At 38.4% G+C, this 230,150-nt stretch overlaps 63 protein-coding genes and 1 pseudogene across 64 annotated transcripts; 36 read left to right on the forward strand and 28 right to left on the reverse strand.

Annotated features, from left to right (window-relative positions):
* Positions 1-339: 339 nt before the first annotated feature.
* GCK72_005006 (uncharacterized protein) lies at positions 340-2,722 on the forward strand (the record flags this gene model as incomplete). The annotated part of the gene is made up of 9 exons (XM_003117059.2): positions 340-507; positions 804-931; positions 981-1,136; positions 1,218-1,338; positions 1,381-1,524; positions 1,646-1,846; positions 1,894-2,034; positions 2,080-2,270; positions 2,455-2,722. The coding sequence occupies 9 exons, from the start codon at positions 340-342 to the stop codon at positions 2,720-2,722; spliced, it is 1,518 nt and encodes a 505-aa protein (XP_003117107.2).
* Positions 2,723-3,066: 344 nt separating this feature from the next.
* GCK72_005007 (uncharacterized protein) lies at positions 3,067-6,361 on the reverse strand (the record flags this gene model as incomplete). Its single annotated transcript, XM_053724985.1, has 11 exons — positions 3,067-3,280; positions 3,329-3,548; positions 3,599-3,781; positions 3,876-4,009; positions 4,064-4,194; positions 4,262-4,387; positions 4,434-4,627; positions 5,055-5,543; positions 5,729-6,019; positions 6,064-6,174; positions 6,247-6,361. The coding sequence occupies 11 exons, from the start codon at positions 6,359-6,361 to the stop codon at positions 3,067-3,069; spliced, it is 2,208 nt and encodes a 735-aa protein (XP_053589179.1).
* GCK72_005008 (uncharacterized protein) lies at positions 4,459-5,308 on the forward strand (the record flags this gene model as incomplete). Its single annotated transcript, XM_053724986.1, has 2 exons — positions 4,459-4,646; positions 5,110-5,308. The coding sequence occupies 2 exons, from the start codon at positions 4,459-4,461 to the stop codon at positions 5,306-5,308; spliced, it is 387 nt and encodes a 128-aa protein (XP_053589180.1).
* Positions 6,362-16,777: 10,416 nt separating the features above from the next.
* On the forward strand, positions 16,778-21,862 carry GCK72_005009 (uncharacterized protein; the record flags this gene model as incomplete). Its single annotated transcript, XM_053724987.1, has 21 exons — positions 16,778-16,870; positions 16,920-17,031; positions 17,078-17,178; positions 17,222-17,332; positions 17,393-17,617; positions 17,666-17,845; positions 17,889-18,101; positions 18,146-18,454; positions 18,502-18,675; positions 18,725-18,904; positions 18,955-19,090; positions 19,138-19,265; positions 19,311-19,565; positions 19,609-19,974; positions 20,023-20,699; positions 20,743-20,838; positions 20,887-21,024; positions 21,071-21,280; positions 21,330-21,450; positions 21,499-21,726; positions 21,776-21,862. The coding sequence occupies 21 exons, from the start codon at positions 16,778-16,780 to the stop codon at positions 21,860-21,862; spliced, it is 4,140 nt and encodes a 1,379-aa protein (XP_053589181.1).
* A 134-nt stretch (positions 21,863-21,996) lies between these two features.
* GCK72_005010 (uncharacterized protein) lies at positions 21,997-22,693 on the reverse strand (the record flags this gene model as incomplete). Its single annotated transcript, XM_053724988.1, has 6 exons — positions 21,997-22,047; positions 22,092-22,174; positions 22,220-22,313; positions 22,359-22,454; positions 22,500-22,595; positions 22,643-22,693. 6 exons carry the CDS (start codon positions 22,691-22,693, stop codon positions 21,997-21,999), a joined length of 471 nt encoding a protein of 156 aa, XP_053589182.1.
* A 1,777-nt stretch (positions 22,694-24,470) lies between these two features.
* GCK72_005011 (uncharacterized protein) lies at positions 24,471-28,411 on the forward strand (the record flags this gene model as incomplete). Its single annotated transcript, XM_053724989.1, has 16 exons — positions 24,471-24,519; positions 24,847-24,935; positions 25,001-25,157; positions 25,205-25,438; positions 25,566-25,675; positions 25,852-25,955; positions 26,000-26,108; positions 26,162-26,224; positions 26,268-26,392; positions 26,441-26,605; positions 26,656-26,841; positions 26,939-27,064; positions 27,539-27,596; positions 27,732-27,797; positions 27,845-28,053; positions 28,309-28,411. The coding sequence occupies 16 exons, from the start codon at positions 24,471-24,473 to the stop codon at positions 28,409-28,411; spliced, it is 1,953 nt and encodes a 650-aa protein (XP_053589183.1).
* Positions 28,412-30,210: 1,799 nt separating this feature from the next.
* Positions 30,211-30,961, forward strand: GCK72_005012 (uncharacterized protein; the record flags this gene model as incomplete). Its single annotated transcript, XM_003117166.2, has 3 exons — positions 30,211-30,354; positions 30,459-30,755; positions 30,905-30,961. 3 exons carry the CDS (start codon positions 30,211-30,213, stop codon positions 30,959-30,961), a joined length of 498 nt encoding a protein of 165 aa, XP_003117214.2.
* GCK72_005013 (uncharacterized protein) lies at positions 30,447-32,548 on the reverse strand (the record flags this gene model as incomplete). Its single annotated transcript, XM_053724990.1, has 2 exons — positions 30,447-30,745; positions 32,419-32,548. The coding sequence occupies 2 exons, from the start codon at positions 32,546-32,548 to the stop codon at positions 30,447-30,449; spliced, it is 429 nt and encodes a 142-aa protein (XP_053589184.1).
* A 988-nt stretch (positions 32,549-33,536) lies between these two features.
* GCK72_005014 (uncharacterized protein) lies at positions 33,537-34,373 on the forward strand (the record flags this gene model as incomplete). The annotated part of the gene is made up of 4 exons (XM_003117407.2): positions 33,537-33,668; positions 33,714-33,788; positions 33,886-34,084; positions 34,132-34,373. 4 exons carry the CDS (start codon positions 33,537-33,539, stop codon positions 34,371-34,373), a joined length of 648 nt encoding a protein of 215 aa, XP_003117455.2.
* A 317-nt stretch (positions 34,374-34,690) lies between these two features.
* GCK72_005015 (uncharacterized protein) lies at positions 34,691-35,105 on the forward strand (the record flags this gene model as incomplete). The annotated part of the gene is made up of 3 exons (XM_003116982.2): positions 34,691-34,798; positions 34,844-34,936; positions 34,986-35,105. 3 exons carry the CDS (start codon positions 34,691-34,693, stop codon positions 35,103-35,105), a joined length of 321 nt encoding a protein of 106 aa, XP_003117030.2.
* A 419-nt stretch (positions 35,106-35,524) lies between these two features.
* On the forward strand, positions 35,525-35,933 carry GCK72_005016 (uncharacterized protein; the record flags this gene model as incomplete). Its single annotated transcript, XM_053724991.1, has 2 exons — positions 35,525-35,641; positions 35,718-35,933. The coding sequence occupies 2 exons, from the start codon at positions 35,525-35,527 to the stop codon at positions 35,931-35,933; spliced, it is 333 nt and encodes a 110-aa protein (XP_053589185.1).
* Positions 35,934-36,299: 366 nt separating this feature from the next.
* Positions 36,300-36,713, forward strand: GCK72_005017 (uncharacterized protein; the record flags this gene model as incomplete). Its single annotated transcript, XM_003116933.2, has 3 exons — positions 36,300-36,395; positions 36,448-36,540; positions 36,594-36,713. 3 exons carry the CDS (start codon positions 36,300-36,302, stop codon positions 36,711-36,713), a joined length of 309 nt encoding a protein of 102 aa, XP_003116981.2.
* Positions 36,714-37,149: 436 nt separating this feature from the next.
* GCK72_005018 (uncharacterized protein) lies at positions 37,150-39,474 on the reverse strand (the record flags this gene model as incomplete). The annotated part of the gene is made up of 5 exons (XM_003117481.2): positions 37,150-37,351; positions 37,404-37,480; positions 38,062-38,324; positions 39,101-39,226; positions 39,279-39,474. The coding sequence occupies 5 exons, from the start codon at positions 39,472-39,474 to the stop codon at positions 37,150-37,152; spliced, it is 864 nt and encodes a 287-aa protein (XP_003117529.2).
* GCK72_005019 (uncharacterized protein) lies at positions 39,101-39,556 on the forward strand (the record flags this gene model as incomplete). The annotated part of the gene is made up of 1 exon (XM_053724992.1): positions 39,101-39,556. The coding sequence occupies one exon, from the start codon at positions 39,101-39,103 to the stop codon at positions 39,554-39,556; it is 456 nt and encodes a 151-aa protein (XP_053589186.1).
* Positions 39,557-41,018: 1,462 nt separating this feature from the next.
* Positions 41,019-42,441, reverse strand: GCK72_005020 (uncharacterized protein; the record flags this gene model as incomplete). Its single annotated transcript, XM_003116803.2, has 5 exons — positions 41,019-41,226; positions 41,306-41,510; positions 41,563-41,630; positions 41,677-42,003; positions 42,380-42,441. 5 exons carry the CDS (start codon positions 42,439-42,441, stop codon positions 41,019-41,021), a joined length of 870 nt encoding a protein of 289 aa, XP_003116851.2.
* Positions 42,442-43,902: 1,461 nt separating this feature from the next.
* Positions 43,903-45,153, reverse strand: GCK72_005021 (uncharacterized protein; the record flags this gene model as incomplete). The annotated part of the gene is made up of 8 exons (XM_003117240.2): positions 43,903-44,053; positions 44,100-44,154; positions 44,305-44,388; positions 44,446-44,511; positions 44,557-44,624; positions 44,670-44,769; positions 44,817-45,043; positions 45,095-45,153. The coding sequence occupies 8 exons, from the start codon at positions 45,151-45,153 to the stop codon at positions 43,903-43,905; spliced, it is 810 nt and encodes a 269-aa protein (XP_003117288.2).
* Positions 45,154-51,027: 5,874 nt separating this feature from the next.
* GCK72_005022 (uncharacterized protein) lies at positions 51,028-53,524 on the reverse strand (the record flags this gene model as incomplete). Its single annotated transcript, XM_053724993.1, has 5 exons — positions 51,028-51,199; positions 51,703-51,784; positions 52,703-52,865; positions 53,027-53,239; positions 53,294-53,524. 5 exons carry the CDS (start codon positions 53,522-53,524, stop codon positions 51,028-51,030), a joined length of 861 nt encoding a protein of 286 aa, XP_053589187.1.
* A 5,380-nt stretch (positions 53,525-58,904) lies between these two features.
* Positions 58,905-59,364, forward strand: GCK72_005023 (uncharacterized protein; the record flags this gene model as incomplete). The annotated part of the gene is made up of 3 exons (XM_053724994.1): positions 58,905-58,994; positions 59,050-59,214; positions 59,263-59,364. The coding sequence occupies 3 exons, from the start codon at positions 58,905-58,907 to the stop codon at positions 59,362-59,364; spliced, it is 357 nt and encodes a 118-aa protein (XP_053589188.1).
* A 248-nt stretch (positions 59,365-59,612) lies between these two features.
* Positions 59,613-63,535, forward strand: GCK72_005024 (uncharacterized protein; the record flags this gene model as incomplete). Its single annotated transcript, XM_053724995.1, has 11 exons — positions 59,613-59,704; positions 59,747-59,918; positions 59,971-60,095; positions 60,142-60,418; positions 60,480-61,327; positions 61,372-61,789; positions 61,835-62,197; positions 62,243-62,484; positions 62,536-62,992; positions 63,059-63,277; positions 63,332-63,535. 11 exons carry the CDS (start codon positions 59,613-59,615, stop codon positions 63,533-63,535), a joined length of 3,417 nt encoding a protein of 1,138 aa, XP_053589189.1.
* Positions 63,536-65,148: 1,613 nt separating this feature from the next.
* On the forward strand, positions 65,149-66,781 carry GCK72_005025 (uncharacterized protein; the record flags this gene model as incomplete). The annotated part of the gene is made up of 5 exons (XM_053724996.1): positions 65,149-65,394; positions 65,712-65,933; positions 65,982-66,181; positions 66,392-66,578; positions 66,629-66,781. 5 exons carry the CDS (start codon positions 65,149-65,151, stop codon positions 66,779-66,781), a joined length of 1,008 nt encoding a protein of 335 aa, XP_053589190.1.
* A 3,850-nt stretch (positions 66,782-70,631) lies between these two features.
* GCK72_005026 (uncharacterized protein) lies at positions 70,632-73,023 on the forward strand (the record flags this gene model as incomplete). The annotated part of the gene is made up of 7 exons (XM_003116713.2): positions 70,632-70,718; positions 70,806-70,938; positions 71,274-71,447; positions 71,499-71,629; positions 71,680-71,982; positions 72,060-72,571; positions 72,621-73,023. The coding sequence occupies 7 exons, from the start codon at positions 70,632-70,634 to the stop codon at positions 73,021-73,023; spliced, it is 1,743 nt and encodes a 580-aa protein (XP_003116761.2).
* A 3,477-nt stretch (positions 73,024-76,500) lies between these two features.
* Positions 76,501-76,931, reverse strand: GCK72_005027 (uncharacterized protein; the record flags this gene model as incomplete). Its single annotated transcript, XM_053724997.1, has 3 exons — positions 76,501-76,605; positions 76,655-76,747; positions 76,794-76,931. 3 exons carry the CDS (start codon positions 76,929-76,931, stop codon positions 76,501-76,503), a joined length of 336 nt encoding a protein of 111 aa, XP_053589191.1.
* A 1,252-nt stretch (positions 76,932-78,183) lies between these two features.
* On the reverse strand, positions 78,184-78,618 carry GCK72_005028 (uncharacterized protein; the record flags this gene model as incomplete). The annotated part of the gene is made up of 3 exons (XM_003117013.1): positions 78,184-78,312; positions 78,368-78,454; positions 78,505-78,618. The coding sequence occupies 3 exons, from the start codon at positions 78,616-78,618 to the stop codon at positions 78,184-78,186; spliced, it is 330 nt and encodes a 109-aa protein (XP_003117061.1).
* Positions 78,619-78,953: 335 nt separating this feature from the next.
* GCK72_005029 (uncharacterized protein) lies at positions 78,954-79,383 on the reverse strand (the record flags this gene model as incomplete). The annotated part of the gene is made up of 3 exons (XM_003116720.2): positions 78,954-79,082; positions 79,136-79,222; positions 79,270-79,383. The coding sequence occupies 3 exons, from the start codon at positions 79,381-79,383 to the stop codon at positions 78,954-78,956; spliced, it is 330 nt and encodes a 109-aa protein (XP_003116768.1).
* A 238-nt stretch (positions 79,384-79,621) lies between these two features.
* On the forward strand, positions 79,622-80,101 carry GCK72_005030 (uncharacterized protein; the record flags this gene model as incomplete). The annotated part of the gene is made up of 3 exons (XM_003117054.2): positions 79,622-79,783; positions 79,831-79,923; positions 79,967-80,101. 3 exons carry the CDS (start codon positions 79,622-79,624, stop codon positions 80,099-80,101), a joined length of 390 nt encoding a protein of 129 aa, XP_003117102.2.
* Positions 80,102-81,292: 1,191 nt separating this feature from the next.
* Positions 81,293-82,897, forward strand: GCK72_005031 (uncharacterized protein; the record flags this gene model as incomplete). The annotated part of the gene is made up of 9 exons (XM_003116788.2): positions 81,293-81,397; positions 81,443-81,535; positions 81,583-81,675; positions 81,725-81,850; positions 81,898-81,984; positions 82,032-82,130; positions 82,184-82,420; positions 82,471-82,713; positions 82,760-82,897. 9 exons carry the CDS (start codon positions 81,293-81,295, stop codon positions 82,895-82,897), a joined length of 1,221 nt encoding a protein of 406 aa, XP_003116836.2.
* Positions 82,898-83,286: 389 nt separating this feature from the next.
* Positions 83,287-85,090, reverse strand: GCK72_005032 (uncharacterized protein; the record flags this gene model as incomplete). Its single annotated transcript, XM_003117359.2, has 5 exons — positions 83,287-83,304; positions 83,353-83,577; positions 83,627-84,229; positions 84,275-84,947; positions 84,996-85,090. 5 exons carry the CDS (start codon positions 85,088-85,090, stop codon positions 83,287-83,289), a joined length of 1,614 nt encoding a protein of 537 aa, XP_003117407.2.
* Positions 85,091-85,579: 489 nt separating this feature from the next.
* GCK72_005033 (uncharacterized protein) lies at positions 85,580-87,437 on the forward strand (the record flags this gene model as incomplete). The annotated part of the gene is made up of 5 exons (XM_003117304.2): positions 85,580-85,598; positions 85,649-85,747; positions 85,793-86,558; positions 86,607-86,790; positions 86,838-87,437. 5 exons carry the CDS (start codon positions 85,580-85,582, stop codon positions 87,435-87,437), a joined length of 1,668 nt encoding a protein of 555 aa, XP_003117352.1.
* Positions 87,438-87,544: 107 nt separating this feature from the next.
* GCK72_005034 (uncharacterized protein) lies at positions 87,545-89,282 on the reverse strand (the record flags this gene model as incomplete). The annotated part of the gene is made up of 5 exons (XM_053724998.1): positions 87,545-87,639; positions 87,688-88,337; positions 88,384-88,773; positions 88,822-89,043; positions 89,089-89,282. The coding sequence occupies 5 exons, from the start codon at positions 89,280-89,282 to the stop codon at positions 87,545-87,547; spliced, it is 1,551 nt and encodes a 516-aa protein (XP_053589192.1).
* Positions 89,283-89,821: 539 nt separating this feature from the next.
* GCK72_005035 (uncharacterized protein) lies at positions 89,822-90,687 on the forward strand (the record flags this gene model as incomplete). Its single annotated transcript, XM_003117367.1, has 4 exons — positions 89,822-89,910; positions 89,957-90,062; positions 90,116-90,308; positions 90,359-90,687. The coding sequence occupies 4 exons, from the start codon at positions 89,822-89,824 to the stop codon at positions 90,685-90,687; spliced, it is 717 nt and encodes a 238-aa protein (XP_003117415.1).
* A 199-nt stretch (positions 90,688-90,886) lies between these two features.
* GCK72_005036 (uncharacterized protein) lies at positions 90,887-91,917 on the reverse strand (the record flags this gene model as incomplete). The annotated part of the gene is made up of 4 exons (XM_003117144.2): positions 90,887-91,159; positions 91,203-91,419; positions 91,473-91,758; positions 91,806-91,917. The coding sequence occupies 4 exons, from the start codon at positions 91,915-91,917 to the stop codon at positions 90,887-90,889; spliced, it is 888 nt and encodes a 295-aa protein (XP_003117192.1).
* A 310-nt stretch (positions 91,918-92,227) lies between these two features.
* GCK72_005037 (uncharacterized protein) lies at positions 92,228-94,568 on the forward strand (the record flags this gene model as incomplete). Its single annotated transcript, XM_053724999.1, has 5 exons — positions 92,228-92,465; positions 92,524-93,282; positions 93,328-93,469; positions 93,518-93,647; positions 93,696-94,568. The coding sequence occupies 5 exons, from the start codon at positions 92,228-92,230 to the stop codon at positions 94,566-94,568; spliced, it is 2,142 nt and encodes a 713-aa protein (XP_053589193.1).
* Positions 94,569-94,753: 185 nt separating this feature from the next.
* On the reverse strand, positions 94,754-97,959 carry GCK72_005038 (uncharacterized protein; the record flags this gene model as incomplete). The annotated part of the gene is made up of 10 exons (XM_003117169.2): positions 94,754-94,886; positions 94,934-95,053; positions 95,408-95,618; positions 95,669-95,852; positions 95,898-96,118; positions 96,162-96,232; positions 96,293-96,924; positions 97,279-97,595; positions 97,642-97,770; positions 97,869-97,959. 10 exons carry the CDS (start codon positions 97,957-97,959, stop codon positions 94,754-94,756), a joined length of 2,109 nt encoding a protein of 702 aa, XP_003117217.2.
* Positions 97,960-99,143: 1,184 nt separating this feature from the next.
* GCK72_005039 (uncharacterized protein) lies at positions 99,144-100,843 on the forward strand (the record flags this gene model as incomplete). Its single annotated transcript, XM_053725000.1, has 7 exons — positions 99,144-99,307; positions 99,585-99,743; positions 99,792-99,909; positions 99,958-100,143; positions 100,196-100,421; positions 100,473-100,762; positions 100,811-100,843. 7 exons carry the CDS (start codon positions 99,144-99,146, stop codon positions 100,841-100,843), a joined length of 1,176 nt encoding a protein of 391 aa, XP_053589194.1.
* Positions 100,844-101,191: 348 nt separating this feature from the next.
* On the reverse strand, positions 101,192-103,015 carry GCK72_005040 (uncharacterized protein; the record flags this gene model as incomplete). The annotated part of the gene is made up of 5 exons (XM_003117277.2): positions 101,192-101,650; positions 101,713-102,084; positions 102,134-102,439; positions 102,487-102,792; positions 102,962-103,015. The coding sequence occupies 5 exons, from the start codon at positions 103,013-103,015 to the stop codon at positions 101,192-101,194; spliced, it is 1,497 nt and encodes a 498-aa protein (XP_003117325.2).
* Positions 103,016-103,716: 701 nt separating this feature from the next.
* On the forward strand, positions 103,717-107,944 carry GCK72_005041 (annotated as a pseudogene). The gene is made up of 4 exons: positions 103,717-103,802; positions 106,184-106,359; positions 106,619-106,839; positions 107,846-107,944. Coding segments are annotated over exons 1-4 (582 nt in total).
* A 2,297-nt stretch (positions 107,945-110,241) lies between these two features.
* GCK72_005042 (uncharacterized protein) lies at positions 110,242-114,919 on the forward strand (the record flags this gene model as incomplete). The annotated part of the gene is made up of 7 exons (XM_053725001.1): positions 110,242-110,416; positions 110,463-110,677; positions 113,330-113,565; positions 113,615-113,714; positions 114,139-114,243; positions 114,293-114,630; positions 114,676-114,919. 7 exons carry the CDS (start codon positions 110,242-110,244, stop codon positions 114,917-114,919), a joined length of 1,413 nt encoding a protein of 470 aa, XP_053589195.1.
* Positions 114,920-119,467: 4,548 nt separating this feature from the next.
* On the forward strand, positions 119,468-121,097 carry GCK72_005043 (uncharacterized protein; the record flags this gene model as incomplete). Its single annotated transcript, XM_053725002.1, has 6 exons — positions 119,468-119,506; positions 119,895-120,130; positions 120,180-120,286; positions 120,351-120,438; positions 120,487-120,808; positions 120,858-121,097. The coding sequence occupies 6 exons, from the start codon at positions 119,468-119,470 to the stop codon at positions 121,095-121,097; spliced, it is 1,032 nt and encodes a 343-aa protein (XP_053589196.1).
* A 4,304-nt stretch (positions 121,098-125,401) lies between these two features.
* GCK72_005044 (uncharacterized protein) lies at positions 125,402-127,870 on the forward strand (the record flags this gene model as incomplete). The annotated part of the gene is made up of 6 exons (XM_053725003.1): positions 125,402-125,574; positions 126,228-126,403; positions 126,450-126,617; positions 126,664-126,794; positions 127,477-127,712; positions 127,762-127,870. The coding sequence occupies 6 exons, from the start codon at positions 125,402-125,404 to the stop codon at positions 127,868-127,870; spliced, it is 993 nt and encodes a 330-aa protein (XP_053589197.1).
* A 532-nt stretch (positions 127,871-128,402) lies between these two features.
* GCK72_005045 (uncharacterized protein) lies at positions 128,403-129,475 on the forward strand (the record flags this gene model as incomplete). Its single annotated transcript, XM_003117285.2, has 4 exons — positions 128,403-128,627; positions 128,677-129,023; positions 129,069-129,342; positions 129,392-129,475. 4 exons carry the CDS (start codon positions 128,403-128,405, stop codon positions 129,473-129,475), a joined length of 930 nt encoding a protein of 309 aa, XP_003117333.2.
* Positions 129,476-135,880: 6,405 nt separating this feature from the next.
* Positions 135,881-137,249, forward strand: GCK72_005046 (uncharacterized protein; the record flags this gene model as incomplete). The annotated part of the gene is made up of 4 exons (XM_003117333.2): positions 135,881-135,985; positions 136,327-136,359; positions 136,403-136,518; positions 137,117-137,249. The coding sequence occupies 4 exons, from the start codon at positions 135,881-135,883 to the stop codon at positions 137,247-137,249; spliced, it is 387 nt and encodes a 128-aa protein (XP_003117381.2).
* Positions 137,250-137,460: 211 nt separating this feature from the next.
* GCK72_005047 (uncharacterized protein) lies at positions 137,461-137,727 on the forward strand (the record flags this gene model as incomplete). The annotated part of the gene is made up of 1 exon (XM_053725004.1): positions 137,461-137,727. The coding sequence occupies one exon, from the start codon at positions 137,461-137,463 to the stop codon at positions 137,725-137,727; it is 267 nt and encodes an 88-aa protein (XP_053589198.1).
* Positions 137,492-138,296, reverse strand: GCK72_005048 (uncharacterized protein; the record flags this gene model as incomplete). The annotated part of the gene is made up of 3 exons (XM_003116904.2): positions 137,492-137,668; positions 137,750-138,110; positions 138,190-138,296. The coding sequence occupies 3 exons, from the start codon at positions 138,294-138,296 to the stop codon at positions 137,492-137,494; spliced, it is 645 nt and encodes a 214-aa protein (XP_003116952.2).
* A 3,450-nt stretch (positions 138,297-141,746) lies between these two features.
* GCK72_005049 (uncharacterized protein) lies at positions 141,747-142,980 on the reverse strand (the record flags this gene model as incomplete). Its single annotated transcript, XM_053725005.1, has 7 exons — positions 141,747-141,911; positions 142,004-142,050; positions 142,096-142,192; positions 142,239-142,312; positions 142,359-142,572; positions 142,624-142,718; positions 142,767-142,980. The coding sequence occupies 7 exons, from the start codon at positions 142,978-142,980 to the stop codon at positions 141,747-141,749; spliced, it is 906 nt and encodes a 301-aa protein (XP_053589199.1).
* Positions 142,981-144,879: 1,899 nt separating this feature from the next.
* Positions 144,880-146,566, reverse strand: GCK72_005050 (uncharacterized protein; the record flags this gene model as incomplete). The annotated part of the gene is made up of 7 exons (XM_003116988.2): positions 144,880-145,016; positions 145,063-145,204; positions 145,255-145,389; positions 145,439-145,592; positions 145,646-145,878; positions 146,236-146,386; positions 146,430-146,566. The coding sequence occupies 7 exons, from the start codon at positions 146,564-146,566 to the stop codon at positions 144,880-144,882; spliced, it is 1,089 nt and encodes a 362-aa protein (XP_003117036.2).
* Positions 146,567-147,643: 1,077 nt separating this feature from the next.
* On the reverse strand, positions 147,644-148,633 carry GCK72_005051 (uncharacterized protein; the record flags this gene model as incomplete). Its single annotated transcript, XM_003117118.2, has 3 exons — positions 147,644-147,756; positions 148,330-148,528; positions 148,577-148,633. The coding sequence occupies 3 exons, from the start codon at positions 148,631-148,633 to the stop codon at positions 147,644-147,646; spliced, it is 369 nt and encodes a 122-aa protein (XP_003117166.2).
* Positions 148,634-151,835: 3,202 nt separating this feature from the next.
* Positions 151,836-155,905, reverse strand: GCK72_005052 (uncharacterized protein; the record flags this gene model as incomplete). The annotated part of the gene is made up of 17 exons (XM_053725006.1): positions 151,836-152,039; positions 152,090-152,292; positions 152,348-152,595; positions 152,644-152,721; positions 152,771-153,132; positions 153,175-153,366; positions 153,415-153,831; positions 153,876-154,098; positions 154,146-154,277; positions 154,322-154,485; positions 154,530-154,766; positions 154,812-155,021; positions 155,076-155,162; positions 155,209-155,521; positions 155,569-155,671; positions 155,720-155,813; positions 155,861-155,905. 17 exons carry the CDS (start codon positions 155,903-155,905, stop codon positions 151,836-151,838), a joined length of 3,312 nt encoding a protein of 1,103 aa, XP_053589200.1.
* Positions 155,906-156,188: 283 nt separating this feature from the next.
* Positions 156,189-156,920, reverse strand: GCK72_005053 (uncharacterized protein; the record flags this gene model as incomplete). Its single annotated transcript, XM_003116784.2, has 4 exons — positions 156,189-156,383; positions 156,568-156,663; positions 156,708-156,767; positions 156,837-156,920. The coding sequence occupies 4 exons, from the start codon at positions 156,918-156,920 to the stop codon at positions 156,189-156,191; spliced, it is 435 nt and encodes a 144-aa protein (XP_003116832.1).
* A 5,759-nt stretch (positions 156,921-162,679) lies between these two features.
* GCK72_005054 (uncharacterized protein) lies at positions 162,680-163,383 on the reverse strand (the record flags this gene model as incomplete). Its single annotated transcript, XM_053725007.1, has 4 exons — positions 162,680-162,843; positions 162,889-162,951; positions 163,038-163,164; positions 163,213-163,383. 4 exons carry the CDS (start codon positions 163,381-163,383, stop codon positions 162,680-162,682), a joined length of 525 nt encoding a protein of 174 aa, XP_053589201.1.
* A 1,387-nt stretch (positions 163,384-164,770) lies between these two features.
* GCK72_005055 (uncharacterized protein) lies at positions 164,771-165,370 on the reverse strand (the record flags this gene model as incomplete). The annotated part of the gene is made up of 2 exons (XM_053725008.1): positions 164,771-165,222; positions 165,301-165,370. 2 exons carry the CDS (start codon positions 165,368-165,370, stop codon positions 164,771-164,773), a joined length of 522 nt encoding a protein of 173 aa, XP_053589202.1.
* A 2,167-nt stretch (positions 165,371-167,537) lies between these two features.
* On the forward strand, positions 167,538-168,458 carry GCK72_005056 (uncharacterized protein; the record flags this gene model as incomplete). The annotated part of the gene is made up of 4 exons (XM_053725009.1): positions 167,538-167,618; positions 167,672-168,080; positions 168,128-168,240; positions 168,288-168,458. 4 exons carry the CDS (start codon positions 167,538-167,540, stop codon positions 168,456-168,458), a joined length of 774 nt encoding a protein of 257 aa, XP_053589203.1.
* Positions 168,459-169,211: 753 nt separating this feature from the next.
* Positions 169,212-172,842, forward strand: GCK72_005057 (uncharacterized protein; the record flags this gene model as incomplete). The annotated part of the gene is made up of 11 exons (XM_053725010.1): positions 169,212-169,352; positions 169,399-169,489; positions 169,537-169,872; positions 169,993-170,093; positions 170,137-170,391; positions 170,889-171,068; positions 171,121-171,531; positions 171,682-171,948; positions 172,001-172,411; positions 172,562-172,756; positions 172,801-172,842. 11 exons carry the CDS (start codon positions 169,212-169,214, stop codon positions 172,840-172,842), a joined length of 2,430 nt encoding a protein of 809 aa, XP_053589204.1.
* A 3,893-nt stretch (positions 172,843-176,735) lies between these two features.
* GCK72_005058 (uncharacterized protein) lies at positions 176,736-177,263 on the reverse strand (the record flags this gene model as incomplete). Its single annotated transcript, XM_053725011.1, has 2 exons — positions 176,736-177,017; positions 177,192-177,263. 2 exons carry the CDS (start codon positions 177,261-177,263, stop codon positions 176,736-176,738), a joined length of 354 nt encoding a protein of 117 aa, XP_053589205.1.
* A 1,465-nt stretch (positions 177,264-178,728) lies between these two features.
* Positions 178,729-179,256, forward strand: GCK72_005059 (uncharacterized protein; the record flags this gene model as incomplete). Its single annotated transcript, XM_053725012.1, has 2 exons — positions 178,729-178,800; positions 178,975-179,256. The coding sequence occupies 2 exons, from the start codon at positions 178,729-178,731 to the stop codon at positions 179,254-179,256; spliced, it is 354 nt and encodes a 117-aa protein (XP_053589206.1).
* Positions 179,257-183,884: 4,628 nt separating this feature from the next.
* GCK72_005060 (uncharacterized protein) lies at positions 183,885-185,508 on the forward strand (the record flags this gene model as incomplete). Its single annotated transcript, XM_003117143.2, has 6 exons — positions 183,885-183,964; positions 184,016-184,459; positions 184,510-184,933; positions 185,046-185,114; positions 185,179-185,285; positions 185,337-185,508. The coding sequence occupies 6 exons, from the start codon at positions 183,885-183,887 to the stop codon at positions 185,506-185,508; spliced, it is 1,296 nt and encodes a 431-aa protein (XP_003117191.2).
* Positions 185,509-187,703: 2,195 nt separating this feature from the next.
* On the forward strand, positions 187,704-189,515 carry GCK72_005061 (uncharacterized protein; the record flags this gene model as incomplete). Its single annotated transcript, XM_053725013.1, has 5 exons — positions 187,704-187,762; positions 187,893-188,099; positions 188,157-188,466; positions 188,686-188,963; positions 189,167-189,515. 5 exons carry the CDS (start codon positions 187,704-187,706, stop codon positions 189,513-189,515), a joined length of 1,203 nt encoding a protein of 400 aa, XP_053589207.1.
* Positions 189,516-191,177: 1,662 nt separating this feature from the next.
* Positions 191,178-193,481, reverse strand: GCK72_005062 (uncharacterized protein; the record flags this gene model as incomplete). Its single annotated transcript, XM_003116842.2, has 6 exons — positions 191,178-191,294; positions 191,424-191,565; positions 191,619-192,241; positions 192,391-192,810; positions 192,862-192,917; positions 193,373-193,481. 6 exons carry the CDS (start codon positions 193,479-193,481, stop codon positions 191,178-191,180), a joined length of 1,467 nt encoding a protein of 488 aa, XP_003116890.2.
* A 6,194-nt stretch (positions 193,482-199,675) lies between these two features.
* Positions 199,676-203,945, reverse strand: GCK72_005063 (uncharacterized protein; the record flags this gene model as incomplete). Its single annotated transcript, XM_003116924.2, has 9 exons — positions 199,676-199,840; positions 199,887-200,118; positions 200,168-200,744; positions 200,798-201,779; positions 201,828-202,034; positions 202,381-203,533; positions 203,586-203,717; positions 203,767-203,842; positions 203,897-203,945. 9 exons carry the CDS (start codon positions 203,943-203,945, stop codon positions 199,676-199,678), a joined length of 3,573 nt encoding a protein of 1,190 aa, XP_003116972.2.
* An 854-nt stretch (positions 203,946-204,799) lies between these two features.
* GCK72_005064 (uncharacterized protein) lies at positions 204,800-205,805 on the forward strand (the record flags this gene model as incomplete). The annotated part of the gene is made up of 5 exons (XM_003116962.2): positions 204,800-204,913; positions 204,963-205,039; positions 205,090-205,245; positions 205,293-205,433; positions 205,733-205,805. The coding sequence occupies 5 exons, from the start codon at positions 204,800-204,802 to the stop codon at positions 205,803-205,805; spliced, it is 561 nt and encodes a 186-aa protein (XP_003117010.2).
* A 526-nt stretch (positions 205,806-206,331) lies between these two features.
* Positions 206,332-206,631, forward strand: GCK72_005065 (uncharacterized protein; the record flags this gene model as incomplete). Its single annotated transcript, XM_003117064.2, has 1 exon — positions 206,332-206,631. The coding sequence occupies one exon, from the start codon at positions 206,332-206,334 to the stop codon at positions 206,629-206,631; it is 300 nt and encodes a 99-aa protein (XP_003117112.2).
* A 3,176-nt stretch (positions 206,632-209,807) lies between these two features.
* GCK72_005066 (uncharacterized protein) lies at positions 209,808-211,189 on the forward strand (the record flags this gene model as incomplete). Its single annotated transcript, XM_053725014.1, has 6 exons — positions 209,808-209,906; positions 209,951-210,299; positions 210,344-210,486; positions 210,534-210,689; positions 210,736-211,005; positions 211,058-211,189. 6 exons carry the CDS (start codon positions 209,808-209,810, stop codon positions 211,187-211,189), a joined length of 1,149 nt encoding a protein of 382 aa, XP_053589208.1.
* Positions 211,190-211,596: 407 nt separating this feature from the next.
* Positions 211,597-213,191, reverse strand: GCK72_005067 (uncharacterized protein; the record flags this gene model as incomplete). The annotated part of the gene is made up of 4 exons (XM_003117168.2): positions 211,597-211,641; positions 211,690-212,520; positions 212,566-212,721; positions 212,778-213,191. 4 exons carry the CDS (start codon positions 213,189-213,191, stop codon positions 211,597-211,599), a joined length of 1,446 nt encoding a protein of 481 aa, XP_003117216.2.
* A 395-nt stretch (positions 213,192-213,586) lies between these two features.
* Positions 213,587-214,972, reverse strand: GCK72_005068 (uncharacterized protein; the record flags this gene model as incomplete). Its single annotated transcript, XM_003117265.2, has 3 exons — positions 213,587-214,405; positions 214,452-214,580; positions 214,628-214,972. The coding sequence occupies 3 exons, from the start codon at positions 214,970-214,972 to the stop codon at positions 213,587-213,589; spliced, it is 1,293 nt and encodes a 430-aa protein (XP_003117313.2).
* A 2,450-nt stretch (positions 214,973-217,422) lies between these two features.
* Positions 217,423-217,774, forward strand: GCK72_005069 (uncharacterized protein; the record flags this gene model as incomplete). The annotated part of the gene is made up of 2 exons (XM_003116957.2): positions 217,423-217,566; positions 217,643-217,774. The coding sequence occupies 2 exons, from the start codon at positions 217,423-217,425 to the stop codon at positions 217,772-217,774; spliced, it is 276 nt and encodes a 91-aa protein (XP_003117005.1).
* Positions 217,775-230,150: the final 12,376 nt, after the last annotated feature.

Here is a 230,150-nt window from a genome sequence, read left to right on the forward strand (position 1 = left end):
TGTCCGGGTAGCAACTATGTTTCTATTTGTGTGCTCATGTGCTCAGCGTCTTCTTTGCGTCCTTTTCCCCTGCCCATCCATAACACCTATCATAATCATTCTATCCCATCAATTTCCGTTTTTTTCATCACCCATCCAATCATCTCATTTATTATCGGCGGCCGAAAAGCGAGAAAGAGATATTGTGTGGACGGCGCGGATGAAATGGCGATTATCACTCCGTCTGGAGAAGAGACCGCAAAAGTCGAGTAGTTTTCTCTCCCGGAGCAGGAGCAACAGTCTCTCTTCCCGGGAGGGGCCGGCTTGCTGGCCACCGCCTCTTCTTTTTTTGAGTAAACAATGGACATGCTCCCACCTTCTCCACCCCTGGAGGTACCCACCCGTCTGGACATTCAGTTTGAGAGACGTGCTTCCATTCTGCCAACGACGACGACGACATCAGAGAGAAGCATGATGAGCATGAAAACTACTGTTTTCTTAGTCATCGTCCTGTTTTTCATTCATACGGTACTGAGTTTTCTGTGTAGTTTTTGGGGTCTCTGAAACTGAAAAATCTGAAACATATTTCCCGGAATTTGCCATGTTATCTGCAGATTTTAAGCTAGATTCAGTTTTCTTGTCGTTTTTCTTCAAGTTATCTGTTTACTTTTTGACCTACTTCAGTGAAACTTTCTGCAGTAAACATCACTGATTAATTCGTCACTTATACGTTTATCGGCTTCTCAATACGAGAAAATTTTCCAGAATCCAGAATTCAGATTCAGAATCCCCTCTTTTTTTCATTGACCTCTTTCTCATCCCAGATCGACGCGAAATCCCCATCACGAAGCAAACGTCAATGTGGATGCTCCTCCTCGAAACCTCAAATGTCCTGTAAATGCTCCTCCTCCACTTCCACATCACAACGAGTATGTTCGTGTTCCCCACTTGCGTAAGTCATCATCTCTCGTTGGTTTCACTCCTTTCACTTCCTTTTCTAGTTCCACTTCTTCCTCTTCCTGTGGATGTCAAGCATCCTCTTCGTGTGCCAACTCATGTCGTTCAACATGCCGCCCGACGTGTTCGTCTTCCGGTGGATTCGGATGTCGCATGAATTGCCAGAACACGTGTGTCAACGCATGCAACAAACAATTCGCGTAAGCACACCTTCTCTTATCTACATCTTGCATGACACCTCTTTTGAAGGACGGCAAAGTATGAAGTCTCTATATTTTCAGACCATCATCCGCTTCATCCACTCAAACATCATCACCACCAATTCGAATTCAAGTCAAAAGCCAGCCATCAGTAGTTAGAGCAGTAGCTGGTCAATCTTGTCTGTCTGACTGTAATTCTCAGGTGACACAATGAGGGAAAAACTAACAATAAAAAGGTTTTTAGTGTTCAAATGTTTGTCAACAAAAACAATATGGGTCGTCGCAATGTGCGAGCTCTTGTAATCGATCGTGCTCTCGAGTTTGTCAATCAAACCCTTCAAATGGAGGGGCAGCACAATCACAGACCACAACTCAAGCGCCGTTGAAGGTAACGCGTTTTGAAAAGTTTTCCTTGAAACTAGCAATAGAGATTAGCGTTTTATTGTAAAATCTCGTGTTTCTTGTTAATTCTTTTTCCAAAATTGAAACTACCCATCCCATTTTTCTAGGTCAGCATCAAAGTACTCGACGATGGTGCCAACTGTATGTCCACTTGCTCCGACACTTGCCGCTCATCTTGCTCAAACCGAGTATCCCAATCCACATGTGATGCCACGTGTCAGAATACTTGTTCCACTATGTGCCCAGCACAGTCACCAGCTGATCAACCAACCACTACTACTAATGCACCAATCAAAATAAAAATTCAGGTAACAATATTTATAAAAACGACAGTACATATAATAAGAGTGCTTAGGTTCAACAACAACCTCAACAACAACAACAACAAACCGTTCAAAACAGTCCTCCACAACAGGTGCAGCAGCAACAACCTCAAGCATCTATGCTCACTCAGACAGCTCCTCAAGCAGCGGCGCCGGTTCAGCCTCAGCAACAGGTGTGGTTTCTTTTAGTGAGAAAATAACTATCAATTGATTTTCAGCCACAAAACTGTATGAATCAATGTCAATCTGGATGTGCCACCTCGTGTGCTCAATTGTCGACTCCTCCTTCTGAGGGATGTCCAGCTAGTTGCCAAAACACATGCCGTGACGTTTGTGCACCAATAGTCGCTTCTCAACCAAGTACACCATCTCCTCAGACTTACCCAGTTTTGTTGGATCCACAGCAGAGGTGAGTTGAGAATTCGAAACCTCTGTCTGTGTGTCTGTTTGTCTTTGATACATGGAAAATAGCCCAAATTTTCAAGTTTTTTGGGGTTTTTACTTTTCAATCTTACGAAGTTCAATAAGCCAAATATCAGTCAGGCCAGAAAAAAAACCTTCTGTCTTATCTGAAATTCTAGCTCCATTTCCAGATGCTCTTCCGAATGCCAATCGGTTTGCCAACTTGCCTGTGTCACTCAGAAATCCGCACCTCCATCTTCATGCCTTGACAAGTGTTCGCCACAATGTGATTCCGCTTGCACTAGTCCACAGGTGCAACGAAACTCGGCTCAACTATTCACCCCGTCGGCCGATCAAACATCATCTGCTCAACCGATCAGAATCAACATCTCGTTGGCTCCATTGACGCCGTCTGCTTCGACGTCTATTTCCTCTTCTCCGGCACCTACCTCTTTATAAAACATATAATTATATTTATTATTTATATTTCATATTTATTGATGTCTATGCCATTTTTCTGTCTTTCACTTACTTTTTCTTTCAGTTTGAATCATTCAATTCATTAATTTATTTTAATTTTATTATTATTTTCTTTTTGCAGAAAGAAACAAAAAGTACAAATAAAAATTATTCCGTTTTAAGAAACAAAGCGTCTGCTTTTTAAGTGAATAGATACTATTCAAAAGCAGTACCCGATTGAAAAGCAAGCGAAACAAAAATAATAAGATCTATAAAAAGCTCAACCCGGTTTTCAGCAGAGATTTACAGAAAAATGAGAAAAATGCAAATGCAAAAAGATAGAATCAAACTTCTGGTGGTGGGGGATTTGGTGGATTATCCATCGGAGGTGAGAGAGCTCTGGGAGCCGGCGCCCGTACGAATTTTCCCAATGTTGAGTTTTTACTGGATTTTTTGGAATAAATGGAGGTGGCAGAAGTTGTTGATGGCCGAGAGTCGGTAGGTGCAATACTGATACCAGTGGCAGTACCGGTTGAGACAGATGTGATAGATATGGATCTGAAAAGTTTCAAGAGTTTTTGGAGTTTCGAAAATATGAAAACTCACTTTCTCGAAGTAGCTGAACCCGGTTTACTCTCCAACGATGGCCTTCTTGATGCCACTGCAGCGCTTGTAGATGGTCCCGGTTCGTCAGCAGCAGTAGTGGGTGGTGGTTGAGCTTCCGTAGGATGTGAACTTGTTGGAACATTCGAAGCAGGACCTTCCATTTCTATTGCTGTCGAACCCGCTCGTCTTCCCGTACTTGGTGCGTCTCTAGCCGTTGTTACTGGAATATTAACTTCAATTTTCCAAACACTAATTGTAAGTTTTCTCTACCTGTACTACTAACTGGTAACGGCGCCACCTGGTTACTGAAAGCAGGTCCACTGTTCCGTTTGGGCGGTCCTGTTCCATTGCTGTTTGTGGTTGGCGGTGCTGATGTATTGTTGGTAGTGTTGCTAGTGGCATTGGTCCGATGGTGAAGCACGTTTCCATTGCCATTTCCGTTGGCAAGCGCGGCTAAAATATAGAATTTTTTCTGAGCATCCAGATTTTTCTTGAGGTACGCGAATACGCTCTAATGAAAATCTCATAAATTGAAGAATTAACTCACTTCCATTTGCCTGTGCATACGTTTCTTGCTCCTCCTGCCTCTTCAATTTTGCTGCTTCCATTCTTTTCTGTCTACTCTTCTTTTTCGCCAACATCTTCCATTTTGTGATTGCTTTCGTCACTGTTTGGAATGTTCTAAAAGAGTTATAATTAGTTCTGTGTTCTAGTCCAGAATTAGAAAAAACTTACCTTGTAGACAGCGGCTTCTCTATTACATATCTGGCCACATTTGTTCCAGCCAATCCGTGCTCAATAACGTCAGCACCAATTTGTTCTTCGTAATCTGTGACACGAAGGCCGAGTGGACTCTTACTGATTAGCTGAAAAAGAACAAATTAGATTATGATAACTTGATGAATTCAATAAAAATGATTCGATAAAACTCACAAAAAGAGCCAGAAACCCGGTCGTCGCGGAGTAGATCAATATGGTGACTGTACATAATAATTGAACTCCGAGAAGTTCAAAACTCCAAGAGTACAAAAGACCAGACATGTTGTTAGTGGCACTTGTCTGAAATTATTTCATTTCGTCTGTATAATTATAGGTAACAACTTACCAAGTACTTGTCCTCTTCACAAAATATGCCTACAGCAATCATTCCCCAAATAGAAGATGTTAGATGGATAGGTACGATTCCGACTGGATCGTCGATGTGTAGACGATCAAGAAGTGGAAGGACAGCTATCGAGAAGACAGATGAAATGGAGCCGATGACAAGAGCATGCCACGGACGAGAGACTGCGCAGATAGCTGGAATAACATGGGGAAGGTAAAAATGGAGATTCAGAATTAATATTCCTTGTAGAGAAGGATAGCTAGAGTATTAGAGTTGCTTCAAGAGTCTCGGCAATATTTAAAAAAATTAAGTTTTTTCATGTTTGCCGCTAAGTAACTTCTTGAATTATCTATTCATGTTCGATATATTATTGTTGAGTCAACCTAATAAAACCTAGTTCCCACAAAAACATAATTTTCTAGTTTTTGTTGCATTTTCAAGTTTACAACACAATATCTAACATAAATTATGGCATTTGCAGAAGGACTATAATTTATATGACACATGTTGCATCGATGATTTCGAAACATTACTTTTCTTAGAATAACAGTTTCTAATTTACGACTTTCTAGGTTGTAGTCTTGTCTTATGAGCAAATATCTAACAATAGAAAAAACAAACCTGTGATAGAAACGATCGAGGACAAGATCCCATTGATAAGAAAATTGACTTGCAGCTTTTTCGTCTTCACAAAACTAATAGTAATCGCAGTTGCTCCTCCACCAATCGAAGCCATAATTGTGGCAACAGCCGCCCGTGCTCCGAGTCTCCATCGTCCTCCAGTAATACCCCAAACAGATCCAGCATTGATACCGAACCATCCCCACCATAATAGAAATGTACCCAATAATGCATTCGTGGGACTACTCATCTGATGAACACTGTCTTCATTGAATCGATTCCTTCTCGGTTTTAAATAAACAGTTGCAATCAGTCCAATGATACCTCCAACCATATGAACAGCAGAACATCCAGCGAAATCGACGACTCCTTTCTTGTAGAATACACCCTCTTTATCCCATACCCAATGGGCGGGTAGGGCTTGTATTAAGATAACTATACAACCAAGTAGAATATAAGATTTCAGTTTAGCTCTCTCGGCCACTGCACCTATAAAGTGTATATAAATTGTTATAGTGTAAGAAGGACCGGTTTGAGATTTGTGTAGCTGAATGTCTATTAGATTAAAATAGAGCGCCATTGAACTAGCTAGAAGAACCTAGCTCAAACCATATTTTGCGGGGATCTTATAGCTAGTTCAATAGAGCGTGGTTGCTTAAAGTATTGTTGCTTACCTGACACAATCGTCGATGCAGTCGTGGCTAACGATAATTGAAACAAAAAACTTGCATACGACCATCCTTCTTGGTTTATGCTCTCCCTCGTACCATAATCTCGTGTTGGATCATAGAAAAACTTTCCAAAACCTATATAAGGATTCCTCCATGGTTCATAGTCTCCATATGATAACCCGAAACCGCATGACCAATAAGAAAGTCCACCGAACACTACGTCTACCACGTTTTTCACCATTATATTCACTTCATCTTTTGCTGACACACTTCCAGATTCGAGAAGGCCAAACCCTGGAAATTTGATTTTAACGGGATGGGTGAAGTTAGAAAGTTACCAGAGTGCATTGTGAAAATGATAAAACTGCTGGAAATGATCCACACCGCATCGTCCTGATAGAGTTTGTCCACTTCGGGAGAGTGGGCATTCTCTGCGTAGTGATGGATTTCTGAAGGTTTTAATTTTTTAGTTTGGTGGCTTCAAAATCAAAAAATAGAAACCCATATAATAAAAAGCTCACCATGAACCTCAACTTTATAGGAAACATCAGCGGAATACTCATTTCTGAGGGTATTATAAACCTGCATAAGAGGTTCCAAATAAATATTTTTATATAGATTTTCTAGGTTCCCCATATCTGTCGTTTATGTTCTCTTTTCTTCTTCTCCACACACATACTTTTTCTGCCCAATTTGTAATCACACGTCAAACACATCAATCAGTCTGTCATTCCCTCCTCCCTCACTTCGTTGTTTCTCGTTTCTTTTTTCCAGAATGTTAATGTCCCTCTGGAATCCCCACCCCCTAACATTTTTTCCGGTCTTAAATTGGTCTGCTCTGGAATTTCTTTTTCCAGAGAGAAATAATGTTTAGACAGAAAAGAAAGAAAAAGCGTAATGGGAACAGAATCGACTGGAGAGAGTTCGGAGAGAAAATTAGATTTTGATTAAGATTGAAAGGAGAAGCGGAAAGAAATTCAAGGTTCTTTGCGGACTTGGTGGGAGTTTTTCGAAGGGAAGTACATAATTTTTGGAACAAGGGTGTACTTACTACAGGAAACTAGGGTGACTGAAATTTCGAGTGGGCTTCTTTAAACAGTATATTGAGAGAAGAGGTGGAAATAATTTTCTAGAGAAAGTCTGCCTAGCCTTTTAGTCGTAAACAAACTGTCTGGGGCGTATCCAAACCAAGATAGATTGAAACTGAGCCATCTAGAAGGTGAGACGTTTCGAAACCGTATGAACAGGAGCCAAACAGGACGAGAACCTTACTTTTTCCGCTTTCTGATTCGACGATTCCGAGGCGTCTCAGTTTCAAAATGGTAAGTTTTGCAAAATCTGATTTCGGCTTGACTCGGAATTGTAACGCCGACACTATGTCTTCTCAGATCTATCAGTTTTTGAATCAACTTATTATCAATAGAGATTTTTTGCATTTTCTAGTTTAGCAGTAGAGCAAAGTTATTTTCTCCACTTCCAATTTTCGCATAATATTTCCCCATAACTTTTAACTGAACGAAAACAAAAAGACTTACGAACGATCTGCATTGCGGAAGCATTGATGATCGCCCCTTCCGGACCTGCCATTTCTTGAATCCAGGTATATTTCTCTCTCTTCGTTCCCTCTCTCTCTTTTTTAGTATTTTCAATCTCCGTCCCTACTCGATCATTGTTTTTGTCTTGTCTCTTGAAAAGAACACCACAAGGATTATTGGAAAACGCTGAAAGAAAAGAATAAGTTAGGCGTTCTTGGAGAGGAACAAACAAGTAAAAGAGGAAGGAAAATGAATAGAATTGAATTGAATCAAGAGGTCATTTTCAGAAGGGACAGGTGGAAAGGTGGAGGGTTTTCAGAAAATTGAAAACTGAGAGAGCTAAAAAGTGAAGTGACGCAAAAACTTGAGAGTTGGAGAAGGGCCAGACATCAGAATTAGCACGGAGTGTGAAGAGATAATTGAGGTGATGGTAGATTTATCATTGCTAACAAAATCATAATTACTTCTGTTCTTCTTCAGTTCCCATTCAATTTTTGATTTCGTTAGAGGTCTAACATATATTTTCTTCTGGAAACTTGACATCTCCAATTCTGAGGAAAAAATAGTTCCGTGTTACTATGTAAGAACTGACAAAGGAAACAGCAAAAGAAAAAGAAACTAAATAAAAACACAACCATTACCAGGTAACTTAGCCAAGAAGTGACTTCCAACCAACAGAGCTCAAAGTACTATAAAGCAAAAAAACAAAGAGAATAAAAGAAAAAAAGAGGGCAAAAGTGGGCAAAAGTGGGGGAGTATCTATGCAAAAAGACGTAAAAACGGGATGAGGTGGTGTCAAATTTGAGGCCGACAAATGCTCGTTTAGGGGATTTTTTTGAGAGAGGGTACAAACTACGAGATGGCTACAGCTACTATCTGATATTTTCAATAAAGCAACCATGAGTCATTTCAAAACTGAGACAGTTTTGAACTGAACATTTTAAAACTTGAGATGAATCCAGGTCTGAAAGAATTTCATACGGCAGCTGACCAAAAATTTCGAAATAAGTCTATACGAGTTTTCGAAATCTTTGACCACCCAAAGTTTCTCGAACTTTCTCCAAAACCTGCTCACTCAAAAAGTAAGACTCTAGTCTTTTTCAAATCAAATCATAAACTTTTTCTCCCTATTGTACTCATCCCATTGACGTCTTCTCTTTGTCCAGAACACCCCGTGAAATCTGAGATCATAAAGAGAAGAGAGAAGTGTAAAAAATTCAGAATACCTATTCTGAAGACATTGGTCGAGCGTGACTAACAAGATTTTCGGGAAGCCGGGTAGTAGATTTTTGGATCGGGTAACGGGGGGAATGCTGGAAAGAAAGAAACAGAAGGGAGAGAGTCAGACAGAAAAGGGAAAAGGAGCTTGATGAAAATTATAGTTGAATTTTAGGTACAAAAAATTACTAGTGGAGTTAGTCAGAACGTTTTTTGTTATGGTGTTTGATGAGGTGGAGAGAAGGGTTACGGTGAGAGTTTTGGGATTCCAATGGCCTAAAAGATTACTGAGTCTCTTCGTATTAGCTCGGCACAGTTCTTACAACTGCGCTCCACCAAAATGCCCTTGAAAAATATCTCTATTTTTCTAAGTCTCTAAATTTCGCACACAATTTTCTTCGGTTTCGGTAGAGCGCGGTTGTAAGAAGTGTGTCGTGATAATATGTCAAAACACCAGTTCTCTGTCTGAGCACAGCATCTTACATTGTCATTTTAAATAAACGAAAGTGTGTTTTTCAATATTTTAATATGTTTTCAGATTAGAAAATTTCAATGAATATTATGATTCATACTACAAAACACACCATTCAAGCTCTTTTCATTCAACTTTTCTTCGGAACAAATGCGCAAATTGCAGGTGTTATCTATCAGTGTAAATATGTGAGAACTTTCAGAGAGAGTGAGAGAAAGTTAGCACAAAGAATATCCACGTTTCTAGTTCTCACAGCACCTGAATTGTACTCAAAAAGTTTTAAGGAGAGAGAAAAAGATTTCAATTAGGAATGAGAGAATAGAGGTGAGTTGGTTGAGCTTTTTGAGTTTTGGTTCGATGGTTCGGTGGTAAAATTTCAAGGTATATTATAGTAGAAAGGAAAGCCTATATTCATCGGCTGTAATCTATTTCAGGATGCACCTAGCTTTTTCTTAAATTAACTGAATCTAGCTTGTGAAATGTTCAGCCTAGTTGTACTATCAGGTACTTCCCTCAATGTAGAAAGTTCAAAATGCTCGAATTCTAAATCTAAAATTATCAACTTCTATGAAATTATCAAATGAAATTCACGTAATTTTTTTTCAAAACACTATATTAAAATAATAAAAATCAGAAAGTGTACTAGTTGTAGTATTTTTACGTCATCTGTCTCTCTCCTCTCTCTCAGAGTATACCCGTATGAATGACGTACTTCCCCTTATTCTGGCTCCTTCGAAAAGTCATCACACCGCCCACCCCCCATTCCATTTTTTGTTAGTTTTAATTTCCTTTCGAAATTCTGCAAATGAGGTTCTAGATTTGCTCTAATTCGAAAGTTAAAACGAGAAAACTGGAAAACGGCGTTTCGTTCCGTCTTTTCTTTTGAAAAACGAGTGTGAAAATGGTCGTCCTCGTCAAAGTGTCAACACGATGGATGAGCTTTTCGACGAGAAAAACGAAAAAAGAAAGAAGAAGTAGAGAACTGAATTTATGGGATCTTTCGAGAAAGAAGAGGGATGGGTGACAGGAAATGGACACGTTCAAAAATGGGGCGGAGAGGAATTTCGAAGAAATTAGAAAATTCCAGGAACAGACTTGTTTGAACAAACAAATGACGTGAAGAATGAAAAAGGTTAAGGAAGTTGGACATTCGGACAAACAGATAGGTCAGGGGGAGGGCCAAAGTCTAAAACTGATTTGATTATCTCAGCCTTGGAAAAAATGAATAAGCTCTTTTCGATTGCAGGTTCTGCTGAACCATGTGGTTTCCGTTGTAAATAATTTTTATTAAAATATTTCCATATGGCAAAAATGTACCTGAAATTAGACGCCGTACCCACCGAAAATAAATGCAAGGGGTGGTTTGAAAATATTTTTAGTTTCAGAGCTTCTTTAGCAGAAAAAAGTTCAGAAAAGTTTTTTTTGATCAGACTAACCAGCAGACAAAACTTTTTTCCAAATTGGCCACCCATCACTTTTCCTGAATTTAAAATGTGTGAAGCCCTCCCGTGTTTGGTCTTTCACTTCCATCGTCCTACTTTTTTAACCTTTTCAGGTATTCTGAATCCATCAAATATTTCTTCCCTATTTCCTTTTTTAGACTCTACTTTAGGCTGTTTCAGAAAATTTTGTGCTCAAGTAATAAGTCTCTCACGAGCACAAAGTCTTAGAATTCGTGCACTCCACAAATGTCAAAATTATACAAAATAATATGGTTGGAAAGTTCAAATGAAGTGAGAAAGGTAACTCAAGTAATCGAAACCAAGGACCCAAAGAAATCGAAAGAGGAAAAAAGTTTCCAAGGAAGTCTCTTTCAAAAGCAAAAAAAGTGTGGGAGAAGGAAAGAAAAAAGGAAAAAAGGTAAGTGAAAATATTTCAAAAGTGCCCATTTCCGGTGTTGACTCCTTTCTAACCTTTTATTTCCCTCCGTTGGCCTCTATTCAATGAGAGGTCAATCCAAGGGAACACTTTCTGAAGGAGGGCGGAGCATAAATGGGCGGTACTTAATCTTTTGGAGAGAAAAAAGAGGAAATCGATAGGTGGTATGAAGTTCAGACACCAGAAACATTAGGAAACTAAGGAATTCCGCAAGAATAGAAACTTATAAACAAAACACATGTTGTGTGGTGTCTTGATATGGAATAAACATAAGTGACCTAAAAGTTTGAGGGACGAGAAAAATGATGGCCTAGAAAACCAAAGGGAAGTGGACTCTGACGGTCTGAAACCAGACGTTTTGAAACGAGTAATGTCAGAATCAACCTCTACCTTCCTCATGTTTGCATGGTTCCAAAATGGGATCAAGATGTCTCGTTTTCAACATTAAGGTGGCCTAGAAAATAAATAACTGAAAAACTCGGCCACACTGACTTTCCAACTTCCAGTTAGTCGAACACCGTTGCCAGGCAGGCAAACAGGAATCCGTGTGATCAGAAAGGAAAACAAAAAAGTGAACTCAAGGATCAAGACCCCTCTGGAAAAACAATAAACAGGAAAAGTACAAATGTTCGTATACATTGAATCTACATTCAAAAGAATACAAATTGGTTGGTGTCTACAAGAGTCTATCCCTCCCTTCCCCCAACTCAGACGTTTTTTTTCGTGGGTGAATGGATGGAGCGGAAGTGTTTTCTGAAGGAGCTCTCTCTCCCACCACCACCCTCTGCACCAATTATACAAACATTTTATGTGAGAGACAGAACTTTTGAGAGAAGAAAGAAAAAGGTTCTGTTCTTTCTTGTCTTGTTCGTTTTGAAGTATGGTGATTCATTAAAAAGGCAGTGAGATATGGGGAGTGAGCTCTGCTGACGTCGGCTTGTGAGAGAGAAAAAACAAAAAGGAAACGACAAAAACATGGAAATGGGTCAAGTGTCAAACTTTGGGATTTGGCTTTTGGACAATTTGGGAAGTTGGCAATTAAAACTGATATGAATAAGAATAATAAAGCAAATTTGAAAACTCCTTTAAACCGATTTCATTTTTAGTAGTCTTTAGTTGCGTGCCAGTTTATATTATGGGTTTCAGATATGAGCTGCCTGATTGAGCGTCCTGGTAAAGTCCATATTCAGGTGAGCTCCGTAATTGGAAATCTTCCAATATTATATGTAGCTATAATTTCGTCTGCAGGTTTCAAAATGTTATAAATATGTTTTGTACACCCGAGCAATTTCTACAAAAGTCTTAGCATTTTAAGTTTTTGGATGATGTAGAGAAATTTATTTACTTTCAAACATCGAAACTTCAAAATGCCTGAATCGCCCTAACCCTATAATATTCATTAACAACCCTTGAAATCTTACAAAATTGTGTCTACTCTTCACACAAAATACGAAAAATTGGAAGATTGCGATTCATTGAAAACGGAAGGATGCTCTTTTGAATGTTTTTTGATTCCTCCGGTTTTTTTCTATGTCACCGAAACCGCTTATAGCAATGCTTTCACCGCGTTGTCATGGGAATTGCCAATTTCATTTTTTGAACGACTTTGAGAAAATTGAAAAAAAAAAGAGAGAAAGAAAAGAAAAGAGCAACATGAAATGACGACAGGAAACACCGATCGGATTTATGTTTTCTCTTTTCAGATTTATTTCTGTTGATTTCAGAACCTTAGATGGGAAGAGAAGCTTGATAAGAAAAAGAGCGGCTTCTGATTTGATCCTTTTTCGGAATTATTTCTCGATTTTGTTTTCTTTTTTTGAAAACAAGACAAAAATAATGAAAATCAAGAATAAGACTGGAACTGATAGAGGAAATTTTCATTTTCGAAAAGATAACCGAGTTCATAGACTACTATGAAAAAGACTGAAAAAGAAACCCCAAGAAATCCGACCCATTCAAAAAAGACCTTCACAAAACCGCTTGTTTTTAATTATTTTCCTAGAAAAACACCTATTTTGTCAAAACCAAACGAGAAAAAAACCACGAAAACATCGGAAGTCTGCAAAAAAAGACAGCAATTGAAGACAATAGACTGGAAAAATGAGATGAGGGGAGTATGTAGTGACCCCCACTTTTTGGCGTCTATTGAAAAAAAAGAAAAGAGCAATGAATAGAAAAAAAGAAGAAAAATAAGTCGGGGGAAGACCTTGTTGCTGAAAATCTTGAGACTAATCAAGAGTGAGAGATTTTGTGGATTGAAAACTTTTTGAAAAATATGTCTTGCTGGGAATCCGCTGTGTTTCTTTATATTTGTTTTTGTATTAGGTCACGAAGTTTTTCTCTCTAATAGTACGGCATACTAATCAATTTTAGAATCAAAATTTGAATTTACAAGGAGCAGTCGATCTAGGGAGCATTGTATCGCAACGAACACTAGAATGGCTATGTGAGGTCGACAGTCACTAGGAAAGGTCATGGAGTCAGTTTGGAGTTATGGGACTTGACCTATATCATTGGAAAACTGAATTCCCGCTGACTCTAAATGTATATTTTGTTTTTGCCCTCGAGGCCTGGTATTTGAGAAAAACAGAGTCAAAGTTCGAAAAATGACAAATTTTACCTTTCTGACACGCGAAAAAATTTTGGGACTTTATTTTCCATTTTTCTCAACTTTTCCTAACTTTGATCTTGTTTTTCACGAATAGCAGACCTTGAGGGCAAAACGTAAATATATATTTAAAATCAGCATTTTCTCAACTTTCCAATGGTATAAGTCACGTCCCATAACTCCAAACTGACTCCATGACCTTCCCTAGTCAGCTAAATCAACAATTTGGTAGAACAGTACTACTTTACTAATTTGCTAACTAATACTAACTAGTACTAAAATTTGAATAAGTGCTTCATAAAATGCTCACGAAATATGATAAGATAGATCCAAGATTCTAGGGTTAAGAAGTCGGATTATGCGAGACTTTTCGCTTCTTCTTACGTCTCTTTCTCTGAAATGATCGAAAAACAAAACGTTGATCTTCGTTTCTCTTTTCTAGAAACTTCAAAAACCTTTTTCCATTTTTCAAAACTATCAACGTAAGAGAGAATAGACTGGCGGAACTAACAGATTGGTGAGAAAATTGGTGGGTCTCTCTCAGATGGATTGATGATAATGGGCGGTTTTTTGAGTGAAAGAATGGAAAGTGATTATATACGGATTTTCAGAGCAAAATAAGAAAAAAATAGAAAAGAAAAGGGAGAGAGAGAAGAGAGATTGAGGTGGGTTGAGGTTGGGAGTCTTGAGCGCCTTGATTGGCAGATGTAATTGAAGAAAAAATAGAGAAAAGCTTGGAAATAGTGTGGGAAACTCGGAGACGCAGACACATTTTTTCGGCTACCTTTATGTGCAAGGATTTAAGAGGGGAAGGGAAGAAAATGAGACATTGCGGTTTCTGATATTCTGTTGTCAGGAAAAGAAAAGTGGGGGTGGTTGTTGGGGGGAGAAGAGAGGAGAGGTGTGCTCTGAAAAGTATTCTGAATGTGGAGACACAAGGAACCTTTTAATTAGAATGATGTTTCAGGTGCTGAAAATAGAAAAGCGTCATATTCAAGAAGCCAAAAGATTTCTTAATTGGCCAGGTAAGGAAACCTAAACTTACAAACGGAACTGACTGGAACACTGAGACACTGAATAAATCGATATGAAGGTTCACAGCAGAGTTGCATCGGATAAGAAAAATAACTTCCGACTTCCGACTTCCGGATAAGAAATGTTCACTTCCATGCCACTCTGGTTCACAGTAATTAGGGAAATCGTAAAATTGAGACATTTTTCTAGTCAATCGAACTACTCCTTCAGGTTTCCAGATTTTCCATCAGATGAATAACGAAAAAAGATGCACTTTTGCTTTTCTAGAACAGGGATTAACATTATTGAGTTGTAGTTTTTAAGAGATATGAAAACTGATCAAGAATCGTCCATTTTCTTATTCGAAAACATTTTCTGTCTGTTCAAAATGTAGTTCCGAACCACTATGTCTAATATAGCTTCTGACTGAGTACGGTGTCGGTACCAGGCATCAGCTATACACTTTAAGTGTATTATAGCATCTTCCAGACTCATCTAGGTACAAATCAGACATCTAACATCCACTCAAATATTTGACCTCATCAGTAACACATTAAATGAATCCGTTGGAATATTGGAGATTTAGATAGTGAGAAGATTAGTGATTAGGAAGACATGTTGCATATCTGAGATGTCTTGGTCCTAATCCGACGAATGAGTCTCAAAGGACATGCAAATCCTGACGAAAGCAGGCTGAAGAGGTGTGAAGATAGGGTAACTGGTCAAAAGGGATGTCAGAAGAAGTTCAAGAAATAGAAACGGAAGGAATAGTTGATGGAATCAGGAATATCTTAGTGGGATGGGGGAAAAATAGATAAAAATAGGATGTTGGTCAGGTGCAAAACATTTATTCTCTTTCTTAAAATGAAAGCAGAATATCGAATTTGAGCTGATTCACACAAAGCGTTGTAGTAGATTTAATTCAGTCATTGTGTAAAAATAAAACAAGGAATCTTCTAAATTTTCAGAAAATTCAGCTTTTTGAATAAAAAAGTAACAAGAACACGAGACGAGGTAGATGAATTCAATCTTAAAATTGCCTTCTCTACCAAATATCCTCCTCTTATCTCCTCATATCTTCCGACCAAAAGTCGAAGAATAAGGATGTAGATGAAGAAAAAAGGGAGAAATTGTGATGAGCTCTCTCCTCTTTTTAGCCGGATGGGCGGTGCCGACACCCGCCTCGTTTTGTGTCGTTTCATGCGTCTTTCCTGACTGAAATACGCAGAGAAACTTTTACGATGGTGTTAGAAATGAAAACGAGAGTTGTTTGAATGGCCTTCGAGGGACGAGTCTCCGTTTTTTGCCGTGGTTTTTTACAGAGATATTTTGGAATTGAATAAACGGGAAAGAAGAGAAAAAGAACACATTAGGGAAGTCTATGACGAAGGTCTCACATGAAGAAAAAAGGAAAAAGAGGTTTTGAGAGAAGGATGATATCCGGTTCTGAAGCTTCAAAAACGTTGGACATTCAAACAACTCTCGTTCAAAAATGTTGGAGCTTCAAAATGTTGGAACTGGTAAAGATTTGTATTGCTGAGCAAGAAAAAGTCCATGTTGTAATCGAAAAATTAAACGGAATGATTGAAAAAATTGAAGATAGAAAACTCGAACCACACGATCGCTTCTATAAAGCTTTGGAGAAAAAGAAGGAGATTATTTGGAGATGATCTTTCTGCTCAATATCAGAATCCACATATGAACGATTTTTGGATGATCCGTTTGAATTCGAAGAGGATCAACTGTTAGAGCTTGGACAGGTAGATCAGAAACATCAGTTCTATGATTAAGCGGAGCCGTATTCAGATGTAGAGGAGAATCAATTGCTCATCGAGGACGAAGAACAACACGGTGACGATGTTCAAGTTGCATGGATAAGTAACTCTGATTTTGCGCGAAAAGGAATTAACAGTCTTTATGATTTTGACTACTTGAAAAATGCAAGCTCGCGACATCCGAGCAGAACACTGTTTTTGACGTTACAACACAAATATTCAACATATTATCTAACCAATTCACACATTTTCAGGTTCTTTTCAGGCTCATTCGACTTCTCAACTTTCAAACGAATGGTGCTTCATTTCACTACTGAAAACCTGAAAATACTGTCTTTCTGAAAAAAAGTAAGTAATCAAGTTGAAACGTAAACATATCAGTTTCACATTTCCTGTAGTCTTTTTTTGGTGTTGGACACCGTGAACTGTAAAACAAACTTAAAAACGTGACGACCTTTCTCGAATGAAACATGTTTTCAAAAACGTTTTCTTCGTGGCATCAGTTTTGGTTAGAGTTCCTCAAACCAAGTTTTCACCCTATCAAAAGAAATTATGCCATGCAACCATGACGACAAGTCGTTTATTCACGACTCAGCGACTCAGGAAGCTATCACAAAGCTGATAGAAGACTTTATTCCAGCACCGGTTCGCCCTTTTTCTCTTTTTTTTTTCAAGTTTTTCAAAAGTTTTTTAGCTTCTTCAACACGTCAACAAATCGAAAGTCAGCCCTGTAGTAATACATAATGGAGTAATAAATGTTCCCACTGTGTTGAAAAATTTGCTTGAAAACTCGAATAATCAACTCAGTGAGTTTACCGGATTTTTTTTATTTTGGTTAGAAAACGAATTCAGGAATGTACGGGAACTCACACGATTTGTTGGGACATCTGCTGACATATACAAAGTTTTCATTGAAACACAAAAAGTTCGGTATCCCACGAAACTATTTGGAGGTGAATACGGTTTGATTATTTTCGTTTATTTTTAGTATTTCAGTATAAAGAAGAGGTGACAAAGTATGATAGTTCGAAAGGAGGATTATTCATTTGTAAGCAAGATTTTATTCTTCATCTTCATGCAAGAGTAAATTTGAAGTATGAAGAGCATGTGAGTGATCTCGGTTCATCCAATCCAATTCTTCTTTTAGTGAAATATTACCGTTTTCAGAATCGTACACCATCTCCAACACTAGTGGAATTTATGACAAAGAATGAAGACCACCTCGAAAATAGTTATGAATTTGGCCGTTACGATGTAAAAATGTACGATGAAATGAAAGAGACTATTGAAAAAATGGTGAAAAATACATGGGGCACTCGGAGTCTGGATACTGAAATTCTTCGAAAGTTCATTGACGCTCATCCAAAATACTTCTTGACCAACTCCGAGCAGGTAACTCTAAATAATTATTCTCCAATTTTAACGATCTCCTTCTTACAGAACTCTCAAGATATTCCAACTGTGGCCAGAATCTTCAAGGACGGTCCACACTCTTTCATTATGTTGGCAGAAATTGAAAAAGATGAGGAAACCAAGGAAATGACGAAAATCTGCACTGATATTGACCGCATTGAAACTATTGAAGAAAAGAAAGCGTATGATAAAAACTTAGACATCGATGTAAGGTTCCAAGCAATGTGTTGAATGAAAAACCAGTTTTCAGTTCATCTGTGTTCCAATTCAAAGAGCCAAACATGCCGCAGTTCCCATTGTGACACCAGCTGGTTCTCATTGCATTCTGATATCAGATTGCATCCTTGAACTTCTTCGTCGCTTAATTTCAGTACTGAGAATTTTCCAGACTTTCAATAAACAAACATCGAAAAAGCTCGACGAAGTCATGGATTCATTGAAACCGATAATAAACTCTGAGGAGGTAAGAATATGAAATAAACAGTGCTTCAACAGTCCTTATTTCAGACTTCAGTATATTTTGTTGAGACGAAGTTTCTCGACGACAAGAAAAAGTGGCTTGATCTTCATTTCTCTGAAATCAAAAGAAGTAAATTGGTCAGAGACGTCGGACAGTTCGGATTCACTTTGGACTTTTTGAGAAAAGAATTGGAACTTCTGAGATTAACAAATGCGTTTCCGGATATCATGGATCACACAAAACGAGTTTACGATATGGTTTTCAAACAACGAGAAGGCCAATTTTTGAGAACTTGTGATCTGATTGATGCAGTCGACCAATGTCAACTCGCTTGTTTGTTGAACAAGTTTCCTAGAGTAAATTGAAATAATTTGAACAGAATCATAGGAAATTGATTTTCTAGCTGAAAGAGTTCCTGCACAACCAAAAAGCATGTCATCGAATCGCCTATTTGGATTGCGAGAAATGTCTAGCTTCCACTCCGGGAAAAGTACCTACCGTAGATGAGAAAAACGACTGGAGAGTGTATCAGTATAACGATGTGAGAATTCGATATCCGAAATGTGGAATCCCACAGGTGAGTGTCTTGTAATTTCACTTTCTGTATCAAAGAATAACATTTTTAGTCTATTGAGGCGTTAATGGACCTGCCTTCTGGAACATCTGTGGTTTCAAATCTTGACATTTTACCAAAGGAACAGCACACACAAACTCATACAAAATACTTTTTGTTTGATTTGAATGATGTGAACGAGTTGCCGAAAAATAAACTTTATGAGTCATTGTTGAGTCATGCTAAATTTTTGGTAAGTATTGTAGTAGCCAAGAAACTTAATCGATATATTTTTATTTCCAGAAAAACCTTCCAAACAAAAAAGTCTACATTCGTACGATTCCCGTTGAGACTATTCCTCATGTATTCCGTTCGGAAAGTTTCGAGATACTTTTAATTCTTTCAAAACAACAAAATATTCCTCTACCTGAACATATCGGTTGGTGACAACAATACTGGTGATTTCTCTGAATACTTCGATTACAGTCCGACAAGCTGAAGCCGATATGAAAGGGAACTTTGGCTCCGATCAAGATTATTTGAGCAGCCTGTATCCGTTGGAGAAATTCTTAGAGAATTTAGAAGATTTCGGTATCGACAAACAATCGGCTACAGTAAGTTGATCGAATTAATTGATCACAGAGGTATATAAGTTTAAGATTATTCCTGACATCCTCTACAAATGTTCAAAAAACCGAATGAGTGAAGAAAATGGAGAGAATTTTATCAGTGTATTCAATCCAGATGGCAAGAAAGTAATGAGTTGCGGACAAGCCGTTTTCAACGTTTTCCAATCTCTAGTCTGTCGAATGAAGTTTCGATTCAGAGACCCATGTATGTTTCATAAAGACTGTCTGAAACATTATGAGAAAAAAGTTATCGATATTATGCAGATGTTGGGAAACAATGATGAGGTAATTAACTTTTATCTGGTCTTAATTCGTTTCATCATTTCAGACGACCTTCGTACATGTTGCGCATATTGAAGATTCGATTAACACGATGCGGTCCCATTGTAACTATGTGACTCAAAGTCGTTTCCGACTTCTAGATCATCGACTGCTTAACATGTTGCCAACTGATCAGATACCTGCTGAATATTATTATTTTCTTGCCGAAATGTTTGGGCTGCCGAAGCAAGTTGCCAATTTCCCGAGTGCAGGATCGGAAACAAACGTTTGGATTTACAATCTCATGTATATAGTCGGTTGGGCGGAGGTTGTGTTTGATAAACCAGGATTGGAGCATCTTAGTTTATTAGTTCGTAAAACAGCTGTTCATATTATTCCCGAAGAATTGATAGAAAAGGAGTATGACTTAATTGTAAGTGAAATAAATTATACCATTTTGATTGAAACTGATTTCATTCAGAAGAAAATTCTGAACTTGTCCGTACTTCCGAAAATCTATTCGGCAAATTCCGATTCAAAGAATAACGATGATATGACGTCTGTTGATGTGAAAAAAGAAAATAATTATTCTAAAAACGTGGTTTCTGCCGAAGAAGAATCGAATGATTCGGGAGCTCCCGAAGTGGATGGTGATGGTATCAAAAAACAGGAGAGCTGTCCTAAATGTTTGGATAATGAAAAGTTATGTGAAGAAATTCGAACACGGATGGAGACTTTAGTAAATGAGCATAAGATTAATCTACAAAAGACGGCTGAAGCAGGACAGAGTTTGGAGCATTTCAAGAGAGAAAAGGAGATATTTGACAAGAAGAACACTTTGGAAATGCAGAAACTGACTGAGAAGTATGAGAAGAAGGTGTTGAGATGTGATGAACTGGAGCTGGAAATGAAGAAGATGGAGGATAACAATCGGGAGGAAAATCAGAAGCTAGTGGAAAAGGTCGAGAGTAAAGAAAATCAGGTGAATGAGTTGGAGAGAAAAATGAAGAAGATGGAGAGAGATCTGAAAGGAAATGAGAAGAAAATTAAGTTTTTGGAAAAGAAGTTGACAGATAAGGATAAGGAATTGGATCAATTAAAGACGGGTAAATCGAAATTAGCGATGGAGAAAAATAGAACAATTGAGAACCTGAAACGGTTTGTCAGAATATATTTCAAAGCTACAAGTATTCTTTTTCAGAGAAGTCACCGACTCTGCCGAAAAACTAAAACAATTAGAATTGGCTATGTCAACTCTCCAAGTCAGTGAAGCCAAGGCGAGGGAAGTTAACAATGAGTCAGTGATTAACCATATTTTGAAAAAATAGACTAACTAAATATTCAGACTCAATCAAAAACTCACCCAGGACTTTCTTCGCTTCGAGGAGATCGAGAAAGAAATTTCAGAGAAAAATCAAACAATTGAGAAGCTGGAAAAAGCAAGAATGGAATCTTCTTTAGACAATGAGAAGTCTAAAAAAGAGTGAGTTTCGTAAAAATTCTTATTGAAATTATGTCTGAACATTTAGAATTCAAAACACTATTTCTATATTCGAGCAACAACTTCAGACACTACATCGAATGACCGGATCCTCATCAGAGGAGGATCCTTATTCACCTCAGATTCCGAGCCGAGAAGAGTCAGAAGGCTTCAGAGCTCAACTTTGGAAGCTACAGAAAATAAAAGAGTCGATGGATAGAGGAGATGAAATTGAACAAGCAAAAGAAATGATGAGGAAGTAAGTTCAGTACTAATTATCGTTTTCACTGAAAAATTGTTTTTTAAAGAATGATTTCCCTCTCCGAAAATCCCGAAATAGACCTGTTCGCTGCTTACGAATTTCAACAGTATGAGGGGAAAATTCAAAACTATACGCAGTTAGTGGAGGTGAATATTCAGAAATTGAAGGTGAGTTATTCTTGATTTAGACACAGACACATTTAGACACATTTTCAGAAAACCCGCGAAGTCTCCGAGCTCTCTCCTCTTCCGGACTTCCCTGCATTTTCAGACAAATTCGTGTCAGAGCTTTGGTTGGGAATCAAGAAAAAGCAGGAAATCGAAATAAAGAAACGAGAAGAAATTGAAGTGAGAGATTCAGAATGTTATTTTTGTGCTGAGGAAATGAAACAAGATGAAAAAACACTTCAGTGTGAGCATTGTAAGAAAGTGACTCATCACAAGGTTAGTTTGTTTCAAAAGTCTTCGGAAAGAGTACTTTCGTTTCTTTCAGTGTGCAGCGACATGGCTCAAAATCCATCGTTCATGTGCACATTGTCGTCAGAATCAGCTCGACCCGATGGAATTTCCAACTCTCTAAATATTTACTTGTAAAATGATAAAAGTTCCCGGATGTTCTGTTGTGATAAATATCTCACTTGATCACACTTTTATTCTATCTGAACAAAACATTCTCGAACAAACAAATTCTTCATCCCAAACAAGTTCAATGTCTCACCACTTCTGTGCCACCTCTTTAAACTTTTTCAGGTAAACTGCCTTGTCCTGAATTAGTAGAAAATTAGAGAAGATATCAACAAACCACTCACATTCATATAATCGGCAGCCGCATCGAAATTCACCGGACGAGATAAATCTGGCTCATTGAGCAGGACAATCATGTTAATCAGGACTGAAACATATTTTTTTAAGGATCCATATAAAACATTGTCCCAACCGTCTTCCATCGTAGTATCTGGTTTCCAATTCTCCTGAAGAAGCATCGGAGAACACAACTCGTGGGAAGAGGGATCCACATTCGGGTGGTACACCTAAAAGTCATTTTATACACTCTATGAAAACATCTTCTAATTTACCGGATGACAAAATTTCAAGAATGGAGCTTTGAACGGATAATCAATGCTGACATCAAGATTCAATGTGAATATGAGATCCTTAAACAATACAGTATCCTGAAAATATTTGATTAATTACAAAAGAATTTCTCTAATTCAGACCCCAACTATCTTGAATTGAAACACATCTTTGCACTTTTGAACTTTTCGAAAATCTTTGATGTAGCACCGCTTGTTTTTTGTGAGATCAGCGATTTCCTGGAATAAAAAAATATTGTTGGAATGTGAGAAGAGAATGAAAAGACCTTCCGGATACGAGAAAGTTGAACGATTCTACCATGAGCGGCGGCGTGCATCTTATGAAATGTGTTGAAAAGATGGATATTTGGAAATGTTTCAAAAATCAGAATGCTTGATTTTTGAAATTTTGTGAACACGTTAATTAAAAATATTTTAATGTTTCTCTCTTCTCCATTAAAATGTTGTAAAAATGAATTTGACTGTTTTGGAGATATTATGATAGCTCTAAGAGTCCAAGACAAAAGCAACATATTTTTCGATTATTGACAGGAGAGTGGTGTCATCAAAAATAGAAGCGACATATTAGCGTGGCACGCTTCTTACAACCGCGCTTTACCGAAACCGAGAAAAATTGCGTGCGAAATTGAGAGACTTAGAGAAAAAGAGAGACATTTTTCAAGGGGATATCGGTTTGAGCGCATTTGTAGGAACTGGGCCGAGCTAATATCTCACTATATAAGGTACTGAAAAGTGCCAGCGGCATAATTTTAAATACTCTACAGTGGCTGGAAGTTCTGATCAAACTTGGAACTTCCTTCGACAATCCTGAATGAGGTTTGCTCTCCAGATTCCAAGATCAAACTATAACAACATTTCACACCAGTTTCCTCATTGCTTTGGAATCTTATTTCTTCTGTTTATCTCATTCATTGTCAGCAAACTTTTTTCACTTCCAGAATTCCAAAAGTCCAATTATTTCAACAAAACCAAAGATCCTCGTTTCCACCCTCCCAAAAATTCCGTTCCTCCACTCTATCTGTATTCGATTTCCTTGAAACATCCTTCTCTGAGATTGACTTCCTTCTCTTATCTTCTGTTTCCCATCCACCCCCACATTGCTCCGATTGACAAATCTCAAAACAATTCTAGATCAGAACATCAAATCTTTTCTCTTTTCCTTTCATCTCTATCCCATCCAGAATTCAATATAAATACCAAAGAGATTTTCAGTTTCGAACAATTCTTCCCCCTCTCTTCCTAGCTTCCCAATCATTTTTTGTTCATCGTTTGATTCCATTTTTCCATTTTTTCCCTTCAGCTTCCTCCTCCTCCCTTTCAGAATTATTTACTGTTCTGTTCATAGTCATGTTCATAATCGGTTTAGAAGAAGTCGTCTCTCCCTCTCTCTCCAATAACTTTCACCCGAGAGACGAAGCAATAGCGGGCGGTACGAAGAGAGACATTTTGAGAAGAAGGAGGATGCCCTCCAGTGGACAAAGCAGATGCAACTTCTACCTGGGTTAAGCTTACCATTGAAAATGTATGCATTACTCAGGCACTGTCTATCACCTTTTTTTCACTGTAGAGAAAAGGGTCATACACTTTTTGGACAAGTTTTTTGATGTTTGGGTTCTTCTGGTCGAGAATCGGTCCTTGCTTCTTCTTTCACACGTCCGTCACTTTCCGGTTCTGAAACAGTTTTTTTCTGATTCCGGTGAAACTTCATTGTATCTGGTAGTCTCAATCAGTATCGTTTTGATTCGTTTTCTATGTTATACCTGGAATTAATGAGCATTCCGTCTATTCCAGATTCTAATTTTCGATTTTCTGAAAACTCGACAGTTGCAAAACGTTCTTTCATAACTAGGACTAGTTTCAAAATATCAATTGCCATTGGAAAACTTCTGAAATCCACCTTTTCATCGGATTCGAATGATAGAGTTCGAAATCCTGAGAACTGATAATTATACCAAAACTCATCCTTCTATCTTTCCCAATCTATTTCTCTGATCTCAAATTGTTCACTTTCCTGTTATTTATTTTTTTCCTTCATCACAATCTGCTTTGCTCAGCGCATCTCATTCTTCAATTATTTCCATATTTTTCAGACCGATGAAGTCTCTTCTTGCGACCGTGCTGCTGGTTTATCTCTGTCAGTTGGGTGAGTTAATTTTTAATTGAATTTCAATCTGGACGTCAGAAAATCAAGAGTTTGAACTGTGAAAATTCTTGATTTTCCAGGGATTCCAGGGATGTCATATTTAACTGAAAAACTCACAATACATGATAATTAAAAGTGTTCTCGATTTCATAATATCCTTCTTCCTCCTCCCTAGTTAGCAGCCAGGAAACATCCCTCTCTTCCTTCCTAACCCCTCCGAAATAGTACTGTCCACCCATCCCTAATAAGCAGCCAAGTCGTCTTCTTACGCCATAATTGCTAGCCTCTGAACCATACCATCTCGAGACTATATCCCTTTCCATTCAGCCCAATCGGAAGAATGTACGGATGCGAATGTGAACTGTGGATTCTGGTCGCGTGCAGGAGAATGTGAAATTAATCCGAGGTACATGAAAGTCAATTGTCGGAGAGCTTGTGGAGTGAGTTTAAAGAAATTCTAGAAAATATATCTTGATTTCAGACATGTCATATTAAAAAGCATAAAACAATCCATCGTCAACAAGATACTCCAACTGTTCCAGCAACCAGATCATTTGATGATAATGTTCAAGATGACAGATCATTCCTTCCATCAAGATCTATTCCAGATGGATGTCAATCTGTAATGACTGTTGAAGGTTATTCGTATTCCCTCTAGTTTTTTTCTAAAAAGTGATTTTTCCAGCGGAGACCCGTCAAATCTTCTCCAGCGGCCAGCTCACCGCCCGTTTCCGTCAACAAATGTGCGCAGAGCAACAGATCGCTCCGGATTGCTCCGTCAACCAGTGCTTCCATAAGAAGTATCGTTCAATGGACGGAACTTGCAACAATTTGCAGAACCCTATCAAAGGAGCCGCGTTTACTGCTTTCAGTCGTCTCATGCCAGCTGCCTATGATGATGGTTTTAATACTCTTGTTTGTGAGTGACATCTTTATGAGTAGAGGGTACTGTAGGGTCAGCGGGTTCTCTGGTCAACTAGCAAGTTGAAGCACGGACGTAAAAATCAAAGAATCTTATTCACAATTTAATACCTGTCTCCTTGCAGCTGCTTCACAACGTAATCGTCCAAACCCACGAGAGGTGTCAGTATTCTTGTTGTCATCTGAAAGGTCACTGCCTGGACATGTTAATTCGCTTCTCATGCTTTTCGGACAGGTATGAAAATGTCTTTATGTGGGAAATGTCAAGAAAATTGAGATTAGAATTCGAATGAAAGTTCAATCATCAGAAATCGAAGGGCAGAAAACTGTAGCATTTTAAATTTCAAATAAATATTAACCAAACTTCAAAAGACTCGTTCCACTGAAACTAGACAATGTTTCTTTTTTCAGTTCGTTTCCCATGACATCACTTCGAATGCCGCCCAAAACTTCTGTGGTTGTGGTAACTCCGGACCAATGTGTGCCTCGATCTTCGCTCCTCCGTCTGACAGATCGTGGGTCACCCATGTCTTTTCTGATCCCTAATCCCTCATTCCAGCCGCCGTTGCATTCCATTCACCCGATCTTTCCCAGTCTGTGGAACCGGACAATTCGGAAGAGTTCGTGAGCAATTGAACATGAACACAGCTGCAATTGATGCTAGTTTGGTAGGGAAATTGAAAAAATTGTTGATAAAATTCAAGTTGGTCTCTGTTTCCAGATTTACGGATCAGAAGCTATCACTGCTCGCAGTTTGAGATTTGCTGCAATGCTGAGAACATCAGTAAGTTTCAAATTATTATTCTCTAAAAATATTGATTCTCTAGATGATCGGAGGACGTATGTTCCCACCAAACACCAACCCCGGAAGCTTGACTGCCGGAGATGGAAGAGCTATCCTCTTCGTCGGACTCGCTGCACTTCACACTTCTTTCCTCAGACTCCACAATAAGTAAACTCGAATCCCTCTTTAAAAAATCTTACTAATTCTGAATTTCAGCATTGCTGCTCGTCTCCAAAACATGAATCGTCACTGGAACGCAGATCGTATCTTCCAAGAATCTCGAAAGATTGTCGGAGGAGTTGTTCAATCAATCACTTACCAAGAATTCATACCAGAGCTTATTGGAGACGCATCCAAGACTATTTTGGGAGCATACCAAGGGTCTGTGATATCGGAAATCACAATTGAAGTGACGTATAAAATATTTTCAGATACAACCCAAATGTGGAGCTCGGAGTGTTGAATGAGTTTGCCGCAGGAGCTTATCGTCTTCATGGAATGATTCAGGAGACATATCCTCTGGTCGATTCACAATTCAGAGAGTTCAACAGATACAGATTCATTGATGGAGTCAACAATATCAACCATGTTCTCACAAACATTGATGCCATCTACAGGTGAGAAGAATATATTCAAATAGAGAAAAAAGATTAGGAATAACTGACCCTTTTTTTAAATTTCGACCCCTCACATCTAAAAGTTATTGTCTTACAGAGGAATGATGACCGTACCTGTACGCAGTCCTCAAAGATTGACAACTTCGGTGACAGAACGTCTTTTTGGTGGAAGTGTCGACATGGCAGCAGTTAATATTCAAAGAGGAAGAGATCATGGGTTGAGGTAAGACAGTTTGCGACAAGATCAAAGTGCATTAAAGTGGTGCCACTTTTTGATACGGTAAATTATGGTAGCCAGTAGTCAAAGGGAATAGGCGGGGTTCCCAGAAACTTGAAGCATTTTCTGCTGAAACTGAGAGCACAATGAAGAAGCTTGTCAATAAATAAGAGAGGTTGCAAACGTGTATACTGATTTATCAACGGCTGAAATGGCTGTAAACGCCTCTGTAAACATTGTGATACATATGATGAAACGAATGGGTCCTAGAATGTGATGAAACACATTTAATTGCTAATTTCAAGTTAGAAATAAATAAATAAACACCCAAAAAACTGTTTCAAATGTGCTTGCTTTTACCAATACTTCAAAGGAAGATAGTTCTTTAGGTACAGTCTTGATGAGAACTTAAATTATTCATAATGGACAATTTTCTGAAAAAAAAACTCAAAACGTTGTTTCATCAATCTTTGATTTCAGATCCTACAACGAATACCGCCGCTTCTGCAATCTCCGTCCAATCACCAGTTTTAATGACGTAAGTTTTATGATAAAAAGTACAGTACACTTCGTATCAAGTCAAAAGTGTAGCCTCACTTGATTTTACAATAGTTCAAGCTTTAAAGAGAGATTGATATTTTCACTTCGACCTATAATTAGGTTGCACTTTTAGTGGCCAGAAGTCACCGATCAAAACGTCCGTCAGCGTATCGCTCAACTCTACCGCACCCCAGACGATGTGAGTTTCAAATTTTTGTCCTCAAATCCTCAAATTCCTTACTTCAGGTCGACTTCTACGTCGGAGGAATTCTGGAACAACCAAGTGCTGGTAGTGTTGTCGGAGCCACATTTGCATGTGTCATTGGAAAACAATTCGAGCGTCTTCGTGATGGAGATAGACACTATTTCGAGGCTCCAGGAATCTTCACATCTGCTCAAGTGGCTGAGTTAAAACGTGCTACTTTCTCATGGGTCCTCTGCCAGACTGGAGATAAGTGAGTGATTTATGAGACAGTCAAAGATAGGCGGTCAGGAAAAACTTTCGGGATTAAGATAGTTACCGATCTGTCTAATGTATTGCATTAAATCTATCTGAACCTAGAGTTTCATTTTAACTCATTCACTATAGGAACTTAGCTTGAAACTGTTCGGTGCACAACTATTTTGTTAGCTACGTCCAAATTTCGATAAAAAATCTACCTGATCTTTTATTTCACGTATTTTTCTATCATTTTATATAATTATTTCAGCATGCTCCGTGTCCCTCGTCGTGCCTTCGACATTGAAAATGGCTCACGTGCAGTTCCGTGCTCCTCTGTCACCGGATTGAACCTCGAAGCATGGAGAGAATAACTCTCCCCTTTTAATTTCTCCCTCTAATAAGTGCCACATTTTTTCTCTAATGATTCGTGAAAACTTTTCAAACCGAGTGCCATGCTTAATAATAAACTGTCATTTTCTAGACGTTCTTATCTTTTCGATTACAGGAAACTATGATTGACAAGTGATGCATTTCATTGCTAACTCTTACACTTTTACCGGATGAGGGAGAGTCAAAACAGTTAAGAAATAGCAAGAGTTTTATGAAACCTTTTTTGGGAAAAAGTCTGAAAATAGAAGTTCAATCTGAAATACGAATCTTGGAGAGAGTCTGAAAAGTGTCAAAAGGCTGCCGACATAATGGTTTATGGTTCTTATTGATAAGAGCGGAAGTCTTGACGTGAATCGGAAGGTTGTAAAACAAGAGCATGGCAAAATGACAAAAGAAACCACAAAAATGGACAAATAATAGAGAAGTACGGGTGAGGTTGGGTAATTCAGAAACTATGGAAATTTATGCATACTGAAAAATTACATTGTAGAAGATATGCGAGAGCTCAAAGAGAATCCGAGGGAGATCGACTCGACTTTGTTACATTTAGAAAGTAAAAATATCTTAAATTGAAATAGCTGTGTTGCCATGAAGCTCCACTCATTAAACTCGGTCAGAATCATATTGTCATTTTTGAAATACTAGTGTTCCAATAATTCAAAGTACAAACTGAAAAGGGATAATCGGTACTAAGAGGTTATGCAATCAAAATGTCAACTTTTAATCTCATATTCCTGAACTGAAATCATTTTCTGTGATATTTAACAAATATTACTCAAAAAACTCCAAAACGAAAGTAAATAATACAGTATTTAACTCCCACTATTATCAGTTCAATCTGTTTTATATCATGGCTAATAGATTGAACAAGTAAAGCAAACAGTCACTGAATGTCACATTCATCGTGAGTCATGACAAGTCACTACTGTGTTGACATAATGTCATTAGAGTTTCGAAAGTATTACGTAGCAGCCAAATGATTTGTTGCTCGGAAAGAACGATTCCACTGACGTCCTGGTCTTGCAGTTTCTCAGACACGGTCACAGGTTGACAGCGTTGAGTTGGAGAGTTGGGTCAGCCGAAAAAGGGAAAAATACGTGGAAAACAGAAAAGCCTGGAATTGGAAAAGAAATTGTATCCAGTGTGTTCAAGAGAATGATGAAGAGTTCGAAAAGATTTACAGATTCATCAAGAAAAAGGGAGCCACTCATTTTTTTGCCGCCGTACAAAATGTTCAAAAACTTCTCGTTCCATGGCTTTAATACAGATACCCTTCGCTCGCCTGTATTAACTTTTTATCAAATATCCTGAGTTTCAAGATCTCGGAATAGAATTTATTGTGTCCTTGATCGCTTATTTCCAGATCAAAAATCTCTGTTCTTCTTGCAGTTCAGAAAAAAATCTTTGATCAGACTTCCCTCAATCTATCCATCAGAATTGCACAATCTTTGTATTCTTCCTCATCCTTAGCCACCCACATGTCCAAGAGATCACACGACATACAGAAAGCTTCAATAAAGATCAGAATCGGAAATGGACTTTGGCTCCAAAGAATTCCTCAGCCTTCTTTTTCCCATCTATTTCTCTCTGAAATAATGTTTCTCTCGTCCGAACTGTCGATCTTCTCATGATTTCATTCTTCTCAATTTGATTTGATTGACATTCTCAGAGCTGTTTGTCGAACGTATAAAAAGAGCGATACCGCAGGAAAAGCCACTCATTCTTCTTCCTTTCTTCTCTTTTTTCTTTTCTTGAAACCAAATTGTTTTATTTCAGAGACATGTCTCTTATCGGTAAGGTCGCCTTGGCTCTCGTGGTCGTTTTGGCTATCGGACTCGTTGAGTCGACTGTCCATCATCGTCACCATAAGAAGGGATCCTTCAACCAACCGGAGGAACATATCAAGCTGCCAAGAGTTTCTGGGGTAAGTTTTTGAGATTTTGAGATTTTAGAGATTCTTAGGAACTGTGTGACATCTTGAAGTTGAATAGTCTAACCACCCGCCAATAAATCATTTCATTTTTCCAGGTAAACCCAGACTACCACATCTCTGGAAAGATCTCCTGCGATGAACGTCCACTCGACCATGTTCGTCCATACCTCCATTCCCCACACTGGCAAAGAGTCATCATCAACCTCGCTGTTACCATGAACGGAGGAGAATATCACTTGTCGACTGGAACCACTTGGGATTTGAATGGAAGTGTCCAAATGATGATCCGTCATCAATGCCACATCGAAGGACTCCCACCAATCAGCACCTGTGGTATTCCATACTACACCACCAACTTCGAAATGGAATTGGGGAACAACACCTGGATCACCGTGAGTTTTTGGAATGATCACGGGCGGAAAAACTGACAAAAAGAAACGAAGCTTTTGAAAAGGGGGCTATTTAGAGAAAACTATGTCTGTCCGTGTTTCTGTTTGTCCTGATTTTTCCTATAACAGCCAATAAATTTATTAATTTTCAGAAGGATATCGACCTCTACAAGATGAAGCAATACTCCACCTCCGACTGCCTGTACTAATTTTTCGTATTCTCTCTATTTTCTATTGCAATAAATTGTTAATTTTCAGTTGAATTCTTCTTCTACTTGATGTCTTCTGCCCACATCTTCTCATCATTAAAATGATGTTATCTGACCACTTAGCAATGCAGACACGCAAACAGATTCCCTTTCATTTTCTCACCTTTTGATTCTGAGTCCCTTCGTTTCTGATAAATTATTTTTTCATTCCATTTTCAATCCAAAGAGAAATTGGACTAGAGCTGGCATATAATCATGCTGAGTACTTCAAAACCTGTAATTATTGGGAAATTTTGTTTAGGCAAATAGGGAATCTTGTGATACAAAGCACTCGAGAAGAAAAATAGAAAATAATTGATAGATTTATTCAGAGAAATGACAGAAAATTGATGAGTGGGAGCCACGAATATATAGAGAGTGGTTGATGGTTAGTGAGAGAAGGCTGGTGAGAGTTTTTAGAGTTTTGTGACAGTTTCGTAAAGAAATTATGAGAGAGATTTCGTTTACGTTTTCACCTACAGCTTATTGAAAAAGTTCTGAAACTTGATCCTGATTTTCAGAACTTAACCACGAGTTCAAGTAAATTTCATTCACGAAAACTTAGATTTCGGGAGTAATTTTTGAACATTTACCTTTTTTGTAAACGTTGACCTGACCTGAAAATTCTACGTTTTCCCTTATTGAAACGTGCTAGGACAGCCAAGCCGTTTATTTTACTTTTGGATTTCTGGGAAGTTAGGTTCACTATATTCGTTTAGACTATCTTGAAATAAAAACGGAAAGTAACTTTATAGAAATTTCAAACATTTTCAAATTCAGTCGTTTAATTTGGTTATCTCCGTTTTTATTTCAAAGACAAAAATGAAAAATCAGCACAAAACAAGTTCTCTCTCTCTCTCAATCCTTTCTCTCCTCTCTTTTCTTCCCAATACTCATTCTTTTTTCTCCTAATCACTGATGACAACCTCTTAATTAGCCGCCAGAGACTAAGAAGGTGCTCTTCTTTTTGCTCACCCCAGATTACGTCTTTTTTCTATTTTGTGTTTCAAAACGTCTTCTTCCTTTTTCTGATTCAGAATGAATTGTAGTGTGTTGTTGTCAGCTGTCTCGCTCTAGCAGGTTTCATCACTTTTTTGGAAGAAGTATTTTTGAAAGTTTCATTTTCTGATTTGCGTACTTTAATGCTCCAGTGATTATCAAAGAACCAAAACTATATAAGTTTGAATTCTTTGGTTTTGGAAATCGTTCGATTCAGAATGCTCTAAGCTTTCAAGTTCAAAGTTTTCCAGTCGAGTTAATTTTTCAAAAATGTTTATCTTCCTGTTCCCACGCACTATTTTATAGCTGGGTCTGAGTTTTGAAAACTTCAAATACCTACTAATAAATTCAAAAACTTTTGCATTTGCAACGAAACACGGGGGGTCTAAACCATAGCTTATTTCTATTACATTGCTCACTTCTAACTTCAAAATGACGGCAGTGAAGAATATTAGAAATGCCAAGGTATGTTCCAATTAATACAATCACCAAAAAACAATATCCAGAAATAGTTTGAAGTTCTGTCATCCGGGGTTTCAACCCACGCATTATGTTTGTTCAAATTAAACAAAATGATGTGAAATTACAGCAGAAAACGAGGAAAAATGTGGGTTTAGAATCAAAAACCCAGTGTTTTCAGAGTCAGACAGGTGCATTTTTTATCTTAATTCTTTTAGAGAGAAAAAGAAAAAAGAAAATTTTCTAAAAATATAGAAGTGTAATATAATCAAGTTGTATCTTTACAATTTTGTGATTGATTCATTTACGATTCGTCTTCTGTTAGCCAAAACTATTTAATCTGAGATTTTATTCATTAGCCTCGTGTTTGCTACAAAAATTGCTAACACTCCTCAATTTGTTTTAATTGAAAAATCATTATCCTCCGCGATATCTCTATTCCAATCACCTCACACAATCCACATTCCTTAGCTCAAATTGAAACAAAAACAAATTATGAAAATGACGTAAATGAGTACGTATCTACCATATTTTTGTCTGAATTTCACCTGTTCACCTAATCTACGTTTTCGAATTCAAGGAACTTTTTGAAACAGAAAAACAGATTACTAATAATTATGAATTCTTGTCATGTTTCTCAGAATTTTCGATAGTGGTTCTAGAGTTTCAAGTTTTTTTTTGAATATTCATCTGAAAATTAACATGCTGTGGATGATGAACGCGTAGCAGGGGCTGTCCAAAAATAAATTTTTGTGACTGTAAAGCTGGGATTTGTATCGAAAACCCACGTTTTTGACCTATCCTTCTTTTTTTCTGCAATCGTTTTTCATAAAAAATATCAAACTCTGACTCAATTCCCTCTATATCCCAATGGGACTATCCAAAACCTGAAAACAAAATTCAGACAATGAGCAGACATAACCTACAATCTATTGCCTTCTGGGACTACCCAATGACGACATTCGAACTATTTTAGATTTAGGTGACAATTATAGATAACGTCACACTGGTTACTTGACCGCTCTCTTAACTTGTCTCCATCTGGTTTTCAGTTCATCACTGAACGATGTGTTTCCAGATGCGGCTGCTGGCCTTCATCCGAATCGAGGAGAAGGAAACTCGATTTTGTGGGATACGAATTCCCAATAAGCCACTGGCGATATTACTAGCACTTCTTCAATTATCTATATCAGTGGCCTCGTTTTTACAGGTTCGGTTTGCACTAGAATTTCAGAAAGTGAACTTTTGTTTTCAGCATGTCTACTCATTTTACAAGCATAAGAAAATATTCGAATGCCACTCGGATATTCCAAATAACTCTAGTCTTGAGGTGAATTTTCTTCCATTTGAAATTTAAAAATAGTGTACTAATATTAAATTTTCTGAGTTAGGTACCTTGAATTGAAACAAAACAATTTCCCTTCCAGACCCATTTTCTCGCCCACGACATAATCATTTTCGACTTTGGCCTAATGCATAGAGTACTGGGTACTAATGAATGTGTTGCCAACTACTTGGACGGGGGATATATGAGATTCGCATGGACGATAGAGCAATCGACAGCTCTTTCTATCTCGCTGGTCTCACTCATCTGCATACCCAAGCCATTATGGTTGTTATGGCCGGGTAAGTCATATCTCTATTGAGAACATCTTCTAATTTTGAATTTTCAGGTCTGCTAATGCAATCCTCTTATACACTGGGTCTATCAGTTCTAACAATGGCGACTGCTCCGAAAATTCTGGAAGCTCTCGGAGGAATCATTGACTTCGAGCTTGCACTGATATTCTCTGTATACTCGATGGGATTCGCCATGAATTGGCTGTTTACATTTGTTCTCTGGCATTATTACTGGCATCGAGAGAGGAAATTGATGGCGGAGAGAGGGATATTCCCACCTCCGGAATTTGTGTGATTGTATTGTTATCATATTAGGAAAGTATTCAAATGAGGTTGTGTTTAGGGTATGATATGTTGTAAATATTACGAGTGCTGAATAAATAGTTTTAATTTTGAATTTTCAAAAGTCTGAGTATACGATAGAAATTCAAAAAATAAACAGAGAGAGTTACCTGAAACTATAAGCGTCGTAAATCAGAAATATACTGTCAAATGACAGCAAGGTGAGCAGTGAGAGCCTGTATTGATTGATCTCTGGGGCATCTTTCACAGTAACCCAGGACAGTATACTCGTTCACACTCATTCTCTTCTTTATTGTCTTCTTTTCAAAAATGTTTGCCGTGCCTGCCCTCCCAGCTCTGGAACCTCTTATCTCTTTTCAAGAGTACAGTCAAATGAAACGCAAGCTCGGAAGTTTCAATAGATTCAAGGAGCATCCAGTAAGTTTTCATGCCCCACTCCAAACCAGTTTAATTATTTTTCAGCGAGCATCCCTACCAGAGCTCAAAACATATGTGGACCACATTGACTTCCTGCTAGGATTAGCCGATACGTGCCGGAGATTGCTAGCGACTAAGGTAACTTTGATTGTTCGTTTATTGCCTTTTAAATTTATTTTATTTTTAGGAAAACTTGGAGTACCTCAAGGAGATAAGAAGAAAACTGAAAGTGTTTGAAAATGTGATGATTCAAGTTGTGTTGAGAGGCGAAAGGCTGGAGGACGTGTTGAAGAATCAAGAAAAATAATGGAATTGTGGAAATTGTCTCATAGGAGATTCCCTACCTGTCTTTTTGAATTTTATATAGTTTTTAAGTCTTTGTTGTATTCTCTCGTTTCTGATTTTCTTAATGTCATTTTTAAATCTTGGTACCACACAAAATCAGTTGTCTAATAGTTAGTCACCCCGAAAGTTTTAAGTTTCTAATTTAAATAAATGATGCATAGGATATCTAACTTCTTCCTAATCTAAAAAGAATTATTGATTCTCACAGGAAATAGTAAAAGCGACCGACGTCTGACCTCTTGTGAACTCAATCTGATGATGTGCCAGTGTGTCGTTCAGACACATTAGCGTCCTTCATACAGCCAAAACGTATGTACCAAGTTCTCATTCACTTATCCTTCTCTGTCATTCCCCAACAGTCTGTCCTTCCCTCTATCGAATATGTTCGCCATCCCAGCTCCACCAGTTCGGAAACAACTGAAACCAGTCATTTCCAAAGAGGAGTACGTTGGTATGAAAAGAAAACTCCGTAGCTTCAACAACTTCAAGAGGCATCCGGTAAGTATTTTTTCATGTAATTCAGTTGTTATTTTCATTCGAACGTGTTTCTCCATTCAAACTTTTCCTTTTACAGAGAGCATCTCGCCCAGAACTCAAGGTTTTTCTGATGGCCGTAGAACTGCTCTACAGTACGACCGACAAATTTCGACAGATGCCAGCTACTCAGAATAACATGGACCACATCAGAGGCCTGATAGCAAAATCGAACGAATTCGAGGATATCTTGATTCGAGTGGTTTTGAGAGGAGAAAAGTTGGATGACGTTTTGAAGAAGAACTATCCCAAATAATTATATTTTGTCCAACATTTATCTGTGTTTTTTTGTGTTTGTCATTTCCATGATCTACTTCATCGTCCTGTGAATTTAACCATTTCTAATAAACTATATCTTATTGAAACAAACGGTTTAAAAATTTATCTGGGCAAACAAACAGAACAGACAGGAATATTCTCGGCAAGTGAGTTTTAAAGAGTTAATAATTGAAAAATTAGTCTAGTGCGAACGCTTATCAAGATGGACGCATCTTCACATTTACAGTCACGATCTTCTCATATTTACAGGTGAGTTGCTTATTCTCATTCAGTTATCCCTCGTCTCTGTCATCTCTCATCCCCTGTCCTTCGTCCTCTCTTTCCCCATTCCCCTCAAGTAACTATGCTCACCGCTACAGCCCCAACAGTCGTTCCAGAAGAACAATACGGTGAAGTGAAAGGAAAACTCCGAAGCTTGGCAATCTTAAAAAAACACCCGGTAAGTTTTTCTTCAATTTCAGCTAAATTTAAGCATTTTTTTAAACTTGCAGAGAGCATTTCTTCCGGAGCTCGAAATGTTTCTGAAAGCCGTAGAAATGATCTATAGTACTGCTGAAACACTCCGGCAGTCCGCAGCCACTAAGGTATGTTATTGTAGTTCTAGTGTTTTCTCATTTTGAATAAAATTAATTTTCAGGAGAACACAGAACAAATCAAAGCCCTGATGTCAAGATCAAACTGCTACGAAGATATTTTGATTCGAGTCGTTCTGGGTGGAGAAAAGCTGGTCGACGTTTTGGGAAACAACTCAAAATAATTTCGTTTTATCTTTTTTGTAACTCTTCCCCCTTGTCTTCCATCCCCACGCGTGTTACCTTAATTTGAACATTTTTAATAAATCAAATTTTACTACAGTCCTTACTTTCGAAAAATAAACGTATATATGGCATTCACACAGATATAATCAGTTCAGGTCATCTTACAACGTCTAAAATCCGAGTTCTTTTGATTTTCAGAAGAGCAATGAGTATTGATCGAGGGTTCTCACTGATGAACACAATCTGAAGGACAGTTATTCGTGATGTGACCCTCAAAAATAGTTCATATTTTGTCGTTTATTTGGTTTTGTTTCTCACAACCAGCCCGGGTGCTCTCAGTTCACACAAATTCAATTATCTTTATCATCCGGGAAATTCAAAATAAATTAGTTAACTATTACAGGGATGATTATGAACGACAACATTCAGTACATATCACACTTCTCTGGGCTCCAAAATGAGTCCTTCCCCAGATTTCGATTGTGATTTCAGTCGGTAGTATCGATCGGTATTCGGATTATAGTAACAATCGAATTCCTTGTCGTACACCAATCCAGAGATTTGATCATCTCCCATTTCGCCGGATTTTGTCGAGGATCGCATTTTCTCATGACGCATTCCAGTGAGACGGTCTTCTCTGAAATAGGTGAGAATTAGATTTTGGGAAAAGATAAGAGGAGGAAACTTACAAGTTTCGAATTCCGGACTCTCGTCTACTTTGGATTCCTCCAAGGTTCATTCCGTCCATCGATGCATTTAGTTCTTCCTGAAAATATAATTTTAAAAAAGAGAACAGATACATATTGATTTTTAGAGTACGAGTCAAGTATAATTTCAGTCAATACAAGGTTATATAAAATAGGTCATACGGTCATAGACAAAAATAAAGCTTACTAGGGAAGGTCATGAAGCCAGTTTGGAGTTATGTAACGTGACAGGTATCGTCGGAATGCTCGGAAAACGCTGATTCCAAATATATACATATTTTGTTTCTGTCCTCGAGACTTGGTATTCAACAAAAACAAAGTCCGAGCATGGAAAATTAAAGAAATAACGTGCCAGAAAGGTAATAATTAGTCATTTTCCCGAACTTTGACCTTGTTTTTCTCGAATACCAGGCCTCGAGGGCAAAAATGAAATATATATTTAGAATCAGTGCTTTCTCCGTTTTCTTATTATATGAGTCACGTCCCATATCCCAAAACTGATTCCATGACCTTCCCTAGTTAGTATCAACTTCTTGAATTCAGTTTTTCTATCTTCAATGACATGCACTACTAATTTCTTCCAGTCCATCTGTGTCCCTGTGTCCGGATGTCCACAATTCATCCACCTTCTCACTATTACCTGTTCTTCCTGTCTGACCATACTTAATTTCCTCTTCGTCCTCAACTGCTCCCCAGGTGCCAAATCTCTATCATCATCCGATGACTTATCCTCATACTCATGTTTATACAATGCATCTGATGTGAAACTCTCCGAAGTGCTCCCTTCTCCAATACTCCCTTTTGAATACTGTGATCTATTGATACTCCTCAACATTGCCATTTCCTCATCGTCCACTGGTACCAAATGCATTTCTTCCGAGCCTATCGCCGCAGATCGTATCACTGCAAGAAGGGCGCGAAAAATAAATTGAAAGAGGCAAAACGGGAAAGGGGAACGAAAACGTACATGGTGACACATACATCACCACATATAAAAATAACGCCCTTTTTCTTCTTTTTTATTCTTCTCTCTTCCTTTTTCTTCTCCCAAATTGAAACATATTCTATACATTCGTATTGTGAGCCCTTTTCAATTGCTATGGGGACCCGATGAGTCAGTCGGTGTGTTGTACATAAGGAGACCGGCGCAAAAGGCATCGATGGTTTCACTACCCACACAAAAACACTCTTATTTCATATTTTTCTATTGGAGAAGAAGAAGTTCTGAAGTCGGAACCCGTCTTTTCAATATTTTGAAACCAGTACTCATGCAAATGGTTACAAAGTATTCGAAAAGGCGTGCTCTGAGAAGAGCTCTTCGTTATGAGCAGGTGAGTTGAAACGCTTTTTTTAATAAGAAGTATGTTTTTGAGCATTAGGGTGTCTCTCAGTAACCAATATTAAAATCGTACGTTCAGTCTTATCAGCAAGCTAAGAGTCTAGTTTGCAGTCTCGACAGCTGAAAAATTCGAATAACTGGGCTCTTTAACTCTACCTGATTCTGAGAAAATTGTGAGCTCCTATAATTTTTAGAAACGTTTACTAAATAGAGAACTCTCAGTTGGAATAGAGATCTACGTAACGGAAATTGAAACTTCAAAAAAGGTTCCATTCATTCCAGCTACGAATTTTTGATGACGTTGGACAATTATTGTAAATACATCTTTCCCAAAACTAACATGATCTCCGCCTTCCCATCGAGAGCTGCTTCTCATCACTACTCATTTGTTGCTGTTTCAGACGAGATGAGGGCCCTGATAACGCTTGAGCGATGCGTTGCTCGAGCACGCGACGTACTTGTTCGGCTGGAAATTATTCAGAAACCTTCACATAAAAACTTTAAAAAAGTTCACTCACGATCAGGTGTCGATGGTTTATCCATGTATAAACTTCCTCGTTCCACACTTCGATTCTTAACAATTGGAGGAAGACGCCCACCACTTAATGGAGTTCTTCCGTCAGAAGTCGGCGGAGCACTGTGTACTCGATACCTTGAAGTGGTTGGTAATGAGACTGGAGCCTTTGGAAATGAGGTTTGCCTTCGGTTGAGCATGTTTCTTGGGTTGTCAAGGAGAAGTCGCAATGACAAGTTGACCGAAAAGAGGTGGAGAATGAAAGTAAAGGTGACAAATTGAATATGAAGAATTCAGAAGAAGAAGAAGAAAAGTAGTCGTTGAGTTTTCAATGACAGGTGAAACGAGGCGAAAAGCAGAGAGAGAGAGAGAGACAGAGGAGGGAGATGAAAGAGAGTTGAAGCATTGCAACTTGAGGAAGAGAGAAAAAGGAAAAGCTGTCCCTACTTCTTCATTTTGCCCATTATTTCGCAATTTATGAGTGCGTCTCTATGGTGATGCATGTCTATGTTATTTAAGAAAAGGGTAAGGAAAAAAACATTTTTCACAGAGAGTTAATGTCACGGAATTTATAATGCAGTGGTGTCTGCTTTTCAGTCAAAAACTGATTTTGTGGGTGAACATCTCCAAGTTTCAGTAGTATCCGAATTGGTTTCCTTTTCAATGAAGGTCCTACTAGTATACAGAGGTTTGAATTGCCTGAAACAAGTGCACTCTATTACAAATAATAAGTCCAGTTATGTACAAAAGCTTCAATGTACAAAAAACAACTAATTTGAGGTCGTGTTCAGCTACTCATGTAATAAACTTATTGATACCTAGTTCTGTTCACCTGAACGAGATCAAACTATTTTGAAATGCCTAAAAATTCGAAGATGACCTACAGTACCGCCCAAAAGGTTATCAACTTTGGCTGTTTTCAGTTGAAAATGACCAATTGATTTTTCCACAAAGTAGATTTTTAATGAACTATACAGAACAAAGGTAGATCTTCATTTTTGTAGTTTACAACTTTTTTGTACGAGCACTCGCTAGAGACTTATGGTCATTTTAAGACGACATCTCAAAAATCGCACTATTTTTGCACTGAAATGGGTCGATTTGAGGGAGAAATTACTTTGTCGATACGTAACTTGCTAGAGAGTGCTCGTACAAAAAAGTTGTCAACTACAAAAATGAAGATCTACCTTTGTTCTGTATAGTTCATCAAAAATCTACTTTGTGGAACAATCAATATTACCATGACACACTCTCAAAGTTGGTCATTTTCAACTGAAAACAGCCAAAGTTGATAACCTTTTGGGCGGTACTGTATTGATAGCCAGTCAGCAGTGAAGTTTTAGCGGTGTTCTTCTGCAAAACCAGTTCTTAAACAAGACAGTTTTTATTCGTGCAGTTCTTAAGCTCAGTAGCATCGTTTCAGCTCATAGTCCACAACGCAGCCGAACAGGACGCCGTTAAATTATTTCTCTCTCATTTTCCCAACCGGATTCGTGTGTTAACGATTTTTTTTAATTTTTGTTTAAAAGTGCTCCATATTATGATGTTGTTACCACCTCCAACTATAATTTTGAATAAAAAACAAAACATTGCCCTTTTTATCGATTCCAAAAATAATATGAAACATGTCTTTATCACACTTGAAGTTTGTTAATGTGATCTTTAAACTGATCTATCAAAAATTATGAATCATTCGAATTTAATAAATGGCAAATAAATTATTACAAGTTTACACAATGAATATTCAAATTATCTTGTTCCTCTGCACAATATTCTCCATATTCACTTCTTCTTTCTTGTTATTATTTTTTTGGGTGACATCGGGAATCAGTTCTTTCATTGGTGTCGTTCCATAATACACATAATCCCGTGGATGCTCAATTGATTTGCGGAAAGTTTTGTCAGTTCCGTGGAGCCAGTCGAGTGGTCCAAAACCGTAACACTCGTTGAATCTGGAAACATCTCAGTTTTCGTGGCCGAGTTTTTCCCGAGATTTTAGGCCATTAAGTAGAAAAAGTTTTGCCAACTCACACTTTATGATGGAAATCATGATGCTCTGCTGAGAACATGAATGGGAAATGGTATCCAGAATGATGGAAAGTTGTTGCAAGAATTGCGTATGATGTGAACAGATAATAAGACATTACGTGGAAACGGAATAGAACTGCTCCCAGGGCAATTGGGCTCAAGTTTGAAATAGCGTGTTCCAGTGGGTGAGCGTAGATGCTAGCGATTGCTGAAACAGTAAAACATTAGTATGACTTTTAATGGTAATATCAGAAACTTACAAACTGGAGCAGTCCATTCGTGATGCTTCTTGTGAATGTGTTTGTAAAGTTTTGGGTGGTGAAGGATTCTGAAACTCAATTTTTCAGATAGAAAACAAAAAGAATAGAACTAACCTATGAGTATAATAAAAACCAATCTCATCCACTGCCATACAAACAGCTAAGTTCCTCAATAGAACCCACCAAGAAGGAATCACTGGTCCGAAATCCATTCCCCACCATTTAGCAATGTAGAACCAAATTGTTGTGACTATCGGAGTGACAATCAATTGATTCGGACCAACCACTTTCAGTATACTCAAGTATTTTGATAACGAAGGCTTCTTCTCCTCCTGAATTTTGTAAGGTTGCACCCATTTCGGATCAGTGACATCAATGATTATGAAGAAGAGATTATAGAGCCAGAAGGAGGAGGCAGCAACTGCATTTCCAGCTACAACGCTGTAAAACCGAAGGTTGTGGGATATTTTCAAAAAAAAAAGGGGATGAAAAAACATTTGAAGACATTGTTTTAGCACTACTCCTATGATCTAGTACATTTAAAATGCAAGCAAGTCAACAACTCAAAGAGACATTGCATAAAACTGATAAGAATGCACTAGAAACAGGCCAAAGTATAGAATATGGACAGTAAAGGTGGCTTGGTGGAAACAGATATATCGACGGTTAGCTTCTGTTGTTAATAAAAGCTGATTTAGTCATCTCAACCTGGCTGCCGATTACATAGTTAACTAATAAAAATTGATAATATATCCACGATTTTCATGGGTGACTAACATAAAAAGACATAAATTCTAAATAAATTATAAAAACTCACTACAACATGTACTCATTTCCTTCAAAATACTCGAACACTTTCGTATACAGAGACTGCAACATTTTTGCAAGCGACGTGAACACTTGCTGCTTACTTCTCTGCTTATCAGCACCACATGCAATCTATTTTATACTGCTCAAAGGAGGTGTAAGTGGTGTTTGAAAAACAGAAGACAGAGTTTAGTTGGTTCGAACTAGAGTTTAGTTTTTTCATTAGTGTAGGGAGGGGTGGAAAGTTGAAAGAGCAGTCGCTAGAATATTGGGTAAACTCTAGGGAAATCATTATCATGTATTGGGAGAAAATAGATAAGTGATATGATGATGATGGTCAACTGAAATTTGAATTGAAGCCTGTTGGTTCAAGAAATCAAAATTCAAAAATCAAAATTTGGGCTAACTTAGATTCCTGCCAAATTTCAGTCTTCCGGTCCTGTCAGAAAAATCGAATCCTGTCAGAAAAATCGACCCAAATCTTGCTCTGGCAGTAATGATCCACTGTGATTTTTGACCAGACTCAATTCCGACCAATATGAATTCATCTCTGGAGCAGAACTTATCAAGCACTTACACCTGGTCAAAATCTCTACCTGATATCCATCTTCAGTCGATTCCAATCTCATCCGAACCTCCCGTCCAAACACCGCCACCATTAATCACACCTCTACTGAGTCTCTCTCTCCATATGATCATATCGAATTTGAAGATCAGCGCCAATTTGCGACTATCATCCACCAACATGAGTGTCTACGTCCACCCGGTTCTGTCTTCCGCGCGATAATTTGATCTCGACATGTCAAACTATATCCAAGAACAGAGGGAACAACTGTCTTCCAAATGTATTCGTGATCTTTTGAGAGTCTCTGCGTGATCACTCGGAATGACTTTTTGGTTTTTATTAAGGTTTCAAACATTATCTTGCGAATTCTCACGTTTCACAAAATTCTAAGAAGAACGAGTCTGGGCGTGTATTGTCTAGAAGTTTAGATGGGTCTCGGGATGTCAAATTTTTTTTTGAACAGTAGTCTGCATAGGATTGATATCTAAGTAAGCTAAATTTCAGATATAATACTCAGAAAACTGAGACGATTCTTGACTTTTTGAACTTAAGGATGTAGAAATTCAGTTGCAAGCATTCTGGCTTGCCCGGATCTCTCTATATCTACACTGACCGTATTTTTAGAATTTAAGATTTTCTTGTTCACTCCTGTTTCCAACCAACTTCCTTCTTCACCTACTGCATAATTTGATCTGATTAGACTATATGCATCCCCCTTATCTCCTCCTCCCCGTTTCCCTATTTCCACCGTATACATCCCCTCTCGTGACCTCTATTTTCTTCCGGAGATCCTTTGTGATTTTGTGATTCTGACTTTGTTTCTTGTACCGTATCTCTCCAATTATAATGCATAATTCGAAACAATTTATTAGTTGAAAATTGAAAAATAAGCTCATGAGATTCTTCCACCGGCATGGTTTACACATATCTTATATACACATTAATTGAATTAAATGTTTAGCAATCCCTCATTCCTCTTTTCTCTCATCCGGATGAATCTGCTTGATTGGTTGGAAACTCCAGCTCATGTAATTCCGTTTTCCTTCCACTGACTTTCGGAAAGTAGTGTCAGTTCCATGGATTCGATCGAGGAGTCCAGTTCCGAAACACTCATTGAATCTGAATTATTTTTCATTAGTTTTTAATAAAATTTGTAAAATCTTACACTTTATGATGGTAGTCATGTGGTTCCGGTGACAGCATGAATGGGAAATGATAGCCTGTAAGATTAAGATTATTTGGCTGATTCTGATTGTAGCGTGAAATGTGATTTGTGTTTTCGAGATGACGTGAGGTTTCTAATTCATAATGCGCACTAATTAGATCAAGAGTCCACACCCAACTCTATCAGACTGTATGTCTGGACCTACCTGAATGAGAGCAAGTAGTTGATAGAATAGCAAGAGACGCCCAAATCCAAAGTGTTACCACGTGGCTTCCGCAAATAGTTGGTCCTGAAAAGGGAGCAGTTGAGATAAGAAGAACATTATCAGCACTTCCTGTTTACTCACCTAAAAGAACCGGACTCAAGTTAGAGATGGCATGTTCCAATGGGTGACAGTAGATGCTCGTGATCGCTGAAATATATTGAATAGTTTAAAGGTTAAGTAGATGAAACTTACACACTGGAGCAGTCCACTCGTGGTGCTTCTTATGAACATATTTGTAGATTCTTGGATGATGGAATAGTCTGGAAACCAAGCGGTCATTAAAATTATGTGATCTTGTTATGTACCTATGGGTATAGTAGAATCCAATCTCTTCGCATAAAACTGACACGAAGATATCTCGAAGGATTTCCAGACCGGATGGCATAGGCCCAGTGAACCTGGCACCTGAAACATCAGCGTTTAAACTTTTTTGCTACAATAGTCCAACTCACCGAACCAAACCGCTGGGAAATACCAAAAGATAGTAATCAATGGTCCTGATATGAATTGATTAGTTAGGATCACTTTGAATGCTCCCAGATATTTGGATAACGGAGGCTTCTTCTCATCTTGAATCTTGTATGGTTGCACCCAATTTGGGTCAATCATATCAATTAGAATAAAGAATAGGTTGAATAGCCAGAAATTGATATTGACGATTACGGTACCTCCTATCACACTGAAAATTCCATTTTTTTATCATTTTAATATCTTGACACTTCTGACTTACTAGATAAGCAACGGGTCACCATTGAAATAATCGTAGACTCTCTGATAGGCTGATTCCATTTCTGTCTTTTTGATAAAAAAGTCAAGACGACTGATTGATCAAAACGGGGCCCGACCCTATTTATACACCCTCTATTCAAATGCATTTTTGAAGATGGGAAGAGTGAAATTTGTGGGCGGAGCAATAGAGTTTAGTTGGTAGGAAGACTTGTTGATATTTCCACATTTCTTTCACCAATCAACTACAGTCTTCTTGATTAGGGTGGTGTAGTTAGTAGGTAGAAGGGAGCGACTGTTTACTTGATCAGTTTTTGTTTTTCGCTTTGAAAAGTGACAACGAGAATTTGTGGGAATTCCTTGGAAGGCGTCGAATGAAGTTGTAGCCACCGTTGAAGAATGTGTGTTTGTAGCCAGAATGAAGGGTTTGAACTGTTGAACTTGTTTATTTCATAACATTTTGCAAGATACCGTATCTGGGTATTCCAGGAAACAAGGTTGCCGATAAGGTGCAGAAAATGAACTTTGCCACGTTTTATTTTTAGAGATTAGGATGGAGCTTCGGGATAACCTAGAATAAAGATTCGACATGACGATTATGGCACTTGGGGTACACTGATTTTTTTGGTTACTCTCATATTTCAGAATTCCGTTAGTCTTCAAAATTTTGAAACGCTGTGCTGACACTTTGCAAACCGTGTATTCCTCCGGTTCATGTCTCGATCGGATGTTGAAGCTAAGGCTTCTTTTTGATAATGTCAATGTCACATCTCGTTTATTATTTAGAATTTGCTACTTGCTGACATACTGGTTTCTGACTTTTCGGTGTAGTTGCTTACTCTTCAACTGATTTGGAGAGGTTAGTCTCAAGTGAGGAGAGGAAATGTTGACAGTGCCTTGTGAAGTGCTTACTGCTTCGGTCATCAACATTAAGAAACCAAAAACAATAATTCAAACTTTTTGGGTTACAGTTTGTGGGAACGGTGCTCAACAATTCTTTCGAAATCTGGAAATCGTAGGAGCTACAAGTCACATTTTCCACATACTGATTTTCTACAATCTTCAAGCATACATTCATTCACAAAATCACAACAGTGTTTCTATGATCTCTGTGCATTTCTTATTCTATTTCTGGAGTAAATAGACAGAAATCACATCAAACTGAGTTATCAAAAAACCAACCCTCCTACACTCTTTTTGTGCATCAAGACACAATTAGTATTGCCTTTTCCAGAAAAGAGCTCCAACTTTTTCACAAATATCACAAAACTCAATTTCAAGCACACACCTCTCTCTTCTTTAGTTATAGGTCATGAATCAATGCGTCATCATTAACAGATCACTGCCCGCTTTATAGCGTGATGTGCATTTTTCAGTAGATCATACACACATATACACAGTGATAGCATGTTTGTAGCTGATTTTGTTTGCAAATACTGGGAAAAATAGACTGTATGTAGCGGGAGTTCTGGAACAGAACGATGATGATGATCACAGAGGAGAGTGGGGTAGACTACTGTTTATCGAAGAGTCTAGCCTATAAATGCTGAAATAAAGAAAGTGGGAACAGAAGTAAATAATACTTGTTGGAAGAGCCTATTTTGTGAATTAGCTGTTTGATCAACAGCGGCATGTTTGATGCTTTGAAACTCTGCATGCGTATAATAAATATAATAGGAGATATTTGATTCTGGTTATCGAAATCCAAAGTTTACGGTATCAAAAACTGGGGTCAGTGACTATGGTGTCTTCAGATTCCAGGTGACGGTCTTTATTTCCGGAATATCAGAAGATAACCGTGACTGTTTTAGCAAATCAGACTTCAAGAATTTATGTCTGGATCTGAACTTTTCCTTCCACACCTGAAGACTACTGTAATTATCTAACGCGACTTCGCCCAAGTTTAGTTATTTTTAGCTCACGATATAGTGATTCGTTGTATTATCAATGCTTCCTACTAATCCCATGAGTATCATCACAAGTATAATCACTCTTTACCTATATCAAGATTTCACTTGACCGTAACTACAAAAATGTAACATGACTTGGACTATTTGATCTTAACGTGAGTGTGCTAACTAACATGACCACATGTCTCTCGTGTATTGGATGTTTGACCGATACACTATTCCCTTACAAATGTCTAATGGTAAAGATGTTGTCGATCAGAAAACCAACCAAATCAGAAAGACACAAAACGGATATGTTCTCTTTTCCCATTGTCTTTAATCAATTGAGAACGATGATAAAAATGTGAGAAAAATGTGAGAAAAGAAAACGCCCAGATCAAAAAATTCTTTAGGGTTTCAAGAAGATAGGATCGAGGGATCGGTGTTTGATGAAAACGTGTTTCTAGTTTGAAATATAGGTGAAAATGAGTCGGAGTTGATAATTTCAGATGATAACTAGACAATTGTGTTTTAGTGTTGGGTTGTTTTGATTCTAGTCCCTATCAGTTACAGACAGATGAAAACATGTGTCTTAAAATGTTTGAGACAAAGATCAAAATTGTGTCCTTATTTTCAATTTGTTTTGTTCTCACTAGTAATACTAGACTGTCTTTAACTTTGAATCTAATTTGGCAACATGAGACATGAAAACGACAGCTATTTCCTTCCAATTCATTCCATTTCCAATATAGACTACTGTCAAATTAGACGATGTCCGGGAAAGACCTTTCACTGATCATTTTTGAAAATTGTTTCCGAATCCTACGGTATCAAAACCAAAAACTAATTCATCTATCACTTCAATCATCTAAAATCAGATCCGATTCCAAAAATAAACCCGAGAAAAACAATCAATTCCATTCGTGATTTGTGTTTCTAATTTCGTGTATCCTACCGTATTCCCGATAGTTCAATGGGTGGAGTCACCCTCTATCACATCGACATTATCACTAAGCGTTGTTGCTTTTTGTTTTCTGTTACCATAACCAAATAGTTTGATTGGGATTAGGTATGCAGGTGAATGAGTTTTATGTTGATTACTCCATGGGATATTATACTATTCCTGGAATCTAGTAAACTGCCTTTCCGGTTACAGCTATTATCTCATTTTTTAGAGGGTTATACCTATTTTGAATCTTTGTCAAGCCGAAAACTATTCATTTATGTTTTATTCATTAGGCCGGTCATCAGTTAAACTCAATCCCAACCAATTAATGTGGACTGTTTTTTACTGAAATATAAAATTTGTGCTTGAGATTAACTATCGATTATGGATCTACCCACGAAGAAAATTTGCCTACCCACGAACGCAAAATAATGCATTTTTATGGCACAAAAATGCAAAAAATGCATTAAATTGCATTCGTGAATAGAATTAAATTGCATTAAATGGTACAAGTTTTCTTCGTGGGTAGATCCATTAATTATTATTCAATTATGTCCCTTTTTTTTATTCAGAAAAGAGTAAATATAAATAAAAGTAAAATAACGTGGAGAATACAATTTGAAACTAGGAATATTAAAAGCTCAATTAATTACCATATCATGCATGTAAATGTATGTTAGAAAACAAACTCAGTGATTCTTTTTTTACTTCCGAAATCTTCAAATTTACAGAAAAAATAATCACACGAAACTCTGGAAACAGTTCGGAACAAAGTCATCATTTTAGAAATGTATCTTGTATGGTTAAGCGTATCAATTCAAATAATGAGTTTTGTCATCCAGAAACATTTAAAAAATTTATTCAAGTCATCGAGTCAGATTACAAACCGATTGAACTCAGATAGTTGGCTTTTGCTCTGTTACAAAAATTTGTAAACCAGGTCACGTGGTGTAATACTGAGTCAAAATTGTGAACTCGAGACTGATTATGATAGAGAGAGGTTAAAGTATTTTGAACTGGATCATTCAGAGATCAATTCCAACTCCAAACAGTTCAAAACTTCTTGGGTTTTACGGTGGACGGGTACGTATCATTGAGAAATTTTACTTCCTGTTGGACAAGTAGGAAGTGGGAATCATGATCAACTTAAGTGTAGAGAAAGTTCATGCATAGCTCACTAGTTACTGTGTATCATATGACACCTTGGAATTATCACCATCGCTATAGTTACAGTAAGTCATAAAGGTCTTATGACTAGGTGTGAATTTCAACAAGTCAGCTATCATTCATGCATTCTCTCTTTCCGAATACCGTATCTATTAAAACCTAGGGTTTGAAGAGGAAACACAATTTTTATTATCATCACTAAATAGATATCTTTACTGATTTTTTGAACTTCAGGATACGGTATCTGATGAGATATCACTCAATTGAACCTGAACTTATAAGGATGCAAAGATCTTTTTCGCCTTCTTTATTTGTCATTCAGAGAAACTTTATAATTTTATCACATCTTATCACCCATCTTCTGTACGCAATGCTGCAACCAATGAAAATTCTGATCTTCAATGAAAAATGAAAGTTCGAAGTAACAGAACTGAAAAAGAGAGGGAGGAGAAGATGGATTGTGTCGCTCAGTCGGGTGCCCCCATTGTTTGATCATGATGACAAAAAAAGAAGAAAAGGGGAAAGTATCTCTCAGAATCACTCGATATGAGACCATCTACTGATAACAGGGGACGACGGTAACTATGCCTTGTATGCACAAAATAAATATGTGTGTGTGGGTTGTCTGATAGCACGGGAGGGCACATAAATCGTATAGTTATAGAGGTGTTAAGGGGCTTAAGGTAAGCGAGAAGGGCATAGTTTAGAATTTGGAAATGTTGATTGTTGAGAGCAGAGAGCAATTGCGTAGCCGGATTGAGCTAATCTTGTGACACGGGTTCTGTCGTCGAAAAGTTCATTGCAGTAATTAAAACTACATGTCTGACTGCTCAAAGATCACTATTATTTTACCTTATTGCACGAGCACAATCTTACTACAATAGCTCACGTTTCATCTTTGGAGCCTACATGATTTTTTAAAACTCCGGGAAGACACAAACTGATAAGAAATTGGTATATCTGTAATGTGAGATGGAATCGCCCACGTGTTTTCTTACAAAGTTAACTATATCTTTGTCTTTGTTTTGAAAACTTATGAAGATCATATCTCAAGGAATTCGATTTAGTTTAACTGCTATTCACTACAAAATTCATGAAAACAAGTGTGTGCATTTAATTTGAGGCTCTCTGTTATTCACCTACGACGTTTGCAGCTACTGAACAGTGGAGTTAGTGATCTACAAATAAATATTTTGTTTCAGAAAAAAACATTTATGAAACTCGAGAGGTTTTTGACGATTAAATCAAAATCAATGCGTTGAATTCCTTAAATATAGAAATGCATATGGAAATCATCTATTGAAATGGAAACGATCACAAATTTAACGCAGTAAAACTCCGTCCAAGTCTTCAACCATCTTTCTGTGTATGCATGTAACATACTGCTTAACAAATCAGAATACACCACTATCCTGTGCAACGGAATCCATATTTCACAACCGTAGTCTTCATTCCTATCGCTGGATTACTGTCAGGCTCCCACTATCATCATACCACGCCACGTTTCCGATTAACGACCCACTTCTTTATATTTCAGATAAGTGATGCTATCAGTTTATGACTTCTCGAACTGTTCTGGAACCCAAATATATAATCTGCAATGGATTATCGTGCCAATCTTCTAGGGAATATTATAGTTAGTCATCTCGACTTGACCAGTGACAGTGTTTTACTGATTAGAAGAAAAATGGAACTTTGAACCGAGAGACAAAAATAAACTGAAAGAATATTGTAACTGAATAGCGAAAGGGACTAGAAATGTTCATTTTCATGAAAGACAATAAAAATAAATGTGAGATCAATTCGAGTTTTGATTGGGAAAACATGAGCAAATGTACTTCTGATTGAAAGTGAAATGAGTATACCCGAAAGGCCTTAAAAAATCAAACTAAATGGGAACTAACTAATCTAAACTAAGAAAGCTTGAGAATCATATTATGACACAAAGATAATTGATTTATGAAGTCGCTTCTCTTCCTCTGCTCTCTGATGCTCAATCAGTTTATGAAAGTCGTGGAGCATTGCTGGTTTGAAATCAGCGAAATCTATGTACTCCATACAACACATGGTCTCCTCTCGTTCGCAGGATAATACCATTTGCATTTTTCTGAAAATAAGAGCTCTATTTGCTCTGGAAACAAGTTACAGTTTTTTTCTGTTTTCTGATTTTGTAATTTCTGAATGTTACAAAACCACATAATGATGTCACAAATGCTCAATTTGAAACTGTTATTTTTGTAGTGGAGCCTAGTCTCGTTGCAGAACATGCTTATTTCAAAGTGCAATGAATAGTTCAAGTTCCTGCAGGAGTGAACCCATGATTTTTTTTGACTACGTTTCCTGTCTGACACAATTTATGTGCTCGTCTTGTTTTTTGTCACACACTACTGTGTTGATATTCGAAAGATCATTTCAGGTCAGCATCAGTTCTTTCAGAGATGCCACAAATTGTGCGACGAAGTTGCAAAAATGGGCGTAGCTTCAATTCTTACTTAAACAAGAACTTCACTTTGTTGTATATTAGTTAGGAATCAGACCACTTTGAATTTTCCAAGATTCTGTCATTTATCATTTTCCAATTTGTGTATCCGGTATATTCAGAATCCTTACGTGAAGTCTTCCAACTGCGTTAGGTAGAAGACAACTATTGTGACAATGCAGATGTACTCACAAATTGCCGGTAACCATTCCGCTGCAAAAATAACAATTATCTTGTTTTTCTTATTCTTGAACTCATTGATCATGTTTCCCCCACTGCCGGAGTAACAAATTGATATGCATACATCACATGTCCGCCTTCTCTCCACCTCTTTCGACCATTTTATCAGGTCGTCACGTCACTTCTACAACTCTCTCTCCCTTCCTTCTCCATTCAGTACTAAAATTCCAAAGTTCAACAATGATAGGTTGAATGAGGAGTGATAGTAGAAATTTGAAGGGAGAAGAGAGTGAGAAGCGCGTGGTGAAACATAAGTTGAGTAGTTCATAAACTCACCATGATATAAACACGGTTTGGAGAAGAGAAATGATATGTAATCTTTGCAAACCACTGGCAGGCAGAAGGCGAATAGAGCAATACAAAATGCACGTTCCAACACGCGACTATTCTGAAACTTGATAGGGATTGGGGATCTTTGATCGGCGGGAAAAGTGACTTTTTGGACTGCGAAACAGTTTTTGTCATCACTTGAGTTCAAGAACTAAATTAACAGAATGAGCAAATTGAGTAGTGAAAGTGAATGCATACCGGGGTGACAGGGAGAATATTTGAGAACATGAGGAGTTTCAAAACGTTAAACTTGCCTTTCTATTAATATCGTAAGATTCTAGATAGGTGTACGTTATAGCACAGACGAAGAAAGATGCCCCGAAGAGTGGAAGTGAGTAGTAGACAAGGAAGCTTACTGAAAACAGATTGATTACTTTAAAGAGTTATTTAAAAAAAGATATAAGCACAAAAGTTGTTCTTTAATTTTGTGAACTAACACTTGGCTGAAAGAGTCAACGCTCCAAAAAAATCGGTATGATCTGGTTCAGTGCTCTTAGTCAGTAGATAATAGTAAATCACTTCATGTTTTTCGAAGCAATAACGGATAAACTTGTCACTCACAATCATTCATATCTACACTGGAATGCAGACACGTCACAAACATTCCAAACACGGAAACCATCAAATCAGTGACAGTACACACACGCCCAATACATCGGATTTGTACATGTTTCGACGGATTCTGAAGCATCACATCGGACGTGCGAATCAGAACGATGACCATCTGAAAGTGTGTGTTCTTTGATGGAGTTTTGTGAACTTTTTGGTTTTGGTTATTGGTTTTTATAAGAGTTTGTCATGCTCCTCGTGATAGAGTAACTCTGCAACAACTCGGTTGGCATTTACTGAAAACGTGCAAATGGAAAGAGAAGAAGAACGACTCACTCGTAACAGGACAGTTATCAAAACGGCAGTTCTCATTGATGCCTGAGCCGGCGCAGAAAATGTCATTCTACGGAGAATCGAGGGAAGATTTGTTCCGTTTGGGTATGGAAACACGTAACAGTGATTGACATAAACAGTTCCAAAAGAGTGACGAATATGATTACGAGCCAGGAATTTATGGAATGGATGAAATGGATTCATGGCGTCAATCACCTGAAAATGAGCAAAGTAAGGTAGAAAACTTACAAAGCCGCAGACAAAACTCACCTCATCATAACTAATCGTCGTTTTATTCGTATAATCTGATCTGTAACTATGGACCAGCTCACTGAAATTGTCCGGTGAAACGACGAATTCCTTGGAGAAAAAGTAGAGACTAACTCCCACAAAAATCATGGAACTGATAAAGAAATAAATATAAATTGTGGAGATTCGATGTGTCGCATGTGCCCATTCCCATGAATCTTGTGGATGCATTTTTTCACACCTTCGTGTCATGATTCACTGAAAAATTGTAATTTGATTGGAGAGTGCAGCAACAGGAAACGAGCTAATTTCCAAGATAAAAACAAAATTGGACATTTGAAGACATAAGTTTGCAAAAAGAGAAGATATTATTGGTACTTGAATACTCATAGAAACGAAACAAACGCAAGGTCTATAATCTGAATTTGAATCATTTTGGCATGCCCAAAGTTCTTAAATCAAAATGAGTTAGACTAGATCAACCTAGTCTGAAACTATATTCAGGTTACATGGGTGGGGTAAACTACGAATAGATTTCTGTAAAATATTTCAACCAACCGAACAAAACTTAAAGAGCACTCATATAGTCAAAAAGATTGCAGATCCTGAAAAATCTTCAGATTATAAATGACAAAAAGGTGTTTGGTGTCCTTGAAAAGTCAAAATGATTAATGATAAAAGCGGTAAGATCTAGATGACAATGAAACTGGATGCCAGGAGGGAAAGTTGTTAATTATGAATATGGCAGAAAGTTAGGAATTAGAGATCAGAGAAATCAAATGTAGAGATGTTATTAGCAACATGTGAAAAACAAGAAAAAAAAGAAAGAGTTTGAAATAAGAAAACTAGGATTTCTGAATTGAGAGATATCTATTTTCTTCACTATTATAGTCAGTGTGTCCTATAAAGAAGTACTAATTAGTGTGGACAAAAACTGGTAGACATTGTCACAAATTAGTTTAACAAGATAAATGTGGTGGAGGTGGTCAAAATACCAGACGGTTTCGTCTCTAGTCTAGTCAGAGGTATTCTTCTCTGACAGTTGGTTTTTTTCTTTTTTCGATAAGTGGCTAGATCCGAGACGAGACTATACTCTTTTTTTGGTGTATCTTTGAAGATATTTCTATTGAGAAACTTGAAGAGTGAGCGGGAAAAAAACAGAGGATCAGACATAAGACAGATGGAGAAGGGACTGGTGCTGGAGGTGTTCATTCATAGAATCTAAGCATATGGGGCCTATGGGGAACACATGTGGTTTAAGGAAAGAGAGGTCATTTGCCAAACTGATAAGTGCTAAGAAAACAGAAAGAAGGTATATTGATTGGATAGAAATCTGGAATTATAGGAAAACTGAAACTCAGGAACAATAAAAATAAAATAGGAGAAACATGTTTCAATCGGTATCATAAAAATACTATTCAAAGATTAAAAATCTACTCATTTTTAAAGAATTTTATCCTATACGACTAACGGAAATAATACTAATGAATGCTAATAATTCCATTCAACTTCTCTTTTTCTCAAGTGGTTTGATCTTCTCGAAAGAAGACAAAAAAGGGAAAAGTGCGCGTGTATTTCATAGAAGAATTAGTGTAGTGGAAAACGGAAAGAGACAAGCTTATCATATAAAAAAGTGAGTTTCATTTTGTTTTATTTCATGGAGGTACAAGACAATACAAAAAAAGTGGGGGAGAAAAAAGAACCGGCTTAATTTAAAATAAAAAGAATAGAGAGTGTGGGAGAGGAGACTAGAAAAGATAAAAATAACGAGGGGATATAACGGAGGGCTTGCACTTTTAAAAGAGTATAGGAATGTACCCAAAAAGTGGAAAATTAGGAAGGAAGACAGGGGATTAGAGGCATAATGTGTGAAATAGCTATAAGACACACTGTTACTGAAATAAACTGAATTCCACAAGCGAATTTGAGAATTTCTACGTGAAGTTTCAAAATTTGGCAAATCTAGTCTGATTCTGCTAGAATTGGACAATGGTTTCTTATCTGCTGTCACGAACTAGAAAGGACTAACACCCTGGCAGTCTCAGACTGACGTTCACTGTTCCTGACATTTCGACTAACCTTTTTCTGCGCGAGAAGTCAATTTTTCACATTTTGCATTCCGAAATAATGATCATTTCAACTCATGTACTTTGCCTGAATCCGAAATTCATACGCAATTCATATACTTGCTGAGATCATTTGAACAAAAAGCTTCCTCATTCTTTAAACAGTTCTCGCCCGCCGAGAAGACAAAAAGTGACATGAATCCGATCTTTTGATTTCATTTATGAATCTCGTTAGAAATTCCGAAAAATCATGTCAAAACACGAAAATACCGAAATTTGTGAATAAAAATCTAATAAATAATAAAAACTAACAAAACAAGCCACTTCTGCCAAATATCGCAAGAAAACCAAACGATTGCCTAATGTAAAAACATAGATATCGAATATAGATAAGCAGGAGGAGAAAGCGTTAAAAAGAATGGTGAGAAGATGATACTAGATTCTGGATAATGTGGCATATGTGTTAGATACTTTAGAATTGGAAAAACTCGGAAAAAAATTCGGATTTTTCGAGACGACAGGAAAAGAAGAAGTGGGAAAAACTATGCCTATCAAATAGAGCGGATATAAACAAAACTGTTTTTTGTTGTTAAATTCATGAAACTATAGACCGTGCCAACAGTCAATTATTGTTACTTGTTACAGTTAAATATCTTGACCACCGTGGTCTCTACCTCGAGAACAGCAAGGAGATATCATCACTGTAACAAGATTGGTAATAAAAATATAAGCGTCAAAAGCGGCTGGATTACCAGTGGGAAATAGACATTGGCATCGAGATGATCCTCGAGGCGATGATGATAAATGTTAAGTTAGCAGGAGGAGAAGAAGAAGACCAGTCTGTTTGCCATTATTGATGGCATAGAATCCAGAAGACAAATAACAAATAAAGATACGTAATCGGGTAGAAAAGAGATATTTTGTCTGAATCAGAAGACGACCTTGCCAGAAGCTTTTGGCAGGGAGGAGAAGGTACGAAATTTTCATTGCGCAATCGCGATATAGCTTGATGATCTAACCAATGGACAGGTTGGACAACACGTACATACATCAAAACACAGGAGGCGGAGGTGATAAAGATGGATCTAGTTTGGTTAACAATTTGTAAAGTTGGCAGGTAGGTTTGCTGGCACTGTTAATACATAAAGATTGTGGTGAGAGAAGAAGCTGGACAGGTGTATGAAGTGAGGTTGAACGAGGATGGCTTGAAGATTCGGAGATAAACGTGAGTGAAGAACACGGTTCAAAATGAGTGTCTGACTGGAAATTCAAAAAGAAAATTATTGATTTCTCGACTTGACCAATTCAAGGAAACAATTTAAATATAGAGTTTGGTTCAAACCGCATGAAAAACTCTTACAAAGCGTTTTAGGTTCTGAAAAGGAAGGAAAAAACTGGGGTCAAGAAAATAGTACTATTCAAAACTCGTTAAGTTGAAACTGTGACAAACTAGTACTCTTATTGACCGTATACAAACTAGTACACTTATTGACCGTATTCATGTGAGGTTTCTTTTCTTTTATAACAGGGAACCTCCTACGATCCTGAAAACCATATCTCTTGAGGAACAACTTTGGAAAATCTTATCATCGGTTCTGAAAGACTCAGTTCTGAAATATCATGGTTTCAGGCGTTGTAATTTGGTCTTTATTACTCAGCTCGGCTGATGACAGATGATTGATCTACATATTCAAAAAACAATGAAATATCAAAATTGAAAAATTCCAGAAGATCTTTTCCAGGGAGATGTTTACACTACATACTAGCACCCACTAAATTAAGCCCCGACGAATGGTGTTTTTTGGCATGAAACACCCCATTTGCATCTCTTCCTTCTCGTTGCTTATCCTTTCCATCATCTGCCATTCTTCCCTTCAATCTAGAAACACACTGTTTCTTTTTCTCTCTAAATCTGGTCACTTCTTTTCTCTCCTCCAAACAGACATCATCGCCTTTCTCCCTTTTTTCGCCTATAAAAATACGTGAAGATCGCGAGTGTTCAAATGTTACGATGGACACAAAAAAAGCAGGAAGAAGCCAGTGGAGATAAAAAGAGACCAAACACTGATTGTAGGTCGATCCTGGATTGAAGAAGGATATGAATTTGAGTTTTTTGGTGATAAAATGGATTGCGTAATCAGGAAAGGAATGGATGTTGGTGATCAAGATGTCTTTGGGAGGATACATAGATCTGTGATGCCATTCTGATTCTTGATAACTGAATTAGGGTTACTGAACTCATTTGAAAGGTATAAAGAGAAAATCCGAGTTCTAAAGGATTGTGGAATAGCCAGAATACATGTAATAAGCTACTCTGCCAGATTCAGAACGAGAAAAATTAAAACTTTCTGATTAAAATTTACACATCGATGTGTTCCCAACTCGATATACTCCAAACCTTCTAATCAGAAATGCAAAATAACGAAAAAACTGAAATCCAAATGAAACCAACTGGAAAAGTCTTGAATATCAATGTCAAGCGTCTTCCCATTATCTCTGCTGTCACTATCAGATAACGCTAAAAAAGTGGACAATCGGTCACACAGAAGCGGGGCGCTCACGCAACAAATATGGTGTTACGCAAGTGGCGACGACGCAACAGAAGAGGAACCAGTCTTGTGTGGATTAAAGTCAAAACACACAGACAGATATTGAATGGGAAAGGAATGAAGGAAATAAAGATACATTTGATCAGAGACAATGAAAATTGGGAATGTTTGAAGCTTTCCAAGATAAAATTCAACGAGAATGGAGTGGAAAACTGTACGAAATGGATTCACCGAAAATGTAGAACTTTTACTCGGCAAACCACAGCCACTTTCTGCAGCATCTCTACCGACAGTATTCAATGCATCTTCAGAAAGTTTCTTAAACTCCCGCAACAAGTCGGCAGAAGGTCCTCGGACAGTTGAGAGTGACAATGTGATGCAAAAAGTTGAGGGTCGCAAGAATTAATTTTCGTGTAACTCTAATAGGGAACTGCTCCAACTCTCTGCCCACAGTTCTCAGTGTTGTCGACATTCTGAAGTAACGGAGGTTTAGAGAACATTTCATCAAATTCTTGCGACCTTCAACTTCCTGCAGCACTTGGTCATTTACCCTCAACTCTATGAGGAGCTTCTGCCGACTTTTTGCGGAAGCTTTAAAAACTTTTTGTGAATGCTTTGCCTACTTTCGTCAGAGATGCTGCAAAAAGTTGCCGCCATTTATCGAGACCCATAACAGATTCTTCATATTCGCTTCTCTCAACTGAAAGTTGCAAAAACGAAACCCTTTTCGGTCGATGAATGCATGGCAAACTTTTTTCTCAATAACTCAATTTTCAGATAACGAACATTTCCATTTCAATGCATGAAAACTCGTGTGATCATGGGTCGAAAAGTCGAAAAAAAGTAATTGATTATCACAAAAAACCACATCAGTGTGCCTGCTTGCGGGAACAAAAAAACTCCGTCCTCTTCATTCTCTGTCACTTCGCTTTCCACTGTGCCTCTTATCGCTTTTATTGTTCCCATTTTAGTTTTTTGCATTTGGTTCCGAAAAGCAACTATTTTATTGAGGAAACGATGCCTACTGAGTGGAAGGAAGATGAAGAAACAATCGCGTTGGCTGATGGAGTACAAACGAAGGATAAGGTGTTGCAGAAGAAGGTTTCGGTGAGTTGGTAGCTTTGTAAGTTGAGTTATTTTTTTTGAATTTTGTAATTTTCAGTTTGCGGAAACCAGTCCCGCATCTTCTATCAGAATTCATCCTGATGAAGAGCCGATAATAATTCGCAAGCATTCAAAGTTGGGAAGAATTATTAACTTCTTGTTATGTAGGAGTGGATCAGCTAACAAAAAACAATCAAAACGTATCCCCAGTTTGTCTCAGCTGGTATGTACAAGTTCTTATTTCAATTATTTCATTTCCTGAATAATACAGTTCCAACACGCCGGCCCAAAGGAATCAACTCTATTATACTCTGCCATTTTCCTCGCCATCTTATCAGGAATTCTTCAGTTGGCAGTTGGAGTTCTCACGTAAGATAATTTCAGGTTCCTCAACTAATTATCAAGTTTAGTGGTCGCTTGACGAGCACATTCCAAAGTTACAATGCAACAAGTCCCGAGTTTTATAAAGAAGGAATGATGAATGTCGGGTGGCTTTTAACAGTTGGAGTTACTCTTTTTGGTGTGAACTTCTTTCAGGTAATCATGTTTAAAAATGGCTATTAAAAGTTGGTATTACAGTCCCGGTTATTCCAATATTTTGCCATTAAAATAGTCTCTAAAATGAAAGAAAGATTCATTGAATCTCTTCTTCACAAGAAGGCAAAATGGCTCGACAAGAAGTCTTCTGGATCGATGACAACAATACTTAATCAGTAGGTCAAGGTGGTTTGTGTCGAATTCAATGATTGTTTCAGAAACATGAATTTGATTTACCAAGGAATCGGAGATAAACTGGGTGCTTTAATTCGTGCTCTCACAATCTATGGGATCGGAATGGCTTTTTCCTTTCTGTATGAATGGAGATTGGCTGTCGTAATGGTGTTTACGGGACCAATTATCTATTTCTGCATGATAATCATGAACAAAGTTTGTCCTACAATAATTAAAAATTATTTCCTCATTCAAATCTTTTTTTTAGAAAATAGCTTCATATATAAAGAAAGAGCAGAATGTTGTCGGGATAGCAGGATGTATTGCAGGAGAGTCGATTATGGGAGTGAGAACTGTTCAAGCTTTCAATGGACAGGAAGAAATGGTTCATAAGTATGATTTTGCTTTAACGGAACAAAAATGATACATGAGATTTCAGATATACCGAGAAACTGGAAATTGGAAAACTTTACGCTATAAGTAGAGTATGGTCCAGTTCGTTGATTGGAGCTTTTATTCTTATCTTCATCAGTGCCTATTTCGGCGGAGGAGTCTTTTTCGGAGGATATCTTGTCAAATGGGGATACATTAATGACTTTGGAGATGTCTATATTGTTGTGTTCACAATGATGTTTGGAGCACACAATCTCAGTGCCATCTCACCTCAAATCGGTGCTCTGACAGAAGCCAGAGTTTCAACTGCTGCAGTCGACAAAGTTACTGATAAAGCAAGTTGATGGTTTCTGTGTTAGAGCTGATAAAATTGCATCTTTTCAGAAGAAAAATGTTCTCTCTGGAGATCAAATAATTCTGAACGTCGTGGGAAAAGTTGTGTTCGAAAATGTTCATTTCCGGTATAAAACTAGAAAGAACATAAATGTTTTGAATGGTTTAAATCTGACAGTCGAACCTGGAAAATGTGTTGCACTTGTTGGACATTCCGGATGTGGAAAGACGACGACTCTTGGATTGTTGACAAGACTCTACGAGCAAAATGAAGGAGAAATCATGATTGATGGTAGAGACGTTCGAGAACTGAATGTTGAATGGTTGAGAAATATTGTGGGAATTGTACAACAAGAGCCGGTGTTATTCAATGATACTATTCATAACAACTTGTTGATTGGTAATCCAGCAGCAACTAGAATTGACATGATTCAAGTTGCAAAGATGGCGAATGCACATGATTTTATTCTCGAGACACCAAACGGGTATGATACAGTAATCGGTGATGGAGGAGTTCAACTATCGGGAGGACAGAAGCAACGAATTGCCATTGCCAGAGCATTAATTCGTGATCCAAAGATACTTCTCTTGGACGAAGCAACTTCTGCATTGGATGCTGAAAGTGAAAGTATTGTACAATCTGCACTGAACAATGCGGCCAAAGGAAGAACTACTATCATGATTGCTCACAGACTCTCGACTATTCGTCAAGCTGATAAAATTGTTTTCTTTGAAGGCGGAGTGGTTGTAGAAAGTGGAACTCATGATGGCCTAGTAACTGCTGGTGGAAGATATGCGAGAATGGTTGAAGCTCAACATTTCAGAGACACCGATGAAATGATCCGTGAGAGAGATGATGATGTGGAAGTTTTGTCAGAAGATATGCGGACTAAAAATTGGTAAGCTTAGAAGTTGCGTTATAAATGATAAAAGAATGGTTCAGTCATGATTTCCACCAGAGCCAATCAAGAAAATCTAGCTTTGGCAAATCATATGAATCTTTGCCAAGCGTGGATCAGAAAATGAGCCATCTGTGCTTGGGAAACTCATTTTCTCTTAGTAATGACGGATTGAACAACCAAGATAGTGTTGAAGAAGACCTTGTGGATAAAAACGATCATGATTCCTATGGTTACATGGACATTTTGAAAAGTGCAAAAGACTATTACTGGCACTTATCGATAGGAGTGGTTTTCGCGGTTATCAAAGGATCAGAGCATGCCATGTCGTCTATTCTGATGGGATCTATCTTTGAGGCATTTCTCAAGCCAAATGGTGAAGAAATGATCAGTGATCTTCTTTTTGTTTTTGAGTGTTACGTGGGTATCGGACTCTATGTTGCCTTATCTCTGTTCATTAGTGTAAGACCATTCTCTTATCATTCATTTTCATCACCCAATTTTCAGAGTTGCCTGTTCGCGTATGTTGCTGAAAACTTGTCATTGAAACTTCGTGTCCAATCATTCAACAGTATCCTTTGTCAAGATGCATCTTTCTTCGATAATCCCGTTCATGCTCCAGGAAAACTTATCACAAGACTGGCGACAGATGCTCCGAACATCAAACCAGTTATGAACTTCACAATGCTTCAAGTCATATACTCTACATCTTCTCTCATTATCAGTCTAATCATTGCATTTGTCTGTTGCTGGCAAATCGCATCCATTGCCACTATTATGCTCTTTTTGTTTTTTATTTTAGTTTACTGGATGGCTGGTAAACTCGCAAAGGAAAATGCAGAACATATCAAAAGAGATGAAGCTGGGAAGGTGTCGTCAAATGTTTTAAGAACACTATAACATGAACATTTTCAGATTGCCATCGAGATTATTGAAAACATAAAACCCATCCAACTTCTCACAAGTGCTAACCGATTTCTAGCTCACTACAAAAATGCTCAATCGGAAGAACGGAGAAGTGAAATGAAGAAGTCTTTCATTTATGCTCTGCACAGCGCTGTCTCGACAACATTCATGTGTTTCACATTATTCATTTGTTACTTTGTCGCAATTCACATCTTGCATTGTGGACTTGTTGACGCAAGTGATGCGTTCCGGTGAGACAATAATTGAAGTTTGAGAAAACATTGAACAATTTTAATTTTCAGAGCTATAAATGCTGTAATGATGGGTTCTCTCGCTATAATGTATTCTGGTCACTGCTTTCCAGAGTTTGTTAAAGCAAAAACTGCAGCTGGGCAACTATTCAAACTGATCAATCATCATCCTAAAACTGGAAATCAAATGAAAGGACAAACACCAGATATTGAAGGAAATGTGTCATTTGAAAGAGTAAAATTCTCATATCCAAAGATACCAATGCATCCAATCATGACTGATCTACATTTCTCGGCTCTCAAAGGCCAGACTGTTGCTCTGGTCGGGCCATCGGGTACTGGAAAGACTACTTGTATCTCAATGTTAGAGAGATTCTATGATGTAACTGGTGGATCAGTTAGAATCGATGGACGAGACATAAGAAGACTCTCACTTCATCACCTCCGAAAACAAATTGCTTTAGTAGGTCAGGAACCTCGACTTTTTGCTGGAACAATAGCAGAAAATGTTTGTTTTGGACTGAAAAATGTGTGTGATATTGAAACTAAACAAATGTTATCTACAGTTTTTTAGGTTCCAAATGACAGAGTTCTGAAAGCATTGGATGATGCGAACTGCTCACTTTTTCTGGAATCCTTACCAGCTGGAATTGAAACGGAAGTTGGAGAAAAGGGATCTCAGTTGTCGGGAGGTCAAAAACAACGAATCGCTATTGCCAGAGCATTGGTCAGGAATCCAAAGATCTTGCTGCTTGACGAAGCAACATCTGCATTGGATTCAGAATCTGAAAGGGTGAGTTTTTTAAAAGGAAAACTTTCAGAAGCCCGTAATGCTTTTGTGTTTCAGGTCGTACAGGAAGCACTAGATCGTGCTCGCAGAGGTCGTACTTGCATCACAATTGCACATCGTTTATCATCCATTCAAAATGCGGATCTAATTGTTTACATAGATCAAGGAAAAGTACAAGAAGCTGGAACTCATACCGAGTTAATTTCGCTCAAAGGAAAATATTATAAGCTTTTCGAAAAGCAGAACCTAAAAATGGATTGATAATTCTTATTTGTACCGTTTGGTTACGAATCGTATTTCATCTTTCTAATCCTATGAATAAATTGGCATATTTCGATTGGACATAAATTTAGAACCACTCACACAATTTAGAAAAACAGGAAAATCACAAGAAAAAACATCAAATCAGAAATACTTGCTCAAATTGAGCTGGTTAGAAATATTTTTCATTTTCTATTCAAAAATTTTGGGAAAAATGAAAATTTCTGAAAATTCTGCTGCTTTTTTTCTCTTTTAGAGTATAGCTATTCCAAGAAAAATGTTAACAAACAAAACGACGAGAATAGTTCTGTGTATGTCACGCAGAAAAGTTAAATTGGAAAATATCAAATTTTCCGAGTAAATGCATGCCCAATTTCAAAAAATGTTCTACTTTTCTGATTTGAGATAACCGAAGTTGTTCAAAAGGTCTCCATTCACAGAATATATACTAGACTCTAACTCAAGATGCTAGATAAAACTTATGGAAAAAAATAAACAGAAAACGGATAAGCTTGAAACTTTCCAGAAATTCTAATTTTTCTCAAAATTTCTTAACTGAAAATATTGAAGAAATATCTCTAACCAGCTCAATTTTAGACAAATATTCCGAATTTGACGTTCTTAGTTTGTTATTTTCTCGTTGTTTCTGTCCTGATGGATAAACAACAAACTTTCTTCTTGAGCTAGACTTCAAAAGTGCTAATTATATCAGAATTCGTTCCCGCATCTCACCAATTCGTCAGGTGGCACATCACGTGACAGACATAATATCACTTATCATCTCTCCTCTTTTGTTCTGAATTCTCATTCAATTTCCAGCAGCACACTTCAGCATCAGATAAAACGATTTCGTCACTGAGTCAGAAGCGGATGAAGAATACATTTTCTTGTTATATTTCCGTCGAATTGTTGCGTTTTGCTACAAAATTTGAGTGGTTTTGGAGAATTTTCAAAAAACCGAATCAAAATCCTAGATTGGATACAAAAAGGGTATTATGGTTTGAAGAGATTTTGGGCTGGATTCCAGATCAAAAACACTTCTGACTTTTCAGTTTTTGACGCTGGTTTCCCTGAATTTGCTTCATTTTTGAAACCAGAAATTTTTTCTGGCGTCAGTTTGCTTTGGTGGAAACTATTGCAAGTTTTTGAATAACCAATTATGTTCCGCATACTTGACAAAGTGATTGAGAAGAATCTCGTAAAGTAATTTATAAACATTTTGAATTCTGTAGCTCGTTTTGAAAAGAACAATTTATCTGAATCTCAAATCTTAATCTGCCTATTTCAGTGTTATTATAGATAACTTTTAAAAGTCTAACTGGCTCATACTCATTTTGCAAACCAATTCTAATGAAGCTATCCCCGGAGACTCATTTGATCACTGATTTAATTTGAACTTTTCAGTCGTCTCCAGCTTTCTATCACTTTTCAGCCAAAATTACAAGTTCCAACTTTCTCTTCTCGCTTCTCCCAACATAATTGTCACTTTTGGAGGTATACTTCTCTTCTAAGCTTTCCCGTCTAGAAATATGTCCATTTCATCTCCTAACTCTTCTGACATTCCTTTTCTTGATTCAAATAATCCCAGTTTTGTGGCTGATATTCCAGTAGACATGGCAATCATCAGTTCTCAAAATCGAACATGTGCAAGTGAAACTCTTCTGGAGTCATATCGATCTCCGATCTATACTCTACAAATTATATTCAACTGTCTTATTCCAATTGCTTCAATGTTTTTCTTGGGAAAAGCAACATATCAACTGTGCACTCAATCTATCATACAGTATTCTACAAGAGTTTTGCTTATTACAACAATTATGTTTGCCGCTTGTCATCAAGCTGCTTATTTCAGTTTCAAAGTGAGCATCAGTTTATTTTCTTATTTTTATGTATGTTCGGTTATTAAACGGAATAGTTTTGGAGTCGAAGTCCAACAACGTCTTCCATTGATGTGTAGAACTCTTTGGAACAGTCAATGATAATTTTCTCGACAGAACGGCTGAAAATCATCAAACGACTACTTAGCAATACTGCTGATTTGCATTCATGATATCAATTCTGATCTCATTAATAGTTAAATGAAAACCGAAGAACATTAAACTTATTTGTTTCAGAGAAAAATACAGTTCTGGTTCCGCAACAATCACTCTAAACAACATTCCCAACAAATTTCCAGATCGATCTTCTCCACACAATGCTCTTCAAACTAAGTGATCCTTGTTTTCTCCAACGATCTTCCTATGATTGTCGATTCATTTCTTTTGCATCTACTGCTGGAAACTGTGGAATGACGCTGACCCAATTAGCCATGTCGATTGATAGAGCATTGGCATTGACTTTCCCCAAAAGTTACTACAAATTGAAAGCTCTTCCTGGATACATCATGGCTTCTGTTGTGGTATGTTCTTGATTTCACATACCCAGTACAACAAACGAGTCTTTTCAGATTGTTCTAAGTTTCTCCATCTGGTTTCTTCTAACAATAAATGACCCTCTAACCGGTTATCTCAATCATTGTGGTTTCTACCCATCGTACTCTACTGCGAACTTTGAAAGTATGCTTGATGCTACTATGGTAATAGCAACTCTCAATCTATTCTTCGATTGTGGATTGATGTACTATGCAAGACAACAGATACGTTGGAAGTAAGTGAGCAGATCAGAATGAGACATTTCAAATCAGAAAATGTTGAAAACAAGAAATTGAAATGGCCGCCATTGGATAATAACATGATTGAAGTTGTTTTGTATGTTCTTTTGAAAATGATAATATTTGTCTAAAAAGTGTTATACAATGTTTTCAAGCAAGATCAAAAGTTTAGAATTTTCAAAAAAATCACGGATGCAATTTTTCAGACGATCATACCAATTCTTGAATCGATTCGAATCCAGAATTTCATTAAACTGCACCCAAGCAGTATTCGTCATATCGGTCTGTGAATGCCTGTCATTTGCTGTTTCCTCAGGTCTTATGAAATTGCTCATGTTTGTTGGAAATTATATATCAACAGTCACCTACTCCACGTTGCTTTCTCTGTTCTATGTGAGTTATACTTATTTTAAGGGGGCATATTTCAATTATCCTGTTTTCAGACTTCTCCATACTCATGTCTTCTTCTGCCAATTCTGATTAGTAAAGTTTTGGTGTATATCAAAAATCAAAGAACAATCGGAATCCTTTCATTGCGAAATGAGAAGCAAGACCTGGAGGAGCATCACAAGAGAATGAAAATGGCTTGGAAATGATTTCGTCTAGAATAACTTTTTTCGGATTTGTTTGAAGTTTGAGAGTATATAGGTTGTTGAATAAATAGAATAAAAGTGAAACAACTCACAAACAACATACATCTAGACTAACAGACAACCGAACGTCCTTCTACTAAACACCAGATGACGTGACCGTAGTAAGACAAAGGAATCGCTTGTTGACAGTTATGGCAATTCCGGCCCATTTACCGTTCTCTCCCTCATTCCACATACCGGTTCACCTTTCATCCCTCCAAACAAAACCAGTTTATTTCTCTTTTCCACCAATCGAATCCACCAAAACTGACATGCGCCATGTCATGTGTGGCTCATTAGCTCAGATGACATGGATTTCGGGGGGAACGACGCCAAAGAGAGAGCCGCCCGTCTTCTATACCTGTTCCAACTCATCAATCACATACTTCGAGGACGACGCGTTCGCTTTCCGTCGCCAAAACGAAAAAGTTTACATAAGGGTGTTCAGCCATTTTTTGTACATTTGAAAAATGGGAAAGCGCCAAAATCATCACCCATTAGAGTGCGTGCGTGCCCTTGAGAGAGTGCCGCGAACGTAATTCATCTTCATTTTTCACACTGTTCTCGCGCCGATTGAGATAAAGGAGTGAAGGAGGAGAGAGACATTTGAACTTGAATTTGAAATATGGTATCGTTTTTGGAGAAGAGAAAGATATTTGAAAGTTAATTGACTGTCGAAACTACTGTAGTTGATTTTATGGTTTATTGCAACGTCATAAATGATGAACAGGCGCTTTCTGAAGTGACATCTGCTCTGGGAGCTTCTGTGACACTCGTTGAGAGGGAAGGATGGTACAATCGTAAATCTATTATTACCCAGAGTGGTGATTTGTGACTTGTGACTGACTCTCCTGGTACAATTGGTACTAACATTGGCACAGTGTTACCCAAGTATGTCACCGGTTACACCATGGGCGACAATCCCACCAAATGCACATCGGACAAACAAATATCAGACCATGATTTACCGGAATTTTTTAGTATGCCCCGCTCTTTATAATCATAGCCTTACATGTTTCTCTTGTTTCAAACCAGTTTTTTCTCCAAGGTTACCCCAATTCCATCTTATTCACCCGCCTCAATTATCCGCTTCTTTATCCTCTTACGGTACGGAAGGCAACGAAAAACCGAGCACCTGCCCATTTCCTCTGCTTTTACCCGCAGGCAATATAGGCTTCATTTGAATGCAACAGATGCTCAGCGAGGTCCGTTTCTGTGATGTCTCTCCAATCAGCATACTATTTCGACGGAGAGCCGGATGACCGATTGGCCACGAATAAATAGAGAGATGTACCGTGATGGGGTGGAAGACGAACAACGGATCGTATTTTTCATTTGTTTATGATTAATTCTGAAGATATGTAGATATGCACACGCAGTCAGTCAACCAACCGGTGTCACTCGATACGATGACGGATTAATGACAGAATATCGTTTGTCAGTTCATAGCATTGTTTGAATTTTTGAAGAAGAAGAAGAAGCTGAAGTTGGGTTCTAAAGTTGGGGAGATGATGGGAAATCCAGATTCATTTTTCAGGCACTGGAGATACTGCCACCCGACTGAAACTACGAGATTCAAAGATCTTAGCACCCCGTTAGGTAAATAAAAATGGCAGATCAATTTTGAGTTCAGACCTGGCTGTCAATTCTTATTTTACAATTAGAGTCACGTTTAATTTGAGATGGTGCCACCATGTTTCAGATTTTGATCCAGATTCGATCTCAAACTTGGCATACCTACAGTACCATCTCCTCCTATTGCTGTAGCTATAAAAATGTACACCCGATCAAATCAAACATCCCGAAGGTGTCTGTTAAAATCCATCCCGCAAAATCCTGGGAGACGATAAGAGTTCTTCTTCTTCTTCATCTCCTTCATCCCCTTCATCCACAAAAAGAGAAAAGATGGCGCATTGTAGATATCCCCCTTTCTCTTCTCATCCCTCTCATTACCATATCGATGATCTCGGAGGGATATTCGGATGGATTTTCAAATTCTGCTTGTGTCGTTCCCGCAAAATGAAATACAGAAACATGAAAAGAGATTGGAGAAGCAGACGGTGAAATGGTGTCGAGGCGCGCGCGAAAAATGAGACGAAATGAAAGGGAATGGTGTATTTATTTGAGGTGAAAGGATAGGGAATACTGGGAGACAAAGAGACAGAATGTGCTCTCTGGGAACATTGGTCCTTGTGAAAGTTCTTGCGCAACTAATTGAGATACTTATGTTCCTCCTCCTTGATGATGACCTACTATTATCTTTCTGCTTCGGAGACAGACCTCTCCCCACGAACGGGGGCTCTTCTTTTTCCGATTGTCTTTAAGATTGAATCTTTACAATGTTAGTGATATGCGTCATCTGTACATACAAAAAGGTGTTTTTTGGTTCTCGTTTTTTTTTGGCGGGAGAAGACAGCAGGCCGACAGACCATTCAAGGACAGGACGGGCGGCTCTTCTCACTTTCATTTTTTGAGTGAAAGAAGAAAAAGAGAGAGAGAGAATGAGGAAATTTCGGTTTGAAAAATGTAGCAATTTTTAAAGGCTTATTAGTTTTAAATTAGGATTTTTAAACGTTGATGAATTTGATCAGAGAAGCTAAATTCGAACAGATTTTTTCCGACTTCAAAAAATGGATTTTCGAGGCAGCGGCCTATTTCTTGAGATTTCATATCATTCAGAGTTAGTCTTTCTTTATGAAAAATTCAACATCTAAATTCTGACAAAAACAATTTTGAAATTCAAATATTTGATTAGGCATTCTTTCCCCCGTTTGGGAAGACCGTAACCTTCAACTTGTTGGTTTTCAGATCGCTGCATGACTTCTGACTAGAAAACGTCAAATTTCGAGATTTCATTCAAATTGTATGAATTAGTTAGAAACATTTTTGAATCCTGAATTCCGAGGAATCAGAGTTTTCAAAGTCTCAAAAATCCATATTTTTGCACAATTTCAGATTCCAGACCATCTCAATAACCGTCTAGATCTTTCAGAATTTCCGAAACCTTTACAACTCCAAAATTTTTTGAAACATCTGAAATTTCTTTCCTTGAAAATGAAAAATGTTTTGGAATATATGTCCTGTTTTCATGTCAACATCCGACTTCACTTTCCCATATCAAGATCTGTCAGCTCTCCCTGCTATCTCAAAACAAAAGATTGAGGACCTCCTACCATCCCTTCAGATACCATCAAAAGTTCCCATATTAATGACCACTCTCTCCTCCTCAATTACTACTACTCTCCCTCTCGAATCGATACATTTTCCCTCACTTACTGATAACACCTGAACCTGAAAACTCAGCGGGGCGCCCATCGCCATTACTCCTCTCATTTTGCCTCTCCATTCGAAAATTCGAAGGGCGCGAAGCGTTTCTCTTCGTTTCTCTCTCCTCCACCAACAACAGGCAGCAGGTGCCCCGCCTTTCCGTCTTTTTTCCTCTTCTCAATCGCGCACTATCTTCTACACTATGCCCTCGTGTCCGCCCTCTCTTTAGACTGTCTTCTTCTTCTTCCTCTTCTTCTTCTTGTTCCTAGGCACACCTCCTACCCGCACCAATGCCCTCACACCATACACCAATCGCCCGGAGGTTAATCCCCTCCGCTCGTCTCTCTCTCTCTCGTTTTTTGCTTATGGTGTTTACGCATAGTTATGTATAAGTTCCCATGAGGAATCATTTTGTTTGAGATGGGATACGGTATTCAGAATTTCAGATTTCAAAATTTTCGTTTCTCTTCTTTTTCTGCGTTTTCACTTTCTTACAAAGATTTCCTGATTTTCAGATCCCACTGGTAGTTGAACTCGCCACAAAGAAATGAATCACAACGGGTCTGCACATGCAATCTTCCTGAATATTGAGGCTAACAAGGAGAATATCCCACCGGGAGCCGAATTCAAAAAGGTAGGTTGTGCTACTTGTGCAATACAGTCTTTCTCAAAGTTCATGAAACCGGAAGGAAAGGAAAATTTAAAAAGTTTCATTTTCCAGGACTCATTCGTCCTCCCGGAGCCACGTGTCAACCGCTCAACAGATCCAGACCATGACAGCCTGATCCCGTCCCCAGTCCCTCGACCATCTCCTGCAACATCTCAACTTTCAGACGCCTCATTCCTCTCGCAAGGTACGTTTTCTTATTCTTATTTTTTATTATCGTACTGTATTCCCTTCCAAAAACGCGAAAACTCTCACAAACATGTACCGGTCATCTCTGATAACAGACACTCACTTTTGACCGTTTCTCTCGCCTCTCTCCCGTTAATTCGTACTATTTGAGGGCTCAATGGGGGTTATTAAGTGAATAGTTTTTGACAGGTTACACACTGGCACATTCATGTTACATTTCAAAATCGTATAGTTGAAGGGGAGTATTTTAAAATGGGTGACCTACTAGATAACGGTCAAAAAGTGCAAAGTGGTCAACACGAAGTGCATGCCCTTTTATAAAATAATTTGCAGATGGAGCAACGGTCACTACGAGTGCCGATGAGGCAGAGGATGATCTGGAATGCACGTCGAGAAAGGAGAAAAGTTTGGGATTGTTGTGTCAGAGGTTCTTGATTGCTATCAATGAAGAGACAACTGGATCACCGACTAACGAGGTTCATCTGGAAACGGTGGCTAGGAAAATGAGTAAGATCTGGTTCTTAGTTCTCAGATTTTTGAGCGATTCCATATTTTCAGGCGTTGAAAAGCGAAGAATTTACGATATTGTCAATGTGATGGAGGCTCTGGACGCTATGCAGAAAACCAACAAATCCTACTATAAGTGGCAAGGACTCGAATTACTTCCAAAACTTATGTCTGAGCTGCAGGTATTTCTATATCAATCATGAATCTCATCTGAAATCTCAGCTTTTTCCAGAACGAAGCAATCGAGGAGGGCCTACCAGAGCGTGTTCTGCGAGTCGAGCAAGCCATGTGCTCATTCACTGAATTGGCTTCTCCACGTGGATCGAAGCCTGGTGGATCCAAGGATACTGTCGGCTCGTTTGTCGGTGGAAGCACCACTTCAACACCAACCACTCCAAGCACTTCTTTCGATTCAGTGACCGTGAAGACGGAGTTATTGGAAAAAAGATCGAGAGTGGACACACGAGACAGACAGGGACGAAACTCGTTGGCTCAGCTGTGCAGACGCTTTTTGATGGTCTTGTTGAGTAATCCAGTGAGTTTTTCTTTAATTAATAGCCCAGAGAGTATTGAATTTCATCTCCTGATACTCAACCTTTGTAATTTTTTCAGAAAAATGTCCGAAAAGTGAGTCTCGACGTCGCCAGCACAGTTCTCATCAAAGACCCAGAAACCGAAGGATTTGAGCCGCCAAGCAGAAGCCGGTGCAGAAGACTTTATGACATTGCCAACGTATTAGTTGCTCTCGGACTCATCAAAAAGGTGCACTATCTATTTGGAACGAAGAAGATCCCTCTCTTCGTCTACTGTGGACCTGAACCAGATGAGAACGCGTCGTTTGACGTCTTCCAATCAGTTGAGCGCCTTCTGAGCAGCCCTCAAAACATCCCACAAACTCCAATCATCAAGGCACAAACCGACAAAATAGTACAGCAACTTGCCGGTTTTGGAAAGAGAACTTTGTCAGAGCAAAACTTGGCCAAGAGAACTGGAAACACTCCAAAAATGGCGAAGATGAAGTCAGAAGCGGTTCCGATATCGCCTATGCCTGATGAGAGTAAACTGTTTATGTTCGCAGAGTTGGCAGCTGTTGCAAAGTATCAAGAGGATATTGCAAAGTTTAGGTAGGTTATTTGAGATGTCGGTTCAAAAAATAAACATTTATTTTTACAGGAGTCTAATGAGACCAGTAGCTCCAATGGCTCCAATGATTTCAACGCCACCACCACAATCCTCCCAGCAACCAATCACTCCTTCAGTGGTTCCGCCACTTCCAATGGCGCCGCTCCAGATTCCAGACTTCACCAAGCTCCCTCCACTGGTTTTCCCATCAATTCCGAACAACAACACGAATTTCTCATTCTCGGACTACGCACCTGCTCCGCCAACACTCCGACCGCTGGTCTCACAGATGACGTTCCGACCGGAGTGTTTCGATGATAAACCAAAACATTTAATGTCGAATATTCTGGGAGACTCAAGAAAATATCAAAACAGTCAGAACACTTTCGAACACACAACATCATCTGCATTCCAGGTTGTGACCAAGAAAGGGGAGAACACCCGGCCAAAGTAAGTGTCTTTTCATATAATAAGGACGGGGGAACGTCTTCTGTTCGGATGACGTCATTTCTATTGGAGAGCAGACGGGGGGTATTATTGCGCAATGGGTGAAGCTTGCGCAATTGGAACATTTTGTAATGTTGGATAGTGAAAAAGAAGGAGAGATGAGCATCTTTTCACACTATGCAACTGGTGGCGTAATACCTTCAGGTAGCATCAGATTCGCGGATTGTCTTGGACAGTTTTTGAGATATGAGGGGTTGTTCAGAGTAGTCTCGCGGATTTGAACATGGGCACTATTTGTGCAGTGTAACCTGAAACTGAGTAGATAAGAAACTGTAGGGGTCACCTCCGAATTTCAATACTTTTCAACAGTTGCCTCTCTTTTTACAGTAGCCCGCACGTTTTTGGGTGAGAAAACTTTTTGGCGACGGTGTGAGAAGATAGAGAAGATGAAACTGAGATGGGCGCTGGTAGATTAGGATCTGCGCCAACACACTTCACCCAACTACCACGACGACGCTTTTTGAGTGACAACCACACCATAAATTTTGGTGCGTAAATAGGGAGAGAAAGAGAGGATCAAGTTACCGTATCTAACTATTTAACTACTTTTTCCTCCCCTACTATTCCATCATTTTGCGTGCACATGACCTTCCTCCTTCTGTCTTCTTTTCTGTCTTTATGGCGGTATGCAAAGAATAACAAAAAGGAAGAGAAGATGGAACGACGTCTTCTTCTAAAGAGAAGAGGGTGGCTGATTGCACAAGCATCAATGAGGGAGAGTGAAGAGCCCTCTATTCGGAGTTGCGTAACTTGCGCGAGGGCATACAGGCGGCAGATGAAGAGGAACAGGCTATTCTATTCCATTTTATGGGTATTTTATGTGGGTGGGATGAGATAGAAGACATCACCATGTGTTGTTATTTGTTTCTCGTTTTTCAAATTCCCGCGAAATTGGACACATGTTGTGACCTGGAATTAAGATTTTGGCGCATTACACTCTTGGTTATCACTAGGTTATCAGTAGAAAATGACCAATGCGTGATGTTTGATTAGCGTTTCTACACACATGCCCGAATGCCATCTTGTATATACATATAGGAGACGAAAATGTCACAGGAAGACGGGTTACATAATTGGGTAAACATGTTACAAAACTATGTGGAGAGACCGGGTCAAATAGGGAATGGTATCGGGAAAAATGGGGAACTATGTAGTGGACATCTGGATGGGTGGGGGTACATATCTAACTCATAACGATTACTGTAAATTTAGATTCCTGTAATTTCCGAATTACAGGAATCTATTTCCGAAGTTTGGAAATCGGGACGTCCGGGCGGACATTGAAAATAAGCACCCATAAAAATCGCTCGTTATGTCAGACTGCACTGAATAATGTTTGGCAAGTATACAGACATCTGGAAATCCGGTCAAGGAGAAAACACTATTTCTTCATTCCTTTTTTTCTATAAGTGAGAACAGAAATCCAAACTATTGGGGGAAAGTTAAAAAGGAAAACAGAAACATTTTAAAAACAGAGATAACGGGACATCTATAGTTCTTTATTCTAATTTTCCTCATTTTTCAGAAAAGTCTTTGGAGAAATCCAGAATCTCCAATAGTCCTCCCTACACCAGCCACGTCTTCTCCTCCTTCTTTCCACCCATCTGAACGAATTCCTTCTCATTTCTAGACTAGTCCATTCACACCCATCCTCTCCCTGAAATCTCTTCACTCTTCTTTCCCTTACTTTACCATTTTCTCTCGGTTGTATTGATTGCCTTATTAATGTTTCATATTGAACTAATCATTTTCCTCTTCCAGAATATAATTGTAGATTTTCTTCTCCTGAAATTCTTTCTTTTCGTCTCTCAAAATGCATCATTTTAATGCACTACCCCATTCGACCAGTTTTCTTTCATTTCTTTCTAATTGGTATCTCGATACGATTTGTCTTTGCTCCCCATTTCCATTCTCTGCGTGTTTCTCTTTTTCCCTTGAAATTTCACTTTTCAATAACTACTCAAGTTTAATTTATAAGTATTTGATAAGTGATTAGATGACATAAATCATTTGTAAAAAGTGTAAACGAGTTTCAGTTTACTTCCAGAAGGAACATTTTCAGAATAAAATTGGATAAAACAAAATGAGTTATCAACTTGTGTAACCGGATGTCCAACTGCCTGAAAGTCATTAAATATTTGTCCACAGATTATGGAAAAGCGAACTTTCCAGATTTTTTTTTCCATTTCGTTGACTCTTTTTTGGCGCCATTTCTTTTATTTCAAGTGACCCAGTATTTAAAGCGAGAAGACAAACATGAACATTATGGTTACCGCAAAGAGAGTGGGGCGCCCATTTTGAAGTGAGGCGATTGATTTTAATGTGGGAATATTGGGTTGAGGGGAAAAGAGATGGGGAGATGGAATTTGAATATCGAAAGAGATGAAATGTTCAAAAGGTTGTAGGGGGTCGTTATTCATGTATTCGATTGTTTGAAATGAGTTTTAGAGTTGAAAACAACTGAGTATTATAGTACCGGCCAAAAATATATCATATTTTGCCTCATTCAGTTACAAATGTCCAACTTTGAGAGTATGTCATAGTAAAACTAACTGTCTCACAAAATAACTTTTGATGGGATCAAACAGACCAACAGTAGATCTCCGTTTTTGCTGTTAACAACTTTTTTATACGGGAAGTCCCTAGAGAGTTGTGGTCATTTTAAGTGGACAGCTTAAAAATCGGACTATTTTGCACTGAAATGGGTCGATTTCAAACATTCACATTCAAAACTTTTCTTCAATTTCCCTCCGATGGCTCCGGGAAATATGCTCAATGAGAGAAGATTTCTCCATTTTCCTCTTCGAATCTTATACCTTTACCCAGAGTTTCCAAGATTTTCAAATACGAATTCCCACTTCAAAATAATGATGTCACAACACGACCTCCTCTTTCATATTCTAAATTGATATTGTTGCGGTATTCCTTTTTCATCATTCACCACCACCACCGACACTCATATCATCATCACCTATATTTACCTTTCTCTCCTCTTTAGTACTTTCTAATTCAAAAAAGAAAGGCGCGAGAATAGGTGAGAATGAAATGGCAACAAGACAATTGGCGCCCCTTTCTCTGCAAGACACTGGACGCTAATCAAGGGTGACAGGAAAGGGGGTGAGAAGAAGATGAATGGCCTTGGAACAGAGATTTTGTCAAAAAGTTTTTGAATAATTAGTGAATAGGTAAAGAGACATGGGAAACTGATTGGAGGAGCGGGGGAGCTGGGTTCCAATAGTGGAGCTGCTTGGATTTGTAGGGTACAGTATACTTCTAGATTTGTATAAGAATATGACAGTCACACAGGAAGAAATAATATTTATTCATAGCTCAGACAGGAGAAAATGATGTGACAGTATCCTAGAGTCTCAAGAAAACAGCTGTCAGGTGACGTGAGAATTCACTCGATTGGTTGAGTGATATACTAGTCAAGTCCTTCTACTAAATCTCCTTGCAGAATCACGCGGATGATTTTATTCTCAAAAAATTTCATGTCTTCGATTGTCTTTAGAATCTGCTTCCGGATTTCCTGAAAATGATTAAAATATTTTAAAAGTAATATAAAAATGGATTTATACCTTATCTAGTTTGTATTGTCGGGCAGAAATAATAGAAGAAAACGCTGTTTCTAGAACATTGAAGCATTTTTTTAATTCTGGCTGAGAAGCTCTCTGGAAAAGATATGTTGCTTTCAGTTGGTATCTCAATTAAACTCACTGGATGCATCTTCAAAGTTCTCAAACATTTCAGTTTTCCTTGAAATGTTTCGCATTCTTTTTGGGAAATCATGCATTTACACGTTTCATCAGTTGTGGATTCTGGAGTGGTTGGGGTATTGGTTGGAATAGCGGACATTTTTTGAAGAAGATGAACAGGAGATGCGGAAGACTCAGAATGAGGGATAGGATGAATGACAATAAATCGTTGGACAATTATCTCGAGGTATTTGAAGACACCTGGACTTCGCGCGCGAACGATCTGCTCATCGAGCTCTGGGAATATAGAGAAATCGATTTCGAAATTTGGATTGAATGGATGCACAGGCAAGGCAAATACCAAACCAAAACACAAGGAATAGAACCAAAATTTGAGATTCAGTCGATCTTTTCCCTCATACAGGCATCCGAATGCACAGATATTGGGACAAAAATAATTTCAGACATGCAGAAATTAGGATGTGTGGACATAAGGACGAATAGAATTTCAGAACGAAAGTGTCAAAATGTGATTTTTCAATTCTAGAATTTCATTTTTGTAGTTTAAAACTTTTTAACTCTATGTCTTCCAAACTACAGTACCGGTGAAAAGATTATGGACTTTGGCCGTTTTCAGTAGAAATTGTCCAACTTTGAGAGTGTGTCATGGTAATTCTGATTGTCCGGTTTTTGAGCTGTCGTCTTAAAATGACCATAGCTCTCTAGGGAGTGACCGTGCAAAAAAGTTGTCAACTACAAAAATGGAGTTCTACTTTGGATCTGTATGATTCATTTATAATCTACTTAATGGGACAATCAGTATTACCATGACACACTCTCAAAGTTGGACATTTTCAACAATTGATCATCTGAATTCTCAGTTTACTCGTATAAACCCCAAGAGCCCGATTTCACTGATAAATGAGAAAATAGTATTCCCCTTTCCTGCTTCTGAAAAGTTGATTTCATTTCTTTTTTCTCTCATCGTTCCCTCTCGTCCGTTTAGTTGGACCCAGAGGCTCGCGGATGGAAGTGGTTTGCATCAATTAACACTTTAAGGATATGTTTACACTATACAAATTATGATTTTCGTCTTTAATACATCATCCGTTTGTTGTATCTAGAGCTCATCTCAATTATTTCCACCTGCCGACCTTCTTAACCGAAAAATAGAAATTAATGAGATACAAAAGGTGTCATTCCAACTGGACAGGTTCTCATATAGGTGTACGTCATTCTATCTGGAAAGTAGAAAAATGTTCATTAGTCTTTACAAAACCACAGAATTTGTATTTTTATTAGAATTTATTAGGAAGTTAATAAATGAAAACCAATGAATTAATATAACCGTTGTGATAATAATGGGGACTCGTGGGGATCATAATGACGTTTAAGAATTAATCAACTAGAAATTAACTGTAGAACCCGCTGACTGTTTTCGTGGCATCTTCCAACGTTTCTCCCTTCAAAATCACACGAATCAGGATATCTTCCAGGAGATGCCTCGCTTTGTTGATGACATCCATCTTCTCAATGTTTCCCTAAAAATTAAGAAGAAATTAGATCTCGAATTTCTTCATTTACCGAAATAATTACCCTAGTCTTAGGAGCGTTTACAAGAAGAACTTCCAAATAGACTCCGAGGTTGTCGATGAGATCTTGAATATCTGGGAGAGACGCTCTCTGAAATATATATCGAAATAGAGTGAGAAACGAGAAAAATAAAATCTTACCGGATGTTTCATCAGTTTATTGAAGGATCTGGTCTTCCCTCTGATTGAATCAAGCTCTTTTTCAGAAAGAAGTGAGGGAAGGTGGCAATTAGATGAAGTTGAGGTAACGAACATTTCGGAAGGTAGAGTTTTGAGTGAAGTAACTCGAAAAAATGAGATTTGAGAATGAATAAATGACGGAAGGATGTGTTTTAGACGAGTCGAATAGGATGTACCAAGTATTCAGTTTCCCAGCGAAGGACACAAACAGGCACTGTTTGTAGATTTAATTGTCAGGTTTTCATAAACTGAGAATCTATGATTGCTTTGATATTAGAAAATACAAAACCGTATATTTATTAGAAATGTTTATTGAGACTAAAAAATAATAACACGTAATGCAAAAACAACCCTAATTAAATTAAACATCACAAGAAGTTATTCAAAAAAATTTAGATTTTGCAGACGAATTAGCTGTATAACTCGCTGACTTTCTTCATGACATCTTCCAACTCTTCTTCTTTCAAAATAACACGAATGAGGATCTCCTCCAGAAGAAGTCTCGCTCTGTTGATGACATCCATCTTCTCGACGTTTTCCTGAAATTTTATCAAAGTTAGTATAATAATTCTGTTAAAAAAGGAACTATTACCTCAGTTTTTGGACCGTTCGCACAAAGAACTTCCAAGTAGATTCCCAGATTGTCGATGAGATCTTGAATCTCTGGAAGGGACGCTCTCTAAAGTATATCAAATTAAATTTGAAAGCAAACAATTTAAATCTTACCGGGTGCTTCATCAGCTTGTTGAAACATCTGATTTTTCCTTTGATTGCATCAAGCTCTTTCTCGGAAAGAAGTGGAGCAAGTTGGCAATCAGATGGAGTTGAGGTAGAGCACATTTTAGAGAATATGATTTTTGAGTGAAGGTAGAAATAACAATTAAATAACGGAAGAAATTTATCTAGATACTGATCTCACATATTTAACCCGTGCCGACCGTCATGATGTTCCAAGTGTAATGTAGCAAGATTCCCATGAGAAGTCCTCCTGGGAAACCACCGACGAGTCTCGTCGTTCATCCTCCTGTGTGTATTCTTCCCTATTCTCACGGTATTGATTCGTGTCCCATAATTGAAGATGTTCGCCACTCCAGCACTTCCTGCAAAAACATCTAAAGTTCCTAAAACTACTGTAGCTAATTCTAAACCTGTAAAAAAGTTTGTGCCACTTCTCAACGAACGCCAATTAAATGGGGTTCGAGGAAAACAGAGATGTTTCGAAAAACTGAAAAGTTATCCGGTCAGTTTACTTTTTTATTAATTCCATCTCATTCTTGTATATTCCAGAGAGCCTCACTTCCAGAGATCCAAGGTCTCATCAAGAGTCTCGAACGTCAATATGAAGAGACTATTGCAGGGAAAGCTTTTCCAAAAAGCAAGGTATTGTTTGGTGTTTATTAGTAAAAAAAAGTTTTTTTTTCAGTGGAACTTGCAACAACTTGCACAGACTAAAAAAATTAAAGTGATTCTAGAAGAAGTTCTGATTCGAGTCATAGTGAAAGGAGAGGATTCTCGTGTGGTTTCAAAGGAAGTGTTGGAGTTTCACAAGGAGAAGTAACTTGCTATTTATTTTTCATGTAATTGTTTTGTTTTCAATAAACTTTTCTTCAAAAAAAGAGTTTTTTTTAATATCCAAACACTCCACACTACATTCAGACCTCTCAACTAAACGTTTTCCGATCATTATTCTTTCTCAGAACGAATAAAAAATGTATAGAAACTACACACCCAGACATATTGAGTGAAGGCGACGAAGCCTTTCGTCACTTTCTCCGGATTTGGAGCACCGAGAATAGAAAAGATACATGTTTTACTACTTGATCCCTCTTACTTTTATAATCATTCTATCATTTTCAAAAAGGTCAATCCATCATTCTGTGCAGTAGCTGCAGTAGTCTTGACATGAAAATTGATAAGAAATGACAAGAAAAGAAATAACATTTGATAAGAAATGGATAGACAGTTCCTTGTTTCCTTTGTTTCTTATCCACATTTGTTCTTTTCGTGTGTTTACATTGTGTTTTATTGTTCTTTAGAGATTTCGGAAAGTTTTCAAATATTTGAATTTTTTGTAGAGATTGTCACATCATAACATATTCCTTACTTGATATTGAATGTTGATTCATCTGATGATTCAAGCGGATTGAATTTCTTTATATAGGTTGTGGATACATATCCTTCCAGAGAGCAGATATATATCAAAGCTGTTTCTTTCATTTTTCGCTTGAAATTTGCTAAATTTAAACTTCTGGAATGGAGTTCTGAACTTTCAGAATATGTTCAGAACGTAACTTTTAAGAAAAGAAATCTACAAAACAATTCTAATACAAAATTGGAGATCTAGACTAATCCTTGATACCTTGCAAAAGTTGAGATCAACGCACACTTTTTAACTCCTTGACTCGGCTTCAAAGTTGAGCATTTCATAGCTGAAATTCCTGAAGCTACCTGCTGTAGTTTATCCGGCTTTCCGAATGTCCACCTCAGGTTACTGTATCTATGTCCGTTTAATCCGAACTATACCTTTCTGAACATTCCACTCCCTCTATTATCACTAACCCCGTGATTGTGCTCTCTTGTCCGTTTTTCATTTCTCGATGGGAAGGAAACTCATTTATTTGATTTATTTGTTGTTTTTTTTTCTCTTCTCTCGTGTAACACACACTCATTCTTTCTCCGCTTTTTTTCAAATAAAATTTCAAATTTCAAATTCATTTCCAACTTTCCCTTTAAGAGAAACGGGAGAGCAATGGGAATTTCATGGCTCTTATTACTATTTTCAACTGCTCATTTCTATATTGAAGTTGATTCAAAGGATTCAAAAGAAACGGCGAAACTTCGTTCTGTACAAATTGTAAGTAATCAGGTTTTGAGATCCAATTCAAATTCAAGTTTCCAGCTTTTTCGTCATGGAGCCCGTGCTCCATCTGAGCAGATAACCGACCCAAATTATCATTCATCGTTTCCACGTGGGTTAGGCGAGATGACTGATGTAAGTTGTTAGCTTTTCGAAAGACACAACAAGATATCTTTTTTCAGCGAGGCTTTGAAAACTCGTACAAACTGGGGCGTTACCTGAAAAAGAGATACGTGGATAAGGGATTCTTGGATCCGATTATGAAACCGAAGGAGGTTGGGATTTGCATTGTTTTTGATCCCTTCTCATTCTCCTTCGTTTCAGATGTTTTGGAGATCAGTCAACAAGAATCGTTGTTTGAGCACGGCGTCTACCGTCGGATTCGCAATGTTTGACGATCAGATTCGACATATTCATGTGCCTGTGGTCACCGAAGAGATTGATGAAAAAGTTTATTTATATTGACTTGATTCTCTATTTTATACCCAAAATTTCAGTTGCTGTCCTATAATATAGACAATTGCCCTCGGGAAGTGGAATTAGTTAGGGAGAGATGTCCGAATTTCGATGGGAACTATCATCCGGTTAGTTTCATTTTCAGTTCATGCACCTGTTCATCCTCTGTTTTCAGTGGCCGAGATATGAAGCATTCATTGCCAACTGCCTCAATTACACGCATCCTGTCTTTGCTGAGTATCCATTTGAAACCATCGAAGCTTATATGAATGAGGTTTGTCACTAAATATTATATGATTTTCTCCACAGCAATTTCCCGATTTTCAGTACAAAAACAGTATTCCTCCACCTCCTCTCATCGAGAAACATATAAATGAAATCATGGCAATCTATGTGAATGTGACACAGTTCATCACTGGAACTGGAAATCATCATGATCCGAGAATGATGAAAGTGAAGTTCGGTTTTCTAATGGAAACTTTGCTCGAAAATATTCGCGAGATGAAGGAATCGAGAGAGAGTAAAGAGAAAACAGATGTGAAGAAGTTCACCGTCTATTCAACGGTTTGTGTTCATTCTTCCCTCATTTTGTTACAAAATTTCTTATTTTCCAGCAAGATTGGATTCTGATGGGCGTTCTCGATTCATTGGGTGTTCTGAATAAAACGGTTGGTCTGGAAGTGTATCCAGAATACAATTCGATGATTATCATTGAGCTTTGGGAGGAGAAAAGTGGAAAATTCTATGTGAAGACATACTATAAGAAAGAAGAAATCACTGCTGAAAACCACGAACTGATTGATGTTAGTAATTTGGTCAGGAATTGTGAAGAAAGTGAGCCGAACTGCAGTTACGAGGTTCATTTAAGCATTTCGAGTCGTCTTACAAAATACTTGTTTTCAGAAGTTCATCAGATGTTGTGACGACTACAAATCAGACGAAGGTGAAGGATGCGAGGTTCAGAAGAGAAAGAGAAATATTCGAGGATTATCGATCGATAAAGCTGAAAGGAAAAAGCCACTATTTGCTGGGCCGGAATAGAATGTAAGGAACGACAATGGCTCTAATAGGAGGTTTGCTGTAAATATGGAAAACTATGAATGAAGTGTTTCTATTCTGATGGTCTTACGTTTTCTTTGTGTTCAGTCATCACAGACGCGCAACCCATCTTCTAGATCTAACACCAAAAATGAAAACAAATTTTTACTGAGAATGAAAACAGAAGACAAAAACGGGGATAATGAAGGATGCAAACGGAAAAGCAGCGAAAATTTTACGGGAGATAAACACACATGATGGGCAATTAAAACTTGACATCATCTTAAGAGACCTTATTGGGATGAAGCAAACTCATAAAGTAACAATATTTGTCAGAGCGGCGGAGGGGAGCAGATGGTATTATGTGGGAAGTTGATTATCGATTGTGATGATTAGCGAACGGACATTACCTGAAAATATATATGTTGAATAATGAAAAAGTTTTTTGGGAAACTTACAATATCATCAATCTTAAGAATTGATCGCACACATTCAGATGCCTGCTTGATGGCGGATGCGGTGACAAGAAGTGGTTGGACGACATCTTCTTCAACCATATCAGTGACGTATCCCTTTCGGACATTGACTCCGTAGGAGCTGTTTCCATTGGCATGGTTGTTTCTCAACTCGGTGACAGTGTGAATTGGCGACAATCCAGCGTTCTCGGCGAGCGTGTATGGAACCTGAAAAATATCGAAAAATTAGACCTGACAGAACATTAAATAAGCTTACTAGTTCAAGTGCATCGGCGAACGCTCTCCAGCAGTATTGTTTAGCTCCATGTTGAGTTTGAGCGAGATTACGAAGCTTCACAGCGATTTCCATTTCTGGAGCTCCTCCTCCTGGCAACAAAGCCTTTCTCTTGACGAGGCATCGAATAACACAGAGAGCATCATGGAGAGATCTGTCAGCCTCCTCGAGAACCAACTTGTTTGATCCACGGAGGAGAATTGAGACGGCATGTCCTGGGTTTTGAACACCAGTTACCTTGATAACCTTTCCGTCTCCTCCTGTTGGGATTTCTTCGACAAGATCAGCGTATCCCAAAGCTTCAGCATTGAAGTGATCGAGAGAAGCGACTGGACGGCAACCGAGAATTCTTGAGTAGAATTCGATATCCTCACGCTCAATATCCTTGATGCACATGATCTTCATTTTAGCCAAAAAGTGGAGAGCAAGTTCGTTGACGGCGTCACGAAGGATACTCTTTTGGATAAGAAGAACGTTGCATCCAGCAGCCTTGATTTGCTTGCAAATCTCCAACAAGTACTGACGCTCCTCTTTCAATGCACGATCCATCTGGGCGTAGTCGGTGATGATAACTTGATTTTCCATCTGAAAAAAAGAAATTAACAATTTAATGAACCTAAATATTCTTACATCAGTCTTTGGAGGACTAATCTGGAACTGAATGAGTCCAATCTTAGCCTTTTCGACTCTTGTTGGTGCTCCACGTCCCATGGTCTTCTGATCGATAAGAGCTCCCTCGATGAGTTCGGATTCTTCAACAGTGTCACCCATCTTCTTGATGATCTTGATCATTTTCAAATTGACATTTGTATCGGTGTCAGAGTTAATAATCTTCTTGACAGCAGTCACGGCCATTGGTGCAAGAAGCCAGGAGTGCTGGGAGACTACCTTCGAGTTAAGAGAAGTTGTGGCCATCTTGTTGAGAAGAGCGTCATTTGAAAAATCTACTGGGGAGCTCATTTCTTCGAGAATCTTATCAGCTTCAGTGGCGGCGCTTTGGAATGATTCCGAGATCGTGGTTGGGTGAATTCCCTTGGAAAGAAGATTTTGAGCAGCATCAAGAAGAGCTCCAGCCATAACAACAACAGTTGTAGTACCGTCTCCGGCTTCGATATCTTGAGCCTTGGAAAGTTCGACAAGCATTTTAGCGGTTGGATGAATAACGCTCATTTGATTGAGAATGGTAGCTCCGTCATTGGTAATGGTGACGTCTCCGTTTCCAGATTGAATCATTTTGTCCATTCCGCGTGGACCCAATGAGGTACGGACGGCATCAGCGACAGCTTTGGCAGCGACAATATTGCTGGAATGGAATAAGTTGGATGAACTAACTATTGTATATTTTAAATACCTGTTGCGAACACTGTCTGGCTTGTCCTTGTCTTTGAAATTGCGTTCACGACCCGAAGCCGATTGTCTGGCTGATGCTGCAGCTGGTGGTGCCATCTGAAAATCAAGAAATACACGAAATTCGAACCGAAACAATTATGAGAAGAAACGACGAGAACAAAACATGAAAAATCAATGAAATAGGAATCTAAATGATGATTAACTGGTCATAATGACAAGTAAGATGATATTTTCTGAATGAAATGATTTTTTTGACTTCGAAGAATTCCAGAAAGCCTTTTGTTCCGAACTTAACGTTAAATTTTCAAGCGAGAGCCAGAAAGATCTGTGAAAATACGCCCCTTCGTGGCGAGACCTACCGGCCGTCACAACACACCTCCCTTTAAATTTTTTCGTATTCTTTTTTATTTTCAGGCCTTTTTCATGTAAATTCTTGCTGAAAATGTGATTTTTAGGTTTTGGTATTAGCTTTAAACGATTCTCGATGAATGAATACATATAAATTACAAATCTTTCATTTCGCAATACTTCAAAAATCGATATTTCTCAATTAATTGAGTTTCAGGGTACAACTGCCTAAGAAAAATGGCAAAATACTGTCTTAGTGAGTTTCAATTATCATTTTATATATTTTTAATTAGTTATTTGTTTCAGAAAAAGCTAGCAAGCGGGTGAGCTGTGCCAAGCGCTACAAGATCGAGAAGAAGGTTCGTGATCACAACAGAAAAGTGAAGAAAGAGGCAAAGAAAAATGGTGAGGGCGAATTCCAGTAATTTTTTTTCACCATTTACTGTTCAGGAACACTCAACAAAAAGGAAAAGACGATTAGTGTGCCAAACTCTTGCCCATTTAAAGAAGAGATTCTGATTCAAGCAGAGCAAGAACGCGAGAAGATCAAGGCTCGCCAGGAGGCCGCCAAAGAAGCTGCTAAACTTCACCGTGTTGAGAAACGAAAGTTGAATCTTCCTGCAAACTTTGAGAGTATGGTGTCAAAAGCATCAAAGCAAGGAGCAGAATTCGAAAAGAAAGCAGCTAACGCAGCAGATCAAGAGAAATTCAACACTCTTGACGACAAAACAATCAAGGCCTACGCAAGTGAAGTCAGAAAAACTATTGAAATCGCTGATGTCATCATTCAAGTTCTTGACGCCAGAGATCCACTTGGAAGCCGTAGTAAATCTGTTGAGGAGCAAGTTTTGAAGGGTGGAAAGAGATTAATTCTTCTCCTGAATAAAATCGATTTGGTTCCACGTGAAAATGTGCAGAAATGGTTGGACTACCTTCGCGGACAGTTCCCAACTATCGCTTTCAAGGCTTCGACTCAAGAGCAAAAGTCTAACATCGGACGTTTTAACAGTGCAATTCTCAACAATACTGAAACTTCAAAATGCGTTGGAGCTGATATTGTTATGAAGATTCTTGGAAATTACTGCAGAAATAAGGACATCAAAACGAGCATTCGCGTCGGTGTTGTCGGATTTCCAAATGTAGGAAAAAGCAGTGTTATCAACAGTTTGAAGAGAAGAAAGGCTTGCAATGTTGGAAACCTTCCAGGAATCACGAAGTAAGTCATCGAGTTCTATGTTCTGTTATTAATTCATTTTTTCTATAGAGAACTTCAAGAAGTTGAGTTGGACAAAAACATTCGTCTTATCGATTCACCAGGAGTTATTCTTCTTAGTCAGAAAGAATTGGATCCAATCGAGGTCGCACTGAAGAACGCCATCCGTGTTGATAATCTTTTGGATCCAATTGCTCCAGTTCATGCTATTCTTCGTCGTTGCAGCAAAGAAACTGTAAGTTACCCTATTTTTATTTGCAATTTTTATTGTTCATTTTCCAGATCATGATGCACTATTGTCTTGCCGATTACAACTCTGTCGATCAGTTCCTTGCACAATTGGCCCGCCGGATTGGTAAACTTCGTCGTGGAGCTCGTCCTGATTTGAACGCTGCTGCTAAAAGAGTATTGAACGATTGGAATACTGGAAAACTCCGATACTACACACATCCACCGGAGGCCGGATCTGCTAAAGACGACACCAGTGTTCCAGCTGAAGTTGTCACACAGTTCAGCAAAGAATTCGATATCGATGCTATTGCTGATGATCAGAATCAAATCATTGAAGGACTCCCGATGGAAAGTGATACTATTGCACCACATAACTCCGACGAAGATGAGGAAGAAGACGAGGAGATGGAGACTGGGGCTGATGAGAAGAAGCAGACAGTAACAAGTGGAAGAAAAGTGAAGGGACCAACCAAGGATGACGACAAGCCAGTTCTGCCAGAAAGTCTTGCTCTTGACGGAAACGTACAATTGAATAAGCTGATCAAAAACGCCATCAAGAAGCAAAAGAAGAAGTCAAAGAAGACTTCAAACAGAGCCGAAAAACTATCGGATTCTATTGGAAACATGCTCGGAGAGTCTATGGAAATGTAAATTCTCATTGTTATCTCACTTTTTGTCACATTTTCGTTGTGTTCGCTGTTATTGTTATGATTCAATGTTTTAATGAATAAGTTGTTTTTTATTACAGTATCAATTTTTCATAGCCAACTACGGAGAACATTCAGAATCAGGATAGCAGTGATGAAGGTGACGGTTAGAGTAGTCAAGACGATTATGCTCCATTGGAATCCTTCTGTAACAATTGGCGTTGTGGGAAATAGAAGGGAAAGAGTATGATTACCAATATTTTCAATATGGATATCTTCATCGATTTTCCCAGCAACTAGTTTCTCGACCTTTTTCTTCTTCGGAGTTCCTTCAGAAGTTTCAGATTCTTCTGCACTGTTTCCCAATTCCCCTTTTTCTCCTTTTTTCCAAATATATTTTTCTTCAGGTTCATCTGGTATCGGCGCGTCATCTTCAAGATCCACTGCGTCTTTTTGACACAAAATATTTCGCTTCCGAAAGCAATTCGGCCTAAATGGCACTTCTTCCTCCGATACTTCAACTCCCAAGTTTCTATAGTTACACGTCATCACTGTCACCTCTCTCAACGATTTCATCTTCACGTCGTAAAACCTACCAGCCCCAGTATTCAGACGAATTTCATCGAAATGGCGGGGGAGGGGCAATGAAACCGTGTCCGAAAAACTGTGTCCTGTATGAGAAAAAGTCAGCAATACGGTCATGTCAGTCAAACTCTGAGAAATTTTGAATCGAAAATCCATAGGTGGATGGCCTTTTAGTTTCGGCATATTCAACTTTTTATTGAGAGGGATTGATTTGTTTTTCCCATTCTCCGGATATATCACATCGAACGAGATTTGTCCAAGAATGAAAGCAAATGCCGAATTGCTAGAATTTCGATTCCAGAAGTTAATCATAACGGAACTAAAAAATTAAACAATCTTTTTTTCTGTTTCTGAATTTTCGTTACTTGTTAGAAGCTCTACTCTTAAAATCCTGAAATAGCCGAACATCGACTATCCATAAGTTTTGCTCGGAGCTCTCGATGTTAAAATAATCGAAACGAGATTCTGGCACCGGAAATGTGAACTGATTACCCAAAGATCTTCGTGGAGCAGGAAAGTCTTTCCGTTCGATCAGCAGTTTTGGCATCTCTCCTTCCTCTAAACGCTTCGATTCGAATTGATATTCTTCCATTGCACTACACTTCTTGCTGTGTTCCACACTGCTAACGATCACATTTTCAACGGAAATCTCATTGATTCCGATATACGAAAAATTAGATGGAATCAAGATTGTTTTGTCATCAGGGCGTTGGGTTTTGAATCGACTCCATATGTCTACTCTTTTATCGAGAAAACTGAAAGCATTCAAAAAATTTACAAAGAAAAAACAAGCGAAAACTAACTCAAAAGTGACGGTACCAAAGTATTCGACTGTGATCTGTGGTTTTATTTCTCCTACCATTAAAATCGTTTTCACAACTTGGTCAGATCCCGGATATTTTGATTTACATTGATTCGCTTCCTTGTCCGAAATGGCACACTCCATAACAAATGAATAATTCGTTGTTGTTCCTATTCTAATTCGACCAGGCAGAATATGCATTTTCCCGTTTTCTGGTTTTGATCTGAAAGGTTAATACAAGGTTCAAAAACGTCTCATAACAACCCACACTTTCAGCGAGAAACTCAAAGTGATACGATCATCCATCTGAATTCCTCTACTCAACTTCACTGCTCCCTTTTCATTCAGAATCCGTAAATAGGCGGGCGGCTCCTCATAATCAACACTTTTAAACTTCCCTTCTACTGCAAATTGAGAAGATTTGTAGCATGTTAGTGTTGGCTCTTGAACTCTTCTTGTCATATCTGAAGGTTGATTGTTTATTTTTCAAAAAGATCAGATTCACCAGAAAGAAGTGATTTTTCAGCGGGGTTTCTAACTTTTACAACTTCTCCATTTGCAGATTCACACACTTTAGATGACGCATTTAAACCTGCTGAGAAATCAGGAACTGGCAGAAGCTGAAACTTTCACAAACTTCTCATTTTTTCATATTGTTACCGTACCGCCCAACAAACAGATCCATTATTTCCGGGAACTAGCTGCCAGCCATCAGTGCAAATATGAGCTGTTGTGATACAGATCAGAATTGATATATTGGTAAAGATAAACTTTTTCATGGGCATTTTGGAAATGCGTAAAACTTGAAATAAAGCTTTCCCACGTATAAATTCGAATTCAAACTGCCGCAAAAATGAGGGCATGCAATTGCGCTCGGGCGCTAATTCTGTGTACTACTCTCGGATAATCTAGGCTGGTCTTTATTTTATGAACAATTTTTGCATTATTTTTGTCTGATTCTGTGTCAAAACTTGCATCTTCAATTACAAATGTTTTTCAGAATGTTAAACCGCTCAATAACATCACTCGCAAATGTGCAAATCCGTTCGGTGTCTTCGAAATACCCGAGGCCGACTCCAAGACACTTCAAGTAAGTTTTTCAGCACTAAATCGAACGATTTAAACCATTATTTCAGACGACGTTGGTTCGAAGCAGCACTGCAGCCAGAATTACCACCAACAGTCAGCATGTGTATTGCTCCCGGACTTGTGAAGCGAGAGCACACTGAAAAATCGAAAGAAGTGAGTTATTGTTTTAAAATCAAATTTATATAGCAATTTATCTATTTTTTCAGTACTCTGATGTGGAATTAGCTCTGTCGAATCTTGTACGTGATTGGATGGTGAGAGAAGAGTTCCGTGTGATGGCTGTCTGCCAGTTTTTGCCAGTTCCCGGAAGGACGCTCTGGTTTGCGAAGAACCAACTGAGATCGAAAAATATCGAATTTAGAAGCTATGGAAATAAGATTTTGAAGAAAGTCTTCGAAAGTATGTCATTTTTATTGTCTTCATTATTATTATCAAACACATATTTTCAGAGACCCCAATGTCTTCTCTCAATAATGTACTCGTTGGATCCAATGCTCTTCTTCTCTCCAAAGACATCTCTGCTATCAAAAGTATTCTTCAAGAAACTGACAAGCTCAACTGGATCGAACCACTTGTAATGATGGCTGATGGAAGAATAGTGGATATGGTTCAAGCTCGTGATCTCTCGAAACTCTCCTCACTTGAAGATCTTCGAGCACACACTGTGCAAATTCTGGGACAGCAAGTTGCTCAAATCACTATTTCTCTTGATACGGCCACTCGTCATCTTCCATCTCTTCTTGATGCGTATGCTTCTAGCAAACAGGAGAACAATTAACATTTAGCAGTTTTTAGAGTAGATTTGTTATATTTTATTTGTTATTGTGAAGATGATGAAGATCAATCAAAAACATACAATTGGAACGACTAAATTGACAACAAGACCCGGGAGAAAACAGTATCAACGAGCAATAATTCACTAATCCAAATCTAATAAGAAACCAAAATTAAATATCCTAAAATCTCTACACAATTTTCTAATTTTTAGTCATCGCTACCAATCGCTTCACATTCTCATACGTTAAAAATGTGACGACTGCTGCTGGAAGTTGTCGTACATTTGCAATGAGACACCCTTTCCAAAGACCAGTGGCTCCCTCGTTTCGGATAGTTTTCAACGTTGTTTTCCACACTCCACGCGAATCAGTGTTGTGATCTTGCATTCTGGTTCGAAGAACTTGATAGGGAAACGTGACTGTAGTGGCAAGAATTTTGGAAGTGGAGGAGGCAACAACGTAGTCGGTTTGGTTCTGAAAACTCTATATCAACTTTTGAATAAACTTTGTTGCTTACTAAGAAGGTATCCTTCGGGAGACCACGAGCAGCGCATCTCTTATCAATCATCCAGCTGTAAGCAGCAATCTGAACGGCACCATGTGTAGTTCCAATGACTCCAGTGACAAATCCACGATACAATCCGAAAAATCCTTCTTGCTGAACAGTTTGACGCATGCAATCAATCATTCCAGTGTATCTTTTCGTTTGTTGGTTCTCGTATTGAAGGCATAGTCTGAAATCTTTTAAGAGTTGAGAAAAAATACAGTAGGATTATTTTTCGGCTACCTGGTCTTTGTCAACCAAATTGGATTAGTAATACACATGATTGCTGAGCCAGAGATACATCCACTTATCAGATTGTTTGCCATTTCACTCCCAGTTGAGAAGTTTTCGTTGATTTTCGTTCTCAACGAGTTATACCACTGGAAATAGAGCCCCCAGGATACGGATGCTCCAATCAAACTTGGAGTCCATCCTTGATATAATCCACGTACTCCTTCGACTCTCACAATTTTACGAACAGCATCTGCATAGCCTTTGTACTGCGGACGTAACGAACTTCCTTCGTTGGCTAAAAAATCGATACTGATTATTTTGTGATGCAAAACTGAAACTAACCGGAAAATCTGATTTTTAGAAGATCAAACGGGTGACAAACGACTGTACTTGTGACTCCACCGCAGAATCCACCAATTAAGTGATCATAATTCGTCAAATCCGGGACTTTCATCGATTTTAGAAGATTTTTAGAAGGTAGAAGGATGGGTGATAAAAATCGAGAAGTGCGTGATAAACTTTGCGCGTGGGGTCTGGTGTTCCTCGTAAATCGACATTTGTGTACACTTCACAGCGGCGCCAGTTTAAATTCAGTTTTTAAAGAAATAATTTCTCGAATTTGTTTCAGCGTTTTCGAGCATTTTGTAAATATATTTAGTGTTTTTTACATTAATTCTACAACTTCAAATAATAATACCTTTGTACACATTGAACCGGACTCGATTTGTGTAAAAATTTCAGCTGAATCCCCATTTTTACAGACAATGAAACGTCGTGGCTACAACACTCAATCATGGAAAACCAGAATGTCAGCCGGCGGAGCCAATCGAACAAACCTGCAAGGTGCCATGGCTAGACTTCATGAACTCGAAGACTCACTACTCATACAATCTGATTCTCATCGTCACAGTGGATCCGATCTGATACCGAAACGAAGAGTCAACAGCTTCAAGCCTTTTAATAGTCGCCTTCAACCTTCCTATTATCGCTCGCCAATCAGAAGTGAGTTTTTATTCAAAAATTTGATTTTCTTTTTACTAATTTAGTTTATGTTTTTCAGGTTACCGAGATCTCGAGCCAGCACCACCTCCACCTATCTCTTCATTCCTTCCTCCACGACACACCAGAAGAGAACGATCACCAGACGTTTTAGTTAATGATAAAGGCCACCCGATTCCTAGAAAAGGAATGTTCTTGAATGCAAAATACTCGGAAGCTGTTCCACTACTAGATGAATGTCAAGTTCAACGCACCGCAGGATTGATACGGAGAATGGTTGACAAATCCCATCGCAGTAAACAGTTCAGTCTACCCGATTATCAACTGCAAGACTCAATTCGACAAGCAGTTTATAGACAAGGAGTACCAGATCTTTACCGAACTCGCGAGCCCCAGTATGAGGAATATGGTGATGAAGTAGAGCCAGGACCTTCTAGACAACGTTCTCATCATTCATCCCACCATCAATCTTATCACCCATCTCACCAGGATCTGAGACGTCCAAGACTTCCAAATCATTATAGAGGAGATCGAAGAGCCCAGTTTGAAGAAGAGGAAGAATATGATTCGGATGATGAAGACGAAGTTTTTCGGGAAACGGCGAGACAGCCACCTCAGAAGAATAAACGAAGAGTTGTTGATGAGTTCGAAGAGCATTCAGATCACCCATCTCGAAAAACCCAACGGAAACGAAACGTGGAAGAAAGAGAGGAGAGATCGAGTAACGAAGATGAGCACGATAAATCTAACCATTCGAATGCTTCGAATGCTTCGAAAACTTCGAAAACTTCAAAATCCAAAAATACATCTAGAATAGAAGGTATTTCCAAAATCTAGTAACTTGAGAACACATAATAATTTACAGAAGAACGAGCACCTTCTCGTGGCAGCAAGTCTTCTAAACATAGCACGCCGAAACTTCCGTCACCTACTGCGGCGGGTCCTTATATAAAAGATTCGGATAACGATGACAATTGGAGAAAATCACTGCCTTTTATGTGTCAACCGTTAGTAGAAAGAACTGAATTGAACATAATATTTCCCTTTGCTTTCAGAGATGGTCCAGGTGCTGCAATGCTTGAGCGTGTTGGCTCAGCGATTACACCGCTGTCGTTACGAGACGACTCGAAGAATAGTTATTCGGAAGTGGCTTTAATGCTTCTTGGGAAAAGTTTGAATAATTTAGTTGGTTACTTACGCAATATACATTTTTTTTAATATTCAAAATTTCAGCGGAAACCAGAAAAAGAGCGAAGAGAGGCACGACCGCAATCTGAACTTTTGAATATGAGCACTAATTGGAGTCGTCATCAGCATAAATCTCGTTCCACTCGAAACTCGGATGGCGTCGAGAAAGTTGTTCTGGAAACTCGAAAATCTGACACGTTGTTAATGCGTGAAATCTCACGAATTCAGAATCCTCAAAACGCTACAACGTTTCAGTTTGAACCATCTTCCGTTTTTGCTCAACCTAGACTATTCGATATGAGCAGTGAAGTCAGAAGGGAAAAGAGTCCTGAAAGAATACGCCACAAAAAGAAAATGCCACCGCCACTCTACCGATCATCTCCAATTAGTCAAGAAGTCTCGAAATCTCATGACGCGATAACTGTGCCGAGTTCGATTAAAAAGGGACCAGAACGATACGGATTTGTTATATCGGATGATGAAGAGGAGCCAGTAGTAACAAGACAACAAGATATTGATGATTACATTGCCCGTGGAGCCTCACAACTTGATGGCTCTTACTTTCCTTTAAATTCAAATTCATGCAAATCGAGCGAGAATCCTTTGCCTGTTCAAGCCAATCCGCAACCCACTTCTCGGGATGAAATGAACATTGAACCTTCCTCAAAGATCTCAGAATCTTCCGACACTCGTAGAGAATATGAAATAGATACGTCCTCATTCAAATCAAAAAGTAAAGAAGCGTCATCTGTGGAATTCACCAGTCGTTTCATGTTCAGTCAGAGCCAGAAAAAGAAGAAAAAGACGGTGCGACATACGGGACCGATGATGGAAATGGATGAGGAATCACAGAAAATGTTCGAAGACGCTTTCGAAAGTAATGGAGGACCGTCTGATAGAGAAAAGTATTTGTTTTGACAAATTTTATTGAAATGTATTTTTATTTATTTGTATTGCATGCATTGTTGCCTTCATTTCCTGTTTTCCTGTTCATGTCATGTCAAAAGAGATTTTTATGATGCGTCCTTTATTATTGTAATAATTAGAAATTTCCCAGCTACTTCACTACAATTATTTTTATAATTAAAGTTATTATTTTTCGTTTAAATTGGAGTTTGCAATCCAGTTTGCACATCAGCAACAACTCGATCATCATCGTCATCAAAGAATGCTGAACCAGCGGACCCTGGCGATTGGGAGAGACGATTGGGACGTTGGGAATGAGAAATTGTTTGCCTGGAAGAACAAGTTCAATGTCAACCGTAAGATGAGTCACTGCTTACATCAGAGTTCTATCTCGGTACAAATCTTGACTCATTTTGCGATGATTAGCCATGTTGAGATGGCGGACAATCTTCGGATTGTAACACTTGGGATCCGATACCATACGAACTAGGAAGGATCTGTGACAAGAAGCATTGCATAGTTTTTAGTCAGTGCGACCGATTCATTCAACAAAACTCAAGCAATTCACAGGAAATAAAATGAATACATTAATTAGTTAGTGAAGTGGAGAACCCATGCGACAAAATGAAAAGAATATGAGTAGCAAAATTCTAAAATCAGTTAGAGTGTGAAGGGATGCCATGCAATAAATTCAACAATTAGAGTGATTTGAAAACAAAAGAAGATAAAAATAATAATAACGAGAATGTACACGAATCACACATCACGAAACCAAAATTTCAGGAGACAACGGTGCGGGTTTTAGGTCGTTTTCTGGTGCACTAGATAGATCAAGCGGTTCTGGAGTGTACCTCTTCTTTGCGAGGCTTTCGTGTTGTTTTTGGGCTAGAATCTCTTCTTTTGACAGTTGTCGTTCCAATCTCTGACCAGTTTCCGCGTTCGCTGAGTTTTGTCGAGCAAGAACTTTTTCGGGCGTCTCTGAAATGTTGAGGTCAGCGACCATCTCCTCCAGAGCAACAGCTTCTTCGTCCTCCTCAGCAATTGCCGCTTTCACACTATCGTCTGAAAATGGGAATGTTGCGAAACTGATAAGAGATTTACCGAATACTCACGTAATACATGCTGTGTAGCCTGTGAAATTATCTCATAGGCGACCTCAATGTCCTTATCGGTCGCATTTTCGGCACAGACACAGAAACGAATGACGAAACGATCACCGAGAGAGGCGGGAACCATATGAATACGTCCTGAGGCGTTGAGACGGGTGAGAAGAGTTTGGTTGAGCTCATCGTCTCCCTGAAAATATCAATTGGTTTGAGAATAAAACTATATTTCGACTACCTTCATTCGGAAGCAAACAAGTCCCATAATGACCTCATTGACGATTTCAAACTTGGCATCAGCTCTCAAAAGTGTCTCCATCTTCTTGGCCAATCGCACGTGCTCACGAATATACTTTTGAAGACCGTCAATTCCGTACATTCGAATAACGAACCACAACTTCAGAGATCGGAAGCGACGACTCAATGGGATTCCCCAGTGACGATAGTCGATGGATTTGTCTGAAATTGAGATAGTTTTGCAAAAACAAAAACGCTTCCGTACCCATCCAGCTGTGTTGTAGATAGAGTGGATCAACGACGAGAGCCTGAGTGAGTTTGAAACGATCACGTACCCTGAAAGATTGGACATTTTGAATTCCTTGAAGTTTGCGATAAGCTTTTATCAATGTTTACCACATAGTACTGCAATCAAAATTGATAAGAAGCCACTTGTTTGGGTTTGTGTTGAACGACATTGCGTATTCGATACCGTTCATCAATGGACGGAATTCTGGACAAATGAATGCAGAGCCAGAGTAGGCGGCATCCACGTGAAGCCACAACTCGTTTTCTTTGCAGATTGGGCCAATTTCAGAGAGAACATCGAAAGAACAGCAAGAAGTTGTACCTAGAGTAGTGGAGACAAAGAATGGAATCAATCCGAGATTACGATCTTCTTGAATCGCATTTCGAAGAGTTTCTCCGCGAAGACGGAACTTCGAGTCTGTCTCCAGAATTCGCAGCTTGACCATTCCAATCATACAAGCCTTCTCCACAGATGAGTGAGCTTCCTTCGAGCAATAAGCGATAAGTTTCGAGAGCAAGAGTCCCTCCTCAACGAATGGGAATCTCTGACGAAGTTCCTTCATAATTTCGAATCTTGCAGCCAGAAGAGTGACAAAATTACATTCAGATGCACTTGATTGAATCACACCACCACCTTTTCCGTTCTCCGTCAATGGAAGAAACTCGGCTGGCAAACCGATCATTTTTCCAAACCAATCGAGCATGATCAGCTCGAGTTCCGTCATTGCTGGGCATGCCGCCTGCAAATAATTGTTTTTGAATACTGACAATGTTCAATGTTCACTGAAACAGTTTGTTCTGACTTTTGATTTAATCAGACATCATATTCGTTGAAACAGAGACAAACAAAACAAACATTTTCGAGAAATGATTAAAAGAAATCAGGGTAATTTCGATAAGATGACGCAACTTTTAGCGCGAGAAACATCAGTAGTAGTGTCTAAACTGTTTAGCAGAACTATAGTTAGTGTACTTTAAAAGTTCAAGGGTGTAGTGGACTGTAAACAACATATCGATCACATTTGTTAGTCACGTCAACAGCACAACGACATGTTGCAACTCGATGTCACAAACACATGTCTGGAAATTCTTACCCATGAGAATCCAACGCATCCAATTGCATCACTCAACATATCGGCTATAATTGATGGGAAAGAATTTCCAGCCGGGAAATACGCGTGAAATCTTGGATGTTGCCAATGAGTGATTCCTGGCATGATAAGCTTCTCAAAGTCTTCCATAACGGATTCAAATGATTCAGGAGCATTCGGCGCTTCCGATGGAATCAAATCTTTCAGATATCCTGGCTCAATGGCCGGAACGACACGACGTTTCTGAATGTTCTCCAGATAATCGACAATGTAGTCGACAGTTTCCTTTCCGTATTGACGGAACTCGTCGCGTGACATTCCTGAAACTAGATCGGACTTGAAAAGAAACAAAAACAGCTGACTTACCGTTATTACCGTTTTGAGTCGGATCCTCGACAGTCGGTGTCGAATCCATGTTTGGAGTAGATGGAATTGTTGTAGAAGCTCTTGAGCTGCTACTGCTGCCCTCGGCTGTCGTCTCGCTCATCGAAGGTCCTTCAAATTCGATTATTTTTCGAGTGGAAGGTGAAAAGTTAGAAGTTTATTAAAAGAAATCGAGAAAAGTCGGGAAAAAAATGAGAAGAAAAACGTACTGGATGGAGACAAAGAATTCCGAATTCGTGTGGTTTTTTCTTGATAGTAAGTGTTCAGACTCTTGAATGCATTTCCGAGCCCGTAAACCATTTGGGCGGTACTGGAAAAGCGACGATGATCGCACACTTAATTGACCAATTCGGGGAGCGTTTGCACACACTTTATGCTGAGACTTTTCCCTGAAACTAATGGATTTTTAATGGTTATGCGTCGGGGAAAAAAAAGAAAACTATAGAGGAAATATGAAAACGTATGGGAATGGACGTTATATTCGACGAAACGTTTCGACGGGAGAATTCTGAGAGTCAAGAAATGAAAAAGTGCACAGGCAACAAGCTTCTCCGATAGTTACAGTCGCAATTGATAAGAAAAAGCATCAGAAATCGACTAAAAATCACGGAAAACACGGGAAAAACACGACGAGAAATTTGAAATAGATAGACTGAAATTTTGAAAAAATGAAGGTTCCCGCGCTCGCGCACTTTTGTATTAAAGGCGCATTAGTTATATTTTTCGTCGAGTCTCATAACGATGCAAAAATTACTGTAGAAAAAACTGATTGTGAGACAAAAATCCTGAAAAGCTGTAATAAAAAATAGAAAACAAAAGTCAATAAAAAGAGAAAAAGTTGAAAATAGCGTAAAAACTTCAGAATTCTATACTCTCAAAATAGATGGATGACGTCTTCCTCTTTTCTATTTTCCTTCTTTCACTTCTTTTCTCCATATCCACTCAAAATGCCTACGGTAGTCAGTCGTCGACGGGGATTTCGGGGTGTGCATGCAATTGACATCGAACCACTTAGAGCACGTATAACGCTGCTCTTGACGCCTAATAGGAATTCAGAAATTCAGAAATCCGGGATAACATCGGAGTACGAATTGAGGAGATAAGTGAAGGGTGTGTAAATATGGATGACGTCATTCGAAAGATCTGGAAATTCTGAAAATATCTGGAAAAATTTCCCATTCTTTCCCCAAATCTATTAATCACAATTAAAACTCTTCAAACTCCCGCCCAGTCACTCTTGCCACGTGGCTCCATCCATGATGATGCCGCAGAGCGCATTTCCAACAACCGGAGAGCCCAAAAAAATGTCTGCACACCTGTTTTAACATAGACATCTATACCCCCGATAATAACAACGCAAACATCGGAAATGAAGGGCGGGAGGGCGATTTATATTTACATTCATTTAGTGGTGCTCCTGGTCACTCTCTCCGTTTCCAAAAGAGAAAAATGCTCGGTTGGGCACACGGACGGCTCATACAGAAATGTACGACAAGATCAATGTCATTTCGTTCTTCCTCTATTTCTCTATTGTCTGTGCGCAACAACCGCAGTTCACGTGTCCGAATAATGCGAACCCGTTGGTGGCGAATAGTGGGACCAACTTGTTTTGCACGTCCATTGGATCTAATACGGACTGCCCGACGAGGTAGGATTCGGATGGCTTTTTGGAGAACTTGTGCGATTATGAAATATTTTATTATGGCTGATTATGAGAGTCATAGAAACCGCTAATAGATTCAATCCCGGAATTATGAAGGTGTTGTGAATACCGTAATCCAGTAGTTTCTATATTAGCTCTACCAAAAACCCCTTGAGGAATTTCTCATTTCCTCCGAATCTCTCAATTTCTCACGGAATTTTCTTTGGTTTCGGTAGAGCGCGGTTGTAAGATGCGAACAGTCAATATTCCTTTAAAATTTCAGTTCCATCTGCACCACGGCTGCCAACGCTGCGGGTGTCCTAATCTGCTGTTCACAAGCAACCGGCATCAACCCAGTATGTCCTAATAGTGCAATCTCTCAGCCATCTGCAATTGGTTATGTGGAATGTGCAATCAACAATCCAGTTAATTGTCTTGTTGGGTAATTTGATAACTATAGAAATTTAAAATTAAATCGAAGAATCTTCAGATTCCAATGTGTGCAATCCTCTAATATAGCGAGCACATTCATATGTTGTTCCACATCTACATCGGTTTCTTCTTGTCCTTCAGACTTCACTCCAGCACTTGGAGCCAATGGGGGAACTGTGAGTCTTTTTCTTCAATTTAGTACTCAATTTTTAATTATTCTTCAGATTGCATGTAGCCCCTCCGCCACCACATGTCCAACTGGATCTTCCTGTATGCAAAGTACTTTAAATTCAGCATTCATCTGTTGTAGATCCGCGAATTCCCAAAGAATATGCTCTAACAATCAGAATGCGTTGATCACAAATGGAGCACTAGAGCTGTGCACCACACCAGGGACTCAATGTTCATCGGTACATTCAACCCAACTTATTCAGAATAAACTGAAAATTATTATTTTTCCAGACTGGCTATACATGCCAACTCTCTGTTCTTCTAGCAACTTATGTGTGTTGCGGACAAGGTTCCACTGGCGGAACTTCTATTGGATGTGCAGATGGACGGCCTGTATACCAACAGATTGCTGGAGAGACATATCAATGTGAGATTACGAGTACTATCACAAGTTGTCCGACCGGTTATGATTGTGCACCTTCTGATGATCCTTTTGTTGATGTTTGTTGTCTGACAGGTTTGATTTTCTGAGAAATCTTCTTCTTCTTCTTCATGAAAATTATTTCAGGATCCACACCAATCCCTGAAAATCTTTCCTGTCCCACTGGCTGGAATCCTTATCGAAACGAAGTTGACAATGCAGTCCGTACCTGCACAGCTGTCCTTGACACCTCCTGTCCAATTGGTTTCTCTTGTGCTCCTTCCAATCAAGTGTCCCAGTTTCTATGTTGTCGTCTTGCTAGTTCTCTGGTATGTATCAATGGGAAGACGTTACTTGTGAATGGAGCACCGAAACTGTGTACACCGACAACTTATAGTCAGTGTCCGTATAATTATTCGTGTCAGCAGAGTGTGAATGTAAGTGGATTTTTTGTCAGGACGATTTTCATATTGACTTTTTTTCAGCCAACTGTGACAGTATGCTGCTCTAACACCTGATTGCTTGCAGTTAATTAACTAATTTAATTATATGTATATTTTGAAAAAAACCTGAAGAAAAGATATAGATTTACTTCAATGAAGTAGAACACTGTTTTGGACATCAAACATTTCATTTATTGAATTAACAATCAAAAAATTAGGTATACATATCTGGGAGTCAACCGGAAAACAATTTCAAGAGAAACCGAAGCGATATTTCACAATCAGAGGCCCAGAAATGAGAAAATACGTAAATTTCGAGAAGTTTTCGGAGGTAGATTATTAGTTACAAATTGAAAAGAAATACAACTTTTGTATGATAATGAAACACCTGGACCCCTAATCTCTCGGTCCCTCTCCCTCCTCTCAATGCAAAACAACATTATCATAAATCTTCTTCAACGCCGTCTCGATTTCATCCACATGTTCCTTGCCACGTGTCTCTGCGATAATCTTCACTTTGACATGGAATACATCTGTCGAAATCCATGCTCTTTCATGGAAAATATCCTTGATCGATGCTCCCAAATGAGCAATTGTAGACGTCAACTCGGCGATTCCTCCTGGTCTATCGGAGACAACAACTTCCAATCGAATAAGTCTTCCATCCACAGCCAATCCTCTTTCAATTGATCTTCCGAGAACTGTTGTATCAATATTTCCTCCGGATAGAATCGACACAACTTTCTTTCCCTTCAATTCGGGCACTTTTCCTTCCAGAATTGCCGCCAACCCAACAGCTCCTCCTCCTTCAACAACAGCTTTCTCAACTTCCAATAATCGGAGAATACTCAATGCAATACTTTCTTCTTTCACTGTGATTACCTGCAACGTTTTCTTTTTTCTTATCTTTTCTGACCTAGTTATCAGTTAGTCTCTTTACAAACCTTATCAATCAACCCTTTTGCAGTTTCCAATGAATTTCCGCCGACGGTTGGAACGGCCAAACCATCGGCAAGTGAAGCTTTCGCCTGTGCTGTTATGATATGACCAATTTCATAAGCTTCGGTGAATGAAGGGCAGGTTTCTGCTTCAATTCCATAGACATGAACCTCTGGCTTCAGAGTCTTCACTGCCACAGCAATTCCAGCAATCAATCCTCCGCCACCTACTGGCACAAGAATGGCATCAACATCTGGGACTTGATCCAAAATTTCTAATCCAATAGTTCCTTGACCAGCGAGGATATCAATAGCATCATATCCATTTATATACTTTAAGTTGTGTTCCGTGGCGTGTTTCAGAGCAAACTCCTTGGCCTGAATCAAAAATTGTGAACCTTAAAATTCTAGGAATATATTTACTTACCACTGCAATAGTCTCTCCTTTGAGAATAACATTTGCTCCTAATGTTCTACAGAATTGAATTTTCATGAGTGGAGCAGTAACCGGCATTACTACTGTCACTGGAATGGTCATTTGTTGTCCGTGGTAGCTGAGTGCAAGGGCATGATTTCCAGCACTTGCAGCAATCACTCCGGCCTTTTTGTATTTCTCGGGAAGCCTGGAGAGAGCATATCGGGCTCCTCTCTCCTTGAATGATCCAGTGACTTGCAAATACTCTTTTTTGAAGTATAAATCCATTTCGCATTTTGAGGATAGTTGGAGAGATCTCTGAAATTTAAGAAGGTTAATCAGTATGTGTGTCTGTCAGAACTCACGACGCATGGAGTACGTTGAACACCATTCTTGATATTGAATGCTGCACTCGAGATATCGGAAAACAACAATTTCTTTGGGTTCTCCGGGTCACAATCTGGATCGAAAATCGGGAGTTCTGCATCACTGTTGCTTCCGGAATTCTGTTTGTCCTTCACGAGTTCCTCGCCATGTGCTAAGAAAGCTTTGTGGAGTTTTCTGACGCGTTTGTTGTATTCCATTCCGTCTTCCTGACTGATACTGGCAGTTCGTTTTCGTTCGGCATGCTTCACACGGTTGTGATGGTTTTTTTGTGGTGTGGTCTCGTGCTGAAAGATAAATACGTTTTGAAAACTTATAGCTAGAGTACTTATTCGGAAGACTTGAATTCAAGTTTACAGTTTCCTGAAAGCTCAAGAATCCTGATTTCAAAATCTTAATAAATTATCTTTTTATTGAATACCGATAACAATTCAGAGCATTCCAATAATAACTCACTGTATGATCATGAGGAGGATGCACGACGGACTTCTTGCGGGATGGAGCAACCATTGTGAGGAAATCTGAAATTATCAATGACTCGTGGAATCACGGATTCAGTATTCAGAATTCAAACGATAATAAAAACAACATAAATCAATTTTCTTGAGTTTGCAAATAACAAAATCAAACGAATGAAACAGAAAAACAATCTGACGTAAGTCTTCGGAACGATGGAGTGATACTTGTTGTTGGTAATGTAACTAATCCAAAACAGACTGAATCTAGAGAACAGTCACTTCCCTCATTGTCACTTTATAGTGAGTCGATCGGCCAAAAATCGAGATAGGCAGATTTCGTTGACACGTGGGCAGATGGTGTCAGAGACTCCGCCCACTTTACCTCTAGATTGCATTGAATTCCTTATCAAATTCAGAAAAAAAGAAGACGAAATAGAGAAATGGAAGATAACGGTTTCAACGACGAAGTGTGTTTTAAGGTATCTTTAGAATCATAAAAAAGGTGTTTATATTGTTAAATGATCAGTCGATCGATACAATTTTGATGGTCATGGAAAGAGGGATAACACAGAGAGAAAGAGATCAAGGAGCGAAATGTGAACTGATCTATTTTATAGAGAAATGGATGTTGTAATTAAGAAGTGACACAACATGAGATTTATATAGGCAATAATAACGGAGAAGCAAAGTTCAGTTGATGATGTTTTCATTGGCTGAATTCTGTTGATTCGGAGAGTTTCGAACAAAGCACTGATGACGTCGTGGTTCTCAGATTCATGGAGACGTGCCACGGAAGCTTGTTCGTCTTATGAAGTGTCTTCTGAACTGGTGACGTGTTGGTAGAAGGTGTCTGGTGATAGTCTCCACGTGCTGAAGGACATTTTGGACGTCACCAAGTCATGGTTTATATGCGAGACGGGGTAATTTAAGTTTAATGGCCTAATTGGTGGGGACATTGGTTTTGAGGGCAAATTGTTCATTTTGGAGGGGTTTCTAAACGGATTTTGGTTACTGTAGTTATCGGGTGACAACAGACACTGAAAGTATGAGAAATTCCAAATTGAATATCAACTGAAACTGAATATAGCGCAAGAGTCGCTAAAAGTGAGACTGGCGTCATTTTATGAGATTTTATTTTTAGAGTTTTGTTTTGATAGACAAATATCATCTGCAAGTTGCATAAGTTCCTAACCATTTGGCTAGCAAAAATATCGTCCACATTTTAGAATATTGAAAAAATTTTGAAGTTTGAACACATCTCAATGATCTTAAAATTGATTACAACTATCCAAACTTTCTTTCAATGACATAAAATCTTCTGGTCTAACCCAACCCAATATAGGCAATAATAACGGAGAAGCAAAGTTCAGTTGATGATGCTTTCATTGGCTGAATTGTGTTGATTCGGAGAGTTTCGAACAACTGATGACGTCGTGGTTCTCAGATTCATGGAGATTTTGAATTTAATGGCCTAATTGATGGGACATGAGTTTTGAGGACAAATTGTTCATTTAGAATGTTATTTTTTCAGATGTTGGATACCAGAGATCTCGGGTGACAGTAGATGTTTACGTCGTGAAAAACTTTAGAATTGAAAGTCAACTGAAGCTGAATGTAGTGGAAAATGGGAATATGTCCAACCTCAAAGAAATGCAGACTGTCGTCGTTCTCAGAAAGATTTTGAGAAATAGAGTACTGTCATCTTGAAAACGATTCTAACTATTCAATCTTCCAATGACATCAACTCTCCTCGTCCCATTTTGTTGTTGACCTCTCTCGTCAATCATTTCCAATTTTCTATCAACACGTGCAAATTACTGATTGAAATGATCCTTTGAACTCATTACCAAATTATCGAATTCCTTTTCCTGTTTTTCAATGAAATGGAGATTGTTGTTTGAGAGGTGCAAGACGAACCAAGTACATTCGGAAACACGAGATACGGGCGCTTTTTTCGCTGTGAACAAAATGAGAACAGTTCAAAAAGTGTGATCGGAAATGAAATAGGAAAGATGAAATGATAAGGAATTTGAGGGAAAAGGTGAAAAAAAGAAGGGATATTGAAAAAGTTGTCTGACGGACACTTTATATGGTTGTGAGTAAGAGTACAAACTACAGTTACAATTGAGAAAAAGATGGGAATGTCTCAATTTGAAGTACGTTGTAAAAAGTCGATTTGTCACTGATATCTGTCATTGAATGACCTTCGATTAACTGGAAATTTGGAAACTGGAAATCAGAAGTTGAGGGTTCAAAGAACTGTTATCGAAATGAATTCACAAAAACAAGTGATATTGGGAAATTATTTTTATGAGTGAGGCGAGTCTGTAGAAGATTGTGATAATGTCTTTATGGGTGTGTCGAACCGGAAACGTAAACCTACCAGTTCAGTGTCGTTAAGTGAATTTATTGAGAAAACAAATGATAATGTACGTATCATGTCTGAAGAAGTAGATTTGAAGAGCCTGATTTTCTCTATTTCTCATACCATCGAATCCATTCAATGAAAAAACCTATGTTTTATATCGCGAAACAAAACAATTGTGTATAAAGTTGAGTAGATTCCATGGATTTCTAATTTCGTTACCCGTTTGAAATTGATTTGAGATCAAAAAAGTGCTCAATTCCACGTGACATCTTCATTTCCTAGCTTTTCCATACCTAGGCATATACAAATCTATGAATATCTTTGTTCGTATTACAGATACAGAAAAACGGTTTTCACCATTCGAACGAGCATGTTTTCTTACATCAGATTTGATTGATTACTCATTTCCTTACCCGTTTGAATTCAGAAGAAATAATAGCTGAAAGGCTGAAAACCTAATTTTTCTGACTAGTGAGTCTATTTCTCCCCAGAAAGCACGTTTTTTTGTCTCATTCGATAGAGAAATTTGTTTTCTACATTCACTTTTTTCATCCATTGCGTCTTCTGGAAATTTGAAAAAAAACTGCATTTTTAGTGGAAACAATAAAATAATTTAATTTAAACTTGAAAAAATAGGGTTCACGTTTCTTTCGCATTGTGCCAAAAAACCGCAACGTGGCAAAAACTTGAACTTCATTTGAAATTGTATATTATTTATTCTTGAGTTTAAAAGGTTTTAATTCTTTTTTCTCATTTCTTGTCACTGTCCTCCACTTTCCTCTACTTCCTGATCTCAAAGTATAACGTAAGTAGGCTCGTTAGTGTCTCTTTTCCTAAATTTCCTTTTTTCAGAATGGCTTGTGAAATTACAGTAGGAAGTAGTCTAAAAGACATCTCTTTTGTGAATTCCGACATCATCGCTGCTTTGGAAAGTAATTCGATCAAACTCTACCGAACGGATACTTCCAGAAGAATTATGACGATTGGGTGTGAAGAGGAAACTAAACAGCTCCATAGAGCTAATACAAGTAAGTTTTCTTTTTCAAACCTTCTTAAATTAACGTGTTGCTTCAGACTGCTTTCTGATACAATATACGGGAATCAGGATTCTGAAAATCAGAACGGGCAGCTGATAGGTGGCACACTCTTGGAGAGAGCGAGGAGATACTGGCCAGTCACTGGAGATCGGAAAGAATGGCCACCATCGTTGAAAATAAGTTGAGCTGAAGCAGAATGCATGAGTAAGTTTTCTTTTTGAAACCTTCTTAAATTATCATGTTGGTTCAGACTGCTTTCTGATTCAAAATGCGGGAATCAGCATTTTGAAAATTAAAACGGGACAGCTGGTCAGGTGGCATACTGTTGGAGACAACGAGGAGATTCTGGCCAGTCACATGAACTCGGCAACGGAAAAAATGGTCTGCATAGTTGAGGACAAGCAGCACAAATCCAGAAGCGTTGTGATTATCGATGGGAGAAGTTCGAACAAAGCCACCTCATTGATTGAGGTATGTTTTAGTCAAAAACTCATTTAAATAACTGGTATCGTTCCGGAGCTGATTACTAGGTAATGGTCAGAATTGACTTAGCAGTTCAGCAACGAAAACTGCCAAAATCAAAAGTTAATCGAATACTGGTGAGATCAGTTTTCAAAAATTGCTGAGTGGCCTCCAAAATCCAGATATTCTGGTCTAAAAATACAAACTTAATACAGTACCGCCCAAAAGGTTATCAACCTTGGCTGTGTTCAGTTGAAAATGACCAACTTTGAGAGTGTGTCATGGTAATATTGATTGTTCCACAAAGTAGATTTTTAATGAACTATACAGAACAAAGGTAGATCTTCATTTTTGTAGTTGACAACTGTTTTGTACGATTTTTTTTCACCGGCTTCAATGTCTCCGTTCTTTTTGACATAGGACAATACAAATAGAACAGAATCTAATAGTTTCCCAATCATACCAAAATCATCAGCAGATGATGTAAGATTAAAAACTTTCAATCCATAAATACGAAACATAACTTTTTCAGGTGTTGTGATCGGAGTGGTTGTTCGATCTGGAGGTCAAAACAGAACGGGAGGAAATTGAGAGAATTCTGCAAGAAACCCTCTAGAAGATGTCGTCTCCAGTTCATCGGAATAATCAATTCTCGACTCCGCCACTTCTTGACTCCACCATTACCCGTTTCTCAATTTACTAATTCATCCCATTTTGCCATTATGTCTGTTGTCACTACCCTCCGTTTTATCGCTTTCACATTCCCTCGGTTTCTACATTTCTTGATCTCCCCCTTTTTTTTACTCGAAACTATCTCGTGAGGAACCGTTTCAAGTCTTTTGTATCTCTATGTTTTCCTTTTCGTCGCAACTGTTATTATAAAATAATGAAAACTGATAAAAATTTTGTTTATTATTTTTTCGCATCTTACTCATTAGCCGAGCATTTTTATTAACAACCGCGAGCAAAGTTAAGGTGATGATGCTTTCATTGGCTGAATTGTGTTGATTCGCAGAGTTTCCAACAAAGGACTGATGGTTCTCAGATTGGAGACGTGCTACGTAAGCTTGTTCGTCCTTATGACATGTCTTCTGAACTGGTGACGTGTTGGTAGAAGGTGTCTAGTGATAGTCTCCACGTTCTGAAGGACATTCTGGACGTCACCAAGTCATGGTTTATATCAGAGTTGCAACGGGCCGGGCCGGGCCGAAATCAGAATTTCTCCGGCCCGGCCCGGCCCGGTTCGGCCCGGATTTTCAGTACTAAAAAAATTAAATGTTTTTTTTTCGAAAAATTTTCAATTTTTTTGGCAAAAAAATTTTAAAGGGGGACACAACTAGTTCTAAATTGAGGGTTTTTGATATGAATCGATTCAGAAAGCTAGGAAAAATATACATTTCTTTTGGTTTCATGTCTGAAAATGCGTCTAAAGCGAGTTATGAGACCTCAAAATGTCAAAAATCGATGCTAGTCGTGCACTTTTTCAGTACATTTCAATAGAAATTCTCCTCGTCCTACACGTGAAAACAATATTTTCAAAAATTTTCAAGAAAAATTCGAAAAATGAACATTTATGAATGCATTTCACGTTCAGACGAGGAGAATTTCTATTGAAATGTACTGAAAATATGACGACGGGGAGCGATTTTTGGAAGTTTGAGGTCTCATAACTCGCTTAAAACTGATTTTTTGATATTCTTGTGAAAAAATTTGGAAAATTTTCAGACAAAAAAATTATTGAAAAAAAAAATTCTAGTGAAAAAAAATTCAAAAATTCAAATCCGGGCCGGGCTGAAACCGGGCCGGGCCGGGCCGGCCCGGCGGGCCAGCCCGGAATTTTGCAAGTATGGTTTATATGCGAGACGGGGTAATTTAAGTTTAATGGCCTAATTGGTGGGGACATTGGTTTTGAGGACAAATTGTTCATTTTGGAGGGGGTTTTTAAACGGATTTTGGTTACTGTAGTTATCGGGTGACAACAGACACTGACAGTATGAGAAATTCCAAATTGAATATCAACTGAAACTGAATATAGCGGAAAGTGGAAAATTGCCAAACTTCAAAAAAAGCGCAAGAGTAGCTAATAGTGAGACTGGCGTAATTTTATGAGATTTTATTTTTAGAGTTTTGTTTTGATAGACAAATATCATCTGCAAGTTGCATAAGTTCCTAACCATTTGGCTATCAAAAAATATCGTCCAAACATTTTGGAATTTTGAAAAAAAATTTGAAGTTTGAACACATCTCAATGATCTTAAAATTGATTCCAACTATCCAAACTTTCTTTCAATGACATAAAATCTTCTGATCTAACCCATCCCTGTTGCTGACCTCTCTCGTCAATCATTTCCAATTTTCCATCAACACGTGCAAATTACTGATTGAAATGATCCTTTGAACTCATTACCAAATTATCGAATTCCTTTTCCTGTTTTTCAATGAAATGGAGATTGTTGTTTGAGAGGTGCAAGACGAACCAAGTACATTCGGAAACACGAGATACGGGCGCTTTTTTCGCTGTGAACAAAATGAGAACAGTTCAAAAAGTGTGATCGGAAATGAAATAGGAAAGATGAAATGATAAGGAATTTGAGGGAAAAGGTGAAAAAAAGAAGGGATATTGGAAAAGTTGACTGACGGACACTTTATATGGTTGTGAGTAAGAGTGCAAACTACAGTTACAATTGAGAAAAAGATGGGAATGTCTCAATTTGAAGTACGTTGTATAAAGTCGATTTGTCACTGATATCTGTCATTGAATGACCTTCGATTAACTGGAATTTTGGAGACTGAAAATCAGAGGTTGAGGGTTTGAAAGAACTCTTATTGATTAAAATACGAGTTTATCTTGAAATTCAATATTGCTCGTTAAAAAATTAGCTGAAATTTCAACCGCGCCGCTTGCAGTTTAAGCTCCGCCCACAACTTCCTGCCGCACTTCCGTTTCAGCCCGCGGAATTTTTTAAAATCTTCGGCCAAACTTTTTTTTCCAGTATCAGCTGAAATGGCTGAGAACCTCATTTTTCTGAAACCCCGTTTTCTGTATCAAAGAAGTCAATTACTGGCCAAATTTCACGTTTTTCGTGCGACAGATAATTTTATTTTTTACATTCTTGCGTCTTCTGGAAATTTGAAAAAAAACTGCATTTTTAGTGGAAACAATAAAATAATTTAATTTAAACTTGAAAAAATAGGGTTCACGTTTCTTTCGCATTGTGCCAAAAAACCGCAACGTGGCAAAAACTTGAACTTCATTTGAAATTGTATATTATTTATTCTTGAGTTTAAAAGGTTTTAATTCTTTTTTCTCATTTCTTGTCACTGTCCTCCACTTTCCTCTACTTCCTGATCTCAAAGTATAACGTAAGTAGGCTCGTTAGTGTCTCTTTTCCTAAATTTCCTTTTTTCAGAATGGCTTGTGAAATTACAGTAGGAAGTAGTCTAAAAGACATCTCTTTTGTGAATTCCGACATCATCGCTGCTTTGGAAAGTAATTCGATCAAACTCTACCGAACGGATACTTCCAGAAGAATTATGACGATTGGGTGTGAAGAGGAAACTAAACAGCTCCATGGAGCTAATACAAGTAAGTTTTCTTTTTGAAACCTTCTTATATTATCATTTTGCTTCAGACTGCTTTCTGATACAATATACGGGAATCAGGATTCTGAAAATCAGCACGGGGCAGCTAATCATGTGGCACACTCTTGGAGAGAGTGAGGAGATTGTGGCCAGTCACTGGAAATCGGAAAGATTGGCCACAATCGTGGAAAACAAGATCCACAAGTTCAGAAGCGTTGTGATGATTGATGGGAGAAGCTCAAACGGAGCAACTTCTCTGATTGAGGTATGTTCTAGTCAAAAACTCATTTTAAAAAAACTGGTGTCGTTCCGGAGCTGATTACTAGGTAATGGTCAGAATTGACTTTGGAGTTCAGCAACGAAAACTGCCAAAATCCAAAGTTAATCGAATACTGGTGGGATCAGTTTTCAAAAATTGCTGAGTGGCCTCCAAAATCCAGATATTCTGGTTTTACCCTCCCTGTGCTAATTTTTTTGGTCTTTATGTTACGCCTGTTTTTCTACCTATTGATCCGTTCTCAATTAACTTTAACCAGAACTACGTTTCGGCCGTGGGCATTTCATTTCCGTCTCCCTATATTTCTCCTGAAAGTTTTTCACACCAGACGACACCAATGGTTCGACGAAATGAAAAAAAAAACGAAAAAAGAGTTTGGAGCAGAGAGGGTCCGTCGCACATCCTTAGACGCCCCGTTTCTGCCGAACCATTTTTCATTCTCAAACCATTCTGTTCCCTTCCCGCTCCCCATTAGGCATATTCGAAATGGTTTTTGGCGAACAGTACTCGTTATTACAAATACTTATTTTTATCAAAATAAACTTAATAACAAAACATTTTGAAACTTAAAAAATAATTTTAAAAAGAAACATGATAACTAGGTGTCCAATAATTTTTTTGAAATTCGCCTTTTGGCTCGTTGTTCATCAATTTTCCGCGTCCAACAGACGAGTCGGGTGTGACTTTCTTCACTTCTTCTTCTCGTCGCTCCTCTTAGTGTCCAATCTTCGGAGAGAAGCCATTGCTTGTAGTCGAATTGAATCAACCTGAAAGAAAATAAGTTACAATACAATTCATAGTTATTGGACAATTTACTTATCACTCGAAAAGTTGTTTCTTGATCCTGACCGTTGAATCTCCGATAGCTAGAAGTGTTGAAATCCTTACTGCTTTATCCGATCGATTGATTGTGATCTCTGAAAACCTTCTAGTTTAATTAACAGAACTTTAAAAAAGACGAATAGCTTACATTCGGTTGTCCATTGAACTCATTGTTCACCGAATACTTCCTCCGCTTAGCGATTCCTCATTGCCAGGCTCTACCGCTTGTATATCCTGTAACATATTTCGGGATTCCCTTCACATTCGCTGAAAATGTTCTCATTTCTATTTAATTTAAGTAATTATCTGATACAAACCTTACGAATCCATTGAAACCCCTTATTTTTGGTGTCAAGTAAAACCGCTCAACGACGGCATTCTCGATTCGCCTGAAAATAGACGATTCCGTCGTAATGAGTAATTAAAGACGACTGAAAACGTTTCCGACTAATAAATTACAATTATTTACTAACAATAAATTAAGAAAAATGAGAAAAATACCTGTCAACATGGTTGGCATGTTTTATGTGCGCAAACGAAATGCAGAATTCCATTTCTCTCTATTTTCGAGCAAACCGCACATCGGAATGTGTCGTTTTAAATTCCGAGACCGAATCCAGATGATGAAAACGATCCGTGATAGAATTTCTGTGGCTGTTGCTGTGGAGATGAGAGCATTGATGACGGGATATCGAACAGAGAACCAGTGAATTGTTGAAATCCCAGAATCGACGAAGTAGCCGTTTGATCGAGAAGACTGTCTTGATGATGATGATTCGGCGAGTGTTCTACACGATGATGGGACTTTGCATAATAAAGACTTCACTACTACTTCCTCCCATTGATAGTTCGTTTCCACTGTCGTTTGCATCGGCATCAATAATGTCGGTTTGATGCTGATAACGGTGTGGTCTCTCTCCTCCAGATGATTGTTTTTATTGCTGTTTTGCTCCTCTTCCGTTTCCATTGATGTCATTGCCTAGTGGTGGTCATCGCCATTCGACAATAGTTTGAATAATACTCGGAAATTTTAGTGAAAAAGGATAGTTTTTGAAAAAAACATATAAAATGAAAAATTCTGAAATTTCCTGGATCATATCTGCGAAAAAAATCGATACTGAATGAAACGAGTAGTAACAGATAACGATTCTACAGTAATACTCCTGGGATTGTGAGAGTAAACTGCGCTATAGTGCCCTTCTAGTTCTTTTTAAACAAAATTTCGAATATGAAAACGTGAATGTTGTACAAGGTCAGTGAACCAAGTGTAGACATTCCTCGGTTTACCTGTGTGACCAAAATGCATCTTCAGGTGGCCCGAAACACAGCTCAATTTGGATGGACAATCAAGTAAATCATATGTATTAAATTTTGATTTTTAGACAAGAATATCTGGATTCTGGAGGCCACTCAGAATTTTTTTGAAAACTGATCTCATCAGAATTCGAGTCTTTCTATTCTGGCAGTGCTGAACTCCAAGGTCAGTTCTGACCATTCCTTAGTCAGCTAGTAATATGGTTTTGGAGCTGCTTAGCAAGTAATTTTGTTCTGGAGCTGCTTAGCAAGTAATATGGTTCTGGAGCTGCTTAGAATATGATATAGTTCAGGAGCTGCTTAGAAAGTGTTATCGGTCTGAAGATGCTTAGAAAGTGATATAGTTCTAGAGCTGCTTAGCAAATAGTAATGGCTGCGTAGATTTTAAGACCATAAATTGATAAAAGCTATTCGGGTTTCTTGTGAGAGTCTGATGTCTCCACTAGGCGAGCTGTGTATGCTGATAGTAGATTTTATTAAAGATAGATTCAAAACATTTTTCAGTTCGACAAATGGAGGCCAATCGTGCCGCACTCAATCAATGATAACAGTCTCATCGCTACATCTGAAACTGGGTCTGTGAAGTTATTAGACTTTGGAAAGTCAAACAAGCCAATATCGACAACTCCAGTACTTGACCGTATCAAGGCAGTGGAAGATGTGGGACAATTCAATTTCTGTGTGATTGCTGATTCGAAAGTGTTGTTGATGGATTCCACTCTTGGTAAAAAGAAAATGTCGTAAGTATTTGTGGAGTATCTTAAATTAATATCACTGATCATTTTGCAGAATCGATATGAAAGCCAATGAGAAATGTGTGGGAGTGCTCAGTGGAAATGCCAAAGCTCCCTTCTTCATGGTTTTGAAGGATGAAAGAAAGAAGGAAATTGTGATACGTCCTGCGACCGAGACGACGGAAACCAAAAGGAGCTACATTTTGAAATATGAGACACACCTAAGCCTACCAACATTGTTTTGTCGGTTCAATGATGAACTGCGCTGCATGTGATGGGAAAGGGCGAGTCATTATTCAATACGGCAACACGAGGTAAGTAGTATTTCGTTATTTGGTATTTATCAAATAACTGTTTTTCAGTCAAAATGAGTTTGCGGCGGAATCGAAAAATTTGAAAGACAGAAATAGAAAACGAAGAGAGAAAGAGATCGAAAATGAACAACTTCAAATAACGCTGCGAGTAGGAGAAAGACGCGAGAAGATTATTGAAGACGTCAAATGTCTGAAAATAGATGCACCGAAAACAGAAGGCGATACAGAGAGCAAAGAAGTCGGAACGGAAAACACGCATGGTTAGCTCTCTTCGGATCTCTTCAATTTCCAACGTACGATTGCTCGCGGAACGTTTGGAGAGGTTAAGGAATACACCTCCATCAGAACTGGTCGCTCATTCGCTATCAAAGTGAGTTCCGCGTCTTTAGAATCCGAAAACATCACATCTCCACTTTTAGGAACTGAGAAGGTCACATGCTCTTAATGAGATTTTCATCAACGACCAGAATCACATGCTCATCAAGCACAAGCACATTGTCCGCTTCTTCGGTGCTTTCAAAGATGAATCAACAATTTTCATTGTTCTCGAGTTGATGAGCCAGACGTTACGACAAGTGATGAGGAGCAATGGCATTATGGATGAAGCATCAAGTGGAGTTGTGGTTAAGGCGGTTGCAAAAGGTCTTCAACATCTCCATCGATTACGTGTTATTCACAGAGATTTGAAGCCTGAGAATATTTTGTTGAGCCATGAACGAATCAAAATTGGAGATTTTGGTTTGGCTACTACGAAGACGTGAGTGACTAGATGTCGTTTTCTTTCAATTAGTTCAATTTTCAGAGGTGAAACTTGGTGTGGAACCCCCGGCTACCAAGCGCCCGAACTGTTTCGGAAGGAAACACATGGAACACCGGCCGACATGTTTTCTCTTGGAGTCATGGCTCATGAGATGCTTGAATCAAGTCTTCCGTTCAGTGAACAATACTGGCACAAGCACGTCATTCGATCGAATACGCTTCAATATGTTTCTCCTGCAAAATTCTCTCGCCATTTGAAAACTTTGATACTGAGAGAACACCTCTAGAAGATGTCGTCTCACGTCATCTGTCGTTCATCAGTTTATCGTTTTCACATTCCCTCGGTTTCTACATTTCTTGATCTCCCCCTCTTTTTTTCACTCGAATCTGTCTCGTGAATAAAAACTGATAAAAAAATTGTTTCGCATCTTACTCATTAACCGAGCATATTTATTACAACCCCGCCCCATCGCACACGAGAGAGAATCTGCGAGAGAAGCAGAGTTTTTCTCTCCGGTTTTGATCTATTCTCGGTATCGTTTCTATTAGCAAACGCAAACGGCTGTTGGTTTTCGATCCTACCGTCCTCCCTATTGAACCGATTTTCTTCAAAATTGGGCCAATACATCGGAAATGTTTTCTTAATGATATCTGTCTTTTTCTTTTTTCAAGATTCTCAAAATAACGTCTTCTGAGCCAGAAACACCGATAGAGCATGTGGGAATCGACGGTGGAAAACAAGGGAGGCACGGTTGGCAAATGGTTGTGTCTTCTTTCCTCGCCACGGCCGACACTTCTCATGGGCCCATCGGTTAAGGATGGTTAAGTCTCTCGGTAAAATAAGAACAAGCTGAAAAACAGTTTTTCTCATTAACACGAAGTGGTTTCTGCTCAGAAACCATTGACAACACATACGGTGGCTCTCAGAATGATCTGCCGTTTGACCCTTTTCAGTGGAAAATTGTCAAGTTTCAGAGCTTGTCAAAGTGTCAAGTATGATGATTTGATATTTGTGAATCATTTTTGTGCATATTGTACGAATCCAGATCTTCATTTCTGGAAATGACAACTTTTTCATTAGGAAACTTTTCAAAAAAGTATGGATGATTGAATGAGTTTCTAAAACAAAGTCAGGAAGTGAGTATATGATGTATTTTCCAAATTTCATTTCTTGTCTGAAGTTCATTTTATCTCAATTCCACTTTTCCGAATAAGAAGTATGCCAAAAATGCATCTCCTACTCACCAGTCCACTCGAATTCCTCAAGATTTTTAACAATGTTCGAACGACGACAGAAATTTTTTAATGTTCCAACGACGACAGAAAAAATGCAAAGCCCATGAGATAGTGGTGTCAGAATTAACTCGAACAGAAAATCGTTTCAAATAAAATAGTTCTACTGTTCTTTTTCAATTGAAACTGTATAATTATACTCGTTTCAATTCTTTAAATACTCCAGTTACTTTCTTGTAAGATGCCAATGTTCATAAGATGTCGTTCTTTATTTTCTTTCTTACTTGTTCAGTCCATTTTTTGATCTTTTTGAATTTCCGAGTTTTCTCACCGAACGTTTTCATTTTCAGAGACTATGAACGCCTTCTGGCTGATGGCGTTTCTCTCATGCGTCACAATACATAATCGAGGTGGAGTACTCGCTCAAACCGCCAATATCATCGAAATCCCAATTCCAACGGTAATAGAGATCAAAGGTTGTTTCATCTGATTGTGGCCTAGTACTCAAAAATTCGGTCACAGAGTCACAAAGTGTTGTCACGTGACCTGTGATCGATATTAACAGAATATATATATATATATATATATATATATAGCTGGAAGGCTGAAAATGCGAGGATTCTGAATGCAATTTCAAATTTTCGTTATGGCCGAGATGAAACGGGAGTTTTAGTGAGATCGGACTTGAAAATTCACCGGCTTCAATGTCTTGGTTCTCTCGGATATAGAACAATACAAATAGAACAGAATCTTATAGTTTCCCAATCATACCAAAATCATCAGCAGATGATGTAAGCTTTCGTTGTCTTCGGAGCCTTTCGTTGTCTTCGGAGCTTTCGTTGTCTTCGGAGTTTCGTTGTCTTCGGAGCTTTCGTTGTCTTCGGAGATTTCGTGGGCTTCGGAGATTTCGTTGTCTTCGGAGATTTCGTGGGCTTCGGAGATTTCGTTGTCTTCGGAGCTTTCGTTGTCTTCGGAGATTTCGTGGGCTTCGGAGCTTTCTTAGTCGTTCGAGCTTTTGTGGTTTTTGGAGCGTTTGTGATTGGAGCATTGGCCGATTTGTTGGGTTTGTTGTCGGTTTTGGTTTTGGAGGTGCCTTTGTAGTTGGCTTGGTGGTCTTGGAGTTAAGAGCAGACTTAGTTTTGGAAGTCTGCACAGCAGTTGATGCCTCCGTTGGGAGTTTCCGTCTTAAACCCCGTGGAACATGTTCTGCAGCAACGGAAGGTGGTTCGGTTGTTTGATCTTGAACTGTTGATCCATTTTAAGACGAATCAGATGCGTGTGGTTCCCGATGATGTTCTCTGTGTCGAGTCCAGCTTGACCGAGGCTCACCACAGCATGCACAAAAAGTATCTGAAAAATGAAATGTATGCAGGTAAAATTGACAGGAATCATTACCAACCAATGTCTTCCTGTTGGTGATCTGGTTCCGAGTCATCTTGAGGTTCAGGTTCCGTTTCATTTTGAGGTCCATGTTCCGATTCCGTATCAGATTCATCTTCCTGATCAGTATTGGATTCATCTTCCTGTTCAGTATTGGACTCATCTTCCTGTTCAGTTTCGGATTCATCTTCACTGTTTTTCTCTTGATACACTATTTTTTTTGTTCCTGTCCTGATCTCTGACATAAATTCCGTTGTCATCTTCTGCAGACGATGCTCCCGAAGAAAAATAATCTGGAGGAGAAGATGATGGGGAAGGTGAGAGTGGCAATGGAGAATTGGCAGGAAGGGAACGTTCAGGAGAGCCCTCAGAAGAAGAAGAGTCAGAAAAATGAATGTCTTCAAAGGAATCTACTCGCCGGTAACTGCCCATTTCAATTAGCAAGCGATTGAACAGTTTTTCTTCATCGTAGAATCGTCTCCACATGTACATGTGGCCTTCAAAGCGATTTTCTGGTGTACCGAATCTGTTCCTGAGTTTTGACTTCAGCGACGAATGGAGATCTGGACATCTGGCACGCGACCACGGAATCAAAAGTAGTATTTTTTTCAAAAGCTGGTCATAATGTTGTACTGATTCGAAAACTATAGTTGTTTTCTGAAATGGACACCTAGAAGTTTTTTCTATGCAGCAAAATACATGTCTCAATACTTATCAGCCACCTTGTATTTTCCTAAGCCATAACTTTTTGAGAATACTTCCGAGAAAAAACACTTGTTACCTTCAGACATGAAGATCTTGGTTTATACAATATGCCCAAAAAGATTTATAAGACAATCAGCGTTCCTGACACTTTGGCAAACTTTCATCTTCACTGAAAACGGTCGAGTGGCATATCATTCTGGCCGGAACTGCATGTAAAATGAAATAACTTTTTAATCAATATAATCTCATTCTAGCACGTCGGAAGGGTACTTGGATTTGATCTTTGAAAATCTGGGAAAAACATTGAAAGTTGATGAAAATCTCCAACTCAATTTTTCGAAAGACTTCATGATAATGACTTTCAAAAACAAAGTCAGTTAGTGACTATGTGATGTATTTCCCAAGTTAAATTTCTTGTTTGAAGTTTATTTTTATCTCAATTCCAATTTTCAGAATCAGAATGATTCCAAAAATTCATAGATATCCTTTCAGAAACACGAGACACGGGGATTCTTTCTTTTTGAACAAAAAGAGAACAGGTTAAAAAGTGTGATAGGAAATTAAATTGGAAAGGTGGAATGATAAAGAATTTGAGGGAAAAATTGATAAAAAGGAGGAAACTACGAGAAAGGGAAATTGGAAAAGTTGTCTGACGGACACTTTTTATGGTTGTGAGTAAGAGTACAAACTACAGTTACAATTGAGAAAAAGATGGGAATATCTCAATTCGAAGTACGTTGTAAAAAAGTCGATTTGTCACTGATATCTGTCATTGAATGACCTTCGATTAACTGGAATTTTGGAAACTGGAAATCAGAAGTTGAGGGTTTCAAAAAACTGTTATTGATTAAAGTACGAGTTTATCTTAAAATTCAATGTTTCTCGTTAAAAAATCAGCTGGAATTTCAACCGCGCCGCTTGCAGTTTACGCTCCACCCACAACTTCCTGCCGCACTTCCGTTTCAGTCTGCGGAAATTTTTTAATCCTCGGCCAAACTTTTTCTTGACAGTATTAGCTGAATTGGCTGAGAACCTCATTTTTAGATTTTTTTGAATTTCTGATGGATGGGACCTTTTTTCATTCTTGCGCCGAAAAAAAAACTCATTTTCTCATTCATTCACGTCGTTTTAAGAATTGTTTTTGTATTGGAATTAATCACATACGTCGTTTCGATAGTTTTTCTTTGATTGTCAAATTACACTGTGTTTTTTAAATTATAAAATTTTGATTATCATTTTACGTCATTAATCGCGTGATGAAAAATGACTAACTAATGATTAGGAACTCTAATGAATAAGTTTGAAACGTGAAAAAATAGGCTTTGCGTTTATTTCGCATTGTGGCGAAAAACCGTGACGTGGCAAAAACTTGAACTTCATTTTAAATTTTAAATAATTTATTCTTTAGTTTAAAAGTTTTAATTCTTACTTCTAATTTTTTCTCCACTGTTTCTGATATCAAGGTATAACTCAACTGCTCGTTAGTGTCTCTTATCCCACATCTTTCCTTTTTCAGAATGGCAAGCGACTACAACTCGAGATCGGAAAAAATGACAGTAATCGTTGAAAATGTGTCGAGCAAACCCAGAATGCATGAAATGCTAGATGGAAGATGTTCGAACGAGGATAAAGGTATGTTTTGGTGAAAACCTCACTTAAAAAACTGATATGGCTCTGGAGCTGCTTAGAAAATGATATTGGTCTGAAGCTGCTTAGCAAGTAATATGGTTCTGGAGCTGCTTAGAATATGATCTAGTTCAGGAGCTGCTTAGAAAGTATTATCGGTCTGAAGATGCTTAGAAAGTAGTAAGAGCTGTGTAGATTTTAAGACCATACATTGATAAAAGCTATTCGGGTTTCTTGTGAGAGTCTGGTGTCTCCACTAGGCGAGCTGTGTATGCTGATAGTAGATTTTATTAAAAATAGATTCAAAACATTTTTCAGTTCGACAAATGGAGGCCTGTCATGCTGCACTCAATCAATGATCACAGCATCCTCGCAAATTCTGAAACTGACCCAGTGAAGTTGTTTGACTTTGGAAAGTCAAGCAAACCGATATGGATAACTCCAGTACTTGACCGTATCAAGGCAGTGGAAGATGTGGGACAATTCAATTTCTGTGTGATTGCTGATTCGAAAGTTTTGTTGATGGATTCCACTCTTGGTAAAAAGAAAATGTCGTAAGTATTTGTGGAGTATCTTAAATTAATATCACTGATCATTTTGCAGAATCGATATGAAAGCCAATGAGAAATGTGTGGGAGTGCTCAGTGGGAATGCGAAAGCTCCGTGTTATATGGTTCTGAAAGATGAAAGAAAGAAGGATATTGTGATACGTCCTGCGACCGAGACGACAGAAACCAAAAGGAGTTACATTCTGAAATATGAGACACATTTAAGCACACCAACATTGTATTGTCGATTCAAAGATGAACTGCGCTGCATGTGATGGGAAAGGGCAAGTCATTATTCAATACGGCAACACGAGGTAAGTAGTATTTCGTTATTTGTTACATAACAAATAACTAATTTTCAGTCAAAATGAGTTTGCGGTGGAAGCGAAAAAATTGAAAGACAGAAATAGGAAACGAGGAGGGAATGAGATCGAAAATGAACAACTTCAAATGGCGCTGCGAGTAGAAGAAAGACACGAGAAGATGATTGAAGACGTCAAATGTCTGAAAATAGATGCACCGAAAACAGAAGGCGATACAGAGAGCAAAGAAGTCGGAACAGAAAACACACATGCTCAGAACTCTTCGGATCTCTTCAATTTCCAACGGACAATAGCTCGCGGAACTTTTGGAGAGGTTAAGGAATACACCTCCATCAAAACTGGTCGCTCATTCGCTATCAAAGTGAGTTCCGCGTCTTTAGAATCCGAAAACATCACATCTCCGCTTTTAGGAACTGAGAAGGTCACATGCTCTTAATGAGATGTTCATCAACGATCGAGAGATCCAGAATCACATGCTCATCAAGCACAAGCACATTGTCCGCTTCTTCGGTGCTTTCAAAGATGAATCAACAATTTTCATCGTTCTCGAGTTGATGAGCCAGACGTTACGACAAGTGATGAAGAACAATGGCATTATGGATGAAGCATCAAGTGGAGTTGTGGTTAAGGCGGTTGCAAAAGGTCTTTAACAATTCCATCGATTACGTGTTATTCACAGAGATTTGAAGCCTGAGAATATTTTGTTGAGCAATGAACGAATCAAAATTGGAGATTTTGGTTTGGCGACTACGAAGACGTTAGTGACTAGATGTCTTTTTCTTTCAAATAGTTCATTTTTCAGAGGTGAAACTTGGTGTGGAACCCCCGGCTACCAAGCGCCCGAACTGTTTCGGAAGGAAACACATGGAACACCGGCCGACATGTTTTCTCTTGGAGTCATGGCGCATGAGATGCTTGAATCAAGTCTTCCGTTCAGTGAACAATACTGGTAAAAGCACGTCATTCGATCGAATACGCTTCAATATGTTTCTCCTGCAAAATTCTCTCGCCATTTGAAAACTTTGATGGAAGGTGTTTTAAACAAATCATCGGTTAAAAGGATGTCAGCAGATGATGTAAGCTTAAAAACTTTCAATCCATAAATACGAAAGATACCTTTTTCAGGTGTTGAAATCTGAGTGGTTGTTCGATCTGGAGGGCAAAACAGAACGGGAGGAAATTGAGAGAATACTGAGTGAACACCTCTAGAAGATGCCGTCTCACGTCATCTGTCGTTCATCAGTTTATCGTTTTCACATTCCCTCGATTTTTACATTTCTTGATCTCCCCCTCTTTTTGTCACTCGAATCTGTCTCGTGAATAAAAACTAATAACAAATTTGTTTTATTTTCGCATCTTACTCATTAGCCGAGCATATTTATTACAACCGCGCCCCATTGCACACGAGAGAGAATCAGCGAGAGAAGCAGAGTTTTTCTCTCCGGTTTTGATCTATTCTCGGTATCGTTACTATTAGCAAACGCAAACGGCTGTTGGTTTTCGATCCTACCGTCCTCCCTATTGAACCGATTTTCTTCAAAATTTGGCCAATACATCGGAAATGTTTTCTTAATGATATCTGTCTTTTTCTTTTTTCAAGATTCTCAAAATAACGTCTACTGAGCCAGAAGCACCGATAGAGCATGTGGGAATCGACGGTGGAAAACAAGGGAGGCACGGTTGGCAAATGGTTGTGTCTTCTTTCCTCGCCACGGCCGACACTTCTCATGGGCCCGTCGGTTAAGGATGGTTAAGTCTCTCGGTAAAATAAGAACAAGCTGAAAAACAGTTTTTCTCATTAACACGAAGTGGTTTCTGCTCAGAAACCATTGACAACACATACGGTGGCTCTCAGAATGATCTGCCGTTTGACCCTTTTCAGTGGAAAATTGTCAAGTTTCAGAGCTTGTCAAAGTGTCAAGTATGATGATTTGATATTTGTGAATCATTTTTGTACATTAAAAAATTTCTGTAGTCGTTCGAACATTGTCGTCGTTCAACAATAAAAATCTTGAGGAATTCGAGTGGACTGGTGATTAGGAGATGCATTTTTGGCATATTTCTTATTCGGAAAAGTTGTCTAGTGATAGTCTCCACGTTCTGAAGGACATTCTGGACGTCATCAACTTATGGTTTTTTATGTGAGAGGGGTAATTTAAGTTTAATGGCCTAATTGGTGGGGACATTGGTTTTGAGGACAAATTGTTCATTTTGGAGGGGTTTTTTAACGGATTTTGGTTACTGTAGTTATCGGGTGACAACAGACACCTACAGTATGAGAAATTCCAAATTGAATATCAACTGAAACTGAATATAGCGGAAAGCGGGAAATTGCCAAACTTCAAAAAAAGCGCAAGAGTCGGTAATAGTGAGACTGGCGTAATTTTATGAGATTTTATTTTTAGAGTTTTTTTTTGATAGACAAATATCATCTGCAAGTTGCATAAGTTCCTAACCATTTGGCTATCAAAAAATATCGTCCAAACATTTTGGAATTTTGAAAAAAATTTGAAGTTTGAACACATCTCAATGATCTTAAAATTGATTCCAACTATCCAAACTTTCTTTCAATGACATAAAAACTTCTGATCTAACCCATCCCTGTTGCTGACCTCTCTCGTCAATCATTTCCAATTTTCCATCACCACGTGCAAATCGCTGATTGAAATGATCTTTTGAACTCATTACCAAATTATCGAATTCCTTTTCCTGTTTTTCAATGAAATGGAGATAGTTGTGTGGGGGTGCAAGACGAACCAAGTACATTCGGAAACACGGATACGGGCGCTTTTTTCTCTCTCAACAAAATGAGAACAGTTCAAAAAGTGAGATAGGAAACTAAATTGGAAGGTGGAATGATAAGGAATTTGACGGAAAAAAGTGATTAAAAAAAGAATAAAACTACGAGAAAGGGATATTGGAAAAGTTGTCTGACGGACACTTTATATGGTTGTGAGTAAGAGTGCAAACTACAGTTACAATTGAGAAAAAGATGGGAATGTCTCAATTCGAAGTACGTTGTAAAAAGTCGATTTGTCACTGATATCTGTCATTGAATGACCTTCGATTAACTGGAATTTTGGAAACTGAAAATCAGAGGTTGAGGGTTTCAAAGAACTCTTATTGATTAAAATACGAGTTTATCTTGAAATTCAATGTTGCTCGTTAAAAAATTAGCTGGAATTTCAACCGCGCCGCTTGCAGTTTAAGCTCCGCTCACAACTTCCTGCCGCACTTCCGTTTCAGCCCGCGGAATTTTTTAAAATCCTTGGCCAAACTTTTTTTGCCAGTATCAGCTGAAATGGCTGAAAACCTCATTTTTCTGAAAACCCGTTTTCTGTATCAAAGAAGTCAATTACTGGCCAAATTTCACGTGTTTCGTGCGACAGATAATTTTATTTTGTTATGCCCCGTGAGTCACTATAGATCATTTTGTGCTCCTTACGTAACCCTTCTCTAGAACTTTCCATGTATTGACGTAGCTCCTGTATGCCACTGATAAGAACTACTATTTAACCCTTGCTCCCGACCATTCGTGGTCGGTTCCCTTATCATGTTTTAAGAGATGATGATGTTTCATTATTCTATCTATGAATAAATAATATCAATTCTAACCGCTACACAGAAGGCCACAGAAGCCTTCCATTACATGGATGTACCACCTTCGCGTTGAGTATACTTCTCAACGTGAACAAGGGAGCAGAATCCATAGTCCAAACTGAAATGAAATTTGAACACAACTGTTCAAATAATTCATTATCAGTAAGAAACTACTTCTACGAGGGGCACCCATTGAAGGCTGCTTCTGCTAGAACTAGTGATCTGAAAAAGAAGTGAAAATTGCTTCTAATCAGAAAAGGTAAGACCACTTCTATAAAAGCTTACTCTAGTAACCTAAACCAGAACTGGCAGTATAAAATGAAGAACGAGATTTCTCCGGAAAAACTCCGTAACTTCATATACCAAAAAAAAGGTAGAGAAATGAGACATCCAGATGCTCAAATTCGAAGTGAATTCTTTGATTGAAGTGACGTCAAACTTGTTCAACATACCTCTGTTCTCTTATTGGGAAGTTCTGAGGAACTGTTGAAAAAAGGGGCGAAGCAGGAAGCTCGTAACCCAGCAGAAGGAATCTGCAAGCTCACCGAAGATGGTGCAGCCGAGTTATGTTGAATCGCGGTCTCTGAGCGCTTGTACCCACTACACGGGGCGGCAACCGTACCAGCCTTGACTCTGGTCAAGGTCTACAGGCTGAAAAGTCCGACGACTTTCTCAGAGATATCTCGTGACCATTCATGAGAGTAATCGATCCACGTCAGAGATGAGAACAAAAATTTTTTGTTATCATGCTCGAGCGAGATGATAACGGTAATAACCTGATGTGGCGAGGGAGACCGAAGCTACAATCAGAGAATCAGCCAAGATGACGAGCACTGAAAAGTCATTTCTGAAAAACCAGACAAGCTAAAGCCTTAAAACGTAGCTAATGCACAAAAAGGCAGGAACCCGACCGAAAAAAAAGATTGATGACCGTTCAACCTGTCTCCACTGACAGCAACGGAAATTCCACTGAAGAAATACTCTGAAATATCAGACTATTGAACTTCAGTATAACAAAAGGAAAATATTCAAAATACTGAAAACTGATATTCAAGTCTCAGCAAGATAATGTGTAATTCTCAATCATTCATCATACTTGATGAAACCAGAGAAAAACAACTTGCCACCGTGAGACGTATCGGTAAAGCATTTTGAATTATTCCAATACTCGGACAATAGCAAAAAGCTATTAAACGAGGGAGAGACTGACCGATTCTAGATAAGAAAATTTTCTAGATAATAAAGAAGTCAGCAAACATTGAGACTGTATAAAACACTCTCAAACAAGACATCACTATGGACATTCTCTGGAACGTCGCTGCTGCCAAATCATTGACAACGACATTTGAGTGAAATGCGTGTCGTCGAACCAGAGCAACATCACGAGCATGGTAACAAAAAGCTGCAGGATGGTGGAAATACGGATGCTGACAGAGAGCTGCATAGTCAAAGGAGGTCAACGTATCAAATGGCACAAACTGACATCAACAACAAATGCGAGAACACCTACAACTGGAACTATGCTAAGTGACTGACTTTCTATATTTTATTTGAATTCATTTGTTGTTATTTTATTTTAACGCTCGGGACGAGCTTTCCGAAATGAGGGGGATGTTATGCCCCGTGAGTCACTATAGATCATTTTGTGCTCCTTACGTAACCCTTCTCTAGAACTTTCCATGTATTGACGTAGCTCCTGTATGCCACTGATAAGAACTACTATTTAACCCTTGCTCCCGACCATTCGTGGTCGGTTCCCTTATCATGTTTTAAGAGATGATGATGTTTCATTATTCTATCTATGAATAAATAATATCAATTCTAACCGCTACACAGAAGGCCACAGAAGCCTTCCATTACAATTTTTTACATTTTACAGTTTTTTACAGTCTTCTGGAAATTTGAAAAAAAACTGCATTTTTAGTGCAAACAATAAAAGAATTGAATTAAAACGTGAAAAAATAGGGTTCATGTTTCTTTCGCATTGTGGCGAAAAACCGCGACGTGGCAAAAACTTGAACTTCATTTCAAATTGCGAATTCTTTATTTTCGAGTTAAAAGGTTTTAATTCTTTTTTTCTCATTTCTTGTCACTGTCCTCCACTCTCCTCTACTTCCTGATCTCAAAGAATAAAGTAAGTAGGCTCGTTAGTGTCTCTTTTCCTAAATCTCTTTTTTCAGAATGGCTTGTGAAATCACAGTAGGAAGTAGTCTTAAAGACATATCTTTTGTGAATTCCGACATAATCGCTGCTTTGGAAAGTAATTCGACCAAACTTTACCAAACGGATACTTCCAGAAGAATTATGACAATTGGGTGTGAAGAGGAAACTAAACAGCTCCATGGAGCTGATGAAAGTAAGTTTTCTTTTTGAAACCTTCTTAAATTATCATATTGCTTCAGACTGCTTTCTGATACAATATACGGGAATCAGGATTCTGAAAATCAGCACGGGGCAGCTGATAGATGGCACACTCTTGGAGAGAACGAGGAGATTCTGGCCAGTCACTGGAAATCGGAAAGAATGGCCACCATCGTTGAGAACAAGTCGAGCTGAAGCAGAATGCATGAGTAAGTTTTCTTTTTGAAACCTTCTTAAATTATCATGTTGCTTCAGACTGCTTTCTGATTCAAAATGCGGGAATCAGCATTTTGAAAATTAAAACGGGGCAGCTGGTCAGGTGGCATACTGTTGGAGACAACGAAGAGATTCTGGCCAGTCACATGAACTCGGCAACGGAAAAAATGGTCTGCATAGTTGAGGACAAGCAGCACAAATCCAGAAGCGTTGTGTCGAGCTGAAGCAGAATGCATGAGATGATTAATGGGAGAAGTTCGAACAAAGCCACCTCATTGATTGAGGTATGTTTTAGTCAAAAACTCATTTAAATAACTGGTATCGTTCTGGAGCTGATTACTAGGGCAAGTAATGTGGTTCTGGAGCTGCTTAGAAAGTGTTATCGGTCTGAATATGCTTAGAAAGTAATGTGATTCTGGAGCTGCTTAGCAAGTAATATGGTTCTGGAGCTGCTTAGAATATGATATAGTTCAGGAGCTGCTTAGAAAATAATATGGTTCTGGAGCTGCTTAGGAAGTAATATGGGTCTGGAGCTGCTTAGAATATGATCTAGTTCAGGAGCTGCTTAGAAAGTGTTATCGGTCTGAAGATGCTTAGAAAGTAATATGGTTCTGGAGCTGCTTAGCAAGTAATATGGTTCTGGAGCTGTTTAGAATATGATCTAGTTCAGGAGCTGCTTAGAAAGTGTTATCGGTCTGAAGATGCTTAGAAAGTAGTAAGAGCTGTGTAGATTTAAGACCATACATTGATAAAAGGTGTTCGGGTTTCTTGTGAGAGTCTGGTGTCTCGACTAGACGAGACGTGTATGCTGATAGTAGATTTTATTAAAAATAGATTCAAAACATTTTTCAGTTCGACAAATGGAAGCCAGCCATTCTCCGGTCTATCAATGAGAGCAGTTTCATGGCTGCATCTGAAACTGGACCTGTGAAGTTATGTGACTTTGGAAAGTCAAACAAACCGATATCGACAATTCCCGTTCTCGACCGTATCAACGCAGTGGAAGATGTGGGACTATCGAATGTGTGTGTGATTGCTGATTCGAAAGTGTTGTTGATGGATTCCACTCTTGGTAAAAAGAAAATGTCGTAAGTATTTGTGGAGTATCTTAAATTAAAATCACTGATCATTTTGCAGAATCGATATGAAACCCAATGAGAAATGTGTGGGAGTACTCAGTGGGAATGCGAAAGCTCCGTGCTTTATGGTTTTGAAGGATGAAAACAAGAAGGACATTATGATATGACGACAGAAAGCAAAAGAAGCCATATCCTGAAGTACGAGACGCATCTAACCATGCCGAACTTGTATTGTCGATTCAAAGATGAGCTGTTCGCTACATGTGATGGGAAAGGGCGAGTGATTATTCAGTATGGCAACACGAGGTAAGTAGTATTTCGTTATTTGGTATTTATCAAATAACTGTTTTTCAGTCAAAATGAGTTTGCGGCGGAAGCGAAAAAGTTGAAAGATCGAAACAGAAAACGACAGTGGCTTCGCCGAAGTTCTACATTCTCGAAACCCATTGGAAGAAAAGAAACAAAAGGAGAAAAGGCACGTGGAATCTGGACGACCCAAGCCACGTCAAAGGCTGATGTGAAATTGAACTTTCCTTAACTAATCAGTTCTGAGTTCTAAGTTCTAAGTTTTGCTGTTGGCAACAAATAAACGCTCTTTGACTTGTAAGTTTTAGTTGTGTTCTTAGTTCTCACAGTCTGTTTTTGTCCTAGAAATAGATAACTCGACGAGAAAAGGAGATCGAAAACGAACTACTTCAAATGGCGCTGCACGTTGAATCTAAACACGAGAAAATGGTAGAAGATGTAAAAGTTCTGAAGATAGGTGCACCGAAGGCTTCAGAAGACGTGAAGAAAGTCGACGAACACAATGATGTTCAGCTATCGATGGATAATTTCAAATTCCAACGAACAATTGCTAGAGGAATGTTCGGAGAGGTTAATGAGTATACCTCGATCAAAAGTGGTCACTCGTTTGCAATCAAAGTAAGTTCCGAATCTTTAGAATCCGAAAACATCACATCTCCACTTTTAGGAGCTGATAAGGTCACATGCACTTAACGAGATCTTCATGAACGACAGAGAGATCAAGAACCATAGGATCATCCGACACAAACACTTTGTTCAATTCTATGGAACTTTTCAAGATGAATTCAAAATCTACATCGTTCTTGAAAGATTGAGCCAGACGTTACGACAAGTGATGGAAACAAATGGCAGTCTGGATGAAGTCTCAAGTGGAGTGGTCGTGAAGGCGGTCTGCAAAGGACTTCAATACCTTCATAGAATGAGTGTGATCCACCGAGATTTGAAGCCGGAAAACATTTTAATGAGCAACGAGCGAATCAAAATTGGGGATTTCGGTTTAGCTACGACGGAGACGTGAGTGACTAGATGTCTTTTTCTTCCAAATAGTTCATTTTTCAGAGGTGAAACTTGGTGTGGAACGCCAGGACACATAGCACCCGAATTGTTCCGTAAGGAAACACACGGAACACCGGCCGACATGTTTTCGCTTGGAATCATGGCGCATGAGATGATTCAATCGAGACTTCCCTTCACCGAAGAATATTGGAGGAAGAATGTAATACGGGCCAACACTTTGAAATATGTACCTCCCGCCACTTTCTCCCAACCGTTTAGCACTGTAATGATTTCACTATTGAACAAGACGCCGTCTAAAAGGATGACGGCAGATGAAGTAGGCTTATAACCTTTCGATCCACAAATACGAAACATGACTTTTTCAGGTGTTAAGATCTGATTGGCTGTTCGATCTGGAGGTGAACTATGAACGCGATCAGATTGAGAGAATACGGAGAGAGCACCTCTAGAAGATGACCACAGCAGTTAATTGGAAAGTTCAAGCCTTCAATCCGCCATCACTCGTTTCGAACTCGTTCTTTTTTTTAATGCGTTCTCTTCTTTTGATTAAGCATCGTGATACTGATAAAATAATGGTTTATTATACAATTCCTTCGAAAATACAAGAGAAAGCAGAAGCAAAGTGTGTAGAATGTTGTCGTTTCACACACGTTTCGTAGAGGAACTGAAAGAAACATAGGCACAGAAGAATTGTGAGTAATTCGTTATCTAACCGCAAAATGAAACAATCGTCCAGCATATCAGTCTTCCCTTGCTTCAATTCCTTCGAAAATACAAGAGAAAGCAGAAGCAAAGTGTTCAGGACGAGAACCGGCTGTTTTTCATAATAATTTATGAAATCACGGCCTCCTGAAAGTGGGAGAAATCTCGAAAAAAAGTGGGAGAAATCTCGCGTTCCTTTCCCTCTCTCGCTGCGCACACTCTCTCGCCGCAACTACAGTAAAATGAAATTGGAGTTTTCCGAGCCCGTTTTTCATTGTCTTTCAGAATTTCGTGGCGAAAAAAGTTGAAAAATGATTGAAGGAAGACATTTTTAATAGTTTATCACATACATTTTTCAAATTTCCCAACGGAAACTCGCAATTTTTACGTTGATCCATTGGAGCTCATTTTCGATCATCAAAGTATGAATATTTTGTTCGAAACCCCCGAGGAATATTAGAAAATAAGGTGGACTAGCCGCTCAAACATAAAACATGTATTATCTTACAAGTATCTCAGCGAGGAGGCACAAACGAAGTGTCGAGAGGAAGACAAAGATGAAGTTTGTGTCAATGGTACAGGCTCCGGAACAAAGCGACAGTTTTGAAACTTTGTGTATGAACAGATCAATTCGTGTACTTTAATTTTGTAGTTGGTCGTTTTTTGATGCGGGTCTTCCCTGGACTGTTGTGCTAGCCTGAGAATGACTGACTAACTAGTGAGACTGACTAGTGAGTCTCTATGACCTACAGTAAGACAGGGATGGGCCCTACAAAAAATGAGCTAGAAAAATTTTGGGCGCTGTCAGTTTTAGTGCTAACAAAATAAATTTTTTTGGAAAAGATCCGGAAAGACTTTCATTACAAACCTATGGAAGCCGTTTTTTTTTTTTTTTTTTTAAATTTTTTTTCCTACCCAAATATAATCCCTCAAAACCCTCGAAAACTCCGATTTTTCTGTAGGATTTTACACAGGGCTATAATTCTTTGTTTTCACTTGTTCTCAAAAGTTTTTCTAAAGTCGGAAACTTCTGAATATGCTCGTAAATTGAGGTATACTGTACTCTAATTATCTGAACATGAACATGGTTCTTATCATTACTGGTTCTAAATATTAGGTTGTCCCGTAAGTTTTCGAACATTATTGAAATCGAATTTATTTAAAGCCAGAGTTTTACAAAAATCAAACATAGTGACCACCTTTATCCACGACTGTTTGCCATTAAGTAGGTAGAGATTCAATACCTTTCCGCCAAAACTCAGGCTGCTTCGAGTCAAAATGCTTCTTCAACCATTTCTCGACTCTGACTTTGTTTTGAAGTCCTGGCCTTCGAGGGATCGATGCATGTCGCTGAACATATGGTAATCCGAAGGGGCAAGATCAGGGCTGTACGGAGAGTGGGCAAGGACTGTCCCAGTGGAATGTAGCCAGGAGAGACTTGGTCTTCTTTGCGATGTGTGGTCCAGGGGTGTGCGGACAGGAAAATTTCGGAATTTCGGACACTAAAAAATGTCCGAGTTTCAAATTTTCGGAATTTCGGAATCTCGGACTATTCCGAATTTAAGATTTTCGGAATTTCGGAATTTCGGAATTGTCCGAATTTCGGATTTTCGGGCTTTCGGAATGTCGGAATATTCCGATTTTCGGACTTTCGGAATTTTATTTCAACAGACTGTCCCATTTACCCATATCGAATGCTGAAAACCGTTTTTTTGTTTAAAAAAACACTGCGAAAAGACGAAAATTTAAAATAACCGCCTGAAAACTGCGGAAAAAAATCTGTTCGAGACCCGTCATGAAAAGTGCGCATGCGCTTTTAATACAGTACTTTCTCTTTCATTCCGAATTTTTTTTCGGAACGTTCCGATCGGAATTTCATTCCGAAAATTTCTTTTCGGAATGTTCCGATCGGAATTTCATTCCGAAATTTTTTTTTCGGAATATTCCGATCGGAATTTCGTTCCGAATTTTTTTTTCGGAATATTCCGATCGGAATTCCGTTCCGAAAATGAGCCGATTTTCGGAATTTTTCGGAATTCCGAATTCCGTTCCGCACACCCCTGGTGTGGTCTTGCGTTGTCATGGAGGTTGTGGACTCTGTGACCGTGTAGAGGGGAGGTTTTCAGTTTGGACTTCACCTTTTGTAATTGAGAAGAATAGTAGTTGGCGGTGATAGTTTTTCCCTCCGGAAGCAGTTCCCAATAAAGCACTCCATGATCAGACCACCAGACAGAGAGCAATATTTTCTTACCAGTCGGTTTACGTCGCCTAACGGCGACTAAACCTCCTTCCCAACACCACCCTTCTCAGTTTTACAGCGCCTGCGGCGCTTCTTAGCCGAGCAGTTCATCCCGATAAAGCACAATTGTAAAATCTCTCCTTTTCAGACTCAAATTCTACAAACTTTCTCAATGACTTTTTCTATCTTGATAGAATATGGAAATTAAAATGAGCTGTTTTTGAATTTACCAATTTGAACATTCTTCTTATGTTTTCCTCATTTCAAAACAATCTCACAGAAGAACGTAACTTGATAACTCTTCTTTCTTCCCTTCTCAAAAAGCGAGTGATCATGCCGAATTACTACTATCGAGGCCTCAGAATTCTCCTCTACTTTTGGATCGTATAACTTATTCGCTTGTAAGGTAGTTTTCGTTAGCTAAGAAGCCCTTTCCGGTAGAGAACAATTAAAACACTTCTGTATTTCTGATAATATTTTAACAAATTTTCCCAATGACTTTTTCCTGTGGAATATGGAATGTCAGTATAAAAAATGCGTTTAAAGAATTTTTTTTGAGTTTTTGACTGATTGGCGGCAATGTCGCCTCCCTCCCCAAAACATTTCAAGATGTTTTCCATATACACGGAAATATTCTGTCTGGTTTGATCCGAAAAGTTCTACTTTCTGATTTTATACCTCTACGGCGGCGATGTCGCCTCTTTTCTCTAGAATACTTCAAAACTATTTTACATACTTCTAAGTTCAAAAGTAGAAGTACACTCTTATTTAGTCTATTTTGATTCCAATCCTCATTTTTACCTGAAAGTGCACCACAAAAGTTGGCAACATTCTTAAAGATCTTCAAAGAAATGCACTTTATGTGCTGGGTGCGGTATAAATAGTGATATACGCAAAAAACGTTATAACTCTTTTAAAAAACTTCAAAACATATTTTCCTTTTGACAAAACAATTTTGACAGAAAATGTAATCTTTTTAAGTTTTGACTGATCGGCGGCGATGCCGCCTCCCTTCCCCAAGAAGATGCGGACAAAAGTTTTATGGATAAATCAGTTTTTGACTCGGCGTTTGCAGGATTGTAATTTTTAAACATTTTGAAAGTTGGGAACTCTACGAAAATCGGAGAGAGCCTTTTAATCGGAGAACGAAAATTGGGGAAAGTGTGCACAGACGAACGCAAATTTGCGGCGCAGTTTCCAAACCGTAGGTTTTTTCCCCGATTATACCCACGTAACCCTTTTGTCCTACTAAATCTCGACTATAAAAAAGTTATTTACAACTTTCATATGTTCTTACACGGTCATTCAATCATATCCTATGCAAACGCGCTTTGTTGAGACTACATTTTGGTAATATTATTTGAAGCCTAAATTGCAATTTTTTAATTTTTTTTGTATTTCCAAAAAATTGGCCTTTCTCGATTATATTTCTCCTTAAAACTATTTCTTGTCTAAGTTTTTCAGTTTGAACAAAAAAATTTAGGTAAGCGATTTTTCTCAAAAGAGCGCATTTGCATAGGCTCACTTTGAATTATCGTGTTCTTATCAAAACAAAAAACCAAAAAATATTTCCGACCTGGCGGGAACGAACTCACCACCCCGTGCGTGAGAGTCATCTGCGTAGACCGCTACACCAAATACGCGCGGCCAGGGCGCTCTCGAGAATGCAGATAAGAAACACCGAGTCAGTAGGTTTGAGCTTTCTACCACCCTGTCGGGACACACCTTTTCTCAAAGCTTTTAACCGTTGAAATGGTCATCGTCTCCAGAAGACGTCAAAATCAACTTTTTCGAAAAAAGAAAAGTTCGGGCATCATCTAAGGGAAATTTCCAATCAATCTGTCTAGGTTTCATAGAAATCGGTCCACTACAGAGGGAGTTATGGCTTGCAACACATAAACGGACAGACGGAATCTGTTGAATATTATTAGTAAAGATGGTGTAACTCCTGTTTGACGACATCTTCTGGCTGTTTATCAGCATCAACCCACTCGGCTCTTCTGTGGTGGTTTTTTTATAAGACCCACTTCTCGTCCGACGAAACCAAATGATCCAGCCAGTTGAAATCAGGATGGAGTGTTAGAAGTTGCAGTGACATGTCCACTCGGCGCTCACTGTCAAAGTTAGACAATTTGTGTGGTATCCATCTTCCCATTGTTTTTTAACTTGCCAAGAGCTCCCAGTCCTCTTTCTACCGCAGAGTGAGTAGAGCCCATTACTGTTGCCAGTTTACGAATGGATTGAAATGGGTCACTTTCCACTACCTCCGTAACTTGTCAATGTCGAACTCCACTGGTCTTCCAGAACGTGCTTCTTCGGCCGAAGAAAAATCATTATTTTTGAAACGATGGATCCAACGGCTAATTGTCTGCCGTTGAGGGACATTATCCTTATGAACTTCAACCATACGTTCTTCAATCTCAGTGATTTTGGAGTTAGATAGAAACAAAAATAGAATCAGATGACGAATATGAAGTCGATCGAGGACAAAGATTGGTGCAGCGTGCATTGAGAGGAGGCAGCCAGAAGTAATGAATGTTATTGTCAATACACTCGACGTCTTATATAATGGAATACATGCACTGTTTGGTTTGATTCTTGCTCTCTGTCATATAGCAGAGTACCAAAACTATGTTCGAAAACTTTTGGAACAACCTAATAGTTGGATAAAATGTAGTTTGTCTCTGACTTTTCAGAACAGTAGCTTTTTCAGAGAAAATAAATCATGTCGTGCCCCATAACGTTCTTTGACTTCCTCTGACGTAAACACGTATTCTAGCACTTTCTATATAGTGACCAGCTCCCGGTACTAACTGATAAGACATTTGTATTTAACCCCTGCCACCGACCATTCTTGGTCGGTTCTCTTATCTATGTTTATTGGACATAATTATGTCTAACTGACACTGAATAAAGATCATGATACCGCTACACCAAAGGCATAAGAATCTCTTTATAACAATCATATCACATCGTTTTCGGCAGTTTTTCGGCAAAAATCTAATCTCCCTTCAGTTAAAACGAACAAAAACGAGAGTATGTTCAAAATGTAGCTAAATATCGTATTATTCCAATTCAGTTTAAAAAAATTCCAAAATGTTCATGTTTTTCATGTCGCCGACGTCGTAGAAGTTTTCAGCAAGCGCGCTCGCGCGAAACCTGCAGTAGTTTTTCTACAATTTTTTTTACTTGCAGGAGGCCGTGTGAAAAAAAAAACTATGGAAATTTGCGAAAGTAAAGAAAAACTCTGTGCCTTATTACTCTCTCGTTTGCGGTGGGGCTCGGTTGTAAGAGGGGTGTGCAGCTAATACTCAATTTCAATCTCTGTGAAAATAAGATTGACAACACATACAGTGGCGAAAACAAACCAATTTGTTGTCATTTTCAGACTGAAATCGGACATTTTGACACATTTTTACACTTTTCATTTTATCTCAATTCCACCTTTCAGAATCAGAATGATTCCAAAATTGATCGATCTCCTACTCACTAACCCACTCGAACTCCCCAAGATTTTTAATGTTGAACATTCCAACGACGACAGAAAAATGCAAAGGCCATCATGATGAGATAGTGGTGTCAGAATTAAGCGGATCGACGTAATCTCTCTTTCTCTCTCTACCCGAAAAACCATAGTTTCAGTGTGTATGTGAACCGACATCTGTTTTCTTTTTTTCTGTCCAACTCAACTCGAACAAAAATCGTTTCAAATAAAATAGTTCTACTGTTCTTTTTCAATTGAAACTGTATAATTATACTCGTTTCAATTCTTTAAATACTCCAGTTTTTTCTTGTAAGATGCCAATGATCATAAGATGCCATTATTCATTTTCCTTTCACTGTAGTTCAGACCATTTTTTGATCTTTTTGAATTTCCGAGTTTTCTCACCGAACGTTTTCATTTTCAGAGACTATGAACGCCTTCTGGCTGATGGCGTTTCTCTCATGCATCTCAATACATAATCGAGGTGGAGTACACGCTCAAACCGCCAATATCATCGAAATCCCAATTCCAACGGTAATAGAGATCGAAGGTTGTTTCATCTGGTTGCGGCTAGTTGCCAAAAACTCGGTCACAGAGTCACAAAGTGTTGTCACGTGACATGTGGTTTATGTTGACAGAATATATATATATATATATATATATATATATATAGTTGGAAGGCTGAAAATTTGAGGATTCTGAGTCCAATTTCAAATTTTAGTTGTGGCCAAGATGAAACGGGATTTTGGTGATGATCTGACTTAAATATTCCCCGGCTTCAATGTCTTGGTTCTCTTTGACATAGGACAATACAAACAGAACAGAATCTTATAGTTTCCCAATCATATCAAAATTCCATCTTTTCTATATTTCAGAATGCTCCACAAGCGTCTACTAGTTGCACAACGGTAAGTCATCTCATACCTTCCTATCCATCCAATTGAATTCCAGGCCACCTGGCTTGCCTGGTCAGATTGGTCAATTTGCTCCGATGAATGTGGCTCGTGTGGAGTTCAGATGAGAACCCGTACCTGTTTGACAACAGATTCAACGTGTACATGTCCAGGGTATGGGAAATGTGTCTTATGGTTGTGTGTCTTATAGTTTTATTTTGAATAAGAAGTTGGGAAGTACTTAATTCGGAATAATTAAGTGGGAAATTGACTTGAAGTATTTCAAATTTGAAGTGGTTAATTAGGATGAAGGTACATACGATTTTGACGCATTCAGCGCTAAATTTAGAGAAAGTTTGAAGAACAGAAATAGGTGGATTGGACAGAAAACAAAAATCAACAACATTTTGAGGTAGGCCTCTTGATGGCTAATTTAGTGGTTGGGGTGTCTTGGGCACGAGCTGAAATGTAGAGTTTTTTCATACGGACATACAGACAAACAGACAGAAAACGTACAAGAACAGCTTTCAGATAAATCATTCACGACTTGAATCAGAAACCACTTTTTTGAGAAATCTAAAGTTTGCAATCAGGCATTTTTGAAGTCCACTTTTTGGACACTCTAAAAATTGTAATGAAACTTTTTTGCAAGCTCGAAAATTTCAACTATGAAATTTAGTGAAAGTTAATTATTTTTCAATAAATCAGATTCAAACAGTTCAATTTTCCCATTTTCTGAATCCCAATCTTTTTTGAAAGACCATGTTTTCAGAGGCTCCACCGGCGTTCAATACTGTAACCTGGACATCTGTAGGTACCCTCGTACGACCTGCTGTAACAACTTCCGAGTGACGTCATATCTCGGACGTTTTGCCTGTTTGAATGCAACCGCAATACTTGGATAAATCGGTGTTCTTGAACTCTTTCGATAAATGATTTTTTGTTTTTGAATAATAACGGATGGATAATACTTTATTCAGAGATCTTTAAATATTCTTTCACAGATTTCTTGTTAGATAAATGTTATAATTGAACGCAATATGGTTCAATGTACTCTCTCGTTCACTTTGATTCATTGAACTGGTCTGGGGGAAAATGGGAAGGATTATAGAGAAAATGGTGGACACAAACTACAAACGTTTCGTTTTTACAACTTGTGTACTACCACGGAAGCACTCGAATCGTCATCGATACTTCCCTTTCCACTGTCTTTCTCAGCAAACTCTTTTTCCATTCGATCGATTCGAGAGGACTCTTCGAGCAACCTGGCAAGAACACTCGACTCATCGAATAGCATTTGTGGACGGTCCACTGATTCGGACGGCTGAAAATAAGAGGGAACATGTGATGGAAGAGGAGTTTTTGATGACATTGAGAGATTAAAATTGACCGGTTATTTTCTTACCTGAACAAAGAATACAGATGGATCGACCTCCTCAATTTTGATATTTGTCACGAATTGAGATGGAATAGAGGATTGAGTTGGAAGAGGGGCTTTCGAACTGGATTCCACCTCTGTCACTTCTGGAATATCCAAATTCAAGTCGAGATTCATCATTGCTGCTGATGATTTTGACTTTTTCAGTTTCAATTTCTCCGATAATCTTCTGATTGTTGCCATTGGTCCGGACTCTTTCTTCTCACAGTTTTCCTTGATCATTTTCTGAGCGGCAGCCTTGATTATCATATTTTTCCAGAGATCATCTGCATCAAGTGTAGGAGATAATGGAGCACCATTTACAAGGACACGACCTTCTGGAGTGTATCTGAAAATGTATAAAAATGGAAAATGCATCAACTGATTTTCAATCACAATAATCAGAGACAGATGTCTATAAGACTTACGTTCTTGACTGATTGCTCTTCTTCCTTGGCTCATAAAGACTGCTCTGCCTCGCTGCCGCATAGAACTCCACCGATGATTCGGCACCACTATTCATCATTCCGATCATTTCTTCGGCTGCTGTTTTTTTGATTTCAGACTTTTTGAAATTTCTGAAAGTCAAAAATTTTGGTAAGTTCAATTGTCTAGACACTGATTATAAAAAAATCAAGTTGGTAGCAACGATTGGAGAAAAAACACAGAGGTCAAGTCAATTTATGTTTACACAAAACGAATAAAATGAGGGGAGACGAAGAAGAAAAATGGAGGAAGAGGAGAAGATGTGTTGAAAGAAAACACGTCTTCAGAAGGGGGAATCGTTTTTTTTTTGGTTGGTTCGACGTGGCTGTTTCTTGTTAAATGATATGATACTGATGGGGAGAAGAGAATGAAAGACATGTAGACGTGTAGACGGTTCGGAGATAAAGGGTAGAAATGAAAAATGTAGAATGGAATGGATTCTCGTTTAAAATGATAGAAAAAGAATGCTCGGAAAGATCATTCACAAGGAGTTCAGTACTGAGATTCTAGGGATTTTCAATCTGTTTCTGAATTTCCTCCAACAAAACCAAGGTAAAATACTTTGGGTCTCGTGGGCTTTTTTCAACAAGTTTTGTCGGAGGGATGAGTTTCAAAAGGTTGTGACTTGGCTCCGTTTTATATGAGAAAAAATGGAAGTTCAGATTCAAAATCTTCATGAGATTAGCTTTCTAACCGTATGTTTTGTTGAGTCAGTTGAAAAAAATTATATAAGAAAGGGATCTTTTTTTTGAAATTTTCCTGTTTGCTTCTCGAATTGATAACTACGGTCAGTTGTTCTTCAGAAGTGAACTATCGTCTAGACTTGATCTGAAAAACTTCGGAGACATACTGTCACGTTCTGTGAAATTAGAGAACAATAGAAATGAAAGTCAGTATTACACAAAATGAGAAACGGAACACCGAAACATGACAAGATGACATGAAAAATGGTGACCGGAACGCCTACTTTTATAGAAGATGATAAATGACATCAGAAGACGTTGAAAGAATTGGTGCAGACCTTCTTCTACTGGACGACTACTTCGACGGACTGTTCTGATGTTTTTGGCGAATTGATGCGTGAAGAAGAAGGCGGAGGAAGAGGTTGAAGAGGGACAGAAGAAGACGTTGACGTCATCATATACAAAATTCGATTACCTTCCAATCAAAATTCAATGAATCATACGATGCACGTCACGAGCTACACAATCCTAAGGGGGGGCTAAGGGGTTGTTCTCGTGGTATTTAGCGGTTTCCAGAACTTTTGAATTATATTTTGAAGGTCACCCTCTCTCTCTCTGTTTTTTGGTAATAAAATCCAATCAGAAGGTGTCAAATATAATGGAATACATTGATCTACGGTTTCCTTTTTTGCAGAAAAAAGTGTCAACAAGTGGGTTATTTATTCGGAAAACCCACAATCTCGTCAAATTGATAGTATGAGTCATAGAGGGGAACGGAAGAAAAAGAAGATGATTGAGATAAGCGAAAGATGACCGTTTTTTGGGAAGAAGAAACCGGTTTGGGGGAGAGATATGAGGGGAATTTGATTGGAAGGTTCTAAATTAACTCACCTGTAAGTTAACTATTTTCGGAATTTTTAATGAGAGAGGTGACTAATACGGTCAGAAAAAGATTTCTGAAAGTCTTTCACTTTTCAGAATTGAATTGAAAAGCCAAGAGTTTCCAAAGTTCCAACATATGTTGCTTTGAGTTATACTGATTTCAGAATACAGATTCAGTGTTTTCACCTTTTCAGCATTCCTCCTACTAACATCTTGAATGGAATTAGTTAAATTGGAATTCAGATTTTCAGAGTTTCTCTTATACCGCATCTTTCCAAAAACCAGAAAACTCTCTGGACTAGTTTTTTCTTTATCTTCAAGAATATTCGAAATGCGATTAACCGTAACTAATTGAGGTGATATCATCCGAAACAACAATAAACAAGAAAATAAGTAGGTTACAGTGTGATTAGTAAGAAGAGACAGAACAATACATCATTACAAAAAAACAATAATTCATTAGTTTTTGGTCTAGATCTTGATTTATATATAGGTTAGTCTAAAAACAACGGGCGGTTATTTTTTAAATAGGGAAGTTAACTTCAGTAACTGAACTCTTTATCTAGAATCTTGAATACATATAACTACACTTCTATTCCAGATTGATACATCACTTTCTCTTAATTCCTAAAAGTACTCACGTGCTTCGTTTCGGGATGACATTCCCACCTACTAAGACCTCCAAGAAGGTAGTAATCCCTTTGTAAACTCTCAGATAATGGGAGTTTTTGCTAAAATGCAAACGTCACTTTTAAAAGAACAGGAAAGGAAAAGATTATGAAATCAGAGAAGAATTGAATGAAAATGAAAATGACAGCTGTTGGGGAGGAAGATAAAATAGTGAGGGAAAGAGTCGTAAAGAACTGAAACCACAGAAAGATACCAGGATAGTAAAAGTGGAAAAGTGAATCATTCTCTCGGAGAACAAAAAGATAAGAAGTTCAGAGAGGGGGTGGAACTAGTAAGTTTGTAAGGCACGGAACTGGGAGAAGGTTTGAGAACTATATCTATGAGTTGAGGTCATTTTTTTTGTTTTACGTGGTTTCAGCAGCAGAGAAATTTAAAAAATTATTCTTGTAAGGCCACAACGGTCTTACGAATCAGCAAACACCTGCCACTGTTAACATTTAGAAAAACAGAGCTACTTTTCTTTTCAAAATCCGATTATACTGACTTTTCTTCTGAAAATACACAAAAATAAAGGAATACCAACCGACCAGCCGACAGAAGTAAAAATCTTCTTCTCTTCTGACCGACACATGTAAAATGAGAAAACGGGCAATAAAGTTTGATGGAGAGTACCAAGACAGAAGTCATTTTATCATTTCTTCTCTTTTTCTTCCGTATTTTATATCGAACTACTAATTGGAGAGAACAAATCGATGGTGATCGGGAATTCGCTCTCAAGGAATGTGCCCGATGTTTCGAGAGAATTTCGAAAGATTTCCTTCAATGCGGTTTGATATTATCACGCCTTGCCTTGTCAAGGGTACATCGGGACAGATAGTGTTAGTGTCTAGTATAATCAAAAATTCAAATTCTGGAACACCAGATTACATTTGTAATCTTAAATAACAAATAAATATTAAATAAGCGCTGTTTATTTAATAAGAGGCTCAGAAAGTGTGGATAAAACTAGCTGTGATACATTAGTTATTTAGGAGAGAAGTCATCTCGTCTCTTCTACCCGAGATTTGTTTTAAAAAAGGAAAGGAGGTTACATTCAAGCTCGTGTTTTTAAAAAGGGGTGTCCCGATAATATTAGTGATGAGTAAGTACGACGATAAACGCTACTTGGGGTGCAATAGAGAAATTCTGTGGATAAAAATGGAAATTGAGAGGGGGCAAAAGGAACAGAAATGGAAGAAGTTAAGGGAATAACAAGAATGGGATGGTTGAGGTATATTAATTTTTAAAGTTCTTGTAAAGCTGATTCAATCCGTGTTGGTGAGCAAGGGGTTGACAGATCTGGCCGACTCGACTGTATGAATTTGAAGATACTTTCCCTCTTCCATCATTTTGCTGCTTCCTTTACTTTTTGTGAACATGTAGATCCCAACAAACCCGAGAGAAACGATGGTGAGGACAGAAAGAACGATCTGAAATTGGATAGTTTTTAATATCGCCGTGTCCAACTGGTTAATGCATTTTCAAAAACACGCGAATTTTGTGTTTTTGTTCGACAACTCACAATGAATAAGTTTCTGGTGTTTTGAGAGGCAAGAACTCTGCTCGAATCTGGAAACGAAACTATTTCTCGGTATTTTTCTCAACCGGTCTTACGGCTCAAAACTGCTCTACAAGTGTGAGTGACAGCTGGTAAGCACGTATCGTTGTGAAGTACATCCGTATCCGCAGCATCCATTGTGCAGTGACAGAGCTGAAAATATAATCAAACAGTTGGAAATATGTTTAAAAACGCTCACATCAGCGGCACAAAAATCGACGGAATGTACTGATGAGCAAAGATTGAAGTTAACAGCACAAGATGCGAGAGTTACTGCAAAATTGAATAATGAAAACATATAGAACTATTTTCAGCTTACTATTAGCGAATGGACACATCGAGTACAAGTTCATGTAATCACTTTCAGGAGTGTTATCCAGCACCACCAAATCATTATTTGATGGTGAAGATGGGTCCGAATAGTTCGAAAAAAGATATGCGAAGAATCCTCCAAACTCAATTGCTAAACAAGCCTCTTTTTCCATGAAAGGTCGGCATCGAGTACTTTCTGCAGTTGGTAGACGAGTTACATCCTGAATATTTCGTTTTCAAAAAGAACGATTGTTTTAACAAGGATTGCTGACCTTGGTACACTTGCAGAAGTCCTGGTCACACATTTCCCGAGGAAATTGCTGCCCGTAACAGTCATCATGAATCGCGCAGCAATGATTAATAGCAGCTGTAAGTAAATTCGCTGACTCATCATGTGAATATAATAATGTTTTACCTGCAAGTGTGGGGCAACTTTCTTCAACAACAGAGTACGAATAATCGCTTGTAAATCCGTCACTTCCACAATGCCACAAGTTTTTTGGAATCAACATTGCTTTTGAACTTGAGCCTCCGGATCCCAAGAATGGTGCCACTGACCGTCTCCTCCTCAACTCGTGACTACTGACCATCGGTAGCGTAAGGAAGAGGAGGAGTAGTGTGACGGACATATCGGTTCTTCCTGAAATTGCATTCATTGTATAGAAATTAAACGAATTGAAGAAGAGAAAAACCACGAAAAAGGAAGTTGTAGAAATTAATTTCGTTTTGGAGAGATAGAATTGCTTTGCAACTAAAAAATTACACTTCAAAGAGCGAAATAACTTTGAGAGGAAAAGTAACGATAAGGAAACATCTGCATGATTTTTCGTTAAATTCAATATATTTATTTTTGAAGAACATTTTGTGAAAATTATCCGACTTTCAAAACGCATTTAAATAACCAAAACAACAGAGACGTTTGGCGCGAAGAATTGCAAAAAAACGGGCGCTCAGTACGTGGAAGTTGCGTGGCATGTTTTGCACAGTTGGAAATCTACCGTAATCCAAGCGACAGTGACCTGGTTTTCAAAGTCTTCTTTTATTGTTTTCTTTGCAAGTTCCAAAGGGAATTTTAAAAAATCAGATGAAATGAATATAGAAAATAATAATTATTCAAAATTTGTTTTTGTTCCTACTACTCAAAAGTAATAAACTTCTAAACTCAAAACAGAGAAAAGGGAACAGGATAGAGAAAGTGCAGTTCAAATCAAAACTGACCCAAGTGACAGAATCACCTCATATCTGTTTGCTCGGTTCAAAAAACCTAACTTTTTTTCTTGTATTGGCTACACAAGTGCTCACTCACACTCTCTTACACATACAAACGGGAGCAAAACCTTCCTCTTCTATCCCACTTGATAGTGCAATCGAGTAGTTTGACAGCTCGAAGAGCCCGTAAAATGGCCTGATCGGCACCATCACCACATCCCGCCTACGCCTTAAAGAGATTTCATTCCTTGTGTCGGCAAGGAACAAAGGCACAATGAGGAGATGTTGCGGATGGGGAGAGAGCGATGGAAAGTGGTGCGAGATTCAAGGAAAAGGGAAATTGGATTGGGGAGGAACGGAACGTCTGCAAGATTTTATCTGGAAACTGTAAAAAAGAAGACAGAGAAACATGAGAAAGCATGCACTTTTGCAAGCCTTCCTCTATATTGGAAAACGGAACAAATTTACGAAACAGAGAAAGTGCACGAGCTAAAACTGACAATGAGAAGATGATGACTCTGGAACCTGCTCAACTGATCGAGCGCAAGTTCTAGAAACTGATTCCCAGAAAAACCGGAACTCCACATCAACATGTGTTCGAATATCTTCGTCATCGGGGGTTCCGAGCACCACGTGACTTGAGAGAAAAATGGAAAAAAAATTACGAGCAAAAACAAAAAAAGTGGAGTGACAACTCTCAACTTTTCAAAAATCAAAATCATAACCGGGGGGAGAAGTTGGCAGGTTTCGCCACGCCTATCCCATCAGTTTCTTCCAAAATGATGTCTTTTTATCCTTCGTAATTTTTCTGATGGATTCGGTGGAAGATTGGTTGGGGAGGGATAATCCATGTAGGCGTTCCAAGAGACGCCCCGAGAGATGATAAGAGGGAAGAAGCTTGTCGAACTTTATCAGGATCTACAGTAATATCTGTAAAGGATAATTGCCACGTGAATTTCTCTCAACGCAATTCTATATCAGACATTTTTTCCAACAGTGATCTCAGTTTTTAACACGAGAAAATGCTCAAAGATTGAAATTCTCTTCTTCACCGCAGCAGACAGGGGACATTGATATGTAATTCTAGAAGCTTTCAGTGTAATAAGTTTTTAACAATCTTCACTTTTTCGACTGACAAGTTTCACTGACGTAGTTTAAACTCGCACTTTTTTCCTCACAAGAGTAGTGGGACTATCAGGAACACGTGGGATGGGATGGATGACGTGATTAGTTTTCGTTCAAGATTCACAACTTTTATTATCAAATAACAATTTTGAGCAAGTTTCAGATAAAACACGTATTTCAATATTAGCCAGCGATCAATTATCTCTCAAATCAGAAAGAAAAACTGCTCTCTGTCGGATAGAGCTGAATGATCCGATATGTGTGACATAGTTGACATCCGATTGGCGACCCGTAAATGGTGATTCATCGAGAATGTGGTCTTTGGCATGACCTGGAATTATGAAAATTGCAATTATACCAATTAAAATGACAGTTACCTTCAAAAGCGACAGATCTACTAAAATACTCATACATTGTCTTCACAGAAGATTTTCTGAATATCACAGCAGGTGTACAACATGACTCGGGATATGAAAAGTAGGCAGAACCGGTTAAGTAGTAACGGAAATCGGCAGATAACTGAAATTTAGAATATGATTTTTCAAAGCATTTTTAGAAATATAACTCACACGACACCCGTAAGTAGTGAAATCATAGAACACAACAAGGGAGAGAATCAGGAATGTAAGAATTGGGAATGTTTTGAAGAATGATTTGATTGCATAACAGGAGAAGAAGGATAAGGAAATGGATACGGCACCCATCTGAAAATAGAATATTTGTATGCTTCCTCCCGGCTAGGCTATAACTTACCAAGGCATAAGATGGCAACTTTCTCAAATAATTCGGATGATACAACTTTACGAAATCTACATATTCATGGTCATCTAGCTTCCTGACAAGAGATTTCAAAAGATTGGAAAATTCTGGAATCACTACTGCGTCATCTTCTATTAATAGTATGTATCTGCAAAAAATCCAATTTGATTTACATAGATTTTTATCTAGAATATCTCGTACCTAGAATCCGTGGTCAGAGCCATACATTTCCAGTAGTCGTCGTTCTCTTTTTTGAGTGTGGAATTTAGAAATTTCGCATTTTTAGATTGGTCCCCGAGTGTTGAAATGGGGATCTCCATTTTATCGAATCTTTTGAGATCAGAAAATGTTTCAGATTCCACATTGCAGATTTGCATGGTGTAATTGAAACTGGGATACGAAGAGGCTTGTTGTTCCAGCAAGAAGATTACTGTCTGAAAATGAAGTTACTGTAATAAACCGGCTTTTCGAATTTACTAACGTGTCTTTCCACACTAAAAATATTTGGTTTTGTATTTTGAAAATTTTATCCTTGGAAAAGTGTCACAGAATCAGAGATTGTGTCATAATTATAGAATTTTTCAACTTTAATTATAAATTTGAGCTCAGAGAACTATTTCTGACAACACTATCCAAAATTACATTTTCGAAATTTTTCAGATTCAATTCGTTCGAAGCAAACGCGATTGTCTCAAGCTTATCTCAAAAATGTGTGAAGTTTGATCTTTTGATTTGTTACTGTTCTTGATCAAGAATCGACCAGACTCTGAATTTCTTTTTGACCAACTCACCTGATACAAAAAATCATTTCCTCGATTTGAAGCAACCACTCGAACTTCGACACTAGCTGGGCTTGGTTTGATCTTTTTGAATCCTCGATATAATTCATCTGCTATTTTTACACGATGCTTATTGAGCAAGTCAGTGTTGTATAATATATCTCTAGAATTTAAAAAATATCCAGATGTCCTCCTAGAGAACTCACCTCGGAAACAATCTCTCATCATGTCCAATTTTCGGAGTCACTTCTCTGACAAGAGATATTCCGAAATGAATAATTGGGAAGAGTATTGAACACCAAAATAGTTGCCATATAATTGAAACCAATATGTTATTAGCCATGCATTCGTCGAATCCTTTTTTGTGAAAGTGAGCACCAGATGGTTGTCAAGGTGACACTGACTGATAAGCTCTTTTTCACTTTTGATAAGATAAGAAAATAGTGTGGAGGTGAGAAGAGATTTAGAGAGAAAAGACATGGGAGAAGCGGAAAGAAGAAAAAAGAGGAAAAAGGAGAAGAGAGGGAGAGATTGCAAACAATATAACCCTCTGAAAGTTAAGATGTACTGAGGAGTGTAGGAAATACGCTCTAACGATAATTATAGAAAATCAGACATCCGTAGCAAATGTGCTCCAGCGAACTCAGAGAAGACAAGAAACTTTGATTTACAAAAAATACAAAAAAATAAAGGAGGACTGAAGTCATATTTTTTATTTCAGATTTTGATCTTTCGGAAAATTCTGCGCAACTTTCATTTCATCATTGCTGAAAATTGCTCTAAACGCTCTAAATTCCTGTTTTCCCGGCTCAAAAGGAGTCTTCGTGGAAGAGTTTTGGAAGAAGAGTTCATTATCATTAGAGCGCATTTGCATAGCCAAAAATTCAAAGTTTCAAGCAGTCTGAAACTTGTAAAGCATATAAAAATCATACTAGTGACTATGAATCAGTTCACTCTCTCTTTCTCTTTCTCCCTCTCTCTTTTTACTAGTCGGCAATTTGTATTTCGTCACAAAAGTAAATATTCTCTATTTCTCTTTCTCTTTTGTGCCATTCAATTCTCAACCTTTCGGTTTATTTGTCGATTGTACAGACAAATCATTTTGTATTAAACAAAGGTGAATCAAACTTTTGATAAGGTTTTTGGAGAATGTTGGAAGCTTTTCTAGCATCAGATTGTGTTTTTTTAATTACTTTTGTATTTGATAACTGTTAAAGCTGTAAGAAGAACAACAAGACACTGTTCCAGCATTATAGTAAATCTAAAGTAACCCTACAGTAACCCTCTGTAAATTGAAATGAACTATTCAAACAAGGAGCATCTTCATTGCGTCGATTCAATTATGTTTTTGGTCAGTTCAGGTGTCGAAAATAATAAATTAAAAAGTAATACATCTCTCTTCAGATTCAACGTCATCATCTCATTTCCTTCCGAAACCCATTCCACCTAGTGTATCCAAAGAAGTCATCGCATGTGGTGCTCGTTTCTCGTACAAGTAGAAAGATGGTGCCGATCGTTTTCCGAGTCCCATTCCTGAAAAAATATTCACATAATTTTGAAAGAAAAGTGATGAACTTGTTTGGTGGATCAATCATCAAACTCTGCATTTCTAAACATTGAGTTTTGAAAAGAAACAAAAAAAGTTGTAAAGATTAGATTAGTCTGCTCGAATTAGAAAAATGTTGTGAGTTAGATGATGTGATTGTGGTCAGTAGTAAATAGTTGTTTGAACTTGTTGAGACTGGATTAGGGATCGATCTTTGAAAAAACGAAGAACAATTGGTTACTGTTTTGTTTTTCTGCTGAAAAACTAAATTGAGAAAATATAAGTTTGTCGAAAACCAAGCGAGGACTAGTTTTTGAACATGAATTTTCTAGTCGCCCAAAATGTGTCATCTAGTTTCAAAGGAAATCAAGAAATTAAAATACTACTCCGGATTAAGAAATGTGTCATTGGTCTAGACCAATTCGAGTTTGAACAAGATCTTTCTGCGTGTACCGAATGATCAGATTTCAGATTACTAGGCTCAGAAAAAGATCAAGTTTTCCACAAAGTACCGTAACCTAGTTCTAGAAGGGTTTCAGTAGAGCGAAGTTGCAACATACCTCCAATCGAATCAAACGTGCTCAATGCGGCTCGTTTCTCTCCAGCTTGATCTGCATCACTCCGTTTTCCAAGACCCATTCCACCGAGAGTATCGAATCCAGAGTACTGATTCAATTGGGAGAACGAACGCTTTGCGAGCTCTCTATTGATTTCTCTCAATGCACGATACGGAGCTCCATGGAATCTGACCGAGGACACCTGTAACTTTAGTTTTGATCTCTATCAAGTTCTGGAATGAATTCTTACCGTAAACGATGCTGCACAACTGGCGACTCCCATCAACACCATGACTTGCATCAACATTGTTTTCATGGTTTTAATGTTGATTTTCTGTTGAATATACCTGAAAAAGGGAAGAAATTAGGGGGATGACGGATCGAATAAGAAAAAAGTAAGACTGAATCAGAATAATGAAATGAAGACGTCGCGTGGAGAGCAATTCGTCTTCTATTCAGAAGGCGTGAGAACTCGAAAAAAGGGGTGTGTGTGTGGGGGTCAGATCTAAAAGCGGCGGGATTTCAAAAGAAATTATCCGAAATAAGCAAAAATTGACTTTTAGTTTTGAGTGGGATGAAAATAGGTTTCTAGTGTTTCCTGGATGAAATAGAAAAAAAAACTTCCTTGGACGAGAATATCAGCGAGTTTGGTCAGGACAGTTCTAGAAATTTGAAAAAGAGGAATATGATACTATCTTACTATGAAGCAATGGGCTGAAAGTCTTTTGAAAAAGAACCAAAACTGGAAATTCTATCCTCAGAATTGAAAACAAGAGTAGGGAGGATTCAAATTTTCAGAAAGAAAACATACCTAGAAGAAATTTTTTTAATTCACCAACTGGCTAGTTGCAATTTTTCAGTTTCTAAATTTTCAAAACTAGAATCATGCTCGTCTACAGGTATTAACAGATCAACATAGAAATTGTATACTTCGTTTCTGAAGTCTCAGTGAAGTCTTCGGATAAACGGACATACAGGCAGACATACAGATAGAATGACTTCGAATTCTAGACCCACAAAAACTTATCATTCGTCGCCATCTTCCCACCCTCTTCTAATCCCGGAAATAGTTCAAAAAACTGACTAAAATAGAAGAATCGTGCACTTCTGCAATTTGAAAAAAAAGAACAAAAAGCAAAAAACGTCTTCTTCTTCTCAAAAAGATTCATCAGAGTGATTCAGAAAGAATTTTCTTTTTTTCTCCAAATTGAAATCTACTACGCATACTCTTCTCACCCCGGGAGAGATTTGCGTACGCCCTATAATCTCTGCGATTTCATCTTTCTCTTCTCTTCTCAATTCATTATATATTTTTGGCTCCTCTATTGAATTGAAGACGTAGAAAGAAGACGAAAGACGATAGAAAATTCAAAAGATGAGAATTGTTTTGTCTTTTTCTCTTCTTTTTCAGTCGGTTATTCACCTATCCCAAAACGAGACAATTCACGTCATCTCCATGAAAGAACGAAGAGTTTTCTAGAATAAATGACTGGAAATTTAGAGGTGTATTGATAGGAGAAAATAGGAATCAATGTTCGAAATTTTGTATAGCAGTGGTAGTGGAACCAGAGTGGCTTCTATAGCATGAACACCTGAGATTAAGGGAAAAAAGGTTTCTTAAAATAGTTGATTTTCTGGGAAATTTCTGGGAAATTTCACAAATAATACTCTCGGGGTTTTTGATGTGCAGAGGGAACAACTTTACTCAGCCGACACAGAATGCAATATTGCTATGAATAAGGTTCAGAGCCTCTGGTTCTGGAGGGCGTGGTCTGAAATCTCATTGTTGTCCCCACTCATCAATAGAGCACATTTGCATCTACGTGCGGAATCAAAAAATGAAGAAAACTGAAATTTTCGCCCACTCAGGCCTTTAGGAGCATTTTTACAAATCTTGCAAGGAAATTGGGGATTAAGGAGGACCTTTAGAACAAGGAATCGGGGTGTATAGGATCAAGATTTGAATTCTGGAAGTCAAGAACATCGAAACACTTGGGAAAAAGGGGATGAGTGGTTTAGAATTTCAGTTTTTCTGGAGTGGTTGAAAACTTAAAACATGAAACTGACAGAGTTGATTGGTTATCTCACAATGGTGTACGGTCGTAGGTTTCTAAAGAAATTGGGAAAGACAACTTGGGAACTCTGATGTGAGTTGGGAAATTTTTTAAAACTTTTCCGTTTTCAGAATTGACAAAGTAAAAGAATTTTCACTACAAAACTCAAAGTGAAATAGTGAGAAAATCATCAAAACCAATTATAAAAGCCTCAAAACTCGCTCAATTCAAGAACTGATAAGACTGAAATCTATCTACACCGTCATCCCAATTCTACGCTTATCGTCTAAAACTATTCAAATTTCATGAAAATCTTCTCCTAGTACAGTCTAGGCAACATCCAAAAAACAACCTTTGCGCCAGATTCTGCACTCAAAGAACCGAATAGAAAACGAGCATCAGCTTCACTAAAAAAGGAAGCAGCCAGGCTCTTCGTAGAATAATGAATCATGGACAAGACCAGGAAAACCAGAAAAATAGTAAATTAAACACATGTCAATCTTGAAAAAAAAATGGAGAAGCTTCATCAAAAACGAGAAGAAATAAGGAGAATATATGCTCTCAGAACAAAGATTTGTCAAGAACTAAAAATGAAAACGTCAGCGAATTCATCGTCGTCTTCGCCGTTTAAGAAATCTTTCCCGAAATTCGAGGGCGGATTTGAAATGAAATAAAGAAATTGGGGGCTTCTTTAGTAGTTTTCAGAGAACATTTACCAACAAATTTCCGGCTTCTTTTTGCTTCCGTTTCAAATTCGAAGACAAGGAAGAAGTCTCGATTTCCTTGTTAAAATGATCTAGAATAAAGATATTTATAGCAAAAGAAAAAGATGACGTTCGAATCGAAATGTAGGTGTCTGTTACATCAAGAAGACAGTGATTTATAGTGATTCATTTTGGGAATTCGTGGGAAAAAGTGCACGGGGTGGAGGGTGTTCTTGATATTGGTATTTTTAGGTTGGCTGCAGATTCTGAAACTGTTGGGGAAGTCAACAAAGTGTGTATGTGACGCACATGAATACTTTCATAGACAATCTATAATTTGAATATGGAGGATGGAGTAGCTTGAGTTTAAAGTTAGAGTCTAGTCAAATGGGAACGGGTATTAGAAATTTCTGAGCATGTGTAATGGTGTGACCATGAGTCAGCATTTTGAAACAGATACAAGAGACAAAATACACTTCTGAAACCCTTTTCAAATCTAGAAAATTGCCTGTATCTCCAGATTCGCAAACTTTGAAATCCAAGTGCTGTGAGGCCCTATTCTTATTAATATCGTTTGGAAGACATTTTGTCAAATTATGAAAACGATATGTTCTTCTGTAAATCTGTATTTCCGGATGTCTATCCCAAGATTTTTGAAATAAAACACTTCATCCAAAAGCCCTAATCTCCATACTCTTTATCTCATAGTGTCAGAAACAAATCACAAAAATTTCTTCATTAATTCTCAATACTAATCGGACTTCAAATCCGACTTCAAATCATTCGGAGTTCTCGGCAGACACGGCATATTCACAAATGAAATAATATTATCATTCTTCGATTTCTGTGGAGTCAAACCAACATTCCTCGCACAACCCAACAGTTTTCGACGAGTTATCATTGAATCCTCAAAGTACTCTTCCATTTTTTGAAGTGTGACCTCGTAGCCAATTTGCTGGAATTGTTCAAGAAATCAAACATTTAGAAGTAAAATTCCAAACCAACCGCTGCCTGATCGAATTTCGAGAAATCAAAAATTCCAAAACTCTCGATTGGCAGCTTCACATAATAGCAGTACTGTGCATTTCTGACAGTTTCCATCTGATTGACACAACAGACATAGGCGAGACGATTCTGGATTTCAGACATGTTCAAGACTCGAAGCTCTTCTCCAAACGGCCACCAGCGTTTGAAAAGACACCAGGTACCTAAAAAGCAAGCATGTTGCAAACGTGCTCCGTTGGCAATCATTCCAAAACGAACCACTAATCGCATAACCGTAATCTCTCAAATTCATGTTCTCATCCGACATTCCAACATCAATTGCTATCACTACATTCGCTCCAAGTGACTTCATAATATCTGCTGGTAGATTGTTAACATATGCACCATCTAATAGCAAATGACCATCTTGTGGATCACAAATAGGAGGTACGTAGCCAGCGATTGACATGGAACTACGGACAACTGGCCACATGAGACCACTACGATGGATTCTCATGGAAGACGACCTGAAACATTTACAAGTGGAGTGCAGTTTCTTCAAAATTTGAGCTCACGTTAAATCTGTAGAAATACAGAAAAATGAAATCCAGCAATCTTCAATTTTTACCTCATTTAGCATTCTTTGAACACACCTGGAAACCATTGTATTTGTTTAAAAAACATCTGGAAAAATTGGCTCACAAATTAAATCGATGACCTGTTAGAATAGCACAATAAGCCCAAGTCAGATCACGGAGCACATCGAGAATATTATTACGAAGACGGTCTGTAAAGAAGTTTTTCATTCTTACAATAGCTCGAATATCCGGTGTCGTTGCATAGAGTGATCCGAAGAGTGCTCCAATCGAAGTGCCTCCAACCATATCAATTGGAATCTTTTTCTCAATAAGAGCTTTCAGAGCTCCAGCATGGGCGGCTCCACGAGCCCCTCCACCTCCGAAAACAACTCCGATTGCATTTCCAGTCAAGATACGTGCAAGTCGCGAGAAGTCAGTTTGATAGTTCACTTCACAGAATACAGTCGTCTCGTAGAAGTCCACAATCTGAATACATGTGGGTTTCAAATGAAAAGGTCTCAATCCTACCTTCTTCTCACTAGTCTTAACTGGAAAACTGAAAACTCGATTCGGAGCACGTAGATGATGATATCCAGAGTAGTAGGATTCATTAATCCAGTCAGCAGTTCCACGTGGCGTCGGAGTGTTTTCAGGCCACAAGAGAACCAATTCCTTGGATTGACGGACACCTTTCTCGTTGCAAGATAGGAGAGAATCAGCCTGGAAAAGTGTGAATATAGAATGGGAACTCCACGAAATCTGGCTCACCAAAACCTGTTGATCCCGACTCTCCACTCCGCTAGCCACCACCAGAATGGCATCAGCCATTCTCAAACAACGCCTTGTCCAACTAGTTTTATTGAAATCACACTGATACAAAACCAATGAATACGCGATTTCTTGAACATTCAACCAATGCATCAGACCGTAATCTGCCTTCTTTGTAATCACTTCTTGCTCGAAATAATTTCCAATTACACTGCTACTCAAACGAAGTAGTTTGACATGCTTCGACAGTTGATTGTATAATTCACAAGTAAATGCTGTCAGAGGGACACGTTTCGATGCGGGAACTATGGCGATAGTTCTGAGATTCTGAATCTTTGTCGTCTCCACGTGACTCATTGTTTCAGGAGTTGGAGTTTTCCAGCACTTGCTGATTAGTTGGAGCAATTTGTTTCCAACCTGAAATCTGTTTTTTTGAAAAGTCTAGAACATTCAAGAAAAACCTGTGGATATCGAATCTTGACAAAACTCAACAAATTATCCGGAACACAGACAATATGCGAGAATCGAACAGCCATGACAGTGCTCCGACGAGCCCGTTTCTCCGCCATATCGGTGATTCCAATGAGATCTAATCTACCGTATTCCTCAATAATTTTTGTCAAGTCAACAGCTCGAAGACGTCCACCCATCACAATGTACATACAGTCGGATTTGTCACCCATTCTGAATAGTTCGGATAAACAGAAAACACCGACAGAAGCCTCGAATACCTGAACAACGCCTGACCAGTTTCAATTCGATGCCAACCAACTGCCAAATCGAAAACTCTTGCGAATGGAGAGACAAAGTGAAGGGCATGGAAAGCTAGACGGAGATAGATGACAGGGTAGGCAAATAGGATTCTGAAACCTTTTTTGACTTGCTATTCTTTTTTGGATTGGCTTACTGTATGTATTCATCTCTGCAAATCTTGAAATAAATCGTCTTCTCTGTTGCTTTTGCCGTACACATCGCAGGTTCGTTCGTAAGAATTTGCATTGACGGGAGGATATCTCCTGGATGAACATCAAATGCCAACGATGTTCCAGTATCGTCTCTTTCCAATGATCCCTGTAAAACGGAATATCTTTTCAAGACTCCTAGAAACAACTAACCCTCTTGAGTGTCAACTTCCCATAAACCACAAATATCATATCAATCTCGAACGAGTTCTCCTCAGTGACCACTGTTCCAGTTTGGCACTCAAACTTCTTTATTTTGTCTCTCAACTTATCAGCATGCTCCGGAATTCCCATTGCTTGTGCTATCCACTCGACCCCTTTATTCATTTGTTCCTCTTCCGTAAGTTTGTCGAAATTCGCAAACTTTGTAGAGTCCGGAATCTTTCTCTTCTAAAAATGAACATGAATTTCTCTTGTTTCCATGTTTTAACTCACCGCATCAATACACTTTCCACCGATTCCCAAATACATGTTACACGTGATCAGTGTACACTGTTGCAGCCTTGTCATCACCACCTGAATCGTTCGAATCCAATGCTGAGGATTCGAAAGGAATGACGTGTAGAACGACGTCAACTTGTACTTGGCCACCCGACAGTTGGTCAAAGCTTTCAGATGGATGTACTTGTTTTTCGGCTTTTCATTCTGGAAAATAGTTTTATGCTGTCTAGAAAAACTGGGTCACAAGGAATCGGTTACCATTAAAATCTCAATGATTGAAGTCTGCGAGAAGTACGATTCTCCACTTTTCAACGTCTTCATGTTGCATTCGTAATGCTTGTCAGCCTACAACTCTAGCATTAGAAAGAAGTATTTACATAGAAAATCTCACCGAATGGACTGTAGTAAGAATGCCCAACTCCCCAGAGATCACGACAATTATCACATCATTCTGATCTCCCGGGCTCAATAAGACATTGCCCTTATCAATCGATAAAGTCTCCACATCCCGTGGATCCAATTGCCATGTTCTCGGCAGTTCGAGACCTTCTAAAGCTTTCAAAACGAAGAAAATCTCTTGTTTGATATTCGATGGAACTTGTTCTTGTTCACTCGGTTCGTAGAGTTCTCGAGGTGGTTGCTTCGTCAGTTTCTCCCACGATCCACGTAGCTTCTCAGCAGTTGCGTCTTCTTTACTACGTGACCTGCCAGTAATGATTTGATCTACTAAATCAGAGGACGCATATCTTACCATAACCCTTTCGTCAATGCATTCGAATAAAAAGATGGACTTTTCCCGACGGGTGTTCCAGTGAACGTGTCCGGACTGTTTTGAATAGTTTTGATGGAAGGAGCTGAATAAAATATTTCTGAATTTCAGTTCCTATCCAACTGTAACCAACCTCTAAAATTGACCACATCGTCATTTTCATCTCGAGAAGGCCATAAAAAGTAGACGATAACTAGGAGAAAAACAGACAAAAATAGTACCAATTTCTGAAAATCGCGTGTTTGAGGCGAATCTGTTTTGGGAAGAAACTTACGTTTTCAAAAATGAAAATCGCAATTGACAACAGGTAATGTAACATTTCGCGAGTGGAAAGATGATCGCCTGTTCCCTGGGAAATAAATTATTCTCAGTGATTTTTTGAAATAGAAGTTTTTATGAGAACAAAATTCTATGACGTGTTGAATAGAGGGTACAGAAATGTGCAAGTTTACGTGGATATTCATGAATTCCCGTAAATTTTGAAAATTTCCAGAATGATAGAAACATTTGAGGCATCAATCAGTTTATCGTTCGTAATAAATAAATAAATAAAATTCAATTTAAACTCAATGAAAATATACAAAAAACCAGAAATTTGAAAATTAATAAATCAGAGAAAACAAATCTTTATCAGTCAAAAATCTGGCCAATTCCACTTTCGTGTTGTTATCCATTGAAGTGGAGATGTGTCTCAGGATTCGTTCTTTTTCCCCAACTGACAACGTCTGATTCTGTTGAGTCATCACGATTCGGATGAGTTTTTGTTGGGTTCGGGTGGAGAGTTTTGGAAGGACTTTCTGGAATTTTTGAAGAGATATATGGGAGGTTCAAATGGGCTCTATTGAAAATTGGAGTGTGGTTAATAGAGCACTTTTGCTCAAAACAATTGTAAAGCTTTTTTCAAATTTAGCATGATGCAAACACGCTCCACTGCAAAGTCTGCTCCCTCAATAGAGCTAACTTTTTAAAAAATCAACTCACAAAAATTCTAGACTTCCGTTCCCTCTCGTCCTTCTCCACTTTCAGTTTCCATGCTTTATGCTCCTGTCGTGTTTTGTCATCCAATTTCTCTACTAGCTGAAATTAATTTGATCGTGTTTGAAACGGAATTATGATCTCACCCTATCAATCTCCTTGTTGATCTGTTCAATTGTTTTTGTTTCGGCACTTCCAAGGATTTTCTGAAAATGGGAAAGAGAAACTGTGCTCTATTGCAAACTTGTATAACTTTTGCAATAGAGCGAACTTACATCAATAACTTCTGTAGACGGCGCCCGTTGTGTACTAACAAAAGCACACAATACGAGACTGGCAATAGTAATGTTCCGGATCATAATAATTTGTTATTTGAAAATAAGGAATGACAGGTGTGAGGAGACAGGAAGACTAATTGTTCTATCCACAGATGGGCAACAAGAAGACAGCTCTCTCGAAAGAGTGGGCGGAGCTTGAAGAAGGGGGGCGCTGAGCAAACAAATGACCAGAAACAATAGAAAACAGAACAACAAGAAAGAAGGAGAAGAGCCGGACAGATATGTGTGAAAAGTGTCTGTGGCGGCGGTCCAGTGGCGGGAATTGGTGGGCAAGCAAACATCATGTTATCCTCCTCTTTTGTTACAAACCGACCAATTTTTTGTATTTGGGATAGTTTCGGGAAGCAAGGGATATATTTTTTACTTGTAGAACTTTCAGAAATTTGAAGAATAGGAGAATTCAAGTGAAAAAAGATCCGAGATATTTCAAAGACCCGCCAGGCACCAGAACTATTTTGGGGTGAGTCCCCGTCCTACTGTATTGCTGTAGGACTGATTTCCACTAAAACCCTATACTCATTTCAATATCTGATATTCCTAATACACTATTACTCTTCATATACAGTAGCGCCAAAAAGGTTACCAATTTTTGGTTTTTCGGTCATAACTTGTTTCAAATTGGTCGGATTGACCTGAAACTTTTGAAAATATTTATTGTACAGCTTTTGTAATATTTAATTAACTTTCAGGGTAAAAAATAATGTTTTACAACTTTTTTGTAAAATTTCCAAAAATCACAAAAATTCGAAAAATCACATATTTTTATTTCCATGACCGGTGCATCAAAAAGAACAAGTCCAAACAGCGCTAATAATGGCTTTTTTTTTATGAAAACTGTCTTGCTCTTCAATTTTTGACCAATGACTGTCAAAGTTTGGTTGTACTAATTAGTGGAGTTTTGAGCTTCAGTTATCTCTAAAACGAGAATTTTTTGTAGAAAACTGCGTTGAAGTTACCAAATTATTGGCGAAAATGTGGAAGACATTTATGTAACACTCTTATTTTGATAGAACCCCTAAATTAATTTTGGGAGATCTCCATATCTGGTGCATATCTGGTCTCGATGTCAAACCGGTTCCGAAGCGAAATTATACATTTATCCGGTACCTTTGGTTTTGAAATTTACGGAAGTTGTTATTTGAACAATTGTGTATCTGATTTCTCACCCTTCCCCCTTCATGGTTATGGTCGGATGTCGTATGGCAGGTAGTGTCGAATGGCAGGTACATGTTAGCCTACCAGTCCGTCAGAGCAGAAAGGGCAGCAGAAAGGGCGTAAGACGCAAACGATATGCATACAACGTTGTGAATCAATAATTGTTGCCTTTCTTCTCTAGTCATGGTTTGGAGAATTTTGAAAAGTTCATTACATAGAGTTCATAAAGCTATCAGAATGTGTTTTTGGAACATTGACACATCTATTCCAAAACACAAACCGTTTCTCATTATGAAACTTCCACTGGTGCCGTTTCAATTGGTTACTGAGTTTATGGACTCACATGAAATGTAAGTTATAGGATATCCAAAATTTATTCACTTTTATTCTTCTGTTCGTAGTTCAAGAACACTGTAGTTAGCAGTTCCTCGTCTTCTACAAAACACAAAACTAGTATTTTTTACAGAATAAAATTATCGATCTGCTCTTATCGCATGGAATCTTTTCTCAGAGTTTCGAAATACAAACTTGAAGAAATCCATGTTCATTTAAGCAATCAATATTTAAAATACGAGTTGGCCCAATCGAAAAACTTCTTATCTGTTCTTTTCCGGAAGGGAAAGTCTGAAAAACAATTGGAGTCAGTTACAAAAATGCAGCAGTTATGTGAAAGGTTCGTAAGAAACGTCAAGATACTTTATGTTTATAAAACGCATTTGTTTTTTTTCAGATACTACGGTGAAGATAACACATTTTTAATGATTGAATATTTTTCATCTAACACGGTTTTTGACTTGTTTAAATGCATCAGTGCACTTTACTCTTGTTCTTCAGTGGGCTGGAATTTTTATTTAGACCAACTGAGCACTGAAACTATGATGCATTACTTGAACTTGTCACTAGCAGAAAAATGCACCGAATTCTCATTTTTGAGAGGCAGTTTAACTGCTGCACTGTTAACTGAACTGATGGACAAAATACCGGTGTCGAAGCGACTTGAAATCGATTCAGATTGTAACACGGTGCGCTAGCACCGTGCCAAATCTTCCTCCCAAGAGCGCGCGGACAAGGTCCCGCCCACGGAAAGTGCTGGTATAAAAGGAGGAGGAATGGAGAGATCGTCAGTTGGGTTGGAGTTGTGGTTGAGAGGAACCGAGATGTGAGCGAACCCTATTCTTATTATTCTATTTCCTTTATTTTTATTTTCTTTATCTTTCTTTATACTTTCATCTTACTTCTATTATTTATACTTTTATAATTATATTTCTTATATAACTAAATCTTATAATAAACACTTGTAAGTTAGAATAGAGTGTTAGTCTAAGTTAAGATTATAGAGGGTCAAAGTAAAACACGAGTACCGTCGTGTTATATGTTATAAAAATCTGAATGCCACTACTTGGACTTCAGGTATCATCATCTGTCGACTCGGCAAGACGCTCTACTCAGTCCGTGTCAATGGCACCACCACTTGGAAACGTCACTCCAACCAACTCCGCCGCCGAGAATCACCACCAGCATCGAAGACAATTCCGATGGACTTCCTTGAAGGAAAGATTTTTGAAGAACCGACACCCAGTCAGGACGTTCCAACTCCACTGGTTTCACCACCGCGTGCCGCTCCAACACCGTCTCCAGCCGTCGTGCCTCGCTGTTCAAATCGTGCATCTCGTCCACCCGTCCGACTCACCATGGACCCAGCTAAGAAAACATACCGCCCTCTTAACTAAAAATTGGAGGTGTTGAATAATTACTTATTATTACGTGTATTCGTTATAGCGTGATATCCGGCGTTCCACTAACCCGGTTAGATCGTTATCTTGTATGTATTTAAGTGGACTGTTTTTCCACGTCCTCCAGTTCAGTCTGAGTTCTCTAAAATAAAGACTCTCTTACTATCCACGTCTCTTCCCTCTCGGCACCCAAGAACATAACAGATATTCTGAAATTTTTTAGATTATTCGTAAAAAGTTGACTATTTTTTACCTGCATTCAGTGGTACCAATTGAATGAGATCGAAGATACATTTTCTCATGTGTTGTTAGAGGTACACCGTCTAACTTCGTATTATGAATGAGATCCTCGTCGTCCGATTTCAGAGATTTCGGAAAGGTGATTGGACTGTCAGGTTTGGCTACAGCAACATTACAGTGAGTGGGAATCAGTGAAACAGCTTCGCATCATGCCGAGGACAATCTGTTCTTGCTGGAGTGAGAACGTTTCTCTGAGCTCCAAAATCTCTATAAACAGTGAGTGCCCAATCTCTTGACCTCTCAACCGCCGTTCGTATAACCTTGCAGTTGCTGTAGTTGAAAAGTCTCTGGAATGAACCACTTATTCTACTCCAAAGGTTCAACCTACTGTGAAAGGCCATTCGACCTCTTCTGGTCGTTGGTCCCTTTCTTATTCTATCGCCCGAGTCTCCGTCACTCTTGTGGCTCTTCCGTCTTGCGGGTGGTCACATGAGTGAGAGGGACGAGGGAGGAAAAGGCACGCGGAGCCACACCCACGAGTATTCTATTCTATTTCGTCAGTAAGACTTAACATCTGGCCGGAGGGAGGTCGGTCCATCTGGACCTCTCTCCGCTTACTCAATAAACATGGATCGATCCTTAATCACGTTTTCTATATCTTATGGAAAGATATGGGCAAAATATCTAACCTATAACACTACCATCAATCTTTGGATGTAAGTTCTGCGTTCGAACCTTCAACAGATTGAACCAGTTATCCAACTTATGTCTTCTGGTGGCGGGAGAAGGGACTTATAAAACCATTTATTACATGGTGAGAATCAACAACTAAGAGTTCTCTACGTCTTATATAGGCAGATCTTCTTGCCACGTGTGACCTCAGGGTTGGACGTTCACTAGGCTAGGCCATTGCTAGTTCACGCCACAACACCTCCCTTTCTTTAATGAAAGTCCATTTGTCTACTGTCTTGAATCATCGATTCTTCCACGACAGCCGCTGCCCAGACTCCACAGCTTTTCTTCTTCGGGACTATTTGAATTTCTTCCTCGTCTTCCACGAATCTTCATTTGATCGGGATGTTCTCTTCTCACTGTCTTTACCACAAATTCTCTCCTTCTGCTGCTACTTGGGTTACCTCGATGTTCTCTGACCACGCGATTCGCGGTGTATTCTTCGGGCAACTTCAATATTTCGGGAATCTCCTCCAACCAATCCAGTCCAAGCAGATTATCACCATCTCCTACAAACGCTCTCGTCCACACTTGGCTTTCTTCATATTCCACTTCACAGCTAATTTCTCCATGAATCGTCATCACATTGCCAGCTACATCTCGAATTACTGCTTTGGTCTTCTTTAGCCGTGGCGCTCCAATTCGATTCCATTCATCTCTGCTGATTAAGGTAATATCCGATCCCGTATCGACCTGCATTCTTACTTCCGTTCCATTCACTAGCACAGTTCTATAGATTCTACTATCTTCTGCTTTAACTCCTTCAACAATTGCTGCTCTCTGGTGGAAAACTTTCGGCTTATTCTGCTGATTTCCACGTCTCGATTGGCATTTCCTTGCAATGTGTCCCTTCTCTCCACACTCGTAACAATCTTCTTTCATAGTCCAACATCCATCTGATGCGTGTCTTCCTCCACACCGATAACATCCTCCTGCATCTGCTGCTGCTACTGCTTCTGATTTGTTCTCCGCTGACTCACGATAAACTCCCTTTCCTTCACTTTTTGCTGCTCTCACCATCCAATTCTCTTGTCCGACGGTTGCGTCCTTCTTTATCTCCATAATCTTCAGAATCTCGGCTTCCAACTTTGCTAACTATAAGGTTGTATCCGGTCTGGTTTCCATTATATGCAGTGCTTTCACCTTGTATGATTGTGTTTCGTCGGTCTTCAAACCTTGAATCCATAACAGACATAATTGCTGCTCATCCGTCATACTACTGTACTTCGCAATTGCATAACTTTTCCTCAGTTTGGCTGTATATTCCTTCAAATCTCCACCATCAAATGTCGTGTGCAGTAAATCGAAACGAAGTTTGAATGTTGAACAATTCGATGGAAAACATTCCATTAGGGCCTCGACGGTCTCCTGAAACGACAGTTCTCTCACTTTCTTGGGTAGAATACGACTGATAAAATAGGTGTAATCGGTTTGACTCAGTCTACTCAACAGAATTCTTCGTTTCGCTCCGTCTTCTAGTGATGCTCCATCTTCCGTAATTGTTTCGCCATTCCGATCAAACCAGTCTTCGAATGCACATCCTCCCTCTGGGTCGTACACGAACATTTGCATTCTCGCTATCAACGAATCCATAAGCCGTGTTTTCCTATCTTCTAGAAGGCTTTCTTCTCCTTTAGTACTCAAATCGACGTCTTCGGTCATTTCTCACTGCTGCTTCTACTTCTGCTACTTCTGCTACTGCTCTTACTTCTGCTACTGCTTACTACTGCTTCCCTCGAGTTCTTGTGATCCTGATCGCCACTGTTGTATCCTTTACTGGAGTGTGAGTCAGACGGTGTTTCTTAGTTCGGAACTTTATTAGAACTGATTTCTATAGAGAAATGAATACAAGGATAATCGGGGCACGTGACTAGGGTTTCACGTTGAGGTTTATATACCTCACGGTATAACACAAAATATCTAACCTATAACACTACCATCAATCTTTGGATGTAAGTTCTGCGTTCGAACCTTCAACAGATTGAACCAGTTATCCAATTTATCAAATGGTGCAAGACACCGACCATAAAGTGTCTTTCTTAAATTCAAAAATTCCGCTGTATCAGCTACGTCTGTTGTGACAACTGGAAATTTTAATGAAAATTTTATCAGAAAAATGGATTTTTAACCTTTATTGAGTTTTTTGTGAATCGCAACTTTGAAGTGTCTGTGGCATCCCAGCATTTCCGCGACTGGAGACACATTTTGAACAGCATTGATCAAAAAAATCTGAGTAAAAATTTAAAAATCTTGTTTTGGGGGGAAGGGAGAGTCTTACCAGTGTTCACGTAATCTGGGTTTAGACCTTTGGTTTTGCACGCGGTGAAAAGCTCTTCGTACATAGCTTGATCTTTGGCATCTGTCAATGCGAAAAAGAGAGGAATTTGAGTAGACGTGGCCTGATCCTGAAATGTGATTGTCAAGCTTTTCTCACTGTTGTAAAAAAAACTTACCTTTGATGATACATAGTAGAGCTGTTTAAATCCAGACGGGATCTTGCTAAACTTGCCATCAATGTTGATGAACTTTGCGCTTGCGATATGCTTTTCAGATCCATGAACAAAGAACCAGTACGGCGTTGTTTGTTTCAAACGTTCCGGTGGTATCTCGAATGCACCGAACATTGTCTACTTGTCTTGTGTCCAGTTGAAAGCCGGTGGAAACTGATTTGTTGAAGTCAGGCGTAGTTTTCCCATAATTTTTTCTCAAAATCGCGACCTATAACAATACACTTCAAGTTGCAAAAAGTGGTTGACACCTTACATTTGACCATATGTCTTCTATTACTCCGTAAATATCAGCCTGTTCTGAAGCTCTTTGATAAATTTCTTCTTTTGACGTTTTATTCTTGTAAAGAACGAGAACTTTCCTCATAATAAGCTCTATCTGAAAATGAAACACTCAGAGTTTTCACAATTTACTATCCTACCGCAATATTATCTGTCCTGGATTCATGACTGCATACGCGAATGAATTGAATTTCACCCGTAGCTGGATTCACTTCGATTGATTCTTTACAAGATCCAACTTGGTCTTCAGATGGGTTTCGATTGGAACAGCTTGCAACAAAACTGCCATCCGCTCTGGCAAATTTTGGACGATAAGTTTGATTAAAATAAATAATCAAAGGTATTCGTCCGTTCGTCAGAACCCTGAATTAATTATTCAATTTAAAAAATCTACAGTAGGAAACCAACTTTGTCATGTTGCTATGAGCATTTACAATTTCAGGAGTTCCGACCAACTGCCGTTTTGCAGTTTGCTTCACTTGATAATGACTTAGAATTTCTAAGACATCTCGTCTACTGTAAATTAAACGTTTCAATATTAATACAGTTGCTCGAAACCTACTTATTTGTGAAGAACCACTCTTCTCCAACTTCGGGACTTCTTGTGTTATCTATGAAATTTTGAGTATTACTGGAGTTCAAATTATCACTACAGTACCGCCTAAAAGGTTATCATCTTTGGCTGTTTTCAGTTGAAAATGGCCTACTTTGAGTGTGTGTCATGATAATACTGATTCTCCCACAAAGAAAGTGTTGTATAAACCATACAGAAAAAGGTAGATCTTCTTTTTTGTAGTCGACAACTTTCTTGTACGAGCACTCCCTAGAGAGTTATAGTCATTTTAAGACGACAGCTCAAAAATCGCACCATTGTGCACTAAAATTTGTCGATTTGAGGGAGAAATTACTTTGTTGATACGTAACTTGCCAGAGAGTGCTCGTAAAAAAGTTGTCAACTACAAAAATAAAGATCTATCTTTGTTCTGTATGGTTTATACAAAATTTTCTTTGTGGGAGAGTCTGTATTATCATGACACACTCTCAAAGTTGGCCATTTTCAACTGAAAACAGCCAAAGTTGATAACCTTTTGGGCGGTACTGTACATAGTTTATTGAGAGGATCAACCTCTGATTGATTATGACGGTCGTCCTTCAGAGAGGCTCTTCTTCCACTTCTGTTTTCCCTCGGTGGCTCCGGCGAAGTGCTATTGATCGCATCGACCTAGTGGCTTTCATCATTCTCATCCTCCACATCATCTGGCGAGAAACCAAGAGCCTCCCAATCAGTGGCATTTTGTCTGGCAGTTGGAGCCACTCTGACAAGTAGAATCATGTCTGAATTGTCCAAGTCTTCATCGTTCTGCATATGACGGATGTTGCTGTTGTCGTCGTTTTCGGATTCAACGATCACATCATCTACATTATCCATATCCATATCCGTCTCATCCATATCCAAATCATTTAGAACTCGATTCTGATCAATTCTGATGTTAGGATCTTGTCTCTGGGATCCCGATTCCGATACATTCTCTTCATCTTCTGGCCTTCTTTGATCTTCGAGACCTTCCCTCATTTCTTCAACAGATCCAGGTCTTGGCTCTTCTTGCTCAGCAACGATCTGCTCTCTCCCCGCTTCTTCCGCTTCTCTAGCCTCCCTTTGTTGACGAATATTTTCTTGACTGCTTCAAACGTCGAAATCTGAAAATTCCGCAATATAATTCACCGACAGTCTTCACAAAAAATTCAACTTACTCCGAAGGTACAAAGCTAAGCCGGCATTTCTTTCACCAGCGTCTTCTTTAACTTCTTCAATAGTTACCATTCTGAAAAGTAAGACATTGAAGTACAGGGTGGCGAATAAGTATATGACGCTCTTAATTCTTGGATATTCGGCGGGAAAACGCTTGAATCACAAAAAAAACGTTATTAATAGTTGGAATGTTCAAATTAGATTCAGTTTACAAAAGGAATTCGAAGTTAGATACTTTGGATTTGATACAGGGTCTCAGACGTCTAATGAAAAAATCGCTTGTGCGCCGCAGGTAGTCGACGTCTACTTTGTCCCACATCTTCTGAATGGCGGTCTCGAGAACAACGGTCATGTTGTAAGAGATTCCTGAGATCTTGCTCTTCAAATATTCCCATACGATGAAATCCATTGAATTGAGATCCACCGACGATGCATGCCTAAAGTCGTGTTTCCAGTAGCAAGGAAAATGAGAGAAATGATGAATTTTGTTGATTTGGAACTATGGGACGTAGCCCAATCTTGTTGAAAGATTAAAAAGAGTTCAGTAGAGTGTTGTCACCGAGGCCCATACCATCACAGTTTTAGAAAAAAGGTGGTCTTGGGCCTGGTGACGTTAAGGAGACCTACTATCACCTTTTGATATCAAAAATTTCTGCTTTTGACGGTTGGAAAAATGCTCAATAGTAAAAATCTTATCATAAGTCCAGATCACGCAGGAGAGGCGGCGCACAAGCGATTTTTTCATTAGACGTCTGAGACCCTGTATCAAATCCAAAGTATCCAACTTCGAATTCCTTTTGTAAACTGAATCTAATTTGAACATTCCAACTATTAATAACGTTTTTTTGTTGATTCAAGCGTTTTCCCGCCGAATATCCAAGAATCAACGTATACTTATTCGCCACCCTGTATGCTTCAAAGCCTGCTTGAATTTTAAAAACACAGAAAATACGACGAAAGCGAAACATTACTAGAAAACATTTTAAAAAAGAATAAAAAACTAAATCCTGTACGCTTTATCCCTTCATTCGAAAAGTTATCATAATCATAATCCACAGTTCATGGCATTTCATTAATACCGTAATCTTATCATTTACTGTGTTTCCAGACTCTTTTTCACACGCATTATCATATCATACATATAGATCTTCTTCTTCTCCTTATTTCTCTTCTTCTTCTTATTTTCTTCCTTCTTACTTCTCTAATTTCTCTTTCATTTTTTCCCTTATAAAAAAACTATTTTTCTATCTTTCCTGTAGCAACCATATCAATTCCTACTCTTTTTTTATCATATCAACTTCAAATAATAATAAAATCACAACTTTTAACGAACTAATTTTCTGAATGGTCTCTTTCTTTCTTATTTCATTTAACACATCTTCACAAATCTCGATTTTCTAAGATTTCCCTTTCAATCATGTCTTTTCTATTAAATATCAATGTAACTGTTATCAATTTCTATTCCTTTATTACAATTTCGTCTTTGTAAAAGTAATGTTTTTTATACACTTTTTCCTCTCAAAAAACTATTCATTTCATGTTACTTCCATTCACTCTGCCTTTTCTCTCTCTGTTTCTCTGAATTTTTGCAATAAATCTTCAAAAATAGTTAAATTAACGAAAATCGCTTCAAAAATAATCTATTTTTCACATTTTCATTGCAAAAATTCAAACAAAACAAACTGGAACAGCATTCGAGAGCAATTTTTAGCTTCAGAAAGTCGATGCAATCACCGCGCGCGCTTTGCGCGGCATTGCCGCACGTTCTTCCCGTTTCGTTTCTTCTGCTTTCGCTTCTTCCCGTTTCGTTTCTTCCGATTGGTATTTACGGTCTCGAAAAAAAATCACCGTGAAAAATCACCGATAATATTCGAATGGGTTACGGTGTACGCATGCATCAGTTGTGAACATTCGAAGACGCAAAATTGCACAAATTTGGGAAGTTTAGTATTTTCTAGAAGCTCTTTTTCTCTTTTTCAGACCGATTTTCAGCGTTACAAGGCCAATTTTGCTGAATTTTGTGTGAAAATTATGAATTTTAAACCCAAAAATGTGAAAAAATCATTGGTTCACTTTGCTTTCCTTTTTTTTCTCTGGCAACTGGCAGTGAGCTTTTAAGAGTTTTTGATGAAGCTAACAAGAGCTTCCGGATTTTTTGCCTTTCCGAATCGCTATTTTGACCAACGTACAGTAATATATATATATGCTAATTTGTCTCAATTAATCATTCCAGAAATCCATGGATGTTCTCTATGACGAGTGGTTACGCCCACTTTACGTATGCAACGTCTACACAGTCTTCGTTTTCGGCGTCGCTGAAGTCTCCAGACGAGTTAGTTCATTATTCTCTCAAACGCAACGAAACACTTGCAGGTTCTGTATTTGTTGCTGAAAAACGAGGAGACGATCATGTTCAAGCTCAAATGCAACGAGTTCATCAGCACGATTTCGATGTGTGCGTGTCACTTCTCCGAAGCGGTTCTCTTCAAAAACTACGACTTCATTGCAATGTTCATCGCCATCATAATTGACATGACAGTCTGCCGACATCTGAATCGTGGAGACGCCGAGAATCCGATACTTCCGATGCTTCTTCTGGAAGAGGCACTCTACAAGATCGATTTTCAGCTTAATATTCCAATTTTCTTCCAGCTACCGCCTCCGCTCGTCGCTCTCTGTGAGTTCTTCAGCTGCTTCTTGCTTCGATTGATTCTGGGACTTTTCGCTGCTCCACAACGTCAAAAGTATATTCCAGTCGTGTTTGCGGTCTTCTTCGTCGCTGGTATCGCTGCCAATTTCGGAATCTCACTCTTAACTTTGCATTTTCAGGTCAATACATTATCGGAGTGCCTGGGGCTCACCCAATGTTCGGCGCCTCCCGTTTCACAAGTTGTGCATTTGTCCAGCCTGACTCTTTTACGATTTACTGTGTGAACTATCTGGTATGTCTCCTTATAGCTGAAAACTTTGTTCATTTATTCATTTTCAGTTCGCCACGTACGCTGGTTGGATGGCCGCCTCGCTGCTTTGCACAACGCCGTTGAGATCAATGTGGAGACTGAAGCTCGAGCGTGAGACTGCTGAAAAGGAGGAAGCTGAACGACTCGCCGCTGCAGCTAGCAGAAACCGTGGGAGAAGAAATAATAGGAGAAATTATTAACCTATTCTGTAATATTTGTTTATTTTTGATTGATTGTATCTAACTTCGTGTCATATACTCATTTAATTCGTGTTTTGAAATTTGGTAAACTTGTCACTTTCTCGGTTGATTTTATCATGGTTTCCTTTCAGGAGAATCCATTATTTTTATTTTTCTTGCATATATTTCAGGCCATGACTGTTTTCAGAAGAATGGAACCGTTTAAGCGATATGATAAACTGCTAAATCTTCAGTAATTTGATGTTTCTTCAACGAATACCGCGGCGTTTTTTTCCTGAAACTTCCAACCGAAAACTATAAAAGACTAGTTAGAATTTTAGAATTCGCGCCATTCAGAGGTCCGCAAACGTCAAAGTGTGAACATTAGACACGCAAAATTACGGACTTTCGAAAACATGTTTTTCCAGATTTTTCTTATTTCCCAGCCTATTTTCTCGGCTTTTTGAAGTTTTTTTGCCATGAAAACTCCTGAAAATTCTTCAAAGAAATCTATTCTGACTTTATGAACCAAGTTTTCGCATGGAGGAATGGCCCGGAAGTGGAGAGTATTCAGGCTTAAATCTATTGAAAAGGAAAAACTAAACGTATAAACTTCCGGGAATTTTTTGGCGGGAATGCGTAAAAACATACATTTTTGTTTCGTAATCCACATTTTTCGTCGAAAATTCGGTCCTTTTGATGCTCATAAAGTTGTTTTTCTCGATTTTGACATTTTCTCTCGTTCAGAACTCTGAAAATTTCAGAAATCTCGGAATGGAAGATTTTGAGTATTTCATCCGAAGAGGCTCAGGAACATCCCATCAAGATTATGATTTGATCGAAGGCGTACATCCGTTTCGTTGCTGTATCACCTTCTCAATTCTCACTTTTGCCTTTTCCGAATTGTTCAGAAAGGTAGGTTTCTCGTTGTTAATGTAAATTTCGAGAGTTTATCTTTCAGATATTCAAAGAAATGAGTTGGAATGTTGACACGCTGATGCTATACGAATTCCTCAACTCGGTGACGTTTTTCATGCTTTATCACTCCGAAGGTAAGCTACGTCGCCCAGTTGGCTTCGCATCAAAATTAATTTTCCAGCCGCCATGTTCCAACATTATGGTTACTCCGCAATTATTTTTCTGTCGGCGATTCACTTTGCGGTCAGCTTCTATCTGAATCGTAGAGCTGCTGCGTACACCGATGATCTCTATGACCAGGAAAAGCCAGACTGGGTTACACCACCAAACACCGGAGAAGATGGAAAGATGCTGCGAACCATTGGAGCGTTTCTCTCGTACATTCCCTCTTGTTTCCTTTGGCATCTCATTCAACAATATAACGCAATGTATGTCACGGAACATGTTGGAATGTACCAGTTCACCGATTCGCTTGTTACCATCATTGGATTCGAGTTCTTCTTCATTGCCAGTCTTCGTCTAGCCTGCGCACTTTAACCCTATTCTCGACTTCAGAAGTTCATTCCGTTGATTTACGCGGGAATTTTTCATTCTGGTAAGTCGACATTTCCCTATCGATAATTCCTTCTGTTTACAGGACAAATCGCTGAAAAATCTCGTGTCTGGCATCCGATCATCACTTGCATGGAAATGTTCACCGGCAACGGACAAAGCTTCGGCGGTTTCCTCTTTCATTGTGTATGTGACTTTTTAATTTCATTTATTACTGCTTCTTTTCCAGGTTATCCTTTACGCGGGCTGGTTGATTGCTTCTCAATTCGCGCCGAAACGGAAGATTGTGTCACCATCACTTTTGAAGCTCAGAAGAAAGCGTAAGGCAGCTGTGGAGGCAGAGAAAAGGAACGGTACAGATGCACGACTGGTTGAGAAGGCTGCTTTGGACCGAGAAAGGGAGATGAGACATACAGTGGAACAAGAATTCTTGGATGAAACACTCGGAAATGCGGAAACTTTCTCACTAACAGTTTCAATTTTTGTATTTGATCATTTCAATCAATAATCTTGTCAGATCACTCTTTTGATTTTATTGCAGTTTTTACCTATTTTCTGCTATTCACTCATTCTTGTATATTATCTTAACTGGCCCAACTTCGACTCGATTTCCTGTATTTGGTTTAACTTTTTAATGAAAAAAACACTACTCGATTTTCCTTGGAATTTCAGACTTTTTTGTTGGTTTTCATCAGAATTTGTTCGGTTTCGAGCAATTTTTACTTTATTTCATTTCAGTGCCACTTCAGAGAAAGAACTTTCGAGGGGAACCAGCCGCACTCGCGTTTTGAGCGCGAACTTTCTTTTTTGAAAATCCTTGGCCAAACTTTATTAAATTGCGCCGCGAATTTCCTTGATTTTTGTTCCCCGATTTTCGTGAGGGTCGTTAAAAAGTCCTCACCCCACAAACGACTGAGGCATTTTCGCTGTAATTTTCGTGTTGTTTAGTACATAATTGAATAATCTCTCAAAAAACTTCAGTATCTGTCTCCTGAGACCGTCGAAGCCTCTCCATTCGCTTATCCGTTCGCTAACAGTTTCAATTTTCGCGACTCTCGGAACATGTCGAAGGAACCTGGGCAGAAGATGCGAAACATGCTCCCATGTAATAAGTCGGACATTGAGGGAATTGATTATTGTACAGATGCAAAATGTTTTTTAGTGAGTGACCAAATAAATAGAAATAAATTTATAATATCTTTGAATTTTTCAGGGCAAACTAATCGGGGAAGTGGAGATCAATACGCGTGGTTTGAAGAAGTACTCAGACGTTTTTGAAATCACCAAAAAAATCTTCAACCCCCGCGTAGTAAACAAAACTCAGATTGCAGTTCTTATCAATTCGAACACGATCACAATCTTTGACACAATACAGGGACACCGGCTGTACAACTTCGAAGTCTCCGGAGTTAAATTCTCCTCGAAAAATCCATCCGATAAATATCATTTTGGGCTAGTATACAAAGAGTCTAGACGGAAATTCAAATACTATGGAATACGCATTCCGAATGGCTCGGGAATTGCGTCAGCTATTGGGGAGATTTGCGATTTGGCCAGATGCAAACGAGAAGGTGTGGATCAAGTGAAGCAAGAGCAGGAGTATGACAGAGAAGCCAGACATAGCGTGAGTTTTTCATTAGGCATAGAAACCAAAAATGCTTGTATTAAAAGTGTAACTATTCTCGAAAAACTTATCGAATATTTCTTTTGATACTGGTTAACAGAGACTCGTTTTCAAAAGTCTTTAAAAAGATTAACCTCCGTAAATTTCCAGACCATGAAAGCAGACGAAGAAGATCTCATTGATTTCTATTCCGATTTGCCAGAAAGTGATGATATTTGCGAGCAAGGGTCTTCGAGTGAACAAAATGTGGCATACAATTCTGAAGCCGTATTCGCTGATCCATTCGCTAACAGTTTCAATTTTCGCGACTCTCGGAACATGTCGAAGGAACCTGGGCAGAAGATGCGAAACATGCTCCCATGTAATAAGTCGGACATTGAGGGAATTGATTATTGTACAGATGCAAAATGTTTTTTAGTGAGTGACCAAATAAATAGAAATAAATTTATAATATCTTTGAATTTTTCAGGGCAAACTAATCGGGGAAGTGGAGATCAATACGCGTGGTTTGAAGAAGTACTCAGACGTTTTTGAAATCACCAAAAAAATCTTCAACCCCCGCGTAGTAAACAAAACTCAGATTGCAGTTCTTATCAATTCGAACACGATCACAATCTTTGACACAATACAGGGACACCGGCTGTACAACTTCGAAGTCTCCGGAGTTAAATTCTCCTCGAAAAATCCATCCGATAAATATCATTTTGGGCTAGTATACAAAGAGTCAAGACGGAAATTCAAATACTATGGAATACGCATTCCGAATGGCTCGGGAATTGCGTCAGCTATTGGGGAGATTTGCGATTTGGCCAGATGCAAACGAGAAGGTGTGGATCAAGTGAAGCAAGAGCAGGAGTATAACAGAGAAGCCAGACATAGCGTGAGTTTTTCATTAGGCATAGAAACCAAAAATGCTTGTATTAAAAGTGTAACTATTCTCGAAAAACTTATCGAATATTTCTTTTGATACTGGTTAACAGAGACTCGTTTTCAAAAGTCTTTAAAAAGATTAACCTCCGTAAATTTCCAGACCATGAAAGCAGACGAAGAAGATCTCATTGATTTCTATTCCGATTTGCCAGAAAGTGATGATATTTGCGAGCAAGGGTCTTCGAGTGAACAAAATGTGGCATACAATTCTGAAGCCGTATTCGCTGATCCATTCGCTGGCGGAGTCCAACGAGAAACAAACGATAAAAAAATTGAACATAGTGCTTCACTGGAGGTAAGAATGATATTTATTTTCTTTATGAATGTCATTCTTTTCAGGACAAGAAGGGACACACTTTCAAGAACGAGAAGCAGTGGTAGTTTGAGCCGTAAGCCCTATTGATAAATATACCGAGAAATAGTTTTGTTTCCAGATTCGAGCAGAGTTCTTGCCTCTCAAAACACCAGAAACTTATTCATTGTGAGTTGTCGAACAAATACATAAAATTAGCGTGTTTTTGAAAATTCATTAGCCATTTGGACAAGGCGATATTAAAAACTATCCAATTTCAGATCGTTCTTTCTGTCCTCAGTCGAGTCGGCCAGATCTGTCAACCCCTTGCTCACGAACACGGATTGAATCAGCTTTATAAGAACTTTTAAAAATGATATACCTCAACCATCCCATTCTTGTTATTCCTCTAACTTCTTCCATTTCTGTTTCATTTGCCCCCTCTCCATTGCCATTTTTATCCACATAATTTCTTTATTCCGCTCCAAGTAGCGTTTATCGTCGTACTTACTCATCACTAATATTATCGGGACACCCCTCTTTAAAAACACGAGCTTGATTGTAACCTTCTTTTCTTTTTTAAAACAAATCTCGGGTAGAAGAGACGAGATGACTTCTCTCCTAATTTGAGAAAATTCCAATCCACAAAATGATACGCCACTTTTCATTTTTTGCATTATTTTTTGATTTTTATTCGAATTCTTCAGATTGAAACTGTGTTTTCTGCTAGTTTATTGGTTTTCACACTGATGGGTCCCAGAAAATTGCCGGCCGATAATGAAAAATGTCAGATGGACACTTAAACTGCAGAAAACACCTCATTTTTTTCTTCCTGTAAAATCCCAATTGATTTATAAGTTATGGGTTCCGTATTTATCGAATAAATTGTTCTCTTTCCAAAAAAAAAAAGATTGCCAGAAGTTTCCTTTGCCAGAAGGGAGATGGAAGGGTCACGTCGATAGTTAGAATGGTACCATGGTTTGTAAAGTGTTGTAAATGAGAGGTGTCTAGTGGAGACTATAGTGTAGTGAGGGAGCCAGTGTGGCTTTGGTATATCTTGCTAGGTCGTGAATTAAGACCTATTAATTCCGCGACACTGGGGGCAGCGAAAAGATGCTCTGAACACTGTCTGAGGTGTCCAAAGGCACATGTGGAGCGCCTTGAGTTGAATCTGTGATGGCGGCCGATAGTTCTAGTAGTATAAGTTGATTTACGGCTCGTTCAATTAGCTTCTTTTTGCATTTTACGAGTACTGATCGTACTTTCCCGTCTTTGGATGGGATAAGTTCCATAATTCTTGCTAGAGGCCATCTGTACCTTGGAAGATTTGGGGTTTGTATTATAAATATTAGGACTACGTGGTTTTGCTGTGGGGTGATTGTACAATGTGCTTTAGTCTTGTGCAGTGCTCCACATAATGATACGCCACCCTTCAAAATTTTGAAAATCTCAAAAATGAGAAATGGTGAAATCTCGTCCATAACCGAATTGAAAACACTTTATAAGTAACATTTATTAGTTTCATAACAAAAACAAGCCTGCCCAATTGGTGGGCAAATCGCGCAAAACGGTGGGCGAGTTGCCCAAAATTCCCTGAGTTTCCTAGAGTACAACCTTCCCTAGAGTACAACGGGGTCCTTCCCTAGTGTAAAGTATACAGTTCGAAGTGTACAACGAGTATTATATAAAATGTCTGCGAAGAGACCGTGAATCAGTGAATTTTACAAAACAATTTTTAAAAAAAAGTTTTTTTTAAAGTCGCGTATAAACAATTTATCTTTATAAATAAGTATTGTCGTGGAATTAACTAGCCATTAATTCACGACCTTCAATATCCAGCCTAACAACTCTATGGCGTCTGTTAGATTCACAAATATCTAACCAAAATGGCTATAAGAAATGGTTTTGACAATGAATTCAATACGTGTTACGTGACCTTCCCGAGGAAATGCTCAACAACTCTCGTCGACTACTTGCGTGCCCTGACCTCTGATTGTGCCGACCCAAAATAACGATCGCCCTCGATTCGCTGCATATAAGGAAACGGAATCGTCAGTTCAACCACTCTTTCTTCGACTTTCGTGGCTCTACTCTTGGACTCTTGCTCTCTCGGACAGTCATTCAACTATTGGAAGCTCCACCAATCGGGATCTCTACCGTGGCTCCACCGACCGTCTCCAACAAGGAATCCACCGATGATCTGGCTTACCAAGAACTCAAGGAAACTAAAGTATCCTCACGTCCCATTCACCATATTGAATAAACCTGTCAACCTTTCCTATCTTGTTATTCTCGCATTCTAAGTCTGACGGGGTTCACCTTCCCTCTAAAGTCAGCACAAGTATCCTCTACAATAAAAGTAATAGTAAGTCATTCAAAAATCTTCTATGTTCGAGAGGTGAATGTTCTAAATATTTGAGTGATTAAAAGTAAGATGAGTAAGGTACGTAAAGATTATCAATACAATGGAATACAGAAGGTTTTTGATCCTTAGAAACAGGGAAAAATCTTTAAAACTTTATTCTAATAGAAAACATAAATAACGAAACACTTGATAACATTAAAGAAAAACGAGAATGATGTTGAAGAAAATGTTGATTTTTAATGGGCTCTCCATATAACAGTAGCGATATGGTTGAAAAAGAGAAATACGAACAGAAGTTTAGGCCTCGAATTTCGTTTGATTTTGAAATATTTGTGTCACCCATGTTGAAATCAGCAATTCGTCACGATGGAAAACAATATATTCAAAATTTTCAATTTTTCAGATATTGACCATTTTCGTCAAAAAACAACTTGTTCAAAATGACTTCAAAACTTCTACATTTTCATCTTAAAATCATGTTATTCACTCTGTATCGGAAAAATTAAGAACGGTTCTGATTAGGCAACACAATGGTACTGTTTTGAGTGAAAAATCTTGTCATCCCTTAGTACTTCAAGTATCTCAAACATCAGAATTTGTTATCCTGGAAAGCTAGAAACTTGATGTCAACAAGAAATGTTTTTAAAAGGTTGAAAAATGTATTATGAAAAGATTTTGAGTCTATCTCTAAAGTTGACAGAAATTCTTTTTTTTTTAGTTTTAGAGTGAGCCCCAAACTTTGGCCAAAAAGCGGTTTTATCCACTACTACAAGGCATAAATTGTTTTGGATGGCCACTATCTTAAATTTCAAAATGATATCCGGCGTGGTCTTGTTCATTCAAACTTATTTTCAAACGCCGTAGTTCTTCATATTTATTATTTTTTTGTCTCATTTCTTCTGAGAAATTAGAAAAACCGGCCTGATTTTCTCGTGTCTCTATCATTGATGTTTCTTCTTCCAACTCCTTTTTCCTCTCGAGCAACTCGAGAATTCCAAAAACATGCGTTCTCTTTCCGATAGCTTCCCAAGCAGAGAATCCGACTGAGTTGCCTTCACCTATTTCCAAATGACCTAGTACGAATTTCCTGTTTTTGTTATTCTTTGCTTTTCTGTAACAGATGATCGTTTTAAAGGATTTCATAAAATTCAAAGTGCTAAGAAGGGTAAAGATGTAGCCAACAAAAAAAGCCAAGTGGATTGTTTTACCAAGACTGAAACTCGAAAACATACATTTTCCTTTTTGGGACATGTGTGAAAAATTGTATCTGAATTTAGGCTCCACCCCTTTTTGATCTACTTAAAATATCGATTGAAGTTGATAAAAATTCTTCAATTTCGAGGAAATGTTATTGCCTAGAAGCTACAATGTTGAGGTCAACTACAAAAATACTTCAAAAACATCAGAAGCTCATCTCTAAATATAAAATGACATTCTCTCAAACACTGATGAACGTTTTAGACTTCAATCGAAATTTTCAGTTATTCAAAAGGGACGGAGCCTAAACTCAGATACTATTTTTCACTCAGGCGACCAAAGGTGTTATTCATGCAAAAGGACAAAAAGATGGAACCTGTGGGCGGATGGTCGAACCATTCACAGATATTCTTTCTGAACTTACATGAAAAAATCAGTGAAACTGGCCCCTTCGACATGCACAGTGATGAGTTGATCAGTAAGAGCATCTACGTCGATTATTGCGTCTTCTTGCAAATTCATCTCCAGTAGTTCCAGCATATCCTCTTCACAATTCACCCAATATCTTAGAAATTGGTTGACATCAGAGCAATCGAAAATTGTGGACTTTAACTCTATCCAACCGACATTTCTTATTGATTTCAGATCATTCAGAGTTATCCATTTACCATTGTTATACTTAGTGATATAGTATTTTAAGGCCTGAAAACGTTAGAAATTTGATAGATAAGAATAATAATTCAGGGGCACCTTTTGAGCTTACTCACAAAACCATTATAAACCCAAGTGCATCCAAATTCAAAAATAGGGATACGTGCGGTTTCACGCAGCGGAACAACAATTTCAACTGGTATGACAATACAATAAAACACTTACATTCGGATGCTTGAAATCTACTGGAATATCAGAATCAATTTTAAGTCGCTTCGACACCGGTATTTTGTCCATCAGTTCGGTTAACAGTGGAGTACTTAAACTGCCTCTCATAAATGAGAACCAGGTGCATTTCTCTGCTAATGGTAAGTTCAAGTAATGCATCATAGTGTCTGTGTTCAGTTGGTCTAAATAAAAATTCCAGCCCACTGAAGGACAAGAAAATAGGGCACTGATGCATTTAAACAAGTCAAGAACCGTGTTAGATGAAAAATATTCAATCCATAAAAATGTGTTATCTTCACTGTCGTATCTGAAACAAATTAATGCGTTTTATATACATAAAGTATTTTTCCTAACTTTCTTACGCACCTTTCACATAACTGAAGCATTCTCGAAACTGACTCTAACTGGTTTTCAGACTCCACCTTCCGAAAAAGAATACTTAAGCAGTTTTTCGATTGGGCCAACTCGTATTTTAAATATTGATCGCTCAAATGAACATTGAGTTTCTTCAGTTTGTATTTCGAAACTCTGAGAAAAGATTCCATACGATAAGAGCACATCGATAATTTTATTCTGTAAAAAATACGAGTTTTGTGTTTTTAGGAGACGAGGAACTACGAACTACAGTGTTCTTGAACTACGAACAGAAGAATGATAGTGAACAAATTTTGGATACCCTATAACTTACATTTCATTTGAGTTCATAAACTCAGTAACCAATTGAAACGGCACCAGTGGAAGTTTCAGAATGCAAAACGGTTTTTGTTTTGGAATAGATGTGTCAATGTTCCAAAAGCACATTCTGATAGCTTTATAAATATTCTGTAATGAACTTTTCACATTTTTCCAAACCATGACTAGAGAAGAAGGGCAGCAATTATTGATTCGTAACGTTGTGTGTGTGTGTGTGTGTCCTGTTTGCGTCCTACGCATCTGCCCTTTCTGCTGAGAGTTTGGGAGGCTAACAAAACCGTCCATAGGTATACTAATACTATCTCCTACCGTACGACATCCGACCATGACCATGAAGGGGGAAGGGTAAGAAATAAGTCTGATATGAAGAGTAATAGTGTATTAGAAATATCAGATATTAGAAACTCAATGTTCATTTGAGCGATCAATATTTAAAATACGAGTTGGCCCAATCGAAAAACTGCTTAAGTATTCTTTTTTTTGGAAGGTGGAGTCTGAAAACCAGTTAGAGTCAGTTTCGAGAATGCTTCAGTTATGTGAAAGGTGCGTAAGAAACGTTAGGAAAAATACTTTATGTATATAAAACGCATTAATTTGTTTCAGATACGACAGTGAAGATAACACATTTTTATGGATTGAATATTTTTCATCTAACACGGTTTTCGACTTGTATAAATGCATCAATGCACTATTTTCTTGTTCTTTAGTGGGATGGAATTTTTATTTAGACCAACTGAACACAGACACTATGATGCATTACTTGAACTTACCATTAGCAGAGAAATGCACCTGGTTCTCATTTATGAGAGGCAGTTTAAGTACTCCACTGTTAACCGAACTGATGGACAAAATACCGGTGTCGAAGCGACTTAAAATTGATTCTGATATTCCAGTAGATTTCAAGCATCCGAATGTAAGTGTTTTATTGTATTGTCATACCAGTTGAAATTGTTGTTCCGCTGCGTGAAACCGCACGTATCCCTATTTTTGAATTTGGATGCACTTGGGTTTATAATGGTTTTGTGAGTAAGCTCAAAAGGTGCCCCTGAATTATTATTCTTATCTATCAAATTTCTAACGTTTTCAGGCCTTAAAATACTATATCACTAAGTATAACAGTGGTAGATGGATAACTCTGAATGATCTGAAATCAATAAGAAATGTCGGTTGGATAGAGTTAAAGTCCACAATTTTCGATTGCTCTGATGTCAACCAATTTCTAAGATATTGGGTGAATTGTGAAGAGGATATGCTGGAACTACTGGAGATGAATTTGCAAGAAGACGCAATAATCGACGTAGATGCTCTTACTGATCAACTCATCACTGTGCATGTCGAAGGGGCCAGTTTCACTGATTTTTTCATGTAAGTTCAGAAAGAATATCTGTGAATGGTTCGACCATCCGCCCACAGGCTCCATCTTTTTGTCCTTTTGCATGAATAACACCTTTGGTCGCCTGAGTGAAAAATAGTATCTGAGTTTAGGCTCCGTCCCTTTTGAATAACTGAAAATTTCGATTGAAGTCTAAAACGTTCATCAGTGTTTGAGAGAATGTCATTTTATATTTAGAGATGAGCTTCTGATGTTTTTGAAGTATTTTTGTAGTTGACCTCAACATTGTAGCTTCTAGGCAATAACATTTCCTCGAAATTGAAGAATTTTTATCAACTTCAATCGATATTTTAAGTAGATCAAAAAGGGGTGGAGCCTAAATTCAGATACAATTTTTCACACATGTCCCAAAAAGGAAAATGTATGTTTTCGAGTTTCAGTCTTGGTAAAACAATCCACTTGGCTTTTTTTGTTGGCTACATCTTTACCCTTCTTAGCACTTTGAATTTTATGAAATCCTTTAAAACGATCATCTGTTACAGAAAAGCAAAGAATAACAAAAACAGGAAATTCGTACTAGGTCATTTGGAAATAGGTGAAGGCAACTCAGTCGGATTCTCTGCTTGGGAAGCTATCGGAAAGAGAACGCATGTTTTTGGAATTCTCGAGTTGCTCGAGAGGAAAAAGGAGTTGGAAGAAGAAACATCAATGATAGAGACACGAGAAAATCAGGCCGGTTTTTCTAATTTCTCAGAAGAAATGAGACAAAAAAATAATAAATATGAAGAACTACGGCGTTTGAAAATAAGTTTGAATGAACAAGACCACGCCGGATATCATTTTGAAATTTAAGATACTGGCTATCCAAAACAATTTATGCCTTGTATTAGGTTGGTGCATAAATTTCTTTCTTTTTTTGGACAATTTTTGTCATGAAATTTCTTGAAGGCTAATACCCCACATGAAAAGAAATATAGTTGATTAGTACCTATAAGTCATTGTGATTTTACCTGTGACTTGACGTCCGTCATCTGTCTAATCTCAGCCGCAGACACATCAAAACACATAAGGAACCCTTTTTCAGTACCATTCTTCGTCTCAGTTTTTTACTTAGAAAATGTTGATGAGAAAGGGTGATTTATTCAAATTTGAAACATGCAAGGAACGTTATGTTTGAAAAAATAATAAAGACATTTGAATTGATCAACGATAGTTTAGTGCCAGTCCCGGAAGAAAAGTGAGGATCAGCAATTTAGGGATGTGCGAGTATTTTCAATTTTTCTTTAACGCTAGCTAAGGAAATTGGTGGAAATGTTTAGTATGGAGTAGAATAGACATTGATGTATCTGAATCTACTTTGTTTGGAATGTTTGAGCACTTTCCCTCTTTTCTCTGGAAGCGCGAAGTCAATATCATCACAATCACGTGATTTTTAAGTTTGATGAAGCCTACAGCTCCTGTTTCTAAGTCAATCCACTAGATCTTTTGCACAATTTCAGAACAATGTATCTACTGTTGATTATTTGTAACAAAATAATTCAGACTTGTTTGGGATCGTTGAAAAGAGACCTAGACTCCACCCAGGTCTACTGCTCAAAATTACTCAAAATCGCAAATATCATAGCAAATACATCACCCAAGTTTCATCACTTAATTGAATGGTTTTTTCATAAATTTTATATGGCATAAGTTACTCATGTTACCCTCTAACATATACAAATAGTTTTGTATAAATGTTCTTTCAAATATTTATGTAATCTGATTGAACCCAGCTGGACTCTGATTTCTCGTTGCTCTCAATCGTGTGATCGTAACTTTTTTGTTTTTAACATTCCGACTAAAAACTAAAATGTGATAACAAGATAAAGTCTTGTTCTATAAACTGCATTTAATTTCTCGTAAACATTTTAGCATTTTAATATCAATGCGACTAGAATCAAAAAACTTTCCAAAATAGGCATTTGGTCGGCGACCGAAAAAGCCATCGTTTTCACGAGCGGACTGTCTTTGCACCAACTTGAAAAGTTACGTGATAGCCACTAAAGTGGTCATAAAAATGCAAAAAAGTTTGGGATGAAAAACAATATCACCGCTTAGAGATCGAGAACCAAAGTCACACCTTCAAAAAAGAAAGAAAATTATGCACCAACCTAATAGTAGTGGATAAAACAACTTTTTGGCCAAAGTTTAGGGCTCAAAACAAAATATTTATTTCTGTCAATTCCAAAGTTAGACTCAAAATCTTTTTGTTTTTTTGAACAAGTTGTTTTTTGACGAAAATGGTCAATATCTGAAAAATTGAAAATTTTGAATATATTGTTTTCCATCGTGACGAATTGCTGATTTCAACATGGGTGACACAAATATTTCAAAATCAAACGAAATTCGAGGCCTAAACTTCTGTTCGTATTTCTCTTTTTCAACCATATCGCTACTGTTATATGGAGAGCCCATTAAAAATCAACATTTTCTTCAACATCATTCTCGTTTTTCTTTAATGTTATCAAGTGTTTCGTTATTTATGTTTTCTATTAGAATAAAGTTTTAAAGATTTTTCCCTGTTTCTAAGGATCAAAAACCTTCTGTATTCCATTGTATTGATAATCTTTACGTACCTTACTCATCTTACTTTTAATCACTCAAATATTTAGAACATTCACCTCTCGAACATAGAAGATTTTTGAATGACTTACTATTACTTTTATTGTAGAGGATACTTATTTATAAAGATAAATTGTTTATACGCGACTGTTTTTAAAATTCACTGATTCTGGGTCTCTTCGCAGACATTCTTATAATACTCGTTGTACACTTGGAACTGTACACTGGACACTAAGGAAGGATCCCGTTGTACTCTAGGGAAGGTTGTACATTAGGGAAGGATCCCGAGTCGAGACAGATATGTGTGAAAAATGTCGGTGGCGGGAATTGGTGGGCAAGCAAACATCATGTTATCCTCCTCTTTTGTTACAAACCGACCAATTTTTTGTATTTCTGGGATGGTTTCGGGAAAAAGGGGAGAAACTTTTTACTTGTAGAACTTACAGAAATTTGAAGAAAAGGAGAATTCAAGAAAAAAACAGTACGAGATATTTCAAACACTCGCAAAATTCGTGCTTTCTGATATCCGACACGCCAGGCACCAGCATTAGTTTGGGATGAGTCCCTGTCCTACTGTATTTCTGTAGGACTGGTTTCCACTGGAATCCTTTACTCATATCTTCATGGTCGAGAAGATAGGATGCCGAGGCAGGTAGTAGCGTATCAATTAGCCTACCAGTCCGTCAGAACAGAAAGGGCAGATGCGTAAGACGCAAACGGAAGGAAAGCTATCAGACATAAAGCTATCAGAATGTGTTTTTGGAACATTGACACATCTATTCCAAAACACAAACCGTTTCTCATTATGAAACTTCCACTAGTGCCGTTTAAATTGGTTACTGAGTTTATGGACTCAAATGAAATGTAAGTTATAGGATATCCAAAATTTGTTCACTATCATTCTTCTGTTGGTTGTTCAAGAATACCGTAGTTAAATTTAGTTAGCAGTTCCTCGTCTTCTACAAAACACAAAACTAGTATTTTTACAGAATTCGATGTGCTCTTATCGTCTGGAATATTTTCTCAGTGTTTCGAAATACAAACTTAAAGAACTCCATGTTCATTTGAGTAACCAAAGTTTACTATACGACTTGGTCAAATCGAATAAAACTATCTTATGTATTTTTTTCCGGAAAGGAAAATCTGAAAAACAGTTGGAGTCAGTTTTGAAAATGCAGAAGTTATGTGAAAAGTTCGTAAGAAACGTTAGGAAAAATGCTTTATGTATATAAAACGCATTAATTTGTTTCAGATGCGACAGTGAAGATAACACAATTTTATGGATTGAATATTTTTCATCTAAAACGATTGTTTGATTATTCCCTCATTTCAGAGCTAACTGGAGTAAAACCATAGGCAGTGGCATTCTAAAGAAGAGATCGGACTTGGAAGGAGTTCTACGAAACAGTTGGCACCTGCAAAAATGAAGTTCTAAAATTCTGAATTTTAGACTTTTAGATGTGTTTTTTTTGCCGTGCCAAGTAACTAGCTTTGACTATATTTTGGCACGATCAGTAATACGGTTACACACTGTCACTAGATGTTTAGTATATTACGTTTCTAATATAGAAGGGCATAGCCACCTGTAACGAACAAATGACACATTGCATGCGAATGATCTCATTGCTCCTATTGTACCGATAGTTTAGAAGAGATAGAATTGTCTCTTGCTTGAAAAAAAAACACAGTTGATATCAATTAGTTCAGAACTCAAAAAAAGACAATTCTGGAAAACCTGCGATTAATGTTATTAGCAGAATACGGTTCATTTAACTGCGCTCTACCGAAATTTACTAATAAAAAGGAAAGAGCAAAGAGACACAGAGAAAAGTGGCTCAGTCTTTAGGGATTCCAGCACAGTCAGTCAAGCTGTAAGAGCAGAGACGTTCTTTCACTTTACCCAATTTAGACGGACCTTTTGAGACATGAGGCATACATCATTAGGCCCAGCTGTCTGGCAACATTAAACCAGCATATGTGCAGCCTACGCTTCAGAGTTTCCTCCTTTTTTCTTCTCTCGAGAAGCACATTTCATCGATTTTCTCCTGTTCCTCGTTTCAAGTATGTCAGCTGAGAAGAATTGGAATAACTTATCTGTAAAATTGAAATGCCGATGTCTAATGAATTTGAATTTTAAAACAAGGTAATTGAAATACTTTCTAATATTCTTCATAACCCTCTGCATTTTTTTCAGATATCGTTTCCGCAGAACATCAAAAAGCGAAATGTCAATAATTGATGGTTTACCGATCAGTTTTGAAAGTGTCACTGTAATAAATGAGGATCTGAATCCATGCACTTCAGTGGTAATTGTTCAAGACAAGAACAGTAAGTTCACTATTACATCTCGGCAATTGTATTTCAAACAAGACACGATTCTACCTCTTTTGAATTATATTCTCGAGAAGGGACACGTGGAACAGTTTGTTGTGAGAAGTTCTGAAAAAGATGAAGTGTTTTCAGATGGTCCCAATCTAGAAGATAGTGTAGCCATGAAATGGGAATTGAGCCGATTCTTGAGAGAAATGAAACAGACACTTCATGTGATGGAAGAAGCATCAAAACCGAAAACCAATTGGAGTGATCTACCCTCGGAATTGAAAATGGAGTGTATTGATTATATGACGTTAATGGAAAGGTGAGAGGTTTCCAATACTCATTTCATCCCTTCAACTTCCTTTTTTTCAGATGGAACCTTCGACAAACCGCTCATGTTGAGAGAGATCTTGTTAATTCTCGAAAAATATTCGCTGAAACTGTAATTGTGGATGATAAGTTCTTCAGTTTCACGACTAAATCTGGAATCGGAAACTTCTTTATAAGTTATGGGTATGATCCCGATAAACTGAGAAGAACATGCCCATTCATACTCTTTGTATTTCAAAAATTGGCCGCTAATGTTTTGAAAATAGATGATGAAAACTGTCGTATGTTCAGCACACTAACGATTCCTCAGATGGAGACTGAATGTTTGGAACTCAACACAATCATCTTTTTTCATAACAGCTTTTTCGAACTGTACTGCTGGCTCAGCATGCTGAAGAAATGTGTCAATGTTGTACTTGTGGAAAGGGACGGAGCAGACTTGAATAAATTCCCAGACTTACCAGCGGTAAGTAGAAACATTTAGTCAAACATTCCACACGGCTAGACTTCACTTAACTTTGAAAATTTTCTCCTGAAAAAACAACTAATCATCTAATATTTCAATCATCATTTTTCAGGTTCTCAACGCGGAAACGATTCAATATATTGATGCCAAAAATATAGGAGTACTTGAAAGTTTCTTAAATGTTAGTTCGAAATGAGATTATCCACTTTTCAATGTAAAATTTATTTTATTTTTATTTTTTTCAGGCGTGGAGTAGACAACATCCAAAACTAAATAGCAATTTTCAAATGCGTTTAAAGTCTTTTGAAAGCATTGAGTCGCTGAAAAAAATGAATTCATGCATAGAATCACGGTGAGTTTCTCATTCAAGATGGTAAATGTATCGTATTCCTTTTCATTGCAGAGTCGGACAGAACGAGTGTTTCGATATGATTGTTTTAGATACAAATGATCCAGAAAAAGAAGTTTTTGTTGTTCAAAAGACTAAACAACGTGAAGTTTTCGTTTTTTTGCTTTCAGAGAATCAAGAACTGTCTACTGAATTTTTGGCATGGAAACAATTTGTCAAACACTGATTTTAATAATTGAATATTCAAACTAATAACTGGATATCATTTATTTCCCGTTTATCTACTTTTCATTAATATGTTTTTCATCATTTTCTGTTGCTAGGCATCTTTCGACAATTTATGAATTTCGCTGATAGAAATACACGAAAACAGAGAGCATTTTTCATTCATCAATACTTTTGACAACAGAATATGAACATAGTCAATCTTCAGAAGCGCCTTTCGTTAGCATTTGATTAAGTTAGTCTATGGAATCGACTGAATGATAATCAAACATGTTTATTTCTATTTAATCAAATGAATTTTATTCGAAGCTATTCATTCAGTTTGCTCAATTCAATGTAGTGTTGTGAACCAATTAAAACTCAGAGTTGGAGAGATGGTTTAGGGAGAGATAGAGAGTAGAGTTTGATCATAATATCATTGTCAAGTTCAGTTTGAATTCTTCAGTCAGGGACAAAAATTAACACTTGATTAGAAACGAGTCTATTTGAAACGGTTAAAAAAATATAACTTATTTTTTCTAATTAATCTAAACCATATTTTTAGTTCTTAATGGCATGTGTCCAACCCAGTTCCACCTAGTTCTGATTATTTCATGAAATTGAAAGCAATTTTTGAACTTTTCTTTTATACTCTCCAATATCAGTTAATACTGGAGAATATGAATCATGAAAAACTAAAGAATGTGGTCTCAATTCTTGTTAATTGGTGTGTAGGGAGGAAATACGGAGTTGACTATGTTGATATCTCTTTACTAGAAATTTCGATGACTTATATAGGAATCAGAAGCGATTCTATCATTTGATTTTTGTTGATGGTTGACTTTGGATAGTTTGAAAATAATTCGAAACGTTGAATCTGTTCATCTGAACAGAAAAGCAGAAATATTGAAAATGTACTGTAGATTAGAACTCATAAACACTTTGAACAGAATCACAGAATTTTTTCCATTTTTTTAATGACAAGATGATAAATATTTGGTGTTCTAACGCAACCCGCATGTCTGTCCCACCTCCGCAGGTTCATCCAACTGGTCCATCCTATTTTCACGTGTTCACAAGCAAACCGCCACGATTTTGAAATGGGTCATCGATGGTCCGTGCTTTCAATGGAAAAATAAAATCTAACGTGTCTACAGTGACTCTTGAGCCATCCAACATCCATTAGCGGTCAGGCATTTTTCACTGATCCACATATCCAGCGATGGTTCATCGCCAACTCATTTCATTGCTCTCCAAAAAATTTAAGTTACTATGAAAGTACAGTTTATTTATTGAAAAATATAAAATACAGCAGGAAAAATAACTTATAAAGCATTCTGGATTGGTTGACACTTTTGTAGAAGGCTTGTGGAGAATAGAAGAGCAGACCGAACTGATCCGATTCGTTTGCCCTCTAACAAGATTGATACTCCTGGGAGTGTGAGTCAAAAACAATATCTGGAAAACTGGCTCAGCCCCTTTTGATCTACAGAAAATAACGATCAAAATTTAATATTTTTTCAGTTTTTGTGATAACGACATTTTCTCTTAAGAATTGAGTTTCTAGCTTGTTTTGAAGCTTTTTTGCAGTGAGAGAGCCTGATTTCCAAATTTTGACATTTTGGCTAAAAATCACGTTATCTATAAAACGGTTCTGACTAAACAATACTTGGATATCAGATAAATTCTGCTAGAGCACCAATTTTTTGTATCTGGGATGGTTTTATTTAGGAAAGAGGGGAATAGGAGAATTCAAGAAAAAAGTTCCGAGATATTTCAAAGAGCTGAGAAATTCGCGCACACGCCAGGCACCAGAATTTGTTTCGGGTGAGTCCCCGTCCTACTGTATTGCTGTAGGACTGGTTTTCACTAGAATCCTTCACTCATATCAATATCTGCTAATCCTAATACACTATTACTCTTCATATAAATCTGATTTCTCACCCTTCCTGGTCATGGTCGGATGTCGTCTGGCAGGTAGTAGTATGTTTAACTGTAGACGGTTCTGTTAACTTACCAGACCCCCCAGCAGAAAGGACAGATGCGTAAGACGCAAACGATATGCACACAACGTTGTGAATCAATAATTGTTGCCTTTCTTCTCTAGTCATGGTTTGGAGAATTGTGAAAAGTTCATTACATAGAGTTCATAAAGCTATCAGAATGTGTTTTTGGAACACTGACACATCTATTCCAAAACACAAACCGTTTCTCATTATGAAACTTCCACTGGTGCCGTTTAAATTGGTTACTGAGTTTATGGACTCAAACGAAATGTAAGTTATAGGATATCCAAAATTTGTTCACTATTATTAGAGACTTCTGTTTGTAGTTCAAGAATACTGTAGTTCAATGTAGTTCCCAGTTCCTCGCCTCCTACAAAACACAAATCTTCTATTTTTACAGAATAAAGTTATCGATGTGCTCTTATCGTCTGGAATCTTTTCTCAGAATTTCGAAATACAAACTGAAGAAACTCACTGTTCATTTGAGCGACCAACGTTTAAGATACGATTTCGCTCAGTCGAATAACTTCTTATCTATTCTTTTCCGGAAGCAGAAGACTGAAAAACAGTTGGAGCCAGTTTCGAAAATGCAACAGTTATGGGAAAGGTTCGTCAGAAACGTTGAGATAATTTATGTTTATAAAACGCATTTGTTTTGTTTCAGATACGACGGTGAAGATAACACATTTTTAATGATTGAATATTTTTCATCTAACACGGTTTTCGACTTGTATAAATGCATCAATGCACTATTTTCTTGTTCTTTAGTGGGATGGAACTTTTGTTTAGACCAACTGAGCACTGAAACTATGATGCATTACTTGAACTTATCACTAGCAGAAAAATGCACCTGGTTCTCATTTATGAGAGGCAGTTTAAGTACTCCACTGTTAACCGAACTGATGGACAAAATACCGGTGTCGAAGCGACTTAAAATTGATTCAGATATTCCAATAGATTTTAAGCATTCGAATGTAAGTTTTTTGAAAGTGTCGCTCAGCTTCGTGAAGCGAAAACACATACAAAATCACTGTGTCTCGAAACATACCTTCATTTTCTCCGCTGTAAGCAACATACCGCACGCAATCCTATTTTTTAATTTGGATGCACTTCGGTTTATTATGGTTTTGTGAGTGAGCTCAAAAGCTGTCATGAATTATTCTTCTTATCTATCAAACTTTAAACGTTTTCAGGCCTTAAAATACCATGTCACTAGATATAACAATGGTAAATGGATAACTCTGAATGATCTGAAATCAATTAGAAATGTTGGTTGGATAGAGTTAAAGTCCACAATTTTCGATTGTAATGATGTCAACCAATTTTTGAATTATTGGGTGAATTGTGAAGAAGATATGCAGAAACTACTGGATTTAAATTTGAATGAAGGCACATTAATCGACGAAGATGTTCTTACTGATCAACTCATCACTGTGCATGTCGAAGGGGCCAGTTCTCCTAATTTTTTTATGTAAGTTCACAAACAGTAAGATTATTATCTTTGTTATCAAGATATTATCTGTTATCTGTGAGTGGTTCGATCATCTGCCATTTCACGAGTACTGTCAATTTTCACGTTATGGCTCTCATCTTTCGAATTCAATTTTGGAAAAACGGTGCCTTTTTTAACATTTTGAGTTTTACGAAATCCTGTGAAATGATAACTTGTTACAGAAAAGCAAAGAATCACAAACACAGGAAATTCGCACTTGGCCATTTGGAGATAGAGAACGATAACTTGGTCAGATTTTCTTCTTGGGAAGCTGTTGGAGATATCCATGTTTTTAGAATTCTCGAGTTGCTCGAGAGGAAAAAGGAGTTGGAAGAAGAAATATCGATGATAGAGAAAAGAGGAAATCAGGTCGATATTTCTGATTTCTCAGAAGAAATGAGACAAAATAATTATAAATATGAAGAACTACGGCGTTTGAAAATAAGTTTGATGAACAAGACCACGTCGGATTTCATTTTGAAATTTAAGATACTGGCTATCCAAATGTCTTGTTTGGGTATTGGTGGATAAAACAACTTTTTGGCCAAAGTTTAGGGCTCACTCGAAAACTAAAAAATGAGTTTCTGTCAACTTTAGAGATAGACTCAAAATCTTTTTATAATACTTTTTTCAATCTTTCTAAAAACATTTCTGATGTTGACATCAATTTTCTAGCTTTTCAGGATAACCAATTCTAATTTTTGAGATTCTTGAAGTACTAAGCAGTGTTGTCGGGAATTCCGACTTCCGGATAAGAGAATTTTCACTTCCCGACATCTCTGGTAAGAGATGACGAAATTTTTCACTCAAAACAGTATTACTGTGTTGTCTAATCAGAACTTAATTTTTCCGATACAGAGTGAATAACATGATTTTTAGATGAAAATGTAGAAGTTTTGGAGTCATTTTGAACATGTTGTTTTTTGACGGAAATGGTCAATATCTGAAAAATTCAAAATTTTGAATATATTGTTTTCCATCGTGACAAATGGCTGATTTCGACATGGGTGACACAAATATTTCAAAATCAAACGAAATTCGAGGCCGAAACTTTTATTCAGTGTGTTTTCTCGAGGCGATCTCGAGAAATTCCTCGATTAATTCCCCGATTAATTCCTCGATTAATTTCTCGAGAAATTCTCGCGAGAAATTTCTCGTAATGGCGTTTCTCGAGAAACTTTTTCTCGAGAACACACACTGCTTTTATTCGTACTTCTCCTTTTCAACCATTTCGATGCATTTATTTGGAGAGCCCATCAAAGAATCAACATTTTCTTCAACATCATCCTCCTTTTTCTTTAATGTTATCAAGTGTTTCGTTATTTATGTTTTTCTATTAGAATAAAGTTTTAAAGTTTTTCCCTGTTTCTATGGATCCTATTAAATCAGTTCAAAAATCTTCTGTATTTCATTGTTTTGAGACAATTTAATGTAATAATTTTAATGTTTTATGATTTTCCTCTAACTTACCTGCAAAAGACTGCAGAATAAATCGTTATTTACTGAAAAACTTGCAGTTTTGGTATTGCGGACATTCAATTGGATCATTCTGTCCCTTTGATCAAATTTTGAGGTTCTGGATCAAGTTCCAAAGATGATGAATGATTGAAGTCTGTTCCAGTTACAACTTTTTCTAATTCTGACAGAAAATGTTTCATTTCACAAGGCGGGAGGGAACAAATTGATAAAATAGAATAAGGCGATAAAAATTGGAGGTGAGAGAGATTGACAGTAAAGATAGCCTATAAAATAGAAATACATTATCACAGCGAGATGGTTTGGATGATGGTGGTCCATTGGATGCAATATAAAATTAATAATACAAAGTGAATTTCAATTGAAAAACTAAAGGTGTGTGGGGGACGGGTTTACAGGGTATGTTAGCATTGCTAGAAGAAAAGGGAATTTTTAAAATTTCAAAAGTTAAAATAGTAACAAGAAATGTTGGGTTTGGATTGGGGGGGGGGGGGGGGGGGCTCTGTGTGAAATCACCGGTCTAAATTGTATGCAAAAAGGGAAACTGAAAAAAAACAAAACAGGGGGAAATACAAAAAGAAATGGGTTAAAAGGAGGCTATAGGAAATGGAAATTTTACAATTTACACACAATGAAACGATAGAGTGCTGGTGTTGAATGGCACATGAGGTCATATGATTGGAGAGAAGGAGTGAATGAATCGGTGTCGTTGGCTCCTTATCGGAAGAAGTCATCTCCAAATGGATCAGCACGCGATGGAGCATGTTGCTGTTGTTGTTGAGTTGCAGCCATCTGAGCAGCAGAGCAAGTAGTTGACAGAGAGTTCAGAGAGGCCTGGAATCAAGAAAGATATACAAAGGGCTTTGAAGTGGGTTAGACTACAAAATCATTAAATGACACGTGGATTTAATCTAAAACTTATGCCACGTGTAAATCTTACTTGAATCTCTACTTGAAACGCACCTTTGGAGGATTCAGAATATGCTCGAATGGATTCTTTTTCGTTTCCTTCATTCCTTGTCCTCCAACCAATGCATCCATATCGACCAACTTCGTGAATGCCTCTTCCAATGATGTCACTTTCTTCTCGGTCCAGTTGTCAGCTCTGAATCTAGTTAATAGTTAGAAACTGTTCCCATTAACTTAATTTCGACTTACTTGTCTCCAAAGTTGGCAAATGTGCTGGCATGATGAAGTGACTGACCATTCGTGGATGGTGCCATATTCTCTTTCGTCGTTCCTGTTCCATTCCAATCGATTGTAGAACTTGTGAGAGCAGTGTTGACAGCAAATGGATCACGGAATTGAGAGTGAGCAGGGGCGGCAGCAGGGAGTGGTGGTGGGGGAGCTTGTTGGGTACCGAATGCCGAGGCGAATGGATTGGTATCAGAGAATCCATTTGATCCGAATGCAGGAGTACTGTGAGCATGATGCATTGCTGGCTGTTGTCCCCATGCATCGAATGAAGCTCCGGAGCTTGGCCAATTCTGATTCGTTGGTTGTTGTGCCATTTGAAGTTGTGACATATGAGGCAGCTGGACTCCGCCGAATGGTGCTTGGTTTCCAGACATGTTCGACACATTTCCTGACATGTTCATAGTTCCGTTCGACGTGGCAGTGGTGTTGAAACTGTCAGCGAATGGATCGCCGAATGGAGAAGCTCCGAATGCGTCACAATTCGTTGGCACTGTCGAAAGTTGTTGTACTCCTTGCTCGATTTGGTGAAGCTCCGATTCGAGGTCGAGAAGATCAGCGACAGCGACTCCGCCTTCCTTCTTGCTCTGGAACTTTACGGAGGTTAACCTTTTTAAAGCATTTCGAAGATGAGGATCTATTAACCAGTATCAGAAGTAATATTCCGAAAGTTTTTCTAGAATAGTTACACTTCTAATACAAGTATTGTTTGTTTCTATGCCTAATGAAAACTCACGCTAGTTTCGGCTCCTCCATCTTGAATCTGCTGCTGTTTCACTTGCTCGATATGCTTCTTCTTCATCTCGAACACGACTTGGAACATGTCTCTGATAGCCAACACCGCTTGATCGGCAGCTTGAGCGGTCTTGATTCCATAGAACTTGTACTTGCCTCCTGGCTCACCGTAGACAAGACCAAAAGCGCGGGCATCAGACGAATCTCTAGCGATGAAGGATATTCTCGAGACTGGGAAGTTGTGTAGAACAGCTCCGCTCTTCTCATCGAGAACTTTGATTCCATCAATATTGATTTGAAGACTGATGCGCGTCTTGTGAGCGCCGGCAGCCTTGATGATGCTTTTGGCGGTTTTCATGGCTTCCGCACACATCGCATCTCCTCGAGCCTTGTCAACGTCCTGCTCTCCGATCAGCTTTCCCTGAAAAATTCAGAGAAATTATAAATTATTTCCATTTATTAGATCACTCACCTTATAGGAAATTCCATTGTTCTGGAAGCGGAACGGATCAGACGATGCATTTGATGCTGAAAAGAGAAAGCATATTAATATTTTTGATGTGCATTGAACCGTACCCCGCGACTTTTTCTGTTTAAAAGATTTAGAAAACGAGCGGCCGAGTTGCGTCGTTTTTCTCATGATAGCAGTCAGTCAGGTAGTCAGAGGCAAAAATAACAAAACTAATAGATTGACTAATAACGAGAAGTACACGGAAGAAAGCGAGCTAGAAATCAATATAGAAATCACATTGCGGGAACGAGAGAGAGCGCGAAAAGATAAGAAAAGGGTGTGAGACGCAGGCATAACGAGTGTGTAAACTTTCTGCTTGGTGGATCATGATCACAAGTTTTTGGGAGGCTGGCAAGGCGACAGAGGGGAAGTAAACTTTGACCTCATCGGGAGCTGATAATAGATAACACAAAATGATAAGTTACACTTTTGGCGACTGGCGCAGAATGTTCGCTCCACCGAACTCACATACCTTTTTTGGTTCTCTTCAGCATTGCAAGTCTAGACTTTGGTGATGGCGGGTTCGGTTTTGCAGCTGTCGCATTGCTCGTTTCCACCGATATATCCGACTTTTGGGCCATTTTTCTCGAGAGAACCTGTAAAAAAGATAATTATATAATTAGATGAAGAGTGTTACAAAAAAGTTACAGCGTTTAGATTTGAGATAATGAACAAGAACAAAAAAAACTAAACCAAGAATATAACAAAGCATACGGAACGAAAGTGAGACCGATGATGAGAGAAGTGTGAGGTGCTGTGGTGGGATGTGAAAGAAAGAAAAAGGGTGAAATCATGATCAGCCCCCTTGGGGGCACATGATCGACCGGTTTTCATCTACTTACACGATCGGAATATATGAAAGAATACATATATATCAAATAAAAAATGGAGAAGGAGACGACGAAGAAAAAGTGCAACAGTCATTTTTCAAATCTCAAGGTGACATGGATGGCGTGTACTTGATATAATTTTTATGGACGACAGTGTCTGTTGATAGGGAGGCAGGCGAATAAGATAGACGACTGAATCCAGATAGATGACATTGAAAAATGGTAATTAGGATAGTCTTCGAGTAACTTCTATTTTGATGGGAGACACGTATAATGCACCATTTCAAGAAAAGTGGTGAAAAAGAATAGAAAGGAAAGTATTCAAGTACAGATTGAGCAGATTCAGATAAATTAAGGATGAATCCAACTCGAAGTACTTCAGGAATGATCCTCGAGACATGATTCTTATGTAATGATTCTAGGGATTTATTCGTAGAAATGGGAAGACGAAGCTATAAATTAATCCTCTTTCCCATTCCAGGACCACCGTAACTTCACACATCTCTTTACAAAAAAATAGTGCAGGACACTCTTTCGACCTTGAAAAAACAGAAAACCTGACTGTTCTCCGGTCCAAAATTTCCTGCGGTCAGGAGACCTCTCCATCTGAATCGGAATCAGCTGATAGTAATCTTTAGACAAATGAGAACGAAGAGTGTGATGTAGTTAGTTTTACGCGCAGAACTACCTTTGAGAAAATGAAAAGAATTTAACTGAATTATGAACTGTAACAACAATAATCTAGACGATCGAACCGAGACTACTAGAAGTCGTGGAGAGAATAAATGAAAACCGAAATCTGATAGACTTTTGTGTTAGTCATCGAAGTGATTCATTTCTGGTAACATAGAGTGTGAACGAGACGGAGAGGATGATGACTGTAGAGATATACATCATTTCGAAATCGAGAGGGGAGAAAGTCTTGAAATAGTCAGAAAGCTTCTGGAAAATCATGTTTAGATTTTCAACTATCTCTGAAATGACAAACTAAAATGAAATCACCGGCCAAAAGCTAAACAATTTGAAAACATTATGTTCCTGAGAATCTACTGACCAATAACATAGCAAAATCAATTGGATGGACGAATGTGGTAGAGAACAATGGATAGAAAAGGAGGGAGAAACATGGCCAAAAGGTGTGCTCAGCTTTTGCCTCCAACAACTAGATGATCAAGTTGCTCTCACACTCTCGCTCTCCGCGCGGAAACCTCGCGCCGGAACACTCCTCCTACCAAATACACGCAATGTGTGCTCGACTACTAGATTTACAGGACACACATACAGACACACACACACCTTGGATGCAGCGCCAGTCATTTTGCAAATATGACGTAAAGGAAGTGAGGGATAGAAAATGGCAGCATCAGCAGCAGCTGCCACCACTTTATCTGTCTATGTCCTTTTACCTTCGGTAGTGTCTGTGCGGATGGTGATCTTGATGATTTCTTGGAGACTATGAGACTCTTTTATGAGAATTAGAATCCCCCCTCCTCGCACACGAATTTTTCCCGGTTACGTAACATCTTGATTTCGCATTTTGATTCTTCTGCGCTGAATTAATGCGTCACTGTCGACGATGAAGACGAGGACGACGATCGATTGAATGGATGGGAAAGGAATTGGAAAAAAATTGTTGGGAGGAAGATGTTAGGCAAGAAAAATCTTGTTTCTCTTTCACTTTATATGGGTTAGCAACGAATTGGGAGGAAAACGGTGTGGGAATAGATTAAGTGGACGAATGGAATAGAATTATCACGTAGAGTTGATTACCGAGAATCCACGTAGCTCAAATAAGTATCGAATGAATCTCCTAGAAAGTCAAAACACTCAAAAGTGACTAATGTCGAAAGTGTCGGTGCGGAAATCGTAATAAGCTCAGCTGTCACAAAGAGAACGGCAAACCAAACCAAGTATTTACACTCTCTTCTTACTCTCTCTGGGTAGATTGATAGATCTAAATAGATCAATGTAAAGAAAAGAAACAGAAACGAAAACAGGTAGTCGTCAAGACGAAAAGCAGCAGAAAAGAGGGAAAAAGATGGAGAATAACGTTCAATCTGACTGATGTTCTTCGCCAGCACCATCATCATCATCGACGTCTCCTTCATCAGTTTTTTTCGTCTTTTACTACTAATCGGAAGAATCTCAACACACTTGTGATCATGGCCATCATTAGGAAATTACTATTAATATAATGATGTCTTTTCGTTTCTATTCTATTCAAGTCTCTCACTCTGATGTGATGATAAAAATTCTGTTGATGACGAGGACGACGAAGCGGCGGCGGACGTTTTATGAAAATCAGGTTCTTTTTCGAAAGGGGCGGAAATTTAAGGTGACCGATGTTTTGAGACAAAAAAAAACAACAATCTTTCTAGGAAGTTTTCACTATTTTTTGTTGTTACTTTTATCGAAACACAACAACAACAAAAACAGATAAGTGGGGAAACACCCAAGTGCGTCTTCAAATTTCTTACGCCTTCTCAGACCGGAAAGACTGGAGAAATAATATAATCCTATTATGAACAGAATAAAGAAGTGTCTTTATGTGTGTGTTCTACTTCGTCTTCTTATTATTCCTTCTTTACTTCCAACACACACACACACAACAATACCTTCTGAAGGACACTTCTATTCTTCTATCCGAAAACTAAGTAACTGTGAAAATTGAGGTCAAAATTGGAGAAGAACTGACAGGTGACTCTAGGAAGAGAGAGACGGTTTGTTGGAAATGGAACAATGAGTAATCTAAACAAAAGCATGCGAGAATAGAGTGCAATCTAGTGGGCGGAGCCAATATGGTGACTTTTCGTGTCGAGACCACGAGGGGGAACCGAAACCCGGAGGATTTACGCCGAATCGATTCGAGTAATTGAGGCGGAACACGAACGCTTTTCTGGGTTGGTGTTGACTGAGGGAGGGATGAATGGGAACGAGGGGAAAAGAGGAGATAATTACCGCCCACGGTGTTGGGAAGGGAGGAGTAGGTGGAGAGGAAGTATAGGAGGAGAGCTTCTCAATATAATGAACATTGTTATTGAAATATGAAACGCATAAGGGAAACGGAGTACTAAGAAGACGTAAAACTAACAGAGACAGGGTTTACCCAGTTTCGGTGTCCTTGAGAGACAGATTTTCCTTTTTTTCAAGAAGCAGATGTCCCTAGGGCAGAGTTTCTAATCACACGGTTTTCAGACACAAACATCAGGTACCTCGACTGGAAACTGGTATGAATGATAGCCCAATTTCCGACAGTGTCCTTGAGAAACAGGTGTGCGTGTGTGTTTTTAATGACACTTGACACTGATAGCGAGAAAGATAGAAAAGTCGAGAAGAACATGATTGTACCAGATGATTGAACGTTTTCAGAGATGAGAGATATCCCAATGACTCATCAGGCGGGCGGATAAAAATAGATTGATTCGAACGAATTAGTTGTTCTAAAAGTTGTTTCTCAGCTTGAATGCAGTATAATATGAAGTAGGCGTTTTGTAGGTCGTGTCATGAGAAAACTCTTTGGGATAAATGAAGGAGATGGGCCGATTTTCTTGTTTTTCAAAAACAGAAACTAGAAGTTCTCCTCTAGAAATTAGAGCTTGAAACTTTGGTGATCATACGCGGCGGATGAAGGAAAACGACATGAACAAGCCGATCTGAATACACTAAACAAATGTAAATCCCGCCGTAAAGAGGATCTACAAAAAGAATTGAGAGGATAGAAAACCACTAGAACCCTCTTCAATGACAGAATCCATTCGATCCGAAAAAGGAAAAGAAGCCGAAGATGAAGCGACCCATCATTCGGAAAAAGAGACAAATATCGACTGGGGACCCTTCCATACTAATGGCCGCATGCTGTCTCTGGACATGTACACAATTCTCTCTTTATCTCTCTATTCCTCTTCCACTTACGCTTCTCTTTTCTTCACGGAGATCCATCCGCGCGTGTGTGCGCGCGCACGCTCTCACGAGAGAAAGAGGTATAATATGGTTGTGGAAAACACTTCTCAATACAGTCTCTGACTGTGTCCGGACCAGTTTTTTTTTGTTTTAGACTGTTAGAGAGAGAGGAGAGAGGAGAGAGGGTGAAGAGAAATACATCAGTTGTCTTTTCTTCTCGTTTTTCCTTCATCTATTCATCGTCCGCGTAGCCGCCATCACTGGGCGTATTGTATGTATGTCGCCGCAAACTGTATAGACACCGAGAAATCGGAATGGATGAATAAGAAAATGTAACAAAACTGGAAGCATCTGGAAACCTTCTGATTGCTAAGGAAGACCCGAAGCATCAAATTGTATTTAATTATCGAGAAAATAGGGGCTGACCACTTTAGGAATCTACATCTCAGCTTTAAATATGACGAATTATCGCTAATCTAAGAGAAAATAATTTTAGAAATGACCCAAATATCACGAACCGGAGTACCGCAGCGAAATAATGACGAATAATCGAAAAAAAAACACAAAAAAATACTTTTTTTCCAAGAAAAGAGAACATATTAGCGAGAGAATCGAAGCAAAAGGAACAGCAGACGAGAAACGACAGATTTAGGTTCTCGCGGGGGTAGATCAATTTCAGAAAATGAAATTTCCGGAATAATTTTGCAGGTCTAATATTCGTAAAACGAAATATACGATTCGGAGCATCGAAACTCATGACTCTTTGGTGATTTTTGTTTATATTATTCCCACTCTCTTTAGTATCCAATTTCGTTTACTTCATCATCAGTTTCGTCACTAGAATCTGACACAATCTCCTAAATATTTATTCAAATTCAAGTCAAATGATGAGCAATTGGTGGAGAAAAACATGGGGCGAGGACAGAGATTGGCAGAGGAATCACCTCTCAGAACATAATTATGAAAGAATTCAGAAAAAAACAACCCAGTTATTTGATGCCCATTTTTATTTGTGGTGGATGATGAGAAAGAGAAATAGTTAAAAACAAAGAAACATAGAATTCAAGGAGTTTGGGGATGAGTTGGGCAAGGGGAAAAGGGGAAGAAGCACGTGGATTCTTTAGATAATTTAAAAGATGATGTCAAAATCTCAAGAAAAAAAGCTCCTAGAAATCTGACAGAAGGCACTTACTTATACACACAATTAAAAAATTTCGAAAAGAAACCTAAGAGCTAGTCAAAAGTCTTCTCTTTCATGAAAAGATCGGCTTCGTACTTAAAGAACTTCAGCTCTCCGAAAAAATTCAGCGACTTTTCGACCGTCTCTTAGAAAAGACCCTATACGCGCATTAATGGAAATATGAAATTTGGGAAAAACCAATAAGGGGGGAGAAAGAAAGGAAAAAATTAACAGCTAAATAGAAAACAAAAAGAAGATGAAGGCTATGAAAGGGTTATTTAGAAATAAGATATATGAAAAGAATCGGGGAGCTTTAGAAACTGGTTTGAAAAAGAAGTATGATAACATAGGATAATCTGGGAAAAGAAAACATGATATTTTGGAAGAAATCATCAGAAGGAGAATATGGTAGATGTGGGGGGGGAGAAAGAGGGCTATAACGAGTTGGATTTAGGCTTAGAAACGGTAAAAGCAATTCACAGAAGCTTCTTGTTTCAAAACCAGCCGTAGAATTCGTAGAGATTTGCATAGAAATGTGGACGAATTTCTGAAAATTGTTGTTTTGCAGTCTAAGCTAGAACTATTTTCAGTCATTCATTTCAGCATTTCTTTGCTCACCCTTTTTCAAATAAAAACAAGCAATAATATCGGAAAACCATAAATGGGATACCCAAATGAACATAAAAATCGGAGGGATGTAAAAAAGACAGGGGAAAAAAACGAAAAATTTGACATGTTAAGACCGTATCATCAACAACTCGTTCTCTTATAGATTTTTTAGATAAGGTTTTAGCACACAAAAACGTATTTCTCTATATAATCTACTATGGGTCAAATGACAAAATGTTGTCAGAATGACGATAATTTAGTTGGAATACAGAAGACTCGACAACGTCTTTCCGTTTGATGCAGTCACTTCATCCATCTCCTTCCGCAGACCGTCTTTCTCCATTTCTTCTCTGTAAGGCAGATCTTGCCAATCCCAGGACAGTGACTCGACTTTCCCAGTTTCGGTTAATTCAGCGTCAGTCTTAAAACATTTAGCGTTATATTGACAGTAAAATACCATCGCTTACCCATTCCTTAAGTACTAGAACGAATAAGCTGAACTTCTTCTTTCCTTCCATTTTGGCAGCAAGGAAAACTGATTTCATTTCGGCCAAGTTTATTGACTCTACTGAAATTTCTCCTATCAATTTGGGGTCAGCGTGGATCGTATGCATGAGAACTTCAGCGGTGTATGACCAAAGATGTGGGAAATCCTGGTAAAGTTCAGTGTCAATAGCGAACTTGCAGAATCGAGTCACTCTGAAAAAAGTAATATAACCTTTACAACCTCATTAATAAAAAAACTTACCCATCAATGAAAGCCTGCTTCTCGACTTTTGAAGTGAGTGACATACGGAGAATACAAGCAAGAAGTTTTCGCTCGTTATCTTTCAAATTCTTTTCACTGACAGCTCTGATGACCATCTCATAGAAAACTGGTAACGAGGCATTTCCGAAGTTTGGTTTTCCGATGTAACTGCCGATATCAGCCACCAATTCCTCTTTGGTTGAGGCTCCTTCGATAACTTCTTGGATGTCGGACTTGATTCTACTCATGATCTTCATTCTTCCTTCCATTTCCTCCTCCGTAGGCTCTTCATCAACCTTATCAGGAATAGAGGTCTGCGATGTGGATCGTCGAGCCGAGATTGACATTGCACCAATCTTTTCGGCGGCAGCCAAAGCAGATTGTTTATCATCCACATTTGATTTCTTCCGCTGATCGTTAGAATCACGACGTCCCCAAGCTGATTTTGGTGGACCTGGAGCGGCGGCTGATTCTGACGTGTTTCCACCTCCAGAAGCTCCAGAATGCCATTCCTTCTTAGTTTTTCCAAGAGTCGAGTTATCTACTGCGGATAATGAAATGTTCTTTGGTTGAACACCTGAAAAATAGATTACGTATAACTTATCGTTCTTATAATAATTATCAACATACTTGAAGAAGCTAGCTTTGTGTTAGCTGCTGCTGCAGCTCTTTTCTGGTCTGGATGCTGTCCTCTGTTATTTCTCTCCAACGAATTTCTTGTTGGCGGGGCCTGTTTTCTAAGTGAATTGCTGTTCGGTCTCACGCCTCCTCCGTGGCGACGATCACGATCCCGATCATACTGATCGCGAGCCTTCTCGTTCTCGATTTTCTCCTGTCGGATATCTTTGTGGATTTCATCAAGCTTCTTTGGTCCGGACTCGGTAGATTTCCTTGGAATCCACTTGTCTTTTCTCAATTCGATAAGATTCATGATCATGAAACGAATCTTGTTTGAACAGAAAGGTTTAGCAATGTCCAATTTTTGGAACCATTGATCTAAGAAAGGTGAAGTAGGCTTGTCAAGTACATTTCCGACAGTTTCTATAAGTTGGAGACCGCAATGCACTGACTCCTCATCAATATCTTCTTTTCGAAGTTTTTGATCCACGTCATCAATTTTCTTCGGCAGAATTGATGTGAACAACTCAAAAGTACATGCGTGAATAATCTTAGTTGACAGAAGAGCATTTTTGAAGAGATAACCAATAAAGGCCATGACTCCGAACTTTCTCCTTCTGAACTTTTGTTTTTCTTCAGCAAGAAGAGCCTCGCGTTTCACTGGATCTTCTTCTTTCTCGATAACTGCTAACTTATCGGCATCAATGTCTCTTTTATCTTGGAAGAAAGCTTGTGTTCTTGTGAGAATTGTGTTTCGGAAAGCTGATTTGGATTTATGCTCGCGGAGCTCGTGATCGACTTGAGACTTGCACATTTCTGCGTAGAGAGCACAGAACTTTGGTTCTTCAACTGCTTTGTCAAAGATAATTCCGACAACTTGAGCGAGTTGATTATCGTTGGAAGAGACCTTGTAAGAAATAAACTCTTCCGTAAGAGGTCCTTGAGAGGTTGGAGTGACTTTGTTCATCAATGCGCGCACCTTTTTGCATACTTCCTGAAAGATACATTTTTAAATATAATTAAAAGTAGCGGAAAAACTGACTTTCACCGCCGCTTCATCTTCTGGAATGTTTTCTGAACCCTTCTGGCGATCTGGCTTCCATGCATCTTTTGAAGATTGGAGTGTGACTCGTTGAACTCTTTCGATAGACTGTCTAACCGGTGGTGGCCGTTTGTTGTGACCCCCTCGGTCTCTTTGTTGTTGAGCTCCACGACCTGTTCCATCGGTGGTAGTCCGTCCACGGTACGGCTGAAAACAAAGGAAGATTAAATCACTTCTAAAATTTTGGAAAAGAGCCTATGAAAATAGGGGAAACTTTCGAATCGAATAACAAATAAAGGGATGCATTCTCGTAACGTATTTCTTAAACCACAAACGATTCCCGATTTTTGTTCATAGATTCAAAAGCTTCACCCGATTTTTGTAATCTCTCAAATTGTCAGTTTGTAAAAGATGACCGCGTAAGTGACAGAGCTGTACACGATTTAACAGTGTCCTGTCGAACACATGAAAACCGTCAAGAACGATTGAACATAGATAAATCGTGTTGATTGGTGCGCTTCCTCACCCCGCAGTCATCCCTATATGAACATACATTTTGCTGACGGTTTCCTTTGTTGTTTGGAACCCAGTTCGGTGTGAAGTTTGGTTTTTTGTCAGCGACTCGCATCGTTTTAATGTCCAACCCGAAATCGGCAAGTTGACTTGGTGACAGTGGGCATGGAGTACGGCAGAAAAGTTTCTCAATCTCACGAATGGTGACCATAAAAGCTCTTCCGAATGTTCCGTTCGTAACATTGGCATCACCGGATTCTATGAGCTGGTCGACGCGTGTTTCAAGGGATTCTTCTTTGAGTCGTTTCTTTTCGTTGTCTTCAGCTTCTTTTTGAGCTTCTTCCTCTGCCAACTCTTCTGGTGTTTTCTCAATTTGAGAATCAGTCATATCTGGTGTGTCAATACGCTCGTTTTCATCAAACTTGTCATCATCAAACTCTTCCTTCGACTCTTCTTTCAAGAGGGTTGGTGTCACACGAGCCTCCGAAGTCAGCGCAGCTTCAGCAGTTCCACTTCCAGGTGTGGTCGTTGCCGTCTCGGACGCTTGTGGTGACGAAATCGGTGTAATGTGATCTGTTTGTGGAGTTGGTGTTTCCACTTTGGCTGGTGCTTCAGGAGTTTTTGGTGCTGATGGAGCAGTTTGTTGAACCGTAACCGCAGGAGGGGACTGATGAACAATATTTGGTGGAGGAACACTGAAATTAGGAAGCCCGGGAACTGGGACATGAGCTTGAGCGGCCTGATGGCCATCATGTCTTGGTACTGAAACATGCGCTTGAGTAGCCTGATGACCATCATGTCTTGGAACTGGAACATGAGGTTGAGAGGCTTGATGACCATCATCAGATGCAACATTTGATGACAATCCTTTTTTGACCTGTTCCAAGAATTCCCGATTGATGTGCTCCTTCTTTATCTCGTCTTCTTGGGTCACGGGAACGACGGGAACAGGCACAACTGGAGCCGGCACATGATGAGGTGTAACGTCAACTGGTTTCTTGGTGGTTGGATCCACAATTTCAAGCAGTTTCCGCTGCCGTTTTGGCTCTTGCTGCATAGGTGTTGTCATCGCAGCTTGTGTTGGGGGATAGGTAACAGTGTCTGATTGATAGACGGGCTGTTGTGGTTGATACGGATACTGTTGGTTGTTGTACATTTGCTGCTGACCGTAGTCCTGTCGAGGATACGCACCGCTGAAAAAAGTTTACACATTAGTAATGAGGTTTAAATTAATGTCAAACTTACTATTGCTGCGGTTGCATTTGTGGTGGCTGTTGCTGTGGTTGATATTGATATTGGTGCGGTTGATGCTGTCCCATATAATGGTTCTGGTACGTTTGTGGTGGCATCTGATGATGGGGAATTCTTGCCGGGTAACTGCAACAAAAATTCGAATTATTCTGATAAAATTTGAAAAGAAACTCACGTCTGTTGATTGGGTTGGTTGATGAACGGCATCACGAATGCCTGCGACTGATCTGGCATCGGTCCACCATTGTGGTCTGGAAAATAGCCTTGAAAGGATTAGAAACGCTAAAAAAACTTTATATACTTACCGTGATTGGGCTTTCCTCTCCCAGGCCCCCTACTAACAGCGTTTGACATAATCCTTTGAGTTTGAGAAATAAACTGAAAAATTAATAATGAGAGGAGAAAATGGGAAAGAAAATGAATACGAATAAATGAGGGATGAGGAGAAGACAAATGTAATGAACGGGTAACGTCGCGATTTGAGAGAACGCTATTGTTTTTTACTCCTACTGACAGAGCGTCTTCACATTTGGGTGGTAAATGGAGAAAATCAATAGTGGAGAAAGAAAAATACTACTATACTTCAAGTATGAGGAAAAAAGTTGGATTCAAAACTCGAAAAACGAATGGAAAAAAATAACAAAGTCTAACTTTTAGCTAAATTTTGAACACTTTGTGGAAAGATAATTTTGTTGCGAAGAAAAATGCTTGAGAACGCATGTTTGATAAGGGTTCTAAAGAATTTCGCGTTTCGAAATATTATTCTTCCGGACATTCTATACAACATCAAGTAAACAGACTATTTGTACATTTCGCAACACAAAAAATCGATATTTTCTGACAATTGAGAAGGTGATACGCTTTAAAACATGCTGGGAAAGATTGAAAGAACGGTTTCTATTGGAAGTTATAAATTATCCAGTTAAAAAAACAGTAAAATGTTGGTTTTTTACAAAAATCAATACAAATTTAGGCTGAGCCGATAGACAATGGGTCTCGTAGCGACAAGTAGCCTGGCATACAGCCAACTCGCGTAAATCGACACAGCCCTCCTCTATTTGCGTACTCTCTCGTCGCTCTCTCGCCACTATTTCCAAAACTTTTCCGATTGCTTCAGCGCGTTTCTCGACCGGTTACGCGGCTGGAAAACAAACAAAATGATCGAATAGAAAATAAAAATATTGATTGAAATAAAACAATTTATAGAAATGACGTTGGAAAACGACCAAGAACCAGCCAAATATTGCAAATTTTGTTTTGGAACTGAAGAGGATAGCACACTGAGTTTTGTTCATCCATGTCGATGTCGGGGATCTATTCACGTGAGCTTTTCCTGAAATAACGAGATAAACAGCTGAACTTAAATTTCAGTGGGTTCACAACCAATGCCTCTCAATGTGGTTCGCGAAAGCTAATGCCGTACAACAAGTGATGTGTATACAATGCCAGTAAGAATGAAAATGATTTCGAAACATTAAACCTGAAACCGTTTTTCTAGAACCCGCTATCAAAAACAGCTAACATTGAAATCATGGAGATCATGGGCGATTCCTCGTTTCGGTATCGACATGTTCGGTTTGTTGGAAATATCGGTTGATTTATGGATAACTTGGAGAACGGTGTCGGGATTCGTTGGAATGATGAATGGAACTAAGTAATTAATTTTCTTTTCGATTCGAATTCCTATGTTCGGGTTTGCAGAGGAATCTTCCGAGAAATTATTCTATGCACCATGTGGAAATGTTTTGTGGCATCTGGACGAAGGTTTTGTTACTACGGAAATCTCGGATTGCGATTGGCTTCTTCGATTTTCCGAGTTAGTATCGATGATTATGATGAGAGGTTTGTGCTCATTTTATATCACATTTGTAGAAGGTTTTCAACAAAAAATCAATTCATAGTTCGGTCACTAAAAATGTATATGTAACTTTCCATTAAAAAAACTAGCTCTTTGTAACAAAATGAGAATGAACTGATTATTCGTCGAATTTAATAGTAGGAAAAGAGACATTTCGAAGTTATTCCAGATGTTGAGTATCTGTGTTCCTCAATTATCTTCAAACTCGTTTTTTGCGCACGTTTTATTCACTTTCCCATTTTCCCTGTTCAATTGATCCGCCTACCACTAACTATTCTTTCAGACGCGAAATCAAAGTCCGCCTTCCCACAGACATGGACTGGGAGCAAATCAGTCAATCGTCAGTACTCAACTAAAACAGAGTACCTCATATCTCCTGCATACGGGTAGTAGTTGAAGTACTCAAGTGTGCCCTCCTTTCGCTTTTCCATCACTATTTGCTTTATCCTCCCGTTGTTTTTGACCTGTTCCCCCGGTTTCTCATCTACTTTCTCCTTCTCTCCTTGCCTTTCCTTATCATCGATTTTCATGTATTTCTGTGATTTTAGCTCCTGACTTCTCACCGATTTTCTCGAAATGTATTATAAAGATTTTAACATTCTTTTTTATAAGAAAACTGTTTGGGTTCTTGGAGTTATTGGTAGTTTTTTTTTGGATTCTCAATCTTAGTGTTTGACTCGAATTCTCATCCTGTGTCAAAACAGTTGATACTTCACTCACTTCGTCTAGAATTCGATAAGAATGGCATATCAGAGATTTTAGTTTTTGGGAGAAGATTTTGTTTGTTAATTCCAAACAAAGAGCATTTTCTATTCAATTTGTTTCGTTTCAATGTTATCTCTTTTCTAATAGAAAGTCTCATAGTATTCCAAAATATTCCAGATGAACAACATTCGTCTTCAACTCCAGAAAATCTACTGGATGGTATCCGAGAATCCATTCGGCTCGTTGGAATCTCTGCTGGCACTGGCGATTCCACTGATTATAGTGGTTCTGATGTTCAATTGGAGAGTGAAACAATCAATGAAAAAGCAGAAAAGAATTCAGAATCGAAGGGATAAACTTTTGAAAAAACTGAACGGAGGAAAGCAAAAAGAAGGAGAAGAGCAAGTGGAATCAGACGATGAAGTGGTCAAAGAGGCAATAAAGTTAATGGAGCAAAAAGTGAAAAAGATGGAATGATCTTCTTGTTTTTATAATAACTATTATTGAGATCTCTAGTTTTCTTGTGCAATATTCATAATATTCTTGTTAATAAATCTCTTTTTTACTCCGATACTCAACAGTTTTTCAGACGCTATCGTGGACTACTATTCTCCCTTACTGGAAGAAGCGGAAGAATATAAAGTTGAATGAATTATATTATTGCAAAATCACAAAATCACGGTTTTTCTTTTTTCTTGTTCAACTTAGTTACTGTTTTGTCAGAAGTTTCCATCTAGGTGCACCTGTTGATTCGAAAAAGAAGTTGAAAATTCTTTTCAAATTTTGACTTGTGTTCGTTCATTTCCTTATTTCCTTATTTTCCTTACATAATTATGTGAAAATTAATGCGGTTTTGAAAAAAAGACAGTTCTGAAAAGACAATGGTTCTGGAAAGGAGCATTTTCGGTAAATTAGCCCTCATAGTTCTTGCGAAAATAATTTTTAAAGCTTAATTTCGATCTTTTTCTCAGGGTTTTTGATATTTACACAAGTCCTTTTTTCCAGACTTGTCAAAAATCGCCAAAATTTTTCCTGATTTCAAAAAATGGGAACCCGTTTTTACCAAATTTTATTTGAAATTTTTTGAAAAAATAGAGTAAAAATGCTTAAATTATCATACATATTCACATTTTTTCTAAAATTTTCAAAAAAAAATCAAAAACTCAACATGTTTCAAAAGAGCCTGGCCGGGCCGGGCCGAGATTTTTCCTGAGTTCGGCCCGGCCCGGCCCGTGACAAGTCTGCTTTTTTCTAACCGTTAAACCGTTCATGGATGTAAAATTGTTTTTTTGAATATGTTTTTCGACATAGACAGTAGTTTTAAAATTGCAACATGTAGTCTTTTGGATAATTCCTGTCACTTTTTTCCAGACTGACCAAATCGACGTCACGGGAGTTACCGGTATTGTGCGTTGTGTATGCATCTAATTTTATAATACTGGCAGCGTTTAGCCTCGATGAATGGTTAAGAAATTTATGGACCGCAGAAAAATTTGATGTAAAATATGAGATACTGCAGTTGTTGGAAAGAAAAGACAAGCTTGAAAAGGAAATGGAACAAGAAACGGATTTTAGGATACGGAGAAGACTAACAGATGAAGTTGCAGATTTGATAGAGAGACTGACGACAATTGGAGTGTTTTTCGAGAGTGGCAGAGCGATAATATCGTTTAATTGATTTTTGAAATTATTTCTAAAATTTGTTCGTTAATTATTAATTTTTTGTTGATTTTCTTCTCCTTTAAAACCAATTGTTGTTTTTTTCCCTTGAAAACTATTTCCTACTATTCTTTGGAATTTCGGAAGTTCTAGTATTCACAAATGAAGCCAGAAAGGAGGGACGAGAAATTTCCTGTGAATTGAACAAAGAGAAAACGAATCGACTTACACCAAAGATGAATAAATCAATTATTATGAACACGAAAAAGAAGAACAGAGGAAATTTATTACTGTGCCGGGTTGAGCAGTAGGAGAAGACACTAAACAATTAAGAGATCCATCGAAATTGTTATTGTTGGCACCTCATAATGTCGATATTAGCTTCGTTTCCAGACTTTGTATAATCACAAAGATCACTGAGGAAAACTTTTATGAAGCTCTTTAACTTTCATTCGTCCCAGGGTTCGGTGATTCTCTCATCTTGCTGCGTTGGAAGTTTTGCTAGACAGTCTGAAAATTTGTGAAGTGAGGCTTGCTGGAATCTCTACTGGCACTGGCAATTCCACTGATTATAGTGGTTCTGATGTTCAATTGGAGAGTGAAACAATCAATGAAAAAGCAGAAAAGAATTCAGAATCGAAGGGATAAACTTTTGAAAAAATTGAATGGAGGAAAGCAAAAAGAAGGAGAAGAATCAGACGATGAAGTGGTCAAAGAGGCAATAAAGTTAATGGAGCAAAAAGCGAAAAAGATGGAATGATCTTCTTGTTTTTTTCATAATAACTTTTATTGAGATCTCTCTTTTTCTTGTGCAATATTCATAATATTCTTGTTAATAAATCTCTTTTTTACTCCGATACTCAACAGTTTTTCAGACGCTATCGTGGACTACTACTCTCCCTTACTGGAAGAAGCGGAAGAATATAAAGTTGAATGAAATATAAATACCGAAAAATAATAGAGTTGAATGACGGAAACAAGGTGAGACGTTGCATTTCTGATGATTACTGAAATAGTGTGTAAGACAAAGAGGGAAGAGAGAATAACAATTTGAGTCCGACCGAAAGAGAGAGAAAGAAAAGCTTTGGGTGAAAAGAAATGGATATTCTATTTCATTGTTCTATTGTTTTTTGTCTAGTTCTTGAACCTTTTAGTCGCCTTTTCAGAGGTACTCTCGGATATCTTTGATTCGAATCTCGTTTTTAAGTTTCTCGGATCTAGTTAGGTGTAACTGTCTTTGGAGGGCTCGTACGTCAGTTACAAATAATCAAACACTTCATTTTGAGCAAAAGTTGAAAATCAAGCACGCTCTTGAATTTCATATTTCTCAACTCAAAAGCTCAAAAAATGAGGACATTATACAGTATACACATGAATTGATTTTTCTGAAAAAAACTTATATTTCTGGATAACTGACGTTAAGAGGATTCTCAAACTGGTTTCAAACCTTCTCTATTACCGAATTAACCCTAATTACAAAGATTTCAAAAGAGAAAATCATTTCTTAGTCTAAACTTTGATGGAACATTATATAAATCGCCTTTTATACTTATTCATAATTGATTTAAACATTTTTCAAGTACATAATCGGAATCTCCACTATTTCTACTTTCCAACAATATATCTTTTACTCAAAAAACGTCAATTTTTAATCTTTCTAGCAAGAAAAGTCTTTCGTTTTCATCCGAGAACTAAAAATGCTCTACAGCAGAAAATGGCAACAAAAGAGTATAATTAGTGTCCCTATTATCAAAAATTCAGCCGGGGGAAGACTTCTCCTTCTTCCAATTTCTTTTTTTCTAAAGGACACCAATATGGCATCCAATTAGTATTTTATGTCTGCGTCCTCACAGTTTTATGAGATCTTTTGAATATTTTAATAAACCCACCCGTCCTCTTTTTCTCTTTTTCGGTTCTCATTTCTTCTAGTATTCTTCTTCTTACTTCCACTTTTTACTTCTTCCATCTGTATTCCCCCAAAAAAAAGAGAAAAAATGACTGTCTCAATGGATGAGAACTCGAAAATTCAGATGTTATCCGCAGCGAGTAAGGACAAGAAAGCGGCGACGGATAGGAGTTTAATCGAGAAATATGTCAGTGTTTTCCTTTTTAGATCTCTAGAATTACAATATTCCAGCACCTTGGTCCTCTCGCTCTTCACACCGGTCTTGTCCTCAGTTGTGTCACCTATGCAGTGGGCGGAGCCTATTTATTTCTAGCCATCGAACGACCAGAAGAGATGAAAAGAAGAGAAAGAGCTATTCTGGAATTTCAAGATTTGAAAGATCAATTCGTTGGGAATATCTCTTTTCGATTAGATCCAGAGAGAAATTTGGAAATCTATACAAAGAAATTAATGTATTTTCTGGAAGATGCACATAATGCACACACTTTTGAGCACTTTATAGTACAAGCCGGAATTCCAAAGGACATGTGGACATTCTCGTCTGCATTGGTCTTCACTACGACTACAGTAATCCCAGTTGGTGAGTAACGTCTTACGACAAATTGAACACTCCACTATTTTCAGGTTACGGGTACATCTTCCCTGTTTCTGCATATGGTAGGATATGTCTAGTTGCTTATGCTCTGTTAGGAATCCCGTTGACTTTGGTAACAATGGCAGATACTGGAAAGTTTGCGGCTCAACTGGTAACAAGGTGGTTTGGTGAGGTGAGTACTGTAGATTTATATTGTCTAAAAACCTGGAAAACTTTCAGAACATGGCGATTCCTGCTGCTATATTCGTGTGCCTTCTATTTGCATATCCACTGGTTGTCGGCTATATTTTGTGCTCAACTTCAAATATAACTTTTTTGGATTCTGTGTATTTCTCATTGACTTCTATTTTTACGATAGGATTCGGAGACTTGACGGTGAGACTTTTTCTTGAAACTCCAACTTTCATTCCCTGGATTCCAGCCAGATATGAACGTGATCCATATGGTTGTCTTCCTGGCTGTCGGTGTGATTCTCGTCACAATTACTCTCGATATAGTGGCGGCTGAAATGATTGACAGAGTACATTACATGGGAAGACACGTTGGAAAAGCAAAGCAGTTAGCCGGGAAAATGTTCCAACTGGCACAATCCCTGAATATGAAACAGGGATTGGTGTCAGGTGTTGGACAGTTACATGCGTTGGCGAGGTTCGGAATGTTGGTGGGGAAAGATGACGTCGAGAAGGAGGTGGTAAGTTCTTGTTTTGAGAAGAAGACATCCGGACAAACAAACGCATTTCCAGACAGAAGACGGTGTCATAGCCTTCTCTCCTGACGTCATGGACGGTTTGGACTTCGTTGACACTCTCTCGATCTACAGTCGTCGGAGTAGACATTCAGCTGGGAATTCCGCAAGAAATCTGTTTCTTTCTTGAATTTTATTCAATTTAATAAAAATTTTATTTCTCAGACACTCTTTCCAGATGTCATCATCCAGACGAACAATCGAATATCTCGAATTCTTTGTCCCGTCATCAGACATACAATTTCCACCCATTATTATGATTTTCTCGAGGAATGACGCAAAAAACGGAATGTTCCTACTGAGAAATTCAATTTTCTATTCATTTTTTGGAGTTGGAGAGAATGAGAGTTTCCTTTCCAACTTCTTCTCTTTTTTCTATCTCAATTCGATTTGTCTTTCATCAATTTCTATAACATTTCCTCTTTTTTCTTTCTTCCCATTTCACAGAAAATAGGCTTTTAAACTTTTATTTTAATGCAAGAAAGTCACAAAAATCGGGTAGAAGTTGTAAATCGATAAAAATCAATCGCAACAAAATCATGAAGATGTAGAGCTGGAGACGTCCGGCAAATGGAGGATTGTCTGAAAATAACATCTTCAATTGGTGGAAATAATTAAAAACCAACATACCATCCAAACACTTTTAACGCTCTTTTTTTCTTGTTTCTGTGCAATGTATTTCATTTTCTTCTCCATATCCTTACGAATCTCTCCAATAGTTTTGGGTTTCAGATGATTCGATACTCGTGGTCTCCATCTTCTTTCTTTCAAATCCACTAACTCCATAAGTTTGAATCGATTCTTATTCGATAGAGCGTTCTCCGAAGCTTTCAATAACTTTATAAAACGATTCGAAAACGGATATTTATATTCTCTATCCATCAATTTTCCAACCAATTCCAGAAGATGTAGCCCATAGAAAACTTCAGTCTGACTCACATTGTCCTTCTTTATCGGTCGTTTCTGGTTCTCACGACTTCTCACTGACTTCAGAAGTTCCCAGAGATATCCAGTTATTTGTTCTTTCTCCATAGAATGGTTCAAGTAGAGCTCACCGATGAATGTCACCAATCCTAACCTTGTCTCTTGTAACTTTTGAGTATCCATCGAACCATTTACTTTTTGTTTTGTCAAATCGTTTTCTTCTCTAATTTCTGCTTGTTTTTTCGACTTTCTACTTCTAGAATTCCGAAAGACCTGAGTCACTGTAGCCGAAATTGCATCTTCAAGAAGTGATTTTTTGGACAATCTCATATCTTGTGCTACTTTCGCTTGACAAACTTGAACGTAGAGATTACAATACATCGGATCAGAAACCGCTTTCTCCAGCACAACTCCAACAACAGCAGTGAGCAATTTAGGAGTAGATGATATCTCGTAGGAAAGGAATTCATCAATGAAATATCGTTTTGTAGTGGGTGTCACTTTGTTCAGAAGAGCTCGAACATTCCCACAGATATTCTGGAAGATAGAATTGATGTTGTTGTCGTTATATAATCTACTCACTCTTATTGCTGCCTCCTCATCGGGAACATTCTGAACAGCTCTCTGCCGTAGTGGTTTCCATGCATTTGGAGAAGAAGGTGGAAGGCAAATCACTTGTTTTGAGCCTTCAGCTTTCGCACGAGCTTGCGCTTTCAGAAGTTTCGCCTCTTCGATAATCTGGAACACAGCAATTATTTAGTGACCCGAATTCTGACTTTTCAGATATTACTCACCCGCCGTTTCTCTTTTCTCGTCACAATGAATCCTTCTTTTGTCTGGACACTCAACATGACGTATACTTTACGTGTTCTTCTCAACTCATGATTCCTCAGTTCTAGTGGAGTTAATGGACCTAATCCCAACTCAATGATTTCATCGGAAGTTAATGTAATCGGAGATTGTCGGGAAATCTTCTGTATCTCTCGAGTTGTCATCATGAATTCGGGTCCGTAGGCGCCGTCGGTGTCTCCAGAATCGACGAGTTGTCGGAGACGATTCTCCAATTCCTTTCCTCGAATACTTTCCGATTCCAATTCCAATTCATCGCTTCCATCCTTCGATGTTTTGTGATAATCACCAAGACTTCGTGACATTTTCGTGGGGTCTGACAGCTCAACCAGTCCAAGATGGTCGTGGGAAGAAGACATTACTCATAGAAAATAGTGGTATTTTAAAAGAGAATTCAAATTTGGAAAAAGGAGAATTTTGACATAAAAAAGCCAACAACAAACCACGTGGAATGACGTATTTAAATGCGTCACATATCTTTGCCACGATGAAGTTCACGTTTCTGATTCTCACGTTATTCATTTCTTGTGTTATGAAGTTTTCTACAAAAAAGCTTATTAGAAGTGATTGATATTTCATAAAACAAAATTCACAATGGATGATAATCGTCGATAAATAACAGTAAAACCAAAAAATGATCAATAATAATTGTTGAGATGTGTAAGAGATCCATAACAATGTGATGTGAAGTCGATTATCTGAAAATTGTTTGATAGAATAATTTCAAATTTTGATCTAACTCACCTCTTTTTTCCTATTTTTCCTCCTTCTTCTGCTTCTTTTTATGTGTTTTTCTCTCCACTTCCTTTCGAATATCTTCAATAGTTCTTGGTCTCAAACGGTAAAGTCCTCGTTGTTTCCAATTATCTTCTCTCAAATCCACTAATTTCATGAATTTGAATAGATTCTTACTCGATAAAACGTGCTCTTCTTTCTTAATTTGTTTGAACAAATCCGTCAAGAATACGTGTTTGTAGTCGGAATCTAGACGCTTTCCGACAAATTCCAACAGATGTAGTCCGTAAAAAACTTCTTGCTGATTGACATTTCCCTTTATTATCCCTCTCCGTTGGTTCTCATTCAGTCTTCTCGGTGCAATTGATTTCAGCGTTTCACGGATATACACTCGAACTTGTAGTTTGTCCAACAGATAGTAGAAATAGAGATACCCTATACAAGTCATCAATCCGAATCGTTTCTCTTTGAACTTTTGATTTTCAACTAGTTTCATTTTCTCCCGTTTTTCCAAATCTGGCTCTCTGTTGATGCTCGAAATTATTTTTGGATCCACTTTTTTCGCATGGAAATTCTCTTCGATTCGGGTTAAAATACTATCCTTCAAAAGTGATTTCTTGGTTAATAACATCTCCTGAGCCGCCTTTGCTTGACAAATTTGTACATAAAGATCACAATAAATTGGATCGGCAAACGCTTTTTTCAAAACAATTTCGACAACTTCAGTCAGCAATTTGTTTTTGGAAGAGATATCGTAGGATAGGAATTCATCGATGAACAATCGTTTGGTAGTTGGTGTCACTTTGTTGAGAAGTGCTCGCACGTTCTGACATGTATCCTGTAATATATGATACTTTATGTTATTTATTAGAAAATAATCTCACTCTCAAAGTTGCTTCCTCATCCGAAACACTCTCAAGCATTTTCTGCCGAGATGGTTTCCATGCGTTTCGAGATGAAGGCGGTAGCTGGATCGTTTCATCACCAATATTATCATCTTTCTGCGTTGTCTGCTATAAATTCTCGATCTACATCTAGTGTCTACCCTTTTCAAACTCACCTTTCCCTGTTGACCAGATTTAATAATCTTTCTCTTTTTGAGATAAAAACGAGTGTATTGAATTGTCGGTTTCTTCTCACCATAGAGGTTTAATCCCAATTTTTTGATCACTTCTGGAGTCAATGGACATGGATCCCTCTTGAAAATCTTTTGAATCTCTCGACTCGCCACCATGAATTCTCTCCCATAGAATCCATCGGTTTCTCCAGAATCCGTGAGTTGTTGAAGACGTTGTTCCAATTGTTCTCCTCGATGAAATTCCGATTTGTAGAAAAGTTCTTCGATAGTTGGTTCGATTATTGGTTCGATTGGTTCCCTACTCTCCGGTTCGTTTATATTCCCCATTGATCTGCAGAATAAGAAATCTCTGATGAGCAATTAGAATAAAGGGAGCAAGAACATTTTCAGCTTTTATTTTTCGTTTTCTCTCTTTAGAGTTGTTCTTTTTTCAAAATTTGTTTTCTCAAGTGGAAATTATGAGAATCATTCGAGAACACGTGTTCTCTATGGGAAAACAGAAAAAAAGAAGCAAAAAGTGGTTTCTCGAAAGCTGCTAGAAACTAGTAATTTTGGAAAACGACTGCGTAAAATAACTCTGAGCAACATTTTCCTACAGTAACCGTTTTCAACAACGCGGAGCCAATAAAACCAAGAACAAAAAGCAAGATTTCATAACATATTCCTTGAGATTTAAAAACGCAAAAAAACATATTCAGAATCAATAAAAAAAGGAAGGAGAATGACACTCTACGCCCTCTCGTGTCTCCATGGTGTCTCATAGCTCCAGCTACATTTTGACCTACTAACAAGGGAGAGCTCCCTCGAAGTGTTCTAACATCCAAAAAAGAGGGGAGCGGCGGCAGATGTCATGGAGGCATGGAGTGCGGAGTGCGGAGTAATAAATCGGAAAATGGTAACACATGCAGATGTTACACAGAAAACAAGTGCGTCGGGTCGAAACAAAAAACATCTCGAGACTGGGGGGAATTCGAAAAAGAGACGTTTCGAAGTTTTGAAACCAGAAAAAGGCAAATTTGAGGGAAGAAAAGTGTCAAAAATACGGGAAGGAATTGTTTAGAGTTTCTAATTATATTGAAAGTTTCACAATTTGAAATTTGGAAAAAAACCGGCTCAGAAATAGTTTTCGGACATGAAATTGTTCAGTTAAAAAAACTATTCGGAATCTCGTTTAGCATGTTTCGAATTTCTGTTGATTTTCCGGATTTCCAGATTTTTAGATATCTGTTTTGTGAAATGCGAAGATTTGGATTTCCAAATGTCTACTTATCCAAATTTCAGAATTTTCTGATATCTGTTTTTCCGGATTTCCAAATTTCTCTTCGTCCAGATTTGTAGATGTTTGTTTCATGAGACTTGAGATTTTTGGTTACCCCGACGGCTCTGTCTCTGGATTTCCAAATGTCTGTTTGTCCAGATTTTCTAATTTTCGGATACCAGTTTGTCCCGATGTCCAGATTTCTGTCTGTTTGAGTTTTCAGAATCCCAGAGGTCTGTTATTACAGATCATCCTATTTCTCTCTCTCCAGGTATCTCGGATTCTGCTCGATTCTTAATTTTCTGGATTTTCAGAATCTTTTGTGATTTGTATTCTGCACTAGTCACCACCTCACAATCCAGAATCTGTCTAGAGGGAATAACAAGAAACCCCACTCCCAAAAATCCCTCCTCTTCCCCTCCCCTTTTCTTCCATTGTCTTCATTTCTTTTTCTCATTCTTCCATGAAAAAATAAATAAAAAGGTAGTAATATTCAACTCCGCCCATCCAGTCCCGTCTCTTCCACTCTTCTTCTTCTTCTTCTTTTTCTCCATCTAAAAATTCAGATGATGTGACCATTAGAGCGTGAAATCCACCCGCCCCCATCACCTCCCTTCACCCCAAGAACATATTCTTCTTCTCCATCTTTTTTACTCAAAAAGACATTCTCTCTCTCTTTCTAAAAAATAAAGGTTTTCAGACTTTCCCTTCTCCACCAATTCATGCTTGCCATTGCCAAAGAGCCCATTGTTGAAAAATATTGTTTCTTCACGTAAGTTTCTTTCTGTTTTTTCCTTTTTCTCTGGTCTGTGAGGTTCTGAAAATAGACTGGTTGATCTGGTCAGTTGTTCAGAAAATCTAGACATCTGGAATCAATTCCACGTGGCGGTTCCAATTTCAAAATTTGAATAAAACCATATTTCTAGTAAGAGCGAGCCGTGGGGGATTCTGAAACCGTTATCAGATTCTTCAAGCTCTGAGAATTTTTATCTAAAACTTTAAATCGGAACTACATATTCACTTTTGTTTTTCCCATTTTTTCACCGTTTTTGAATTCAATTCACCAGAATTCATCCGACCAAAATTTGTATTTCTTCGTACTCCTTTGTAGTGAGAAAAATATAAAAATAGAGTCCGAATTCTGGCGTCCTCAAAAGTGGAATTCATAATCCTGGTGGTTTTCAGAACCCCAAATTTTGAAATTTCTGAGAATTGAGTCGGTTGATGTTATCTCATGTTGAAATGACCACTTTTTTCAAATCAAACATTCAAAAAGTCAAATTGAAATCATGACACATTACAACTTTTTGGGTATCTGTAAAAATTCGTTCAAAACTGTTCAGGTCCTCTAACTTCCTTTTGATCCTCTAAACTAGAAGACAGCAGAATTTTGTTTCCTCATCCTAAAATAAAGTCCATCTTGACACATTTTCCCCTCTCTATCATCTTTCAGTGATGAATCACTAATATATCTTCATTTATCTTCTCTTCCTCACCCCAATTTCTCTCGATTTCCAGAATGACTCTATCCCCTGAAACACTTCTTGTCGTGTTGGCAATTGCAATGTGTTCCCTCCTTCTCCTCTTCTCAATTGCAGTTGTTATCGTATTCCATTGCTGTAAAGTTGAATCACTTCACAATCTACCTCACGCTGTTTTGGAAGTAAGATATTTTCATGAATGATACATCATAATCTTAAATTCATTCATCAGAATAAAAACCTAAAAGTCTATTTCAGAGAACTCGACACTCTGTAAACTGGGCACGTCATTCGGTTTTCAGTCATTCTCAATGCGATGATTTTGACGAGGAAATGTGCGGAGATACACTTCATCGACAGTTTCTACAGCCTCCTCCGACAGCGGTGTGATATAAAATGAGCGGTTTTGGTTGATAATTTCTTGTGAGACAATGAGGTAATATCAAACTGAAATCCGCCTTTAAATTGTCTTCTTTCATCTCGTGTTAGAAATTGATACGGTCACTTCTATTTGGTATTATTTAGTTTTGTTCACTTCCCACCCGTTTCTTTGTATTTTGTTCTTCAATTTCTTATTTTACATCTCTTTTCCCCAAGTTACAAATCTGCTAATAATATTAATTATTCATCATAAATAACCACTTTACAAGTGATGAAATTCAATACATACAAGAAGTTAAATACAGCTGAAAACCACAACGAAATGCCGATTGCAATTGGGAAATTAGACGATTCAAGCGTAGGCTGGCGGTGGGAGATATTGGGGTTGGTACTGGCGGTTCTTGTGATTCTCTGGCTGTTTCCAAGCGGTGCCGACTGGGGCGGCGTTGTACGTGGGAACGTTTGAGGAGCCCATGATCTGCACGTTGTATCCCTGGAAATCAAAATTGAACCATTATTTTGAGGCATGATCGAGTATAAGAAAATATTCAATTTAGAACACATTCTGGAATTAATTTTATGGGCAAAAGTTGAAAATAAAGCTGTTATGATCTGAAAACGGAAACCGAGGAGATTCAGAATCTGTTTCCAAAACGCTCTTAATTTCAAATAGAACATGACTTGAAGACTAGTGTATTCTAGTTTCGAATTCTGGCAATTTCAGAGTTTCAACAATTCCAGTTTTCCCAAAAATTCTAATTAATGTACGAGTTCTAGTCAGAATTGAACCAGCCAACCCAAGAGTTTTGACTATTCTCCAACTCACCTTATTCGTCTGGAATGCTCTTGGTTGTCCGTATCCATCCTCTCCATTCTCTTGTTCTTCTCCATTCCCCATTGGCGAGAAAGCGGAGAGTTGATCATTGGAGTAACCGAAATGAATGGCTTTACCAATTTTATTCGTCTTTGAAGCGTATTGTCTACTGGAATATTGTCCAGCTGGGATGACGTTAACGTCTTCACTATCATCTGAAGTTCCGGCGACACTCACATCACCATCATGTTTATAGGTGGCTTGATTTATGGTGTCAGGGTAGTTAATAGTCTTGGGAACTACTTCTGCAAAGGAAATTAAAATTAGAAACAAGAGATTTTATAGATACTGTAGATACCAGAGTTCGCAGCAGAGTTGTAAGATTGTCGTGGTGCAGCTGCTGGGAATGATCTATGATGTTGAACTGACACTTGAGTTGGTGCCTGAGTTGGTGGATCCGTATAAACTGGAGCTTGCTCGGTGGTGGTAGTCGTTTCTGGTCGTTGCTCTACAGTATCCACTGGCTGTTGTTCAGAATATTCTGGCTCTGGATTGATGTCTTCCGATCTCTGCCGTCCTGGTTTGTCTTCTGACTGACAATGAGAACACGATCCTTTCCGTCCGTCACTTCCAGATGGTCCAGGAGGTCCTGGTGGTCCGCGTGCTCCACGAGAACCGCGTTCTCCTTGAACTCCTCGTGCTCCGGCGATTCCTTCTAGACCTGGGCGACCGTCTCTGGAAAATTGGTTTTGGAATAGAAGTTTTAAAAAGTAGATTAGGAGAAAAAGTGGAAAGTCAACAACGTTATCTAGACAAGAATTGCTGATTAACACTTTTGAGAAGGTAATACAAAAGTCAATACTATTGACAAAATATGTTATCAGAAAGATCGACAGAAAACACGCTTAATTGATAAATCCTGTTGGCGCACCTTTGGCGCGATGAAGGTCATTAGATCACCTGTATCACTGATGTTGATTCTGGTTTTTTGGGTCAAGGTTGTTAGTCATGAAAACTTGATAACATCTATCCAAAACTAGTTAGAGAATGAATCAGAGTTGTGGTGGAAATGGAGAAGTTTTGAAATCAAAAAGGTCGCTTCACCAAAGTCACAGAGAAAATTTATTCTGATGGAGCGCGGTTGTGTTAAAAAAGAAAAGATGATACAGTCCAAAACTTGGAAAAAAGAAATAATATTATTATCAGACAGTTTTTAAAATTTCAAACGGAATTTCAGAACCTGTCAACGAAATTGCCTGACACACTTTTATGGTCAAGTAGAATGTAAATTAACCACAGTGATTCCTGATAAGACGGGAGACTCAACGGAATCAATATTGTTATCACTCAACAAAGAAACTTTCTGTGGAAAACACCAAAAACCAACCACTATACAAACGCACACTCCCCCAATTTTCTCCCGGCCAGCTGGACTGGAGGCCGGTGGCCGGTGGCAACTAAACCATTAAAAGAACAAAAAACAATAGTTGATGATGCTGATGATATTATGATGGCTCTCACTGACAATTTCAACGAACACAAAGGAAGAGAGAGACTCGTGAGATTGGTGAGCACTCTCTTTCCGTAACAAACCGGCTTCTCTCTTTTTCCGAGAAGAAAACAAAAGAGTGGACTTTGCAAAAACAAACATGAACGGATAATATCGGAGAGAGAGAGAAGTCTCTCTTCTCATATGTTTCATCGCGGGAAGGGATAGTGGTCCCGTCAGGTCATTAGGGGATCACTCTCAAAGATTAGTTTTTACTTTTTTCACATTTTGTGTGGGGACTACATGTCGAAATAGAATGTTGTGGGTGTGGGAGAGCAAGTGGAAAAATAAACATTTCGAAAGTTCAAAGAGGCAATCGGAAAAAAGAATAAGAAGAGAGTCTGGGGCGCGTTCGGCGCGGCACCCGAGTTGAGAATAATTTGAATAGTCGCATCTACATATTAGCACGGCTTTCGGTGGAGCGCAGTTGTAAGAACTGTGCCGAGCTAATACAAGAGAAAAATATCTTTTTAAAACTGACACGATCAGAGAAATTTTTCTGATAACTAAATCGAATGACTCGTCCTCATCACCCAGAATGAAACTTTTGTTTAACGTTTTTTCAAAATAGGCAAACATCTAACAGAAAACCAAAAACGCAAGTTGACAACTAGACTAAACATAAATTTCGTGGTAGTCCTTTGTACTCGCAGTGAACAAAAAAACAGGCGAATTACTAGAAAAACATGTCCACCAACCAGTTCTGAATTACCTATCCAAAGATTACAAGTTCACGAAAAAACCGAATTGTTCAAATTCAAAGAAACCTCACACAAAAACAGGTCAAAGTCAATTCGGAAAAGATGGCACAGTTAAGCCAACAAACTATTTTTTTCCCTTTGTTAGTTTTAGTCTTTGAACGTTTTTAAAAAGGAGTAACCAACAAAGAGGAAATGCAAACGAAAAAGGAAGAAATGCATTTGAAATCTAAGAACTCTCTGACAGAGCAGAGAATGCTGCATGAAATTCTAAACCGTGAGAATTAAATGTTGTTTTTGCAGATTTTGTAAAAGAAAAAAGTGTATTTTTATTGGAGAAACCCTGAAAAAAGAAAAAGACTAACCTTCCAGTATGACCTCCTTTTCCTCTTGGTCCAACTTTTCCTGGCCGTCCTGGTTGTCCTTGTGGTGCTCCATTCAACACTTTTCCTGGATCTCCCTGTGGTCCCTGCATTCCCAATTCTCCTGGAGGTCCTCTGACTCCTGGAGGTCCTGGTGGTCCCATTCGTCCAGGAATTCCATTCTTTCCGGCTGTTCCTGCATTTCCAGCAGTTCCACGTGGTCCCTTACGTCCTGGATGTCCTGGTGGACCTGGTGGAGCAACTGGACACTTCTGACAGGCGGGCTCATTATGAGCTTCTGATGCCACGTATTTTCCATTGCGTCCGTTTCTTCCGTTCAATCCAATTATTCCAGGAGATCCAGGAGTTCCATCGGATCCCTTTGGTCCTGTGGGACCAGGTTTTCCTTGTTGACAACTACAACCTGGAAAGAAAAGAAGCATATATGGACATCCGGACAGACAGACACACTTACATTTTCCCATTGGAATCGACGGAACATCGCGTCCATAAGATCTCTTTCCTCGCACGCTTTCTTGTGAAAGTTGTTTCCAGATGTCAGAACTGTCTTGCTGAAAATCATTTGATTTTTTAATTCGTAAAATATTGGGACAGTGTTACATGACAATTTCTCAAATCAGTCAACATTTCAGAGTTAATCCGTTGAACTTTCATGAAGAAAAGTGGGAGAAGAGTGATGGTTGCTAAGAAGGTGAAAGTGGAGATCACGGTCGAAACGACCAGAATCGATTGTTGAGATTGAGGAAGTAACATCCTGTAAAAATTAGAATTTTCAGAGATTTTTAGATAATCAAGAGTCGAGCAACAAGATGTTTGAGTCGAGCAATAAGATGACTTGATATTTGGTATCTTAAAATAGTCGGCAAAACCACTTTGGCAAGCAATAACTCTTGAAATAAAATTTGCACACAAAAGTGGTCGCCTACAAAAATGAATGAAAATTAGATCCCTGGCACAATTTTTGGCATATGCCATTTTTCATCTTGAAATCTCCATTAAGTTATCAATAGAGCTTGTATGTTCCAATACGAAATCCGATTAAAAATCAGCGAAAAATCAATCCAAAATCGTATACATCTCCTTTCGGAAGTGTTCGAATGGAACAGAACAACAATAATACATTTGCATATCTCCTCATATCTCCGATGTGTTGTCCTTGAAGAGTGCGTCATTGTATATTCCGATATATTCATTTGATAAGAAATTGTATATGTTCAATCAATTCAATAATTTTTATTCGAGAAGAAAAACAAGAACCAAATAAGTTTTGGGCACACAAAAGAAGGCAAAGAAAGACACGTATGTGGAAGGGGGGGATTGCAAAGAAAAAGAGGGATTCGGGATTTCGAGGATTCACTCGGGAGGCGGAATGAATAATTATTATTAGAAATAAGAATAGTTAAGAATGAAAAGTTGGGATGGGATGGGATGACAAATTGATTTGTGATACCCGCTCAACCTAGTTGAAAGACCTCATCAGTTAATAAATAAGTTACTAGAAACATTAGTTATTGAGACTCGGAAATATTAGGTGGAATTAGAAAAAAACAATTATTAAATGGAAAATAAATTAATAATTTAGAAGAGAGTAAACTATGAGAATGGCAATACGGTTTTTGAGAGATATTGAGCAAAACTGACGAATGTTGGAATGGGTTGGAGTTCCACGTGGTTCGCTGAAAATTTGGAAATGGAATTGAGAGAAATTTTAATGGAAGTTTGAGCATCAAATCAAACAACTATATAGATAGAGAAGTTATCTAACTTATATTGCAAGCCTGTCTGTAATTCTGTTTGTCATTATGTATTTTTGATATTTTAAATTTACAGACCACATTTCTGTTTGACCCACAGTCTAATTTCCTTAAATACTACCCCCAAAACTCACTATTCAGAAGTCCAAACGCGTGGTAGACATAATACAAGAAATCGAATATCAACTTGTGAGCTGAATGAGACTCCAAATGAGAGAAGCATGAAGACAACACTCCATCGACAATGAGACTTCCCTCGACTGTCATTGGAGAGTAGATTCCGACATTTGTCATTCTGCCGATCTGAAATTCAGTGATGTTGGAACTTGATCTTTTATTTTAACTTTGTTTCAACTTACTCTAACAATCTCATCAGCCATCACATTTCCAAATTCATCAATCGAAAGAACGCATTCTCCCTTCTTCGCCTTCTCAGCATACTTTGATTCTCTCATTGCTGCATCAATGCCATCTGGAGTCGAGGTGTACTCCTCTACTTGACTGCATTCAGCAACTGGCAACAAGTGTCTTCCAGTCAACGACAACTTCTTTCCACTCTTTGTAAAGATCATAACAAAGTTGGTTCTGGTCTTTGGCTCTCTGTGATAGAACATCTCAACTCTTTCGTATTTCAGCACATTTCCAGCTGATGGAACAAGCACATAGTCTCCAATTTGCAACTCATCCATTCTCTTCTGTCCGGTTACGGTAGTCACAAGACTGTCAGCTGAGAAACAATTGGATCTTCCACCTCCTCCACCTCCAGTGGCTCCAGCAGCATCGGCTTGGACAGCTGCAGCTGGGTCAGCAGCAGCAGTATCAGCAGCCACCGCAGATGTTCCTGTAGATCCAGTTCCAGTTGTTCCAGTTCCGGTGGCTGCTGTTCCAGTTCCGGTGGAAGCTGTTCCAGTCGAGGCAGTTCCTGTTCCAGATGTTCCGGTAGCAGTAGTACCGGAGGTTCCGGTGGTTCCTGAGCCAGCGGTTCCAGAAGTTCCCGACGTGTCAGCGGCTGCGGCATTTGAAGATGCTCCCGATGTTCCAGACGTTCCTGAAGTTCCTGAAGATACTGATGTTGTTCCTGGGACAGCAGCTTCAGCATTCTGCTTCCTCTTCAATGTCTTTGGAGTCAACGCGTCTTCATCTCTGAAATATTACGAATTGAATAAATATTGAGATCCCTTTTCAACTAACGATTTGGCCGCTGCCTTATCAGCTGTCTCATTAGGAAGCTTCGCAAGAAGTTCTTGAAGTTTCGATCCAGTCAATGGCTTGGTTCCCACCTCTACATCAGTGACATCAACATCATCGTCATCACTGAAAACAATAGTTATTATAGAAGTCAAAAAGGAAATTCAAGACTCACTCTCCACCCTTTCCTTTTCCATTTTTGCCACCATTGGCTCCGTTTCCTCCAGCTCCTGCTCCAACTCCTGCTCCAGTGCCGGCCTTAGCTCCACCAGCTCCTCCATCTTTCTTGCCACCTGCGCCTGCTCCAGCTCCTCCAGCACCTCCAGCATTTTTATCCTTGTCACCAGCTCCCTTTCCTTTTCCTGCGTCCTTGCCGTTTCCAGCACCAGCTCCGTCTTTTCCAGCTCCAGCGCCAGCCTTGTCCTTGCCGTCTCCTTTACCAGCTCCCTTTCCATTATCCTTTCCGGCTCCAGCTCCTCCAGCTCCTCCATTCTTGTCTTTTCCATTTCCATCCTTATCTCCTTTTCCTTTTCCTTTTCCTTTTCCGTCTCCTTTTCCGTCTCCATTTCCATCGCCGGATCCAGATCCCTTTCCTTTTCCATCCTTGTCGCCTTTGCCGCCTCCTTTTCCTTTTCCACCAGCTCCTCCTGCTCCTCCATCTCCAGTTCCTGATCCATTTGGTCCCTTTCCATCGCCATCTCCGTCTCCAGTTTCCCGTGCTCCAGTACCATTTCCATCTCCTCCGTTCGGTCCCTTCGATCCGCCGTTTCCATTGCCATCTCCATCTCCGGTGACACCATTTCCGTTTCCATTTCCATCTTTGTCTCCATTACCGGTACCATTTCCATTACCGTCTCCATTGTCCTTGCCATTTCCGTTTCCATTTACATCTCCATTATCTTTCCCGGCTCCTCCAGCTCCTTCAGCTCCATCTCCATCTCCCTTTCCTTTTCCACCCGGACCATTCTCATCCTTCTCTAACAAATCATTGTCATCGGGTGAGTGAATATTGATCTTGATATTTCCCTTTCCATCTCCATCTCCTCCTTTTCCTCCTTTTCCATCTCCATCAGTCTCATTCGATCCACCGTTTCCAGCTCCTCCATCCTCATCATCTCCATCTCCATCATCCCATTCACCAGCTGGTTTCTTGTTTCCTCCGGGTCCCTTGTCTTTTCCGGATCCTTTTCCAGATCCTTTGCCACTCGATCCCTTGCCAGATCCCTTTCCATTGTCGTCTCCATCTCCATCTCCTCCATTATTTCCATTATCATCATCATCACCTCCATCATCTCCACCATTCTTTCCCTTTCCTTTGCCTTTTCCTTTTCCATGATCCTTGCCATCCTTGTCTCCATCGTCTCCAGAATCTCCGTGACCTCCTCTATAGCCTCCTTTGCCTCCAGCACCTCCGTTTCCTCCATCAGCACCTCCAGCTCCTCCATTTCCATTCGTAGATGCTCCGGTTCCAGCAGTAGACACTCCTCCGTTCACTCCATTCACTGTCACATTCGCATTTGCAACAGCCACAGCGTTTCCTCCAGCCTTTCCAGCTCCATCAGTATGCACTGTGATGTTGATGTTTCCATGGGTTCCAGCTCCGGCGCCAGCTCCAGCTCCAGCTTCTCCATCGGCTCCAGCCTTTCCTGCTCCTGCTCCGGCTCCTGATCCAGCTCCGTCACCATTAGATGCTCCGGAAGATCCAGAAACTTCTCTATTCAGCTGACTGTCTGTCTTCTCCGACGAGCCTCCATCGAACGAGTTATTATTATTTCCATTGGATTCCACATGAATATTAATATTATTCTTATCAGATCCAGCAGCTCCAGTGGCACCTCCAGCACCTGCTCCAGCCTTCTCTCCAATCGGCATTCGAGTACGGATTCTGTCAGCACTTCCACTTTCAGCAGCAGCCTTATTGAAAGCATGACGAGCCCATGTGCTCCAGGAGGATGAACTCCATGAGCTCCATGAGATTGCCTTCCATTCGCTCTCTTCGGCTCCCTAAATTTAATTGAATCAATCTGTCAATATATCCATGTATCCTGATGTCCTCTTAGCCGTTATTCCCTTCTAAATCATACCTCATTATCGTTGGCGACCTTATCGTATGAAGTACATCTCGGCCGACAGATGGTCACTCGGTATCCTTCCCTGCAACATTCCGATGAAAGTGACAATTCAAGGGGGGCAAAAGCGAAAACGTCGTCCCCTTTCCCCTCTCTACTCCCCTTATCCATTTGAAAGATGAGACACTTACAGGCGACGTTCGATTCCTTTGACGAGAAGAGTGGGTGGCGATTTATTTTTGAGAAGGAAAAGACGAAGACGATAGCCGGTCACACCGTCAAACTGTTCGGGTATCTCAGCTGGGTTCTGCAATTTACATTTCAATTTTGTGCCTCGAGTGGGAGAGGGAATGACATGAAATGACACATTGAAGCTAACCGGAATGACATATGGTGGGATTTGAACTTCATCGGATCAAAGTACTAACTACTCATGAGATGGCTGGGGCGCCTCTGACGCGTAACCTACTCACCTTTAAAACGGCGTATGGAGTATCCTCAGCAGGTGCTGGATCCACCTTCTTTCCATTCGACGAACCGTCCGGAAGTTCATAAATAAAACAATCATTTCCTATATGAGTAGGAATTGAATGATGGGATCGAGGGTTGAACAAGTTACAGCAGGTGTGCTCTACTCTGGAAATGAGAAAGATTGAATTTCAGCGACAAAAAATGAGCACAATCTCTGAAATCTACCGAAAAAAAAAACTCACGGGGCAGTAGATCCCTTCTGATTGACATGTGCCACAAAGTTGAGTTTTCCACCACACTGTGGTTGAAGCTCATCGTAATCGCATTTCAATTTTTGGTAACCACACAAATCGAGTCGTTGACAATGCATTCGGATGGTGTCATTTCCAAAAGATTGTACTACTAGGACCTGTAAATTCAAATTTCCACATTTCAGATAAAAGGATCTCTCGTACCTGATCATTGTGACATTTGTAGTTCAAACTCTCAACCGTATGCCAAAAACTGGATAGTAGGAGAATTGGCAGGATGGCACAAAGCCGCCGCATCTGGAAAAAACGAGGGATAGAGTGAAGATCAAGATAAGGAAAAGTGAGAAGCGTCGGGAAGAAGAGAAAGCGAAAAAAGGGAAAGGAAACGGTTCAGGAGGTCAAAATGATAGTTGGAAAATATCAGATTTTGAAGAAAAAAAAGAGGAAATTTGGGAACTGGAAATTAGAAGACACATGGCTGATCTGGTGCGCTGGAAATTAAAAGTATGTATTTGTGACAAGTATGGATTGGGAGTACTGTAACGTGAAATTTCGCATGTAGAGAGAATTCGTTATGAGATCAAAAGTGTGCACTGCTTAGATCTTACGACAAGTTTCAGACATATAGAGCTACAGTAACCCAAATTGAAAAAATGTTTACAATGTACAAGAATATAGAAATAATAATCAGTTGAACAGAAATAGAGAGGCAATCACAAAAAAGATTAGCATTAAAAACTCGGAATTCAAAAGATCACAAAACCATTACCCAAAAAAAGCCAGACGAAAGATAAATTCAACCCGAAAAAATATGGAAAGTGGTCAGTAAGTAGCCAGTGCGTGCGTGTTTCTGTGTGATAAAAGGAAACGCCCCGCTAGAAAAGAAGAGACAAGAAGCCATCTCTTTTCGGGAAAAGAGACAAGCTTATCCAGTTTATAACATACAGCAAAACGAAAAGAATAGAAAGAACATGTTCGGTATTCTGAAGAGAGGAGAGACCGAGAAGAGAAGAAATGACACAAGGCATTCTCGGGAATAAGAATTAAAGGTACTTGACAACGAGTGGATAAGAGTACTTCCCTCTTCTCGAATCGTGAAGTTTTTGGAAGAAAATCCAAAGAAATCTGGAGACGTTCTGGAGGGATTACATAAAAAAACACTTTTTGAGTGTTCTGTGATTTGGAAAAGTGTCTGGTTTTTTGTGAGAAACTTGTCTGGCGAAAGAAAAAAACACAAATATGATCTGGTTTTGGTCAGAAGTCAAACAGCAGATTCAGGCGGAGCGTTAGGGGTTTCGGACAAACAGACACACAGATGGACACGTGAGGGAAGGGACATTTGGACATTTGGACACATAGATAAAAAGACAAAATCCGAGGGATGAAATTTATTAGAAATCGAAGAAGGCAGACATCTGGATATACAGATCAAGGAAGAAATGGAGTGTTGGATAATGTGACAATAAGACCAAATCCAGTATATGAAAAATCTGAATATGCGGACATCAGGATAGACAGAAATCAGGACAAACGGCTCAACTACAAAAAATATGGAAAATCGTAAAGCCTTGATACCAGATGTTTTAATGAAGAACGACAGTAAAATAGGCCAACAAACACCGGGATACACAGTTTTACAGATTTCTCAACACGCATGCAGACTATCGGACAAACCGACACATAAACAGATGTGAGACTAGGAAAAATCTTGAAATTCCGATAACTAGGAGTTGACTTTCAAATTGATAATATGTTAGGAACTCGAAAACTGACGGGAACAATGATGAAAGCTGAATTTATAACATTCCTAAACAACAAATCATTATCACCCAGACACCGAAACAATCAGAATCAATAAATCAACGGTGTTTAATGATTGTTTTAAATAAATAAATAATACGTTCGTTTTCTCATTCAATTTGATAACAAAACTGGATAAAAGGGCTTAACTCCTCATCATTTCTCTGACTCATCTCTTTTCCAAAAAACAGGAATTCGTTCTCTTCGGCTCTCTTCGTTTCAAGTTTCTTCCTCTTGTCCATTCTTCTAAAAAAGGGAATTGATGACTCTATTAAAATCGTGATCATCCATTTTCATAATCCATAACCATTATTTTGACGTGTTTATGGAGTCGTCTCGGAGAAAAAGAACACGACATCATGTTGAATTGGGCGCGCATTTCTCGAGAAGTAAGGAGAACAAAAAAGGGAAAAGAAGATGAAAAAGAAGAAGAAGGAAAAGCTGAATTCTTTTTGATACTGGTGAACAGATAAGCGTTAATGGATAAAAGATAACCGATCAACTGGTGGAGAAGAGAGAAAATGAGAAGAAGGATACATCCAGAAGAATCAAAAACCTAATGACAGGGGGGAGATGAAGAAACTAGATACATGTTGGTAGGAAGTAGCTCGATGCTAGTGGAATGATGTCAGGGAGTGTCACCGGTCAGTTTCAGAAAAAGAAATGCTCAAAAAGGTTGAGATGAGTTGGACTTCGAAAATGCGGAATCGAAAATGCGGAAATCTTTGTAAACGGTGGAGAGTACGAATTCAGAAAAGTGGCAAAGGTACGCCAGACTATCCCGGATATTTCATAATATTGCATCGAGTGGAGACAGATGCTGTGATATATTGGAAGAAGTGAAGATCATTAGAAAAATCTTTCAAGAAAAAGCAGCATATTCATAAGAAAGCGTCTCAGGCACGCCAGCCTGGACTATGTGAACTACGTCTGTCTGTGTGTCGGTATATTAGACAGTGCCGTGCAAAAGTATACTAGCAAATTACGTATCGACAAAGTAATTTCTCCCTCAAATCGACAAATTTCAGTGCAAAAAAAAAGCGATTTTTGAGCTGTCGTCTAAAAATGACCATAAATCTTTAGGGAATATCCGTACAAAAAAGTTGTCAACTACAAAAATGAAGTTCTACTTTTAATCTGCACGATTAATTAAAAATCTACTTGGTGGGGCAATCAGTATTACCATGACACACTCTCAAAGTTGAACAATTTCAACTGAAAACGGTCAAAGTTCGTATACTTTTTCACGGCACTGTATGTCCAAATTCCCGAAGCTCTGTAAATTATTGATATTCCAAACTGAGGTTAACAGATTAATAAACAAGCATACAAAAAAACAGCAATACAGGCCTCTTCTCGACTGAAATAACTAAAACTCAGAATCTTAAAGCGTCGACGGTACGCCAGC

Source organism: Caenorhabditis remanei, chromosome II, assembly GCF_010183535.1.
Source record: "Caenorhabditis remanei strain PX506 chromosome II, whole genome shotgun sequence".
In the NCBI taxonomy this organism is placed as follows: domain Eukaryota; kingdom Metazoa; phylum Nematoda; class Chromadorea; order Rhabditida; family Rhabditidae; genus Caenorhabditis; species Caenorhabditis remanei.